This window comes from Drosophila mauritiana, chromosome 3L, assembly GCF_004382145.1.
Source record: "Drosophila mauritiana strain mau12 chromosome 3L, ASM438214v1, whole genome shotgun sequence".
In the NCBI taxonomy this organism is placed as follows: domain Eukaryota; kingdom Metazoa; phylum Arthropoda; class Insecta; order Diptera; family Drosophilidae; genus Drosophila; species Drosophila mauritiana.
The window spans coordinates 4,960,453-5,207,097 of NC_046669.1; the positions used below are offsets into that span (position 1 = coordinate 4,960,453).

General features: G+C 41.0%; 17 protein-coding genes and 1 non-coding gene across 36 annotated transcripts; 10 read left to right on the forward strand and 8 right to left on the reverse strand.

Annotated features, from left to right (window-relative positions):
- Nucleotides 1–19,163: 19,163 nt before the first annotated feature.
- On the forward strand, nt 19,164–34,360 carry LOC117139190. The gene is made up of 2 exons (XM_033301359.1): nt 19,164–19,247; nt 33,743–34,360. Exons 1-2 carry the CDS (start codon nt 19,164–19,166, stop codon nt 34,358–34,360), a joined length of 702 nt encoding a protein of 233 aa, XP_033157250.1.
- Nucleotides 34,361–35,581: 1,221 nt separating this feature from the next.
- Nucleotides 35,582–36,195, forward strand: LOC117140373. Its single transcript, XM_033303238.1, has 2 exons — nt 35,582–35,679; nt 35,818–36,195. The coding sequence occupies exons 1-2, from the start codon at nt 35,662–35,664 to the stop codon at nt 35,989–35,991; spliced, it is 192 nt and encodes a 63-aa protein (XP_033159129.1). The 5' UTR covers nt 35,582–35,661; the 3' UTR covers nt 35,992–36,195.
- A 649-nt stretch (nt 36,196–36,844) lies between these two features.
- LOC117139249 lies at nt 36,845–37,252 on the reverse strand. The gene is made up of 2 exons (XM_033301463.1): nt 37,146–37,252; nt 36,845–37,085 (listed from the first exon to the last, which is right to left on the reverse strand). The coding sequence occupies exons 1-2, from the start codon at nt 37,161–37,163 to the stop codon at nt 36,915–36,917; spliced, it is 189 nt and encodes a 62-aa protein (XP_033157354.1). The 5' UTR covers nt 37,164–37,252; the 3' UTR covers nt 36,845–36,914.
- Nucleotides 37,253–38,178: 926 nt separating this feature from the next.
- LOC117139244 (ubiquitin thioesterase OTU1) lies at nt 38,179–39,645 on the forward strand. The gene has a single exon (XM_033301455.1). It carries the CDS (start codon nt 38,352–38,354, stop codon nt 39,405–39,407), a length of 1,056 nt encoding a protein of 351 aa, XP_033157346.1. The 5' UTR covers nt 38,179–38,351; the 3' UTR covers nt 39,408–39,645.
- A 78-nt stretch (nt 39,646–39,723) lies between these two features.
- On the reverse strand, nt 39,724–40,298 carry LOC117139248 (protein Asterix). Its single transcript, XM_033301461.1, has 2 exons — nt 40,061–40,298; nt 39,724–39,995 (listed from the first exon to the last, which is right to left on the reverse strand). Exons 1-2 carry the CDS (start codon nt 40,214–40,216, stop codon nt 39,825–39,827), a joined length of 327 nt encoding a protein of 108 aa, XP_033157352.1. The 5' UTR covers nt 40,217–40,298; the 3' UTR covers nt 39,724–39,824.
- On the forward strand, nt 40,298–42,665 carry LOC117139243 (pentatricopeptide repeat-containing protein 1, mitochondrial). Its single transcript, XM_033301453.1, has 2 exons — nt 40,298–42,270; nt 42,327–42,665. The coding sequence occupies exons 1-2, from the start codon at nt 40,453–40,455 to the stop codon at nt 42,615–42,617; spliced, it is 2,109 nt and encodes a 702-aa protein (XP_033157344.1). The 5' UTR covers nt 40,298–40,452; the 3' UTR covers nt 42,618–42,665.
- On the reverse strand, nt 42,627–43,405 carry LOC117139246 (EKC/KEOPS complex subunit Tp53rk). The gene has a single exon (XM_033301459.1). It carries the CDS (start codon nt 43,330–43,332, stop codon nt 42,658–42,660), a length of 675 nt encoding a protein of 224 aa, XP_033157350.1. The 5' UTR covers nt 43,333–43,405; the 3' UTR covers nt 42,627–42,657.
- Nucleotides 43,406–43,696: 291 nt separating this feature from the next.
- LOC117139247 (charged multivesicular body protein 2b-B) lies at nt 43,697–44,450 on the forward strand. Its single transcript, XM_033301460.1, has one exon. It carries the CDS (start codon nt 43,721–43,723, stop codon nt 44,357–44,359), a length of 639 nt encoding a protein of 212 aa, XP_033157351.1. The 5' UTR covers nt 43,697–43,720; the 3' UTR covers nt 44,360–44,450.
- LOC117139245 (dehydrogenase/reductase SDR family member 4) lies at nt 44,300–45,633 on the reverse strand. Of its 3 annotated transcripts, XM_033301458.1 has the most exons (5): nt 45,461–45,627; nt 45,279–45,407; nt 44,816–45,218; nt 44,452–44,753; nt 44,300–44,392 (listed from the first exon to the last, which is right to left on the reverse strand). In XM_033301458.1, the coding sequence occupies exons 2-5, from the start codon at nt 45,326–45,328 to the stop codon at nt 44,374–44,376; spliced, it is 774 nt and encodes a 257-aa protein (XP_033157349.1). In that variant the 5' UTR covers nt 45,329–45,407; nt 45,461–45,627; the 3' UTR covers nt 44,300–44,373. The 3 variants fall into 3 exon arrangements, with proteins under 3 accessions (XP_033157349.1, XP_033157347.1, XP_033157348.1); XM_033301456.1 differs by having other exon boundaries at nt 45,279–45,633; XM_033301457.1 differs by lacking the exon at nt 44,300–44,392 and having other exon boundaries at nt 44,408–44,753; nt 45,279–45,633.
- A 153-nt stretch (nt 45,634–45,786) lies between these two features.
- LOC117140880 (ganglioside-induced differentiation-associated protein 1) lies at nt 45,787–47,946 on the forward strand. The gene is made up of 4 exons (XM_033304022.1): nt 45,787–46,393; nt 46,958–47,150; nt 47,206–47,379; nt 47,436–47,946. Exons 1-4 carry the CDS (start codon nt 46,271–46,273, stop codon nt 47,927–47,929), a joined length of 984 nt encoding a protein of 327 aa, XP_033159913.1. The 5' UTR covers nt 45,787–46,270; the 3' UTR covers nt 47,930–47,946.
- A 5-nt stretch (nt 47,947–47,951) lies between these two features.
- LOC117140879 (fat storage-inducing transmembrane protein) lies at nt 47,952–49,914 on the reverse strand. The gene is made up of 3 exons (XM_033304021.1): nt 49,729–49,914; nt 49,051–49,654; nt 47,952–48,993 (listed from the first exon to the last, which is right to left on the reverse strand). Exons 2-3 carry the CDS (start codon nt 49,580–49,582, stop codon nt 48,254–48,256), a joined length of 1,272 nt encoding a protein of 423 aa, XP_033159912.1. The 5' UTR covers nt 49,583–49,654; nt 49,729–49,914; the 3' UTR covers nt 47,952–48,253.
- A 62-nt stretch (nt 49,915–49,976) lies between these two features.
- LOC117139952 (alanine--tRNA ligase, mitochondrial) lies at nt 49,977–53,712 on the forward strand. The gene is made up of 10 exons (XM_033302640.1): nt 49,977–50,218; nt 50,281–50,454; nt 50,515–50,660; nt 50,715–50,918; nt 50,979–51,263; nt 51,319–52,313; nt 52,372–52,528; nt 52,587–52,872; nt 52,935–53,155; nt 53,210–53,712. The coding sequence occupies exons 1-10, from the start codon at nt 50,051–50,053 to the stop codon at nt 53,610–53,612; spliced, it is 3,039 nt and encodes a 1,012-aa protein (XP_033158531.1). The 5' UTR covers nt 49,977–50,050; the 3' UTR covers nt 53,613–53,712.
- LOC117139953 (flap endonuclease GEN) lies at nt 53,703–56,212 on the reverse strand. The gene is made up of 5 exons (XM_033302641.1): nt 55,992–56,212; nt 55,617–55,923; nt 55,262–55,551; nt 55,037–55,204; nt 53,703–54,981 (listed from the first exon to the last, which is right to left on the reverse strand). The coding sequence occupies exons 1-5, from the start codon at nt 56,147–56,149 to the stop codon at nt 53,724–53,726; spliced, it is 2,181 nt and encodes a 726-aa protein (XP_033158532.1). The 5' UTR covers nt 56,150–56,212; the 3' UTR covers nt 53,703–53,723.
- Nucleotides 56,213–56,521: 309 nt separating this feature from the next.
- LOC117140716 (signal recognition particle 54 kDa protein) lies at nt 56,522–58,632 on the forward strand. The gene is made up of 2 exons (XM_033303782.1): nt 56,522–57,612; nt 57,698–58,632. The coding sequence occupies exons 1-2, from the start codon at nt 56,695–56,697 to the stop codon at nt 58,304–58,306; spliced, it is 1,527 nt and encodes a 508-aa protein (XP_033159673.1). The 5' UTR covers nt 56,522–56,694; the 3' UTR covers nt 58,307–58,632.
- A 3,725-nt stretch (nt 58,633–62,357) lies between these two features.
- Nucleotides 62,358–181,741, reverse strand: LOC117141656 (protein alan shepard). Of its 17 annotated transcripts, XM_033305232.1 has the most exons (13): nt 181,409–181,740; nt 179,924–180,132; nt 123,431–123,766; nt 105,063–105,098; nt 73,826–74,079; nt 71,932–71,990; nt 70,650–70,774; nt 67,631–67,772; nt 67,140–67,501; nt 66,761–66,943; nt 66,252–66,427; nt 65,585–65,620; nt 62,358–65,419 (listed from the first exon to the last, which is right to left on the reverse strand). In XM_033305232.1, exons 2-11 carry the CDS (start codon nt 180,089–180,091, stop codon nt 66,263–66,265), a joined length of 1,830 nt encoding a protein of 609 aa, XP_033161123.1. In that variant the 5' UTR covers nt 180,092–180,132; nt 181,409–181,740; the 3' UTR covers nt 62,358–65,419; nt 65,585–65,620; nt 66,252–66,262. The 17 variants fall into 17 exon arrangements, with proteins under 17 accessions (XP_033161123.1, XP_033161126.1, XP_033161133.1 ...); XM_033305235.1 differs by lacking the exon at nt 65,585–65,620 and having other exon boundaries at nt 66,761–66,925; nt 181,409–181,741; XM_033305242.1 differs by lacking the exon at nt 65,585–65,620 and having other exon boundaries at nt 66,252–66,406; nt 66,761–66,925; nt 67,631–67,766.
- Nucleotides 138,912–141,027, forward strand: LOC117141655. Its single transcript, XM_033305228.1, has 2 exons — nt 138,912–139,127; nt 139,176–141,027. Exons 1-2 carry the CDS (start codon nt 139,036–139,038, stop codon nt 140,914–140,916), a joined length of 1,833 nt encoding a protein of 610 aa, XP_033161119.1. The 5' UTR covers nt 138,912–139,035; the 3' UTR covers nt 140,917–141,027.
- A 56,852-nt stretch (nt 181,742–238,593) lies between the features above and the next one.
- Nucleotides 238,594–238,675, forward strand: Trnas-aga. Its single transcript has one exon. It is a non-coding gene; the product is annotated as a tRNA-Ser (tRNA).
- A 1,459-nt stretch (nt 238,676–240,134) lies between these two features.
- Nucleotides 240,135–242,623, reverse strand: LOC117140216 (putative phospholipase B-like lamina ancestor). The gene is made up of 3 exons (XM_033303006.1): nt 242,351–242,623; nt 242,172–242,288; nt 240,135–242,104 (listed from the first exon to the last, which is right to left on the reverse strand). Exons 1-3 carry the CDS (start codon nt 242,608–242,610, stop codon nt 240,505–240,507), a joined length of 1,977 nt encoding a protein of 658 aa, XP_033158897.1. The 5' UTR covers nt 242,611–242,623; the 3' UTR covers nt 240,135–240,504.
- Between the last annotated feature and the right edge of the window lie 4,022 nt (nt 242,624–246,645).

Sequence of the window (246,645 nt, forward strand, 5' to 3'; positions counted from 1 at the left end):
TTTTTATGTATAGCAAAATGAAATTTCAAATTTTAATGAGCAATCAACAGAAAAGAAAAGCCGGAAAATAATAAACGTAAATGTTGCCCACGCAGGATGTGAGACTGAAAAACAAAGCAAATAAAGCCCCAAATGCTTAAAGTAAATTCAAATTTAATTAGGATTTTTTTCGTATCGTTTTGGGTTTTCGAGGAAAAAAGCGGCACCACGCCCCAGTGGACTAAATGTAAATGAAAATTGACGCAAGGCAAGTTTATTAAAATGCGATTTGCATAAGCACGAGGTGTGCGGATCAGGGTGGTGGGGAAATGGGGATCTAAGAGTAAGGCCACTGAATTTTAAGGTGACTCGGCATGAAAAGTGGCAGATGAGGCAATGAAAATGTCGGAAAAGTCAACTGTCCGCATTAATTTTGTGCCATTTCGGTCCCCATTTTGCAGTTCACTCTGCACACGCACATTCGAAAGTCAATTAAAAGTGGCCCAAAGTACTATGGAATTTGTCTATCTCAACAGGTGACAGCCAAGGAGGCCATTAGCTAGGTCATCAAGTTGGACAGCTGAATTTTAATTGGATATATCAAAATAATCGTAAAAGTGTGATTCTTTTGTATTATTTATATATATGAATATTTTTCAGATAGTGTCATTTCAAGTAAAAATAAATAAAGCAACAAGAATGGTAGAGTGTTCATGGAATCTCCATATCGCATATAGCTTTCAATCTAAACTTGGCATATTTGGTTTTCTTTTTAATTTCCTTGTTGGCGAATAAATTACCCAAGTTTTGCATCTAATTTGCTGCAGAAGTCCCGGCCTATAAGACTTAAGTCCTCGACGACAACAGACAATGGAAAATTAATATTGCACGGGCAGTGGGAATGCCTTGCCTGCAAATCAGACTCGCAGAGAGAGCTGCTTGCCACAATGCGCATCAACTCAATTCATGTCAATTTTCCCTTTCACCGCCGACAGCCAGGTATTATGTCCTTTGTGCCCGGGGGAAAATAGGAGGTCGATAAAAAAGCACACGTGCGGCTTTGGAACTATAGAACTATGTGCCACATGGTCGGTGTGCGGTGGCAGCTGCAATCAATGCAGTTTTTTCTATATTTTTTAATTGCTTAGCAAAGGAAGCGCGTCGGAACAATTGGAGCGGATGGCCAGGGCTTCCTTTGCCAGCTGCATCCGCTATCGGTTCCGAACTGAATTGAAAAGCGACCAAAGACGCCGTAATTGACGTTGATCCACCTTACAATGAACCACTCTCAACCGTTCAGCAAAGGAGGGGGCTTAAAACGCAATTCTCAAATTGAAAATTGTTGTCATCGTAAATTGGGAATAATTATTTTTAATTGTATGCCACATGTGGTAAGCGAATTGCATGTGAAATGAAAGTTTTGGACCGTCACATCAAGCATACGCCGCGTTGCATACATCAAGTATACAAGTATGCGCGGCATGCGAGTGCATAAAAAACGCATTAAGCAAACAACATTTAAATTAACTTAAATGCCTTAATATAGAGCCTGGCCAAATACGTTTGACATATTTACTTAATCGCATTTCGCCGAACGAGTATGAGTTTCAAACGTTACTTTGCCAACAACTCCGGTAATCCAATAAAAGAAAATTTATTTGATGTTCGCATTACAAACTAATTACATCCACCAGAGTGGGTCGTGCTGTTTTAATTAATATTTGTCATTGCATTTTTACCGTCCCTGTATTTTTGCCAGTGCAAATGCATATCTGTCCGGATATACTTATGCAGGAAATGTATATGAGTTTGCTTAGATAAATATTTGTTTGTAAACATGCTGAATTAATTGGAATTGTTTTGAGTTACACGGGATTTTAGGTTATTTGATAGGCCAAAGCAAACAGAGCCAAATCCCCGATCCCCACATGCCGCACGCAGTCATCAAACGAAATTAATTTCAGAGTGAAAAAAAAATTGTATTCGAATCCATTCTCTTTCCATAATTGCCATTCGATATGCGAGAGATCAAATTTAAATTCAAATTAATGTTTCTCTGTGCACTGCAGCCTTGATAACTTGCAGCTGCGAAATTGCCTGATTTGCATATTGCCAAGAAACATATCCCAAAGATATTCGACGTAGAGCTGCTCAAACTAATAAATTCTGTTAATAATTCAAGTGGCATTTTGAGAACTTTGTTACGGACCTTTCACCACTCATTAACGATAAATCCAAGAGTGAGTCTGAATTTGCCACCCGCCCAAATTCACTCGACATCATTTCAACATTGTTTGCCCAAATACAATTTTTGTGCAAATGGCATTGGTAAAAAGGACATTTGTTAGCTCAATTTGCAATGTTTCCAGCTTCCGTTTGAAATTTCGCAAATATTTGACAATGCAGTGCGCAAATTGCCTTGGGTATTCCACAGCAAAATGTATTGGCGAAAGTGTAATGGGCGAGAGGGAAATTTATATTGAACGCAATTTGTTTATTCTGATGAAAAGGGGGAATCGATTTTGGCATTAAACAAGGGTTTTCCCCAGCGAACGAGAGATTTCACCTTTAAAGTGGTCATTCGATGTCTTTACATTACGATTTACACAACTCATTTACAAATGTTACTCCTAATATAAATACTTTCCAACAGGTACCACAAATTAAATAAATGTTAAGTTCAAGCCAATTTACTACAAATAATTATGTTTTCTTAAGATTTTTAAGCATTTTTTAAAGTGGTTTGATATCACTGCAAATATTCTCTAACTTTCGTAAAGTGTAACTTAAATCCTTCACTTAAGCTAATGCTCTTTTTAAACGGGCGCTTTATTTATTTGCCACCTAATGTAGAATTGCCACAAACTTTAAACTAATTTAACCCCACTCGCAGGTGAACTTTACACTTTGAACAACTCGAACTCGATCAGTGTCACTTACCCAAACAAACTTTCCACGTTTCAGTTCGCTTCAGAGTGCAAATTAGTTTTCTTTGGCGGCTAATTTTTTTATCGGTCTGCCTCGGACACGTTCTAAACTCGTTGCTGGCTCAATAAATTAACCGAAAATCCTGTGCCAATGGGTTTTTGTAGTTCTACGTCTTTTATATATAGATATATATACATTTGCTATCCCACACAGACAATCAGGAAGCGCGGCAGAGTATTAAAAACTCATTAGGACGAGGACGCTGGAGACTATGCTATCTATGTGTTTTTTTTTAATTTATGCAAATATCGACCGCACACATGCACTCAGGATGGGGACTTGGATCTGGCGCAAAAGTCTGCGGGAAGTGTTCGTCCGTTGCTCGGGTTTTTTTTTATTCCGGTAACTTGGCGAAAGTAAATCGAATGTCAACCGCACACATGCAAGGCGAACACTTAATCAAAGGCACACACACTCGCCGAAAAAACACACAGAGAGGTCCTGCTGCGGGGGAGGTCCTGCCAGGGAGGTCCTGCTGGCTGTCAGAAACACGTGCGATACGTGACCTAGGCCAAGCGTTAAATTCACGCGCCAATCTACACGATTTTACTGTGCTGCTGTACTGCCTGGATTTTCTTCATCGGAAAAATCGGAACTCGGAATCGTTCTCGAAATCGTACATCTATATCTCAACCACATACACATACACGTGTCGACCAAATCCGCTTAGGACAAACTGACGACTGATTCTGCAAGTTGGCCAAGCCAAAAACTTCGCATTGGCGGCGACTTGCTTCGTTCGTTTGTGCCATCCTCATCATCCGTCGGCTGGCAACATCGGCTGTGGATGCCACCTATATAAATCCGCAGGCCCAGAGCAAGCTGCTCCGCAATTCGCGACCTGCCACACCATGAAAGAGAGTGCCTTAAGAGAATCCGTTCCACTTGCCACTCGTTTCAACGTCGGGGAAAGCGCAACTAGTTTGCCACACTGGAACGGAAAAGCTAAAATGTGTGGCATTGGAAGCGCTTCAGTTTTCCTCGTCTCGGTACCGCCTCACGCCCTCTCCCACTTGAACTCCCATAAGTAAATACCGGCGGCCGCTCGTTTTGTTTGCCCAATTAAATGCCACATATGTCATAGGCATAATCTCCCTACCCAAGCAAAAATCCGCGAACTGCGAACCCCTTTCAGCAGCTTTTTTAATTAATCATTAATAAGAGCCACGCTCGGCTGGCGACCAAAGCAGATAAAAGCGGTCCCTGCCCCTCGGCCCCCGCGCAGAATCCAAAACTGCAGTTGCACTCCCCATCCATGCTCTTTGATATGTCCGCTTTCCGAGGAGCCAGCTATTAGGAACAACGGCCAAACAGACCCCAAATGGCGCCCGTCCCCAAGCCAGGCTCCATTGCAACACAGGGAGGAATAATTGGCTTCAATCCATAAAAAACACTTTATTTAAATATTAATTAAAAATTAATTAAAAAAAAGAGTAACCGTTTTTAAAATAACTGTGTGGAAAACTAGTTGATGTACTTCAAAATTAATCCTTAAATTTATTAGTTGGACTTGCCAAAAAGAGGAATAATAATATATTATTGTTAATATTTTTTAAAATTATTTTTCTTGATAATTTGCTATAATTTCTCGCAGTGCAGATGTCAGTCCCAGTTCAATTCGCAGATGCGGCAGCAAAACAGAACCAGATCACGTTCTGTGTCCCAATGGGTCACGGGAAAGACGTTGACGCGTCGCCAGTGAAATGGCGAAGAAATCTAAAAATAAATAGGGGAGAAAAATCATTAGCTGGCTAAGAAATGCCCTGATTTACAACAATATAAAGTGCATTGCATCATAATGAAAAAAATTGTTTCCTGTACATATTTTAATTTGTTTACTATAAGTATGTTCTTGTTTGTTATGCTAAATCACATAGGTTATGGGAATGTTTCGCAATCATAAGCTCACTGTAGTTATATCAAATATTCTGCATAGTTTCCCCCCTCGCAGGGTATCACTAATGGGACATCTGGCATATCTGGTGGCAGCCAAGCTCCTAATGCAGGGAAATGCAAACCAGACGCCGCACAAACAACCACAACATTCGGCGGCCACTTGGATGACGCCTCGCTGTGGAATCGATCGTAGGCAGGGCTGTGGCACTGACTCCTCAACTCCCTGGTTCCTCAGCTCCCCCAGCTCACCCAAGCTCCCCGATCCGGCAATTGACCCGCGGGTCTGGGCTTCCGCCTGCGCCTCAACTGCTTCCATATGCTCCATGTGCCGGGCGATGTGCGGTTGTAAATACAATTTACTCCACTCGGTCGCACACATTCCGATGGCGCATAATTTTATTGGCTTGCCTGCGATGCGCTGGGATGCGTTCCCTTGACTTCGATGACAGCAAACAGAATCAACAGTCCCTAGGTGGCACTGGCACCCTCTACGGTGTTCGGTCTACGGTCTATAGTCCTCGTGTCCTCCTGCTGTTCCCGCTGCCCTGCCCTCCACATTCTAATGAGATATGGCCCCGGAGTCACTATGCATTTTTCTAGGCCCAACATTTGCAAACAGCAAACGGATGGGCAACCATCTGCCAACACCAACGCCATGGGCTTTATCCATGTGATGCCCCTTGTGCCTGCACTGAAAAAATCTGGATAAACATTTAATAGATATGTAGAAAAAAGTGTGCTACCATAGTAATACATATAATGTGTAAAAACGAACCTTTTTTTTCTGAAGTGATGAACATAAGACAATGATACTTTAAACACACGATTTTCATAGGAAATCAAATAAGTTATGTAATTGTTATTTTCCAGTGCGTAGGCACTTATGTTTTGCATATGAAATCGCGCACATATCATCAGGGACACGGCGACAGCGAACTCTGACTCTCGTTTTGACTCTCGATCCCCGGCCGCTTGCAGAAATGCTAATTAGGTGTAATTCGCATAAAATTCGCAAACATTTGCTGTCACTGGAGCCGGGACTCGGGAATCGGGATTCGCTTGGCGGCAGTCAGCTTTTGATTTACGAGTTCCAGGGCTCCGGGATGCCAATCTGGCCTATCAACGGCTCATCAACGGCCGCCCGCCAGTCGGAGGATCTGCTCCAATCAGCGGTCCATCCGTCATCAGCTCCCTGCTTAATTACTAAGTGTATGTGTAAGCCGATATGATTCAGTTTATTACGGTTTTCGGTACAGGTCAGAGTCCACAGTTCCCAGTGATTAAAGTGGAAAGTTGCATTAAATGGCCATTGGAGTCCGGAGTATCAACTATACCTTATTTACGTCTTTTTTTCTATATATATATATATATAAAGTAGTATATTTTATCAGTGATTATCAACGAACAACCTTTTGATTTTGTGGAATGCCATTTAATAGTAGCATTTAATATTATCCTTATTTTTCTGAGATTACACAATGAATTCTTCAACAAACCCCCTTATTATTAACCATTCAAACCATAAAACCAAAGACCACGATTAAATAAATTCCGTTTCTCTGCCTCTCCTTTGGTTAACTTATCCAAATTAAATATCGCGGCAGCCAGATTGAAATTGATAAAACCATTTGCAGTTGTTTGTGTTAATTAAACGGTTAAGTTGTTCGGCGGAACTTGGGCGACGGCACTTCTCAATTCAAATCGAGTTTGGCATAGTTTCCAGCAAGGAAGTTTGGCACTATTCACTTAACGCAAGTACTTAGCATTCCAGGACGAACAAAGGAGCGAGAAATGGGCCACCATTGTCAGCTGCCTTGGCCGAAAAGCGCGTCCATTTGCCGCCGCGTCCTGCTAAAAAGGATTTCAATGTCACACCGCAGCTGTTCGACGGCTCCTGGATGGTCGGTCCATTAACCTACGGGCGCATCAAGTTTACCGTGGCGACCACAAAAGCGGCGAAAATGAAAATTCATGAAAGTTTATCACAGCGAAAAACCGGAGATGAAGCTCGATGGATATGAAAACGCGGAGCCGAAGCCAAAGCCGGAGCCAGGACCAAAGCCATTCGCTCCACTTTTGTGGTCAATTAACGGCCCTCGCCCAGCCTGGAGTTTGTTTTTGTGTAATGAATTTAAATGACCCACTGCGCCGGCTCATCAAGTGCTTTGCAAAGTGTTTTCCAAAAGGACGCGGAAGGACATTCGGGTACTTCGGAGAGGCATCCCGGTGAGATTCGGACGCCCTGCCTCAAGAGCAGACATCCTAAGCTCTTGCCGTGAAAGCACCTGTCGCCGAAAAATTTCCAACAATTTAGCTAATGACTTCTAGGCGGCAATAGTCAGTGCTGCCAACACCTAGATAAGCTTATCCTATATAGCTAAAATTGGGAATCTATTAAAATTGTAGTGTTCATCTATATACATCTATCTATGTATCATCTATATGTATTTATACCACTTTAAATCCCGTATAAAACCCTCACAAAAATGTAGCAAGTACAGATTACTACTTTTGACACATTTTTATGCATATGATTTTAAATAAATGTATTAATTTCTTCCCAAGCTAACAAATAACTTGGTATAAGATGGTAAATAGCTGAACTTGACCAGAAATTAGCTGAGCTCACACCACAGTCGGTGAGGTGGAGATGTGGGTAAATACCAAATTAATTATATTCCATGCAGAGAAATTAATCAAGCGTAGCGGTGGCCCAACCAAAACCCACTACACGCTCCCAATGAACTCTATTTAACCCTAAAAACAAGCCACGCCCCCAACCGCTGTCCACCGCCCATCGCTCAGGTGTGAGCAAGAATTGTGCCCAGCTTGCGGCCATTTCATTAATCACACTCAACACTTAGCAGGAGTCTGGGACAGGACTTGAAATTTCGTCCTAGGTTCAGTTTTGGTTTTGGGGATGGGCACAAAATGAGGCCCTCCTGTGGCCAATGTCAAATGGTCTTTGGGGGCTGTCTGGGCCAACTCCGCATATTTATTATTTGTGCATATTCGATTAAGGTTGAGAACTGCAGCGAAATATTGCTTCTTTCACAAACTATTACTATTTGTAATATTAGTTCATACTACTATTTTTATATTTTAATATAAATTTAGATTTTCTAAAGTTAAAAGGTCATTTAAATTTTATTTTTCACGGATTTTCTAAATGAATACTACTTACTGTGCCATAATATCTAAATTTATGATTAGATTGAAAAATTTTGATTTTGAGGTGTGCGTCCCTGCTTAACGTTCTCTGTTATGGAAGGTGTCTCCGCTTTTAGTACGCTGTTAAGAAAGGTTAACATCTCTGTGGGTAGCTGTCACCGCTTTAGTTCACTGTAAAAATGTTTTTTAATTGTGATAACCATTACACAAATAAAATATATCAATTTGGCATGTAACTAAACAATAAAGCTTCTTTCTATGGAAACTATCTACATAACTTAAATTACATAAAATGCAATGCATCTATGGTACTTTTAAATGGAAAAACAAAAATATTAAGAAAATCTTTTGTTGATCCACAATATTATTGAATGCAAAGGTATTTTCTTTCAAAATAAACAAATCAATTTTTAAACAAAAGGTAATTGCAGAGCTGGCAGAGGCAGAGGGTCAACAGGAATCAGATTCAATTGCACTTTGCCATAAATGCCATAAATATTTCAGCTTTCATTCTGTCTGCCGCTCCGACTTCTATTGACACCTTCACCTTCGTCATATTAATTTTGCACAATTCTAAAGAAATTTCCATCTCCGGCTGGCCTTTTCCTTCCCCCGAGTTGTTTATGAAAAATGCAGTATTTTGATAAACAAATAAACACATGAATATTAAATAGATGAAAAGCATTTTATTTGATCTGCAAGCAAAGTCAATGGTAAGAAGTATGAAATTGAATATTCGAAAAAGAAAAGGGAAAATTGTGCGCAACGAGGAAACTTTTGACAAGATAATTGTAATGAGCAAGAAACTTTGGCCTAGTCGGAAATATTGTGGTCCTTGCTGACTCTGTTTCTTTCCACGGACTGTCGTTAAAGTTAAATGGTCTGTGTGATTGCCCCAAAGAGAAAGGGGCGGATGGGGTGACCACTTCGCTCCAAGGTCGTAATGAAGGCAGACAAACCCAATCAGGCAGCATCGCTTACAGATTGCATTTCCCCTGAATGATTTCCTTCTTAATTTTGTTCCTTGGCTTCTCAATCTCTTGCCATGCTGTATTTCCCAAGAGTTCCCTTTGACATAACGTAAAGGGGAGCAGTGAAATGGAATTACAAATTAATAAGTTCATGGAGTACTGAAAAGGTAGGCAGATCTTTCAGTATGAATGGTATTCAAGTTATATTCTCCCATTTCAGCGCAAATCAGCGTTCTATTATTTTAGAATTACCAGTGACAAATCGAAAAAAGACATAAATTCTATTGAAAATCTCATTGAACTATTAACTCTGACCCATTCTCTGGCGATAAATCAACCGTATAAAAAAGCGCAAAATATGTGAAATATGTGCAAATGTCAGCTTTTCAATCCGAATCAATAAACTTTGAATGACACGCAGAGAACCGAGAAAGGGAATGGGATCGCCCAGTTAGAAGCGAGGATACATTGTTCCACAATTGAAATGCACTCGAAATTTTCCCCCCTATCCCCACATCTTTCGGTCGGTGTCACATTTTCCATGATTTTGCTGACAGAAGTTTGTTTGTTGCCTGTTGACATATGGCGGGGAAATTGGGTGGCAAATCAAGGGAAAATGTGGGACTCTGGGGTCCAAAGAGGTGATTGCCGTTTAAATTACGAAATCATGCATGCGGCTGAATAAGGGAACAGCAGGGCGATGGAGGCAGGAAACTGCTGGGTTTTGAAATTATAGTGCATTTGTGTTTTGTAATTAGACCCCAAATACCTATCGATGGCGCCGGATAAGAGGGATTGTGTGTGTGTGTGCGTTTGCCAGGGTTTTTCAACGTGTGTGAGAAGTGGCCTAATGAGGCAACACTTTTGGTTCGTTGTAGCACCGGAACCCTCGTAAAAAATCAGGGGGAGCCCCACTGTCGGCACATACAAATCTGTAAAACGATCAGCATACAGCTCACAGCGTGAAACATAATCGCAATAAGTGAATGCACTTGGTGGTTTTGGTTTTGGGGCTTTGAAAAAGTATTGAATTGCGAACTGAATTTGTGTAAAGGGGCACTTTATATATATTGGGTTTAACTTGTATCCCTTAACTGGCATATTTACATAGAGCTACATTTATTTTTAAATGCAAGCTAATTGTGACTATTAAACATATAATCTTCTGACCCTATATAGAATATATACATATTCTTGGTTATTATCACTCTCCCAATGAGTAACAGTCTTACTAGCTGAGTAAGGATTATGCGATAGTCTAGTTCTCTAACACAAAAACGCACTTTTATCGCACTTTTTTCAAATGTCCTTTTTGACTCATACAATCCCGCCCTCAATCAGTCTCAAAAACTATGCACGTTTTGTGTTTTGTGTTTTGTCACTTGTACCATCGATATCCTGGAAATCCTGGCCAACAAATTGACATTTGAGCTGACACATTGAGGACGCTTTTCCCAGCTCCTTACAACTTCTATTGATTTGCCCAAGATTTGCAATCGCAGTCAAAGTCTCCAGTGTTGTCCTTCTGGCGAACAGAGAAAAAAAGGGAAATTTCAGCCAAGTGGCCCAAACAGCACACACAGATATGTATACATATAGACGTATATCCAGATGAATTGGCAACTGCGATGATGATGCGTCAATGCATGCAAATTTGTTAGCCACAAATAAGTTGGGCCCAAAGTGCTTTTCGGGCTTTGCGCACACAATATTTTGTTGCTCTTCCTGTTGAAAATTGTGGCTTCTGTTGCTTTCGTTTTTGTTGCCCCCATTGTTGTTGTTATTTCTGTCGCTGTTGTTGTGGCGGCTGTCAATGGCAGTGATTTACATAATATGGCCAACTCGATGCAACAATTTCCTGTGTGCTGGCACCCCAAATATTTACCATCGTTTGTTTGCCTGTTTGGCCTCTGCTCTCAGCTCATACATATGTGAACTACTTCTTTTTGTGCTTCTTTTTTTCTGTTTATTCCTGTCAAAAGTTATTAGTCAGCAGGTGAAAAATCAATTCGATGGGCTCTCGGTCAAACAAACATTTAATTATTTTCGTCTCTGGCCAAACAGCTAAACCAACACGTTTTGTCATCTACCAAATGCAAAATTCATTGAGAGACTATACAAAATTTGCGGCTTTTGATTTTGCCCTGATGTCCTGCCAATTGGCCTAAACAATTGTTAATAGAATTTTTCTCCTGTGTGCTTGTGTGCGTAAATTGATTTGGCTTAGCCAACATACGAACGCACATATGCGTTTGTCTCAATTTTTGATTGCTTTGTGGTAAATCGAATGAAATGTCCGACCACTTGGCGTCTAAATTAACTTAAACAAGTCAATAAATTTAATTAACTAATTAATTTACCAGCTGCAATGGGAAATTCCTTCAAAGGGGCTTGGGTCCTACTTGACCGACATCATTTCTTAGCCGACATTTCTGCAACTGGGCGCTCCCCGGTTGCTCTGAAATTTGTTGCATACGCATAGGCACTGCCCACAAATTTGATGACATGTGTCCGCCACCGCCACCACCCCCTCTCGCACTCCCATCCTTTTTGGCCAAGTTGCTGTGTTGTCAGACGAAATCATGGACAATTTTATGCATGTCCCATGTTGAACCACAGCAGGCGAGAACCATGAATAGTCCGAATTGACAAGTGTTTAAGGGGCCACACAAAGGCAGGACTTGAAGGGAGTTTGGTGGCTCGGGGGTCCTTTCCCATTCAGGATGTGGTCCAAGGGTCTATAGTTGATTCGGTTGTGGTCATATGTCTGGCCTACACTTCATGTGATGGACGAGAATTCTCCTCTAATTTCCCCTCATGATTTTGTTTACATATGTAAATATAGAAACGCTTTTGGAGTGTTCGGCTAGCTATAGCTGCTAAATTATTCAAAATTGAATAATTTCGAAAAGTTGAATGACTAGTTTTCAAATTCAAATAGTAGTATTTATATGAATACTGGAAAGAAACAAAGGAATATGAAATGTTTTTGATTATTAAAAGTCAGTTAGATACATACAATACGTAAAAGTAATGATGTGATAATATGTTCAATCCTTAGCCAAATAATTCCCATATTAACTGCACTGCAGTCTCCATTTGAAGCCATAACTACATTATCATTTGCGTAACCCCAAAATAAAGTCTGCTTAATAGCAACTTAATCAGTGCTAATGTCTTGACTGGAATATCGCTCAGCCTACATACATCTATGATTGGTAAATGTGATGTCAGAGTAGGGTTGCCCACTGATGGCCAGCAGAAGTAATCTAACAATTTTAGCAGCCAGGAGTGGGATACCAGACCAATGCAGCTGTGGAAAATCCATTCCCGCAAGCAATGCACTGCAGGCTCTATTAGGCCTAATCGCAGCTAATTTAGCTACCACAAACCGGCGCACAAACACACAGATACACAGATACTCAGCCGAATGCACACAGGGAATAGCTTATGGATCTGGGGATCGGAAAAGCAGGCGGCCAGCCCCAAAACTGCTGGCTGCTGGTGACTGGTAACTGGAAACTGCCAGCGGAACAGATGCAATCATAAAATCTGTTCGGAGCACAGCCAACTAACTCAGCCATTATCCCCATGGGTAGTTGCCGGGCGGAAGGATGGGGGCAGTCGGGTTCGAGGTGGCCGAGAAATCCCTGCTCATGACAAATGTTGCCACTGTCGACTCAAGGACAACCAGTTTGAGTCGCCAGTGAACAAGGTCTTCGGTTTCCGTTCCAAAAGAAGTCACCCAGTAAATCTGATAATGTATTAGGCCAATAAATTGCTGTTGAGTTTTACATTTATAGCATTAAATAACTTTCGAGGCTTTCTAAATAATAAAATGAAGAATAATTTTTAAATAAAATGTTAATAGATTTTTTTTTATATATATTAAAATTTTTTATAAATATATTGCACTTATTTAGTCATTTGATTAATATACAATCAAGATAGTAATATTTACTCTATCTTATAAAAGTAACTCCCAAGGCTCACAATAATTAATTCGATTTCGAAATCGAACTCATTATTTCAAGCTATGAATTAAGGCCTAGTTAATTAAGCAGTCCTATATCACCCATTCTAATCGGAATGCTGGGCGAGGAATCCACAAGCAGCAGTACCAGGAATCCCCCAAAGGGGGATGCATGTAGAAGTGAAGACCCCGACCTAGTCATGCCGTTATAAAGTCCGGTCATAAATGCACTGTTATTCTGTGGCAAGAACGTTGGAGGAGTGCGGGGAGGGGGACTTCAAAGTGGGCGGCCTGCCACTCACGCCTCCCGATTTCTGCAGTGGTCGTCGCTTTTGGACATGCGTAATTAGGTTTGTTGTTGCCACTAAATATGCGTGTCAAGTTTTCAAAGGGGCAGGATTCGGGGGCGTCGGAGTTGGTCTTCAGATACAGGGACTATTCCTCCGTCCGAGTGTTTTGGACCGGCACCAATTGTTAATGTCCTTCGAGTGCAGGTAACTCAGTGGGCGGCTCCGTGTGCTCTGCGACATTTGATGCCTACGTAAATCAGAATGAAACCTCATTTCCGTTGCAGGCATTTCACACCCAACACTGGCTAATTTCGGGTTTTGTTTTAATAATCATCAACTGTCATCAGTGCTGGAAATGGGAGCCCGTTATTCTGGGAGGTGAGCTGCTGAGCTTGTGGATATTGTGGATCGAAAAGTAAGTAAAATGTTGTAGTTGGGAGACATTAAAACATAGTCTTTTAAATAATTATAATAAATATGTAATTGTACAAAAAAAAAGAACAATTGAACAACATATGATGAAATGATTTGAACTCCAAAGGGATATGCGTTCCATAAAAATCTTTCTGTAATTGGAAATCCTTTTGAAAAGGTACAGCTGGAAAATTACTTTTCAGCTACGCACTTTTGCTTTGGGCCACCTTGTCGGACTGACATTGTGTTTTGGCTCGAATCGCAGGAGCCTTTAGACGGCTCACACACTAGCACTGACAAACTGGCACGCCAGCACTCGCACACACGCATGGCCAACTGTAGTCAACTGTACTTGTTGCTTTTAATTCAAAAGGCGGCGCCTGAAAGTATGCAGCATGAATTTCGCAAATGGCTCAAGTTAAAGCGCTGCTCTGCAAATGCATTTTCAATTAAAAGAGGTCGGGCGGAGGGGGGAGGGCATGGATGCAGTTTGTCATTCCATTTGTTGCTTTTTTAATTGAATCCACTTTTGGGTAAAAAGCCGAGGGCGAAGTCCTGGAAAAATGCTCTTTTCTTCCAGTAAGAGCGTTCCACTTTCAATGCATTCCACTCTTATGGCGCAATGCATTCAGCTTACTCTTTCGCTCTCTTTTGGCCTTCGAACAGGGCTTTCAACCAGCTTTTCGCTGCATTGAATGAAACGCAGAGAGATTGAAAGTCCTGACTCTTGACAACATAAATTCTATTGTGTGTTTTCTCCAACGGGGTCCCCTTGTTTTTTCGGATGAAAAGGGAGGTCGGCAAAGACAGCCCGAAGAACATGGCACATCGAATTAGTTAATTGCATAAAGTACCCCTCACTGACTGATAGAGCAGACAGTTTGGCTGACAAAGTTGTCTGGCCGTAAACAATGCTGTCATTCCGGCAGCAGGGGGCTTAAGAGGAGGGGATTTGGAACTACTAACTCCAGTCTAAACTAAATGGCCACTCATTTTGTTTGTTTGCTGCTCACTTTGGCAGCACGCCCATTTCCGGATAAATGAGTGCAAATTTATGTCCTCGCAGAGCTTCCGAGGGCTAAAAACGAACTGTGGATTGGGCTAAGGGCTCCAAATTACTGCTGACAACCATGATGCACCTAACTAAGAAGTAAACTTGTTATTGCCAAGCTAATCACATGAATGCATTCGCATTCCATTAAAATTGCTGTAAGCTTTTGAAAACGTTTCTCAGAATCACTGGAAGCTCAATTTGATAATCAATGGTATTCTGCAAAAATTTTCAAATTTATGTATATTTTATACAACTCGTTTTTATTTCTTCAATTAATATGTTTTTCATACCTCTGGATTCACACGCCAATTCCCATAATTAACCACATCCTTTAATTAGTTTACTTTATTAGTTCAATCTCATTTAAAATCTTTTCGGAATTATATGTTGCAAAAATATTTATATTTCCTCCAGGCCATTTTTCCTTGCCTCGTTTTATTTTTTCAAATTAATATTGTAAACATGTAGGGCTCCTGGAGAAAAAACTGGAGATAGAAAAAAAATTGTTGTTGACGGCCAGAATTTCCCACATTCATACACTGAACCAGCGAAGCATCAAAACAATTTGAAAAACTCGCACAAACAAGCGCCTGTGACAGGCAAAAATGGAAATGCAATAAAATGAATGGCGAAAAAATGTTAAAATTAACTCAAAATATAAGCAAACCATAATTTATATGTGGCATGACATGTGAAATTACTTAATGAAATTAATTTTTGCACTTCACACTGACGCACGCACATGGAAAAAGGGCAAAAGGGTAGGGGATTCGAATTCTGTCAGAGCTATATTCACAAAATTCCCTTAATTTATGCCATGTGAAAAGGCCGAGAGCCAAGCCAATTAGTGCAGGGATATTTCACAGTTGGTTTTAAAATGTGAACCATATACATTTTATTGTGTAACAGAAAAGTTTAAATAATAATTTTAAAAATATCGGATAATGATAAAACTCACATTAGATACTTAGAAAGAAGCAACAGAAAGTAAGATTTATTTATTAAGTGTATACGTATTATTGAATTATTTACATGCAGTTAAAATATTATTTATTTGAATTAAAATAATTTATCAATGCACAATATGTGTTAATTTATTATAACAGTCAGCAGTCATACTGGACACAGATATGCTTTCAACGAACACGAAAATAAAGATTTTTATCTATTTATTTATGCTTAGGCTTACGGCCTTTTCTTTCAGTTTATAAAAGCAAATTAGTTTGTTCAGCTTGATTGCAGCAATTAAACTGTGATTGTTTGTCCAATTAGAAACAAAGTATTTTCAAATAAAAGTATGGACAAACAGTGCAATATTCCACATTTGACGTGCAACTTGAGTCGCCTCATAGTTCATCAAGTGGCTTCACATTTTGACTCCGTTGCTTAGCCATATAATTCACTTTGGTTTTGCGCCTCCTTCTCTCTACCAACTGTCATTTATAATTCTTTTTTATTTACAATATCCTAGCTGGCTACAAAAAATAAAACGCAAAACAAAACAAAGCGAAGCGATGAATGGAAAAAACAATCTTTTTATAAAATCACGCAAACGCGGCGCTGAATAAGCTGGCAAACCTAAACAACAATGCAATTTTTACTGTTTGTCGCCTACTCACACACACGCACACTTCGCCCTCTCTCTTTCGCTCGCAATCAGCCCGTCGCTTTCGCACCCGCCTACTGCCATCTCACTCACTCCAACGTGAGGCACTTGCATGTCACAATGCGGCAGACAAGAGCGGCAGCAAAACATTTAAATCAAAATGATAAAGTTGCATACTTGAGTAGAGTTATGCGAGTCCTGTGAAGGAAAAGCGGGTGGAAAACCAGAGGGGCGGGGATGAAACTGGGAAAGCGGCAAATAAATATGAAAACATTTTTTCCCATTGCGGTCTGCCATTCTAGTTGCAGTTGTTGTGTCCGTATGACGATGGCAACGAGCGTGCAAAATAATATGCCAGCAACAATGCACAGCTGAATCGCAGAAGCTCAGGCACGAGGGCGCTGGGAAAACTCCAGGAAAACAGCAGAAATAATAATGAAAGAACCCGAACCAGAACCAGAATCACAATCATACCAGCCAACGACACCAGCAACAACATCACTTGTTTTAGCCATGTTAAGGCAGCAGCATGTAAAACGCATACTAACCCCCTTGCATTTTCCCACAGTTTCCCTTGCTCAGCCCCTCGCCGCTCTGCATTTGAAAAGAAACGGAAAAATAATTAGAGTAGTTGAATTTCACATAACTTTGTTAATGATATAAACATAAGGCTAATGGCTGATGAGGTCGGAAGTTCACCCTCTTTGAAATGCCAGACATTTAATACTTGATAGCAAAGCATCCAAAGGAGCAATGGAGCTGAAAATTGTTGCGAAATTAAGAAACACTCTCGGAATTTTCTAAACTGCAAACGTTCACGAAATGTGATATGCATTCCAGTGAAAGTTTTGCTTTCACCAAAGTGCTGAATACGTTTTCCCGGAAAAAGTTACTGTCACGCAAAATTCATAAAATTGCAGAGCAGATGCAGATGCGATATATTTTCTAGTTATATCATTTAATATAAAACAAACATAGATATACAATTTTAAAACAATTCGTGCAATGCCAATTGATGGAATGTAGGAAATAATTAAGTCCTGCGACCTCATCAAAAGGATTCTATCTCCAGGATCTTCTATGCGTCTGATATTTGCAAGCTCTTTTTCCATTTGCATTCATCTAGCATTTCAGTCGCTCGTCCCAAACAATGGAGACCGTTTCTAATGTATTCCAATCATTTTTTTCTGTTCGTTTTCGTGCTTTGCGGGAAATATTTTGTCTCCCCGTAGGATTTTTTTGCCATTTTGGTTAACATTGTTTTGGTGACAGTTGCACCCGCATCTCATTCGGTTTTTAGACCCCCCTTTTCAGTATTTTCCCCATTCCGCCCACCCCCGCTTTTACCCAAACGCCCCTGGTGACACACGGCAACATTTTGCCTTCTGTGCTGTGTCAGTAATTGTTGTTGCTGCCATTTGTTGCTGTTGTCGAGTTGTCATAGTTCTTGGCTGTTTGTTGTTCCTATTGTTGTCATAACTGTTTTTGTTTACGCTGCATATTTGTTTGTTATTTCTTTACTATTTTTTTCTATTTTTTTTTTTTTGAATGGTACAAGAGGTGCCCATTGTTATTGTTGCTGCAACATAAATTTAAACGTGACATTTAGACACTCGACTGGGGTCCTTCGTCCTGCCGCCCGACCCGTCTCCATTTCAGCGCTTCTCTCAAGTGCCACGCACTGAAAAAGAACTCGAAGAGTTGAATGCTTTTCCAGGGCAGAATTCGAGGGGGTTTTGCGGTGAGCGTACTTCATTCTTAACCTCTTCAACTTGCGAACAAAGTCAGTCGGCCTCAACCGCACACTCATACACACACACACACACACATTTGTCGTCCAATGACACATGATGGATAGCTCAGAAAGGGTTCTTCAAATAAAGAAAATTTTGTACACAGAATAATGATGATGGATGTTGGGCTCTTTCACAATGTGCATAAAGGTTAAGTATATTTTTGTTAAGGATGCAAAAGTGTTTTCACTTTTCATTGGTAGCTGTTTTCATATTAATTTCGATGTTGTGGTTGTATTATAATCAGGCACAATATTTTCTTCATATATATTTTTTTTACTTAGGGGAAGTTATGTTTCCATATACAAAACTTATATGGTAGCTCCAGTATCATTTTTATCGCTTTTTCCCCCAGCATAAGAAACTGAAATTCCTTAACCCCTGAGAGTCGAAAATCTTTCGAATGCTTTCCGACAGACTCCAGGAACTTAGTTAGACGACCTTCAAGTTGCGCCAGAGCGAGATGATGACTTGGAAACTCTTTTAGCATCGCCACTGCAGCCACACAAAAACACCACCAGTTCCGTCGTTCCGGCAACGGTGCGTATGATAAACCGCCGGCGAAACCCAACGTTGCGCATACGTCACGGTGTACAAGCTAGTACAGATGCAGAAAGGGGCTAAAAGCTGCAGGGAATGGACGGAAGCAAGCGGCGGCCAGAGATTACTTCACATCGAGTGCAAGTTGCGTGTCCTTATCGCTTGGCCTCCAACTTTAAAGCGCTCTCAAGTGCACTTAACTACAATAACACCGCAGAGCGGCGGCAGCGGCGGCGGCAACGGCATCAACAGCAGTAAACAAGCTTCACATGTGGCATTTTATTAAAGTTGATGCAACTTAAAATGCATTTAAGCCAGATCCCTGGCTCACAGCTCAAAGAACGTGGCGAACTTTTGCAATTGTGGGACTATCAAACAAAACTTTTGCCAAAGCACAAAGCGCCAGGCAACAACGGAGGGCGGGGGCAGCGGGGGGGCGACGAAGAATGGGGCGATTTTGAGTTGGGAGCAACAACCAAAGTGTCATCATGACCAACATCCAGCAGGAGCAGCAGCAACAGCAGCAACAACTACTGCACATGAGTTATTGCATTGTCGCCGGCGTCGTCATGGTTGCTCTTCTTCTTCCACCCGAGCCCCGCCCCACTTTTCTGACGCCCCCTTGCACTACTAACCTCTGCTGTTGCTGTTGCTGCTGCTCCTTCCCTTTTGCTGCTGCGGTGGCCAGCGGTTCCTGCGTAGTTGTTGTTGCGCTTTCGACGCGACAGAAGGATTTAGTGAAGCTTAGCGCAGAGCAAGAAACAAAAAAAGGATTCGGGTAGCTGCAACAACAACTACAACAGCAGCCAGGATGCAGACAAGAAAGCAAGGAAGAACTCGACTAATTGAGTACCCTGGAAACTTTGATTCCAGCAGGTCAATGCAAATCGTTACTGAATGCATAAGTAGCTAAGTAAAATATCCTTTATGATTTTCAATTTTTAGGTCAGGTCTCTCTAAGCTTTCCTTATAAATACAAATGCTGTTAGCAATTATCCTGTGAATATGCTATGATAAGATATGGATATACTTTTGTTGCACTCATCATCACCAAAGCCAGGGTAGCAAATAGTGAAATGCAAATGCTGGAGCTCGTGCTTCCTTGGCGTAGCCTTCAAAAAGTGCGGACACACATTGACTGTCGTCTCGCGTTAAATCTTCTTGCACTTTAGATTCAGGATTCAGATGCCACCCACTCTCTGGGCAGCTCCAAGCTGCAGATACTTTTGTCCCGCGCTATTTGTTTGCACTTCAAAAGGATTTTAATCAAAGTTTTTCAAGTGGCACAATGATGCACTCTATTGCCATCTCGAAAGTTGCTGGTTTCCTTGGCGAAAAATGCAGACAGAGTGAGATTTATCTGCCGTTATTCACAGTGATTTAATTATCATTTTCATTTTTCTTTTTTTTATACCCAGCTCTTGTTTTGCCCGGCACATAGAAATTATGATTGCTTTTTGAACTGCCCACACTTAAAGCCATGGCTTGAACTAGTATTTGCCTAGAGAACAACGACGGCTAATTTCAATTACTCCCCGCGTGGTGGTGGCTAACTTTTCATTTCATTTAATCAGCGGCAAGAACAGCGAACCGCTGCCACAGCGGAAAACTTTTCATGTTTGGGAACACTTGCCGCTGCACTTTGCTCTGCGGTTGACACACTGTCCCCGGATCCGGATGGGATTCGCATGGTATTCGGATGGTAGCCCCATGTCCTGTGCCCACTTGTAGCCACTTAACAAATTTTGCGCCTCGCCGTTTTTCGAAGCTCTTCCCAAAGGGGTACACTTACAAAAAAAAAGGGGAGAGAAAAGAAAAACAAATTTTGACGCCACCCTTGATTGACTGCCAACTCGGAACTGTCCACTGGAAATCCTCCACTAGCCAACTGGGCAGAGAACAGAGAGCGTGTCCCTGACACGAGGTGAGTGCTTAGGCTGGAGGACATTAGTTCTGGTCCTGGCTGCCCGATTCTGGTCTCCAGTTTCTGGTGCGGGTATCATGACCAGACAAGTGTCTGGTTGTCATTGAGGCTGTGACTTGACGATGATGCTGATGGAGTTTGCTCTCAACGATGACAGTCGGAAAAGTGCACTAGTCGGAATCGGTAGAACATCCTTTGATTCCAGATAGTGAAGTTAGGCTAAGTTAAAAGCTAATCTTTAGTTACTTAAATATAGCTTATGTCACTGCACACATAACATTACATCACTTTGCATGACATTGTAGTGCAAGTGCAATTTGAATATATGTTTAGATCAATATTTAATTTTTGTGCTCTTTTTTCTCTATTGATACAATTTGTTGATTTGAAAATGTAAAATCAGCAATCATTTTTGTGCAATACTTTCGCTCCAGTGGCATCCGTTTCGGTTACTGCTTTTTGGCACACAAAAAACCTGTTAAATAATTGGCTTTTAGCATTTTAAGCGTGTATCCAGCCATAAAGAACCAGAACCTTCTGCCCTCGAACACTCAAACCACTCGATTCCCATTTGGTTGGGTGTCCATTAAAAGGCAATTTATGCGAACGCCTGAAAGTATGTTAAGTTTTTTATAAGCGGAAACGGATATCGACGAATGTTTACCGGATGTGGCTAATTGTTGTTTTAATGCCCTAACTGAGGTGTTTATAATGTTCTGCGCTATTTTAAATAATAATTTACCACAGCTAATAAATACCAAATTATCGTTAGTTAACAATCGTTTTTATATACATTAACTTTTAGGAAGAGTATTCAAACTGCTTGGATATAGCTAATAAATATATTTTCTTGTTCCTGTAGTTGATTTTTGATTAATCTAAAGCCAGAAAATATTGGTAAATATTTGCCAAATGCATATTCGGCACAGATGTGGCACAAAAAACCAACTAACAGTGAGAAAAATTAATTCGCTGTTTGTCGACGATTGGCTTTATTGTATTTGCCAAATTTTGGTTTGCATTTGGCCCCTCCTCCCTCTCTTTCGCACAATCTCCTCCGTCCTTTTCGCACCGTATCGAAGTGAGGTCCTGGCGTAAACGTAATTAAAATAGTTCGACTATACGAATCAATAAACAAATTGATTATGCAAATTTACTGTTTATTTGCATTCGACTTGCCATTGTAATTGTCTCTGTGTGAGTGTGTGTGTTTTCGTTGCCTCGCCCGTGTAAGTGTATGTGTTATCTGTGTGCATGTGTTGGACATTAATAGGTTTTGTTGTTGCCCCTCGGCCAGGCTTTATTTTAGCCAAAATTTATATACATTTAATGCTCAATCGGAGCGGAAATAAAAAGTTTACAAAAACACATTGTTTTTTTACGTTCGCTGCTTGGCAAAAATCAATGGGGAAAAGCGGAAACGGAAAGCGCATGTTTTCCATTACGGTTGCTAAATGGGTTCGGATTTCCACGCGGCTCCGGGGGCATCGAAAATGTTTGTAATTGACTTATTTTACTGTAATTTATAAAGCGCCTCTGCAACTGCTATAATAAAGTGTTTTCTCATGATCCGCCCCATTTACCCTCCATGCCGCCACTTCACTCCCCCATTCCTGACTGCATAAATGCATTTTTAATTAAACACGAAAAAACAAACAAAATGCACATAACAATACGACAAAGTAAACAAATTAAAATCAAATTAGTGTTCAACTACATTTTTTTCTCACACAGCTAAAAATCTCCTGTGAAAAAAAGTGAATTAAAAACTCCAGACATGTAAGAGTTCAAAACCATATGCATTCCACATTATTTGAAATAATTCCGTATTGATATAGTAGTATATAAAATGGGAATTTCCCTTATGTCAAGATTAGTGAGCGTAAAAATTTAATTTTATTTTGAAATTTAAAATGAGTTCTTGAATTGTATTTGATGCAAAGAAACTAATAATTAATCTAGTCGCATATGATAATCTCATAACTAACTTCCAAGAACATACTTCCATTTCTGGCACAATTTGGCTTCCTTCCGCTTGCGGTGGCAATCTCCTCCAGCTTTAGATGCGCCACAGCACAAATACTTATCGCATCAGGTTACTATCATTATATTTAACCAGTTCCCCGGCTTTTCAGTGCCCCCATCCGCCCATTAGGTCCCATGCTCCTCGAGTGACTTCGAAATTCGCTCAAATTGCCTGGGGAAAGTCATGAAGACAGACGCAGACAGGCGGCGAAAAGGTATAGCAGGTGGAAAATCAGGCGGTTGGAGCGCCTTCCTCTTAACGCACACCTCCCCTGACAGTTTCACAATGGCAAATTGTTGCATCCGCTTTTCTTTTAGCTTTTTAAATGCAATTTCAACACAGCACAACACACACGTGTGTGCTTTCCCATTTGCATGTTACGATTGCTGGCGTTGCTTTTGCCATTGCTGTTGCTGTTGCTTCTTGGATCTCATCCTGTTTCCGGGCGATGTTGCTGCTGTTACTGCTGTTGCTGGTGGTGTTGCTGCTTGCCAGCTTCCTGCAACATTGCTCCATCAGGTCTCAGGACTCAGGACTCCCGGCCTCGTACTTCGCCTATGCAGCAACAGCTTACGTTGTTTGCTTTCACTTGGCATTTTGTTGCCATTCGTTGTTCATCTTCCCTTTGCATGATCCTTCACCCCATCCTCGTGTCCCACCGCAAATTGCCTTTAATTCATTTTCCGCAATTACTCCCGGCCACATGGAAGCGGTAGAAAGTTGGGGGAAACTACTCATTACCATGCCACCACCCACCCACTAGACTCTTGTCGTAGGCGCACTTTTCGCATTCCATTTGCATGCCTCTAGGGAACATTCCGTGTATCGTATTGCATAATGATGAGGGGATTCCCCAGCCCGAGCTCGAACCTCCTGTCACTCTCATTGTGTCTCGTTTTAAGCGCATTAAGTGACCGGTGGGCGGAGTGGGCGGTTGTCTGGGCCCCCACTCCGTTAAGGTCAGCTCTGATCAATGTCAATTGCCGCATGTTGGCAGCAGTGAGTTGCAGCAGTCGCATACAATTAACCGGCAACCGAAACTGAAGTGGAAGCAACAGCAGCACCGGTTCCCAAACCCAATGCAACAGCTCTGGGACACGCAGGACAAACATTGGTGCAAGATGGAGTAACATTAGAGATGACCCTTCGTCCGCATCCAACAATATACCACAGACAAGTCAGCCTAAAAGGGATAATTATAATTTAGTTAGCTATCTATTATTTATTATTTTTTTTTATTTTATTTTAAATTTCTTATCTTCAAAATTGTCTAGTTTTTCATGTACTCATTGACACATTTTAGTAGATAAAATGACCGGTGCATCCCCAGCTGCTCACCATGGCGGATGCCCACTGGTGGACACGCTTCGCATCCTTGGGCTCCTGTGCGACGCTTTTCCAAATGTATCTGCATCTGCATCTCCATCTGCTTGGCATCGCAACCCATCGCATCGCTCTTGGCCAGCAATGAGATGCATCGTGCAGCGGGAATTGGAAAACTGTTAACCGTCTGAAGGTTGCCTTGTTGATATTCCCAGTCCAAAAAGAGAGTGACAGCGAGGGGTGGTGGGCAGTGAGGGGGCGGTCCGGCGGTAGTCGTAAACTTTGCCGCTTGCCATTGCTGTGCATTTGGTGGCCATTTTCAATTTACTGACGCTGTCATTGCCGGAAGACAAATGTGGGTGAAGTGCGTCCATGTGGGGGCATCTGTATGTGTGGCACATGTGTGTGCCATGCACTGAAAAAAGTAACGTGAATTGCAATCATAACAGTTAAAGTAGTTTAAATTAAATGCACATTCAGTTCTAGAAGTTTTAAGGCTTCAAAACAATTATATAAGTTTATTCATTTTGTGTATGGATTGTGCCATTGATTTTTTCTAAGTGTAAATGCCTATGTGCAGTGCAAATGTGTGTGTGCTGAGTCCTTGTGTGGGTGCACTGTCATGTTGTGATTGCGACTGTTGCTTCACTTGAGTGGCGGCAAGTCGGCGACCCAACGGCTACCCAAGTTTTTCGCCAGCTTTTCCTGATTTTCCTCCTTCACACCCTTTGGAAAAACGTGCAACAGGGTGCTTCTATTTTTCTTGCCTGGTATTTTTCCGTTGTCCTTCTTCTCTGGGCAACATTTCTGCACTGTTGTTGGCTTTTCTTTTGGGCCGACTGTTGTAATTGTTGCTAAAGCAGCAAAACGTCGACGCTGAAATTGCAGCAACTGTAATAACAAAATGGCCCCCGGAGTTGGTCCTTCTCTCTCTCGCTTTTCACGGGCGGGTGAGGAAATGGCCCGGCTGAGGAATGGGAAATATTTCCAGCTTGACTTATTTTGACTTCGCTCAGTTCCCTTTCGTTTGGCTGTTCCTCCGATTTGGCGCCGCAACTGCCAGCAAAGTTTATTCAACGCAAAATGTGCAATGTGGAAACGTGCCGCATGTGGCGGGGTGTGATGGGCGTTGTTCGCTGGACGTTTTGTGGGCGTGGCATCAGCATTTACTGCCCTTGCACACTGATTTCCTGTTGCATTTCCGGTTAGCCAACGATGAAGTTGCCTCCTTTCCCACCCGAATGGCCTTTCCCTTTTCCATTCGGGCATCCACACACTTTGTGTTAGCACATAAAACTAAATCGAATTTAGAACACTTCCAAAGGAAATTGGAAATTAACTAAAAATGAGTTATTTGCATGGGAAATTGTTACCAGTTTGCGGGTGAAAATTTATGCACTGCACAGAAGATTTCTAATTTCTAGTTTGCCTATTTGGCTCTGGAAAATATTTTTTAAATTAATTCATAAAATTAGTTTGTCCAAAAATACATACTTGTTGCCGTATGCATTTAAAGCTAATTTATTTCACTCTCTACATGCATTTAAAAGGAATTTTATTCGTGTTTATATTCTATTAGTATACAAAAAAAACTTTATTTGTTTATAATACAAATACTAATAACCAGTTTTCAAATTCTTACTGTTTCCAGCTTTAACTGAAGAAATGCATTTAAACCTTACGTTCTTTGTTTCTTTGTTTCTAAGTAGGTCACTTTTGTTTGCTTCTGAAAATGTTGACACTTTTAGTTTAGTTTTTGGCTAAAATAAATCACTTTGAGGTCGAGCTGCTTCTCATGCGCATGAAAGGAATCCATTTAAATGTTTTACGGATTTCGGTGGGCCTACTCATTGTGTTTCCTCCAGATTGTGCTCACCGTGACCCCGCACCATCTTGTGGCTGTCTCTATTGTCTAGTTTTTGTGAACAATGGCAGGTGTCATGCAGGTGGAAAAGCTGCGGTTCAAGGCAGTCAGCTGGGGGCGGTTAACGGGTTGTCCCTTTGTGCATTTTACGCGGAATTACACAGCATAAGCAGCTGGCACCCCTCTCCGTACCCATCTCCCTCCAGCCTTCACCTCCTCCCCCAAATGACCCCACCACCGCAGACTGGGGCAAGCCACCCACTGTTGCACCTGCTGTTTCTGTTGCAGCAAATGCGGCAAATGCCGCCAGCGACTTTCGTCTGCTTTGTTGTAAAAGAATCCGCCCAGAATCACCGCCCCTCCCACCTTCCTACCCGCCAGCAGCGGCATTGTGGCCCAGAGGCAAACACAGCCCACGCAATTGCCACTCTGCTCCCGCTCTTTTAGATCCTGCTGCACCTCCAGCTGAATGTCCTCCGACTCACCTCAGTTGATTTAAGCTGCACAAAAAAGTAAACAACGCACACGGGACAAAAGTGGGTGGCGCCTGTTGGGGGCGGTGAGCAACTAAGAAAATGCCTGCACAAAAGTAACTCATAATTAAGGTAAGGCAGCCAAGCGGGGACAAGAAGAAAGGCGAAGGAGGTGGAGAACGGTGGAAAAAGGGGGAGAAAGCAGGGCGAGTGCAGCAGACGGCCTTTCTTCTGCGGCAAATGGCAAATGCCACAAGTGTTGCCTACTTTCGGGCTAAAATGAGTTCGCAATTGGAACTAGATCAAAAGAATTAAGCGTGAAATACAAAGTCATATGCACTTATTATATTGATTTTAAAAATATAAATGTAACATTCCAGCATATATTAAATATTGAAATATTAGATATATCATATATGATCAGTAATTTCTGACTGGTTCTTAGCTGTGGCATCCTTGGCGTCTTCAGACAGCCAGTTGCCTTGGCTCAACTGCAAACCCACCCAAACCCAACGCCTTTTGGCTTAAATCGTCGACGTAGTCGCAGCTATGGTCGTACATACATATACTTTTGATATGCTTCAGCAAACACCTGCAACGTCTCAACAACAATGAGAAATATTGTTAAGTAACTGGGGGGAGGGGGTACTGAGAGTAGTGGATGCAGTTTTTGGTGCATTAGCGGAGTGCGTTACCCCCGGCTCCTGCTCCATCTGCTCCTCGTTTTGGGTCCTGCTCGTCCTTTCAGCTCTGTTTATTGTTTATGTTTTTGGCTGGGATTGTTTGCTGGAGATGGCGTTGTTGTTAATGCATGACTGGGGCGGGTGCATCCTGTTGCCAGGACATGCAATCTGCATTTCCCTCTTCTCCTCGCTGTCTTCGTTTGTAGTCCGAAAAGATCGTAGGCAACTTTTGCCAAATCATGGCCATATCTTTATTTTTATTGCTCGCATATCCTGGTACGCGGCTCTGATGTATGTGCAAATTATGCGCACTGAAATGAATATTAATAATGCGCGCCGCGCTGTAATCCATGGCGTATGCGTAACTTTTCCATTAAGCGCGAATCGTTTGTCAATTTGCCAGCACAGATAAATCACCAGTTCCCGGGTCCTGCCGCGAAGGAACGGCCCGCCGAAGGATTCTTGCCTTAAGCCCAATTAACCCATTAGGACAGCGGTTGCCATTTGATGCGGCAGTCAGAATGCAATTAAAAAAGCCAAGACCAATGAGCAGCATCAAGCCAGAAAATGGCCCTGCAACTTCCTCCTCCTCCTCCACTTACTCCTCTTACATACAATTTTTATGTAAGCATCACAGCCCGAGGATGAGAAAAGAACCAGGACCAGCACCAGGACCAAGACCAAGACCAAGACCAAGACCAAGAAAAGTAATAACTGCGCTTTGCCATTATTTATGTTTATGTCCGCACTACATCATCTTCAAATGTCCGCGCGCCTCCCACTTCACCCCTTGCAGCTATAAAAAACAAGTGTCTGCAGTTTAGAGAAGGGCATGGGGAATACTAGATAGTTTCTAGGGATGTTAAAAACGATTTATTACATTGACATTATTCTTACAAATCTTCAACTGATCTCAAACCTACTTCAAGAAGTTATGTTCAAGATTTTACAGAATAAGATACATAATATCTTGTAGGGTACAGGATGAAATTTTAAGACAAGAAAGGCCAAAAAAACTAATTTGTTAATAAAATATCATTGGTAAGAAGTCTGATCAATTTATCACCTTAAAAATTGTACCTTTTAAAGAGTTCAAATTTCACAGTTCATATAAGATATGGTAGATCCTTCAAATCCACTGCCTACCTGCCAAGTACAGCATTTTTCCTATATCATTTGCCATCCCTAAGAGATCTTAGCCTGGTTTTCGCTGCACTCCAGTCCAAGACGACGTTTAACTGCCGCCGTTGTGAGTGCCGTTGAACTAATTTCCGTTGCCCTGCGGCAAGTCAGTGGGTTGTGGGTGGTGCATCGTGGATGACGAACGAGAGGGTGGGGGCACTAAAGTGGTTTCCAGGAAGGAACTTGGTTTGCTCCACTCTGGTCTGGCTTGTAAAAATTGCATTCTTCGCGGCCTTTTCTATTGCTCGAGCATTTGTCATTGAGGCGCTCGCTAATTTGACATAAATTTTAAATGCAAGGATGTTCTGCTGGGGCAGAATGAAATGAGATGAAACATGCGGAAAGTTTGAGGGAAGTGGACCAGTGAAAAAAAGGGGTTTGCTAAGAGCTATTCACAACTCTGAACTTAAAAACAACTCTATCAAGATGAAATATTTAGAATTTCTTATAAATTTCTATTTAGAATGCATTTCGACTATAAAGCAATCTGATTTATTCATAATATTAACATGCTTTAAGTAACTAAAGTGTCTATAATCGAACAACCTCATGCTTCACACTCACACTCAAAGTTATTGCCTTTTTTCCCATTCTGTTTGCTTTTCTAGCAATTGATAAAAATATTTATATTGGCAAATGCTTATGATAAACATGTTGTAAAGTGTCCGAATCGATTAAGTTTCCCGCAAGTGACCCCGCCAACTGCTCGATTTTTCTGACCGTTCAGGCAAACAAACCAATGAACTGCATGAGCTGACCAAAAACTTTTGACTGCCGCAACCGAAGGGAATTCGCTGGAAATGTTAGTTTGCTCCACTTTCTGCACTTGAAATATAAATTGAAGATACGCACACAAGATGTACAAGTTTGTCTTGCAGCAAAGATGTTTACCGACTGCCAATGCAAAAAATATCATTTAAAAGGCATCTCCAAATGGAGATACACAAAATGGCAAACGTTTTCCAGGGGCAGTCAAGCGATGTAAAATATATGTACGGAGAGGTTGGAGGGGGGCAGTCATGAATGGACACACTATATGGTCTCTTGTTAGTCTTTGACTTTGACAGTTGTTGTTCAAATTGGCGGCAAAAAAGGGTAGTAAAGCGAAGAAAAGAGTTCAGTTGAGGGCCATTAAACGAGTCATGAATGAGCTGACCATTAGCCGGGGGCATTCTGTAAACTCGGTAATTGACTGGCGCTTAAAGATTGGGCCACCTTTTTTCCATTGTGGGGCGTTACACGTGCGTGCCAGTTTAAAATTTTCCAAAAAACTAAGAGAGAAAAAAATCGAATAACCGCTAGTTAAGTTTGCTTTGTCATAACTAACAGTTTGCATTTGAGTTTTTGTTCGCAGCCTTTGTGGAAATTTTACAAGTCACGCACTGATTTGGCAATTTGCATGCAGCGACCGCTAGATGGCGTCAGCACGTGCTCCCAGTCGGGGGATTCCCCTCTCTTTTTTCCACCCCCCTCCCCCTCTACTCACGCACCCAATCAATATTTGAATTGGTTTCGGTTTACCAACCTTTTTTTTTGCTTAATTTTGCCCGATTTTTAATTTAAACTTTTTCTGTAAAATTCTTTCAATGAGCTTTGAATTAATGGCACCGCCCACCCTGCGTATGCGCAATATGCATTTGATATGGAAATGCCAAAGGACTCAGTTCGACTGGCATTTTTGGCAAATTAAATATTTTTCAAATGTGTGTCACTCGATTCGCCCTTCTAATGGCGCAACTTTCCATGCTCGAGTATTAATTTATTGCCAATCTAAATGCGAGGACGAATGCACAGGAAGTCGAATTGAAAGTGGGGTAACTTTTCCTGCATTTTGGCATTTCCATTTGCATTGTAAGTCGCTGGAGATTCTTGGCTGGATTTCAGCTGGAAAAACAGGAGCGCATAGGGGTAAAAACCGAATCACAAAATTATAGTTCACTCTATAACATAAAACATGATCATTTGGGTCATCAAAAGGTATCTACTTGGACTAAATAAATATTTTAAATATTTAAGAATATAACATTTGTTTTTATTTACCCAATTTGCAACGATAGTTTTCTCTTTTAGCGATTTATGGGACTTGATCCTTCCATTAACCCCGCCGCTGTCAATCGGCCATTGAATGCGATATCAGACGCATGAACCTGGATAGCTCCTTGCCCACACATGTATGGGTACACCCCTTATCCTTCCCTTCACCTACAAACAAACTTTTTCATGCTCCATTGTGTTATAAATATTCATAAAGCGCTCCGCCATTTTTCGTTGCGACCGCCGCAACTAAAGCCTTGATTTCTTGCAGTTTGCTACACCCACATGCACACACACAAATACACACATGTACAATGTTACCAATACCTAGCCAATATGGCTGAAATAACCCCCTAGCCCTCCGCCATTTTCTAGCTACCTTTTTGGGGGGTTTGGGTGTTCCTCCCACTGCCCATTTAACCGCAAGCCATGCTTCTAATGCCGCGTTGGCATAAATTTAAAGCAGCAGCTGCGGTTTTTCCACTGCTTTTCCTCTCTCGCCTTTCAGCTGTGGGTGGCTGGGCGGTGGGTGGAGCTCCTAGGATTTGCTCTCTCTTCTAGCGAAGTGGGAGTGGGAGAAATAGAGAGAAAGAGTATTACAAAACTAAACCAGGTAAGGCTTTAAAACGGAAAAACCATTTTATACTGCTAATTGATTTTTCAAACAGCCATCCCCCCAAAAACGAGACCAGAAAATTAAACCGAACCCCTTTCTCGATGTTGCGGCTACCACTGCTCTTTTGTTTGGCATTCAATTAACGGGAATTTGCATTTTACCTATGAATACATCTTGCCACTATATATATTTGGTACACCTCTTCATGTCGCCCAAGTGGGCGTGGCCAGCGCAAAAGCAAAAGCACAAGATCCCAAGTGCTAAATCAACAAAACAAAAGAACAACGACCGCTACAAATTTGTTCGCTACTTCGCTGCCTTTAATTACAACTTTTAGCATTGATCTTCGGAAGCAATCAACCAAATGGTACTAAACAAATGCGAAAACAAGAAAAATTCCATCAGTCGAGTATTTAGTGGGGAAATAAACACATAAACCCAGATTCTCCACTCCACGTGGGTGGATTGTAAACTTTATCGTATGTAATGTATCATTTAAAATATTTATAAACACTATATAAGAAGTAAGGAATTTCCTCATTATTCAGCCAGCATAGCTATTTTTTGAACGTTGAACTGGACGTATATTTCGAGCAACCCTCGCTGAGCTTGCAAATCACTTACACGTTCATCAATAAACAATGAACTTAACCTCCGAGTTATTTATATGTTTATTATTCGCACTACTGCTTAAACCTAGATATCTTAGGCTAGCATTAGTTTTAGTATAATTGCTATGGCTCAAGATGGTCTTAAATATTTTGTTTTCCAAGAATCGATTATAGTTGAGGTAATAAAGAAACTCTGTTCTCTAATTGACTTTATTTTTAAATATACATGTATATATATTAATGTATATATATAAGAGTTATGCTGCTGTTATTGATTAACCTTACTTTGCTACGCTTCCAGCACATTAACTTTTATGCATTTTCCAAGAAACCCTTTTCTAGATACCAAGTAACCAAATAATGACCCAAAAAGGTGGAGTTGCTATCGACGTCACGTAGGATCCACTGATTATTAAACGATGATATAAAGCGGAAACCCCAGACTTTGTCCCGCCCACCGTTTACAGAGATATCTGGATGGCTGTGGCCTAGACTGTTAATGATATCGCGCTCCTCCCCTGCCCACCAAATTCACGATGTATGGGTGCAATAACAATTATTATCGGGCTGAGCGGCGCAGTTCATAAAACCCGATGGATACCACCACATGCATACATAAATAATACATGAATGGCAGTAGCGTCCAAGATGACCAGCACTTGCATTTGTGGTTTTTGGGCTGGAGTTGGAGTTTCAAGGTCGCGTTACACACTTAATTTTACATTGGGACTGCATTGTCTGCGTGGTTTGGAGGACAGAGGTGGGGGGTGTCTATATACCTCGATGAGGAGAGTGACCGAACCAACCGGTTCTGCAGCAAAATGATCTTGCTGATCTTCTGGTGCAGCAGCAGCAACTTCTTCTTCATTTTGCCTCAATTTGGCAATATGGAAGAAGCAACCACAATATAGCCGGCATGACATTGAATTGTAAATTTCAGACGATAAAAAATAAAGTATAAAAATAACGTACGGCGAAGAAAACGATAAAGCAGAGAGGTAAATAAAATGTAAGCCGACATACGATGCATGTGCATTTTTTTATGCGATGCGACTTTGCATTAGAGATGCGATCGTGATATAGTTCAATGCAATTCGATAAAAATTTAAATATATATTTTTTTAATATTTAAACGTTTGTTTGTAAGACCCAACACATGTGTTTTAGCCACCTGTGAGCACTTAAATTTTCCTTTCGCTTTAGTCACCTGCCTTCTTTCGATAGTCGCAACACGTGCCGAGTGCGAGTGCAAAAGGTCAGACATATGCAAACAAAGTACGCTTTTTGCGCCATGTTTGCTATCTCTGTTTCCCCTTTATCCATTGTGTACACCCCCTTTAAGCCGCCCAATCCCCCCCCTTACCACCCCCTGACCCTTTGGTCAACTGGTGGTATTATTGTTGTTGCTGCTGCTTCTTCGTTGTAAAAGACATTGGCATTTTGTTTTTCTGACCGTTTGCTCAGTTGCTTTTCTCTGTACTTTGTTGTCGTTGTTTAATGGTTTTTATACATATTTTTTAGCCAGCTATTGTTGTTGGTAGCATCGCATTACGTCACTTTCACTGTAGTTTGCGGCTTAAGGCAGCCTTTTGGCTTGTTGTTGTTGTTGCTGCTGTTGGCACTGTTTGCACTTGTTTTTGGTACAAACAAGCAAATTGCAATAAAAACGCTCGAAATTTATGGTCCACTGGCATACATACATTTTGTTTGGTATGATTTATCCGAGACTTTTGTTCGCCTTGCTTTCCGGCGGCACAATTTATGCCCGTTTACATGGTAAACTTTTGCTGTTTTTCCCAGTAGTTACCCGCTCATGCTTTTTGGTTCAAGTTCATCAGTTGGCCACCGAATTCGCAACTGGGATCAGGTTTTATGTTTATCGTCTTGATAGATGCGACGCTGAGTTCGCCAAGTTAGGCTCGTATATCAGCAACTAGTTGGTAAACACTCATCACAAAGTTGATTTGAAAATATCTAACACTGTGAGTCTGTTCATTGCGCATACGCCGTGTTAACATGTGGTAGGTACACCCACATTACGCATTCGCAACGTTTGCTCATGGAGCTTGGGCTTTGATAGATAAGAATCGGGCTGAAACAAAGTCATTAGTCCAGTTAACGTGGCCTGACTAAACAAGCTAATTTCCCAGTTGCCAAATGTCGGCTATTTTCGGTCAGTTATTTCGACTGAGTCCAATCATTCAAGCATTAAACAATGTGGCCTCTGCAAAGTTTAACTTTATTTGTATGTTTAGGAGCTCTTCAAGTTTATAGTGTGAGTTGTTTAAATAAACGAAAATTTTAATAAATATAGTACTACTTCTTAAGCAGATCAGACTGCGGCTTGAGCAGTTTTATGTCAAATCTTTTGTACCAGATGATATATTCGCGGAGTATGACATCGTCGACTATGAGAAAATCAATGTGAATCTCACAGTTCAAGTTCCCTTTCCTGGCAAGCTCCTCATGCACATTTTCGTAAGGAAGCTCTCGGATCAAGTGGGTGGTGCGAACCACTTCGATCTGATTCGCATGACGAACATGGATCTCTGCAAGCTCCTCGATTCACTTCGCAATATCACAGTGGAGGAAATACCGGGCGAAAGCCTCTTGCCCTCGACTTTTGTTGTCTCATGTCCTTTGGTTCCCGGTTTCTATTTCGTGGAGAATAGCGTAATTGATTCCAAATTGGTTCCTTTCTGCATTCCTGATGGCAGATATATGGTACTTTTTGAGCTAATACAAGTCTACGAGGAAGTCATGAAGCTGATTTCCTGCAGAATCAAGTTTTCCATCAAGACACCAACTGGATACTCGGAACCAACGCTGTTTAAAAATACTAAGGAAAATAAAGCGACTGAGAAGCCAGTGGAGAAAAACGAAGAAGCAAGTACAGAGGTTACTCAGTCGAAAGAAGATAGTTCGGAATTATCAAACGATTACGAATAATGTAATTCTCATAAGATACATTTTTTCAAATATATTTTGGTGCCTCTCCCTTTTTTGCATAATTTGTTCACCCAAAAAACAATTTTTACGCATTTTCTGCAAAATTGTACCATCTATCAACGAGTTTCGGGTGCGTAATAAAATTTATTATCTCCCACTATAAATTCGCCGGGATTGAGACATCTCGCACATGTTACAGCCACGCCCATAAAAGTTAATTAAAAAACCCAGGGGCATGGGAAATATATCAAACATGACTTTAAACCGCGCGAGACAAGCCGACGACAAAGACTAACTCAAAGATATCCATTCAATCCAATCTTTTAATTTGTTGTCATGGTGGACTTTGGTTTGATATCCATTCGACACGTATTTGTTTAGGAGTACAAAATGTGGAATGTTTTTTGGGCTGCGTTGACATTGTGGGGCCATTCTCGAAAGTTCGTTATTTACATATTTAGAGCAGGGCGAATGTTTCCGGTTTTTTTTAGCTGCAAGATCGTCGTCATCATCATCGATACTTGCACGATGACTGGGCAAAAAACACTTGGCCTCCGTACCAATCATAGGTTGGTTTTTATACCATCGCCCAGCCCAAAATGGTTCCGTCGTTTAGCTTTACTTTTATTGATTTAGTGTTCCAGTCTTCAGGCCTGACAGCTGTTCAAAGTGCCAAATATTTATGGATCCTCTGCTCAAGTGATAATTTATTTAATTGGCTTGGATCTTGAACTTCAGATTAACTTACCATTTGGATGGGTGATCGAGGGGCTCTAGATATCTGAATTAGCAATTAAACTGCCTGGCATTACAATTTCCGCCTTCTTCCGGGTTTTGTGTAAACATTACTCCGCTGACCGCATTTGAGGTGACCTTCATTAGTCGTTGTCTTCATTTACCCAGCCTGATTATTATTTAATCAACGATCAACTTCTTCAGTGGCTTAGCGGAGCAAACAAAAGATGCCACCAAAAGCCAAGTAAACAGGGCCGAAAATGAAAAAATCTGGCCGAAAAAAACAAAGCACCTGCCTCAACATGCCACGCCCCTTGGATCGTCTGCTTTTGGCCAGGTTTTTCTGTTTATACTTCTTTTTCGCTTACCGTCTTATTTATGCGAGACTCTTTTGTTTATGTATCGCTCATTTGTCCTCTTCTTCATTGCAGACTGCAGTTTACACATGACATTATCATCGATGGTCACCCAAAAGTTCGGCTATAAAAAGCCCTGCTGCCAGATGGAGCCATGTGCAGTCGATTTTTGGATTAATCAGCGTAATCATCTCCCCAGCAGCAGCAATCATGAAGTACCTAGCTCTGGTGAGTATTTGGATATAACATTTGGATTAAGGGTTATAAATGATTTCCAATTAAGTACAAAATTTCAAGTTGATTGTCGAAGTATATTCAATTTTCATTATATTTGTACTAAAAATCTATTGTAATTTACTTTTTTAGACCCTCTTCGTGTGCCTTATGGCCATCGCTCTCATTTCTGCCGTGCCCGTGGATGAGTCCCTGATCGGCGACAATATCTACCAGCCTGCCTTCGACGATGTCCAGCGTCCCCAGGATCCGCAGGCCATCTTCAAGCTGAAGAAGCTGCTCAAGCTGAAGAAGCTCCTGGGTTAGGGGAAATTCCCAATAAGCTCCGTTCAGATTCTAGTCCAGTCAATTGGGAACCTTGCCTCCCCCACTGCATTCGATTTTCAAACCGTTTTGTTTAGACAATACCCCATAAGCACAAGCACACACACAAAAGCACATACATACGAGTAAAGTATACGTAATCGTAAATAAAATAAATGTTATGAGATCTCCATGTGTGTCCAAAAAGGAGCTAATGACTGGCAGCGGGTCGGGTTTTTGTTCGCCTAGATCTGAATGGGAAACCCGTTTCGGATCGTTTCTGGGTAGAGAGAGTGTGAAAAGCGAACGGAATCTTCCTTACATGCGTATAGATATTGGCCAATCGCTGTCCTACATAAATGAATCAATTGAGTCCAATGATGTGCTAATACAAGGTGCCAACTGTGAGATTAATGATCATGCCTGCTTTCATTAATGGGCAAGATTAGTTAACTTGATATGCCAGTAATATTATAGCTTAACTAAATATAAAATATTAAATATTTTTAAGTATCAGAATTATGTACAAGTAAATCGTTAAGAAAACTCATCACATATTGACGTGACAGCTGGTCACGAAAAATCGGACATTATTGACATCAAGCTTTTCTAATAATATTCGTCACCAATATGGAGTTTCATTTCAACTTACCATAATTTGTAATAATCAGGTTCATTAGAAGCATTGGCCAAATAGAGGCGATTTTATTGTTGTCGTTAAAAAATAAAAGTAATTGGAAGTGAAGGTTGAGCCCCTTCAAACAAAAGACTTAAGAAGCGAACTTGAACCTTGCTAAATTCCATAAAAATGAAAACGTACAAGTTTCGTTACCAAATACTTTCTTTAATTTCACTCTTTTTTTTCTTCTTAAGAACCTAAACACATGTAGTTAAACTATAAATCCATAAATGTGAGGTTGTGGTGTCTAGCCCAGGAACAGCAGCTTCTTGAGCAGCTTCAGCTTAAGCAGGAAAGATTGGTCGTCGGATGGGTTGACGGACTCACTGCCAGGACCTTCGAAGCCCTCGGGAATGGCCTCCTCGCGGGGAGCAGCACTGGTGACCATGAAGCACACGGCAAGGCAAAGGAAGACGCTCTGTAAAGGAAGGGGTCAGTAAGGTTCCTTGGTATTCCATGTCGATTTTTAGTGACGCACCAGGAGCAAGAACTTCATGTTGTATGTGGCTGCGGTTGGGCTGGATGTAAGTAATCGATCGATGGATTCGCACTGCGCGTTGACAGACCTGCTTGCACTGATCACCAGACCCCGCCGACCCGTCTATTTATATGCCTGTTCAGTTGAGAGTGAGTTGCTCGGCCGGCAGACCGCTCGTCTTTCATAGAAACTAAAACAACGCGGAGCGTCAACCAAAGATTCACTGACTCACGAGTCGGAGGGCGGGGTGGTAAATCAATCTGTTTGGACTATTAAAAGTGATTTTAGTCCAACACGCATGTGATAACAAAAGCCAGGTTCCCTTTTTCGTAGACTACCTTATTGTGGTGCCATTGTTGGAGTTGCGACGCCTTATGTTTGGGCAATTTGTTGACTTGCGGTTTCTCCGGCTTCGCTTCTTTTTGCTAATCGGTGTTTCCTTGGTTCTGGGTTCTATTTGAGTTGGCCATTAGCTGCGAGCGGATTCTCTGCTAAATATTAATTAGCGACTTGACATTGGCCTTAACGTTCAGATCAGCCATTAGCTTTTCGTTCACACCTCCATAATAGGCTAAAGTAGCTGAATTATCCGAAAATAGTTATCTTTTTAAGTGTGTATGCTGGCATACGTTGAATTACCCATTGCGCAAAGTTGATAAGATTTTGAGATTTAAAAATTAAGCAGGCGGTTTGAAAATGCCGACCTGCCAACTTTTCAAAATTACCTGCATTGAGTAAATTAAAAGTCGAATGTAGAGCTAGACCATATGTAAATATTTTATCCAAGCTAAAATCTTTACGATCAAAGTATTTTTGTTATTTTCATTCTTATAATTAAATGTTTTTTACAATTTAATTTAAATTTGTTATCCATAACTATCAAGCAAGATTTACAAAAAAAGAGGAAAATTTAAAAAATAGCGCCATCACCATCTACACCGATTGCAAGAGAACGAAAAATCGATTGGCCTCGTCATCTACATTAGTCACTGCATTAATCGATTATAGTTCTTTTATGAAGTACAAAAAAATACCAACATATATCGAAATTCGATAGCATCGATACTGGAACAACACAAAAAATAAAAAAAAGGACACAAATTAGTCAAATTACAAAATTATCAGTTATCAAATTACGGACAATAACAAACTCAAAATTAGCAAAATTTCCATCGCACGCCCACACGAAGAGAACAAACGGATACGATGACGGGATCGTTCAGTGTGAAGCTCAAGTCCAAAAAAGGTCAATTCATTGTCAACGACCTGAACGAGCATACGACGCTGGGGGAGCTGAAAACGAAAATAGTCCAGGCCACCGACATCCAAGCGACGCAGCTGCACGTCCTAGTAGGCTATCCGCCCAAGCCACTGGATCTCTCGCAGCAGCAGGAGCAGCGCGACCTCAAGGCGGTCGGAATCAACAGCGGAGAGACGCTGATTGTGGAGGAGAAGGCTGCCCCTGCGCCCGCCGCTGCTCCTGCTGCCCCTGTGCGTGGCGGCACCACCGTGGAGGATGACGAGGCGCTGGCGCGTCGTCTGCAGGCCGAGGAGGAGGCACAGCTGCTGCAGGAAACCGCTGGCGGTCCAGTCGCCCAGGCACCAGAGTATCAGCTGCCAGTGGCGCCGACGGAAAGCGGGCCGAATGGCGACTTCAATGGCATACTGCTGAAGAAGGTGGTGCCGGCGGACAATTCGTGCCTCTTCACCAGCATACGATTCGTGCTCAATGGCAAGGTGGACAACGAGGGCAGCGAAATGATGCGGCACATCATTGCGCAAGAGGTGGCCGCCGATCCGCAGAGCTACAACGACGCCGTGCTGGGCAAATCGAATGCCGAGTACTGCGTCTGGATACAAAAGGCGGACTCGTGGGGCGGCGCCATCGAGGTGTCCATACTGTCCAATTACTATGGCATCGAGATCGATGTGGTGGACATACAGAACGCCATTATCAATCGCTTTGGGGAGGACAAGAACTTTGGACTGCGTGTCTTCCTGCTCTTCGATGGCATCCACTACGATCCGCTGTACATGGAGACATCGCCGAGTGCTGCTCCGGCCACCATCTTCCCGGTGGAGGAGCTGGGCGTCTATCAGCAGGCCGAGCAGTTGGCCAACGAGGCGCAGTCCTCCCGTCAATACACCAATGTGGATAAATTCACGCTGCGCTGCATGCAGTGCGATGTTAGGCTGGTCGGCCAGGTGCAGGCCCAGGAGCACGCCAAGCAAACCGGACACAAGAACTTCGGAGAGATTTAATACGTCCTGATCTTCGGCACTGTCTACATTGTGGCTTTCATGCTGTTCGCCTACTACCTGCTCACCACCTAGCCACAATCGCCGTGCGAGGAGTCATCTCATTAGCAGTACTACCTCCACATCACCGCCTATCTAAGTTATTGATTATTGAATTGAGCCCAGCAGCCTGTATTCGTGTTAGTCCCCTTTTAATCCCTTTCGGAATGCAATAAAATATACCTTCATCTACACTAGGCAAGTCATGGAGTTGGTACCTATATACCTATAAGGTCAAGTTCCAGAAAGCTATCCTGAGTTCACAAGGAAGCCAACTTAATTCGTAGTACGTACCAACTTTTTTACTGAGTGTCGAAACAAAATGGAGGCTCTCAATTGTTCAATTACATTAAATTTAAAATAGTTATCTTAGGTCCAGTGCTAGGAGGCCCATGGTGGGGTCATGGCAGCGGGATTCTGGAGGTAGGACATCACCACCGCACTCACGCTCAACATGAAGGAGGAGAGCACCTGTTTGGCATCGTCGCTAGCCCGGGAACTGGCGAAACTGATGCAGGAGCAGTAGAGCGCAAACCAGGCGCACCACTTGAGCTGTGTGGGTGGTTACATACTGATAAATGCCGAATCACTTGGTTGTAATCTTTGGGGTGTTATACCTTCATCATCAGTCCACACATGGAGAAAATCATGCCCAGAATGTTCATGTAATCCGGCATCATGTCCTCGTTGGCGCCGCCGCTCTGGCCCTGGTTCTTGGGCGCCTTGTAGCGGTTGATCTTTTCCTTGCGGCGCGGATCCACGGTCATGTTCATCTTTAATTTATTTAATTTTCACTAATTTAATCGAAAAACCAGGTCAGATTCCAATGGATGTTTGCGTGGAATGTGAATGCCGTGCAGGCTGCTTACGTTCTTGTTTGACTGACATTTTGGACGCAAGGTGGCAACGCCCTTTCATCAGCTGTTTCTTTATTTACACCGCCACCGCACGCACGTTTAAAATAGTTTTGTTAATTACATAAAAATCACAGAAAATTGCAATAGAAAACATGGCTCTGCGGTTGCTTAGCCGTTCAATGAGCTGCCACATACGTGGCTTGCAATTAAATGCCACCGGAAGAACGTTAAATAGTTATATCTGTCGGCTGGAGCTTCCGCCTGCATCCTGGTCGTGCTCACAAAATCGCCTGCTGCACGTGAGGATTACGGATCAAGAAGCCGGTTTGCAGACCAAACGAGAGGCCAACCGGAACCAGAATCCTTTTCGCGAAGGAGTTCTTGAAGAACTTACCACAGCAGCACCCAAAGAAAGCCAGAAGTTTAAGCCAGAAAAGAAACCCAAAGAGAAGCCCACCAAAAAGTTGCAGGACTTTGGTGATCCGGACACCTTTGGCGATGCCAAGGTAGCTGCACCAGAAGATCCGGGTGATGTCGAGGAAGAGGAGTTCATTAGCAATTCCACTAGGCGTTCAAAGAAACTAAAAGCCGTCGAATATGCCCGCCAGATCAAGGATCATCTTAAGGCGAACCGCCTAAATGAGGCCATCGCCGTGCTGGAGCAACGGATGCTGAAGGAGGATCGCGCCAAGCCGGACAAGTACATATACAATCTGCTGATCAGTGGCTGTGCCAAGGCGGGCTACACCCGCAAGGCCTTCTTCCTGTACACCAAGATGCGGCAACGTGGTCTTCAAGTCACCGGAGGAACTTACACCTCGCTATTCAACGCCTGCGCCAATGCTCCATCCGTCAGCGATGGCCTGGCCAAGGCCCAAATCCTGCGGGAGAACATGCTGGAGAAGGGCTACGAACCAAATGTGAAGAACTACAATGCCATGATCAAGGCGTATGGTAGGTGCGGCGATGTGGACACTGCCTACATGCTGGCCGACGAAATGATGGAGCGTCAGCTGGAACTGAATGCAGATACATTCAACTTTCTGCTGCAGGCGTGTGCCAGCAACTCGGAGCACGGTTTCCGGCATGCTCTGCTCACTTGGCACAACATGTTGCAGCGAGGAATTAGTCCGGACTACTACAGCTTCAATGCGATGCTGAGATGTGCAAGGGATTGTGGCTTCGGTGACTTGGATTCCATGCGAGAGGTTCTCGAACAAATTGCGCCATCAGCAGCTAGAAAGAAACCAGTTCTCCAGTTGGACGATGGTCAGAAAGATGATTTACCCAGTGTGCAAGCCAACACAACTACGTTGCCTGCCCAAATTGAGGTGGCCACAACAGCGAGCGAGCTGGAACTGCCCAATCTTTTGCTGCCTCAACCGCATCTGGGCAGTCTGGTGGCCCTGGAGGAGGTGACACGTCCACACGAGCGTTTCTTGCTACTTGGCGGTCTCACTGGCTTTCTGGAGCACATGAAGCAGCACAACATCACACCGGACATCGAAACATTTACCGCGATGCTGGAGGTGATACCGCCCACAAATGCTGCCGAGAAGCAGCTGCTCACGTTCGTGCGCAAGATTGGACTCAAGGCGGACATCGACTTCTTCAACATACTGATCAAAAAGCGTTCCATGCGCTTCGATTACGAGAGTGCCAAGGAAGTGCTCTTCATGATTCGCACGGCGGGCTTGCGGCCGGACATTGTCACCTACGGTGTGCTCGCCCTGGGTTGTCGCACGCAGGAAGAGGCTAGGGAACTGCTGGAACAGATGCAGGTGGCGGGCATTAAGATGAACATGCCCATACTGGGGGCCATGCTGCGGCAGGGCTGCGCTAACAAATCCTTCAGCTACGTGAACGAGATCATTCAGTTGAGTCTGGAGGAGGGCCTCAAGCCAAATGAAGCCTTCCTGCGGCACCTGCACAACTTTCACAGGGGTTGTGCGCGAGCCATTGACGCCAGAGTGAGTTTATAGCTAACTTTTTGCTGGTTAAATCATAATTATTTGTGTATATGCAGCATCCATCAACCAAGACGGCAGCCTTTAAGAAGGGCCACTCTAAATTCTGTGATAAATACCGCCTGTACTACGAGGAGCAGGGACTGACCGGTCTCAAGCTGGAGGACGCCATTGCCAAGGTGAAGGAGCGCCCGTACGAGAAGTTCAAGCTGCCGCCTGTAGACGGAATGGAACCACTCAAGCACGAGCAGCTTAAGCACAAAACGAAACAGCGAAAGTACATCAAGAAGATCAAGATAAACGAGCTGCAGGATGACCCTCCCAAGGAGTCTTTGAAGAGGATAGAATAAGCCATAAAGTTTAACTCCCAATAAAGTTTATTATTATTCGTTAACCAATCATGGTTCGTTTGCGTCCGCGTGCTCGCACCTCCTCGAACTTGGAGAGCACTGCCTGCTCGTCCTTACCGCACGCTGTGCGATAGGCGGCCAGGATGTGCTCGAAGAGATACGGCTGTTCGCTGTGGGTGCTGAGTAGCGCCCGCTCCAGGACGTACAGATCCACGCCCTTGTCCTCGGTGGCCTGATTGTAGTGGCTCAAGCCGAAGTCAATCAGGATGACTTCGTAGTCGCCACCCTTCGGATTGATGAGGATGTTCGAAGTGGTCAGATCGCCGTGTATTATGTGATTGGAGTGCATTTTCCCAATGATTTCACCAATCCGCTTGCAGAACTCCAGCAGACATTTCTTGGCTTCATCCTCCGTCTGAGTGGACACTGTCTCCTGAATGAACTGCTTGGCAGTCTTGGCTGCATTGAAGTACTCCATATACAGCTTGTGGGTGTTGAGGTCCGAGTGGAGGATCTTTGGTGCCAGGATTCCAGCGGCTAGACATCTTCCCGACGCCTTGGCCTCCGCCTTCATGCGCTGTCGCGTGATCTGGGTGTCCAGTTCCGGGTGGCGGTATTTCTTTACGAACCGCTCCTTGATCAGGCAGGCTTCTCCTTTGAAATCGCCCAAATATAGACGTCCTTCGGCGCCTTGTTTCAGGATTTCCAGGGACATTTTTAATTCGCTTGAAAACAAACCGGCGCACTTGATTTAACCAAGGTGGCAACTCCACACAGCAGTAGTGTTGAGAGGGGTTGGTAAATATATGCATAACTTTTTTTTCAGTTTAATTAGTAAGTAATTATAGGCTTTTGCAGAATTTTAAAAACCAACATTTTGTAACCACTTTAAATATATTAAATGGAGATAACCCTAAAAACTTACCATCTACGCCCATGCCTTCATTAGTCATTCCCCCCGAAGCGCGTGCAGAACAGCTGTTTGCTGTTTTCGTATTTACTCCTATAGCGCCAATCGAATCTCCGAGTGAATCATCAGGAAAACCCATCACAACATCGTCAGAAGTCTGGAACCTTAGTTTAAGATCGCACAAAATCCCAAAATGTTCAACAATATTTTCGGAAAGAAGCCCACCGTGAAGGAGCAACAGCGGGAGAATGACCGATCGCTGCGCAAGGCCACCCGGGACATCGAACGGGAGCGCAGGAAAATGGAGGAGGAGGAGCGCAAGCTGGAGCTGGAAATCCGACGGAATGCCGCCGCTGGAAACAACCACGCCTGCAGGATCCTGGCCAAGCAGCTGTTGGAGATCAGGAAGCAGAAGTCACGCACCTACGCAGCAGCGGGAAAGATCCAGTCCATTGGCTACCAGAACAAGAACATGGGCGCCAATATCGCCCTGAGCGAAGCCATGGGCACCACGGCCAAGACGATGGGCGAAATGAACAAGGTGATGCGACCGGAGGCCATCGGGGAAACAGTGCGTCAGTTCCAGGCGGCCAACATGAAGATGGAGATGACCGACGAGATGATCAACGACACACTGGACGACATGCTGAACGAGTCCGGCGACGAGGAGGAGTCCAATGCCGTGGTCAACAAGGTGCTCGACGAGATCGGCATCGAGATCTCCGGCAAGATGTCCAGCATCCCGGCCACGGGATCCTCAGACTTTGAGACGAGTGGCAAGCGCACCGAGAAGGACATTGCCGATCAGCTGGCCAAGCTGCGCTCCTCTTAGTCCTTCCCTGTTTTCTATTCTATTTTGTAACTACTGTGAAAAACGCTGTTATCCATAGCCCGTAAGGAATTATATTTATGTACACATCTTACAAACGAGCTGTCATTCCACCGCCGGCCACAATGGACTCTCCGGTAATGTAGCCCGCATCCTCGGAGACCAAAAAGGAGACCACGCCAGCCATCTCCTCGCTGGTGCCCAGACGACCCATGGGTATTTTGCTCAAAGCCGCTTCATTCGCCGACTCATTCTCGTAGAGTGCTTTCGAGAACTTTGTCCTGATGACTCCTGGAGCCAGGCAGTTGACGCGAATGCCCTCGGGCGCCAGATCCTTGGCGGCAGCCTTGGTTAAGCCAATCAGCGCGGTCTTGCTGACGGAATAGGCTCCCAGTAGCTATGAGATTAATATAGCGGAGATAAGCATTGAACAACTGAACCGCAGATAAGGCGACTAACCTCAAAGGCATCATAGCCAGCAATGGAGGAGACGAAAACGATGCTGGAGTTCTTTTGCTGGCGCAGGAGAGGCAGTGCCTCCTTGGCCAGCAGATAGGAACTCTTCACGTTCACATCGAAGATCTTGTCCCACACCTTCTCGTCGCACTCGAGGACACCGCCCACCGCAGGATTGGTGGCGGCATTGCTGACCAGAATGTTCAGCTTGCCAAACTTGCTGATGGTCTCCTCGAAGAGCTGTTTGCGATCCTCGGGTTCGCTGACATGGCACTTCAGTCCGTGGACATTCAAGTTCAGTTTGCGCAGCTCCGCCAGAGCAGAGTCCACATTCTTTTGCTTGCGACTGCTGATGACCACTGCGGCGCCATCTTCGGCCAGCCTTTTGGCAATCGCGAAACCAATGCTGGGGATTCACCAGAATTTAGTGGGGGCGATCCTCTCAAGTTTTTATTGAGCTGCTTACCCATCGGTGGAGGCGGTGACCACAGCTACTTTCCCTGCCAAACGCTTCATCGTGCCGGCTGTCGAACTTTGACTACTGCTGGACAAACGTTTGTGGCATTGATTGAGATTAGGGCCAACGAGTTTTGGGCTGTAATTGTTGCTGTTTTGATCGAGACTTGAACTTTGACCACTTCCACTCACAGCGCTGGCACTCAGACGGATCTTGGGCGCCCTGACCACCAGTTGTTTGCTCAGATGTAACATTTTTGAAGTAGGATTTTTGAGAAGGATCTTGAGATTCGTTGCCTAATAATTGATTTTCCCTATTTTAACTACGAATCTCCAAACTGTTTACTAGTTATCTTCTTCTTTTCAGCGGTTTGCCATTCACAGTGAAGGAAAAAGCTTTTTTGCCAGTGGCGCCAAATTTGAAAATATATTAAAGCTATCTTTAGCTAGCTTAGTAATGAAAACCTGATTAACCTACATAATAACTAATAATTTGGCTAAAAATATCATTTTGCTCGAGTCAATATGTTGCATTACTCCACTTAAGGCCACTCAGTCATGGGCAGATAAGAATTCTTGAAAAGAAAATCTTCCAACAGCAAGATAAACGCTGCGTTTCGTAATAATATAAACAAAGATAAATACGCATGACAAACAAACCGCTAAAAGTATGAGAATCGCTTGACATAATGGACTGTTTTCGGATCCGAAACATATATATATGTACATACGAGCCGAAAGTGCAAATTAATAGGCGATCGGAGCGACCGTACGATCCGTACTTCATTATAGACGCAGTCGTCGGCGGAAGCAGCACGCAAGTGGAGTCTCCGGTTTTCCAAGTCAATCCGGCACGCGCTTACGGCTTTGTTAGTTAGTTACTTTTCGCAACCGTCGGCGGGGCATGTGATACGGAAAAAGGCGCCCATGCTAGCGAAACTAATCAGCAAACTAAAGATACACTAAGCCAAAGAATACCAAGTGAAACACACATAGAACAAGATGAGCGAGCAGGCCAAAGAAATCGAAGCTCTGCCGCCCACCTTGCAGGACTTCAAGGCTCCCGATCTGCCGGCCAACAAGCCAGTGCTCTTCTTCCATCCGTACAACTTCCATGCTCAAAAAGTTAGTAACCCGCTTCAATCATGTGATCTTTGAAAAAGTATTTGCCCAACAGATCCAGCCGCTAATGCCGCGAAATTACAAAACTAATCATTGCCAAATGAAATCATCGTTTTATTTACTATTTTTTTTTTGTTTTTCGATGTAATGATGGGGTGCCCCGCGTCGAAGGTTTTCCACCCACGATCGCTCTGCCACTCGGCTGCAATGGAGCATGACCTGGCGGGTGGCGGGCCGGAAATGTAGTAGGGCTAGCTGTTGGAGTTCTCTAGTTTTCCATTTTGTACAGATATGACAGCATATTTACCTGGCTGCTCCAGGTGCTAATGAAGCGGATTGAAGCGGAGTGGAAAAACAAAATAAACAAACTTATGTGTGGAGGAATCTGCTCCAAGAGAACGTAATACAATAACTGAACCGAAATGATTTCATTTAATGCCAGATCGTGTCTAAAAATATCTGTTTTGGTTAATGAAGCGCGTAATTAGAAGCGGAATATTGCATCTTTGGGTTCATCTTTAAATACATTTAAGCAAATGCTAATATCATATCATAATATCATCGCAGGTGCTCATGGTCTTCTACGAGAAGAAGATCGACTTCTTTCCCTATGTGGTGGACCTGTGCAATGGCGAGCAGTACTCCAATTGGTTCCTGAACCTCAATCCCAAGGGCGATGTGCCGGTGCTCCAGGATGGCGCCCTCGTCATTCCCAGCTCGACGCACATCATCAACTATGTGGAGAGCAAATTCCGCGGCGGTAATTCCCAGCTAGCTAGCGCATAGTAACTTGACTTATCAACTTCATCACTCAGATCGATCGCTGAAGCCAGCGCACAACTCCAAGGAGTTCGACCAGATGCTGGTCTTCGAGCAGGCCATGGCCCGCCTTCCGGTGGGCACACTCAGCCTGGGCTCCTTCATACACGACGATCTGAAGCTGGTGCCCAAGGCGCCCTTCATCGGACCCGTGCGCCAGTCCTGCCTGAGTAAGTTACTCCATGTGTGAAATGAAACCTCAACTCAACACTCGTTTGCCCCGCAGAAAACAATGAGAAGGTGCTGGACCTGCTGCGCTACTCGGTGGACGAACAGGCGACCAACAAATCAGCGCTGCAGCACAAGCTAGACATCCAGTTGCGCCGCCACGAGCTGGCCTCCTCCCGCGAGGACTTCCAGAAGGTCCTGGACGCCGTGCGGCACTTTCTGCTCTACGTGGAGCAGGAGCTAACCGCCCAGGCGCCGCGCGTTGAGTGGCTAACCGGCGACGAGCTGAACGTGGCGGATATCTCGCTGGGACTGCTGCTGCATCGACTGTATCAGCTGGGATTCGAGAATCAGTTCTGGACCTTCGGGAAGCTGCCGCAGGTGGAGGCGTACTTCCTGCGCTTCCGGCAGCGCGAGTCCTTCCACCGCCTGCAGCCGAGCAACTTTGCCATACTGCGCGAAATGTGGACGCGGACGCCGGGCAACTACAAGCTAGGAGCGGGCGCCGGCTTCCTGGGTATGGCCATGTTCGCCGCCTTCGCGCACAAGTGAGCGGAGCAGCGGGACAGCAGACTTTGTTAACAAATCCTTTTACTGTTAAAGTTGGGCACATATAAACACACGAACATAAGAACGCTTAAAGCTACGCACTGCTGATGAAGGATGCTTGGGGTGTCATGGTAAGAATCCGGCGGTGGAGGAGGATGAGGAGCAGAGCGCGATCCAGTGCCAGCCTCGGCTGCTTGCTTAGTAATATCATCATCGTTTCATATCATCGTTGCTGAATATACAAAAATTTGGTATAAATTCCAATCCGTCACCTAACTATCAATTCCTTCTATGCTTGATGGCTGCTCTCCTCTCGGTTGGCTCAGCTCAGCTCTCCAGCGTCTGCTGCTCGCGGTCCCTTTCCCGTTTCTGCTGCTCGGTCATCAGCAAATTGGCCGCTGCAGTGGCCGCCTTGGGGCTGGTGAACAGCGGCATTCCCATAAACGTGGGCATCTGCTGATCCCTCGGCACGCCTGTCGTGGCCGCCTTGCCATTCACGTTGGTCCTCGAACTGCTGGATCCAGAGCCCGTGGATGCGGCACCCGTGGTTAAATGCGAGGGTCGCTTGAAGGGGAAGGTGGGTATCTCGCGCTGATAGCTGAAGCTCCCGTTGCCAGGCGCCTCCGGCAGCAGACCGGGCGTGGGATACCAGAAGCGATAGGTGAAGTACCAGGTGAGTATGGCAATAATGCCGCTGATCACCTTCTCGATCATGCGGTGATAGTACAGCATGGTGCCCACCAGCATGATGTCCCACAGCAGCTGCAGGGCCGCCATGCCGATGAACAGGGTGCGGATGATGGGCGTCAGGCGTTTGTACAAGAACTGCAGGCTGCGCATTTGCTCCTCGTTCAGCGTCCTCAGCGGATTCGTGCCCGAGTTCTCGGCTGTGCTGCGATTGTGTCGCTCGTTGCGGATGTGCTCCTTGATGGTCTCCCAGCGGATGATGGGACGCGCCTCCTCGATCAGCACCAGGCTGGAGTGGATCAGGATGAAGGCGTGCCCGGATATGTCGAAGCCCTTCCACAGATGACCCGCCTTCAGACAGCTCGATTTGCTCGCATAGCCTGTAAGCACACACACGATAGTTATTATCAAATTCATTGTGATGATTGTATACCCACCCTTTGTGGTGCAGCGTCCGTAGGAGTTCTCCACGACGTTAAACATCTTGGTCCAGAAGTACCAGAAGAAGGTGGCTATGACGATGCGCGGGAAATGGTGTCGCAGCATCCGTTTGTGGTCGCCACACGTAATCGTATAGGCCGAGAGCACCAGGAAGGGCACCACGAACAGCAGCGTCCAGCCCCAGCCGATCTTCACGAAGTACTGGTTGAAAAGGTTGTCCGATCGAGCGAAGTAGGTCTTGGGGAAGGGCACAAAGTCCCCGATTACGGAGATCACGAACAGACTGCCCAGATACAAGGCCACTTTGAGGTCCGTATTGAAGAATATGGTCTTCTTGCACAAATGGATGACGCCCATGACCAGGATCTCGCGGATGCTGGTGGGTGCGGCCGTGGGCCTCGTTCCACGCGCCTCCGACCTGGTAATGTCGGGTCCTCCTGGCCTGAAATTCATGTTGGAACCGGAGGAGGAGGGACTTCCCGCAGTGGCGCCCAAATTGGGCCGCAGTGGACGTCGCTTGGTGGCCATAGCTGGAGCTGTTGCTCGGGTCCAAAGTGTGTCACTTGAAAACTGCGTTGTTTGCTGCCGTTTTTGGTAATGCTGCGAGTGAAAAGCGAAAGTGAAAGCGGAGGAATCGTGCGTGTCAAAGTTCAACGGTTGCTAGACGCGCTTACCTGAGTTGATACAGTGCCAGCGCAGTCACAGCAGTTCAACTGCTCAATGTGGTTGCTTTTTCGCCAGGCTTAGAGCACCCACTGCGTTGTTCTCAGTGCTAATTTTTTCAATTCTTATTTTGGCCCAAATGTACGTGTTGCGCCTGTAAAAAATAGAACAGCTGCAGCTGGTGAGCACGCTTCCCGGTGATTGGCAACTCTGATTGGAATTTTTTAAATGAGCGGGCTGCGTGGCGAATGGCAAGCCATGTGATCAGCTGTTCGGACTGAGATTTATCTCGAGCATTTTTAATTGCCGGTGCGGTTTTAATTGAACTGCGGCATGTACAACTCGGCCAAGCAGCTGCAGCGCGTGCTGACAGCGCGCGAGATTCGGAAGACCTTTCTGGATCACTTCACCGTCAATCATGGCCACAAGTTCGTCCGCTCCAGCCCGGTGGTGCCCTTTTGCGATCCCACCGTGGCTTTCGTTAACGCGGGCATGAATCAGGTGAGGTAACAGGCCCATTAAACGCCATTGTTCGCTTGTTTATGCGATGGCCTTCGCTGTAGTTCAAGTCGGTGTTCCTGGGCACAGCAGCGGCACCCCACAAGCGGGTTGTCAACTCCCAGAAGTGCGTCCGCGTTGGGGGAAAGCACAATGATCTCTCCGTGGTGGGCACGGATGGCTATCATCACACGTTCTTTGAGATGCTGGGCAACTGGTCCTTTGGAGATTACTTCAAGGTGGGTCTAGAGAGCTTACACTGTTTCACTTTTTTCTCACGAGACCATTTGATTATTCAGCGGGAGGCGTGTGCCATGGCCCTGGAGCTGCTCCGTGGTCCCTACAACATCGATCCAGGTCGTCTATACGTCACATACTTTGCTGGCGACAAGGTGCTGGGCATTCCAGCCGATCTTGAGTGCTTCGAGATCTGGAGGAGCCTGGGGTAAAGCTTGTTACATAACTAAAAGTTGGTTTCTTAAGTAATCCTTCTTTGCAGCTTTCCCGCCTCACGAATACTGCCCTTTGGCTGCGCCGACAACTTCTGGGAAATGGGCGCCACAGGGCCCTGTGGTCCCTGCACCGAAATCCACATAGATCATCGCCCGGATCTGGGCAGCGTGGAGCAGCGAGCCAAGTTGGTGAATGCAGGTCGCTCCGATCTCACAGAACTGTGGAATCTTGTCTTTATACAGTACAATCGGTGAGGATTTGCCTTCAAGTGGAATGTATGCCTAGCCTAAAGTTCTTTATGCATTTATAGGCATGCCGATGGCAGCATCTCTCAATTGCCCGCTCATCATGTGGACACCGGCATGGGTTTTGAGCGGCTAACGGCCGTGCTTCAGAATAAGTCTTCCAACTACGATACGGACTTGTTCACCCCGATATTTGATGGCATCCAGCAAGCGGCCAAGACTCCGGTTTACAGCGGCAGCTTTCCGGATGGTGGAAATGCAGCAGTACTCGACACCAGCTATAGGATACTAGCCGATCATGCACGCATGGTGACCGCCTGTTTGGCCGACGGCATGCTTCCGGATCAAAAGTACGCTTGTGCTCATACCCTACCATTTTCGCATATAATCCAACTTCTATTTCAGTCAGAAACTGCGTCGCGTGCTGCGCAAGGCTCTCAACATCTCGGAGCATGTGTTTGCCCACGACAAATTGCTGACCCAGCTAGTTCCTATCGTGGTGGAGACACTTGGTGAAGCCTATCCAGAGATGGCGGCTAAGCAGCAGGCTGTTATCGACTTGATCTGCCACGAGCAGGAGGTCTACAAGAATCTTAGAGAGAGTTCTTCCAAAGCATTTGCAGAGGTGCTAATGGAGTTTCCCAACCTGGATGACATCGATCTGATGGAGTGCCCGGGATTCGTGCCCGCCTATCGAGAGTTCCAGGTGCAGCGCTGCAAGTTTTCCAATAACACCATACCAGGGGACTTCCTTTACAAGCTGACCGATACCTACGGCCTGACCGAGGAGAGTTTCCTCAAGCTGGCTGAATTGGAGAACATGAACTGTGATCTGGAGCGCTACAGGGCGGAGGTCAGTCTGGCGAAGATCAAAGCCAAGGGCAACCAAAGGGAGACTGCTGGAGGATCACTCTGCGATCTGGCCAATGAGCAGCGTATTTCCGAAGCTCAGGCGATGCTAACGAAGCGTCTGGCGCCCACCGACAACAGCCACAAGTACGCCTACTCCTTCGACAAGGAGAGCGATTCATACCAGATACCTCCACTAAAGACTCGAGTCCTGGGAATGCTCCTCAACGATGCAGAAGTGTCACGAACCCAAGGCAGTCGCATACAGCAACCCTCCACCGACCTCATTTCCATTGTGACCGCTGCCAGCAATTTCTACTACGAATCCGGCGGTCAACAATCGGATGGCGGAAAGATCCTTGTGAGCAATCAGCAACAGCCAGAGCATCCTCATTCACTAGAAGTAATCAGTGTTAAGCATCTCAACGACTGCGTAGTTCACGTCTGCAAGTTATCCAGTCCCACTGACGCCTTTCAGCTGGCCATTGAAGATGAGGTGGAGCTGCAGGTGGATGCGCAGCAGAGACAGCTCAACACGTGCCATCACACAGGTGAGATGAATATGTTAGAGATACTAGACCCGATTACAAATAATACCTATTATTCCAGCCACGCATCTACTAAACGCCGCCATCCGCTCGCTTTTCAAGAAGGTCACCTACCAGGTCTCCAGTTCTGTGACCAGCGATCAGTGCAAGCTGGAGCTGGGACTCCTGGGCAAGCGCATTCAGAAGAGCGATGTGCAGCTCATCGAGGATCTGATCAAGTGGGTCGTCCTGCTATTAGAAATTTTAATGAATTTAACTTACAATCCTTTTCAATAGCCGCGTTATCTGCTCTGCTGCGCCGGTTGAAGTTCAGTTGCTGAGTGCAGCTGAAGTTCTGGAGCAGAATGACATCACCATGGTGCCCGGCGAGGTTTATCCTGAGCAGGGATTGCGTCTAGTCAACGTGGAGAGTCCTGAACTGCAGCTCAGCTCCAAGGAACTGTGCTGCGGAACGCATGCAACCAACACTAGTGAGCTTTCCTGCTTCTGCATCGTGAATCTGAAGCAAACCAATCGCGCGAGATTCGCGTTTACCGCCGTTGCTGGCCAGGCGGCGGAAAATGTGAGTGCACTTATCTTAGTCTTTACACTAGTCATTTAATCTTGTGGCTCGGTTCCAAATAGGTGCTGAAAACTGCTGCTCTGCTGCGACACCGCGTTGATCTCCTCGAGAAGCAGTTCCAAACTGACAAACTCACAAACGCTACGGAGGCGGAACTGCAGACGATTAGGCACAACATGTTGCACACGGACATTAAACTGCCATACGCTTTTAAGATGGACACGCTGGAACGCATCACCGAGATGCTGAAAAGGATCAAAGATTCATCGCGCACAACCTTAAAGTAAGTTTAACTTATAATTGTGGAATGCTCCACTTCTAAACTCTATATTTTCAGGGAATTTGTGGACGTAGAGATGCGCACGCTGCTGCAGGAGAAGCCTTTGGATACTCATCCCTTCATTCTGCACTACATCACCAGTTCCGCGCTCGTGGAGGAGATTCCTTTGCAACGAGCCACCAAGGTGTGCCAGGATCGGCCCATCCTCGTAATCAGCGTGTGTGATAGCGTGGTCAAGGCGCGCTGTTGTGTACCAGAAAACTGTATCACGGAGAAGTTCAACGCTTCCGCCTGGCTGCAATCCTTTGCCGACACCTTTAATGGACAAATAGCCGCGCCCAAGGGCCAGAATCCGCAGGCCGTGTGCAACATGAAGGGTCGGCGGGTCAGCAATCTGTTCGAGGAACAGTTGGAGCAGGCAATGTCCAAGGCACATGCATACGCTAAGCTTTATCTATAGGTATAAGTTGTAATAAACCCTCCAAAATGTGCTGGCTGTAAGCTTGCCCTTTGAATAATTGCTAATGTGAGGAGCGAATAAATGGCGGAGTTTTAAGGTATCTCAGAATTTTTAATCACTAATCACCACCAGGTCATCCTCCTCCTCCTCTTCGGCGTTATCCTCTTGATCCTGGGGCACCAAGCTGGAGTTCATCAGCTCTTCGAAGACATCCGCATTATCGGAACTTTGATTGAAGAAGTAACTTATGTTAGCTAAGGGCTTCACTGGCGATGGAATCTTTTCGCTGATGCGATGCTGCATCTTGAATCGCTCCACTGGCGTCCTGGCCAGCTTCTGCAGATCTCCCTTGACCAGCAGATCAAAACTGTCCTCCAGGGAGAACCGTTTACTCTGCGGTAGTTGATCCACTTGGGACAGGTCTCTTTTTGTTTCCACCTTGGGCGATTCTTCCACATTACCTAGACTCATCTGCGCCAGACGTAAGCTCAAATCTTCCGCCATGGGTTCGTAGTGAAGTTGGTGACCATCGTGGTTGGTCAGTGCTGGCTTGGCATTCGGATTCGATATGATGCCTTTGACTATGTCCGACATATCAAACTCTTCGGCATCGCAATCGCTTTCCAGATCGGAGGGCAGGAACTTGGTGAGGGGGGTGGAGCATTGCTGACGTTGCGGAGCGGGAGCCTTGACCGGAGTACCTTCCTTCTTGCACCCTAGGAATTGGTGCAGTAATGGCTGGTTCTCTTCAGGCGGAGCCTTTTTCTTTCTGACCACTCGTTTTGGTTTCGAATTCGGCTCGTTTTCCTTGTCCTCTTCTTCAGGTGCGGTTTTCTTCTTTCGCGTGGTTTTCTTGGCGGGCTTCTCCTTCGACTTCAAGAATGCCGCTACCAAATCGGGATACGCTGTCTCCAGCATGTCCAATGGCTCAATAGTGTAGTAAAGTTCCTCGATCCCCTTGGGATGCTCCGCTTCGTATTCCGCAATCTGATTGTCCGGAATAAGACCCTTGAAAATGCCGCTGGGATCGTGCCAGCGCAATTCTAAGCTGGGCACTCCCTTCACCGTTCGCTTTTTGATAATCTCGAGTGGCTGGATAAGTATCTTCTCCTGCTTCGATTGCTGCACCTGCCAGCGTGTGAGTATGGGAAAGAACTTTTGAAAGCAGTATATTTCGGGCCACTGCAAGAGATGTCCAATCTGTTTGATGAATTTGACAAGATTCGGCTGCCGCCAGTTGAGATTAAGATTGGGAATGGTGCCGGGCTCGCTCAGGAACTCGGCAATGATCTCTTCGTTGGGAAAGTCTGGAGATAGTAGTGCTTTCCGCCTCAAAGTCAACTCGGCCTTTATGGATAGTCGTTGTTCTCTAAGGAGAGAGTTTAATAAACAAGTGTTTATATTAGTTTTAGGAAATAACTCACTTCCAGAGACTCTCATCGCAGCCTTTGTGAGTGCGACACACACTGCAGCCACTTTTTGTGTGGCTCTGGGTCTTGCCGATGTGTCCACAATTGCTGCAGATGGATTTGTCGTCAACTCGGATCTCCAAGGCATTGTATTTATTGGTTTCACCGCGCCAGCTTCTCATTCTGCAGGGATAATAATTATAGCTTATTAACTTTTTATCTAACAATATAGTAGACTACCTATCCAAAATCTCAGTCTCCTTGTACTTGTTGAACAGCTTTAGGACGCCATCCTTGCCGATGCCACCTATGCCATCAGGACAATAGTCACAGCCGCAGAGCAGGGCCATCACAATGATCTTCTGTTGGCCAAAGTCCATTCGGGATGTGATCTCCCGCATATCGTAAATGTCCACAGCTCCGCCGGCGGCTGCCTGGGCTCCTTGGGTGGAAACGGAGAAGTTGCGATAGACACGAACGGCTCCATAGGCAAAGCAATCCGAGTCCTGGCTAATGACGCCATCCACTAACTGCGGATAGGGATTTAATCGGATTTGGTACAGAATTCTTGTGAGGATGTACTTGATATACGCACGCCATGCTTGTTGAGAAAGGCACAGTAGGCCTCCGCCTCGCCGGGACCTTGGACGCACTGGATTCCCATGGAGAGCAGCAGCGTTTCGCACTGCTTGAGGACATGGTTGAACCGGCTGCGTCCTTTGTCGCCTTTGGGCGCCTGACTTTGGGTGCACTCGGGCGAATTCTTGGGCTTCACTCCCCGAAACTGGAGCTCATTCCTCTTGGCTATCACCTGGCTCTTGAGTTTCGGAGCAACTCCCTCCAAAACGAAAACAGGAGTAACTTGCTCCCAAATCAAGTAGCAAGTGCGAAAGAAGAGGTTCCTGGTGGTAAAACGTAAATAATAATATTTAAAAACAATGTAAGGTTTTTAATTTTTTTTTAAACCCACTTTAAATGATGCCTTGGATGCACAAAGTAGTCCACAACATTGAGGGATTCGCAAACCCAGCCGGCCAGGTCGATGGCCACTTTCTTTCCCCGCAGTTCATTAATGGGTTTGCGTTCACAATGGGGCGTCAAAACACCCCACAATTCCTTGACGCCCATTTAAATAAGCTAAACAAAAACCCCGCGAGAAATTCGCAACAAATTTAAACAATCGCTTCTTCGTCAGAGTTGCCAAGTCAGTTACTTTCTAGCCAATTGCAGTTATGTTCAAAAGCAGTCAAAAGCAGTGTGGCAATAATTGGCCATGAAAATTTATTAAACAATAATTCATGATGCTATTTTCTGTTAGATTCAATAACAAATATCCAAATTGACACTTATTTGTTTTCTAAACCTACATTTAGTATTTAGCTTTTTTTGACTTTGTCTCTAGCTACATTTGGCAGCACTGCGACTTCCGCCAGTCACTGCGAAGCAAGCTCGATAACCGATAACGGGCTTTGTTTTGACAGCTACACACGCGACCGCTGCGAATGGCCAGTGGTCAGCAGTCTCTTCCTCTTCCACATCGACGTGTCGTGTCAGCCAAAAGAAAGTCGAAATAAAATATTGAATTGGAGCTGCCCCTTTGCGAGTAGGCCCAACAAAATTCAGAAGCTGCCAGTCGTCCGTACGCCAACCCACACACAACCACCACCGGCAAGATGGTTCTCGCAGATTTGGGTCGCAAGATAACCACGGCGCTGCACTCGCTCAGCAAGGCGACCGTAATCAATGAGGAGGCACTGAATTCCATGCTTAAGGAGATCTGCGCGGCGCTCCTGGAGGCTGATGTGAATATCCGTCTGGTGAAGCAGCTGCGCGAGAATGTGCGTGCCGTCATTGATTTCGATGAGATGGCCGGTGGCCTGAACAAGAGGCGAATGATCCAGTCGGCTGTGTTCAAGGAGCTCGTCAAACTGGTCGATCCCGGCGTGAAACCCTACCAACCCATCAAGGGCAAGGCCAATGTGGTCATGTTTGTGGGTCTTCAGGGCTCCGGTAAGACCACCACCTGTACCAAGCTGGCCTATCACTACCAGAAGCGCAACTGGAAGTCGTGTCTCGTGTGCGCGGATACCTTCCGTGCTGGCGCCTACGATCAGGTCAAGCAGAACGCCACCAAGGCGCGCATTCCGTTCTTCGGCAGCTACACGGAAATCGATCCCGTGGTCATTGCCCAGGACGGTGTGGATATGTTCAAACGTGAGGGTTTCGAGATGATCATCGTGGACACCTCGGGTCGGCACAAGCAGGAGGAATCGCTGTTCGAGGAGATGTTGGCAGTGTCGAATGCCGTCAGTCCCGACAACATCATCTTCGTGATGGACGCCACCATCGGACAGGCTTGCGAGGCTCAAGCGAAAGCTTTCAAAGACAAGGTGGACATCGGTTCGGTGATCATAACCAAGTTGGATGGCCACGCCAAGGGAGGCGGTGCTCTGTCCGCAGTGGCAGCCACACAGTCGCCCATCATCTTCATCGGCACGGGCGAGCACATCGACGATCTGGAGCCCTTCAAGACGAAACCCTTTGTGAGCAAACTGCTTGGAATGGGTGACATCGAAGGACTGCTAGATAAGGTGAGACATGCCACATAGGCTTAAAATCTTACCGCGCTACAATACAATTCAAAACACGTACTGAATATATTCCCATTTTGCACAGGTAAACGAGCTGAAGCTGGACGGAAACGATGAGCTGTTAGAAAAGATCAAGCACGGCCACTTCACCATCCGCGACATGTACGAGCAGTTCCAGAACATCATGAAGATGGGCCCCTTCTCGCAGTTCATGAACATGATACCCGGCTTCTCGCAGGACTTTATGACCAAGGGCGGCGAGCAGGAGTCGATGGCGCGCGTCAAGCGCATGATGACGATGATGGACAGTATGTCGGACAACGAACTGGACAATCGCGACGGAGCAAAGCTCTTCAGCAAGCAGCCGAACCGCTGCGTTCGTGTGGCCCAGGGAGCTGGTGTCATGGAGCGCGAGGTCAAGGAACTGATTGCACACTATACGAAATTTTCGGCGGTAGTAAAGAAGATGGGCGGCGTCAAGGGACTGTTCAAGCAGGGCGACATGACCAAGAATGTGAATCCAACACAGATGGCCAAGCTTAACCAGCAGATAGCCAAGATGATCGATCCCCGGATGCTGCAACAGATGGGCGGCGTTGGTGGTATCCAGAACATGATGAGGCAACTACAGCAGGGAGCGGCGGGCGGTTTGGGTGGCCTGGGGAACCTGATGAGCGGCTTTGGTGGCAAGTGAGCAGGTGGCGTGTAAATTTAACGATTTTTATATGATTTTGTTTTCGCGTAGTTCGTAATTTGTTAGCCATTTGTTTCCATTTGTCCAAGGCCACAAAAATTGATATGCGATGTGGAAGCGAATATAGCGTATATAGCCTATATAGCCCATATAGATGTGCAAACAGTTAACAATTCGGTTTTTGTACGGCTTGGCAGCCACAGTGTCAGTTTTTATAGTTTAAACAGTTTTCTGTACACGAACTAATGGAATTAGCATGCCTATCAGAATACCAGTAAGGCAGTTGAACTAGATATAAACAATAAATAAATAATATATGAACTTGGCTTTAAATTGGTTGTTTTTATTGGGCTTAATCTCGGGCATCGAAGAGCAGTACTGTATCTTCGAAATCCATGACCTTATCAGTCACCCTGTTGACCTAACACATACAACTAAAACAAAAAACAAGTTGCGAACAGGTGCCCAGAAAACTCGAAAGGACGCCAACGCAGCAAGGAAACCAAAATAAACAAACAGGCTGGCGGGCAAATGTTAATGCTGTTTTTGGGGGAGGGTCTGTACACACACTCAAATGTATGCCTAGTGGGGGTGTACACTCAGAAAAAAATATCAAAGAAATTAATTTTATTTGTCTGAATCATTCATTAAGCGTGAAGAATCATAGTAGATTTCTTTGTAAATATTTTGAAAATTATTTTTCATTTCTTTTTTTAAGTTCTGAAAAGACTTTTTTCTGCGTGTGGTTTTTGGCGGCTCAACTTTTCTGGTGGGGCTGACAGCATCCCTCGATTCTGTACCGGAAGTTGTGTTTCGTCTGGGATTTTGGGGGTGTCACTTTCTCTCTCCCTTGCGTGCTGAAAACTCCATAATCCGCCCACGCCGCCTTTTGCAATAACAATGAAATGGCGATTGCCTGCCATAAAAATGTCTATTAAGCTGTCAGGTTCTGACACTCATAAAACCATCAAACAAGTCAAACGAACAGGATAGCAGCAAAATCAGCAGGACGAACCGCTGTCAAAGTTTTGGGCCTCATCCTGGCGGCTTCCCCACGCACACATAGGCCCACATTCTCGCTAGGAGTTTATATGTGTGCCGTGTCCTTTCATATTTCTTGCGCCCCCAACAAAGGACTTTATTTATGGGTGGGTGGGTGGTATGAAAAGATACAGATACACGCCCCCACACACAGTCGAAATTATTTTACGAGCACAAAGGCTTAGGCAGGATGCCTTGGCATCATTGGCAGAATAACCCTTCCCCAGAAGGATATTTCCCTAGAATTCCAACCCCAGATTTGCTGAGAAATGAGATTCGAATATTCAACAAACAAAATTCCCAACCCATGAAAAAAATGCATTTAGTTTTTGTTTTCTTACAGAAAATCAATTTGTCTTTTATTGATTCAGAAAAAGTTCAGTTTCATTTTTTTGTGTTTTTTTTTTGGTTTTTGGATGACAGCATTTGCTCTTTAGGTTTTCCTTTTTCTTACCAAAGAGACGTTACGTTTTCCTCATGTTTTTCATTTTGTGTGTTCTTCAACGCTTCAACTCAACGTCCACAGTTAAATCTTTTGCTATGTTCGGTTTTAATGCTTTCTGTAGCTTTCAAGTCGGGGCAGGAATTTCTCAGCCTGCCCTCGCTTAGCTTCTTGCTTGATTCTTCCGCTTCCGCTTCCGGTTCGGTTCTATACTGATCTATTCTCATTTCTTTTTTACTTACAATTAGATTTAATTTTTTTTCGTCATTTACTTTCTGTGTTTTTTGTTTTTGTTGTTCAACTAGTCTTAAGCGAAATAAGCACAAAAGCTGCAAAATGTTTTGCTTAAACTAATTTCTCATTTTCAAACTTTTTCATCCTCTTTATTTTGGGGGTTTTTAAACTTTTATCTCTCGATCTCCAATTCAGTTATCCTTCATGAATGATCTTTTGCATTAGAGTTGAGGGCACAAAAAGTACGCGTATAAATTTGAAAGTTTTAGCAAAGATTGCGCTTTTTCACACTTTTCTTGTCATTTTTTGGTTTTCGAGTTTTGGTTTTTCGTGTTCTTCTTTTTAGCTTTTACTAGAGATTTGAATACAATTCTTTCGCCATATAAAAATGCTTAAAAGCGTCACATTAATGCAAAAAATAATACTTTAAAAAATACACAGAGAGTTGAAAAGGATTCCTCATGCTTTCGATCGATCTTTTCTTCAGTATTCTTTCATTTTTTTCTGGAGGATTACAAAGAGAGATTTAGTTTGGTTTTTCGTCTGATTTAATTTTACCAGTTTGCGCATTTGCCTTGCTTGATTTTTTTGTGGTTTTTGGGTTTTTTTTATCATTGTTAATAAGAAAATGAATAAAGTTCTTTAAAAGACTTTGATTTAAAACTTAAAAATAGCAACAAGCGAAATGTACATTACTCTCATTTAAGTATTTCTGTTTCTAAGTTTAATTAGCTGCTTGCATTTTACGCTTACTTAAAGTTAGTTTACGCATTTGTCGTCGTGTTCTCTTCCTTTCCCCTTACTCTCCTACTGCATTCCCTCCATTTATTTTCCTTTCCGAAACTGTCTTATTTATTTTTTAAATATAATGAGCTTGTTTTCATACCACCATGCCCCATATTCCATATTCCCATCGATTTGCTAGCGTTCATTCCTCTGGCTCCGCGCTCCCACTCGCCTCTATGTGTTTTTCATTTTGTTTTTGGTTTTTTGTTTGTTTTGTTTACATTCATGGTTTCGTCAAAAAAGTTTCAAAAAAATATATATTCATCATTTCCTTAAATTGGCTTAATTAAAAAATGTTTATTTATTTCTCCAGCTCGACACTCACGCTCTGCTCTGCCCGCCCCTAAACAACGACTAAGACGACTAAGTTTGCCTCCTGTTCAGAACACAATCTAATTTAATAAAGTGGGGATCAATTAGGAATTAATTTAGGAATTCGTTATTGGAAACTATTTGGTGTGGGGTGAAAAAGCGTACTGGTAATTCATATAGCAAACATTTTACTACTAAGAAATCACATTGAATGAAAACGCAAAACTAAACGATGAAAAACGCACTTAAAAACAAATTGATTTATTTTTTTTTTTTTTAGTTTTTATTGAAATTTTTGTTGTTTTTAGTTTTCAATTTTACGCACTAGACATTTTTTGTTTGAATTTTAAAAATTACTTCAACACTTGCATCAAATTTAATCGATTCACTTCTCTTGCGAGAGGTTTTCAATCAGGGGCGAGATACCCAAGCAATCTTGAATCTTGTTTGGGGTCTCGACGATTTTAAGACAAATAATAAATTAACTACTTAAAATTAGTTAAAAAACTAAAGTAAAACGCGTTAAAATGAAACAAAATACAGACGCAAAACAAACGAGTTCCCAGTTTGGTTTCTTGTCAAAGTAGATTTAAATACACACACAAAAAGTCAGTATAGCTTTAGATTAGAACACTTCTCGTCGGTTGATTTTTATTGTTTACCCTCGCCAACGTCCTTGCTTTTATCGTTTCGTCTCATCCGTACGCTTATTTTCAGAAATTAAACCTAACCTCAAACTGTGCGACGCGGCATTCTTCAACACTGTCGCTCTAACTACACAAAAACTACAACTGTCTACGTGTGTTGCACTCCAACTAACCAACTAATCTTTCTCCTTTCGCTACCAACTAGAAATCATATGTCCTACTCGACTCCGTCTTTCTTGCTACATTTCTTTTCTCGATCTACGCTACTCGTTTCCGCATCTGCTTTCTTCTTTGCTTGTCAACACTGTACTTAGATTTTCTAAACTTACGCACTAGGCTTTGATCTTAGATACTAGGTTTCTTCTCCTGCTTCTTCGACTCGATTTCATTACCGTTCACTAAAACATAAATTTCATTTTCACTTTCCTAGGGAGGGGGCGATAAGACACGCCCCCAGCTCATCTCGTTTCCTTCGTCGATTTATAAATAACTTAGACCTTAATGCTTTCTCAATTTGCTTAAGTTGCTTTTCCTGCTAACAAATGAAAATTAAAGAAAACTACAGAAAGAAAATTGCACTTTGTGTGAGTTTTTTTTTTGGGAGGGTGGAGGTGTATGCGTGTGCGTGGGCGTGTTTGTAGTTGTTTCGAGGAAAACAGGATTGAAAATCTTTCAAAAATATCCTCCCAATGAGTGGTACTTGTATTTGTGATTCTTCTTTAATAGGACAACAAATGCAGGCATCTCGCACGAATTTCTCTTTAAACAATTTCGCTTTTGGAATGTCTTGGCAAAATAGATATCTTTTTCGATGCCTGCATTAACTTCAGGAGGTGATACTAGGTGTATGTGTTACATTTTCTTTTCTTTTTGTTTTTGGGTTTACAATCCTGCATTTGTTGTTATTGTTACAGTTTCAGTTCGTAGTCAGTCTAAAGCAAATAATTGTAATAAGAAAAAAAAAACATTTGCATTATGTTGTTGTTTTGGTTTTAGGCTTAGGAAGACTTTTGGCGTTGTGTTTCTTACGTTTTTATATATATGTATATATATATATAATGTATATATATGTAGATAGTTCAGTTAGGCGACTCGACAACTCTAAACTCGAAAATCAAATCGTATCAACACATACAAATTTTTATATATCAAAATCAAATCAAAGACTTTGCTCAGGAATGTTGTTTGTGGTGAGAGGGTGTCCTTGCTCAAACGGAGATTCTCAAAAACTTCTCACTTCGCCACACTTTCTCCCACCCACATCGCCCACTTGATGTTTCCCTTGTTTCGCTTATTTTGCTCATCGTGTTTCGTTAATCAATTAACATTCGAAAAAATCACAAATACAATGCTTAGGCTTGATAGGTGCGTCGGTGTTGGTGTCTTGCTGTGTTTGTGTGTCAGTGTGTGTGTGTGTGTGTCTCGGAAAAATAAATATGCTAGGCTTTGACAAAGGTTCAATTTCAATTCTAAACTCCGTACACAACTTCATGTTCAACTCTACTTAAGAGACGCTTACAAGACTAAAGAAATCTTTGCTTATTAACTAAGTTTACTAAACGTAGTTTCTTCTATCTTACTTCATCATTTTGTTTTTTTGTTTAATTTAACATTAATTTTCTTGGTTTCTGTTATACATTTCTGCTACTGCCTGTGCCAGTTGTTGTTGCTGCTGCTGTTGTTGTTGTTGTTCTTTTCGATCCTAGCTGATCCTTCAAAAAATCGTACATTCTTCGCCAGCCTTCACAAAGCTAAACTACAATTCTACAGTTTCAAATTTTATTTTCTGTTTTCTGTGTTTCGCTACTTTTGTGTGTTGTCTCGGTTTGCTTCGCTATTCCCTTTTAAAAAGTGTTTGCCTCTTGGTTTCCATGCTAATCAAACATCGTTCCTCTCCTGCCTCAACAACTTGTCATATGCAGAAAAAATATACTATATCTAGGTTGTTTTTGTTGGTTTTTACTTTCCTCATTAATATGTCTAAAAAACAGTTAACGTAAAAAACTGTAGACAGCTACAAAAAATTCATTCATTAAATCGACTGATGAGCACAAAAAATATGCTAAAAACTAGTACAAGATTCCCCATTTCTTCTCGGTCTTTGTAAGCTTATGCTTATTCTCCCGTCTTCTGCTTTCTTTTAGATCTCTAGAACTACTAAATCTGTTTTTGCTTACTGCAATTTTCTTACTTTTGTTTTGCTAAGACTTAATACTAGGTTCTTGCCCGTTTCAAAGGCTTTTTCTTCTCATTTTTTTCGTTTGAATTTTTTTTTTACTTCTTTCTCTGACTGCTTGGATAGCACAAAACGAACGTCAAATGGAGAGAGGGGGAGGGGGAATAGACATTTCTTTTTAGGGTTTGTTTTTTGTTTTTTCTTTTCTTCGGATCTTTGCTTTATACAATTTGCATGTTTGGTTCAAGAAACCAACAAATGGAGAAACAAACCAAAGATCTCCTTTCTTTTTGTGGCTATCTACGCTTTCCTCTGCTTCCGTTCTTTGTGCTGTTCAACACGATTCAACAAAAATACAAAATAAATATTACAAATTAGACAAACAGAACAAAACATAGGTAGAGTCTGAGTTTCATCGTAAAAATCTTCTTTAGCAGGCCACAACAAAGAAAACGTTGCCTCTAAGGTAAAAAAGTTTTGCTTTCTCCTGCGCATCGTTGCGCTTTCTTCGTTCTTCTGGGGGTTTCTTTGTTGCCGCTGCATTTTGACTTAAGATTTATGCTTTGTTTATATATCATCATCGAAATGGATTTTGTTTCGTTTTTATTTGCTCTGTTTTTCCTTACGAGATTTTAACATACATTGCACACACATTTATTTTTGTTTCTGTTTCGGTTTTTTCCATCTTTCATTTCACAAATTTCTGTCTGCTTACGTTTTGCTAGCTCAAAATTAGCAAAATAGTTTCTTTGTATTTTCCCTTCTATTTTTACATCGCTCTTTCCATCGGTTTCCCCCATGCAGTGGTTTTTTACTTTTGCGCTTAACAAAATTAACTTAACTCTAATCTGCGATAGTTTTTTTTTTCTCAGCAGATTTCCTCAAGTTCTTACGACCCCCAAGTGAATTTTCTTTGACTTTCCTTTCTCTTCGCATCCTGCAGTTCTTTTTTTGTAAATATTTTCGACTGCTCTTCTCTCGTTTGCCGCTGTTTCTTTTGGCAATGGTTGCCGCACTGCTTTTGCATCTCTGGTTGTTTATTTAGTGTATAACTATTCTCTATTATTTAAGTTAAGTCTTTGCTTTTCTTCACTTTTTTCTCGCGTCCTATGCGCTCGTCTCTTCGGAGACCGGCTTTTCTTATCGCATTCATGTACCCCCTAAATTTCATCCTCACTTCCAACCGCCTTATTTATACATTATTTTTCTGCCTCCGCTCTCTGGGATTTTCCCGGCTTTTCGGGATGGCTTTTCTCTGGATTCTGCATGCTGTGTTTTTGTTTCTTCTGCCGATGTTGTTGCTTCAGCAGTTTCCTCTTCTAGTTGTTGTTCATGTGGTGGTTGTTGTAGACTCCTTTATCCGATCTTCTGCTTTTGATGTTGATTCTCCTCCCTCCTTAGCTTTTCCGCTTCCGGCTTTCTCTCACTCTCGTCCAATTTATATAGTACTCAAATGGGGTACTAATATATTATAGCTAAAAGAATTAAAGGGTTTATAAGTACACATGAATTTAAGAAATAGTCAACTTTAGGGAAATGGGAGAGGGTAGAGGGAGTCTTTTCAACTTTTGTTAAAGCAGAGTTTAGGTTTAAGCTGGGTTACATGCACATGAGCTGAATGAGAAGTAAATGATATTTACCTAGTATGGGTTACCAGTGATTAGACTGTTTAGTAACTATACTATATAAGAAAGAGAGCCAAGTTGTTGTATCAAAAAGAAGCCGCAGAAATTTGGTAAGAAAATAAGTAAAATATATTTGTTTAGTATTCAGTGAATTGTTGTAAAAGTAATGAACAGATCTGAAGCAAACAGGCAAGCAACAACAAGCAGAGCACACAAAACACATGAAGCCGATGATTGTCAGTTTAAGTGTTTGTTGTGTTGTTTGAAGGTGCAGTGTTGGTAAGCGTGTTTAAGTGTTGAAAGAAACGATGAAGCCTTGGAGGTCTTAAGGTAAAGCTCAGTAAATGCTAATTAAATGGGGTGAGTTAGATGCTTTTTGTTTAGGGGTGGAAGGGACTCGAATATATGAAAGTACGAGAGCTCTTATAGCGAAAAGCGCACATGCAAGGCAGTGTTGGTAAAAGCAGTTAAGCGAATAATTTTGAACTTGAACCCTGTTTTTTATCTGACATGTTTTAGTAAACATGAGCAACAAGGTTCAAGTAAACAAAATTCGATATAAGGATTTTATTTTGTGGGAAACGTGGCCAGAGATTGAGAAGCAAACATAAATGTTAATCCTGTAGGACTGTGACAAAGACAGGAACAGAGAGAAGGCAGTAGCTGAGAAGACTTCACTCACCTCGCGAAGACCTATTTGGGAGCGGCTTGATGTGGATACTGTGTGTATGCCTCGTCGGGTGATGCAGCTGTGCTAGCCTGTTCGGAATCTGTCATTGGCATTGTTGGTATAATAGTTGGTGGTGGTGCATAATATGGATAAGTTGGACTAATATACTGTAACGATGGAGAAAAGTTCTATAAAATAAACCGAAAATAAAAAAGAGAAATAAATAAAAATACAAATTCGAAAAAAAAAATTGCAATACAAAATAAGAGGAAATTAATTGGAGTAAAAGAAAGGAGTAGAAAAAGTACAAATTAGGTCTCAACATTTAATATTTAATATACACAGCCCGCACTGGGAAGATCGTATTGCTGACTATTTTTCTTTCTTTTCAATCCTCAAGGACTCAAGCAGATATACACATGTGTATTCCACTACAGCCATGTGAATATCTGCCTTTAATCAAGGAAATCTGAAAGAAAAAGTCGCGATTTTCGGGAAGAGATCAGAGATCGGTGGCTTACAGAGTTGCCAATCTGCAGGGTGGCCAACTGAGGCATCATTGTTCCATATGGCACGCCCGTATCGCCGCTAACCATCATCGAGATGCCACGGGGCTGCACCTGGTTAACCGCCTCCGGTTTGTATGAGGTCACTCCCAGCTGAGGGGCAGCTGCCATCTGCATGTACTGTGGAGAATACGAAGTCTGATTGAAATACATTTTAAAAGCTCTTATTAATCCCACATGACACTAGACTGAAGCATGAGTTGAAAACCGCAATAAGCATTAAAAAACGACCAAAGCAAATGGTAAATAAATAATCGTCCATAATCGACAGTTTTGAGTCATGCGTTTCAGTCCAGTGTCAAATACCCATAATGGAAGTAAATCCACTACTCACCTGATCATCTACCTGAGTTGTCATCATGTAACCCGGTATCCACTGGGAGCCGGCCACTGGATAGCCACCCACCTGGGGGGCGCTGAAGCGGGAGTAGGGCACTCCGATGGGTGTGCCCACGTTCACGCTGACTCCATTCTGCTGCATTGTGGGGTCGTAGGCCACGGGAATCCCCTCCGCGGAGACGTCGCGCCACGCACGCGCATTCGGATCGGGCGTTTTGAAGAGATTCTTCTTTTTCGGTCCGCCATCGGCAAACTTAACCAGCAGGGGATCTTTGGCACCCGGTATTGTGTTACCATTGAACATCTGAATGATTTGCTCGCACTTCTCGCGACTCTCCATGCGGGCAAAGCCAACGCCTAAGCGGAAAAATACGATATATTATTATTATTACTTGATCATTAAAAAGAACCCGCAAACACGGTTGCCAATTGAATTAATTAGAGGCTCAATAATGGAAACCGTGTTTGCGAACCATATTTACTCACCCTTGGAGTTCATCTGCTGATCACGCAATATTCTGGTCGAAACAACTTGTCCGTATTTCGATAGCATTGCCTCCAGATCAGTTTCTTTGAAGTGGGGCGGCAAATTTGCAATATACAAATTTGTGGGATCCTGTTCCTGTTGCTGTGTGGTTGTTGTATGCAATTGGGTCAGATCAGGGTGGTGTGGTGTTGTTGATTGTTGATTGTGGACGGTCGGGTTGTTGAAATTGAATCGATTTAAATTGGTTTGTTGGATTCGATGGTGGATTTCGGTTTGTTTGTTTCGGTTTCACACAAATTAACGTTACACAAAAGCAGTTGGCGTAAGCATGTGTATTTTATTGGTTGTGCGTATGCATTTTGATGTGTGTGGTTTGGTTGTGTGTGTGTTGTGTTTGTGATGTTGGTTCGATTGTGTGTGTTTGTTTAATTTTTATTTTTTTATTTCGAGAGAGAGGGGAGTAGAGAAATTAAGAACGTAGAGATTTTGTCATTAGTAAATATTCAAGTTGCTTGCCAAAAATGTTTCTGTTGTCAACTCTTTTTGGACTGTTTGTCTGTTGTCAGTGTGTTAGTGTGAGTGTTAAGTGTGCCTGACTCTTGCGAAGGTGTTTGTGTGTGGGTGTGGATGTTATGTAATGCCTCAGACTTATCGGATAATACCTTATTAAAAAGTAGACCTATGAAAACGTTACCCCCTCAAAGATGAAGTGTTGTTCTTGCCCTCAACAATTCTTAAAAGAGATGGTAATCATTGATGGTACCATAGATATGCTACTCTGCGAAATCCACTTTCCGATTAACAAATTCGCTTTTTAACCTGCTTTGATCGATTTAGAGTTAATTTAAGTGTAAAAAATAAAATTACCATTTAGTATCTATAGTAATACAGCATGATTTGCCATCTCGAATGCTTAACTAAGTTAAATACCTGCTCAGTAATTATGTCTTAGAATTTAATGAGATCTGTTTGATGTTATACTTAGAGTTTAGATTGTATTTGGTTTTTGGTTTGATTTTTGGCCGGCACAGGTTTGTAGCAATTTGCGTACTCAAACAACAAACTTTGTAGTAGGTTGAAGTAGTAGAGGTTGGTTATATACTTGGCTGGCTATAACTTCAAAATACGAGTATACAGTTTATACAGTTGAATATACAGATTCAATATATAGAATATCAGATATGAAGAGAGATATACGCTAGTTGTACTGTTTCTATTTTGTGTCAGTGTTGTTCAATTCTAGATTACAATCATTAATGCCTACGCAAATACGTGTTGTCTGTGTTTTGTTTATACAGCAAACTTTCCTTTATGTTGTTGGCTATAATTTTTAATGAGCCTTTAATGCCATCGGATTATAAAGTTGAAAAATGCTACCGAGAGGGGAGTGAACAAAGTTGCTAAGCTCTTTAAATGAAAACTTTTTAATTTGTATACAAATTAATATGCTCGGATGAATGGAAATATTTAAATTGATACCGGATTCCAGCATCCGTAAACCGCTGTAAATGGCTGCTAATTATTGATTAGGATTTACCACTTCTATATTGGGTTGTTTACAATTTGATCTATAACTAAAATCGGGGATAGAAAAGATACAGTTTAAATATAACTATATCTACTTAATTTTCGGATAAATTTCACTAAAAGCTACTTAAATTTAGCGTCTAAAGCCCAATTTTCCCATTTACGATTTAAGCTACAATATATCTCTAAAAAATATTTAAAGAAATACCTAACAACTTAAAATACTTCAGTTAATTGTTTCTATATTGGCGAAGAAACGAATAAATTGAATAAAGAAACACATTATTTGATTGAAAGCATGATTTTTCTAATATGATTTTTTAAATGCCCGGATTGTATAAAAAAGAAAACTAGAATTATATAATGAGTACCCAAATTCTAAGTCTACCTTGATGAATAGGGCCTTAGCTAGATAATGATATTAATCGGGGTTTGTATTGGATATACTGCATTCTATAGTTGGTCAAATACCTTATGGAGAATGTTTTACACTAAACTCTAAATATACCTGTACTGTGTACTCTTAATGCAATTAATTTACCAAACAAGTCCGCTAAAAAACTTTAATTGTTCTCACTTAATGTCATTATTTTGGGATTCATATTTCAACTGCTAAAGGAAGATCAAAGAGAAGGATTATTTATTTTATGACTTTCAGGTTCATACATATGAACTAACGAATGCCATAAATAAATGCATTTATACCCAATTAAAATCGAAAAATGTACTAAAAATATGTTTTACGCTATCAATTGAACTACCTCTATGCAAAGAAAGATAAAAAAAGGAAAAATTGATATCTAAAAATGTTTTGAGGTTTGCTAGAAATATGTTTTCGTCTATATAGTAGGTTATATAGAGATATTATGTGTGGTTTTTGGTATACGACAAACGGTTATACAAAGAGAGTTTTTGGAACAACACTACGAACTAGAGTTTGGGTTTGGCATAGGGGTTATCGGATTTGGGTTCTAGGGTGGGAAGTTATAAAACAAAGATATGGAAAATACAGAAATGCACACCCTGCGGTGTGAGAAGATATATATAAATATATAATTTTGGTGCCTCCTTATGTTGCAAGTTTGAGAATATGAATATTCTCAGGAAGTGGAAGCCCACTTAATTTGTAACAACGCAAAACAAAATAAGATTTCATTTCTTATAAGCCTGGATCAAAACATACAATCATCTAAGATGATAATACTTTGTTTTGGCAGCACTCTTTTTTTTTTTTTGAGCACAAACACTGGGTTTTAATTAAAAAATAAAAACTAATTTAAGCCTTAACAAAAAAAAAATAAAAAAATATGGAGGCAACTGAGGGGTCAGTACACACAATAAACGAAATGCAGGAATGACTAGGGGGCGTGGGATCTTTCGGTTTGGAGTTTGGGAATGGGAACTCTGGGTTTTTCCGGAAGGAGGGGGTAGGGGGTGGGGCATTTTGCGGTGTGTGGGGGGTGAGTATTACTTGCATGCAAACAAACGTACAATGGCCGGCCTATGAAGCACCCAGATACCCACTTTGGCCATCTGAGCTTGCACGCCCTTCCCCTGCAATCCTTTTACGGCGCACTCGGCGAAGGCTGGCTGCTCGAAGTCGACGAAGCCGTAACCTGCAAAAAAGCATATTTTGTTTTTGTTTTTCGTTGTTGGTTTTGTTTTTGTTTATATTTTTTGTTGTTTGTTTTTGTGTGTTGCGGGTGGGGGGAATTTTATTTTTATTTTTTTTAATTGCATGTATAAATATATATATAAATATATTTGCAGAAACAGAGCGAGAAAGAGAGCGAGAGGAAAATATGTTTATTTATATTCCAATATTTGTTTGGCACACAAATCGAAAATTGAAATTGAATTCAATCAAGAACCGAAAAAATTGGCGAATTTTCGCATTGGGTCACGTGCAACAAAAACAAAATCGAACAAAAACAAAATATTCGTTCAACAAGAAAAGAGGAGTAGAAGAAAAAAACGGGTGAAAATTAAATTAATAATTAATTTGAACAAACTTAAGCACTAACAAACAGAATCCAAACGCAAGTGGAAAAAGTACTCAATAAAAATATATTTATATCGATACACGCACACACATTTATAGAGAGGCAGTCTTTTGTAGATTTAATATTTTTACAGATTGTTCAGTTATTGGGGTATTTACACATTATCGTTCTCATTATCATTATTAGCATTAGTTAAGTGCATCAGTAGCAGATAGTATTCGTAATAGTAGAGTGAAATGCATGAATGACACGATTGCGAAATGATCAGGAATCAAACGGAAAAACTCAAAAACAGTAGAAGGAAATGAAGTTCAAACTGCTAAATGCCAATTTCTTATTTGGAAAATTAAAATTTTAAAGTATAATTTTACATATTGAAACGAAATGAATCTACACACGATAACGAACAAGCAATAAGTTGTGATTACTCAAAAAAAATTTGAAAAAAAAAACAGAATGCTGAGTGTTCTTTGAAATGTTTGAGTTGTAAAAGAATTCGATAATATCAAAAAATGGAAATGCTGATTAAACAAAAGTAAATAAAATGAATTAAAAAATATTTCCAAGAGCACTCAGCGTTTATAAACCAACTTAAAGGTACCTAAAAAATCAATGAAATTTCAGTTTTTGGTTTGTTTATAACTTCTTTTCTTGCGTTTCTTTTGGATATCTTTTTTGTTTTTTTTTTTTTACATAAACACATACTAATAATACTTATACAAAAACACACATAAATAAAATAATGATGAGAATGGTGAAGAAAAAAATACCTTTACATTTGTTTGTTGTTTTATCTAAAATAGCCTTGGTTGATATAATTGTTCCGTATCTGAAAGTTGTAAACAAGAACAGACACAGGTGGGTTAAATAGCATTCCGCCTCGAATGGACAATGGGAAAAGGTGTTGCATGACAACGATTGCAAGGAGTGGAAAAAGGATAATCAGATTATAAACACATTCATGTCTCTCAGGGTGTCGAAGTGTGCGTGTGCCTGGTGCCACGTGCCACAATGTATTCTATAATTTTTAAGGAGCAGGAGGTTGCTAGTTCGTCCTGATTGGGTCGCGTTTACCTTACTGTAAGCAATTAAAGTGTCATTAAAATGCAATTTTTATGCTCGTGCGCGCCAAAGTAGGCAATGGAAATTTTCACAACCCTTTGGCTATCTTTTCGCCAGCTCCTGGAGCGTTACTTTGCTCATTTAAGCCCGGCACAATAATTGACTTAGTCCGTGTGTAATGCCCCTTTGACTGTCGGCTGAAATTAAATCGATATCTTCTTAGTTACACTACTACTAGTGCCCCCTCCCGCTCGACGACTCATAAATACATAGTCATAATAACATTAAAGCCCCCCGCACCTTCCCTGGCTCGAATAAGCCGCTTATTTTGATTGCCTGCAGAGGAAGAGAAGGAACCACGCGCGGTAAAAAAAGAAGCAAAATAAATTAACCTTCAATTTAATTACTTGACTTACAACGGGTGGAATTGGAGCCCTGCCTTTTCGTTTGGTTTGCATGCTCCTCTGACGCCGCAAATAAGTTATTTTCGTATGCACACAAGCATTGGCCAACAGTGCGTATGCGTAATACACATATAATAATAATAATAAGTTTGTTGGTACACCACAAAATGATTTCCTTTCTGGGATACCCAAAAAATAATTTTGATAAAGCGTGCGCACTAATTAGTGGATTTTGTTTAGTTTGCAGAAACTTGGCCTCGTCCATCAAGAAGGTCAGGGGTAGCTGCTGCTTTTTTGGGGGTTACTTTTCGGGCAAAGGATACAAAGGACGCGGGGTGCCTTTATGGAAACGCAGCCAAGCGGAATGGACTGAGGCTAAGCCGCTCATTAGCAGATGGGTGGGGTGGTGGTGGAGCGGATGGAAATGGATTTTGGGTTCCGATCCGTCTCAAAAACACACACCACATCATTCTGAGGTTGGGCAAATCAATAGTCAGTCACAAACATTTCAAATTAGTTCATTTCGTATGGATGGCATTTCGTATGCCGAAGATACAAACGTATCTGAAAGATACTGCTCACAAAACGAAAGAAAGGAGCGAATTTATTTCAATTTTACAAATGTATTCAGGATCGAAAAACGGATACAAACATCTTGGGGATGGCAGAACAATTTCTTTACACAGCTCAAGTCACCATATCCTTGCATTTTCAAATTAATAGTGGTGGGTACTGCGAGATCCAATCTTAATTTTACATTTTTCTTTGGCTTCCACGAGCAAATATCATTATAAACGTTCAATTAAAACAAGACGTAGATGCTTCTAGCTCAAAGGCAACATAATTTCTGCATGGGTTGCTCAAAGGCAAATTTATTTAGCAAATCTATGGCAGGCCAGTAAAAGCCCCGAGCTGCAAAAACAATTAAAATGAATTTGCATAATGGCCTGGCCCGGGGAGCCGGTTGTGCCCAGATATAATGCAATTTAATGTGATATGTGGACCGCTGAGACAAGATACAAAACCGCAGGGCAAGCACAGGCACTGGCACAAATCACTGAGAGGCTTGATTGCATCCATATCGTAGCCTGAATCTGATTTGAATGGCAATCAAAGTGGTTGAATGGGTTGCTGCTTCCTTTTTTTTTTTTGGGAAGCCCATCCAGATATGTTATGTTGATGTCCTGGCTGTACTCACTGTGCACACATATTAACTAGATCCTTGTCGGTTGTGCCCTGCTGCAGACCGCGAATGTAGAGATTTGTCTTGGACAACTGCTCGCCGCCCTGTTGGTTTTGATTCTGTACCGTGCCGTTGGGACCCATGTTCGTGTTGGTGTTCGTCGTGTTGCTCAGGCTGGTGCTCAGGGTGCCGCTCTGGGAGCCCGTGTTCGAGGAGCTGCTCGAGTTGGTGTTGCTCGGTGAGGCTGCCGTCGGCACTCGCTGACCGTACTGCAAAGAATGAGAACAACAAATGGTTTTAGTAACTGATTACACAACGAATATGATCGTTTCATTCATATCATTTACTATATATTCCAAATACATTTCAATTGGTCTTCAAAGTGGTTCGGTAATATCATCAAATATGCATTACAGCACCATTTTAAATGGATACTTGTGCGGAAACACGAACGATAGATGGTCAAAGCACTCCATACATTCGAGCAGCCCACAGCTGTAGGCAATATTAAAATGTATAGAGCAAAAGTATGTCGATAATATTAAGCGATTTGGCTCCCACAATCCATAGATTGAGAGCGGAGTAGCGAACAGTGGAGGCAGTGCAAGTATTTTTATTGAAATTCCAACTGGAATAGCTGCCATTCGAAGTTATTGAATGCTGCTTGGCCCACACAATGGATAGAGATGGCGATAGCCAGCCAGATAGATAGAGACCCAAACGGAGGTGAGGAAGAATGCAGAAAGAGAGCGGTAGTGAGGCAGATGCACGGGAAGAAAGAGACAGCCACATTGGCATGCTGACGACAGGCATGACGATGGCGTTTTTCACTTAAAATGCCACACATGTGCCACAGGGACACGAATAAAGTCGAAGGATGTGGAGCTCGAGCTTTGCATATAAGGCTGCAGGATATTTGGCAGCTGCAGTCGAAGGCGTTGAAAATCTATAAAATTTGTATGCAACAAACAATGGCTCCGCACTCACACAAGCGCACACATAAAAAGGTCCAACAAACTTTGCCATTGATACATTTTTGAAAATTTGCCAAAAACATTAGTTTATTCGCACAGCAGCGCAGCAGCAGCACATCAGCGGGAAATGCTAAAATATGCAGCCCACAACAACAAAAAAACACTGTTCCACTGCAAATTCTCCAAAAATTGCAAACTGAAAATCAAGCGAGGCATTTTTTGTTCGGATTTTTTCCTTTGTTTCAGGCGGGGAATAAAGGTTTTTTGGGCTTTGAAAACTTTTTAGCCGGCCGCAAAATCCATTTGCATGAAAGCCACTGAATTTGGGGGGGTTTGTATTGAAAAGTTCTCGCTAATTGATCCGTGTCATGATGCCCCTTCTCTTAGGGCTAATTCTTCCGTCGGTAAAACAATTTGATTTTGAAAAAAATGTAAGTCCCCAGAGGTGCTAAAAATCAAGTGGAGCTTTACATATAAAACCAAACTTCAAATTTATTTGTTGCCAGTATTAATTTGATTGGTTTTGTTTGCAAATATAATGCCATTTGAAGGTAAAATAAAGCGAGCAGTTATGTATAGAAAAATTGATAAACGTTTGAACGCTGCTTTTGGCTTTTTTGCTATAAATGTCTTTTTATAATTTTCAATAAAAATATTTTTACAAAATTTCAAATGATGCCGATACACGGGTCGTATACTTAATTTCCATGAGAACCCTGTTTTATTGGTTGTTCAAATGTACTTCACACATGTTTCTTGCTGTACATTCTTTTTGCCGATTTATATTCAGACGTGAGTGTCACGCGTCGCCAAGCAAGCAACCGACACAAATCATAAAACCCTACTCGTTTGCTATCTCTCTGGGCCAAGTCCAAATAAACTTTGACTCCCAAACTCGTTAAGTTACTGCACAAGGCCTCGCAATCGAGAAGATACATTTTGTACAGTTTTAGCTACGAAATAGCTCCCATTTCTTCTCGCATGCAAAACATAATTAAATAATAAATTCAGCCAGCAGTTTTTGTAGTCAGCAATTGTTTATCTGTCGCTGTGTGTGCGAAAACCCCAAATGAGTGAGTGAGTGTGCGAAAATACTTAAGCCAACACTCATACGCCCTGTGTGCCAATGAACTTTTCTCTCTTCACTTTCTGCTCGCGGCCTCGTCGTCGCTCGTCTGATAATGAAATTATATCGTTCTAATAATTTTATGCGCACAGCAACGACGGACAATCGCAAATTATATACTATATATAATGTACATAATATATGTTTTATGGTGGTCTATCCATGTATTCTTATGTGTGTCACGCCAAAGTGAGCAAACGACAACTTGGCTGGCTTTTTATTTTATTCAATTTTTCTGGTCGTCGGCTTAGCTTTTTTCTAGTTTTTTGTATTTTTTGTTTATATTTTTTTTTGGCAAAAAAATTGCGTCATTTGCAAAAAATTTCACGCTGCGAAATCTGCGCGGTTTTTCGCTTTTAAATAAGTTATCTTGTCCTTCGTTTTGTCGACTCTTTCGCTAGCTATTATTTTCTACATGTTTCTCATGCTTTCCACATGAGTTTTGTGGCCCACACGTGTCTCCCAGACTTTGGCCAACTGTATTTGAGCAAAAGTTTATGCACATTAGCACGGTAGTTGGGATATGTTAACCTCTTTGCCGCTCCGCTGTTATTTATGCGCATTTAATTTGTTTACTTATTTATTGCATTTGCACGAAGCGGCAGCGAAACAAACTAAAAATACAATTTAATGGCATAAGCTCAACTTTTTGATTGCGATGGGACACAAATGAAATGGAATGGAATGAAATGATATAAAGTGATGTCGTCGTCGATTCCATTCGATGACGATGACGATGGCAGAACACGCAATTGTTAATGGCCTGAACTTATGACTATTCGTTTGTTCTTCTTCCATTTGGTTTTCACTGGAAATGGGTGTTTATGGACTTTTAGAATGGGTCGGGACTGGTAAGGAATCTATTTTAGTGGGGGAACTTGGAGCTTATATAGCCGCTTATAAATCGATTATGAAGAAAGTCGTCAGCTGGTATTTTGAGTTTTATGCTCCAGAATGTTAATAGGTTTAAGATAGAGATATAGCACTCAAAAACTTGACAAGTTTAGATAGAGAAATAGCACTCAAAAACTTGACAAGTTTCATTTTCAGTTAATACTGCCTCTCCGATTTCAATCTCAACTTCATCTCCATGCTAACATCTCCATTAAGAAGCCATCAACAATTATTAGCCACAATAAAGCCAAAAAATATTCCGAGAAACTGAAACCGAAAGATCTTTGGAGATCCGCTTGAAAGAGTCACGTGCCAGAAGTGTGAAATACCAAATGGACTTTTGTTTGATTTATGATGTCTCCACGACATGAGCGCCACCCATAAAATATATTATTCACTTAAGCCGAACGCAGTCTTCTCTTGGCTTTCTTCTCCGAGCCCCCTCCCCTCCATCTGGAGCCTTGACTAATAAATCAAAATGCAAAGACCAAAGACGCATACGAAATGCGGAGTGCACTCATTTTCAGTCACTAAATCAGTTGCCGCATAAATCCACTCCGTCATGATTAGTGACAGATATTATTTGTCCAAGTGCTTGCCAGCCTGTCAAAATTGGTTAGCATATGTAGGTTGAAATCTAGCCAAAAACCAAAGACCCAGCGCCCAGAAGTAGAGCCCAACTGGCCATTGACCCAATGTGAAATTGTGGGGAATTATGGGGAGTCAAATTAGAGCTGGCTGCGTGTCCGCTTACAATTCGAGGCGATTGTATTGCCTGAGCGGATTTCACTTTTCGGAGAAAACCCCTTTGGGATGAGGGTTGCAAAACTCATCAAATCAAGGCAGCCAAATCCGGCTTTTTCTCTGATTGGGGAGGGTGGTTTTTGCTGCTCGTTGCTGCTCCTTGCGGAAAGCCACATAAAAAATGCCTCTCACGTGACTTATATAAATTAAATGCGTTTCGGTCTCCCACTGTGGAACTGTGGAAGCTGGCATGAAAATGATAGACGGATAGATGGATTCATTTGCCGCTGGAAAGGAAATGTTAGGCGTCAGATAACAGTCAGCAGAAACCGCCCAGAAAAATCCTGGGGGGGTGGCATGAGATTTTCTCCCCCGCTCCCCAATAATCGACGCAAGTCATGCCAGGGTTTTGTGGAGGTTAAGAGGGCAGCTTTTGCCTCTGCAAATATTTGACATGCCAATGGCAAAGAATTTGGAATTATCTGCAGGTGGAATTTTACTCGGAAAAAAGAATTTATGAAATATCCTAGTTCCACCATCAAAAAGCGATAGAATAAAAAAACCGCTTTATCAGCAATAATTTCATTTTGACAAAGAATTTCAATTTCAAATTGTAGGCAGCACTTTTTTCTAGCAGGTCAACGACATATTCTTTGTTCTTTTGTTTGAGCAGACTGAAAAAAAAAGTTTATTAGTCCCGACCTTCAAAGCAAATTAAAGTTTGGCTGAAAAGAGTTGCCAGCAAACTTTTATTATCATCGTGATAAGGTTGTAATGGCTTGAATCTAATCAATGAAATTTATGAGTTTCTTCCAAGAAATCGTATGCAGTTTCTAGTGACCTCATAAATACAAACTCAAGTTCACGTTTATAAATACATGTTCTTGGCGCAGTTTAAACAATTTGTTTCTTAAAATATTTATATTAAAATATATATATTATGTATATTTAATAATGCATGTGGGTGAGTACATCGTGCACAGCAATATGAAAACAACGATTAAATTGAACAATAAGAAATAAATGCGATTTCTTTTTGTTATTTTTTGTCATTGCAACCAATGCTTTTTTTTTTTAATCCTAGTTATTGCCACTTTGTTGAGTTTTAAATTGACACTATGTGGACAAGTGGCTGTTTTCCTTTCTGGTTTTCCTCGGTTTTTTGTTCAATTTGTTTTGCCAACATTGCGAGTTTATTGGCTGACACAAATTTGCATTGTTTTCACTTTGTTTTATTTTAAAAATAAATTTCGCTTTGTTTTGCGTTTTATTTGAATAATAAATATAAATAGCGAGGTGGGGAAAATTGTTGACAAATTTTGCATTTCACTGCGGTCTTGTTAAGCCTTTTTCTAGATGAAATGTATGTATGCATATTAATTTGCATAATTTTTGATATCTAATCAAAGGGAAACTCTCAGAACCTCTGATTGTGACCCCAAAAAGGGAGTAAAGAACGGATTGGAATGCCATGAGAGCAAAGACTTTAATCAAGCGGAAAGGTTTCTGTGTTTGTTCTACGTGATTCGGAAAAGGTTGAGCAGGTTTCTACTTTTCTTTTTCCTTTTTGGTGCGGTATTATCTTAAATTGGAAGTCGCAATGAGCACGTGCTTTACTTGAAGGAAAGAGAAGAGGCGATGGAACTCAAAGATAAATTTTAAAAGCAGTTGTAGGAGATGTATCTTATTTCGGTTGAAGACCTTTACAAGCTGGTTATTTATGTGTACTTTGCTTTTGTTATTACAAAACGATCAATTTTAAATTTTAATCCTCATGTATGTTATTATTATATATGTATTGGCAATTCAAATATTTTTCAATCATTACTATATCAGCAAATAAAATTGTAGGTACATACGCCCCTTTTGAAACCATAATCACAATGATAATAAAAGCCACAAATGTTGACTACGCTTGTGTACACTGGAAATATGCTGCCCTACGTCCGTCCCCCTCGATTATACCCCATTTTCACTATCCAAGTTAACCGCAAACATTTTGTTGCACACACACAGAGGAAAAAAAGCAGACGGGAAAAGTATCTGGCAGATAGCAAAAGTCATGTCTGAGTTTTGATATTGAAATGGGCCGGCCGAGGGAAAATGTCTGTGTAACTCGACAATGGGTCGCAGTTTAACTATCATGTCAACGCCAGATACTCTCGAATAGCTCGAGATACAGATACGACAGATATACATATAGTACACGGATGCAGTAGTCGGTTGGACTCCTCGAGTGGGTGGCAGGCAATGCGGGGCCTACGCAAATATGCGGAATATATGTATATATGAAGAGCAGACGACGGGACCCAGACTTTCAACTCAGCAGCAGCCACTTGGCGACAGTCGCACAATATCATAAAATGCAATAAATTTATTGAATTAAAGCAGATAACTCAATTGAGTGGACAGGCCAGTCCAAGAAGCTGGGGAGAAAACGGACAATGCATCTTGGCATTTAGAGGGAAAAGAACCCAGAAGCGATGAGTCAAGAACCCGAAGATGGGAAAATGCGTTTCTTACATGAAAGAATTTCAAAGCAGAGAAATAATCACAGTAAATGGAGGTGAATGATCATTATTCATGATTTACAACCACTTAACAACTGAAAAGTAAACATTTAAGCATAGTACATTCAAGTTGAATACAGCTAAGATATAAAGTAATCTTATATTAATTCAAGTTCCAATGTTCTAAGGGTATTTCCAATCTGACGACTTTCCATTTCTATCACATGCGTGATTAGGGCCATTAAATCATAACCCATTGACCAAATGGGCAACAGACGATAAGAAAGGCCATATCGATTGCGAGCTAAAACCGAAATGGAAAATGCGTCATCAAAAGCGCTGTTTTAATATTCATAATCAGACAGAACCAGTTGTTTCTCAACTATTCGCACTGATTGCCATTGCTTCAGCCAACTGACAAAGATAACACGCCATTCTGATAAACATTTATCGATACGAAAGGTGAAAGAGGGACGACCTATTCAAAAGGAGAGAGAGACAGCATGACAGGTTGGAGAGGGACAGGACGGTGGTACAACAATAAATTTATCGCCGAAATGGAACAGTAAAAGCATTTTAGCGCGATTAGTCCAACAAGGGGCAACAAAATTGTATATATATGGTATATATATGCGTGTATATAGTATATGGAACTTGGCCAGACAGATTGGTAGGGAAAGTGAAGGGGGTTATAGTGGGGTTAAGAGACCCGCTCGTCTGCTCTTTGGGGCCGAAGGTCTCCAGGTCTCCAAAGCGATTGTCTGTTGGCATAATAAATTTTAGCATTAATTGAGTGTATGATTGAGCCAGAGTTCTTGTTGTTGCTCCTTGTGTAGGTGGAATGGGCAGCAGCAAGTAAATAAGATTTTAATTGAAGCTTTTAGCAGGAAATGGAATATTAATGGAAGCTGCTGATGAATTCTGCAGCTGTTGCAGCCACTTCTTCTCCAATTCCCCCCAAAGGCTTATGCAAAAATTAAGGGGGGGACCATAAAAAGTATCTCCTGTACTCATCCTCCATCAATGATGAAACTGCAAATTGCTAATCTAAAGCCAAAGTTCATCAAGTCTGCCTGCCAAGTGCATTTGACATTTGCATGTTGCTGCTGCGACAAAAACTTGTAAAGTTAGTTATCCATAGGCCCACTGAGTTGGTGCAAAGTGGGGTCTGGCACATCACCGGTATTTCCAGGTGTAATACCACCTGATTGGACAGGGGGGGCCATCTCTCATAATTGCTCCTGTCAATTTTGTATACCAAACTCATTTCTGCAGAAAGGTTAAAGCTTGATTGGCATCTGGCCAAAAGCAAAATGGCAGTCTCAATGAAGATTGAAGCCTGGAGAAAGGGAAATGCGAGGCTAATGCCAGGTGGACTACGAACGGCATAATGCGATCAAATTAGTTGGGCATGTCAATCAAATGCTAATTCAATTCAAAGTATACGGCTGATTAAAGTGAGTCGCGTTGAATCTTCAGGGATGGGATAAAATGTCGAATGATATTCCAGTCTTGTAAAAGAATGCTATTTGGTCATTGAGTCAAGAAAATACAACTTTAAAGATTTTAAAATAAATGTAAGATAAATTATATGATATATGTTTGTTAGGTTATTATTACATGATATATGGCGCGTGATATTTATTAACGTTGCCACATGCAATTAGCAATGACCACTAATCACAGCGAGCGAGACGGAAACTTATTTCTGCACTTGGGTGAAAAATAATTTATGTGACAACGTGCAGAAACTCAGGGGTTAGTGAGTGGGTGCCAAAAAAGAATGAAATAGAGGGGTAGGGAGGTAATGTGGCCAGCAATAGCGATTGCAAATAATAAATCAAATAAAGCTGTTGAACGTGATCGGAAGCCGCAGTTAAAGAATGGTCAAGTGGGTTTCGGACACCCAGAGCGGGAAGTACGGATAGCATATATGTATATGTATCTCCCCCTTTTAGCGGTGTCTGCCAATTAAACACGAATATGCTGCATTTAAATTGAATTAAGCCCGAGGCGATACGATGAGAAATAGCAACAAATACTCGCTTCAGTTTTGCCCCTCACTCTTTAACAGTTTTAACTGCACAGAGAAAAATGCCACGGACTGCACAAGCCGAGCTTCAGAAGCCCAAACCTGGCACCCGACACATAAAAAATTCCAGTTATTCAGACTCGGAGATCCGGAAAATCTTTAAAACATTTCAAGCTTTTTATTATTTAATAAGAAGAGTATATAACAAGTTATGATTAAGACAAGAAAGAAATAGAAGAGATTTTACAGAGTTTGGTAGTCTGACATCGAAGCTCAAGATTAGTTAAGATCAGTGATTTTTTTTCCTATGTAGAGAAGAATACCTACTGTTGTTTTCCCATTCCATATTACACCTCTCTTCCCATAAATAATGAATGAATCAAGTCTCGACGAATGCGTGTGTAGCGGAAGTAACACTTAACTCAAACACGAGCACGAGTCTGTGTTCCAAAAGATGGATGAGGGTGATGATGCCCGGGGGTTATTGGGAGGTAAAGCCCTCCACAAGTACACACGCACACACACACACTTGCACGGGCGTGTCAATCACACACACGGCCATAGAAACACGGACAATGGCAGCCCGAAAAGTGACAAAGACAACACGTTTCGTGCTGCAAAAAGTTACAGTGGCCTCTTAAAAACCCATGGCCATCTCACTCGCACACATTCGCCGAGACTTCTCTTTCTCTATGCGGGTATTTAAATTTAATTTGCAAGCTGACAAAAAAGAAAGCAAAGCGGTTTCTTGACATCTCCCCCTTAAGTAAGTCTCCGTCTCTTTCGGTTCGCCTCCGTCTGTCTCTTTCTGTGACAGACAGGAAGTGCAGAAGTGTGTGTCCCTCCACCCCCTCCCTAAGAACCCTCAGCCCAACACACAGCTTTTCCATATATGGCTACAAAAAGGAAAACTTAGCTGAAAGCAAGTCAAGTCAAGCACAAAACCTAAAATTCTGCTGGCTGTCGCTCTGCGTCCGTCTCTTTCTCCCCAACTATCGCCCTCTCTTTCGCTAAGTGGTTTTTTGGTCAGGCTACTAACGTTTTAAGGGGGTCGTCGAAATGAGGGATATAGTGTCGCACCAAGAGTATGGTAAAGGGGATAGTGAAGTGACAGGCTTTGTTTCTCCATTTAGTGCAAATTAGGAGGGACAACAACATTTACTAAGGTGAAAAGCCCCCTCCAACAGATTTTCAACCTAATTGAACTGTTCAATGGGGACTGGGAAAATCAAAGGGGGGTGGCCAGATGGGGGTTGTACACAGGATAATGAGCAGACAAAAAGGGTAGCGCGAGGTACTGAAGCGAGGAAAATGAAGCTTTAGTTCAATAGGCTTTACACATTTTTTGCATACGAAAACAAGATTGCTTCTAAAAGTAGTAAACCGTAAAACCCTTTTGAATAAATTAAACTAAGTTCTTTTATACCTTTTCTTGGAAAAATATACTTAATATATAATTTTTTGAAAATATACCTACTTATTGAAGTGCATTTAAATTTTCCTGACTTGAACTTCAACAAAACTGACACACACACACACACAATCCATTAACAATTGGCCAGATGTGAAACGACTTCATTTCCATTATCATCAACGTTTTAGCTCGACCATTTTACCTGGTCACTCTACAAAATCAACACAGAAAGCCGGAAAACTGGAAAGCCAGAGCACAGGTTGCAACTGTTCTTGTTGTTGGCGTTGCTGTTTTGGCCAGCGATTAATGGAGGAAAGTACACAAAATGTTTTATCACTCATACGCCACATGTGCCGGCGAGGAACAGAGATAGGGCGAGTTTCAGAGCGAGACAAATGTGTCCCCAGTGCAAACAAAACGCCTACGTTAATTACACTGCCCAGCAAAAGCGGCGGAATAAACGAACTTTAACAACTACAGCAAACTGAAGCCTCTGGCTGCGTGTGTTTGTGTTTTTGTGTGAATTGAAAATGACTCATTTATAAAAGCAAACGAAGTAAAATCGAAACACACACAAAACACAAAAAAACGCAAGCGAATTGACCTTTAAAAGAGAAAAGGCAGGAAAACAAAAACCATAAAAAGCACCTGACAACACTTTTGTGGCCAAGACAAAAGCGGACCACTAAAATTCAATCATCTTTGCAAGAAGCTGTAAAATGCGGCGGAAGGAAGAAGAGGAAATCCGGAAAGAGAAAGGTATAATGGCAGAAAAAGGACAGAAATATTTACAGATGTAGAAATAAGTATCTAGCTTACATAGGTAACTTGAGATACTTTAAGGCCTTAGATACTTTTACTTATGCTAAACGTCTGACTTTAGTTAGATATCATTATTGAGAGAAGAATAACCCGAACCGAACCCCACTTAATCATTGTTAGTATAACAAGAGTTTCGATAAAATGCGTCACCTCCAAATGACTGTCATTGAACAACTAACACGCCTCAGGTAAATTTATCTTTAAATGTTTGCAAGAAATTATCATAATCGTAGCTCGCTCAAAGCCCAAAGGGAAAAGTCTCGCGGTCTCAGAGTCCCAGTAGGCACTCTCAATCTGATTATAAACGCCCTACTCATTCCTCGACGTTGACTCACTTTTTAGAAAAAGTTGCCACAGCAGTCACGTCACTTGATCGGCCATATACATACATATATACTACATTCACATATAGTATCTATCGCTCTTGTTTTGTCAAACAGTTGACATAATGTTTTCTGTACTTTTTTCCACAAACTGATAAGGAACATTTTTTTTACTCTATTTCTGTTTGTGGAGAATTTGTGTTATCGCCGGGGGCTGACTAAACTCGATATTGTTATCGGGGGAGGAAAATGAGCCGGGGGTCTATTTTTGCCACCCCTGCCGCCCGCTTTCCACCACTTCAAATATATAATTCTTTGTAAATTCCAGAAATCCACCTTCATGCGTTTGAAGTTTATTAGATTTATAAAATGGTTTCCGTTTGCATTGAGAGTTACATATTTTTCAAAAAGGGGAAAAACACAATTTCAGCTTTATCGCAGCAAATGTCAAGTGACTTTCCAATGAAAAGGAAACTTTAAACTCGATGGTCATTCGAGACTTCTCGTGATGGAAAAACCCAGAGAGCCTTTCGTGACGCAAGGGAAACTTAAATATGATATTTTATCTAAATGGACTTTCATTTTAATGTAAACTATTGTGTTTCAACGAGGGTCAGAGTTCAGAATAATCTAAATGGCCAGCATACCATACAAAATTTATGCTATCAATTCAATGAAATAAAATGGTAAAATTTTGCCATTTTCTTATTGTTTAATATATGTATGTATTTTTTATTGTTATGCCCCAAGCTTGTTTGTCTGTGCTTTATTTCCATATATTTTATGCGGTTTGTACACATTATTTGTTCATTTCTTACGCTTTTCGACCGTCTATTTTTATTTACATTTTCTTTTGCATTATTCTGTTATAATTGTTGCGTTTTATTCCGTTGGATTTGCATTTTTGAGCACGTACAAAGTTCGCACCAACGCTCAAACACACAAGACAGCCAAAAAAAAAAAAAAAAAAAAAAATACGCTTAGCAACCCCCGCGAAATAAAACGTGGAAAAAGTAGCAACTTGACTAACAAATTGTTCTGTCCGATTCTGCTCCTTTTTTCCTTTGAGCCAAGAAGTCAACACCGCGCGATAAGTGCAAAGCAAAGCGAATACAAATGGGTGGAGGGGGCGGATAAAGGGCAGGGAGGGGAGGGAATATGTAAATCCTGAAATTGCCAACAAACCATAAAAAATGCTGCGGCCAAAAAGACATAAAACAGATGAGCCAGGCGAAAGCGAAGGAAAACCCCGAAAATTCTTAAAAGATGAAGATGAGCAAGTTGCAAAGTGGCACTGAGAAAAATTTTTATGATTTTACAAAATTATTTCCTGTTAAATAAACAAATAAACACATCATTTTCCAAAAATGTATTTCCTGATTGGTTATGATTCAATTACTATTTTTAATCCGTTTAAAATTCTACGTTTGAATTTATTTCAGTGTAAGTCTAAGTGGGTGGCGGGGTGGTGGGGTCACCAGAGAGGATGCTTCAGCTGTTTAAGGACATGTGCCGAGGTGAGAGTTCACAGTTCTCCGCTCACGTTCAGCATCTTCGCTTCTTTTATTCCCTCTTATTTGCTTCTCTGCTTATTTTTTTACAACTTTTACTTTGTTACAGAAATAAAACAAAGAACAAAGTGAGGTTTTCGGGGGTGTTGGGTGGCGAAATAATCCCCTAAGGCCCTGGGCCAGGTTAACGATGTTGTCTGCTCGCCTTGTTTTTGGGGCGTGGGCGGTGAAGAGAGAGAGGAAAAGGATATATAGAGAGGAGGAGGGACAGGAAGGAAAAGAAGAAGCAGGAGGGTGCAATGACTGCAACTTGTTCGCAGAGAAAGTTCCTTGAAGCTGTTAAGAAATTTCATTGTTGCCCATTTTCAAGGGTTGTTTTCATGTCTCACATTGCCTTCTTTATTCTCCTCTTCCTTTTCGGCGAGACAAAGGACGAAGCGGAACCAACGAGAAGGGGTGCCAGCACACAACAAGCGAGAGCCACCAAAAAATGCCAAAAATAAAGTTGCCCTCTTTATCGCACAACCAAACACTACCACTATTGCAATCACCCGAAATAAAGGCTTAACCTTGGACTTCACAAGCTCAACCGGCGCTTCGACCTTAAGGCGTGGCAAAAGGGGCGGCGGCGGCATACGGTGAGAGGGGCCGGCCCCTCCGACTTAATCAGTCGTTGCCTCGTCGCTTTCATATCGGAATGTATTCCTTGAATGGGACAAAATTACACTGTAAGAACAACTAGTTTTAAGTTTCAAAAATCGGGGAAATTTTTTAAAAATCGAACCATGTTCTGCTTTGACTTATAAGAGAGTACTAAATTATTCTTTGAAAGACTTCATTAAATTGTCAATGTAAAAAATCCATCATAGAGGATTAGACAGTATTTATCTAATTGTTAATTTACGAAACCGTAATAATTTAATTTTTTGCTGTGCAAAAATGAAGTGTGTGGAGCGATTGTAGCGTATACAATCGTGCATGGCACTACCAGCTCATACTTAAACATACAGATACAGCAATGATTCAATGACTAATTCAAAGGCAGCGCTACTTTATTTGATAAGCGCTAACTAGTTGCAGAAAACATCGAGAAAAAAGCTTTTGCAAAATGTCATATGTTTTATAATGAGAAACATAGTTTTGTAGTTTGACTTCAAAGTTTACGTATTCTCACTCATAAAATTTGTACATACGAAATAAAATAAAAATTCAATTGATTTTTTCTCAATAGAGATCAACAGAATCGATTGCCGGGTAATTAAAAATGTAAGAGAATATAACAAGTTCCGTTGCGAACCATATTTTTTCTCAGTTATTAAATACGTCACAATGAAAACTCAACAAAAACAAACAGAAATTCAGACGAGTAATTCGCAAATGGAAAGGGAATCAGCTGACTCTTTTTTTCCATTTCGTTGAATGAACTCTATCTTGACGTTTGGCATTTGTCACTTCATTTGGTTTTTTATGGATTTTTGAGCAAACAAAAAAAATAGTATAAAAGCAGCTAACCTTTAATCGTTGGCGAATAAATTCTACAAAAATCTTGACACACACGCAAAAAGCTTATTTAATTATACACGCCACAAAGAGAGAGAGAGAGAAAAATGGAAAGAAAACCAAAAAATTGTATTTTAATTTTGAAATGTTCGAACAAACAAACAGACATTGAACTTTATGGCGAATTTGGTCAGTGTGTGTGGGCGCTTTATATTTCTTTCTACTCTTTTGTTATTAATTTGAGTATGTGTCTAATTTAATATTATTTTGGCAGGGGGCATTTGATTTTATTTACTTTTTGCTGTCGGCTTCTTTTGCTGCTTCTTCTGCTTCTTTACTCTTTTCTAGGCACACGCACACTGGCACGCCGGCAAAAACACACACGCACACACACTGGTGTGTTTACAAACTTTTGCGACGTTTTCAAGTGCGACGTCGGCAGCGACGTTGGCTTTAACTATTTCGTTCTCCGCTTCCTCTCGCTGTTCGTTGGACTTTTTTGCCAACGCTTTAATAACTTTCTATTGCTATTTTTATATCTTTTTGAAGCACACGCACACAATAACACACGTACGTGCCGCTCTCTTTCTGGTTATAATTTAACAATTTTGCTATAATTTATATTTTTTCTTGTTTCGTTTTGTTAGTCAGCTTTAAGCTTACACACACAATCACTTGGCGACACACACGTAAAACGAACGATGCAAAAGAGACGGTAACTACAGTTATAGTTGTTGTTGTTGCGAGAGCAGCTGATCTCAAAACGACGGGAGGAAGTAAGTGGGAGGAGAGAGTAGTGCCTCTTTTTACTGGAGAAATGGACAAACTCTGGGAACTGCGAACTGCGAACTAACCGAGGCAAAAATTGAGAAGCGAGCTGAAAGCGGAATTCAAACAACGCAGCGCCGACGGCGAAGCTAGCAGAGGCAGCGCCGCACAAGGCATGCGCACAGAGAGTAAGAGAGAGCGCGGCTAATGAATGAATGAACGAGGCGGAATGCGGGAAGAGCGCAGAGAGCGGCAATGGCAAAATAGTTGTAGAAAAGCGCCGGCAAGCGGAACTCCACACTCTTTCTCACTCTCTCTTTCCACCCACACCCCTAGTTCACTGGAAAAAGAAAATTCGTATGCGGCGGGGGTGTATTTTTCACCAAAAAGAGAGTGTGTGCAAAACGCTAGAGAGAGAGAGAGAGAGAGAAATAACTGACGTCAGTTCTGCCATCGTCGACGCCGCTGCCGGCGTCGCAAAGCGCCACCACCCAAAAAAACCCGAGAAGAAGCAGAAGAAACACACACAAAAAATTCGCACAGTGGAGCAGAAATCAAGCTTGTGGCAAATATATTACTTCATCCATCATTCGACGGGCGCGTTTGGCTCTCTCACTTGTTTTGCCAATTTTGGTACTCACAAATTTTTTCTCATTTACTAAGTTTGCAAAAAAACTTAGGTACAGTAAAATGATTGTAATTAGAGACGTTAAAATAAGATTACCTAAAGTGCCAATATCACAAAGGTACATATTTACATTGATCGCTCATTTTACATAAAAAATATTAAGAAAGGCATACAAAATACAACCAAATTTTATACAAACCATACATTTATGACCCACTTTACTGATTATTCACTGTGGATATAAGTAGTTTTTAACAAGTGGTTTTCGTTTGCCTTTTTGGCACCGTGAGAAAAAAATTGAGCACTGCGGCTGTCTGGCATCCACTGTCTTCTATTAGCCCGGTCCCGAATTTTCCACCACCCCCAACTCAAAAGTCACCAGCTGATGAGCTGGTCGTCATTTTCTGTCTCCCTCTCATATTTTGGCGGCTTTTGGGCCGAATTTTGTTTGTTTGCTCGTAAAAATAAATCATCAGCCGTGGAGGAAACACAAGCGATGAGTGAAAAACTATTAAATTGGCACCATCGCACCACGAAAAACATTAAAAAAGAATATTATCATGACCACCTGTCTGCCTTGAATCACTCATTTTCCACAATTTATTATAAAGCCACAACTTTAGAGTGGTTCAAAAAGACAAATAAAAATGGTAAAAATGAGTGTCGAGTTGAAGGAATCCCCTTGTTCGCCTTAAACTTTTGGCTAACCCACTTTTTATAATAGTGAAAAATTTAACATTGTTTTGAACTCACGAAGTTTTAGACAAAAACCTGTTTATAGATGGGATGTTCGTTCATACTGGAATTGCCCATAACTCACCGCGAATGAATCTTTGACTTTTTGAGAATGCTTCTACTGATTGATTGACAATTACTTAATTGATAAATTGGAAAAGAACACAGGGGAGGAATTCCCATTGAGGTAATTGCAAGTGACCGGATCTATTGTGTTCTAGGAAAACTGTAGATGTCATATGTATGTTTATATAAATAACATTTATGAAAGATTTCTAAGTTTGGTTTTAAATCGTATGCCATATTTCTCAAAATTCATAAAGCATTACCCAATTCACCTCCATCCGTGAATCATCAATGTAATATTTTGTCTTTTCATTCAAATTTACAATATGAACGTCTAACAAAGCATCAAATCAGGCAAAAAGCATTCGATAAAGATATGCAAAAGACGCCAATGAAACAAAAGAAACGAGTTAAAGAAAGCAATTTCAATGGAGAATAGCAATTTTATGGCTTACATTTTATTCGCGTTAAGGAGGGGGAGTGCGAATATCAGCTGATAAAAAGCAAAATGCGTTGGCAAAAAAGAAAATCGTGTATGTGGGTTAAGAAGAATGGGGGAGGGGCGGAGGGACGCGTGGAAGATGAGGGAACAACCATGATAATAGCAAAACAAACGAAACAGAGAGAGAAACAATATTATAGAGCGAGAAGGCGATAGCCGGGGGGAATTTTCAATTGAAAACGAACGCGTATAAATGCGCCCATATGGAAAAGGCACCCACACACTCATCCGTGTGTGTGTGTTGAGGAAAATTGCGACTTTGCCTGCCTTTTTATCGGCTTGCGGCATCTCCCCTCCTACTCTTCCGCCCCTCCTGCATTTTCATGCTGGTTGCTCTACGTCTCGCAGTCGACGTCAACGTCAACGTACATAGAAGCAGCGGGGTGTGAATGCGGCAAAAAAATACACTCATATGGGATAGGTACGCACAGCTGCGGGCACAATAATAGAATAGCAGATTACATGACACGAGTGTCAAAAATAGGAGGCAATCAACGTGAATTATGCAAGGTATGTAACTTGTGAGAAACCATTATTATTCGCGTTACGGTTGTTAATAACTAATACATTTTCGGTAATATTCTTTGTTTAAGGTACTATTGTGATGACCGCAATTGTTAATATTAAATACATTATCAACGGCGTCGCGATTACAGTAATAGCAGCGACGCCGGCAGAGGCATCCTCCCTCTATATCTATCTCCTTCTAGCCAGTGACGCAGGCAGCATCTTCTGTGCTGCTTCTTCTTCTTCTAGTTCTAATAGCATTTACTGTTTGTTCAACTGTTATGCGAGTTGGACTCCAAGTTGTGTTTTTTCTGCCTTTTTTTTTGTTGTTATTGGACTGTTGCTCTCGTGCGTTTCTAGTTTTCCATGGGTCCAACTTTTACTGCCATCCTTTACCTCCCGTTCTCCGTTAACCATCACCGATTCCCCTTGCCATTTACATTGACATTGCTATTCTCTTATTTTATCGCATCTTGTTTGATTATACACTGTAATAAATTGATGGTTCAAGCAAAGTTATTATATGTATGCATACATATTCAGAACAAAACTTTAGTTGTGTGATTTCGTAGCAATTGTAAATTTATTTGTACATTTTTTTGGCCGATGAATCAATTCTTCTCAGTGTATTTCCTATGGGGTGCATTTACTGCTTCTGCCTCGTTTCATTCCATTTTCATTAACATTCGTTTGCGGGTCGTCAAGAAATTAAATGCTCATTATTTGGACTTTTTCCCAGCCATTCTTATTGTTTCCTCCTCGCATTTATGGTTTATTCATCATACACGTTCGTTTTTCTTATCAGTCCAACTACTTTTGGGCTCTCTCTTACTGACTCCCCTTTTTTTCATTCCCTATTTTCTTGCCAGCGACGACGACATCTGCGCTGGCAGCAACGTTGGCCATGACAGAGACGTCAGCAGCATCAACGAGCCACCACTTTGCGGCACTTTTGTCGCTGTTTGACCGATTGACCATCGAAAACGGACTAAACACTAAGCCCCAAACAGCCCACATCCACTCAAATCACCACCCCTCGTTCCACAGAATCCACAACACCCAATAACACGCACTAAAACACGCAAATAGCGGTGGTAAAAATAATGGTACATTCATATATGTTACACCAAAGACACTAGAATAACAAGATGCGTAACGGCCATACAAATTTTTGGCACGCGATTTTTTGGCCGTGGCTCTAGAGGTGGCTCCAGGCTCTCTTGAGTTTTTGTTCGAGAGAGAAAGAGCGGAGAGCGCTACAGCAAACAGCTCTTTTCTACGCATACAGTGATAGCATACAACTGTATGTGTGCACACGTATGCTCATGTATTGTAAATTTGACAAAATATGCCCTTCACCTTAGAAGTTCGTTGACTTTAAATCTATATTATTTTTTATCAATTGGCACCATGCGAAAAATTCTTGTTTTGCATTGCCTCAACGTTATTATTATTTAAATAAAGCTTAGAAATAGTAATAGACGAATCTATGTACATCACAAAATAAATTTCGAAAATGACTTTATATTAGAATACTTGTCATTAGGGTATTCAGCTTGCGGCGTGAGAAAAATTAATAAGGCAATGATTGTTGAGTGCTTGTGTCCGCACTTCGTGCCTGACGATATGACTTTTGCAACGAACTGTTTTCATATTTTTATTTATTTTATTAATTTTTATTTTCTACTACGTATTATTATTTTTTATGAAATATTATTATGAAATATTATTATTTTTATTATTTATTAATAAAATTATTATTTTTATTATTTATTAATAAAATTATTATTTTTTTATGAAATTAAAAAATAATTATTATTTTTATGAAATATTTATTTCTCAATGTTATGTCTTCTTTTTGGAAAATTTATGTTTCAAATTACAGTAGTTATAATAATTTCCTTTGTATTTGCTTTAATTATTATTATAATAATTATTATAATAGTCAGGGAATTTTTATTTTATTTCATCATATTGCTACGAAATTGGCCACAACTCCAAATATGTAAATTCGTTTCTTCGATCAGAATTGATTTCGGCCCGAAAATCGTCTTCTAGCACAACACGCACACATATTGTTTTTGCTCACACAAGCAAGCAAATTCTATTTTTATATTTCTTACGCTCTCAACGTGAGCGAGCGGAAAGAGAGCAAATTTGGCCTTCACCAAAAAAGTGGCTGCATAGTGCCAAACGAATGTATGGCCGTTACGCATCTTGTTATTCTAGTGTCTTTGGTTACACCCATAAACAAGTTACAATAATTGGCCATTATAAAGCTAAATTAGTCGTCTTTTGGCATGTGGAAACAATATGTTGATTAAAAAGGATCTCCAATGCAAATGTCTCTTTGAGTATTTTTCAAGATAAATACCCGCACCACGAACAATGGAATCAGTGATATATGGGTATAACATATGGTTCAAAATGCATATAAACTATTACCGATATTTCAGATATATTGCGTTCTTTTGATATGCATACGGGAACATTATGGCAGCACATAAGGTTTTCAGTGGAACTGATCCCAAAACGATTAGTTTATATCATGACTTGAGAATTGTAAGACAGCCAAAAATATTTTTAGTTTTTTGGTGACTAGCACTATTCACGTGACCTCCGCTGTGTTGGGCAAACATTTTTATTGCATGTCGCCTGTCAATCGCTGGCAATTGTTGTTGTCAACGCCGCAGCAGCAGCGCAAAAATAATCGCAGCAGGAAATAAATATAAATGAGTATCGAAATAAATAAGTAAACATGTGCGAAAAAAAATTGGAGTTCGGAATGGGGCATCGAGGATGGGAAAAGAGAGACTGTGTGTGTAGGCTGGTGGAAGTGCACGATAAAAGCTTTAACGTTAATGACCAAGCTCGTATTTGCGAAGCCATATTTATCAGCACACACTCTTCTTTTTCCCCATCAATTGGGGGTTCTCTACCATTCACTGTGGGGCAGATGGAACAAATATGAATCAAATATTCTCAGTTATTGTAAGAAAAACATTTGGCGGAAATTTCACATAATTTATAATTTATTATACATTCAAGAACGTTAATACATTTCTTCGTTTTCCAAATTAGCGAATTCTGAATTTCTTGCTGCCGATCCCAGAATTTTTTAGATCAATTTTTGAATTAATTTGTATGGGTTTTGAAAAATGGTCTAAAACTGATGGTCCATTGGGACCAATTTCTAAATGAAGTACAAACATCTAGAGATTTTTCACTCTTGATCAAAAGACGTCATTGTTATTAGTCTAAAAATAAACATTTTCTCTTGCGCCAAGGGAAATCGGTTAATTTTAACACATTAAATGGAAAGCGTTACTAAGTAAATGTGAGCAACAAGTTAGTTTTTGGTGGGCGTCTCTTATCGATTATGGATTTCTGTTTGCGTTCGGTTTATTTTTAGGAAATATGTGATAAGAGCGAACTTTAGATAAACATGCCGAGGGTAAACAGATTTACCGCCATTAATGGGAAATTACAGAGCAAATTGTAGGCGTTGACAATGAGAAGATAAAATACGAAAAAGGGCTGGCTAAATCGTGAAATAAAGTTGAGTTCTCAGCCTTGACTTAAGTTCAGCTGACTTTGTGAACTTTGAATTTGCCAGGACAATCCTGCGGTAATACTTGGCCATTAAGCAGGCAATCCGAAGGGCTTTTCCAGCCGGCTTTTCACAAAAGCCCCTGCCCTTCTCCACCAACCTCACATCTCTCGCAAAAGCACTAAGCCACCTTAAGACGGAGCCGAGCAGGAATGTATCCATCATAATCTCATTATCCCGACTCTAGGCGAACATTTTCCAGCGTAAAAAAATGGGGAGCAACCTTGCTTGGCAAGTCACGGCAAAATATGCAAAGCAGAAAATTCGGCGTAGCTGAATGAGAACAGTGGCGTACTTCTCAGTTTTAAAGCAAGCCATCCATCCAAAAATTCCATTTCATAATCCCTCTTAGAATCTCCTTGGGACCACGCCCCAAAATGTCAGAGGGGGCTGGTGCGTGGTGTGTGTGTGTGTGCTAGTGATGTTCAAGTGTAAAATGTGAATAAAATACCGGAATTGCTAAGAAATAAGCGGAATTGCATTAAGTGCATCCGCTGCAGTGTGGGAAAACCCCACAAAAGGGGGGCTAAAAGCCACTGAAATGTGAGGAAATCTGGGGATTTAAGCTGGTTGGTGTGGCCAGCCATTTCAAGGTTATGCAGGAGATGGAAATTAGTTTAGTTATGCAGTGATGGCAGAGGATTTGCACTGCAAGGTTAGAATAACGAAGAAGAAAGCAGCGCTTAGTCAATCAATGAATTTGACTAAAATATTACTTTTAGACCTCAGGATAGCTTTAAGTGCACTTTGCTCCGACTTTTGACTAACTTCACCACGATTGCGATGTCATTGTTTCTCGCAGCTGCCCATGTGTTTGTGACATCCTGTTGGATGCGTGTGCGTGTGAGTGTGTGCGTTTTGTGTCTCTGTGTGCGTGTTGTCCATTTTAATGACAAACATAACCATGAAAACATGAGTATTAATGGACAGCCATCCATAATGGACATTAACTGCTGGACGGAGTGTGGAGGGGGGTCCAACAATTGGTTGACATTTGAAGTCATGTCTCGGACTAAATTAGACAGTCGACCCCCGAAAACCCCACACTTACTGCACAACCCACCATCCCCGCCATAGATTGTATGTAATCGGTAATATATAATTTCAATGTATGAGCGAAATTGGGCAACTGAGCCGAGGATTTGTCCGAGTCTCGAGCTGTGGGCATGCATAAAATTGATATCTTAATGGTTGGGATGGGTGTTCCAACGAAAGCATTCAATGTTCAGGTTAATTTGGTGCGTGCTCAACCCACCGTTAAGGGAGTTATCTTTGGGGGAATGGGTTTCCAACTGCAGATGAATCGTAATGGAGTGAGAGCAGTTGGTGGACGGAAGTCAACACAATGGGCTACAGAACATTGGAACGGAGCGTTTATCCTCAAAATTGCACTTATAATGCATGAATCGATGAGATTTCATTAAAAGTACTTTACTTCTATATACTTTTAATCCCTAAAATCCATTTCAAATGAATATGTTCAATGGAAATGCTGCTATTACTCCACACACGATATTAAAATCCGCTCTAACTAATTCAATCAAGAAACGCTTTTATCTACTCAAACGACACCCAGGAAAATGTAAAAACAAAAAATCCCTAGAAATGCTATTAAATCGAGCTCACATCGACTTCAAAGCTCATTAAAACGATTCTCCAGCGGACAGAAAGGGAGAGAACGAGCGGAAAAGTGGGGAGCCAACTGCCCCCAAAAGAATCATAAATCATTGCTGAAATTTTCATAAATTTAATGAACATTAAGTGCGCCCCAAGGCTTGAGGGTGTGTGTGTGGAACGCGGGGGCAATCGTTACATGACTTCCACTGGACACCAGGACTACCAGGACAACGAAGGAGGAAACGAGAGGCAAGAAAGGACCCGAAATGGGAGTCATCAGTCAAGCGTAATTCAATGTAAAGCGATATACCGATTTCCACACTTCTCACATGCGATTTTTACAGTACAGGAAAAACATCTTGTTATTAAGTGCTTAAAACCTATGATTTGGATGCCTAAGGAAAAGATTTCTTCTAAATACTTATTGCTTGCTTTTCTATACTTTAAACCACTTTAAATGTTCCAAGTGACTATGCTTTTTTCTGCGTGTAGTGGGGCCACCGCTGTGCCAGTGTGTGTGCAACTTGAGGCGAGGTGTGGGTGTCCATTGATCGGGGGATGGTGAAAAGCGCAGCGGTCAGGTCTGCTATGGAGCCCAGTTTCGGTTGACAGCAAATCTGAATTTGATCACTGGGCAAACATTAAAAGCGCAACACAAGCAGCGGCGGCAGAGGAGGGAAAAAGTGATTTATGAACATCCGTTGGGTGACCGAAAGACCCGATACTAGACACCCCCATACATATATGAACCACACATAGCACCACGAATATCCACACCACCCCATCTGCGAATATTTCTCAGCCACCCACGTGATTTCGCTAATGCCATTCTTTGTGGGCCTCACCCACACACACATTTCCACTATGGCATTCGGTGTGCGGGTCAATTTACAAAAAAATTGCATTCTACTCAGCTTAAATTTCACTACAATTACGAAAATAAAACATGAGACAATGTCTGGGGGGTATATCTTAAAGTTAAGATAGGTATTTAATTTATTAGTTGTGCAAGTTGTTGCTACATTATTAAAAAAACTATTCTCAAAATCGATAACACTTGACCACATCTATAAAGAAACCACGAAGAATCTACAAATCTCTTATAAAACACAATGAGTTGTATAAGGTGAAAGCTATCTATTTGAATTTCAGCTATAATTTTGATAATCAGGTATTTATTTATAGAATGACAAAAAGTGAAAAAACTTTGCCAATTCAGATCTCAACCAAAAATCCAATAAAAACGAAGAGTGCTGGTGTGTGAGCTGTCTTTTAAAATTATTGACATTACCCGCTGTACCGCCTGTTGTTATCCCAACTTTTCTAATTTCTAAACAAGCCTCAGAGCAACAAAAGCGTCGACAAGGAACAAAAAATAAAAGTTTATCAACGCGTAAATTGGCCATGTCCATGAGGAAACCTGGTTGAGTGGCTAAAAAGGGGGTGGGGTGTTGGCTTTATAGCGCGGGCTTTGGCCTTTTGACTAACGGGAATGCCACTTAACGAATCACACAGTATTAGGCGCCTTCCGCCCACTTTTCTTCGCTTTCCCAGCCACCCCCCGCTGTCACTTGGCTTTCATCTTCCCGACTGGCTTGTTCGTTTTTCTCGTCCTGCCATTTTTCCAGCTTTCCTCCCCATTTCCTTGCCAATTTTTTGCTGCCTTTTTCGGGTTAAACTCTCAACAGGCGACGTTTTTTTTTTCCTTCGACTTGTTAAAAGTGTCAATTTTCGCTTTACCAGCGTGCGTGGTGGGGCTGAGGGGGCGGATGGGGATTTTTGGATGGAAAACTGTTGGGTGGTGGGGCGTAAACTGTTTGTTTATGCTCACATGTCGTGGGTTGGAGGTTCTGGGACATGTCGCGGCTTATTGTGTTACACAGGAGCTGCTACTCCGGCTCCTGCTCCTGCTCCTCCTCCTGCTGCTGCTGCTTCTTCTCGGAGTCCCTCCACTGATCCTGCCAGCCGAGCGCGCCTCGTCTCCTGCTGACAGCCTCCACCAAATTGCCAATTAAAATGTGCGACAAGTGGGTGGGAAACACCGAGCGGAAGCATTTTTCCACCCATTCTCGTCTCGTCTCGACTCGACTTTTTTCTCTTTTTTTTTGTGTTAGTTAACTTTGAGCCGATTATAGCCGTGTGGCAGCGTGGCCTAAGTGCAGGGCAAACAAAGTGATTTGAGCTTTGTCTGCCCCCTTTTTTGCAGTGGGCGGGGCTTTAACTTTTGGCTTTGCTAAAGGGAAGCGAGAGAGAGAGAGAGTAGGAGTGCGTCCCCTCTATAGTTAAAGGATACAAATCCTTGTTGAATAATTAAACAGCAAATTGCAGCAGGACAAAAGGGAGCAAGTGGCGGTGGCTTTTTTTAACCCCCAACTTACCTCTTTCTTGGCGTTCTTTTTTCTTGTTTACCTCATAAAAATTCTTTTGAAACTTACCTGCAAAAAATAGAGAGAGAGAACAGAATAAGTAAAGGGTGAGCCGATTGGTGATAACAATTGGTTGGAAACAAAGGGATCATATTGAAGGCCCTGTGACATTATTATCACTGGAATCCCCAGAGTTCCAAATCCTTTCAACACACCCAAATCAAGTAAGCTCTAAGTGACAAGATTTAACCAAGTTTTTAAATCGAATTGAACTTTGAGCGTCGTCTTCTGACAGACTTACCCTTGTTAGTCAACAAATTATTGGCTATTTTTAATGCGATTTCACGGAAACTTTCAGGTGAGTGGCATTACTTGTCATTAAAGTAATAAAGCATTCTATGGAACTGAAAGACACTTTTCCAAAAATGGTTTTATTGGTGTGAAAGCAATCCGTACAGATTGCTTATTGTATTTCCAGACATGAATATCGATTCCCTCTTTAATCTACACCCACACTTTTCCATATCACTCTCAATCCATCCATATATTGGATAACAATCTTTTTGACTTTGCTCTAACGTAATTGGCATCTTTCAAGAAATCGTGTTCGGTTCATTTATAACACTCTTGCTCCTTGCGAAAAATCCAACAATTTGTCAAAAAAAAAATGATAGTATCCCTCACAAAACCTTCTGAACACAAAAATCCCAAAACAAAAACCACAAACAAAGGCTTTTCGCAGTGGGGTGAACAACTTGCTCCAATTTCGCATCCAAAAACAACAAAAAAAGAGCAAGAAACGTGTAAACTTCGTTGAAGTTCCCTATTCCACTCAGATAGAAATGCAAATATTGATGGATAGGCTGTGCCACTGGCAGCAGCAGGTCGCAAATTCATGGACAGAGATTGATGATTGATAGTGTCGCACATAAATATTAACAATTCATGGCGCACACAAGCTGCCAAAAAAAAAAAAAACGAAAACAGATCAGAAAACCCCAAAAACTTTTTGCCAAAAGCCCAGGAAAAGAAGAGGAGCGCCAAGCAAACAAGAGACTAGCAAAATAAACGAATCCCACGCAAAAGTCATGGAATATTAATGAAGCCCAACAACTCGGAAACTTTTACGGTCAACGTGTTGAGACCCCTTGAAAGGTGCAACACAACGGAGATTTCAATCCCCAAATTCTGTGCGGTTGCATAAATGAAATCACTGCGACAATAGATGGTGCAAGAGGCGGGTTGCTGAGGTGCTGGTCACTCTTCAGGTGCACAAAAAACGCAACGTTGCATGCAATGCAGGGCCTAAAAAGTGTTGAAAAGAACTCCAGAAATAAGTCACAATGGGATTTCCAACATAACAAATTTGAAAAGGAAATCGTATTTGTTTCTCACTTTACCCTAGCATTTTTGTAACTTTGTTTTACGAATTTTTTAAAGGAAGAAGTTCCTAAAACCTTCAAAATAACAAGGATTTGCAAGTCCTGGACCTAGATATAATTTTTTACTTAAATAAAAGCAGCCAACTTCTTCACTTATTTGCTGAATTTTAGTTATTACTTTAGTATACTACATTTTATTATTACAGAATTTTCTATTGCAAAAACCTACCGATTCTTCACCTTTTTTTGGGATTATGTTCTGTTTCTTTTTCATTTGCATTTCAGTCACGTTTGACATTCATATTTGTTTGGGAATTATGTTTTGTTGCACACCCGGAGCAGAAAACCAGGAGGGAGCTGATTTTGGGGGCCTGGAGGTGGAAAGAATTCCGGGAAGGATTGCGTGTGCCATGGGTATTACCATTGTTGCTGCTGTTGTCGCTGCAGTTTCTCGTTTAACTTTGTTGACACTTCGTTTGATGAAGTGCGCTCTGTGCTCCGCTGCCAATTCTCTTGGCACCCCAAACCCCCAACCCAATCCCCACCCACCACGTCCCCCCTTTTCCCCCTTTCGGTCCCCGGAACTGGCATAATTGAATATGTCTTCATTTCACGTTTCTTGAGTTTCCTCGACTATTTTCCATCTGCGTTCAGCTTGTTTTGAATTTCCCCGGCTAGGGAAGAGAGAAAAGCTGCCATCGATTGGGGAATTGAGAAAATTGAAAACGAGACGCATGATTGGGGGGTGGGAGGGGCTCAAGTATAAACGCGTTTGGCAGCTGATTGTGAACTATAATGATAATTGAAGTGGAATGAAAAATACAGCAGAAGCGGGTTAAAGAGCATCAAAAGCAGACACAACGTCTTGAGAAATATGAAAATTTTCACACCCCAATGCAAAATGTCGTTGGTGGAAAGACTAAGGAAATTGCAAGTGTAGTTGATCAAAATTGATATGTGACGGAATTATAAAGGAAAGCTGCACCTGGCTTATAAGATATTTCTGAGAAGAGAAAGATGTGGCAATTGAAAATTGAAGGCAAAGTGTTCAGGCTAAGGAATTTTCTTTCAAAACTCACAATTCAATTGAACACCAGCTAAACGCAGTTGTCACATACTTATACAATTTAATACATTTACAATTTAAGAAACTCGCTCTACAAAACAACTTCAACCACTTACCGCACTTCAAAAAAACAATAAAATTCCAGACATTAAACTTCAATTTGGCCTGCTACACTGAAAATGTTACAAATACTAACAAAAAGGATGTCCTGCCGGCAAGAAGAAGGAGAAGACAGAACCGGAAGTAGTAGAAGAAATTGGGGAGAAAGGAGTGCAGGAAGAGCTTGCATTTTATGCATTAATTCAAAAATCGTGTTCAGTTGAGAGAGCAAACCGCAGTAAGTCCTCATTCTCCATTCCACCTCGAACCGTTTCCCCCACTTCTGCCACTTTATTCCCACCAAAAAACCCGCAGGACACAAGGAGAACCCTCAGAAAAAGTTGGCAACTCTGTCTGGGGTTGCCTCACATGTGTTGTTTTGCAAGTGTGCGAGTGGAAATGCAACCAAGCGTGGTCTAAAGTTCCTTAGGCCGCCTCTTTCTCACCAAATTTTCCATACCCCCTTTCCCACTGTTTTTTGTAGCTCCCTTACCTCTAGGCTGTTTTTACACCTGGCGCAAAACTTGAAGAACTTCCGAAAAACTTGAACTTTAAGTTGAGGAGTTAAAAAAAACAAGGAAATTTGAAAAAATTAATAGAAGACAGAGTCTGAAGAATGGGTGGAAAGAAGTGGCAAGTTTGTGTGAAGAATAGCATGAAAAAAGTTTATCCAAAGCAAGCAACTTGAATATTATGTGCAAAAATATTTGCGACGAATTAAAAAGTAAGGGAAGATTGCCAAAAAAAGGAGAGAAAGAAAATGGGAATTAGGAGGAGAAACTTTGAGGACCTTGAAGATAGAGTGAGATACAAGAGGAGTGCACATTCCAGCACGTATGCCAAGCAATTATCCTACAGGAATTTCTTAATTTTTCCGTTGGGTTTTCATACCAGGAGGAAAAAGAAAAAAATTAAGGCTGGCGAACTAAAAGAGGAACCGGAAATAAGAGGAATATTCGTAGAAAAACTAAAATTTGAAAAATAAATTTAACTAAAATAGCATGAAAAGTTATGATGGCACAAAAGGGTTATAAAAAAATTGAAGAAAACATAAAGTTAAGGCGAGAAGACTTTGAACATCACCCTCCGTAAATATTTCGAATAAAAAAGTTTTTTAATATTTTAATTTTTATGATTATAAACTAAAACACAAATTTTTACGTTCTCAGTAGATTAAATGGATTTATAACTACTTTTTATGTTAAATTTTCCTTTTTTCGGATTTTCAAGGTTTAATAGAAATATGCTCCCAAAAAGTTTTCCCCAACGAGAGGGTAGGGTACCAAAATATGTTTTGGCAACACACCTAATGTCAGACAGAAAACGAGCAAAACGCCAAAAGAAGGCGGCAGCAGGACATGGATTGGAAAAGGAGGCGGAACTGCACAGGAATCCAGAAGTGACAGACTGGAGGTTCAGGACTCCGCGACGTGTCAGCAGCTTTTTTTTTGCCATGTCCTTGCTACTGGCTCCTATTTTTTTTTCTGTTATTTTCGCTGTAGCTGGTGTTCCAGAGTTTTTGCTGTAAATATCATTAAGTCCGCGTACGTGCCAAATGGCAGTTTAATTATGGCAAGGAGTCGGCACCGAAACCATTCCAAAAAACCCAAGTAAACTCCGGAGGAAAGACTCCATTACCGCGAAGTTTGGGTGGCATTTTGCAATTAAAATAGATATAACATTAAAACAGGCAGCTTTTTCGTTTTTTCTATGCCAAAAAAAGAAACTATCAAAAAAGAACAATAAAAAAGTAGAAATTTTCATTTCGCTGCGTTTTAATGAGCAGCAGATGGGAAAGAGGGGACTTGCGGGGCAGGATGTTACGAGGCATAGGTGTGAATTATTAGAGCCAAAGTTAATGAAGCTGTGAAGTGAAGCGATAGATGGGAAAAAGGCAGAGATGAAAAAAGAAATTTAAAAGAAAAGCTCCTGTTTGACAAGCTGATTAGAAGTCAATAAAAAGAGCCACTTACGAAAGTTTGCGCTGAAGAAAAATAAGAAGGACTACTTGATATAAGTTTGGAATAGAATTTAAAAGCTATGTCTTAGAAATTTTACAAAACCAAAATGCGGTAAAAAATGATTTTTACGTACTCATAAAAGAGTATTTGAAATTGCTTAAATGAATGGATTAATTTTCCAAATTAGTGAAGAATAGAGAGCTTTTCGGGCTTATCAACTTTTCTGTTCGTTTTTTCCAATTTCCACATAAATTATTATCATTCTTCCTCTGACTTCACGTGCAGTCCCCATTCTCATTTGCCCCTCTGTTTGAAGTTGAAGTGTTTCCATTGCAGTTTTCCCTTGACATTTCAAGGGCTCTCCTGGTGCATTTGGAAAAAGTTTTTCCCGGCACACACACCGCCGCCCACTTTTCTTTTTCTCACCATTGCACTTTTGCAGGAAAACTCCTTGCAACTATTATTATCAACTATTATTTTGTCTAGTTAACTGTTCGAAAAAGAGGAGCTTGATGTTGCCACACTTTGGGGCAGGAACTTCAGCACCTTCCCCTCTCCCCCGGCAGCCAGAATCCCCGGGACACAAACACACACTTGAAATACCCCCTTTTCCCCCCTACGACTGTTACCCAATTTGCGTAAACATTTATTACACACTCCAAGGGAAACTTTTCTCGAATAATTTTCTCTCAGCTATTCTGGTAAGCTTTTGCGGGGAGTTTAGCCCTGCAGGGAGGGTGTATGTTAAAAGGGGGCAGGTCTAACTGCTGGTGGGCGTGGCCATTATCCTGTGCATAATTTTATGATGATAATTAATTTCATGTTTGCCACTGCAGCAAAATGAGTCCTGCGGCTAATCGGTCCGCAATTGTACAATGGCTATGAAAATGGCTTCAAAACTATTCAGTTGCTTTCCCTCACTGAATTCATAACATATTTTAATAGGATAAATAGGATTTCGCTTAAGCAACCATATGAATATACTAATAATTTTATTTGAAGAGCCCTAAAATTAATGTACCTTAAAAATCTATTTCCTTCGCTAAGCAACTTCAAGGAGAAGGGAAGATGATTTCAGTGCACAGCCATTTTCTTACCCATTTTGCGGTTACAACTTGTAGGGTTTTTGTCTTTTGATTTCAGCTGTCGCCATCGCCACCAAATTTGCCGCCGGCCCAACCCTTTTTGTCTTGCAAATTGAACCCCCAAAAAAGTTTCCTCAAGATCTCCCTTAGTTATTTGCCGGTTTTCCCTGGGTCTTCTATCTAATAGCCCTCGGTACTTTAACCACTTCAATCTACGATTTATTCTTGAAGTCGAGTTTGCTGCTCGCCATTTTTGCATTTCCCTGCTGTTTTTTCTTCAGCCACACCCACTTTGCGCCCACTTTTTCATGCATCGAGTTTTATCGCTCAATGCTCATTATTCGCTGTTGTTGTTTTTGCCAACTATTTTCGAAGTAATTCCGTGAGTTTTGTTGTTCGATTTTACTTGCCGCCAACACAAAGTTTCCCCAGGCAATTTTTCCGCCTTTGGGCGTTGGTTTTTTGCTGACTAGGGTTAGCTCTTGATTTTCTTCGGATTTTCTTATTTTTGCCCCTTTGCCCAAATTTTTTTCTTTTATTGTTATTGTATTGGCCGCAACTGTTGCCACAATTTGAACTTTGTTTGCTGTGGCTTTCATTCCTGATTCCCTTTTCTTTGATTGGAAATATTTTGCGCTTATTTGCATGTTTTGGGACAAGAAGGATTTAACGAAACGGAATCGCGAGAAATATTTATATAATTTTAATGATTTTTTTGTACTTTTTGATGACCGTTAACTTTTAAGGCCACAAGTTAAGGGTTGCATAAAAAAGGGCACGAAAAACATCTAATGAAAAGAAGGTAAATACAAAGTCTAGAGCCCTTAAAAAGAGGATTTTAAAAGAGCTGGCAAACAATCGTTACTACTTGATATCGAATTCGTAATTTTATGAATTTGTGCCTTTTACATATAATTTTTATATTTTTCGATACTTGCCTTATTAAACTATTATTTGCCAGCTCTTTATTTGATTCTAAATTTGCTATTTGCTTACGTATAAAATCTTACCCGATAATAGTCCACAGGTTGGCTTAGAAAACTTACCTATAAAGAAAAGAAATATACAAATATTATTATCACTGGCGTAAATTTACGTAAATATTTATAAGCTTTAGCACAACTTGACTTTCTCGAGAATTCTTAAAGCCAATAAGCGCTGGCTGTGAATGTAAATAGAATAAACATAAATCACTTTCAATCACCATAGTGAAAATAAATATTATCCAAACAAGGTAAATCAATTTAATCTCTCGATTGAGTCTGACCGGCTTTTACCTCCAATAACCCCCCCCTTTTTCACCCATTTTTAACCCACTCTTGAATGTCTGGGGGTGTGCAAACAATTTGTACCCTTCACCTGTGCGAAAACAGCTGGTACAAGTAGCACTGAGAATGAGGCACCCGGGGACTCGAGCTCACTTTTTCACATCCCACACATGTATGGCTAACATATGGCAGAAGAAAGCAGCCAGGGATGCTTTAAATTACATCAAAGATTTACTTGTGGAAGAAAGAAAAAATCCAAGCAAGAGACACGCCAAGGAAAAGTCCTTCGAAGGAGTGTCTGTGCAAGATGAAAAATAAATAACAATCACACAAAAATCAATATTGACAATGGAAGGATGGGCGGGGTGAGGCGATTCAATGGCCGTCTGGCTGCTAAAAAAAAAAACCAAGAACAAAAACCAAACAAGTAGGCGTGGCACTTGGGCCATATGTTGCCCCGTTGCTAAACTTACCCGGAAAATATATTAATAAAAGATGGCAAAAAGCAACACTACACAACTTTTTTAATCAAGTGTCAACTGAAATCGAAAATTCGCACTTTACACTTCGGTTTTTCTTATTTTTTTTTTAGTTGCAGGCAGCCAGCCTGATGACAAGTTTATTTGTTATTTGGCCGATTTCCTGAACAGCTGTTGCACACCCTCACACAGATACTCGCGCACACACACACAAACAAACGAACGCACACATACAGCGATGGAACGTGGTGAATATGGTTTTTGTTGCCTGGTTTTTAGCGCACGCACATTCAGCTCGAAACGATGTCGGATGCTGACTGAGAGCCAAGTTGGCAAAAAGTGTCCGAGACCAACCGACCGCCATGATTGAAAGCCGGCTGTGTGGCAGCAAAAAGTTCTCCTGGGAGTGGGTGGCCATGTATATATATATATATATATATACATGTACTTATACCACATAGGGTGGTCCCTTGGTGGCTGGGGGATAGGAAACTGGACACAACCTGTTGAGCAACAAGGACGAGAAACGAGACGGGACGAGCAGAGTCGAGTCGAAATCGAATGGAGATGGCAATGACAATGTCATTGAAAAGGACTTTGCCTCTGCATTCGACCATGAAAGAAGGGTGGTTTTGGGGTTAACAAAAAAGGAGGGGCGGACGTAGCTCCCTAAAAAAGATGGAGCTTCCGAGGCCCACGCCCAAAGGAATCCAATAGAATGGCCCGGAGAGCTTGGTTAAGCAACGAAATGAGTGGCGCAGACAATGCCAACTGTCATCGGGATATCAATTCGATTTTTTTGTTGTACTCAGTTCTCTGTTTTCGAACGGATATGAAGCTGACAGTCAATTAATAAACGTTCGACACTTGGCCGCCAGAGGGCGTTAGCCATGGTCTTCGGTGCCTTTCACTTTCTTCTACTTTCTCCACGTTCTTTGTGTGCGGTTTTTTCGCTGCGTGGGTGGCATTTGCGTCAGAGTTTCCTCGTAATTAACATTCTGTAAAAAGTTTTCGCTGTACCCCGCATTTTTCTTAGGAAAAGCTGGAAATGGCTTTGGGGAGCAGCTGTTTTGGGGTTAACAGGTGCCTGACTTCATTGAAATGTTTAATAGGGAATATACTTAAATAACAATGAATTGCTTTAAATATTTGCTTGTTGTTCTAGACATAATATATGATGGATTGAAAATAAACTTGAAAAAATTTTAGTAAAGATTTAACACTTAAAAAAGGATTGGATTACAAGATTGATGAGAATGCTTGAAGAACTGCAAGTCGTTCGTAGGGTGTCTGCTTATTCATTGTGCTTTTTTTTATTTTTAGCCTGTAAGCTGTACTATTTTCCATCTAAAACGCATCCATCATATCCGGCTTAGTCACTAACAGCTGCCCTCATAAACGAGTCGCACATTTGTCACACATTTTAATCTAATTAGGGCTCCCTCTGGAACTCGCCACCACCCCAATTTCCCTGCCAAAAACATGCAAATCAAACAAAAAAGTGGCCAAATTTCTCTGTTACTCTCGCCTGGCAATTTCACTCCCTAAACAGTCGTTATCATTAGCTAACAACACGACAAAAGGCAACAAAAAAGAACTATTCCCAAAACATATGTCAAATAATAAAATAAAAACCAATCAGCAACAGCTGCAGGGCATTAACAAAGTGAGAAAGAGACGAGCGGATTACGAGAAGAAAGAGACGGAAGGAACAGAGACAAATGCACAAATTAGTTGGGCCAAATGAGCAAAATCAAATTCGCATTGCTAGCCACAAGAAATGTTCCACAGGATATAAAAAAGTAGGGGAAATTGGAGTAGGGGGGTATTAAGAGCAGTCAACAAATGAATCTTCAAGCCACGAAAGCATACCATAAAATTTTATTTGAGGTCTTGATCCGTGAAAACTTGTTTCCATTAAACCACAATACTGTGGTAAATGATTTTATTCGTATATAGTTAGGTAATAACTTAAAACGTATGCTGCAAAAAAGAAACATCGCACTTATAATTCTGCGGCGACCTCGAATGAAATATTTTTGTTTTAGAAATATTTGAAGTTCTATATTCTGTTTTATTTCAACAACATTCCCACTCTTTCTTCATTCACTCGCTAGGTTCAAATGCTAAAGAATTTTTCGCTTCCGGCTGAAGGCAGAGAAGCGTGGCGAACATTTTTGCACCGAGCGTTTGTTCTTCGAAATGTCAAGGATACAACAATTACGGTAGCAGCAACAACCACAGGGGCAGTAATCAAGGAAGCCAAGAGGAAGTGGAAGAAGCAGAAGCGGATCCGGCAACGGTGGCAAGGACAAAACGGCAACGCTGTCGCCGCCATCGAGAGAATGCTGTAATTAATTATTGTGGCGCACACATTGCTGCATGGTCGAGCATACAAAATGGCTACTTTGTTGACAATTCTTAAGGGGTGTTGTGATGATTGTAAGGGGCGGAAAGTCCTAGGGGGTGGGGGGTTAGCGTATAGCTCTGGGGGATTTAGGTGCTTTGCTACGTAGCAAGCTAGTTTACTGTACAACTAAAGATCGATTGCGACATGCCGAACACAATTGATTGCACTTTATTGCAAACCGGAAATGCAGCTGATAAGTGTGCTACACAATTTGTTGGTTCGGGGATTCCCCATCTATTCACGTATTATTTGTATTACATACTTCTCGGCATTTTTAAAACTGTTTTAAAACCTCCACAGATCCAATGCAAATTCGAATATAATGCTTCACGAAAAACGCTTTCGGAATAGCTACCAAAAAATAGTCAGTCAGAATTAATTCACCGTATCACTCGAGTTCATGGGGGTCACATTATGCCGTGCACACGCTGCCAAATATATTACCCTTCACGAAATCTATTGCGGAATGTTTTATTATATTCCTTTCGCTGCCGTTGTTGTTCTTCTATTTATAAATGACAAACGCAGAAATTTTCCCTGCATGGCGCCAAATGCCATCAATCAAACCAACAATAAAATACACGGCATTACGACACAAAACAAAATTCCCCCCAAAAAAACGTAAGGTAGACGGCAAAAAATGCAAATACCCAAAAACAGACGACAAATGACAAAAAGGGGAAGGCGAAAAGAAGAAAAAAACGAAGGGCAACGAATTCCATGGCGACTGAAGACTGACAAGGAGTTTCAGACCAGAACTTCTTCACTAAGCTCGGGGATTCCAGGACCTTTGGAGTTACATGTGCACACACACACATACACATAACAGGCAGTCTGTAAATTAAAAGCGTTTAAAATGCGTGCTGCATACTTTTTGGGGCTGTCTGGCAGACGAGGGATGTCACTAAAGTTTGTTGCTCCCACGGCTAACAACTTTCTGCAACATGTGTGTGTAGGAAACTTTGGTCCTCAAAGCGCTGGTCTTCTTCTTTGTTTTAGCGACAAGAAAAATAATATATATATATATATATATATATGTACGTGTATGAGAATAAGACGAGCAAGAGCAATCTGACAGGCAAATGCGTCTCTCATTAAGCCAGACACACTTACACACAAGCAGCTTAAGATGTCAGTCGGGAAACAGTTGGTCCTGGTCCAGGAACAAGGCTAAAAAAAAATAATACCAGGGCCAGGACCAAAGCGGCAAGTTCAGGACCACAATCAGGACCAAGCTGGCGCGTCGAGTTAATTGAATTCTGCGTAGTTTAAGTTATACGACACAGTCATAAACTTGGCCTCATATGCGTAAAACTCAAAGTTTTTGCTCGGCTATTTATGCGGTGCGTGCACGCACTTTATGAGAGCTCCGTTTTTGGGGGTTAAGGTTTGGGGGAATGGGGGCCATAGCTTTTAGTGTCATCTATGGAACCAAAAATGCTCGTGCCGCGTCACTGAAAGTACTTTATTATATAGCCAGAAACATGAAAGATAACTTGGACGAATGGGGGAAATTGGGCAATGAGAATGCACGAGGCAGAGCTGGAATGCAATATTCCGTATATTTATGTGGAAACTTTTTCAATGCAGTCACACTTAAAATGGAATCTATGATACTTAATAAAGTTGAATCCTTAGTAATAATTTCGTTGCAATTAAAATAATATTCAGTATCCTTTTATTTTTAAGGGCGTTAGTAAATAAGATATCTTATATCTCAACTCTGCCCACACTTCACAGTTTGGTGAGCAGCTCAAAGGAAAATAAATATATATTAAAAAAGATACGTATATGAAACTTTGCGAGTATTTTGCTGTGCAAGTGAAGTTCGTCTGTGGATTTTTCCATGTCTTGTTGTAGTTTGTTATGACTGCATATGACTTACAGACACCACGTAAACACACACTGCCACACACAGAACACACACACACACGCATCCATACGAAGCACTTCCGTTACAAGCTACCCTTAGTCAGCTTCCTCGCTTTCGCCTACCCTTCCCCATTTTCCCCGCGCTTTTCCACGGACTTTGACAGGGACAGCCCACGACTTAATAACACTTTAAATTACTTTCATTTCCGTTTTTGTTATTCCAAGCGCGTCACTATGGCAGCTGGAGAAGCTGGTGGGCGGCAGGCTGCCCCTTTTCCACCCTGCTACCCCCCACCTTTTAAGTGCACCCCTCTTTGGCTCTCAAGGCGTTTGCTTATTCTTAATTAAGTTGCCGCACTAGAAAGCCACAACAGCAGAGAAGACACTCCAATAAAGGCGAATAAGTGAAGAATAACTACAGCGGTCGGTCGATAATTAGTTTTTTGCCTTCTTAGACAGTTTCAAGTAGCAAGATAATTTGAAAGAACAAGGGAGAGGTTATACTCTATATTGTTGCATTGTTAAAATCGGAAATCAATCGATCACATACCAATCTTGAATAAATAACTCTAAAGGCCACTGAACAATTATTGTTAGATATAACTTTCCAATCCAATATTACCCACTTACTTTAAATAAAATATTTTGCAGTGTAATGAACTCTGTAGTTTGCAAATACCTAGAAAATGTTCCAACTCGAATGAAAGCAATGAAAGTGGTGGGCTTTAATTGAATTAATATTGTAATTCCTAATTAAATTACGACTAATATCGGTTAAAATTAAATTCTCTCTTCGCTTTATATCTAAGAGATTTCCTCTGCCAACTTCTCTTTAGTTATAAAAAAAAATGACGCCTGCGCTGCAGGCGAAAAATTCCGCCCCAACGACGCCGACAGCGCCGTTGGCGTCGACTGCAGCAGCGCCATGTTGTCTATCTCACTCCCACGGCCCCAACTATTGCCATCTCCCTTTAGCGTGGGAGTCTGAGCAATTCGTTGTTGGTTTTTGGAGCTGAGCGTACAAGAAATTTCGAGGTTAACACGCCGGCAATTAATTTGTGCATCCATTGCAGTCGAAATTCAATTTACGCAGCCATAAAAAACAGAGAAACCCCAAAGAAGCGTGCGAGCGGGAAGGAGCGGGGCGAGAGCGGGATAGGGATAGGCGGCGATTGGCAGATTGCATTTTAAATCCGCTTAACGGACTTTGCCTGGGAGTAATAGGCGGAAACGGAAGTGGAAGTGGGAGCGCAGAGAGCCAGATGAAAAGTGGGGAAAAGGGAGGCATACTTCAATGTTGGTCAGCCAATTAAAAAATATGAACGCACCAACAAGATTAAAAGCGAAATGGAGGAAAACCCCACGGATCTTTATGGAGGTTCTGGTTAAAAGGAACATAGCCAGGAATGCACTGCAAAAAATGTAATAAACAAAAAACAATTTTACGGAAAAACTACTGGGGAATTGTAAGTGCAAGGCAAATCTTGAGCTACCAAACTGGTATTGCACAAATTTATAATTTTGTCAGTGCCTTAAACTTGTTCCAGCCACAAAGTTCGCTCGTTCCAGTGAACACGCCACAAGTTTTCACTGTACCGAAACTGACCCCAACGAGTAACGGGAACTGTGGGGCACAAGCAGCATTTCTGGAAATAGTAGAAGCAGCGACATAAATAGATTTAAGCGCCGCAGGGATTTGTATTCCTTATTGGAATTTTTTTTCTTTTTTCCAGCAGCAAAGTTTAGAATTACCCCAACGTAATTGAAAAGTTTGCCGGCAATATATGTTAAGGGGGTTACACACAGTATAGCAGTAGTGTCCCTTCGACTAGCACATATATTTATGGGCAGCCAACATGGGGGATTTGAAACAGGCAATATATGTACGGCAGGACATACATAAATAGTTTTAGTTTTATATTTGAGCATACATTGCCAGAGCAATTGTCTAAATGCAATGTTAAAGTTTGCAGTTGACAAAACAGGAAGTGGTCGCCGGAGGATTGAAAAGAAAGGGGGGCTGGCTTCAATGGTTAGTGATGGGTTTGCAAACCAAAGTTTCCTTGATGATAGATAGGAGGTTTATAGTTTATGGTTTCTCAAGTTTGGTTCAAGTCGAATTTGCATGACAACTACTGACCAGGCGATGCGGGAATTGCGTCGACAGACAATTCGGATTTGTAGTTTAAGCTACAAATAGCAACAAATAACTTAGGGCGCCATATCAAGTTTCAGTTGAGAAAGCATTTAGGTGTTTCAAAATGATAAAAACATAATCACAAAAAGTGTGTTGAATAATATGCTAAGATAGGCACTTATACTATAAGTATATATATTAGATTGCTTTAATCAATGTGAAGCACATGCCCTTCGCAATCTGCAATTTGTATAGGCGTTTAGACAATACTGGGCATAGAAAATCAAACAAAACAGCTGGAATGAAACAATTATTCAACTGCAAGTGCAGCAGAATGCACACACAAATATCCTCATCCTTGGCCCAAAACAATTCACACAGGAGCAAAAGGGGGCGGAAGGACAAAGGAGAGGCGTTGCCACCACAGCCTGACAAACAAAATAATTTGATGTAAATGCTAACTAAACACATATACACATGAACAAACAAACAATTTAAACGCACACACACACAAACACGAATATATACAGCATTTCGGTCGAGTAAAACTTTAGTTTTGGCTATTTGCTTAGCCCCCCACAAAATTCCCCATTTCATGTCCTTCATCCTTTGGGCCCATCGCTTGCAGCTGTTAAGTTTGATTTATGCCATTTTGCTGGGCCTAAAACAATGAGTGGGCGTGGCAGGCAGGCGGCGAACGAGCAGGGTTGCCATGCAACACTTTAATTGCCCAAATGACTGTTTATTGATTTATGTGAAAAATGTAGATTAATGCCATTAGTAGCAGTTCTCCTCTCTCTCACCCTGCAAAGCCCCTGCTTCTTTTTAATTGAATGAATGGAAATTATATTTGGCTAGTAAAATTCTAAAACTAGTATTTGTATTTAAACTCGTTCATATGTGAATTTATGCCAGATTGCGAAATGCACACACATGTGTGTATTTATGAAGAGCCACTGCGAAATGGGACTCGATGTCTGCTTAATTATGGCAAGTTTTTACATAAATATTTACACCTGCCTGCCTGCGTGCTTCAATGGTTTGAGTGCCACCCACTTAAGTACTCAGCGGTTTGATTAATTAGTTTGGCAATTAAAATAAATTAGCAAATAAATTTCAGCTCGCTCAAAGAGTAATTAAAAAAGCGGATTTCAATCATTGGAAATGGTTCAGTTACATTTGCATCCATCAACTGCAAAATCTCTCCATCGCTGGGGAATCGCACTAATCGACTTGTATTGCGATTTATTACGAAATAAATTTTAACAGTATTTTTAAATTTCCTTCTTTCATTTTTTTTGGTTTTGCTGTAAATAAATTTTGTTTGGCCCCAAAGTTTTTGATAAATCACTGCAACGGAAAGTTTGTCCCAAACTGCAGCGGGAAAATTGTGCCCTCAAGGGCCACGCCCCACTGGCCACGGGGGAACCCCACAGCCCTAAAATCCGAAATAAAAAAAGTTTATTTCGAACTGCATTCGTCCAAGGCAAGTTTGAAAGCTGCTAAATTGCACAGTGGTTGCAAGTTATTGGAAACTACGAACTTGAAAGCAACTACTACATGTATTTTCGCTCTCTTGCAAATTAAAATTTTATGGATTTATAATTAATCTGGATATATTGAAAATTTAATATGTATAACACCTTTTTTTAATACAATTTGTCACACTGCAACTTAAACTGAAATCTGGCATATAACAAACTAGCAACAACTTTAGGGACTCCCCACACACACACATAAACATAGTATCCTAGAAGGGGGATTTACACAGATAATGGCTGGCGCACGTAGCAAATGCAAACTGACTCACCCTCTCCGCACCTGTCACCCGCTCCAACCCCACCCCCCTTTTCTAGCTGTAACCACCAACTCCCCAACCCACAAGGCCACCCGTCGAACTAACACTCAACTAAGCAGATTTGTGATGGCGCGTCGCATGAATAATTTGCCAAATTAATAAATAATCACGGATTTTCTGGTTTGTTAGCTTTCTTTTTTTTTTGTTTCGTAAATCCGGTAGTAGTCCCACGGCCACGCCCCCCATCGCACTGGCGCCCTAATTCAAATGCTAAGCGCCATGAATTTTGCTCCCCAATGAGCACAAATTGGTTTCGCTCGCATCTCATCTTTTGTTTTTTGCCATTTTTTGTGTGACGGCCATGGCCATGCGAAATATTGTGAATGTCGAATATTGACTACCTCCGCGCTGTCCGTTGCCATGGAATATTAAGTGGCTCGATGGGATGGGAAACATTTTGATCAGCCACGCATAAAGTTCTGCCACATCTAATGGATTGTCTGATATTTCCATTTGCCCCCTCACTGCCGCTGGGGAAAAAGCACTGGATGAAGCATTTCACTTCTATGCCACTTGGTAATCGAATTGAATTTACATGCGAGATTTTTTTTTTGGTTCGGTTTTGGTTTGCTGCGCTGCGCTGCAAACAATTGCAAATTAAATATAAATTTGGGTTTCCCGTGGGGCAACGTGGTAACGTGAAAATGTTCTCTTGGTCAGAATCCATTTTGGTTGAGTTCAGTTCATTTAGCCGGCAGCCAAGTTGCATTTATACCATTGAAATTGTCGATTTTTTAAAATATATCATTTATTTATTTCATTAATATTGCTGTACTTGATAATTAAGATTTTCCTTACATTTATAAAATCAACAATCGTTTGAATATTATTGAAGGTGTATATTTTTTGTAAACTATTGAAGAGAACTATATATTTAAATTTTAAAAACTTCATATTGATGTATGAACAACCTCAATATTTTACCAAAGTACACATTTTCTACAGAAAATAAAATGGCAAATGCTCACCACACCACTTGATTCGGATTAATTTCGGGCCATTTTGCTGGCATTTCAGCACTCTCAGTGCTTCATTTCGATGACTGCAATTAAAATGGCAATTAAGAAAATTCTACTTCCGCAACAGAAGCTTTCCACTCCCACACACACACAAGCACACACACACATAGAGAGAATCACTCAAATTACCCATACGCACTGTAGGACACTCACAAACACTCTACCATATTAACGGAAATTAATTTCAGTGTTTCATCCGCTCGCATTTTCTTCTTTTTATTTTCTTTTTCTGCTATACTTTTACTCATGTGCTCGTTTTCCTTTGCCGCTTTTCTTTACTTTTTGTTTCTATAACAATGCTCTTCGCCGAGCATAGTTTTTTTCCCTTTGTTTTTGTATAATTCCCGCTCTCCGTTTGCAGCTGATGTTCATTTCCCTGTGAATGCACAGCGTGCGGATGAATGGGAATGGAAATGGGGGAGTGGAAATGGAAATATGGAAAACTCTGGGCCAAAGTCAAAGTGAAAGGAGATGAGGAACAGCAGGCATTCAATGAGTTTTTGCTCCTTTTCCTGCATTCAATGCATCATCATATGCCTGAATGACTGACTGACTGAGTAAATGAATGAATGATGGAATGAATGCGTGATTGAGGGCCTCTAAATGGAAGCGTACCAGTTCTCTCTGATTGACGGGCCAAAGGAAATGCTTAAAAATGCATATGATAATTTGTAATTGTTTTTAATTTTCCCCATCCTTGGACTCCTCGAAATTGTTTCCACGAAAAATCCATTGTATAATTATCGAGTTTATTGCTGTTATGGCTTCGTGCCCATAAACTCCACATTTACCCCCTATTGTTTTTGATTCCTCAACGAGCCTCGTTCAATTATTCATTTAATTCTTTGGAAGCGGCCATTACACGACTGAAACTTCAACTTCAGTGCAATCAACTCGACAGTTCGTCAATCGTTCTAAAGTAAACCAAAGCAAGTTAGGGGCTTTTCATACCATTATTTGTAAGAAATTTGCCGTTACGCTAAGGAATTATCGTTATTGGATCTTTAAAAGAATTTAAAGGCATTGTTAGTGTGTTTTCAAGTTATTGGTTTTCAGTTTCAAAGAGCCATATTAAAAAAGGCTTTTAAGGGCCAACGTTTGATTCCACATGACAACCGCACTTTCGGAAACCTGTCAAAGGCTAAACAATACACCATCATTATGGGGTTCCCCCGTTTTCAAGCCGAATTCCACCCCAGTTTCACCAAAATCTCCCCCGCGCCTTTTCACAACGAGCAATGTTCATTTCTGAAAATGCAAATTGCAGACAATCAATGACCACAGGCAACAAAGGGCCAGCCAGGTGAGTGGTTGTGGGTTGACCCTCTTGAATGTCCTGGCAACCGATTGCCCACTACCATCTACACCACACACCTTTCCCATGGACAGCCCCACCCAATCAGGTGTTGAGCTAGTGTAATTTATGCCTGGTCTGCTTCAATTGTTTGTTGGATCCAAGCATATCGGACCGTCTGGCAAATTAAAGTCCTTGGAATCCTTGTGAGTGGAAACTGGAATTCCGAGAGACTGGCAAATAATTAATGCTCTACACAATGTGCAAGATGGGGCGATATTTGGGGCGAGGAGATAGGAGAACGGTTTAGACACGCTCTTGGCACTTTGCGGTTGCACTTGATTCGCTTGCGTAATGCAACAAAGATGCATCTAACTTAATTAGCAACCAAATGGCAAGAAGGCGACCTCCGCCCTCTGAAATCGGATTTCTTGGCCATTGCTCTGGGGTTTCTTTGGTTTTTCGGACTACCCACTCCCTCTCGCTCCCTTTGTGGCATGTTTTCAAGTTCCGTGCCTGACAGATATTTTCCGACACACAAAACAGAATGGGAAAAGCAATTAGCGAATAAAGGGAAATTCAAATGAACTAGTCGAGGCCTGACCTTGATAATCCCCAGCTCAGATTTTCGTAAGCACCACATCAAGTATTTAAAAAGGTCAACGATTTTTTTTATCCCACAGCCAGCGAAGTTTTCACTGCTGCAGTTTAAAAATCCCCCTCGGAAAAGCTTAAAAACTGCACAACGAAGAGGAAAAACTTTTGCAATAACTCTTTGGGTGGAGGGAAAATTGTTGCTCGCTGGTCTGAAAATCTGCGAGCAGCCATAAAATATTGTTGTTACACGGGGTTTTCCCCGCTTTCCACCCCGGGTATAAAAACAAAATTAACGCAATGCATCGATGTCCGAGAAAGTCCGGCGGTTGGGAAGGGTCAGGAAAGGGCGTGAAAACCGCGTAATAATAAAATATGATACGAAAACCTTGTAAAGCGACTTTCAGACAATTTATAACGGTCAGCTGCAGTCGAAGGAGGAAGAAAAGCTGGGGTTTTGGACCCCTGTTCCGTTTGCTTTTCCATTAAAGTGTAGGGAGTTGGCAAAAATAAAGGGGGAAAACCAACACAAAGTAATAGTCTGATATTGGATTTGCCAAAGCCAATAGCATAACATGTTTGGAATAATTGAAGGAAACTGTGTTTTAAGGATACTTTCAAACTGGCACATAAAATGGATTATAACATTTGGAAATGGGATTAAGTTAGTACAATAATAATTTGTCTTTGATATGCAAATGTATCAAGGGGTTATAACTACTAATCTTATTTCTTTAAGAAGGCATATTTCTTTAAACTCAAATGAATTTAATACTGTCTAAAAACTATCACATTCGCTGATTGATAAAATGTGTGCGCAAGTGCTTGTCGCATTTAATTACACACATTTAATTGCACGTAACTCGGTCATTAATTAAATTTCATCTTAATTGAAATATCCATACCATTAAAAATTTAAATAATTAATTTCGATATATAAATACGTACATTTATCGGTTCGTACGCCTCCAACCGCAAAAGAATCGCCCACCACTCGAATGCATTGCAATCAAATTTATTGCTACCGAAATACAAGAAAAAAAAAGTTGTTCCGTGGAAACAATTGAAGAGGAAAAGGCAAGGGAATCCTGCGGATGCAGTGCAGCAACAGGAAGAGCAAAGTGGATAATATTACACACCCAAACTGGACGAGTACGGTATTGGTTGGTTGGCGTGGGTGGAAAGCGACTAAGCATTTTTGGGGTCACCGGAAAAACGCCCCCACTGCATCCGCATCTGTGGCTTCCATTTCAATTTTTTCCCTTTTTTTTCCAGCCGCTTTTTCCTTTTTATTGAAATATTACCCTCGAGTCGGCTGCACTTTGAACTTCCCACCCACGCAGAAGACTGCTGCAAAATGTCAAGTGTCAGCGCGAATGTTGGCCAGTTTTTGTGGGCCGCCGCCAAATGTCAGGATGCGTGGCACGTGCGGCAATTGCCGCAGTTGCTCCACCCAGCAGCAACATTACCACCAGCGGCTGGAACTGAAAAAGCAGCAGTGGCTTGTCACTTGCAGTTAAGTTCCATAATTTGCCAGACCAAGCCAACAACTGAGAGCCCAATGCCCCATTGCATTAGCCACAGGCAGCTGTTGTGGCAGCTGCTGCCATTCCAGGGAGACCGCAGCTTTAAGGATGCACAGAACACTTGGTTCTATGCTATTGCAACGAGCTCGCAACAGTTTCATTTTAAATGCCCATTAAAATAAATGGTAATTTGTGAGTGGCTGATATCAGTATCTAATTATCAAGCACGCTTAATTATATCTAACTGCTTCAAAAGTTACTCGCTCAGGTGTCTAAAAGTATGCAATGAAAAGTTATGACGTTTTGGGATTTCCATTCAGCACTCTTTGTGATTTTAATTGCTTAAGGGGCATTTAATTTAATTGACATGAATTAACCATAAATATCTTTAGTGGAAAGTGGAAAATGTATCTTAAAATAGGTTTTATTTCCATCTCTCCCACGCTTGCCTCGCTTCCTATTAGTTTGTTTTGCTGGGTGGGATCGAAGCCTCATGTTTTTGGTCACTTGGTTAAGGCCTGTCCAGGCGGAGACGGTTGTTGTGGCCTTCGTCCCCCTTGTTTTTGGCCAGCCAGCAAGCCAGGCAACCAGCCGGCCAACGGGGCGTATGCGTGATCTGGGCGGTATCCTTTGTCCTGTTCTCGCCGTAGTTTCGTTGCCTGTTTATTTGCATTGTTCGCAGGACACTGTCGCTGTGTCCTTGTGCTGGTAATGTTGGCGTGTGGCACTTGTGCACTTTGTCACTTTTGTTTTAACGCTTACGCTTTATTGAGTTAATCGCTTTATGTCCGGCATTTCTCTCCGCTGTTTGCCTTTCTGCACTTTTGCCAGCTCAGCACTTTTAATTAATCCAGCAGCCCGAGATAGTTTCTCCTGCTTTTCCCGCTTTTCCAACTTTTCCTGCTTTTCCCTACCTGCATTGCTATTACAGCTGCTTCCCTCGCTGGTTTAATCGCTACGCCTTTTCGTTATTTGTCCCCTTTTTGGTAAATAAAGTTTAATGTGTTTTCATTGATTACATCAGTGCGTGTGTACGCCTCCATTTTCCTCTCTCTCTGTGGTCATTATATAAATATACGCGTATACCCCAATAAACCTCCCTTTTTTCCCCTTTGGCCAGCTGGAATTTTGATTGAGCATGTTTGTTGATTTATGTGCGCCAGTTGTGGAATTTATATGCGGTCATTGCGAAGTCCGGTAGAAAAAACAATAAAGGCAGCGAGAGTAACGAAATTAAATAAATGTGTAACTCGCACAAATGGTATGATAAACATTTCATTTAAGATGCCCAAAACGAAATGTTAATTTTATATTAAATATGTGAGATAAATGCTTTAAAAAATATTACAGCGCTGCTTTTGCGGATGATATGCATTAAACGTTTTATCACAGATTGAAGGGGTTGAATGCTCAATTTCAGGAGTTAATTGAAAAGGATTTGTGTAAAATGAGCATGAACTCAGATTCAGGTTACAGATTTTAAACGGGTTGTATTGTATTGAATGAATTTATAATGCTTATGAATTTATAGTTGTGATATGTTTGAAAAGCATTTAAAAAGTACTTTGGATTGCATATATCATATTGCAGTATAAAGTGAGCAACTATAATTTGAAGGGCACAAGTCTCTGACCATTTCAGCATAACTCAATTTATATTCAAATGCAAACTGTGAAGTTTAAGCCAGTACTTTCAATTCTATTCTTCCATTACCCCGTTTATCCCTTTATGCGGCTTGAACAAATTCGCATTTCTATTGAAAATTTCATAACTCTCGTTTGCCAGCTTTGCATGCCAAAACGAGAGTTGATGATATATTATGTTGCATTTAGTTGCGACACATTTGCATAACACTCATACGACCCGTGAGCCAAGCCAGTGATGATGGGCAGCGCAAGGAGCAGGCGGATGATAGCGCGGCATGGCTGTGGAATATGTAAATAATATTTCAACAATAATTGCTTTTGAAGCCAAAGTGCCCAGAGACGCGTCCAACTGTCTTGATGTTCGGGCAAAACAACCCATCACACAAAACCACCTACACAAATTGAATTTTCTCGTGAGAGGAGGAGGCTGCCCTGTGCAGCCAACTCGATTCCACTGCTGCTGGCAGCTAAAAATAATTAAAATTTAAAACGGAATAAAATGCACAAGAATAACATTTACATTTATGCGTTTCTGTCTTCTGCTTTTCTTGCGCTCAATGGAACTCAATTCAAATTCAACAAGTTGGGGCAAAACGGAAGGAAAGCGGCAAAACGCTCTCAAGTGTGTAGATCTCAAAGGAGCCAACTAAATATACATAGACTAGTTTAAAATTAAACTAATGTTTATAGTTATTGCAAAACTAACCAGCTGCCCAAGAGAGCGGAACCAGGGGAGATATCGTGTCCTCAGAACGGAAATGTAACTGAACATTGAATAGCAATGAAGAAAGCTTGCATTCGCAGCGATTGTAATCACGTCTTCTCTGGATTTTCCTCTTATTTCCATCCTTTAGTTATGACAAAATGCTCAAGAAACGGCCAGGAGGAAGGACATCTGCTAGTGCTGGCCCAGTTGATGGTTATAATCTTATGTATTCTCGGGCCAAACGCATTTCCACTCAATAACTACCGACTTGAATAGGGCCCGAAGACAATTGGAATTGGAATCTGCATTATAATGGGGCAAATATAGGCTTGGACTAGACTAAATTATATTTCCAACTACATATAATAATGCTCGTCTTTGATAAATAAGTAAAATGGTAGCAGGAAAGGCAACATGTCAGTAAGTATGATTAGACTTTTGGGCACAAAGAGGATCATAAGCAAGCCGAGTTTTCTTTTGCCTAGCAGCAATCACAAGCAAAACTAATTATAATTAAAGCAGTTTCTCCCACTTTTAATCCAAACATTAGGCTAGCAAAACAATTTGGGCAAACACAGCAAGCGACACCGTGGGGCTAACGACACTCAAATCAAAAGCGATAATCTATGGCCCCCCCGGCAGGAAAACCTTTCATAAAATACAGGAGCGAGCGAAAAAAAGGAAAACGAAATAAGTAGCCGCACTTTATATTTATGAGCAACATTCGCATGCAGCTTTAATGGCCATCGAACTGAAACTGGAACTGGACAACAGGAGGCGACTACCACTACGAGGACTACGAGGACTACGATGACGATGACGCCCACAAAAAATACATTTCCTTCTTGGATTATTTAACTGCCATTGACGACGTTGAATGAATGAATGAATGGCTGACAGGAGGATGGAGCCGAAAAGAGCGAAGCGAAGCAAATAGAAATAAAAGTGGGTGGCATGAGTGGTATGGCCCGCAAGCCACGAAAACCGAGGAAAATGCAAGCATTTTTCCGAGGAAAACTACCTGAAGGGGTGGCGCGAGTTCGTTCGTTGTGTGACTGGTTATATATTTGCTCGTTTATTTTCAGCACTTTTTCGGCGCATTTATTAGAAGTTGTTCTGCCTTCGGGCCAACAAAAAAAAAAAGGGGATGCCAGCAAAATAAAAGAGGAAACAAGAAAAACTCCTTGAAAGGCTGCGAATTTTTCTTTAGCCGCTTTGCCCTCGAATTGAAAATCATTTGTAAATCAAATTGAAAACGCTGCCAAAGAGATAGCTATGCACATAACAAGCTGTGACGACGGGGTTGGTTGCTAAATTTGTCAGCAGCAGCCAGCGAACATCATTCGTCATGATGGAGCCCCCAGTCGATTCAATCGTTCTGGTTTTCTGGGCAGGGGCATGGATTATATTTGCACAGCAGTGAACTTTTGAGCCCAAGTGGAGTGGCGGCAAGTGGAGGACGCAAAAAGCTGGGAAATGAGTAGAAGCTAGATAATGCTGATTAAGTCGTTGGTTGGCACGCTGGCGGCAGTTTCGACTTGTCAACTCGTATCCACGAAAATTCTTAATTGTTCGTTATTAATGATGCTGCTGTTACTGCGCCTGTTGTCTGACTCTCAAATTGAAAATGCCTCGACTTTGATGAATGTCCGAGTGTGAAAAACCACAAACGGGCTAATTGATTGCCAAAGGACTTGACTGGGACTGTAGGTTCTATTTTTCTTCAGCATAGGACACAAATCAAAACGAGGGCCAGGCAAATTAATGCCAGCTGGCAAGTCGAGGGCATGACAATCGTAGGCAGTGTCCGTTCTTGGTGGAACGAGATTACAATCATGGAGGCACGCTCTTTAGCTAGAGTGAATGAGAATCGCAGAGGAAGGACCTGCAGCTGTGAGTAGAATTGAAAAGAAAAATATGAATCGCAGCAAAATACCTCTTAACTCGGAAAATGTGAATCGCAGCGAGGCAGCACAAACAGTTTGAATGGGAAAACAGTGAGTGCCATAAATAAATTGCTGCTTCAGCAGTTTTCAATAAATGACAAGCCACTTCTTCCCCGACTATCGGTTGTCAAACTGAGGAACTACACTTGACAATCAATAAGTTGAACAAGAAGGAGTCGGAGCAGCGAGTTAATAAAGGTAGTTCTGGGAAGTGTAAAAACACTTGAGTTCCATTTGCCTCCTGATGGACGCACATAAATTTTCGATTATGCGCACCATTAGACATGAATTGAAGAATTCATCAAAGTGGATTTTTCGGCCCATTTTACGTGAGCGAAATTTTGCTGGTTCTGCAATCTTGCCATTTGTTAATGGTTTCGGTGGAATGAGGACTCGATTAAAAGGAAGAGTTTGTTGTAAGTTATTTGTAGTATTCTTGAAAAATTATAGAATTGTTTATGTAAATAACATGAAACATCAATGACTCACAATCCTTAAAGATGTCAAAGAGTATGCAATGTTTTTATAAAATATTTAAGCATATTTTTAGACAGTTTATTTGTGATTTAACAAATTTCACACTCACTATTAAATATATATTACTGATGCAATTGAGTACTCACCGTGGTTGTGGCCGGTGTGGTGGCCGTGTGCGGCGTATAGGCGGCATACGCCGGCTGGGGCAGCGGCGCCGTATAGCGGTAGGCTGCCTGCTGGGCGACAGCAGCGGCGGCTGCGGCAGCGGCCGGGGCATAACCCTGCGGGGTCCAGCTGGCGGCACCGCGATAAGGAGCACCGGCGGCCAGGGCGGCGCCAGCGGCAGCGGCTGCGGGACTTGTCATGGCCGGTGGCCGCTGTGGGAGGGCGCCCTTGAGTGCGACGGCTGAGGCGGTGAGCGGGGCGCCGGGGAAGGCGCTGCGCGATGTTAGAGGTGCGGCGGCGGCGCTAGACGAGCTCCCCTGAAAAAGTCACAAAGGAAATTGAGATTTAAGTGATTGCAAATTTGTATAATTTATTGAAAAATATTTTATCATAAAATCAATTATTTTTTAACACTTTGAAATGCTGGTAGCATCTTTATAAAAATCGTTATAGTGCTATCGAAGAGAATAGGTTTTCCACTATGTGGTTTAGTTTCAGCATAAATAATCTGGTGTGCACGGTGTTTTTGTTTTGGCGTAAATAAAAACCGCAGAACGCCAGCTGCGGCTCTGCTGCAAAGCTTTTGTTTACCGCTAGAAAAACCGCCATGACATCCGTTCTAATGCACACATGGCAGGTAGGCAGGCAGTGCACAGGGAGATTTTGTTTTATTGAGTGCCAGTTGCGCACTCATTGCAAAACGATAATAGAAAATTGAGCTGCAAGATATATATAGTCCATCTATGTACTCTGTAGTATTTATAATTTTACAAGTCAGCAAAACTGAAAAAAGGTAACCGAATAAGCTTAGAACATTGCGGTATCAAAATCACTACAGTTTCGCAACCACTTTAAAATTCTCAATCAAGTCCACAAAGGTTTTCACATAAAGAAATAACAGGGTATCTTTATAGAAACACGCCTGCCATAAATAATGCCCACCCAACTCCCACTTCTGTGGAATGGAGCGCAGCACATGAGGAGTGGGCGGCTGGCGGTGGGCGTGGACAGATGCAACAGTCGTCGGGTGTCCTTGCTGCCGGGTCGCTTCCTGTGTGAGTGAGTGTTGTGTGCTCCAGTTTTGCATTGCAAATGCATTTGTTGCTTTGGGCCATTTTTTTGCGCACTCATTCCCTCACCGGTTCTTTGGGGTCACTTGGCATAAACACAAATAAACCCGCCTCTGTGGTTCACATATAAAAATTTATGTGCCACTGAAATATACAAGGCGAAAAATGTGATGTTTTTGGGGATTCTCGATGTCGTTTTGTCGAATCTTTCGTGGCACAAACAGAACGAAAAGAAAATCCCCTCCCCCACCAAAAAAAAAAAAAAAAATGGCGAAAACAAACGCAACGAAACCGGAAACAAACGAGCTCCGCCATTTTTATTTTCGGCATGATCGAGGTAGGAAGGAACTCATGTGTGTATGTCCTGGTTTCTAAAAGGATTCAACTGAAGCCTTGCGTGCTGTCGCTGATTTTCCAATTGCAAAATATGGCAAATATTTGATTTTCAGTTTGTTTTTCACCCTATTTTTCCGCATGCTCCTCTCACTTAGTACTCGTTTTTCGTATTTTTCGTTTTTTTTTTAAAAGCCGGCTTCACGTTTTCAGTTAATTTTCGTGGGCACGCAATTCGAATGCGGTTTTCGCGGGGAACGAAGGCTGAGCTGTGGGTGCCTGTAATTTGGCAGTTAAATGGCAGAGAACGAGTAATAATGGTTTGCCATTCGAATTGGAGTGGTGGACGTGTGTGTTTGCCAAGTGGAAAAAATGGGGTAAAAGCGTAGGGCAGAGAAAATATGCATTGAAAAATCGAGGGAGGCGTGACAGCATTTTGACATAAACTTCAGGCCGAAGAATTGGGTTTTTCAAGCCTGGCTACATGAAGGTGAGAAGGCAATATGAACGAGTTGTTTACTAAGCTCTGAACTAATAAAATTAAAACCACTCATTGGAAGTTAATCACTCCTAGGAGACGAATTCTTTAAACCAAACATGTTCTTGCTAAAATCAAATAAATGTCTTAGCTATAAATATTAGCAATAATATTAAATAATTATTATTTTTTCAGCTGCCAAATTTCCATGGCGTTATACAAGCGAACTTAAATACCATTGTTGTCAGCGTTGTCAGCAAAATCATCTGAAAAGTAGGCTTCAGAAATTCTGTGCAAATGGCCAACATATTGCAATGGTACCTTTTTGTGGCTCCATAGATTTTCTTTAAAAGTTGACTCCAAATCCATTCCAGCTAACACATTCTCGCATTTATTGCGATTTCGCCGTAGAACATGACAGCCAAAAAACACCACCATTGCCGTTCAAGCCATCAATTGCCTTCGGTGGGTCATAAAATGGAATAGCCAAACATTTTAAGCGCACAAATGCTATAAATTTAAGCCGCTAAATTAGACACGTTTGGCACATCGAACCCAAAACCCCACCCCCCCAGCACACACACACACACGTACCTCAGCAAAATAGCCACCAACTTTACGGCCACCGAAAATAATCATAAAGGTAATTATTTTATCGTTCGTTCAAATTCGCTTAATTTTAACGTTGACTGCAACGACGTCTGGCGGCTGGAAAAATTTCTTTACACAGGTGTATATATATATAGAAGTATATAAAAGGTAAAGCGGAAAGCTAATGGAAAATATGAAGCCTAGGAGGTGGCTGGCCTACACGCTCCACTCTTAATGGGCAGCTGTGGCTGTTTTTTTGGGGAGGAAGGGGGACGAGAATAGAAACGAGGACGTGATTAATTACCAAATTGGGAGCCATTATCGCGTGCACTTCGAGGGTGTTTGTGAAGTTTTTCCGACTCACGCACACACACAGATACACTGCGAATATTTTCGAAACTGCAATAATAAACTATATAACTAGCATAAGTGTATATATGCCAAAAAACTATATGTTTAAACATTTTTAAGACTTAAAACCTTAAGACTTAAAAAAAAAAAAAAAAACTTAAAAAGGCGTTGCCTTCTTTTACACACCTAAAAAATATATGTAAGCTTAGTGATTTGTTGTACATAGTGTTAAGTTATATCTTCAAATTACAAAATGGTGTTGACTTTGTTTCAAGTTTATTCTAGTATTATACAATTTCCAATTATTTTAAGTGCACGAAAGACTCTGCTTGCTAGTAACTTGGTCGTGTCCCAAACATTTCTGTTGACGCTTTTGTTCTATATTCTATTACCCCGAAAACTGCTCACCATTGCCATTGGTGTTCGCTTAATTTTTATGCAAAAAACGTTTCGTTTGGGTCCTTTCGACCGTTATCCGGCGGTAGTCCTTCCTGGGGGCAAAATCAAGCGCAAAATATTAATGATAATAATTTATTACCAACTGACAGGTGGAGAGGCAGGAGGCACGCCAATAGGCGGGGTGGCCTGGTGTCTTTTGGGGTTTTCCGCTTTTTCCAAGTTGCTACATGGGACGGGTATCCTCTGATAAACGCTTTGTGATTAGCGGTCGTTGTTGCTGTTGTAGCTTCGTGGCTACGACGACGAGCTTTTGTCATTTTTATTGTCATTTTTCGAAAATTTATGCGCAAATTCGATTTTGCTGCGGGCCAATGGAAGTACGTGAGTTGGTATAATGTGAACCAAAATAAAAAGGGGAGTGAGTTCTCTGAATTCCTAGACACTTTAAGGACAGAACATTTAAATAGGATTAAATGCGAGGTATTTATTGAGTTTTAATTGAAATTCTGCGAAAATGGAAGTCAGCAAAGGAATGTGTATGCATGCGTAAATCAACTAAGTATACTAGCCACTTTGAACATGTTTTAAATTATAATCCCTTTTTTAAGCAGTTTGGAAAACAATTCCACACTTTAATACGCCATTCAAAACGTTTTCAAATTACTTAATGCAAAAACTAGTTGAATAGCAGATGGAAGATATATAAAAAACTGGCACACGACTCACTTGCCATGCAAAGGCACCAAAAAACGACGAAGGTGCAAAAGCATAAAACAAAAAATATTTGCATTTTCCTCAAGAAATGTTTGCACACACTCATAGACAGACACACACACAGACACAGACACACAAACATAGCTGTCTCTTTGTATAATTCATATTTTCCAACCACTTATTGTTTAAACTAAATAAAGCAAAAACTTTTTCCATAATTAAAACCGACTGCAGTGGCGTAGGCAGCAACAACAATGTCCCAGGGGAGGGGAGGCATGGAATTTTCCCAGGGGGTTGCAAAAAGGGGGCGAAGGGTGGGGGGGCATCGTGGGTAGGCGCAAGAGCGGAAAACAAAAGGATTTTTCTTCATTTTGTTGCTGCCTTTCAGGCGCAAAATTTTCGCTTATTTTTTCCGGACTTTTGCCTATTTTAATTCTATGCGGTAAATTAAATTTTCGTATTGTCCCATGTCCACCCACACCCCCACTCGCCCCCCTATTTTCACCATTTTCCGCATAAAAATTCACGAGTGAAAGCGCTTTAGGGTTGAGGAGTGGGCGTGGCAATGGGCGGAATATATAGACAAGGATACGAACGACTCGAGGGCTAAAAATAGTCAGTCGGCAGAAGAAAAGCTGCAGCTAAAAATGAAAATGAGGAGGCGCAGTGCAAAACTGCCTTCATGTGTATGAGTGCATATGATATGCAACTTTTCCTGCCTATTTTGCATATTTTTCTATAAAAAAAAAGGGAAAGCATCTTTTTTTTCGAAATTATTTTATTTATACTTTTTCTGCGGAAGAGTTGGGAATGAATATGCATAGCTTGCAAATGAAACAAAAAATTTGTTTGCAGAGTAGACGACTGTGTTGCTATTTGTTGCTTTGAAAATGTTATGCAAACATTTTGCAAATTGAAAAGCGATATTTATATAAATTTTTGGGTGCATAAAAATTTGTTAATTTAGTCTTAATCACAGTTGCAATCTTATAAAAATATCGAATTAAATCAGTTGAGTGTGACATTTTGTATTGGGAAATTTAGAACAAGATTATACTGATTTAAAAATCAATGTCATAATTCATTTTACAAATAGCGCCATAAAACCAGGCTTTTACTCAACTAAAACGACTATAAAACAGGCAAATCAAAATTTCTACGATTGCCATTATGCAAAATGATAAAAAGGTACTGGGGAATACGCTCCCAGGGGATCCAGATTACCATTTGGATGGATAAACGGATGTATGGATGACCAGGGGGAGGCAATCCATCTTGGGGCGTTTATTTTATGAGCATGTGGCAAGTGAGGCATAAAAGTGGAAGAGGCCAGGTACTGAGTAGCACCAACGCGAGCACAACCCACCAATTCACTCGGCGAAGCGTGCAAGTTTTATGTTAACATCATAAACGATAATATATTACATTGCTCGACAACATTAGGCGGAGATCCCAAAAAAAAAAAAGGAAAACGGAAAAGCGGTGCAAAGCTCATGCAGTGAGGAAAACCCCGGCAGGATATTTCCTTTTGCCCCCGCCTGTGCGATAATCAATTTAAAATTTTCCACGCCTTTCACGTTGCCAACAAATTTTCATTAAATGTAACAACCAGCAGCGCACAAGAAAAAAAAGAATGTCTTAAGCAGCAAGAAATCCAATAAAATGAACGAGTTGAAATGCCGTCGAAGGGGTTGGGAAATTTGGTGGAAAGGCTTAGCTGCCACTGATTTGAACACATTTTTCTTGCGCTTATTTCTTATATACTTTTTTTTCTGGCCCAGCAAAAACAATTGCAGACGACGGCAACAAAAGAACGAAGCAACATAAAAAATGACATTTACGACAAAATTACATTTCCAGCAGTCAAAACGGGGGAAGGAGGGGGGTTCTCTTTTGGCCGAAAACTCGGGGTGTTAGGTGAGGAAAATACGTCTAAGCCTTTAACGCCTTTGGGGCGCACCAGCAGTCAAAACAACAAAACAATGCGGAAAAATCGAGGGGAAAATGAAGAAACTTTGCGCACTAAGTGATTTTGTACGGCGTGGAAAGAAAACTTAGGAAACAGATGTTTTCCGGGTTATTTATGCTTATATATTATTTGTATCGCACCAAACTCAACAAGATGCCATTAGGCCTGGATTTACCCTTCAAAAGAAACTAAAGGGTTTCCAAAAAATACAAATCAGAAATATAAAGAAAATGCTATTTCTAAAAAATGTTATTTTGCCAATATTTTGTTTGATTTTTAAATGATGAATTGCCATATTTTTCAGAAAGGTGAAATTTAATTTTCTTTCATCAGAAATCGTACACAGATTTTCCATGCCATATAATATGTGTGTATGGCCAAATGCAATTTGGTAATTTAACCTTTCGCTGCCCAAATGGAAAATGCTCTTTTTTCGACAATGGAAAATAATTTCGAAATATTCACGTGCCGAGTTACGCCGATTTCCCTGGGCATCCTGCAAACTGTTATTTATTTTAGGCCCAGCCGTAAAATTACATTTCACTTGTAGTTTTCCTGCCACCGACTGGACGTGGGCCAACTTTTGTTAATAAATTCAAATGCAACTGGCAAATGCAGGAGCGGAATGAAGCGGCGGAAGCGGCGAACTTATGCCGGCCAGGCACGACTCATTTAAGCCATCATTTAAGCCCCCTTTTCAGCGGTCACGTAAGCATCATAAATTCCCGTGCCACCCACCCTTCGCCAAACTTTATGCTACCGAAATTGTAATTTTAGTTTTAATGAAAATTTTTAACACTCCGCGACTGCTGCTGCCGCTGCATTTATATTTAGTGAGTATTTTTGTTGAATTTTTAATGCGCACGCGGCACATTACCAGCGCAATGGCCAAAGAGCAGGCTATGTAATTTTATATAGACTATGCCACCCCGTTTCGTTGGAAACAATTAAGAGCGAACAAATTATGAAGTAAATTTATCAGCAGCCAAACCAATTAAAGTTTTTACCATCCGGAATTAAAAACCAAACAACAATAACGACAACGGACCATATAAAATTAATTATTCCTTATTTCATTTGTCTTCGAAACGGCTTTTGTTTCGCCTTTGCTTTCGCGCTGGATTTTCTTTTTGCTTTTTCTGTTGTGGGTGGGAAATTTAAGCGGCTTTATGGTAACAAGGATCCTGTCGCTCGGGTAATCCTCCTTTGGGCCCGACCAATAAATCTTCGCTCTCCAAACTCCCACGTTGAGTGGAAGGCCCCAGCTGCAGATTTTCCATCCATCCTTGCAACTAGTCCACAACAACAACATTGTGCTTTATTTTTATTTGTCTTGTTTGGTCGTTTGTCTAGCGGTTTCCCGTCTCTGTCATACAGAGCTCAACGCTAAAACCGCAGACAGGGGGCTAGTGGGCGTGGCAGCGGCTAGGGGGCTACCACCGCCCACTGGCAAAACTCAAAATTTAATTATAATTTTCGGCTGTGCCTTTTCCATTTCGAGTGGCAACTGGAAAATTATTTTCTCAAGTGTGTGCGAAGCTGCAAGGCCTGTGAAAATTAGCCCATTTAGGATGTGTAATTGCCACGAGAGGTTGGCAGCGGTTTTCCCTATTGGAAATTCCATAAATATCAAATTGCCAGTTTCGAAATTATTTCGTAGGCAATTTTAAGAACGAACAATAAATACAACATTTAAGTAGGTTATTTACCTTAAATGTAATACAAAATTGCGACTTTAGCCTTTAAGTACGAAGTTCTTAACACCTGTACTGTTTTCCTAAGGCATCTAATTCTGAAATACCCTCAATACGTGGTAACCGTGTTATTTTTGCCCTTTTTCTAGAATTCCAAACACGTTTGGCGGATGTAATTTCATTTCGTCAAAATAGAAAAAACCCACCAGCAGCACAGGGGAAAAGTAAACAAATGGTTTCCGCTTAATGTAAACAAATCGATGATGGCAAACAATTGATGGAAAAAATCCAGAAGACACCCCATCCGCTCATTAAATCGGATATGACTTGCGTTTTGCGGCGGGTGGTTCCGATTATGATACGCATCACAAAAGCCAAACAAGAATCGCATTTCAAAGCAGACAGAGTTCCTTGAAGAAGATTGTCCACTTTTCAGTTTTTGTTTGTTTTTTTTTTTCCTCTAATCTCACGGTCTGGTTGGTTTTTCCGTGGAAAAATCTGTTTTCATCTATTCAAGTTTGGCGCTCGGTGCTTCGTCGTTAGCGTGTAATTAAAGGAAAAACGCAAAGGAAAAGCCCTAAACTCGCTACTTGACCACAGAAAAGTCTGCAATTGAATCGTGCAACTCTTTGGCTCAGAATTTTCAGCTTTTCTCCAGGCTTTTCCTTTGCCTCAATGTTGTTTTAATTAAAAATAATCGAGTTTCCCATCGTCGTCGTCGTCGTCTTGCTCTGTTTTTTGTTTTGGAGTTTGTGCAAATTGCAACAAAATGAGTTGACAAAAACTTTTCTCGCAAGGCCAAAAAGTGTTTGCCATTTTGCAACATGTCTGCACACAGTATCTGTGTGTGGCTGCAAGCGTGTGTGTGTGTGTGTGTGTGTGTGCATCTGTGAATTGGTGAGTGTGAACAAAATGAAAATGTCATTGCACATAAAGGCAGGATGGAGCATACGTGACTCGCATTGCCGGAAATTAAGTGGTGTCCCAACACGTCCAAAGCGCACGAAGACGGAAAAAGCCACAGACAGGCGGGCCGAACCGGGTTAAAGGAGGAGGCTCAAGGCCCAGCGAGGGGTTAACGGAGTGCTGAGAGGGGTTAAGAGTGGCAGCCGTGTTGCAGTTGAGCTGTGGCAACGTATATTGGCGCATCCTAGCCAGCCAGGATGACAATCAAAGCCACACAATGTCGCTTGTTTGTCAATAGCCATGCAAATTTTTTCTCAAACAACTCGGGAGAAATTTCTTACGGCTGGAGATCGAAATAAATGAATGGATAAGGCTTAGAGATCGAAAGTGTACAAGTTTCAATACTTTTAGAGATTCAAAATTCATATTATTATATTATATATTTTACTAGCTTTAAGCTGGCTTTAAAGGTAAAATCTCTTGTGCACGCCCCAATTAAATCGCTTCAGTCAAAATGCGGCTGTCAAAGTCAGCAAAGTGTTTAGCACTCATTTGAAAATGTAAACCAAAGGCAGTGCCCCTCGCTTTTTCGCACTCTAAAAACACTGGGGTTTCATCAGCTTTTGTTGCTGTGGGCTGAACTGTCATGTTGCCGGCGTTTGACATGTTGCTGCCACGCCATCGTCAAGAGCGAACTTTTCCATGATTTTTCCACCGCATTTTGTTTTTCTTTTGGGCCGCGGCAATTAGCAAATAACTCACATAATGTCCACGAATCGAGGCAACCAGGTCCTGACCATGGTAACGATAGGAGTTTGGGTGATGATCCCCCGTTGAAATGATGCCATGATGTTGCTGCTGTTGCTGGTTATGTCCCTGTGCAAATTGATTGTGATTGCAGGGCTGATGCCTTTGCTGTTGCTGTTGCTGGTGATTCTGATGCTGATTGTTGGCTGCAACTGCCATGGCATCGAAACTCCCATTGGCCAACTCAAGAGCATCCTCCTGCAAATCGGTCGTCATGCCATGCAAATTGAAATGCCATCGCAGCAATGACAAACGTTGCAGCCGCTCATGAATGTCGCTGAAGTCAAACAGGGAGGCAGATGTATGTGGCATCGGTGGATCCATGTATATATAGCTTTCTATATTAATTATATATTTGTCAAACACTTTCGCGATGTCTACTCTTCGAACTCAAATCAGACACTGACAAAGCCCAAGGAGTCCAGACTATACAGAACTTAAGTTCTTCGAAAACAACAGAAAACTCCAACTGAAGGCCAGCGAAATCTGAGCAATTGAATGACAGTCATGTATACAGAGCTGGTACGCGGAAACACTACATCATCAAATGTACATAGGTATGTATACATAGACATTGCTCAAATTACTTAACTGCCTAGTGTTCTATTTTTTAATGGTTTTTTATATTTGCACAGTTTATTGCACTTCACTTTCTTTTTTCGATCATCACCGCAGCTTAAAAATACAAACATTATAATTTAACTGGTAACTTCGTTATGTTTATTTTGGCTAAAGCTTAATATTTTTAGTCCACCTAAAATACGTTTTCAAATTTAAAGAACCAAATCCGCTTGCATCTTCATCAAAATTATAATACAATTTTGTCATGGTATTAAAATGTTTATGGAAGGCAGAGGCAGGAATAAAAATAAGAACATATCCCAGACCCGTAAACCTTTTTTGTAACCGAAGAATAATAAAAGAGCAGAATAAATAAATAAAATGTTGGCAATTATTTAGGCTTTTAACATGTCAGCCACGTGGCAGCCACAAAACGGAAACGGAAGCAGAGACCCTCACACATACACACAAACGAACCACTCACTCACACAAGTACAAAACGAATTGAATTTTGATTTGGGTTTCAATCCAAGAATAAACGTTACATATGTTTCGAATGAGCAATGTGTTGGGGAAGGAAATGTGATCGGAGTGAAATATCTATTTAATTGAAGAAAATACCATTTCCCAATTTCGTTGTAATGAGTACAATTTTAGATAAAAATAGAAAGGAAACATCGTTGAGGCAAAACGTCAAGATAAATCTAATCAAATCAGAGTCAATTGCAAAGCTCAATCGAATGCTATTTGTTTAAGGTTTCAATTATCCCGACAGACAATCAATCCCCCTCCTTCCACAAAAAAGCATACAACTAATTTGCCAAATTTAACAAAAGCCCAGAGACGACGACAGCGAATGCTGCGCAAACAAAGTTAATTACAATAATGAAGCTAATTTAGACCAAAAAGGGCAAAAAGGAAAACCACAAATTAGGCCAAGAATAACGGGCAAAGGACTTTTTGCACGTGGAGTGGCTGTGGGGTTTTCGGGATGAAACTTATCTCAATCTGAGACGCATTTTTCAGCGTACTCTGCTCTTTGTCAACTTGCTTTTGCGGTTTTTAATACCCCCCACCCCCCATGCCAACCATCTTGAGGTCAACTAAAAATACTTTTTGGCTTTTATAATTTATGGCACGGTTGGCGATCCACCAACCCCTATTTTTTGTTTATCCAACCCAACCCACTAACCACTTTATATTTAATTAGTGCGTGCGGCGGTTTCAACCTCTTTCGGTGCGTGAGAACTCGCGAAAAAGTTATTAACTGCCCCTAATTATACATTTCTCAAGTGATACGCATTTATATTCATGCATTTTCCTTTTTTTGTACGAAGTATATATACTTTCTTCGCGCTGGACCTGCTGGGTCCTTGCCATAAAAAGCTTTCCTGGTAATTAATGCTACATTTTTCTCCTCGTTTCGTTTTGGTACGCGACTCTTTGGCGCTCTCGTCTTAATTACACTGGATTATAAATATTAAAAACGGAAGCAGTTGCCAGTAATCAGGACATCGAGCAGCAGCTAAAAGCAAGTGCCAGCCATTTTGTGCTGCACTGTGAGAGAGAATTTGAGAAATGGCTGCTTAATGAGACCCACGAAAGGGGTAAAGAAAAAAATTCGGATATCAGGTTGAACTAATCAGAAAGCGAAGGAAGATGTATATATAAGAAATGAACAAATTCCCAGGACAAGCAATTAATTAGTAATTGAAAGGGAGTGTATATGCAGTTGTGGGATTAAGGAATCCTTTTTAGTAAATCATATACCTACCTATTTTACACATATCAACGGAGACTACTTGTATTATAAAAATGTCTTTCTCTAAACTCAACAAAAAAAAAAACCATCACACACTTTACGTCCCATATGTAATATTAAAACGGCTGTACCGTGATCAAGTTACGAATATATGACAACAGCTGTTGATGTCAGGTTTCTACAAACATCAAAATCTCATGTTGCCAAGAACAATTTCAGTCTGTGAAAAAGAAAGGAGCTGAAATCCATTTGGCAACAGCTGCTTATAGCACATAGAGGACTGAAAAGTATACAACCTTCGAGGAACTAACATAATAAGAGGCATCAGCGTTGTAAAGTGTGTCATAAAATGAGGTCTAAAACTAACGAATCATATTAAATAGGCATTTTAAGCAGCAGACAATGCTGAACAATGCGGCGTATACGCAATATTGAGTGTCACCCCAGGCATTCTTTCAAGCCGTTTTCGCCACTTAAATCGGCCAGATGACGATGATAATAATGCAACCAAAAGCAGCACAAAAAAAAACACCATAGAATTCTCCTGTACTTAAGAACATGTATGGCCGAGGAACTCGACATATGCCAAGCCAAGGCAGCTGGGTAAAAATAAGTGGAGGTGGAATTCCAACAGGAAGGGAATTCCAGCCATGCCCACCACTTCACATAGAGTTCGACCGACTCAACTTTGACATTTCTCTCTCTCACTCGGACTGCCTCGAATTTTCCCGCACTGCTTTTTCCCCATTTTCCCCCAACCACATTCCACCCACGGTCATTTTCCTGGCACACACAATGGTATGTCCACGGCATGTGGCAGTCAGATGTGTGGGCGTGGCGTTCAACTTGTTTTTGCCGCAAAATGATTTATGACAATGCATTGAAAAGTTCGTTCTAGGCTGTCAACAAGGGAGGGGAAATGTCAATAAGGGAACCAGGCGATAGAATTGTAAGAAGGCAAGTCCTTAGAAGCACAATGGTACACAGAGAAAAATATAAATATTTCATAAAGATACCATAGAGATTCTTGGGCTGGGCTCTTGGGCTCTTATCAACACATTTCGTGTGATGAAACTATACTAAACTTTAATACTAAATTAAATTCAAATGACTATTTCTTTAAGTGTAAGTCTACGCTTTTCAATCTATTAAATTGATAGCCATCTCTGCTTCCCAGTTAACCATTTTTATCTGATTTTCAATTTGCAGCTAGAAACTGTTTAAGGCTTTAAATGTAGAAGCAAAATGTCAGGGTAGCGGGCAGCCAAATGCCAATAAGTTGTCATGTTCCGACGACAGCTGCAGCATCTCGCACATCCTGGCACATCCTGCTCCTGCCGCATCCACCCATATATCCTTCCCTTTTGCCAGGGGCCACTTACACTTACACGTTCGTCGGGAATGGCCAAAGACTGCGGGCTCCGTCTTACGGACTACATTCACACACATTATTCAGGGATGCAGTGGGTGAATGGGCTGGTCTAGGACGTTTCTTGTTGGAAAAGGAGTCCTGTCCTGACGCCTGAGCACGTCCCTCATATGCCACAAGAAGCTGCACACGCTGACACATTAATGTCCGCAGCGGTACATCCTGTCGCACCTGTCCTTGCCCACCTGTATATTCTCCGGCTGGAAAACCCTCAAAACTATCCCACCATTTCCGCTGCCATCGCTGCCATTGTCGTATTTGTCTTATGAACTGTCAAACTGACATTCATTGACGCTTGACGTGTAATAAACGAAACGAAATGAAATGAAATGGTCGAGAAGGCGTGGGTTAAACAAGTATGATGGGCGTTCCTCATCGGAAATATCATTTTTCAACCCATTTTATGCTTGTCCACGTTTCTTACTTCCAACATGATTTTATTTATTACAGAAAGTTAATTTAAAATAGTACAATATTTTCATAATTTTATAATGTAATTAAAGGCACAGAAACTGTAAGAAACATATTTAAAAATAGCTAGCAAAGTAGTTTTTGCACTCCGTTTAAGGTAATTGTGAAATATAACTCAATCAACGGAAGTGAAATTCCATTAGCAAAAACCATTCAAAATTCCAAGAATTCTGGCAACCACCGAAAACCGCCACGACTAACAAAGCATTTGGAAATTTTTCGGGATGAAAGGCGGTCGAAAATGTGGATCAAGAGGCGGAGAGAAAGGTGGAAAACGACGGATAGCAGATTCAGGTGGATGGCCATGGCAAAAGTCGAAACGAATTTTTGCACAATGCAAACATAATGAGTTTGGGGAAATGCAAATAATTCGCAATGGAAATCATTATTGAGCACTGAACCAGACGACAGCCGGAGCGCTTAGAAAATGGGCAAATAGGAGAGGTTGGGCTCCGATCCCCACTGGTCATCATGGTGGCGGGTCCACACAGGACAGGAGTAGTTGAAGTTCTTCCCGTTCACTTCGGCTGCATTGCCAAGAATTTCCCCACGGGGAATTCGGTGCAGCACCGAAAATGGAAAGAAAATGTTCAAGACCAGTTGTGCAGTGCACAGAAATAAATTATCATTATAAATTTCACTTTTAAATTGTCTGATTTGAGTAAAGCGTTCTTTATCTAATAATGTCTGATTCATCTGTAGCTACAGAATCTACTTAATTATTTAAAATATTTATAAACCACTGATATTTTTCTGCCAGTGCATTCATAGGCAGTAATGGGCGACGGCAGCTCATTGAGTGGGTGAGAGCCGGGCGATAATCGTTAAGCGATTTCGCTTCCTTTTCGTTTGTTTAATGAAGTGTTTAAAATTTACGATTCGAGCTAAATTTATTGCACTCCGAGCAGATATCGAAAGGAGGAAGTCCGTCCACGCGGCAACACCACTACTCGATAAATGAAAAATCTCAGAGGGGAAGATGGCAAAATAAAAGGAAGAAAGGAATCCCCTTTGATGGCTGCTCGGGGAATCAATCTTACATGTGCTCCAAAGGGGGGAGTATGGGCTGAATTGGAATCCTGGCTGATTGGATGACACGAAATAAAAACGTTGCACACAACGAGATTGTTAATAGCACTGTACTCTGACTCTGTCTTCTATACACTTTTACCCCAAAAACCTCTCGTTTGGTAAGCCAATTACGTGGATACCACACAGGGAGCAAAAACAAAAGGACAATAAAGGACTCGCTCGTAAATGCCATCAAAGCAGCTTAGCTAAGCACAGTGACTCCTTCGTCGACGAGTTGGTTCCCCAGTTGATGATGCTGATACCTACACTGCTACGTTACGTATACGCCGCGTTGCTTTTCAATAAACCGCACGGACAAACCGCAAAAATAGCAGCGAAAAATAAACCAAACTTGATGGCAGCACAACACAAATTCTTTGCATACTTTTCCGAGCCCACTCAAGTGGCAAGCCAACGAGCGACAGCACTTGATGAGCTTTCCAATTACATTTAGCCGTGTTGCCTGTTAACTGTCTCTTCCGTTGGCCGGATAAGGAATTAACTGCCGGCCTCGTAAAAGCCGAAAGCAAAAATGGCCCTCAACTGATTTCCACTGCTGACTTGGCGTGTGCACAATAAAAATTATCATAAGTTTGCTATCCCATGTGGGAGAGCCGCCTCGTCCATCCAGCAACTGCAAACGCAATTTGTGTAATGAAAGTCGAGAGGTTTTACCGATGTGGTTTTGTCTGAGCTCTGAGAACAGTTCAAATCCTTCAGCGGGTTAGCCAATTGATGAAAGGAGCGGCTAATGAAACGTTGGTTAAGTGATTAGTAGAGAATATATAAGATTGTATCTGAAGTACAGGTTGTAGAAATTGTGATAATCAAGTTAACCGGATCCATCTTTCAGCTGCTTGTCAGGGGTTTAGGAAACCCGCTTTCCTCAGTAGCTGCCATCGATCGGAAACACTCAATTGGGATATATTAAATTATTTGTTGTACAACAAAAGTTTTTGCTATTTCAAAATCCTCGTAAAATGGCCAACCGTATGAAAGGAGGAGCCTGCTGTCCTTCAAGATGTCCGCCTGCCTGTCCTCCCTGTCCACCTGGTCCGCCCTGCGATGCACCGTAAGTTAAATGATATTCATATTTTCCATTTCTAAAATCCCTATAAAGGCTGGTGCGACTGGATAAACTGTGGCCGGAACCCTACAATCCCTGCTCCTTTAAGAACTGCCTGATCTTTGGCGGTCACGATGAGCCCTATATTCGACCCTTTGATCCTAAGGGTTGTACACGAATGCGTCGCAATGACATCGACCGATCGTTGGGCTATCCCATAGGCGTAGTGTCTGGTACGACTGCTGTAAAGTCGGGCATTCCGAATCAGGAGAGCGTCCGGTTTGCTTCAAATCTTAAGGCATTTGCTCATTCCTATTACACCCGGCGCGATGAATGGAAACCGGACACGATCGACATGGTGGTGAACGAGGGTCAGGTTTTGTTTAACGATTCCGAGAACATGGATCCTCCGAATGCATCAGACTCGCCGGATATCTATGATGAAAATGAGCAAAAGGTGACGCGCCACTTTAAGATCAACGATATTGAGTTTGCCATGGAGTTGGAGGCGCCCTTTGAGGTCTATGGCTACGATAACGTCATACGCAATCTTCGCAGAATCTTAAGAGCCTTCTTCAAAAAGGCCAAATACGGAGTGTTCTTCACGCCGAATTGGTATCTCCTGATTTGGAAGGAGAAGGGTGTTTGGATGGTACTCGATTTGAATGGCAGGGACAAAACCACCATGAAGCCGAACAATGAAGAGGGGTATCCCCTACTCTTAGGCCTCAAGTCCTTCGATAATGTCGTTTGGCTGATTAAAAAGGAGAGCTATCTTGACAAGAATGCTAAGTTTTCAATTAGAGAAATACTCGTTGTTCGTTTGGCCACTCCTGGAAGTACTGGTCAAAGTTGGGAGCGAGAACATGGCATGCGGATGAGCCAGTTCGATGTGATTGCCTCCGATTATGCCTATGTCAAGTCCAATCTCCATCTCACCCTAAACTCAAAGGATGCGTTAAGGAATCGTAGTGCTCTGCCTGTGGCTGTGGCCACCGCATTGGCATCCAAGATCGATCATCCAGCCACTTGGGACCAGAAAATGTACGACAAGGTCATGTGCTATGGCGTTAATATGTGCAAAAATTGCTGGGAACCCTGTACGGATCTCAGTAAACCCATGGATCTCGACGATTTTCCACGACAGATTCGCTTGGGTCAGTTTGTGGCCGAGATCATGCTCACTCCAAATGCTTACGAGGGCTGGTGGAAGTGTGTGCCGATGTACAAGTTCAACGATTTCCATCTAATGTTGGAGAAGGCTCTCGATCAAAACGATTACATAATCTTCCAGATCAACAATCAGATGTATTCGCTGTGGAAGAAGACGGACTTTATCTACCTAATGGATCCGTATCGCCACAATATAGTGGGTCGCATTTTGGAGGAGGGCGAGGATCCAAAAAGTGCCACTGTTCGCATGTTCGGTAATATGGATCGCCTGTTGAGTGTGTTCCATCAGATCCTACTGGAATCGAATCGATCCGCTATATTCCATATACATACGCTCCGGATCAGAAATATTACGGAATGTCCGCCGGGCACAGCTCCTGCCTTACTGCCTCCAGATGAGGATGTGGAGGTTAGATCGCTCAATGAGAACATACGTTTCGATGAGAACTACGACAAGTGCTTGCAAGAGCTGGGTGAGATCAGCGATTTCGAGGAGGATCTCGTCTCCGAGATCGAACCCATTATTGAGGTCAGTTCCTCGGAGGAGATGGTCGAGGAGGAGGAAGGTGGTGGCGGTGGTGAGGTCGAAGGAGGCGAGGGAGAGGACGACGATGAAGATTAACCTGGGCCTGATGGATATTTTCTTTTTTGGACGAATTATTGTAGTTTTTTAACGCCTATATGAAATTATTTACTGTATTTACAATTTGGACAATGAATAAAAAAATTTGAAGTACATAAATTATAAGTTTATTATATATCCTTTCTGGACTTCTGCAAGTCCCTTTTCAGTAGCATCAATTTGTCACTTACTGCTTTTCTACATCCAACTTTGTCCCGACATGTTATCCTTTCCGCAGGACTTTCCTACCACCATTTCTAACAAGCGCGACAAGAGGACAATGTGTTCGAGAAATGCAGAAAAACGAGATGTTGCGAGGGCGCGCGTAAAACATTTTGAATTAAATGTCACGTTGTCGGTGTAAAGTCGCTTGTTCAGCGACACAATGACAACAGGAGGATATCTGGCTAAAATAGTAGCAGGACGCGTGGCTCCTTGAAGCGTTTGGCATCTCTATGTTATTGCCACCGCTCGACAAGCGATGGGCGGTGCGAGTGGGCGTGGTCCGTGTGTGTCATTAAAAACAGAGCAGGTAAAGTGAGGGAAAAAAATTGTGATGCCGGCGGCGGCCTGCTGAGAAGCCATACCGTTTTCCCATTTACCCGAGGATTCCGTACGAATAAAAAAAAACATCCTAGAACAGAACACACTCTGGGGCATCAGTCACTTAGACAGCAGGTTACCTGTGCCACCGGATCGCTTCTTCTTCTTCTGCATCCCATCTCACCTGTGCTTATTTGCATGGCTGACAACAGCTACATTGTTGTTGCACCCGTAGACATTTCTGTCTGTATTTTGCATTCGAGAGCTGGATTCTCGCTGCTACCCAGCGACAACATTTCACAAAAGTCGACAGCGCGAAATTAATGGAAATTTAAAAATTGCATTTTTCAACATCCGGCGGCAGGACGAAGAAGGAAAGGACACGGAAGTGACATTGTGGTCTCGCCTGTCGTTGAGAGATAATAGAGACGACGGGCGGATCGAAATGGTTTTCAAGTTGACCATTGCCACTTTTCAGCTGGCTTAAAATGCTGCTTTTACCCTTAACCGTTTCATTATTAATTAATTAAGTATTCGGCTTACCTGCAACGACAAAAAAAGAGAAGAGAATTTAAAGTTAGCTCTGGTTTTATTATGCACATTTCATATATTTATTATAATAAATTGCATTCACTCAAATACAATTAAAATTTCATCAACTGAACAATTAAAGTGCATAAGACACACACTTTTTGTGCCACATCCTTTATGGGCTGTTTGAGTTTTTTGCGCTGTTTGCTGATTGCATTAATTTTTAATTTTGCGTGTAAATATCGTTCGTTCCACTGCTGGAAAACTGTTGGTGCAATTAATTTGTAGTCTCACGTGTGCCACGCCCCCTGCTCAACTGTGGTAATTAAACTACTGCGACTGCCACGCCCCGCCGCCCACATGGCGTCATATGTCCACGACAGCCGAACGACAAACTATGCAAAACAAAGCCCTGAAACCTCGAAAGAAAAGCGGAAAAAATAAAAACAAAGTTGGCACTGGACACACACACAGGACAGTTGTGGGAAAATTGTGTCGGGGCTTGTCGCAATTTTCCTGCTAAGTGCACATGATAAATTAATGATTGAAGGCGGCCCGTCTGTGTTTGCCGGCAAATCGAAGGTAGACGGGGCACCTATGACAAAGTGATTAATTGTCAGACGGTGCAGAGAAGTGGGTGGGGAGAAAATCAGGGGCGTTGTGTAACTAGAGCAGGCACACATATCCATCGAACCATCACAGGTAATTTCTGCAATTTTTGACGTGGCAGGTCCCAAGAAACCTGGCCATGTAAATAAACCTCGGTCCTAACACCCCGCCACCTTTAGCTGTTAAGTGATACCCCCACTTCGGATTTCCCCCATTTCGGCTGTCACAAAGTCAAAGCACACGTCATTAAGGCGCACATTTGAGAACTTCTGTTTAATTGATTGGGCAACTTATGTACAATCTTGTAGATAAACAGCACATGTAGGCTGGCGAACCGAAATTCAATTTAAATATAACGTATACGCAATGTTGCTGTAAAAATGCGGTTTGAGTTAAATATGCTATATAATAGAGCATCCTCTCATTAAAGCCAAGAAAATTAAGGATACTCCTAAAATCAATATTAAAATGTTTATTATTCGCAACTTTTTTCGTATGTATCTTAAAAAAAAAAACTGGAAAAATTTTACATTTTTAGCTCAACACAAAAACCAGGACCACAAACAAATTTACATTAACTGACAACGACAGTAACTATGTGTAAACCATGGATACATGCAAATAATTCCCACTGCAAATGCAACAACTTTGACAGCAACCAACGGCAGCAGAACCACAAACTTTGCGATTTTGCAACCGAATCAATGTGCAACCGGAAAAGTTGCAGGCCAAAAACTTGGAAACCCTTTTACCCTAACCGAAGGGCATTCGAAAATAAATAAAGTTTGATTTCACAATGAAATATTATATTATATATAAAATTTAAATAGTTATATTACATTGAATACTTTATATAAATAATTTTGATGAAAAGCATAATACTATCTCTAAGTGCATTAAAGCAATCAAAATAAAAAACCATTTAACACATTTAAATATATCGATTTGAACAAGTGAAAACCATAGCCTCATGCTCCATTAGGCAGCAATGTTGCCTGAGGCAGAAATGCGTTTTAAATATATTGCATTTTTATGCAATACATTCTAGTTTGGTTGAAATTAAAGTCGAATCAAATCGTTGTTATTAAAAGTTTTTACACTCTGGACGAAAAAAATGTAGAAAATTCAGCTAATATGCAAATGTTTGCTTTAACCTGCAGGCGGGCATAAAACAAATATCCCAAAGAGTTTCATACTATAGATAAAACAAAACATAGCCGAGAATAAAAAAGGAGTAGAAAACAAAGCAGGAATAATAACGAGTTTTATGGGAAGGATTTACATATATGTGTGGTTGGTGTTTGCATGTGGAAGGATATAGCTCCCACAACAACTGCAATTGCAGCTAAAAGAAAACTCTGTTTCATCTTTTTTTTTTGAGCCACCACTTCACTTGCAACAATAACAAGGAAACCGTCAGACGATTGTCCTTTGGCCATGGCATCATCATCCTTTCGAGTCCTTTGGCATGTTGGCCATAGGATCCTGGCCGCAAAAAAGCAGTCCCACAATCCACTGTCCCTGCACAGTCAACGGTATTTGCATGTAATTAAATTTTCCACTCGGCAACTGCAAACTGCAGCTGCTTTCTCCTATTTGCACAGAACTGAATAAAAAGTGAAGCTTAGTTTGTTGGTGGGACGCTGCTGATTCCACTCCCTCATGCACGAGTTTTTCCCCTGTGTTTCCAACTTTTTTTTTTGGATCAGAAGGTGACCTCATCATGTTGGCCAGAAGTTCTGCCATTAAGTTTGTAATGGCCTCAAAGTGATGCCAAATGAGCAAGAATGGTCATCGAAACTGAACGAGAAGAATATTTGTATTCGTGTGAGTTCCATTGAAACTTTTGTAAAAGAATTGAGCAGGAAAATGTCATAAAAATAAAAATATGAAAGCAGCCAATTAGGTAATTGATTATATATCTAGACTTGAAATAAATCAAAGACTTAAGTCTTATTTTTTGGACATGGAACACAATATTTTATACTACTACGATTGCTCCTTGTCATCTCTAATATATACTTAACTCTTTTCCCGATTCGTATCTCCATTTCTATGTAAGCTCATTGCCAATGAAGTTTTGCCCTTTAACCTTTGACACTCAATCGTGCGAAATACAATTTTCAATTATCGAGAGATCTGTGCAATTTCCCTGCCACCCCACAAACAAATGCAAATCAATTTCCCGGCAAGGAGCCAGCCAGGCAATCAACTCGGCAGCAAAAGGAGACCAACCAGCGAAACAATGCCAGCAAAAACGGCCAATAAAAATAAGCCAAAAATATAAACAACAATTGGCTAGAGGCAACTGCAACAGCAGAACAACACAAACATTCCACATGCGAATCAAATGTGGGCGTGGCAGTCAGCAGGGGCTGGCCAGGAGCTAGATTGAAGCACAGTAAACATTTGGCCATTTTGGCGAATGAACTTTTTATGAGGCCAAGCGCAAAACAGAAAAAGTGGCAGTGTGGCAGAAGCCAAAAGCTGAAAGCTTATCCCTGCTGAACAATTTTCTTGGCCACACCAATTTAATGCTGCTGGCTCAGCGGTGGGCGGCAAAATACCGAAATGAGCTGAATCGAATTCAATTCCAGCGAAACACTCGACATAAAGCAAAAATTTCTATTAAACCAAATGGTTGCAAGCGCATAATAAAAGTCAAAGAAATGGAAAACAATGGTGCAAAATATTGGTTGCCAAACCAATGGGTAAGTACCCTTATTTTCTTAGGAAAAGATAGAAGTAGATATTTGGATTAGGTATACTGTACCACCTGAGATTTGGTTCGCATAATCAACAAAGTAAGTTTAGTTATCATAGAGTATAAAACTAGAATACTCGAGAATTTGATCGCTGAGTGGCAGCTGGCTCCTCACCAACACAGACAAATACTAAATAAATGTACTGCAGGCAACAAAAATAAACAACTACGCTCACAGATACACACGCACACATTCTCGCGGGCAAAACGCACTTAATGAATAAGGTGTAGAAAGAAATGTAAACAGATACTTAACCTCCAGCGAAAGAAAGGCTACAAACGAAATAAAAATCAACAGAAGTGAGATTAGGGGTGTGTGCGTGTGTATCTGTGTGTGAATATATGTATGTATGAAAACAGCAAAGTAAAGCCAAATGAAATAAAGGAAAATGTAAGCAAATAATAAAAGGAAAACAGCTAAGCGCTTTTCCTTCCCCGCCAGCAGTCCAAAAACCCCAAAGACCAACCTCGGAAACCACTTGGACATGAAAACGAATTGAAGGTGTGTGTGTGTTTATCTATGTATGTATGTGTGCGGTGTGCGTATATGCGCACCTTAATGAGAGTGTCTGTGTGGGGTTTCCAACATATAATTAAGTGTCTGGCAAGCGCAACAAAGTCACGTAATTCTATTTAAGATTATTTAATAAAAAGCACACGACGAGAACAGTTAATTAACATTTTCTCTTGGCTTTCATTTGCATTTGTCTTGCTCCTATTCACTCAAAACGTAATACGTGGCGTATGAGTAATGTCCAAAAGTAGCAAATCCTTAACATTGCCACAAGCCGCATAAAGAATTTCTTTAAATACTTCTCAACGGCAAAGAATGTAATAGAAGCCGAAAGTCTGAGTAATTACTAATTTAGAAAATCGGAATATTTACACACATTGCTGGACATTTTGAACTTCCTATAGGCTCTTAATAAATCTAGTCCTTTAAGCGTCGATCATATAAATATTAATATTTAATGGATATAGAATAAATTTTTGCCGAATGAATAAGCATCGTATTTACTTTATATTTTGTCTTTTATCCAGGTCATATATCAAATGAACCTCTAATCCAGAACGGAACTCTGAAATTGAATTTCAAACTGTTGTAATATCATTCGCATTCATATCAATGTCACATCTTTTCCGCCTATGATTTATGCTTGCATAAAAAATTAAATATAATTCCTATATGCCCATTTCCTGGCGGGCAATTACACGAAGGGAAAAAAAAAACCGAAAACAAATGAGAAATATGCAAATTTTCGAAAGCTACCATAAAAAGGTAGATAGGACTCACGAAAAATTCGTTTTTGTGTTTGTTTCACCGCAAAATGGCAAATGGCAATTTATGTGCATAAATGTATAGAGGCATAAAAAATTCTGCAAAATTTTAATGATGTTCGCTGAAATATTTAATGTATGGGGCACTTAAAAAGCCACCAAAAAATAGCGAATAAAAGTAAATGAAATTCCGTGATGTTAAAAATATTGTAAATATTTCATAGACAAAACAAAGGGGATACTTTGCTTATGGATAAAATATTTACAAATAATTATGGCTGCTAACCATATTTGGGCTTAAAACAAAATGAACACAAAGTGCAACGATTTTAATTAATTCAAATGGTGGGGAAAAAGTGTGAAATTCCCACTTGCATGCAAATGGCGATATAAATGGGCGTGGCTGGCATTTCAAGAATGTCAATGCTAGACACTGTGTGTTGAAGCCAAAACAATGCCAAATGGGCCAACAAGTCAGGCCAATTCCACTCGGCGGCTCAAGTCAACCGTCAAGCGGACAAGTTGGCCAAAAACTTGACCAACTTGGATGGGCGCTCCAGCCCAGTGGGCGGGGCCAAATCGTCTGTAACAACCTGCAGTCAGTTCGAATCCATCAAGGTAACAACCGCACAACCCCATCCATCCATCCATCCATCCAACCATCTCCTCCCCTCCCACTCTGTTTGATTGGTTTATGTGTTTGATTGGCAATTTCTAAAAATAAAACAAAATTCTCTATAATACAAAAAAGTATTGCTTGTGTGTATTGGTCTGTCTGTTTGCCACTTGATTGCGGTTTTAGACTTTTCCACTTGTTAAGTCTCATTCCGCAGACGAGTTTTGCTTGGTCTAGTCGACTCGACTCGAGTCGAATGGAGTGGAGTGGAGCGGCGTGAATAGCGGCGACTGACGTTCGAGTTGCAGTTGCCTCCTCTTCAGGCTTTAATTTAGAACGCTGAGCGTTGAACGCGGCCCAAAAGGCGCAAGTGGCACGCAGTCGAAGTAAATACAAGAAATGGGTCGAATGGCTAGTGCCCTGTGATTCAGAGAAAGAAGGCAAAAACTCAAAACTAACATACATATTGGTGAAGGGCTAAGAAAGATGGCAATTTTAAATTCCATTTTTAAAGATATTATATTATAAGAATTTAGAACGTATATCTAAACTAATATACCCCCGAGATCCATTGCCTCGTGCGAGGCATACAAAGAAGGGAATGAAACACAGATATACGGCGCTCGATAGCCAACCAGACAGATAGAAAGAGAAAGAGACAGAGGCCAGGCATGGGTGCAGGTTTTCAGGGGGTTTGTGGGTTTTTTTTTCACTGTGGTCTTAAAGGGGGCGAGCAGGGCAAGGAAAGACGGTGCAGGCAATGAGCGTATAAAACAAATTGCATATCGCTGCAGAGGAACCTCTCAGTAACAGAGACAACAAGAGCAGCAAAAACAACCTGCAATAAAATAAATGAAAATGCGCTTGGAAAAAGCATTTCAAGTGCATTTCAGAGGGAGGAGGGGGTAAGGGGCTGGGAAATCAGAGGGAGCAAAAAGTGGGGGAAAGCGACGCATTAAAGCACGGCCAGACTGAAAACCCAGACCCGCAGACCCAGACGGTTGTTTATTTAAACAGTCTGCAAGTGGTGGGTGGGCCAAAAACGTGCTGGCGAAGGGGGGAAGGGGGGCTTTGGCTTTCGAGAGGGAGATGGGAGATATGGTCGTAATAGATGGATAGCCTGGGCCCAAAACCAGAATCGACCGAAAAGCCAGCGAGGCATGCAATTGTTTTAGGCCTTAAATAACTGTATTTTCCGTTCTGTTCAGTTCCGTTCGTTCCCTTGGCCATTTTCGGTCGTTTGGCGCTAAGTGGGGGGAGGTCCCCATAACTCCAACTGCCCTCCCATATTTACCCCCCACTCTATGCTGTTGGAGTGAAAGGGAGGCAGACACTAGGCACAAAATTGCACATGCAAAATGTTATGGCATGTAATTGATGTCATTGTATCATTGCATGGAATGCATCGAAGACATGGCATATGGATATATAGATACGGACATTGATCGTGCCCGTGATTTATGGTTCGTTAACTTTCACCCCATCCCTGCAGAGCGACCGCCCACAAAAAGCGAATATACAAAGGCATAATGAACATTTACCATGTGGTATAAGGTGACAATGGAATAAGTGGCCCTCGATGTTCGGTTGGCTGCCTGGCGATTATAACGGAAATTGATGGCGGTTATTATGGTCATAATTGCGCTGGACTAAAGTGAAAATTCGGGGAGAGCTGTGGGTGGCTGGTAACAGCATCAATTTTGCATCTCAGCGGGTTGCAGTAGTTGTTTAAAGTCACGTCGAACAGCATTAAAGAATAATTCATAACTGAACTCTTAATAACTTCAAAAAATGCAGTTTAAATCACTTGCTAATAGATTGCAGTAAGCGAAATTTATACATAAACTTCGAAGATGTAGCTAACAACAATTAGCATATGAATTTTGCATGTGTGATAAGTTTGTAAAGAGCTGTCGAAATTTATGTTGCCGTTGTTAAACATTTACAACATTTTTTTACACTCTACTAAATATTACAATCGTTGGCAAACTTTGTGGAAATGGATCCAAATGAATCACGCGTATGGAATGTGAAATCAATTAAATGGAAATCAGCTGCAAAAAAATGGAAAAAGAAGGAGGAGTTGGTCAGAGGGAGAGATATGTATCTACGTACGGATAGATAGATTGAGAGAGCAGCGATAAAAAACCAAACAATGACAATCTCCCGAAAGGGGAAAGAGGCGTCTGCGGATGCGGACAAAGAAAAGTCCGTGAGCAGGTGCATTGACTGTCAAGCTCTAAACGCATTTTCCCCCCTCCCCACCGCACCGCGCCGTGGAAAACCCCTTTGGCCCAACACAGCTCGGCGTTAACAGGCTTTGGCTTTGGCGCTGCTGGCTTAGCCATTCCATTCAGAGAACGAGGCGAGGCTAAGCGGATGCATTAGACTATGTTGGATGTTGGACAACGGCAAACGGAACAACGCCAAAGGAAAAAGCAAAAAACAGGAAAAAAGCTTCGCAGAAAAGTGAAAATTCACAGAGGGGGAAAACGTAGAGAACTGGTTGCGAATGGGCAAAGAAAATCGCGGGGGGCAGAACATCTTCCAATGACGCGAAGCAAAGACGTTTCTAACGGTTCAACAACATTGAAGTTGGGTCGCGAACCAAGATATATACTAGTAGGTATTGGAATGCGCTACAGCCTCCATCCATCTACCATTCTTTGTCACACTGTTTCCTCACTTTTGCTTGAGCATGTTCTCCTCTATACCCGCCTCAAAACACGACTCCCTAACAATGGCCATTAGCAATCTGCAGACTGTTGCAGTTGTACCATCAGCAACAACTTTGTTGCTATTTCACTGTTGCTGTTGCTGTATTCCAATAGACAGTCAGTCCATCCAAGCGTATAGGCGACAAAAACTTGCTGCCGTAGTCATCGAAATTGCAGACGTCTGATGTTCGGCGTTTGTCGTCGCACAACGGGGCGTATGAGTGTGCTGATTAGTAGGAAAGTAGATAGTGTTTGCAACAGGCAACGAAATATAGGTGCTTATGTCACACGCAAGGAACACAATACAATGGACAGCAAGTTCACAAAAATATATATCTGTCAATAAAAAAGCATACACTTTTTAAAAATTATAGTTACCTTTAAAGGTTTGAAGCACTCTATTTTAAAGATTGAAATGTCCGCTTCTGTGCCTTCGTTTGCGCATCAGAAAATTGCGAAATTATTTTTGCGGTCGTTGCCTTTGTCAACTCATCAGCATCAGTCTTTTGCATTTCCCTACGACCAACTAACTTCCAGCATTCGTTAGTCAAAAATTTTCCCAACTTCGGCTAGTTAACAATTATCCCTTCCCGCCGTTTACCCGTTTCAATACTCCGCCAATTTGGTTACACAGAAGAGGCTTTTGTACAATATTCAACATGTAATTTATTTTAATTAACCAACTTGACAAAGACAAACAGCGAAGATGAAGTCAGAGGGAGATAGAGTCATCAAGGAGGGCTGGAAATGAAATTTCATTTATTCATAATTCAATTAAAAATTTAGCAAACATTAAATTAACAACTTGATTAGCGCAATTCACGAGATATTTAATGGGATTAGGCAGGCAGAATTTCATTTTAGTCAGAACGTACAGTAATTGCCATCAAAATAGAAGCACCCGCAGGAGCCGCAGCAGCTGGAAAAGTGATAAAGTAAAGGGAGGGCGGCGGAAAAGCGGCAGAATCAACAGCAGCAGCGACAGACAAATTATGAAGCTGGCAATAAACTTCCGCTCAAAATTAGCGCAACTCTTGCAACTTCCTGGCAAGCCCCAAAAAGAGTACCCCTGCGCCCCTTCTCCGGCCACGCCCACAACGCCCCCGCCAAAAAGACGCTGGCTGAAATGCAAAGGCAACGAGTAGGCGAATGGCGATGACGCTGACAGCGGCGATAATGATGATGGGAAATGGGACGGGTGGCGGCAATAGAATGGCAGGGGGGTGGGGAGGCATTTGGTGTCGCGTTGGTGTTGGCACGTCCTCAAACTGTTGCAGTGATTCTGCAGTCGCGAAATGGGAAAAGCATTATCGCGATATTGTGATAGCGCTCTACACTCAGAATAAAAATGTTGTTTGGAGGAAATGCTTACTCTTTAGAAATGTCACATAAATAATGTTCACTTATAAAGCTGCCATTTGAAATTAGTATTAATTTTTTCTAATAGTATTACATTGAAAACATTAAAGAATTTGTTTTTCAACTCTTTAAAATTTAAAAAAAATTTTTTTTGAAGATCAAGAAACATTTAAACTTTTTTGGCATTATTTTTGTAGTGTACCTCAATTAGTCATAAAAAGTTTATAAATAGCGCATGAATAATAGCTAAATAGACTCTGCTACTTATTCATTTCACTTGTGAAGCGTGTAGTTTTCATCTATTAACCAGTACGAAGCCCCAGTATTAATAACTTTTACTTTCGGCTTACAAAATTGACATTCCCTTTCCCAAAATATTTACCTTTTTGAACTTTTACTTTTGTTTTTCAGTCGCAGAGCGTTGACTCAACTTGCTGGGGAGTGGCCACCAAAAAGTGTTCTGCTTGCTTTTGGCGTGTATTTAGCTTGCTTCGCTCCTCTTTTATTTTTGGGAAAGGTGGCAATCCTGGCAGACAAGCGCAGACATGCACACACACACAGAATCACACAAACACAACTTGGAACATGCACGTAAAAGGAAGCTTTCTTTCTTAAATTCCTTATATTTTAATCAACAAATTCGATTTGTTGGAAGTAATTACACTATATAACAAATATTTAACATTTAAGCATTATGAAAAAGCCGGAAAATGGGAAAATGCCAGTGCAAACACAGCAACAACACGCGACGCAAGTACAAACAAATGTGGCGGCTGAAAAAATCGATAAATTTGTCGGAGGCGCTGGCGTCGACGTCGCCGCTGGCAGAGCAGCAGGGGCGTCGTCAAAGGGGGGTTGTTTTGGTCGAAAAGGGATGTGCAATTGGGCGGAGGGGGTTGGGGATTTCAGCCAGACATTGCCGGTTGCCATTCATTATTACTGCCGTTGTTGTTGTTGCTGCATTTGAATCAAAGTTCAAAGTTGCCAAAGTTCAATTCACTTTTTACCCTCTCTATATAGCCGTGCTTGCTTGCAAATGATTTTCTCTTAACAAATTATTTAGATTTTTGTGCACTGTCAAAAGTTTTTGGCTTTTTTTGCGCGCCCGTTGGAGTTTGTTGTTGTATGTTTGTTTGTTGGCTCTTCACTTTGACTGTTTGCTGCTATTCCCGTGGCTGGTTTTGTGTGTTTTTTGGGGAATTTCTCCAATTTCAATTCGTTTTCGTCTCGTCGGGCCGAGCAACGAAGTTCAACTAATTGCCGAACGTGCTCTAGACTCTGAATCTGAAACTGAAGTCGAGCCTCTGCCGGCGTCGCAGTCGCTCTCTGGGCAGCGCTGCGTTGCATGCGAGTCGAGACTTGGGCTTTTATTACCCAGTACCCGGCGGGTTACAGGGTATCAGAGTTACTTCTGTAGTTTTTGAGATATAGAACTGATAAGTTTATTAAAGTTACTTGAGGGTTGGACTACTATAAGCTCCAAGTTTTTTTTATTAAAATTTTCTTCCAGCAAACTCAAAAATATCCTTAGAAGACGTTGTTATATGAATTATTGGAATTAATTGAAAGAAATATATTAAATATTATACTATTTTTCGCTAACGGGTATATTGTAGTCGTTATTTTGCCATGTTAGTGTGTCTGTCGGTGTTTTTTTACTGTTATCGTTTGGCGCTCTCTCACATGCAACTCCAGTGGAGCCAAAGGTGCAATGGTGTGGGGAATAGTGGCGAAAAGAGGGAGGCAGACCAGCAGGTTTCCCTTGGCTAGACAAAAGCAGATGTTGTGCACAGAGAATAATTTCAAACGTATTGGATGTTGAATAGTTGATTACTAAGATTTAAGTTGAATAAGGATTATGTATGACGGTTTAAACAAGTTTTTAATGTTTAAAGAGAGAGAAATATTCGATACCGTTTATAATGGAGAGAGAATATTGATCTATAAATTGCTGCTCACACTCTTAGTAATCTTCAATTTCAAATTCCCACTATTTTTCTTAGTGTAAAGTTGCCGGGCAAGTTGCACTGCGCTCTTGTGTTTTGTCTGTCTCTCCTGTCTGTCCGTCTCTTTCTGTCTGTTTCTTCGGTCTCTTTCTATTGCCGGTTCGTTGCAAATATTTTGCCGGCCGCTCCTCAGTCGCTGCTACTGCCTCTGTCGCTGTCGACGTCGGCGTCAACTGCAACTGAGAACTGAGAATTGAGAATGCGACTGTTATTCTGTGGAGCGTGGCTTTTGTTGTTGCTGCTTTTATTATTCCAACTACTGCTGTTAGTCATTTTCTGTTCTACCGAATTTATTGTTGTTGTGACTGGAACCAGGGAAGTTTGTACAAGAAAAAAGGTTATATTCTTAGAAGAGCCTATATGGTAACGGTATTGCGGTCTAAGAAAATCAAGGAGATATCAGTTAATTTTGTTGGTTTTATGCTCAGCAATTTTAGACTTTTTGTGGTATTATGGATTTCCTGTTAACTTGTTCTATTCACTCCAATAATATCATGTGGTAAAATTACATGTTCTAGGTGGTAAAGCAGTAACTACGGAAATATTATTTTTAAGATGTTAATCAATTAAAGCTCCCCCAATTTCACACGACATTAAAGAGCCCAATAAAACCCAGGCCTAGCCCATAAAAATAAACTTCCATAAAATTCGCATAAAAATAATAAAGCTTTTGCCACATAACTCCCTAATTTATGCGAATGCCCCTCTCTCAAAAGGTGTCAACTTTATGATATAATCCCAGCCAACATGAAGCTAATCCCCAAGAAACCTAAACTTCATTTACAACTGGTACAAACCAATTTTATTGTAGGCAAAACCGAAAAACTTTTTGGTCAGATCGCCAATTATTAACAACTTGCCAGGAATCACCCTTGTTAAGAAAACCACAATGGCAAAAAAAACGTAAGCGAACGAAATCGAGAAATTTTTGTTTGGGGCAATAAAAATCTTGTACAGAAATGGAGGGGGATGACTTCAACTTATATCGAGAAAAGTTTCGAGTCCTCCTTTTTGGGCAAGTTCAAAAGGGAATTTGTCGGCATTTCAAGAGTTGCGGTTTAATTGCAGCCCGGGAAAACTTTTCATGGAAGCAGTGGTGGTGAAAATTCTGTTGGCAGTTGCAGTTGCAAGTTGCTTGAGTGGCAAGCTTGGTGCATTATTAATTAACCATGAAAATGACACCAAATGGAAGCCCACTAGCTATCTCTTTCTCAAAAAGATTTTCACATGTCAACAGCAGCAGGCGGCAAAAGGAAATCTCTTGTCTGCAGAAGAGAACTCTCACTTAAAGCCGCAAACTTTTCCAAAAGTCTTTGCTAGAACACAAATATATAAAAAAAAAGATGGCAAAAATTAATGCGCGTGTAAACGCAGACAGAAACAAGAGGGAAATGGTCTTTAGGAAAAGCTGAAAAAGTTTCAACAAAAGAACTAATGCCAAAGGACAAAAGCCCCAACGAAACTGAAACCAAACAAAAATGTTGCTAACGAGTAGATAAAATAAATACAACATAAGAAAACAAAAAACAAGAAATCAGTGGCAAAAACAATAGGAACAATAAGCCGAAATCACCAGAATTGGAAAAGAAAAAATTGAATCTTTTCAAGGATACGAGTCTTAAATTCTCTTCCATTGCGACTGTTTCTTCTATGTAAAATTTTCCTGAATTCGGTGTTAATTTGGTTGTGCAATTACTGTCTTGTCATTTTGTTTTGATTTTTTTCTACAACCAATCTAACTTATTGGCAAACTAAACTTGTTATTGGTTTGTGGTCAAATTTTGCAACGTGGCGAAAAATATTAAACAGATATAATGGCCTTTTTTGGAATTAAACTGACCACCATATACAATGTTGGCATTGGTTTTCTATAAGGCAGGCAACTGCTTTTATATATTTTTTAAGACAAATATAATATTATATAATGAATATTCATATGTATTATGAAAAATGATCAGAAACCAATTTAATAAAAACAAAAAATTGGGCGCTTAAAAATATATATTTTCGAAATGAATTTCAAAGATTTAGTAGTGCCCCCTTGAAAGAGTAGAATCTCTGGGTAAACAACTAGCAAATAATCTGCAATAATACGTCACAGCAGGCACATCGGCAATCGTAGAAAGAGAGGGGCGATGTGGAGTAGATAGAGACGGAAGCGTGGGAGTGGGGCCAAAGGCAAGCAACTTTTGCAGTTGGCTCTGCCGCTTTTTAGCCAAATGCCAGCGAAGGCCGTTCGACTGACAAAAGTACCGTAAAGCGAGCCAAAGGCTCCCCAAAGAGCAAGTGAGAGGGCGACAAAGTGCGAGAGAGAGGGACAGAGTTTCAAGCATCCTCCAATGACCAAAGATAGGTTAGCGTTTTTTTTTTGTCTATATCTTATGGCTAAAACCTGACTGCAAAACATGGCAAAAAGAAACAAAACTAAAACGGAATGTTGCTTGACAAGTCAGCAAAGTCACATGATGGTGCCAGGGGGCTGTGCGGAGGGGCTTGGGTTGCCAGTGGGCGGGGGGTGGCAGGCGATATTTGCAAGAGGAGCATCGGAAGACTTAGCCAACCATGTCGGAAGCTCCCCAGTTCTATTGCCTTTCAGTGTATCTTTCGAAAAGTCTGGATTCCTCTGTTTGGTAGATTATCACTTGCTGTTTTTCTATTCGTTTTTTCGTTTAAATATTTTATTATTTTTATGCGATTTGAATAAAACAGATGCATTTATATAAAGTACTAGTCTTAGTAACCACAATGTTCTCAAGTTTGCAGATAAGATAAAAATACTTGGTTTTCTGTATCTCAAATATTTAAACAGCTTTTTAAACTAACACTTTAGTTTTTCCTTAACCCAATTCTTAAAGATTTTCGTTAAAAAGGGGAATGCAAATTTTATGGTCAGCGCAGTAGCTATTTCCCCCTTAAGCAAACCTAGTAAACGGATATTGGATGGAAGCCCAGAACATTTTGCTCACTATATACTACAGTGTATATCCTATATATGATGCAAATCAGCAAAGCTTTAAGTTGGTGGGTTTGCGCTGGAATTCCGTCAAAGAGCCCTCATTTCGGATATATATGTACGTGCGGAGGGAATGGGCGATAGGGGACGCAGAAAGCGACCCCTAAGCATTTGCCGGGCCTCTTTAGATAGGTGCCCCAATCGGGCTCTCCTCGTAAACCTAGACCCATCCGCCCATTCCCAACAATCGCTTGACAAGTGGCTTACAGCCAACGAAACGGCGCGTTTTATAAGCTAACCTCTACAAGAGACCCACCCACTTTCAGCCCACGCCCCCATATATAGTGCCATCATCAAGGTTACACACTTACACTGTGATACGCACATATGCGGCCTGTAACACTAACACACACGCACAAGAGGCTTTGTTATTATGTCCGGAGGAGGTCTCGCTTTTTTTTTATGCCTCCTACAGCTCTTAACCGTCAGCCAGTGGCTTAGTCAGCGGGGAGCCATTTGAAAAGGTGAGAAAATATATGTGTATCGCAGAAAAAAGTTTAACAAAGTTTAGGTGCACAAACTTCAAAATTGTTGGGGCATTCGGCTTATAAAGTTTGCTAAAGACGAAAAAAAATAAACTCTAAGTATGCGGTTATATCGTTGGGAGATTTTAAAGCGCTTTAAGCGTGCTTGCCAAAGCAAAAAACTTAAAAGAAAACTTAAAGGAATTTTTAAGCAATTAAGGTTATATTATAAAGTATTCAGGAAAAGTAGGATCCTTGTAGTGTTCCCCTTTTGGAACCCACACCACTGGTTAGCCGCCAGCACCATTTCGATCATTACGCATGTAAAGAATCCTTGCACATACGCACCCCACCACACATACACACACACACACACACACGGGGCTAGGGTACACACACCTGAGGACATGTAAATATGTTTGGCTACTGTGCGTAGCCAAGGTATAAACTCATTTCGTGCAATTTCACCTTTCTCTAATTTTCATGTTCGCCGGCATTTTAGTGGCCAGGCAGGTGAAGGAGGAGGTGGCGGGGACATAGAAGGATGTGGCACGTGAAAGAATGAGGGTTTTCGGGGGTAAAGACCGCACGGCAAATAGCCCAAAATGGTGACATTTTTGTCTAAGACTGAAGGCATGGAAGGCAACGCCGCATCTAAATCATGGGCCCAGCACAACCAGCATCATCAGAAAGAAAGGAGTTACCTCCCGCCTAGTTTGCCACAAACCCTCCCTCCCCCCCCCATTGACACGCTGCCACTGTGAGTGGCTATTGAAAAATATCCACAAGCTAAGGCAAAAATCTCACTTGCAGCCATGGATTTAGCACACGACCAAATCCCTTTGAGCACAGGCCAAAAATGTGACGTTTTCTAGTTATTTGAAGTCGCATTTCAGGATACCGTATAGTGGAAGGGTTTAAATTTATAGCTGACAGCCAAAACTAATAAATATTATTAAAGAATTAGCCGAATATCTTTCATTATAAAATTATGGCTTATGAGAGATAGATTTCTGTGTCATTTCATTATGCAAATTTTTGTGCAGCTTAAGATTAACACAAACAATAAATAATAATAATCAGGCTTCTAGGAGCAGTTGTGGTTTAGTTCTTAGATGTATTTTTTTCTAAATTAATGGCTTTTAGTTGGACAATTTAATTAAGATCGATATCTACAGACATCTCAAGCTGCATATCTGTGTATAATAAATATAAACATTTTCTAGAAACAACTACAAACTCGCATCCTTAATCCTACTAAAAACTGTGCAAGCCTCAAATGAGAAAAAACTATAAGTCTGACTAGGTGTGGGCCATCCCTCGAGCACTAACTAGTTGCCCCTAATAAATGGATTTTTGCCTCTGGCCCAAAGGATGTACACATGTTCTGGTCTTCCAGGGACCAAAAGGCAGCCAAAGGAAACCTTAACATGATTAATGTTGTCGAGTGCGGTCTGGTTGGGTGGGTTGGAAAGTTGGTATAAACCTGGCCTGATGTATTTTCATGGCTTGCATTAAAAATACATGAAATTACATGCTGGCAATCGAAGAAGAAGGACTACACACGTCCATCTCAACAAGTTTCAATCAATTTTACCCCCAACGCGTGCGTATTGTGTGTGTATGTTGGGCGATGGGAAAAATTATGAGCAAATTCAAGCGTAGCGGAAAAATCTCTGTCGAAAAATCTAAGAGCTCGAAACCGAGACCAAGCTCGAGCCCTTGGTGTTGGCCATTAAAAATCCAAACATGCCATTGAGACAGAATGCGTGTCTGTCGGCTGTGTACATGTGTGCATGGAAGTATCCTGCTGAGCCAGCCGTCGGATTCGAAAAGCCGGTGGAGGCACTCTGGGGCATCCTCTCCGGCTCCGGTTACGGCCATTGGATGTTGAATGTTGGGCTTTTGGCCACGGCGGAGAAGGTGCGTGTCAGCTCCAATGGGGCTTCGGTTTCGGCCAGGCAATTAGCCTTGACAAATGTGCGGCCGGCAGTTTGGTTTAATGGATAATGTACCTGGACATGGTATGCGAGCGATGGCCACGATGCCGAAACGGAGCGATCGCACCAAAAACAAATGTGAATTTACTGGCCGAGACAGCAACCGCAGCAGAAACCATAGTGTTGTAAAAGTACATTTTAAGCCTTAAATGTGCATCCGACAGGTTGGAAAATTATTGTTATTCTTTTGGGGCTACGAGTAAAATCTTAAATTTATACCAATAATTGTGAATTTTTCTTGCACTTTATAAAAGTGTGATTATACGTCATTTACTTAACTTATTCAAGGTTTTCTTCGTAATGGATCTTTTTGTATAGTTTGACTTACCTAAAACGAGAGAAAATAGGGAAAATATTAGTTAATATAGTTAGTACCGATAATTATGTAACTAATACAAATGTTAAACCTTTTTATGGCATTGTAGCTACTTAAGCACCTGATAAGCCAGAAGTCCCAATAAAAACACCATCATTTGCTTTCGGATATATATTTAAATACCATCACAAAAGTCTGTGGACTCAAGTAGGCCAAACAAATATTCCCATTCCCCAGGAATAATGTATCTGCAAGTGCCAACCGCAAGTTGAATGATATTTACGCATAAAAAGAAAATAAAAATCAAGCGAATCAGCAACAATTTTGCATCATAAGCGATGACATTAAAAGAGCGCACAGGGTGAGTAAAGGAAAAAAATAGCCTGTCAAGAGTTTTTATGCCAGCGACAGGCGTGGAAGAAATGAACTCAAGGCGCGAGATTCATTAAACTTTCATGGCCAGAAGCGAAGGCAGAGAACCCATCTGGTTAGTGGATATCTTATCCAGGACGAGAAAAGGATTTGGGCGAGGGCTGCATGTGGAGCGTATGGAAAGCAGCAAAGTTTATGTGGCCAAATGGAAAGCAACTGCCAATTGGCATATAACTCAACAACTGAATGCCACGCACAGCGACAGCCGCAAAAAGATACACAACTTCCAGAAGATACAAATTCCCGGGCAAAGCAGCAGATACATACATATACATAGAGGCCGGCAGTTTTATGACTTGACTGGCGCCCAGTTTCTTTAGCATTGAGCATTTTACGAGCTCAAAGGGACAGAGGGTTGAACTTGCCCTGGGAAACTCTCCTTTGGAGCTTGTTACCAAGTTTTCTTCGGGAAAATGCCAGAGTGCACAAACTTCTTGCAAATGAGAGGTGGAGCATCCGTTTTAATTGATGTGACCAAGCCCAAAAGTATGCAAAAGGCTCTTCCTCCAACTGGATTCTTTGGACGTGAGCAGCAAACGGAAGTTCTCGAAATTATTCGAATGTCAAACCAATTTCTTTTGCTCAAAAGTGGTTTTATTCCCTAATAAACTGATTGGAAGAGAGAAGGGCATTGCAATCAATATAATTTTCACTGAGTGGCTGTGTAAAGTTGTAACGATTGAATCTATTTGCAACTCAATTAGAATTTCAATATTTGCGGTTATTTTGTGCACAAGAATATAAAAATTTGAGGAAATGGTAATATCTGCAACCTCAAGAAGCAATAGTTACTTGTTATTATTTTTGAATAATAGCATAGTTATTAGTGTGTAAAATATTAGTATAGCTATCGAATTAAATTCGCTTTTACCAAGGATGTGATCAACACAAAAACATATTTATTAGATGACACACACAACCGATTGAAGATTTGAGACACCATTTAAACCATTTGAGCGTACTCCACAGACTGACCACCACAAAGGCGAGAACAACAATTGCAGTTTTATATAAATATTTGTAAAACCCCCTTGACAATTTCCATTTCCATTTCAATTCCAATTCCATTAGCCTCCTGCTGCTATTGACACATCGCAGTCCAGCTAGCCAAGTTGTGAAGCTGTGAACTCTTTGCGACACATGGAGAAAAATCAACACAGCTGATGATGGGATGGGATAGCTGGGATTCGGAGGTCCTGCCAGCAAATAACGGAAGTGCTGATAAAAGGAGTCACAAAGGCAGCCAGGATGTGGCAGCAAATGTTTCCGCTACACAATGGACGAAATGCGATCTAAATGACCAGGTGTTTTTTCTTTTTGGTGTGACGGTGATTATCACACCCATTTATAATCAGATTGGGACGACGACGACAAACTCATCAAGTTTTAATATTATTGACAGACGATGGTCTTCAGTTCTTTTCGGATAACATCCCCTTCTTTCTATTCTTCCCTCGGATTTTATAGTGCTGACTATATACCTTATCGCAAATGACATAAAAACTTGGGCCAAAGTTTATGCACTTCTTGCACTTTGATGATGATGATGTACAGGATGTGTCTCGTCCCCGCTTCCTCGACTCTCTACCTCCTGAAATTATTCAATCGAATGACTGTTTGTTCTGGTTCTTTCTCTACTTTTTTTCTGGTTTTACTTTGTGTGACCAGGTTACAACAAACAGACAACGAGCAGGCAGGAAAACCCCGAGCAGAATAGAAACCAAACCAGAACGCCTCATACATACACCATCCCATCTCGCTTCTGTACAAACATTGTCAAAGTACAAAAAAAAAATGAGGGGAGGGGAAAAATCTGAAATTACACACACTGTTCGGATGGAGGGGGTGAAAGTGGGGGCAACTGGTGTTTGTCTTTCGTGTTGGGGGAACAAAAAAATATATAGCAAGGCAAAGGCAAAGGCAAATGCATTGGCTCGGAACTGACAACTCGGTTAAGCTAACAATATTTGAATAGTAAAACCCAAGGATAATGCATGAGTTGGTCAGGTTACCCTGACAAATCTGGCTAATGGCAGGTGAGGAAGGGGGTGGAGGGCAGAGTGTAAGGGGGCGTGGCCCTGCAGCACTGCAATTATTATTGACATGCCCCCAAGCTGCCGTCCTTTCTGCTGTCTGTTTGCATAAAGTTTGAGGTACACAAAATTCTTGAATTTCACACACAATTCGAAGATCAACAGAAGTTAAGGCCAACAACTTTTGTCAGATATCGATGAGGTGGAGGTGGGAAAAAGTTATATATGTATATGTATAGAAATATAACCTATGGGTCAACTAATCGATTGAGCAAACTGCAGTATCAAGTGCGGCTTATAAATAAATTTTCATTGAAAATGCAAAAAGTTGATTCATATGTGCTTTTATTCTTTTGAGTCTGATTCCAAGTATTTTTACCCAAAAATATATAAAACCTCTGGGTTTTTATACCCTCGAAATGGAGCAACCCAGCTCAGTTGTCAGCTCAATTCTTCATCTACGCAGACCTCATGACAAAAACATAAATTTCCTGAGAATTTTCTATCAGTCAGATGCGCATGTATAATGCATAAGGATCCATCACCAACAGATTGCAGCAAAGTGCGAGGAGTCAAGTGAAAAATTCCAATGAAACGACCGAAATTATTTACAGCACGAGAACAGTGCGCAAAATGTGAGTGGGAAAATCCAAAAGCGGACTGAATTCGAGTGAGGACAACAAAGCAATAAAGTCAACAAAATTTGATGACGATTTAATAATTCAGAAATTTGTTCATCACAAACAGACAGCAGCTGTAATTGATGAGGCCAAAACCCAAAAAAAATATAAAAAAAAATAAAAACCAGACGGAATAATATCGTAAAATATAAAAGGCAAATAGAAATTGGTTTACATATAATATATCCCTCTATATGCATGCTCATTCGCCCGATAAACAACGCCGGATGTTCAATATTAAATCGTCATTGCGCATTAAAAATTAATGTTTATTTAAAAAGGCACAAAGTCCGGGCCGCAATCGGCTTGACAAATTCGAGAACGCAAGACACCGAGAACAACTGTCAATCAGATGAAAATAAATGAAAAAGAAAACAAAGAGAAAAACAGGGTTAAAATAAACAGCAAAAACTGGCCAAAATGAAAATAAAAGAGCGAGCAAGTGAAAACCGCGGCTCTTGAAGTTAAGCAGCTTTCGGCAGGTGAAGGAAGTGAAATTCAGGTCGGAATTGTAATGCCATTAGCTTTACGGCTGCAAAAGGTCAGCGGTTAATGGTTAATGATTTCGAAAAAAAAGGGGAAATAAATATAAAAAAAAAAAGGTAGCTGATCAATTAAAAAACACTGAATCGATGAACCTTTTGGGTTTCGTTTAATTTGTTTCACCCTTGAATATAGGGAAAGTTTCCCGACTTTCCTTTGTGCTGTTGCATTAATTTACTTTGTATACATTTCATTAACAACTAAAGCGAAAATTATCTTAAAAGGAGGAGTAAATTCTGCTGAGAAGTGGATTTTATCCATAAGCAAGATTTTTTTGCTGCCAGCTCTTATTTAAATGAAAAGTAAATTTACAAAACGTGCGCAAAATGGCGAAAATGGTGGGGCCAATGCAAAGGGTTAGAACAAAAACTCGCTTAGAACAGAATATGTATATTTTTTTAACTTGTCACAACGCACAATTTCGCGGGATATTTTTTTTTTTTTTGTACATCCCCCATATTTTTGGCACCCCACTCAATTTTCTTGTCTCCTTGGGTTTTTCTTTTTTTGTCTGGCTTTGCTTATGTGCGCACAAAAGCGCGCTTCATTATTTTCGTTTCCGTTGCTCTTCTGTGACACGCACACACACCAGTGCATTACACACACACACACATAAATAAGAGTACGCACACACATAAGCGAGAGCTTTGTAGGCTTTTCTCATTTTGCTTGTTCGCATGTAATTTAGTGTAAATTACTTTGAGTAGAAGCCCTCGCAATTTCATTCAACACACACACTGAAACCCACGCATAGACATCCGCATTTGTTCAAAGAATACGCACACACATACGCATAAAGGACCCTACACTCACATACACACATGTCTGGAAGCCGTCGTCTGGTAGTATAATTTTTAATTGTATTTGCCTGACGTGTTATAAACGATATGAATTTATGCTACACCTTAAGTCTCACCCCAATTTTCATTTCCCCTCGTTGCTTTCACAACCTAGAATTGGCGTGAAAGCAAAATGGTTTTCTTTGTCCCCTTGGTAAAATGTCCTTTTTGTGTGTTTAAGAAAGCTACTTGGAAAGATACTTGCTATATAGAAAAGAAATAATATTTCTCACGTTTTATTTTGTGGTAATAAATACTAATTAGATTCGTATATTCATTAAAGTTATAATCCGCCGTGAGAAAACTAAAAGACAACAAAAATGTTTGAATGTGAACTTTCGAATCCTCCTAAGTAGCGAGCAAATTTTCACCATTACCGCAACTTTAACTGCGTTAAAAGCTTTTCCTTGAGCTCATCTGCATAATTTAGGCAACAGTAAAAAGACCGGAAAAACAACAAAAGCCCGAAACAAACATCTGCGCCACATGGACGAAAACTAACGACGAAAACAAAAGCAGAAAGATGAAAATAGAAATGAAACAAATCTCTCAAATAATCCATTAATGCGTCTAATCCCGGGAAATTTCCCATGCACAGTCGGCAGTAGTAGTAGTCGCTTTTCCTCTGCCTCTTTTATTCAGTAAGGTATAAAAAAAGTATTAAGCACATGTATTCCATTTATGGGTTAATAACCCCTGCCCCGGTAGTTCGTTATGCAGTTGAAGGCGGGCACTTAATATTACTAGCCGAGCACTCGATGCAGCTGCTGCCCCGAAAAAGGATGCGCCGGAAGGGGAAACAGGGGTTAAACAGGCTGCTGCTGCTGCTGCAGCAATGGCGGCATCAAGCAAAATGGCGGCAGCCACTCACACACACACACACAAATACACAGGGGCACACATGTAGAGGAGAATGGCGGACATATGCATTGCATGCATATTAATAACACTAAAAACTTGCCACGTCTGTTCTCCCATTCCTCCTTCACACCCCGTCCCACATCACATCACACGTACGCAGACAGAAGGACAGTTGAGTTTGAGTGTGTGAGTACGAGTGTGTGTGAGAATTGAATTGCTTCAAGTGCCCTTAAATTGCCCTCATTACATAGACAAACACGCACACACAGTGAGAGATAAAGTGTTGCTACAGCTGCGCTTTTGCAAAATGGCCACACCCACATATTCGCCTCGTTCCCCTTTCCTTAATCCCCCAAATGTCCCCCTTTAGGGGGGACTGCATCCACCCCACACCCTTTCATCGCCACCACTGCAGAGCACTCACACATGCCACTTTTCATTTCCGGCTTTGGATTTTTCACTCGCCAGAGTTGCCTGGCTCTTCCTAAACACAGCATCATCACAAGCTGCATTAGCAGAAAAGCAGTAGCAGCAGGAAAATCTGGTAAAATGCGGGGTGTGGGGATGGGAAAATGCAGTACAGAGCTGAACAGCAGCCACTCATCCATCTACTTATGCCTTATATTTTATCTGCTTGCACTTCTTTGCTTGACTTCTACTCAGCTTTTGCTTAGCTCTCTTCGATTTACATTAAGCATACGCCCTGTATGACGCATGCTGAACCTTGCATTACAGAAGTATTTTTAATTGGCAAATTTTTACATATTAAAACAAATTCTTAAATAATATAATTACTTTTTAAAGAACGGAATTTGTTTATAAATCTTTATAAATATGCTTTTTTAATGTTTATTCTTTTTTTTAGCCAGATTGATATTCAATTGCTAAAAAAGGAGGTTGGAATATGTGTCGTTGATTTCGGAGAATAAGCAATTATGTAGATTTAATTTCTGTTCCGTTTTCTAATTATTTTTTGGCAAATTAAAATCAACAGAAGCAACAGCAGAAAATGGGTAAAAGAGCCAAAGGCATCCTCGGCATCCTTGATGCTTCTCGACTGCAATTTTCGGGTTTTAATTTGGCTTGGAATGCGGTCAGCTCGGAAAGCCTCAGTTGCATGCACATTTATAATTTTTAATTATTCCCATAAAATTCCTGGCCCGCAAAAAGCAACCGAAAATTGCGACGACAGACAGACTGGAAAAGGTCCTTCGGCAATCTCGCCTTCCATCCTTCTCCTTTTTTTTTTGTATTTTTTGGAATGGGAATTCTAATAAAAATAGCTTAGCGTCTTCGAGCAAAATGTCGACACTCTGGATAGGATCGGATAATGTGCAGTCAACTCAGACAGGACAAGCCGCAATGTGAAGTTGCCCGCACGAAAATTCAAACACAAAAGTTCAATTTAACGTAAATACTTTTCAAGTGGGCGAGGGGAGAACGAAGGGTAAGCCAGCTGCCAAAGTAGCTGGCATCTCCAGCCATCAATAGATAGTCCTCTTTTCTCGGTAAACCGAACCAAAAGTTCGAGTGGGAAATGCCAATGGGAAATGCCACCATTGAGAAAAAACTACTTAAGGACACGACGTCGAGACAGGAAACGAGCCTCAGATCTTCGCAGTCAGGGAATGTCGAATATGAAATGTGGCCAGATGATACCGACGCCAGCGCCACCGCCGCCGCAGGAAGGAGTTAGCCATTCAAACTATTCCGAATTCCGAAAGGGAGCAGCTGCAGCGGCAAGTGCATCTGGAGAAATATGAGATGTACAAAATGAAATAGAGCAATTGCAGGAAACTGCCAGGGAAAATAGTCGAAGGAAATACTGGCTGGCTCGTTCAGAAATATTCAAGTTATGTGACAAGAGTGGAGAGCAACAAATGGATAAGCACTCGTGGCAAAACTTATATGCTAAATTATTAAAGAATTGTTTATGCAACACATCCATCACAAATTATGTTATAAAATTTGGGGCTAACTGATATCTACATAATTCTTAATTCATATAACCCACATTGACCTATACAACACTATAACATACTCAACTATTTCCCTTATCCTTTTTTATTCTTATAGGCGTGAACTTTTCTTTGAGATTTACAAAAGAAACCCCTTCGAAAGAAGTTAAGACTGGCAAAATTATTACATTATCGAACTTCTTTCAAGAAGATATTTCAAGCCACTTCGATGCCCCTAAGTCCACCGCCTTTTTCCATTTACATATCGAAAGCTGCAACATATCTACGAATGCCAACGGACTCGTTTGCCATTGTCATTGTAACTTCCCCGAATTTTCATGCCCCCCACTCACCGATAAATGTGGGCGTTGGGTGTGTGTAGGGTGTGGGCGTGGCTGAGACAGACAAAGCACATTTCCGTCAAACACAATAAGTCGATAAAAAGAAAGGGTAAAGAAACGAAAACAGAAAATAGCTAAAAAGACGCAAACGGAAAAACTATTTTCCAATTTTCCAAAATGTAGATAAAAACACACATACACGCTGAGATGTGTGTGTGTGTGATGGGGCGGAAGGGGCGTGGCAAGAGGTGAAGGTTCAAAGCTGCACAAACAGAGATATGCAAAAATTGGTAGTGGCAGCGAGCTGAGGCAGCAAAAGTTGCGCCAAAAAAGAACTTTACACAAGGCGCTGAAGAAGAAGAAGAAGCTGCTGCTGGAGAAAAAAAATGAAGATAAAGAAGATTGTAAAGGGGGCGAAAAGGGGCGGGGTTCGAAGGAGCAGCAAAACACGAAGATGAATTATTAGAAACGTATGCAGAATGCTGCATATGCATTAGGGGCTTCTTTTTTTGCGTCTGTGTGCGCACCACGCGAATAAATCAAAAATGTTGCAAAAATGTTGAAATTTTGTGGGATGTGGGAAAATGTTGCAAGGTGTGGTAGCTACTATACAATGCTACGCGGAAATTGGTAGTATACACTAGTCTGGTATTCACGACTATTACAAATAGCTTTTACATTTTCTTTCTTTAAATCATAAAATTCAGTTTATATTAAAAAATATATTTATTATAAATACTTTAAAAAAGTACAACAAACTTTTCATGTTTTTTTTTCTTTTTGATACAGAAATACGTACGGCTATTCGAATTTCAGTATGCAATTTTCCTAATGACTTCATCCGCAAGTCCTTCAAACAAATATACAAAGAGTTCTGGGTGTTTTCCCAGATTTTCACTCCTTTTTTTTTGTTGTACAACGATAACATTGTAGATATATACATAAAAGGGGGGAAATGTGTGCGTGCAGTGGTGGAAAATTCGGCGTTTTTCGCCGCCCACAACTCACCGCCCTTTGCAGCACTTCATTCGTTTTTACTGGGCACGTATTCTCCAAAGACTTGGCGTCCCAGCTGCACATTTGGGCTATGTTTTTAATATGCTAAGCACTTTTTTATGCATTTTACAACACTATCGAATGTGCCAGTCCGCAGCTGCAATGCTGTCCTTCGCTTTGGCTTCTATCTATGTATGAATGCATGTGTGTGTATATGCGAGAGTGTGTATGTGGGATGCAGTCACATTGACAGTCAATGCAGTGCGACAAGTCACAAATGTGCATATCAATGGATGTGTCAAAAACGTTGCCGAGAGTTAATAATACATTTCGCATTCCTCGAAGAAGCTGCAGCCACATCGGAGGGATCTGCAAAATGTTGTGGACGAGGAGGGACGAAATCCACTCCGACTAACTCCACTTCACATTCGCCAATCGCTAAGTGCATGTCAAATAACCGGGGGTTACGGAGGGGGAGAGTGGAGCCGAGTGGATTTACTATGTGACTGACTGCATCCTGATTATGACACAGACACGATATATATTTGGTCCTGAAGTTTGACATTCCAAGCTGCCATTGGCTTAGCTCGCTTGGATGCGAATGGAAAGTAACTTCGTTTTTAGCTGAAAGCCCTGTTTGGCTGAAAAGCTTAAACAGAGATAGTAGCTATATAAGTTGAAAAAACTCTTGAACACTCAAGTACTTTCAACGTTGCTTGTTTAAATACAGTTCGTTATTATTATGACTTTCTTTAAAAGCAAAGTTAACCATTCCCAGATATGATCAAACCTCCCATAAATTCGGTCTCCACAAACTTACCCTTTTAACCAACCCCAAAGCTAATCAAAAATAATACTATATGATTTGATGTGAGGGCAACCACACTATATCACTATATCACATCTCTTACAAAGAAATCTTCGTAATGCAACTCAGCAATAAGCTAAGTAACTGCCATCCTGTGGCAAGAGAATCGAAACGAAGACATGGCAAGTAATGAGCGTTCTGCAGTGCTTCAAGCAAGGGTCAAACCATATACATATATATATATTGCACACAAGCGGGGGATCCCACTTCTCACACAACCCTTAAACGCTTTCTCAATTTTCCCTGCTTTGGAGCTAAAAACGATTTATGCCGAGCACGTTTCATGCGAAAGTCGTCGGCACGTTACACTCCAGCAAAAGATGGGAGTACAGTCAAACTTCGCTAGCTTAAACTTTTATAAATTTAATTTCGTCTAAGTTGTGTGAGTGGGAGAAGCGTAACGTTATAGAAAAGCCGGATCCTATAAGAAAGTCAACATAATTTTGAACTAAAACAGAAAAAGCGTAACTATAAGTTTCATATTTAGGGTATTGTGTTTGGGCATTACAAATATCTTCTGTGGTAGCCAACACTGGCTCAGTCTTCGTATTTCAATAGAAATCTTTAATTAAACAAGCTGGCTGTACCGGTGAACTGTTTGTGGCCAACACTGGCTAACAGTGTTGTTGAACGTCGAAAGCAATAATGGCAAACTTCCGTTTAGCTGCAAAGGCTTGCAACAAAACACAACGGAAAAACAGGAACGAGCACACGAAAATGGAACGCAACAAAGGGAAGCACTTAGCGGTTTACGTTGGCGGTTGGATTGGTTAACAGAACCGAGAGATAGCCATGTGGAAGGAGGTGGTTAGAAGGGGACTGGAGGGCATGGAGCTGGTACTAGAACCACCAACAGTGGTTATGGTCGGACGACGATGACGACGATTTGGCCAAAAGCGAGGCGACACAAGGATCCGGATTATGCAGCTTTGCGCACACACGTGTGCCGAACGTGACAATTTTCGGACAAAGCTAATGATGCTGCGAACTTGCAATTTGTTTAGGAGCAAGAAGATGTTGAAGCGATGGAGATATGGGGGAATATCAGAGCTAAACACATATTTGAGTTGAAGACAGGTTAATACTCTGTGTTGACTTATCCAGTTTGGTAATAAAACTTATGATAATCATTAGTTTAACGATGAAAGGTTGTAAACTTTTGCATGTTTGATTTTAAATTTTCAGCCTTAACTCTGAACAAACTTGCACAGGGTATTCAACATTCCATGCACCCGACACTTTACATTTCCCTAAGCTGTAGAAGTCATTATACCGGGATTACCTGCATATTCCCAACATACATATATGACCATTCAAAGTTACTTACTGATAAAATGTAGGTACTACATTTTAGCAACCAAAATGCACGAAATATTAGTCACAAATGTCAAAGTTCATGGCCCTTCCAAGCTCGACAAAAAGAACTGAAACTTTTTAATAAAAACATTGATTGAAACAAGTAGCGACGAAGGAAAAAACAAAGTGAGGAATCTGTTTGACGAGCAACCGAAAAGAAAACAAAACTGAACACTGATTATGAGAAACCAGGCAGGGGAAATGGGGGCGGGGTCACAGGGCGTGGCTTTGGCAGGAGCGTGTAATAAATTAATGAAAAGTTTATGAAGCCGGGACGACAAAGGCGAAAACGGAGAAAAAAATCGAAAAATATTTTCTCGCTCATCAAACAATTCAAAGCAGAGAAAAGGGAGCGAAGCACAAACTTTTTTCATTAACAATACGAAATCGAGAAAAAGTCAGGCGACAAAAGTTGATGATGATGGCACATATATAGAATTCTTGTTGGCCTTCAGTTTATTTCATTTTTTTTCGGGTTCTTGTTTTTCATGATTTCCCAACACACACATAAGCATTGAAAGAGAGATGGCGAGAGGCAGACCAAGTGTTGAAAGTTGTTTTAATGTTAATGACATTTCATTACGCGACAACGGGGGTGAGATATCCTGTTGACAAATTGCTGAACATATTTTATGCCACAGCAACCCCCCCTCATGGGCCACCACATAAACACCCTTCTAATGGACACCCATGGACAATGCAGTGGTGCTGCTATAGTCATTTCATCATCCCGTTGCCTCTGCCAAATTAAATAAATAAATAAAGCATCAAGCATACGCACTGTGGTACAGTAGATAAATTTAACACACCCCATCCATATTTCTTTTCGTCAGTGCGTATGTAACTGTACGTGTGTGCGTGTATATATGTGTGTGTGAGTACATTTCTCTAGAGCATCTACTTGAAGACCGAAGAGGAAGCAGAAACAGAAGACGAAGGCGCCCCAAGAATGCCTCTTGATGTGCTATTTTTACAAATTTTAGGTTAAAATACTTTGGCCAAGTGGCTCTGGCAGCAGCACAAGCATGTGTCAGGACACACTCACACAAGCATAAGCCTACGAACACACTCACACACAGATATGTATATACATATATATAGCTTTAAGGACGAAAGAGGAGCCGCATCTGCGAGGCGTTGTAGCGTAACGAATCTCAAAAGGCTGCCACTGCTGCTTGATGCCAAAAATAAAGCGAGAAATGAAAACGTGGCAAAAGTCAAAGAATTGTTAGTGCACACCCTGGGAAATCTATTTAAGACTTCAATTTTCCTAGTTTCTCAGCCGTAGCATACATTTAGTTGCGCGCTCTAATGCAAAAAAAACTTTATGTTGTCCCTAATTCGTTATGAATTTAAAAGGTAACTATTAAATGCATTCCTTAATTGGCTCCTTTTCGAATGTATAACTTTATAATCATTTTAGATTAAATTGTACTTTGTGAAAGCTTTACATTAATTAAGCAAAATGGCTCAACCAATTTTACCAACGCAAAAGCGTCAATTGAATAAGTGCCCAAAACTTTGCCAGTACGAAAACAAAATTTTCTCAATTGGATTAAAACGTATACAATTTGACCTAAAGTTGGGCAAATTGATTGGATTAAATTACACAGCTTGTAATTTATTTCGACAGACATTGATGCTCGTATGAGTGATTAGTAAATTAGACGAATTGCATTTAAGTGCAAGACCACAGAAAATCTTGAATGCAAAGTGAATTGAAATGCATATGATTAATAAAATCGATTCAGACTGTTGAAGGTGGTGAATAATTGAGGTAAATTGGATGTTTAGCCATCAAAGGACACATTTTCCCTCTGCCTTTTCAAAATCTAAATTTATTTTTCATTAACTCACTGCACACACACACGCTGAGCAGTGAAATTCTGCCATTTTCTGGTCCCGAAACATATTCAACTTTGACATTTAACCTCCCTCTTTCGAAACCCACTCCGCATTTTGCAGAGAACTCTGCTTCATTGACTCAACTTGATTAGTTGTTGCGCCAGTTGTCGTTGTACCGTGTACACATACACACATAGTACCGAACATTTTGTACAAAATAATTACAGAGCATGAAATTGAATTGAATGAAATGCCATTTCATGGAATTACCCGGAAACTTTTTTCCTTCCTTCACTGGCTCGTAAAGTTTCCAATTTTTTTTTGTACCCCCAGTTTTCTCTATATTTATTTTGTAATGTCGTATGTGAGTGAGCACACGGGACAATTTCAACCTTTTTTTCACATTGTTTTTCCTTCAGTTTGTAAAAACATTAATTAAATGCTCAGTCAGTGGCATTAAACTGGGCAAACTGTGGGCAGAGAACATTGAATCAGTTAAAAATTTGAAGCGCACTACAAATATAAAATATATGGAGCACATTAAGTTTTTGGGTAAAAATCATTTATGAATACTGTTTGCAGCAAGCAAAAAAAATTAGTAATACGGATTCAGATAACCAAAGGGTCGGTCAAAAAAAACTCGAACGAAAATGGTTTATGTTAAATTTGCTGGAAAACTCAAACAAACACTTTGGTGGCAAGCGGAGGAGGGTCAAAAGCAAATTGCAAATGATGAAACTTTGCCCATCATAAACGCCATTTTATGTTATCCAATATGGCGTCGCTTTCTGCCCTTTTTTTCCTCGGCCATAAAATTTATACTTTTTAGTTTTGGGGGCCGAAAAGTTTTTGCCCCCCATCAAGGGGCGTAGCAGATCGAGAAAGACAGAGAATGAGCTCGGCTAATCGCACATATTTCCACATCAATAACAATTACGAAAAGGACCAAGGACCAAGGTCCAAACAAAAACTCATCTCATTTGGTATGCAAGAGTACGGAATATTTTCACCAAAAAAAGATTTTCCACACGATTTGCCGGCGGATGGAATTTTAAATTCCAGAAGTTAAAGCAAAACAGCACACTTAACCTCGTCAGCAGCCGCAATTTGGGTTAGTTGCAAATGTATGTCAGTTGCTAATTAGCTGCACTTCACTGGACCCCGTCGCATATAGAAAATAATAATGCATATTCATAGGCGCGCCTTCTATGTGGCGATGTCACGCATACGCCACGTGAAACGCCACCACTCAAAGGTCCTTGAAAGCAGCAGCAGCAGCAACAGTCAAAGCAACACGCAGCTCATGAGTGAATTTTTCCGCGGTGGGCGTGGCCATCTGCCCACTTAGCACGGCAGCAGAAAAATGAAAGTATTATTACGGTGCTAGCCATTAAGATCGGATAAGTTGCTCGAAAGTGATCCATAAATGCTGACTTTACATGCCGATACTGCTATTCGAATTTGCATAATACAAAACTGTATTATAGTTTGTTAATGATTTTATACAAAGATGCACTGAAGATTTAGTAATTACCTGAGAATGTTAAGCATTCTACAAGCAATTACGTTGAAAGGAAATCACAAGCAAAACAGAAATTGCAGATACAAAATGTTTAAGAAAATCACATATTTTAACTGAAGGATTTTCCCTTTGGTTTCCTCCCTTTTTTGTACTTAGTATTGTGTCTGCTGGGCATTTTGCCAATTCATTTTCACTTCGAGTAAAATTAATTAGGAATCAACAAAATGAGCAGAGAAAGAAAAGGCACCGAGCTCAGACAGTGCCTTACATAAATCTCGTTCGCCTGAGCCCTAAAAGTACAAGGAAAAAATGGCAAAACCCAAGAGGGAGCTAAAAAGACTAAAAAAAAAATGAAAAATAAATAGAAATAATAAGAGAAAAACATTTTTCACTCTTGGCAATGGACAATGAGGAGAGACCAAGTTGCTCGCCCCTTCAAACAACAATGAAAATGAATGAATAATATGGCAAAATTTTTCAGTTGCATTTTTTCCCGCTGCTGAGGTTGCTTTCCTTTGGATTTTCTTTACTCTCCATGGTTATTTGTAATTGAAAACATTTTTGTGGCTTTATGAGTGCTCGAACAGCCCTCGCAAAACCCCTCATCCATCGGAACAAACAAACACACTGGCTAATAATCATTATTATTTCAGATTTATTTGCGGTCATTGGGCTTGATTTTCTTTGTAATTATTGAAAATGTGCTGGCCAAGGCAGTTTTCCACTTTGCTACCCTCTTGAGCCCGAAATGGTTTGTTCATTTTCTTGTGGGGATTTTTAATGAAATTTTCCTTGTTCTACACACGAACAATGAGTGTCATTATCATTCCAGTTCGTCAGTCAGTCAGTGAGTGAGCAAAGTCAGTTAGTCAAATATTTGTATAATTTGTCTTTATTGTCATTGACATTAGGCACATTTGTTGCCTCGATTATCTGGGCATTCTTTAAGTGGACAAACAGCTGACGCTGCTAATGGCAGCGGGCGGAAAAGGGGGTCTTGAAGTGGCTCTGTGGTTTCGTTGGTGGGTGATTGTGGTGGTTTCCAGGGGGTGGTGGTTACCCGCCCCAGACTTTTGCTATTTTCCCCAAGATTAGGTCTTCCGTTAGTGTCTCTACTTAAGCGGTAGCTGTATAATTTCTAAGTATGCAAATTATTCTTTATGTCTGTTAAAGCTCAACAATCTATACATTATACATGGAGCAACCTTTAGGGAAATATTTAAATATAAGGTGCTTTTTTTCGGTGTCATAAAAAGTTAAACAAATTTAAACCAAAAACTCATTTCCCTTTTCAAACTTCTTCAACCTGAACCACTCATGCGATTCCTGGATTACCCCAAAACAAAGCCTGCTCAAAATTCTTTTTTTTGCTAGTACAAATTAATTCCACTCCTCAGCAGAGGATAATAAATGGTAATGAGAAACCAACTGGTACGCGACACGCAGCCAGGAACAGGATAATCATCGGGCAAGATAAGCAAATTGACGGCGGCCATGGAGCATTGAAGATACCAGCGCAAGTCCGCGGCCCCACACAGTGTAATTATTTCAATATTTAATGACTGTAAAAAATCAAAAGAAGCCTATGCTAATGACACACTCACAAAAAAAGTTTGAGCTAAATTTTAGTTTAGTTTAAATATTTAAACGAATTTCTTTTAACTCAAACTCAACTTTATCAAGAGGTATATTTCCGTATAAGCCGAATTGTATAATTTAAATTAAATTTCCCAGGCACTGAATTTTTTGTGAAGGACCTCGGACCCCCCAAGGACACTCACCACGGGCACAGGTATCACGCAGTAGACGCAGGGATGCCCACCAACAGCAGCGGCGGCGGTCGCGGTCGGCAGTCCGTAGGCGGCGCACAGATGGTGATCCGTCTTAAATATCTTTGTTGGCGGCGGCTGGGCAATCAGCGACGAGGAGGTGCTGGAGCACGTGTACAGCGTCGTGGTGGTGCTGGTGGTGTTGCTGCTGCTGTTGCAGGTGTTGCTGTTGCAGGTACTGCTGCTGCTGCTGCCGCTGCTGCTATTGCTGCTGTTTTTGCTGCTGTTGTTGCTGCTGCTGCTGTTGCTGCTGCTTGTTCTGCTTGCGGTTTTGCTAGCCTTTGTTGCGACTGTTGTCCCGGCAACACTTGTTGTTGCTGCCGCTGCGGCTTCCTGTGGTGGTGGTGTTGTTGTTGTTGCTGGTGGCGGCGGCGGCGGTGGTGGTGGTGGTTGCTGCTGGCTCAAGGAGCTGGCCTTAGGATATTTAGCGTCTGACGGTGTTGCTACTGCGGATGATGCTTCCTTCGGTGCTGCTGCTTGTGCTGCTGCTACTGTTGCTGCTCCTGCCGCCGCTGCTGATGCTGCTGCTACTGCTGCTGCTGATGTTGTGGCTACGGATGTTGTTGTTGTCTGGACAACTGTTGCCACCAATTGGCTGACAGCTGCTGCCTTAAATTCGCCGGACTTTTGCTGCTGCTCCTGCTGTGGGTCCTGTTGGCTGAAATTGGCTAGCTTCGATGTTGCTGCGGGCAATGGCGAGGTTTTTCTCTTGATTGACGCAATTTTAATGGCTAATGGTGAGCAGGTTTGATTGTAAATTGATTTCCTGGGCTTGCGTCGATTGTTTTCCCCTTATTATTTGCGACTATATGAGCCTTTGTTTTGCAGTTTTCCTATTGATACATTGACTAGTTTGCTATGCGATTTTTTATATTGGCTAAACACTGAACACTTATTTAAGTTGAAATTTTATTTACTTGACTTGCAGTTACTTAAGCACACACATCGATAGACACAATTTATATTCGTTTTTTTTATTCAAGCTAAGCTTTTTCAACTAATTTTTTGTTTTCTTTTTTAATGGCAATTTGCTAAATCTTTTTCACTCACAATTAAGCTAGGGTTTATGTGTTTACTTTTAGGCTAGAGTCACAAATTTAATTTGGTTTTTTATTTCAACTTTATTGTCTCTATTTATCGCTTAGAGTGTTTCATATATTTCTTATTAAAATAATACTGTAGATCTTTGCTTTGGTGTTCACTTCGAAGATTCCGTTAATATTTAGTTAATTTCTTCCTTGCTTTCAGAGTTTTTAACCCTTTGTAGTTGTGCTTTCTTCTGACTTTAATTAGAGTTCTTAGTTGGCTAAGATTCGTAGGAATTTTCGCTGACAATTGTTGCGCTGAGAGACTGGAATCCTTGGACTACTTTGAGTAGCGAGTTCTTGAGCAGAATATTTGGTGTAAACTTTTCGATTTTCACGCCTTGTAAATAATACTGAACATCACTTGCACTTTACACTTCGCGGTTCTCTCAGTGGCTAATATGTATAAATATATTTGTAAATCATGGACAGAATGAACTGACTTCGACGCAGATTACGTATACGCACGGAAAATGGAAATATAAATATACGTATGTATATATTTAATGCAGAATCTTGCGGTATGGCGTTTAAAAACTTTTCTATTTCGAAAAAACACAAAATGGCGAGCTTGCACTGTGTTGAAAGGATGTGTTTGCAGGACTCCTTCGTGGACTGCTCGCTTGGCTATTTGTTAATAGTGGGATTTGGTTTGGGCTTGAATTTGATATTCGATTAGGACTTCGATTCGGTTTTGGCTTCAGACTTGGCTGTTGGTTGTCTCCGGCAATCTCAGTGTGCTTGGGGCTCTGTGGTCGCTTTCCGCTTTTGTGGTGCACAAAATGAGGAAAAGGCGTTTGTAACTGAACTTGACAATCGTCGAATGGATTCTGAATTTCTCATTGAGTAAGGTTTTTGAGTAAGGCCTCAGCTCAGCCTGGCAGATTCGTTTCGGCTTCCCAGCTTCGGTTTTCCCACTTCGTGTGCTCGAATGCATTGGGGAGCCGGCAAAATTGTTTTCCAGCAACAGGATCCACAAGCCGACGCAGGCGCAGGACCCAAAGGCGTTTCGTATGCCATTCAGCACTGCAATTTCAGACGGAGTTGGAGCACCATATATCCCCACCATCGCCGTCTGGCCAGCAGCAGCTTCCTCAATTGAAATGCATCCCAGCCTATATGGTCGCAATTACCTTAACAACTTTGGCCTGCTCTCGCAATTGTCAACATTGAATTTAATCACAAATTACTACGTGACCAAGCTCACAAAACTTTTTATAAGAAATATAAATATTTTGTGTTGCACAAACTTTTTAGCGCACAAACTCAAACACTGTTAAGTTTTTTTCGGCTACGAAACTCAAATAGAAAATGCCAAAGCGAAAATTATACGTTGGTATGGGGGCGGCGAGGGAAAACGAATTATTCAGGTAAAATACAAAACTGGGGTAGGAAAAGCAAATCAAAGGAGTGTAAATGATATTTCCTTTTGGACTGCAGGAAAGTATTTAATTTCCTAATTACTGAAGTGGGAAATAAGAACTTAGACTGACAAGTCGGAGAACGCCGAAATTATTCGTTTTCTGTAGCTTCTAGTTTATCAAACGGATTAGTTTAAATGACAGTTCGAAAATGGGAATGCAACAGATTCAACTTTGAAAGAGCTAAAAATATGTAAATAATGCATAAAATTGGAATTTCAATCAGAATTATAAAAAGTAAAATCCTAAAGCTGGAAAGGGCTTTGTTTCTTATTGCGATAGCGTAGTTTTCCTAGATTCTGACAAACTCTTGCACTTGCAATTTCAGCTACAGTAAAAATCATAAGGAAATGATTTTGTTTGCCCACTCAAACTTTTCGAAAATTTAATATCCAAAACTCTCTCCAAACTTGACATTTACAATTTTGAGCCATAAAAACGCGGTCATTTCCAACACAAAGTGCGGTCCAAAGTAATTTTAAAAATATATATCTTCCCTTAACTCCATAAACTTCAGCAACTTGGCCGTTTCCTCTTTTATTTATTTACTTTCCTTTCTTCATTTTCCTGTGTAGGACACAAAATACGAAATATAATTTTCATTCCAGCCACAATAACTGACGTCGACTGAGGCGCTGACTAAGCGCGAATGTTTACAATTTTTGCCGCATTTTCGCCACCCTCAACAACAAGTTTTTCTTTTTCCCCGGAATTTTTATTTTCATGTGGTCCGCCAGAGTGTTGTTGTTGCTGCCGTGAGTTGAAAGCTGTTTAAATGAAAGAACGTTCCCGTGAAAAAAGCCAAAGCAACGCCTGTTGGCCATTAGAGGATGCCAAATAGATGTTGCCTACAAAGCGAGCACACCTGGAGGGATTGCAAGGAGTCTGGTGAGGGGTGGTTAGGGATTGGGGATTGGATTGGGCTACCTAAAAACGTAGCAAACGAGCAACATCAGCCCCAGATTCGTACCACACCCATCTCTTAGTATTATGCCGCAGAAGCTTTGAATAGTTTATTATATGGCATACATATATACAACATATACACCTAGAGAAATTGGCATAACCAGGTTAGTAAATATACCATCTCGTAGATATTATGAATTATTAACCACATTTGTGGTTAATTGATAGCTAAGATCGTAGATAAAGATCCCTAACAAATGTTTACTATATAGTTTGCTGTGCATCCATATAACACGCTGGTAAACCGGATTTCGTCAGTTGAGGAAGGACGAAGGGTACCACTTACAAATGTTGCCTTTGTGCGATTTCCATTTCATGCTTTACATTTTTTACATATTTTTTTTGTGCGTTGCTGATGCTTAGAAAGCAAATGCATAAATTATGATGGAAATTACACAATGCACAAAACATTACACCCCCTTAAAACGTGTAATACCATTGAAATTAGCAAAAAGGAAATCCAGCTAAAATGCTCCTTTCTTTGCTGGCCAGTTTGTGTGCATAATGATTTATCCAGGTATGAGGATAATGGGGCACTATTGGCCCGATTCTCTCATCGAGATTAGACTGCCTGCACTGCAACTGTCAGCAAATTGATGGGGAAAATGGTTAGAAGAAATCCATATCATTGCCAGGCCGTGGCAGCCGCATCAGCGAGAGCAATTTTCCACTCAAATGCGTACTCGTTCCCTCTGCTACCACGATTCCCCCAGTTTTTCCTGATTTTCCACCCATTTTCGTCCCGCATTTCCCGGATTCAAAGGACGCTGCGTATGACACATGTCGATTGCAGTGGCGCCCCCTATCGGCCGCAAGGCAAAAATGGCGCCTTCTATGTGGAAAGAAGCATCAGAATCAAAAATCATCAGCCTGAGTCCGATTTGAATGAGCGATTGAGTGAGTGACTGTGTGACTGACTGAATGACTGACTGGCGAGAGTGCGACCGAGTGAGCCGTTTGATTGCTTGATTGATGCACGGAGCTATTGATTGATTGATGCCTTTGTTGATCCCTGATTGCTTAAATGTTTGCCCAACACTTTTTATGCCAGGCTATTTCGAATTGCTTTGGAGTTTCAAACGGGGTAATAGTGACTTTCTACGTTTTAAGACGTAAATCATTTTCCCAAAACTTTATAAATTCAGGAAAATAATAGAAGAAATAGTTGACCAATAAATTACAGCCCAATATTGTCTGCGATATGTATCTAACTTACGTTTGAATAGTTCTGGGATCTCGGAATTTGCGGCGGCAATTGCTGGGCGTTCGATGGCCCCCTCATGCTACCGCCTCCACCTCCCCCGCCGCCTTGCTGCTGGTGAGGCGGTCCGCCCATCTGATGCTGTTGCTGAGGGGGCGGGGCTGGACTGTATCGTGGGTGCATTGTTCCTAGTTTCCTAATAGCACACTTGAATTGACTTGCGACTGAAAAAAGGGGAGTAAATGAGATAAGACAGATTAGAAAGGGTGAGTCATAATTACAAATATTTTATAATCTTAAGACTTTGCTGATATTAACATTTGCTTTAGCTTTGCTTTACTCGACCGCATTTTTATACAGATTTTTATAACTGGTCAACCTACATTATGACAGTTTTTTTGTAGTTATTTAATTGAATTTTCTTCTCATTTTTAGCATTTTGACTAATACATTAATAAAGAATATTATATTTAAATGTATAAAATGAGGTCAGTATTTTTTCTGCTAATTAAAGTTTTCTTTTATTTTTCTACTACTTTTTTACAGCCCAACCCGTTTGCTCTGACTGCCGCACGGCAACACTGTTCTCTGCACTTTTCTTTCTCTCTCCCTCTCTCTATTTATAATGCTCTTTTATAGCATTCTGTGCCACATCCAGCTTATTTTGCCGTGTTTATAATTTGTTAATAATATTTCACTAGCAACTTTGTTGATTATTATTAGCACCACCCGTCTTTAATTGTTGTTGTACTTGCAACAGAGCATTCAGCGAGTTATTTTAGCACTCTATCTGTCTCTTTCCCGCGCGGCAGTTGCAACATTTGCATTTTGGCATTAAAAATAGCACACAGCACAGGCCAGCCAATTTTTTTTTTTGGTTTGCAAATTTATTTATATGCCGCCAGACAGCCACAAACACACACGGGCCACAATAATTTATTGATATGCAGGGGGCAATTATTCAATTGCAAATTGTTTTTACGCTATTGCTTTTTGTCAATTGCACTTGTTGTTGTTGCTGTTTTTTGTTATTGCTTATTTAAGGACAATGACAGCAAAATAGAGAACGAGAGCGCAGTGCACAAGAGAAAGAGAGCAAAGAGCGAGAGAGAAGAGCGGGTGGAAAGAGCACCGGCAAACAACAAGTGAGCAAAGCAAAAGGTGAAAAATAAATTTGCACTGCGATAAGATTTAAATAATTATTGCTCTCTCTCTCTCTCTCTCTCTCTCTCTCTTTGGACTTTTTCGTTTTCCCAGTTGTATTATTGTTTTTCGTATGCTGTGCTGTGCCGTTCTTATTTTTGTATTTTTATGCCATTGCTTTATGTATTTTTTATCGAGTGCATTGCTCTAAAACAACAACATTCGCTTTCAATTAGCTGAGAGCCGCAAATTTGTTGCTTTTGCCATTGTTACGTCTGCTTTGCGGGGCTTCCAAAGGTTGTTTTTCCTCTTGTTCAATTTGCTTTTGGTTTTTAGCTTTGCCTAAATGTTGCTTACTTATTGAAATTTCGTTTTATTGCTGGTTTGTCAGCTGCTGATGGCTCTTCTTCTTGCTTCTTGTTGCACGTTCTGTTTTTTTGTGCACACAAACACACGCACACACAGTCGGACAAACACAACACACACACACAATCGCACGCCCACGCACACTTTTTGCACTTGAAAGTAATTCGATTCGTTTTCGTTTCGATTTTTCGCCCTTTTACTTCGTTATTTGTTTGTTGTTCCGTCACGCGCTTTTATTTATATATTTATGCAAAATATTACAACGACAAAATATAAGTTTGCGCAGCCGAAAAAAACGAAGAAAGCGCAACGCGACAGCAATCGGCAATGGTATGAGCTTCTTCTTCTTTCTTTTCTGCCGGTAATGCTCTCTTCGCTCTCTCGCTTAATTTACAGCAATCTACAGTAGCCGAAAATAGTCTAGGTGCAATCCATAATATTCAATATTTTCTTTTACTTTATGTAATAAAAAATTTTCAGCTGGGAGTAGCATGATAATAAAGTTCTTAATAAAGTAGCACAATAACTTTGTCTACGTGTTAGCTTTGTGGCCTTATAGCAAATATATTCTGTGTACATAGCCTTTTTTCCGCCACTGTATATATTCCTTCTCTTCAATTTGTATTCTCTTAGAAAAATGCTCTTCTTATTGCCTCTTATTAGCTTGCGCCCTGATGTTTAATGAAACTCTTTCGGTTTTCTACTTTATTATTCTATTTTATAACAATTTTATTTATTTTATGTATTCTGTTTATTTTTTTATTTTGTGGAATAAAGTCCAAGCTTATTAATTTTAAAAATATAAAAAACATTGTAAATATCCGATATATGTATTTAATACAAATTTTTCGTCATTGCATTTCGTCACTAATCAAAAATTAGGATCCTGTTTAACCAATAATGTTAACATTTTAAAAGCCTATTTTCCATGCAAACTTTAAATAACTTTCCTTTTCGAATTTGATGCACATGGTTGTCAATTTTTCCAATCCCATTATTTCAGTTCATTACGCAAATGTAGCAAAATAAAAAGAATGAAATAAAATCGAGGGAACCAAAAACTGTAAAGCCAGCAAAAGCATATAGTGTGTTATTTTGAAATATTTAAATAAAATTAATATTCTCAACAAGTGCGTCGCATAAAAGGGCGACGCACACCACACGTCCTTCCGCCCACTTTTCACCACCCACCGCCCCTCAGCTTTTGGCACATAACAAAGGACTAAGGGACTAAACAAATGATGCATGATGACGACAACGAAAAATAAGGAGATAGGGGGTTAAAACTGAAAAAATCGAAATGAGAGCGACTCCCACGCATTGTAAAGCACTGCCACGCCCACCGCCCACATAAAGCCCAACCACTCAGACAGCAGCGGGCGAAAAAATAAGAACATATAAACTTTTACTGCGACTTTCATTTTCAATTTATATACTTTATTTTTATGCACCTTGATACATTTCAATAGATCACAACTTTTTTTTAATTTTTAAGCTTTTATATCTAATTACTTGACTCGCGACTGTAACATCCCCAAGCATAAATACATGTATTCTGCCACTCCCACCGCCCCCATAAGCCTACAAACAATAAATTTGCAATAGGAACGACAAAATTTGAAGAATGGGACAGGACCAACAAACAAGAAGCAGAATCAGGAGCAGACAGAAAGGACAATACTCGAAATGAAATTGGATGGGACAAAAAAAAAATTTTAATACAACAAAACATGCAAGGAATTTAAATTTATCTTAAATATGCAAATTTAATGACACTATCGAGATATGCAAATTTCCCAAAGCAGCAGCAGCAGAAAAACAATATACAACCAAAATGGAGCAAGAAATCAACGAAGTTTAAAACAGTGAAATAATAAATATATGGACCTAATAATTTTGACATCCAAAATTTAAAAAAAAACTTATATTTTTATAATAGTTAACAAAACTTAAGTTGTATAACACAAGCAGTGTTTGTCCCTGTAATAATTAAGTATAACCTTTAAATGAAATATTTAAGACAACAATCGTGCAACTACTGTACCTGAAAAATGGGCCAAGAAATCAAAAAACGCCAATAAATCGAAAGATGGGGCAGATAGTAAAAAAAAAAAGACAGGATCTCACGCACAGTGGGCTGAAACACTTTCGCCTAAACGCATGAAAAATAACATATTGGGGGAACGGGAAAATGGCATGCAAGATGGATGTGCTTGGGGGAGGGGAGTGGTGGGTGGAAAGTTGCCTGCGGAACGGTGGAGGGGGGCGGGGCAACAGCCTCTCTGCGGCCAAAATGACGACGCGTTGGTATTTTCATTAAGTTTGGCACCATTTTCCTTTTGTTGCCCACTCCAAAACCCATTTTTTCCTACACTGCCTGCTGCCCTTTTTTATAAATATTTTTTTACCTTGCAGTGAAAGGAAACTATTGATATTTAGTATATTTAATATATACATATATATTTAGTAACTTCAAATGTCAGTAAATAGTAAATTAATAAGTTAACTAGCTTTCAGTTTTATTGTTTGTTTTAGTAAGTAAGAACATCAATTTATTTGGCTTAGTTATGAAAATATAATACTTTTTGCAAAATATTTATTTTTTATATATGTTTCCATTGATCCATACAATGTAGTTAGATTTTTGTTCAGTGTAGAGTTTCTTGGCCAACGCTTGAAGCGAAAAAATTCTTGTCGCGCAACAGCAGCAAAAAGGAGGCAGAGCCAGAAGTAAGGGCTTTCGGGGGAAGGGAGCTAGGGGGGGGGGGGGGAACGCTGCTACGTGACCGTAAGCAATTTGCAGTGTGGGCGAAAAGGCCGGAAAAGCCGTGAGTGAGGGGGTGGAAAAGCAAGTGGAGGCGGTGGGGTGCACTGGGCACTCCTCGCTGCGTAATCGCATCAAGAAAGTGAAATGTCAGCTGTTTCCATCATCTTGGCGCTGCGCCTCTGTCGGCATGTGCCTGCCAGGAATTCAAGCTAGTTAAAAAATAAAAAAAATTTTAGAAGCATGCGATCTAAGGGTCTGCAGGGCAGGAACTACAACCACTAGTTTCCCAATGGAATGCATTGTATAGGTCACTGCGTTAGGACCAAAAAAAAAAACAGAAAAAAAACAATAGGGAAAACTACAGAACCAGAGCAAGTGAAGTGTAGGAAACGCTTTTGTTGGCGCGTGATCTAAGGATAATTTATGACTCGCCCAAGGAGAGAAATGTGCGCAGGCAGAGGCAGCGGTTGTCACAGGACACGACTGACTTTGAGATAAGGAGTGCTCAAGGCGAGCTCGAGAATTTAAATTCAATCAAACTGCAGTCGGTAATTGCTCGGCCATGAATGGGAAGCATCTCAGTTCAAGGTTTTCCAATGCAGGAGGTGGAAAAATATATGGGGAAAATGCAAAGCTAGAATAGAAATATTCATTTATCATTTATATCACTTTAAAAATCCTCGAATAATTGGTATAAAATAAGCTTATATACCATTAGTTATTAAACAAAATCAACAGAAGTTAAATTCCCGAAAACAATATTTTCCCGCCCCCAATCCGCATCCCCATTCCCAAATTAAACGCCTCTATCGATGTCCTTCGCTTTGGTTTTCCATACCACATTAATATGTGCACAAATACACATCAAAGGACACCCCCATATCTGCAATATATTACGTTCATAATCCATTTTCGCCCGAGCAGACATTGAATGTCATTGGTGAAATTAATTTATATAAAATGACATAGATTTAATATGCGAATGAAGGAAGAATATTGATGTTGGCTACCCCACTTCCCTCTTTCTGCTCCACATTTCCGCGTAATTACCTCGATATGTGCGTGTGTGTGTGTGTGGGGAGAATCCAATGGAAAAGGCGGAAAAGCGGGAAAGTCATGGTGGAGCAAAGCCAAAATGGCGGCGTCGCCGGCACATCATCATTATCGCCATCATCGTCGCCAAGACATCGTTAAATTAAATCTATTGTCGACGCATTCAATGTGCATATAAATCATTTATGGTCTTTCAGCCAAATGCAACAGTCGAAGGGCGCAAATGTAGACATTACAACAATTTATTATTTAATTATCTATGCCGCAAAATGTTCACTCAAAGGCCGCAAACTCAGAGCTCAAGACATCCGAAAACCACAGTACAGACATTAAAGTGCTCCGCCCACATACACACATGGCCACAGTGAAAACCCCCTTTGAACAAAAGAGCCAAAACGCAGACAACTGGGTCTTGAGCATTTCATAAAATTTGATTACAGTGAATGCGTAAAGTTTACGACCAAGTGAAGGGAATTAACTGAAAGTGGCAAGGCGCTCAAACGCACACACATGTGGCGGCATCTGCGGCTTTCCTTTCCTTTCCTTTCCTTAGCTCTATATCAGGGGAATACCACGCCCACTTTTCCGGCCCCAATGCCGCAGCCTCTCGTCGGTCCCCGGAAAATCCATTAGGCGGCAAATGAAAATGGTTCTTTGGCATCGTATCTGCCGATCATAATTTTGTTGTTAAAGCTGCAAATGTTGATTATGATTAGGAATTTTGCAAAAATACTCACATATATTTATGGTTATGCGGATAAGAGGGAAACATTAGTTATACTTTTTGTTGATTATGTATTTTATAAAAAATATATGTTTTTTCTGGTTTGTCCTTTTCTTAAAGGTTTAATAGTTCTTGCAGACTGATTGATAGCTTAACAAAAAAACTTCCTAAAAGTGTTGTTTTTCATACTTGCCATTTTTGGGCTACAAATTGTTTTTTAGCTCCTTGAAGACCAACTTCATTAGTGGATGCTGCCAGACTCCTGTCCAAACTTGGGAAAAATCACAGCATTTTGGGTGAGTGATTGATCTGCAAAATGTGTTGGCCAAAAGATACTCAATTGGCTTAAAGGGAAAGGCTTATACACTAACTTTAAACTTCATTAAGCTACGAGGAAGTATTTGCCTGTTAAATAAAAGAAAATCGAAAATATATGGTTGTATTCAGGTAAAATGTACAATATTTCGTATCATTGGCTAATCACTTTACTCCCTCTATATTAAAGAAATTATTTATAACTTAAATTAACCGCCAGCTAAGCTTATTACTGATGTACATAAATGGCATTAAATTAAAGTTCTGCCTTTCGTTTGCGGAAACTGCAATTTTTAAGTACTTAATGCGCTAGTTCGCCCTGAAATCGGCTTATTGTTTTTAGCATAATTCTGTTGTTGTTCCCCAATTGGAGCTGTCAAAATGTTGATAACTCTGTTACAGTTTTTGGTTTTGGCCAAAATCCTATTGGACAGGAAAAAAAAGAGGGGAGTAGGAAATTTCCCACGCAGCGGCGGCAAGCTGTCGCATTTTGACAATCTAATCTGCTTTGGTATTAATCCTTTTTGCCACAATGCTGGGCAAACAATCTGCCCTTTATCTCCCCAGTTACTTTTTCCCGGATTTCTTCCCCCCTTCGTAGGCAATATTTGCGGTCGTAGTTCTATTATCTCTCAAGTCCGAGGCCGCAATGACTCCAAATTGCCGGGCTGTAGACCCCGCAAAATGTTTCAGCTGGGGAACCACAACCCTCTGCATAAACCCAAAAACCACACCCCCAATTTTCCGGGGGCGCTAACGAGCTTTAAACCGCGTAAACATCTGTGCGAACAGAAAACAGATTCGGACTCACATTTTCCGCTCGCAATCGGTAAAGGAAAATGCCTTTTCCTTGTTGCTGGTAAAACCCTTTTCGATTGCCTACTGGCTGATTCGATTAGAGCTAATTTGATTGGGAATTCGTTTGAGTAGATCTTGAATATGAGCTAGATGACTTTTGTACACAGAAAAAATAGTAAATCACTTAAGTAATGTATTTATTTACAAAATAATTGACTCATGAAATTATTATTAAAGGATTGTAGCTTTGAAAACCACTTTTCAACACTATAACACCAGTTAAGATGGGTAAATCTATTGATATTTATATTGTTCTATGTGGACCTAAATCCAATCCGGTTTGCTTTCACCCTAATCAGGTTATTAATAAGCATTCATTAGCCGGCGGGCAGGGCAATAAATAAAATGCCATCTATTATGTACAAACGATTGCATTTCCACCCAAAACAATCACTTGATTTATTAAATTTATCAAACAAAAAATGGCTATACAGGAATATATATCACTGGCCACTTGAAGCCAAGCATTTCGGGGGCTGTTCTTGTATATACATATATATATATATATATTTAAAAAGGGCCTAACTGCGTTTATCATGCGCCACAGGACATTGCCCACAGTCACCTGGAAGGAGGCAAGAAACTAACTCCGGTTCCGGATTCTTCATGGAACCCCTGCTCTCCAGCATTCCGAGTGTTTCGCTTGGCTGGGCAGCAAATGTTCCATGCGCCGAAAACGCTCCGAATAATGAAAACCAAAGGCAAAAAAAGCCAAAGAAGTTCTGGATTGAAAAAGAAAGGACGAAGTTACAGGCCTCGATGTACTCAATAAATAATGGCACTTTAAAGCGGTGGTGTCTTTCATGCTACCCACTTTATTTACAGCTGTCTCTGGCAATTTCATTCTGACCTCAAAGCTTCCATATATATAGTCCTTGTTAGTCGGTGCTAAGTATTTTTGACAGAACATTCGTGTAATTTAAAGCTGCCCTTCTCTTGGCCATTTTAGTTGTCAGCTTTGTTAGTGGGGGGGACTTGTTAGTATGCTCCAGTGACAAAGCCGTTTTGTTCTGTAGTTAACGTAATTAAAGATTACAAGTTAAACGAAACCTCGGCTTAGATGGGTTTAAAAACTTGTAGTTTGCTGGACTAATTAAAGGCGATGTCCTGACGTTAATACATTCTTACATTCCGAAGACAAAGGAAACTAAAATGCTGATGCAAAATTACCACGCATAAGCCACAGCTTGAAATTATGGTTGAAAATTAAAAATAATTGAAAAGAACTAACTAGCCCGAAATTGGTTTAACTAAAAATTTAAGATTTTATTTGCGAACACACTTGCCACGATTTCAAAAAATTTCTCCGCCACAAAACATTTGCGAAAGTTTCATTTGCAAACGTTTGCCAAAATGCGAATTTCAATTTCCCACCCATTTCCCACACCAAACAGATCGCAAAATGTTGCGAAAATTAATATTGCCTCGTGCCCCGCCCACCAGTCGACATAAATTCTTCGCATTTGAACCATAAATAAAATTCCAAAAATACCGAAAACTGCCGTTGACCCATTTAAGGATGCCCCTTTTTGTGGGGCGGGCAGCCCATCTAATTACAAACGTTTTGCTGCGGGGGGAGGTGGGTGAAAATAAATGGCATGTGTTGACCTTATGCCTATGACCCCCAAATAGATTATGCCAGATGATATGAAATCTGTAGACCAGCCAACTAAACGGAATCCTTTGCGAAATGAAACGAACTCAACTGAACCGAACTGAGTTGAGCGGAACAGAAAATGTGCAACACGCGATGAGCATAAATTGCAATTCCAATTTCCGGTTTCTGTTTCAAATGTCGCACGTTTCGCCCACGCCCCCTGGCCCCCGCCCATCAATTTGGACGCTCCTCTGCCTACAGCCACGCCCACGCCGCTTCCTTCAACCCACACCCCAACACACACACACACACACAGCTGTCGCACAGTGCAGCGTTGCACAATATTGTTGCAATTCATTTAATATATACGTTGCTCGTGGGTTACTGTGCAATTTTTTCGGGTCTCGTAACAAATGTGTGACATTCTCTTAAGTAGCAAAAGGTTCTATTTGTTTAAAACGCAAGCAAAATCAATGAAAAAATATGTTGCCTTTTGCAATATAACTATGTTTCGATAAGAAGTTATTCGCTACCTAAAAAATAATTATGGATTATAGTTATAGTTATATTTTGAATCGAATTTAATTCCCTCGAAGTGCAATACTCATTTTTCTAAGTGCCATGTTGCTGATGTCGCTGCTGCAATTGTAGTTCATATATATTTAACCGCCTAAATACTGTTTGGCAGTTGGTGCGATTGTTGTTTGTGTTGCTTGTGCTGTTTGTGCTGTTTGTGTTGCTGCTGTGCAGTTGTTATCGGCAGCAACCAAATGGCGGAAAATGCAGCAGCAGCAGCAGCAGAATGAAAATGAAATGAAATTGACGTCAACATTTTGTTTCTTGTGTTAGTGAGCACCGCGCCCACTTTCCCAACGCCCATCCTCAATGAGGGCATTACAAGCTGCTTTTGTTGTTGCTGCGACTGCTACAAATGGTTATCGAACAACAACAGCGGCAGCAGCAGCAGCAGCAACAACAAATTGTTGCAGTTTTTGGCTGAATTACAACGAACATTGAAAGAGCATTTTGTAAGTCGCTCCATCTACGGGTTTGCCCACATTTTACCCCATTCCCTTGTTGCATTATTTATACGTAGTTCGCTTTTCCTCTGCCCTGTTTAATATTTCATCATTAATGTTTTCACTTCGCATTGCTAATTGCCATGCAGCTAGTGTGTGTGTGTGTGTGCTAATGTGCTGATAAGTACTACAAGTAAGCCACCCTTCTTCACCTCTTTTTTCTAGGGTATCTTGTAATAACTAGGAAAACATTTGCCAACCAAGAATGCTGTTGCATGCTTTTACCATAGTTGATAGTTGAATTCATTAAATATGATTTATTTGCCATGATTATTGCGCCTTTGTAACAAGTATCTTGGCATATCTTTTAAGAAGAATTTAAGTATTATTTACACTCCATTCATTTTTGTTTCAGATATTAAATTCTTCGACAACGAGTATTTTTTACCCACTTCAAGATTCAGATCACGCTTTAAAACTCATCCAGAACGGATCTGGTTAAGTAATTGTATCATTTATCTTTCATCTCGCTCTCCCTTGATAATGCTCAGCCAAAAATTTACACATTCTGTCCAGCGGAAAATAGGAAAAAATCCATTCCCATCCACGCTGCATGTAGCACCCATTTTCCAAGGATTCCTTGCCATTTTCTAAGCGTATTCAACTTATTTGATGTGCTGCGCATGATTAATCTTCAAAAAAGTGTCCACAAGTCAACCAGCAGCGAAAGAGATGGCGAGTGTGGCGTATGTGGGTTGCGAAAGAGATAGATGGATGGTGGCGAATGTAAGCATGCCAAGGCGACCAAAAACGAAAAATGTCCTTTTCGCTTCATGTGTATGTATGTGCGCATATATGTTGACTGAAAAATGATTAAAAACTTAACTTGCAAAAGAAGTTTCATTCCGAGCAGCAACAAAAACACACCCCCTCCCACACCATTTCTCCCGAATTTACCCTGTTTTGCGGGTAATCCTTTAATGCAGCAAACGCGTATGTCACAGCAGCTGCAACTATTTCTCATCACAGCAGACGCAGACGACAAGGGGCGGACACATCCCCATATACTCGTACATGGATCCCTGTGCCCCTGTCCCTCGTCAACCGAAAACCCGAAATTCCGCCCACCTTGGATGTCTGCCGCCCCCTTTTGTGCTCCCAGGATGACATTTTTGCCTGATTTTCCAGCTACTTTTGGCTGCAAATATTTTTGCTCGCACGTCTTTCATTTTACTCTATTCAATTACCCTGACTAAAGGTCCAACATTTCGGTAAAGGAACTAAAAATATTTATACTATATAGTTCATAAATAGTTTAAGCTGCTCCTTATTAGATAATGTTAAACTGTAAACTTTGAAAATACTTTTAAGTTGAAAATATAGATAAAGATATTTTATATCTAAAAACTTATGGAAAGTCATTTATTTAGACCCAGTCTTTTTCAAGAACACCTAGCTAGTATTAAATTAAATTTAGAAATAAAACAGTGTAGATAATAGCCCAACTTGGAATCTTTTCTGTTTTGCTGATACCTAAATCCCGAAAAACATTTTTGCAAGTTTTTCGCACTCCTTACCATGCTCTTGATCTTCTTACTTCTGCCCCTTGCCAAACGCCACCCCTTCGCCCCTTCCTGTCTGCGATGCATTTTACCAAAGATTTTGACATGGCATAATAAATTGTGTTGGCGCAAAAAGGCGGAGAAGAGCAGAAGACACCTGTACAAACACCCACGCACACGGGGCGTATGGAAAATCTACTTATGCGCCTCGAGCTATGCAAAACTTTAAAAGTGTTTAGTGGATTTTCTTTCGCACTTTTGCTCTATCCTTTCCTTTTGTGCCGCCTTTGTTGTTTTGGCCATTCGCGCGCCACAATTTTCCGCAACATTAATTGCTTGTCATTGTCAACATCCCCAATGTGCCGTGCCCCTTGCCCCCCCTTGCCCACCCTTTAGCCAGTTCAGCCTAATGCCGCCTCGAGATACGAAACGCTCATAAACTTTTGCACGCGTAAATTGTAAAATTTTCATTGCATACTTTCGTGCGTCACTCGAAGGACAGAGATGGCATGATGCACAGAAGAGAGATAGCGAGTGCCGAATGCTGGCGACGCACAGAATTGTACACTTAAAAATATTTCATAAATTCCAAATTAAATATATGATACACTCATAGTTAGTTTTAGTTTATATAGTTAACATTTTAATTTAAACAAAATTAGGAAAATGATTTTTTAACATCAAGTTTTTACTTATTTTTTTCCGCGTGTAATTTGCCCCAAATCTCTTCTCCGCCTTGCCCCCAAAAGAGTGCGTTGGGTTTTTCGCTATTAACATTTTTGCCTTCCGGGGCCAATTGCAAATTAACGTGTGAAATTTGAGGGGGGAAATTGTCCGGGAAGGGAAAATGCGATGAAGATGAGGAAAACTGCGCTCGCGGCGGCTGAGCAGCTGAAGCTTCTGCATAAGTTTGACCAGAAACTTTTCGCCTAGATGTTTATGTGCTCGTGGAGTACTTATTGAGATGACTTTAATTAAAGCCAAGTCGGGTGAAAGTTCCGGGCAAAGTTAATTAGGGGCCAGCGCATTTCGCAATGGGAATCTTAAGCGGAAATATTCATCTGAATTGTCTAGACTGCTGAAGTGTAAGCGTAATTAGGTTCAACGATTTTTTCGGGCCCAAGCATGAGCTGAAACTGCAATACCATTTAAATCTTTTCGAAATGAAGTCGAATCAGAATATTAACATTTCATGATAATGAAGATAATATTATCTTACCTTTACCTATTATTATATCACCTTTATTCATAGCAATCCATTGTAATTCGCCTACCTAAGCATAAATACTTGTTTAAACTGCTAATTGCTCCGTATATAGGTGTGATAGAGTCTGACCAGACTGCCCTTTGACCCTTTCCTGATCACCCACACCGCTTAGCCTTCTTTCCCTGCCCACCTGCCCAATCCTTCAATCCTCTGGAGGCATTGCAATCCTCACGCTTTATAAACAACTCATTTTCTCGGCACGTCGGCATATTAAATGATTGCTAAGCGCAAAAGGCAAAAAGCAGAAAAACCATTTGCAATTCATAAGCCCAAAGCGAGGGGGCTAAACGAGAGATTCCCAATCCATGACGAAGTTTTGCCCGGGCTGCAATGAATAGAGGGGGTGGAAAAATCGGAGGTTGGGGGCCAAGGGAAAATTGCAGACAACGCGCGACTATTAATAAAAATATGCGAACAATGCTGAAGCGTAGAGGCAAGGGGCGTGGAGCGGGGGCGAGGTGAAAACGGAACGGAAACCGCCTCCTACATTGATTTCAATATGGCGGCGCGCACACACACACACACACAGAAGCCCACGCAAACACACACATACACAATGAATGACGAACGTCGCTGAAATGAATGAAAAAGCAAAACAAAAACTTTAAATCCTTTAGTTAAACAAAAGGAGACCGCACCACACAATGCCCATGGGTGCACTGAAAATGAAATTCCTGTAAGATGCTCAATACTTTAGAAAACTCTATTTGAAATATAAATATCTTTCGGTCAAATAACGAATTCTTTTATTGTGTATATTTAGAGACTAGATTTTCAAAGCTCTAAATGTTTCTACGACATCACTGATAAACAAATTCCTTCGAGTAATAAAACCCAATACTTGGATCCGGAATAGAGGAGATCCTAAATCAAGACTTTCTGCAGTGTATGTGGAATGGGGTGACTTGTTTTGTTTGGGGAGTTTGGGGGCTGCCAGCCAAGGACTACACACTGAAATCAGCATATCCTGTCGGCTGCGGCTCTGGTCTGAACATTTATATTGTTTACGCGATGGATTAGTGGCGACTAAACGTGGCATATTGGCAACGAGACTACAACCGATGATGATGAAGGACGACGCCGGATGGATGAATGGATTGGAATGGAAGCCTTGGCAGGACTATAAAACAAAGCTGACCGCATTTCTCTAAGCGATTAAATGCCAGCGGAACCAACTTTAAATAATGTCTTGGGGGTTTCAACTCCCAATGAGCAGTATCTGTGCTGATGAAATTCCATTTGGAAGGCAGTGGCAGTTTCATTTTACTCGGCTCTTATCATTTTATTCCTTTTTTCAGCTTTAACTTTCGCATGTTCACCTCCCCCCCCTCCACCAAAAACGATTTTTTGGTACGTGACCTTTGGACTAAATTCTAGCAGCAAACTGTCGTCATCGTCGTTGACTGAAACCCAATATGTTTGAAATGAAATTGTAACAATGAACCCAGATATACAAACACACAAACACCCACCCACAGTAAATGGGGGAAGCCCACGCACACATCCATAGATAAGAACATCCCACATGGCCTAAGGATTCAAGCCAAAAAACAATGTTCCATCTGACATATCTCAAGTGTTTCCTCATTCTCATACCAAGCTCTGAATAATTTTCCACATTTTTTTCTGGCGTCAGGAATCTTTGCTCATTATTATTGGCAGTCGAACTTTGAGATGAAACTAGAACAAAATCGAAAGAAATATATAGAAAAATCAAGAACATTTGACAAAAGTCATGAAAGAAGTCTCAACATAAAAAAAGGAGAGGGTTTTCAGTACAAGCGCTTTCAACTTTGTAATTAAACACCCAATTATAATTAAGAAGGTTTAACACAGAGAAAATAGCGAAAACTTTACCCATAAACAAAAGCCAGCAAATTCTATTAATGTGCTCAATTTGTGATGAAATCAAGTCTGAAGCCTTCAAGAGGCTCATAAAATTGTCGATGGGCTTCTCAAGGGTTGTAAGGGGTTAAAAAAGAGGCTGGCCTTAGCGAGTTGAAGTACTTTTACTCACCAGTCTAATTTGGCGGTAATAAAGTTTTCGTAACTATTGATTTCACAGACCCAAGAGCGTTGTCTAATTAGCCAGAAAAGAAGATTTTCGGGGTGGCAAGAGTCGTAAAAGAGCAGAGGATTTTAACGAAGTACTGCCGTAAACTAACGAAAGTAATAATAATACTAATTAATTTTCAAAATAAGTTCATTTATATGGCAGAGCTGAAAGATATTGGAAGTAAGTTTAAACAACTCCTAAAGAAAACGCTGAATATATATATATTTCCAAGAATATTACCCATACGCACTGTATAACGTGACAATCGGCCAAAACTTTCCTTAATAAATTTCATTAAACTACCGAGAAATTACAACAAAAGATTGCAAAACGCAAGCCGGAAATTTATTATATTTAACAAACATCTTTACTGGCCAAACGGCGTAAATAAATTTCGCTTCGAAAGGAAAATTGCTGAAAGCAGCGAGTAGCGCGAAAATTTATTATGCCTCGAAAATTCATTCGATGCTGCGCCAATGCAGCAAATATTCTTTACCATCGGCGTTGTTCTTGTAAATGCAGCTGAGCCACAAACAACAATAAGGCGAAAACCCCAAAAAATGCGGCAATAAAATTGTATTTATTACATTTCTTGAACTTTGCCACATGAAAAATTCAAAAGCACAAAAAGAACGAGCTGCACACACACACATATGTACGAGGTACTTACTGAAATATTTTTCAATCAAATGCAGTAAATAAAACAAAGGGAAAAGTAATAGAACCAGACTCCAACAGCAGTTGTAATTGGTAATTGAAACTTGTGAAGTAAAATTGGCGTTTAATTTGGAAAGGTTGGTGGCAGAAGGTAATGGACGGGGTTGCCCATTTCTGCGCTCTGCAACTCGTCATTTTAATTGAGGCCACAGTGCCGAGTGCCATTAAAAGTCGCTGCTGTTGCTTCCTGCTGATGTAGCTGCTGCCACTGCTTCCTCAACCAAAAAGCACTTAAAAGATTGCATTTAAAAAACTAAAAACGAAACCAAAACCAAACACGGACGAGACGAGACGCAACCAAACCAAAGGCGGAGCACTTTGCCGGCCCCACCGAAAAACCCGCCATCGTCCAAAACTAACTAACTTTTTCAGCTGCCAGCCTAAAGTGGCCCCTGCCACGCCCACGCGGCCCACGCTTGTTGTCATACGCCCTAATGGATAACGTTATCAACGCCGCCAACGCGAGACGAGCGTTTAGAGGGGGGGTCCCCAAATCGGCAGAATGGGAGCACGACTGCACTGACAAAAAATCTAGCACGCTTTTTTTATCAATTTGTCAAACTTAATTTTAAAATTATGTTTAATTCTAAAAATCTTTATTTATGATTTATTTATATTGTATTTATAAGCTTTTTAAAATGCAACACTTTTTAGATATTTTGTCCAATGTTACCAAAAAGCCAATTAACATTTTTTTATATTTAAAAAACAAATATGTCAAGTTATATTTTAATAGAAGGTGCTCAACTTATAATTTCTTATACGTTTAATTTTGCCCAGTATTTTTTCCTGTTTTTCGCTCCAAAAAATAAACAAATTAATAATATGAAAATATTGTCTATTGGAATAATTTTGAGCTAGAGAAATAAAATGTAGTTTTCCCGCCGTGTGAAAAACAGCGACCGCGCTGAACAAAAAGCGGAAAAGCAAAGCGGGAAAACCGGGCTGTTGGATGATCCCCAATGAATGGGCCCTGGCCAGAGCCCTGTTAACCAAGTTAAAATTCAATTTTGAACACTCGGCTGCGTGCACAAAAACCGACAAAGTAAACAAATTGCGGTTACCAACACATGAGAGCCGCTCTCAAATATTTTTTATTCTTCTCGTTTTTCCTGACGGAAGCAATGACAAATTCTGGACAAAAAGAGGAAAGAAATGAAAATAGAGCAAAATTCGGGAATGGGCACGAAGGAAATAACAAACCCGATTCGTGGCCTGTGAAATATTAAATTAATACGTATGTAACCCGATAGGCGAGCGTTGGGCCTTCATCTGTGATTTGAAAAGTGGGCGGAAAAGCGAGCGGAAAATGTGGGGGGAAAAGCGTTGCGGGGTTCACCAAACATTCGACGTTCGTTGCTTTGAAATTCAAAAGTTAAATATTTAGCAAGCGCAAATAGCAAAAAGCAGGCGGCGTTGCCTGCGGGAAAGTGTTGTGGGGGCAGAATTTCCAAATTAGAAACAGACTTTGCCTGGCCAAATATTTGAGCATATTTCGGCCTGCCAAGAAACTGCACTGACAGTTTAAGTTTTGGATTTTTGAACTCGGTTTTTTTCATTTATTGGTGGAGTTGTCGGTGGTTGAGAGCTCGGCAAACAGCAGGAAAATGCCTTGGAAGGTGTCTTTGGTTTCACGTTTCCCACTCGGAAATGAAATGTATAATATAATTATGAATTGGTCGAGGAAACTTGTAAAGCAAATATATTTTAGGGCTGCACCAAAGGAGTTCAAAGTTTTATTGGAATATCAAAGAGAGTCAGCACTAAACGGTATCTGAAGATGAGCAAATACATTTAGTACTTGTGTTTAATACCCTAAATTAAAATCCAATAAATGCATTTGAAGCATCGCCTCAAACGTTTTAGTTAAGCAAATACAATAAATAAAGCAAATAAAATTTTATTGGATTTAGAAAAATGTTTGTGATTTAACGAAATAAATGTGGAATTACCTAGAAATTGTCCTGAATTGACACTTGAAGTAAAATTTCACGCCATCACACTTTTTGGCCGAAACTAGGCCAATGCCTAAGAAAATAATCAAAATGAGAGAATGGGATGTGCCTTACATCCGCTTCGGGATGTTTTTCATATCTTAAGTGCAATATCGTGTCTCAGTTTCAATCACAATTGCTATCAAAGCAAAGTTCTGTTGGCACCGCAATAAGGCGAAACTATGCCTTCAGGAGGATATCAAAGGGGAAGTAGATTGCTGGGTGGTGCGGGGGCATGGGCTAAAATTGTATTTTGCACAATCAACTGAGAAGGGAAAACAGAAACGTCAAGCGTCAGGACTTATCCTTGGAATCGGAATCGGAATGGAAATCCGTAATACCCATACCAATTCTATGCCCATTGCCACTCCACCACGTTCGTCTCCGTCTCAATTTGCGTGCCATGGCATTTGACTTGAGCCGGAAACGGAAGTGTAATGCAAACAAACAGCGCTGGTAGGTGGAATGTGGCACGGTGTGTGCTGCATGGTGAATGGTGAACAAGGCCCGAAGCGATGAGAGTTGCTTGATTTATTGAGCCACGATTGATGCCACAAGTGCCTGCGTTTCACTGTTCTGGCAAATCACTCGCATTGAAGTGCCCACCAAAGCAATCCATACCACATCCGCAATCTCAATTTCTGCCCTCACAACCCTTGACCACTTGACCCATGAGTGTGTGTGGGTGCAGTGAGAAAATATTCAGAACTGTATACAACTTTTCACTTTTTCTAGCATGTTTTGTATTCAACGGATATTGGATGCATTTTTTCTTAGTGTATCCAAGTAAGTGCGCTTGGACTTGGTGAAGCTGATAAGCGCCTTTAGCTCTACGGCAATTTGATAAGAATTAAAGGCCAGCAGTCAGAGCAATGGCAACGACAAGGAGTCGGACCAGAAGCAGCTTTGTTGTCCTGATCCCTGACATATGAAAGAGCTCGCTGGAAAAAAAGCAGGCAAAAAGAAAAGAGTGGAGGAAAAGTTCACTGCACAATTGTAAATCACTGGAAAAGTAAACTCCATCACGGGCTTAGCCTTCCCTGAATCTCCCACTCCAGTAAGCAGCAAACTTCTTATGCAATTTAGCCGAGATTCACTCAGTCCCATTCACTTTTACATAATTTCATCATTGTGAAATCCTTTTAAGGGTTCTTAAGTTGCCGGAGGCAACGATCAGGTTGCTGCCACCCCATTAAGTGGGTGGTTTCGCTCATGGGTTGAGTCCTTAGACTCTGATCAATTAGTGAAATTATTCGGATATAGCAATAGAAAATATTTAGTTTGTAGTTCAAATACAACAATTACCAAACAACATATATTAATGGAAAAAATGTGTTTCGATAAATTGAAGCGCATTGATAAATATTCCTGAATTTGCATACAGAATTTACCTCTTAGAACCTCTTAGAAGCTGACGCTTATCTTAAATCTTATTTGTTATATGTGATTGTTATGTAATTCTAGTTAAATTACTGTAAATTTGAAAAAGCTAACTATACATAGTTAGCCGGCGAGCCCAAAATGGGCTGAATTAATAGATAAGAAGGACACAAAGGGGCTTCATGACTTCCCCGTATGCCTTAATAAATAAATTAAAAAAAAAAAAAAAAAAAAAAACCTCTTAGTAAAATCTTACTGACAGGACCATCTCATGTTATACAATCTCTACTCTTTGTTTGCCCAAAACCTCTATTTCCATCCATAAAGCCAAGAGAAGATTTGCGCCCGGCAAAAAACCAAACGTGAAAAATAGAAACGTAAACCGAATGGTAAGAAAAAAAAAAAAAATAGTAAACCAAGTAAAAAAGACCGTAAAAAGAGCAGAGGGATGGCCAGGACATAGCTATTGAACGGGGTATTTGGGTCGCTAGGTAACAGCGGCGAGAACAAATGTCTATAAAACAAAGTTATCAACGGCAGCTACGGCCAAACTAGGAAACAACAAAAATTGAAATGGCAAAAAAAAAGAATAGCAAAAAAAAGGAAAAATAACCCCGAAACCAGAACCGAAGAAACAACAAGTACAACAGAGAGCTGAAAATGAAAATAGCGAAAATAAAACTGAAGATACATGGCACAAGGCTAAAACGACTGCAATTCAAGTCCTCGAGTGTGCTCGAGTGTGTGTGTGTGAGTGAGTGTGTGTTGGCCAGTGGGCGATTTTCAGTGTGTGAGTGGTATTCAACTAACGAAGCTTTAGCCGCATCGAATGGCAAAAATGTTTGCGGCACGAGAAATGGCCAAGAAAAACGCCAGCAAGGGAGGATAATAAACGAAAAACGAGTTCGGGTATTAATTATTGGTTTCAGCTTCGCTTCGGTTTTGTGGCAAAGACAGAAAATTAAAAAGAACATACACTACGATTGAACAAATGGCCAAGAATGGTAATTTAGCTTTATGGATCTTTTTAATGAGGAAAGGAGCATTTGAAGGATTATCTCATATTTATGATCACTGAAAGCAAAAAAGGAGCAGCTTTTAAGAGATTTTCCTGTCAAGCTTAGTTCTGTTATATATATTTTATAAGTACTTCATTTAAATAAACATACTAAGCATTAAACAATTAAGATATGGCTTGCGCTCTTCAAAGGTGAACAACCATTTTTTGATGTTTTCAAAATTCAAAAGCACAATTTGCAAGTCCCTCGCCAGGATATAAAAAAAAACAAGTAGAATGGATGAATGAAAATCTGCCGAAAGAAAGGACTGGCAAAAGGCAAAGTTGAGGAGGCAGAGGAGCGTTCACAGATTTGAAGTTACGCGCTTGTAGTGAAATTCAAAACTTATTAAAACACAAAAGCGCACAACAAAAGGATACCAGCTAGAAATGGCGGCATGTCCTGCCCATGTCGCAGTCGACTCCCCCTTACCCCATTCGTTCCCTCTCTTTCCCACTCTCCCTGCGGCTGTCTCTTTCGCTCAGCAGCAGGCGTCGCCAACGCTTGTTGAATAATTTTTGGTCGCCTTTTGTGTGTTTTATGCCTTAGCCCGCTCCCTCGCCCCCCGCAGCCCCCTATCCTTCTATATCCTCCAATGCAATTGTTGTCAGCTGCACTTAGAGACCGACTGTTGCCTCCAGAAAGCCCACTACCCTGCTCGCCAATTCCCTTCTAAAGCATTTGAATAAAAAGAAAATTTTCGCCTTTTAGTTTTAATTATGGCCAAAGTTTTGCGTTGGCCTGTTAAATGTGTTAGGCGGGAGCAGGCGCAGCTAAAAATAATTATGAATGGCAGGCTGAAATTAAAATAATAGAAGAAAACTTGCATTGAGGAATGGCAGAGGCATTCGGGTTGCTTCTATTACAGGCAAGCACTAGAAATATTTCTGGAAATCTAAATATTATAACTAAGAAATATTTGACTTTCTAAATAAATTTATTTATTTATTAACATAACATAATAAAGTTTGCATAATATCTTCCTTAAGTCCTCCAAACATTTAATTCGGACCCATTATCTCTGACGGTCTGAAATATTATTCATACGCCATGTGGCCACAATTGTTAGTGGGCCTCCAAAAAATACGTAAGAACTCCAGGGCACAGATCTTCTTCTTTAGCCAGGCCATCAAAATTTATATTTTAATTAAAAAACTGTGTGCTCAACATCCTTGGCCAGTTGGAGCGAACTGGACACGCATGGCTTTAATTGCTCATCGTTCTTTTTTATAATACGCCTCGGGGCATATATAGCCAGAATCTGTGGGGGAGGGCAGCAGCTGTCACAAGTTGACATCATACTCTGTGAGCAACGAGAACCGCAAAGACAAGAAATGGCCATGATGGAGATGGTCGGATGGGGGTGGTCGAAACAGGCTCGCTCGGCTGGTAGATGGCTGATACACAAACCGCACGCGACTGAAGGCTAACCGAAATTCAGAGTCCCACTGAGCTATGGGTACACTGAGAAGTACCAGTTTATAATTACAGTTTCGTTACTATAAAATATTTAACTTTATAAAAAACGAAGTGTATTGGTACAAATGTCAAACTATTGAAACTCAGGACAAACTGTTTAAAAACTAGCCTTCAGGAGAACTTGAAATCTTCCCATTTAATTAGTTTAAAAATTCATAAATTCCATATAATTAATTTCGAATATCAGCACAATTTTCCTCTCTGCAGACATAGAGGCAGTCAGAAAAGGCGACACATTCAAGGCTTCGGAATCGGTTTCTGCTTGGCTTGCAATGCTAACAAAACCAACAAAACCAGCAATTGCGCCAACAACAGAAACAACACCAGCAGCCAGAGGAACAAGCAACTCTGACATTGACAATTCACAAGAACATGGCATCAGTCCGTCTATATCCGTATATCCTTGCACCCCTTATCCTTGCCCCAGGATCCCTCTGTCGTCGTGCGTGTATGTATGTGATAATTAAATTTTCCAGTTTCACTTCCGTAGTGCCTTTGGTCCTGCTCCTCTGGCTGGCAACTAGTTCTTCTACTTTTTTTTTTTTTGGATCCTTTACCCAAAATTTTTTTCGGATTGCTTGCGGTCTGGATCCAGTTGATTCGGCTGACTTTTGTCTGATGCCTGGCTGTTGGACAGCGATTCCTCACTTGATTTGGCCCCAATGAACTCGATGAACTGGCCTGAAACCGAAAGTGCCAAAATGGTCATTGATGAACGTTTCCGTTATTGGTCGAGGAAATTGTATTTCCCATCTGAGCTCAATGCCAGCTGCCATCGACGATGCTTAGCGCCCTGGTCAACCGATTGGAATTGGATGAGCTTAAGGGGAGAGCAGCATATACCATACAGTGGAGACAGTCGACTCGACTGTCCGGGCCTAATGCGATTTGTCGCAAATGGTAAGGGGTTAAAAGGGTTGCCAATAGAGTCCGATAAGGTCCATGTCCGAGCTTTGCGGCCACTGTGGGTGGATGGGATGGTAAATCGAAGTAGTTTTAGCTGGAAGTCGTTGTCAGTTAGGGGAAGTGGTTTTTATTGGGACATGCTGAAAGGTCATGAAATATAGAACCCGTTTTGCGTAACTTCTGTTGCTACACGCAAAGCATAAAATGCCTTTGAAACGAAAATACTTTGTCTACTGATTTTCAAGGAGCTTAAGCCCTAAAAACTATGATATGGGCTTAACAACTAATGTAATTACAGGATTAGAAGACTATTTTAAAGATGTATCCCATATCCCTTTCTTTAAGTTAGAACCCTTTTCACTCTCAAGATCCGCTTTAATATTATGTAAGCGCACTCAAGTGTTTGGTCTGGAAGGCAAATGTATTATCCGCATGTCCTTGATGAAATTACCAAAACGTGTTAAACTTTGAAATGCGCCAACAGTATCCTTCACTTCAGTTCACAGGCCCCAAACTCTGGTCCTTTCTATTGGCGCCGAATTGTTTGCCAAACAAAAAAAAAAGCAGAAAAATAAAGTAGCGAAGGAACCGCCGAAAAAGAGATAGAAGAGAGCAGCGGACATTTTGTAAATATTTTTCATGTGTACTTTAGTGGTGAAAGTAGGAGGAAAAGCGGCTAAAGGGAAGCCGCATGGCAACAGAATTTTCCCGCACAAAACATATTTTTAGTTGTGCGCGTATGTATGTCACCATTTGCATCCTTATGCTTACATATATCCTTGCGAACGGCAAATATTTTCCAAAAGCGGCGCCTCTGTTGGCGTTAGTTTTTCCATTGGGCTTTTACTCTTTCATAATTATGGCCCCGAGCCGTGAGTAGTTATATTTTATTAACGAAATTTTGAATTGCCCTACACTATATTTATATATAATAAATAATTGTTTTGATTCTTGAATAATACATTAAATTAAATTATTAATATTTACTTTTTGTAATATTTGATATGCCAGTTTTTTGTAGATTACATAAATGATTATATGCATTGTTATTGTTTGATTTGTCCTGATTTTTTTTATTAATCCATGTACGAAATTTAAGAGAATTTCCGACTTCGTTAGCAAAAATCATACATTTTTTCGTAGCAATGTTGCTTTTGGTTGTTTAAGCAAATATGGCCGCGCTGACCCGCAGCTTTTGGCTCATTTCGAGGCCCTGGCCAGCATAAATAACGAATGGCTTGGATGGACAGGATCTAGGATCTCTTACCCTTAGCCCAAAATCTGCGATTTGGCAAGCAACTGCTGGTAACATGGCCCATCGTTCGTTCAATCATTCATGCAGTCATTCAAACATTGACGCCAGCTGCTCGGCTTTCAAAAACCGTCGAGCGAAACAAATGTGTTTGTTTTTCATTTTCTAGTCCCTCTGACATTTTGCTGTGTATTTTGTTTTTCTTCTTTTTTTTTTTTTGTTTTTGGTGCTGCCAAATCTTTTGCTCGCAGTAAGGCTTTTTTAAGTAGTTTTTAATAATGCGCCACACACGCGGAAAAGGACAAAAGGGATAAGCCAAGCGGCGAGCCAAAAGGACACAACCCATCGATGTGGGCAGGATCAACAAATTACGTTTCACCGAGCGAACCAAAAAAATAAAAAATACTCAAGGAGCAGCCCAAAACATCTGTTGCCATCGAAGGGATGATGCTGAAAAATAGCAGTCAGTTAAAGGCTTGCGGGAGAAGTTAAGAGTCAGGGGAAAAGGTAGAAAAAATAACCGGGAAATAAGAGCAAGCCAGCATAAATAGGGCTTAGATAATCATATATGTACGCTGCAAGCTTCTTAGCTCCGCCATCCCCCTACACATTCCCTCCCACAAAAAGCTAACCAAAGATAATCGTGGAGTGTTCTTTTCTTATCTCTGCTTTAGCGGCCCTTAACAGAAATTGAATTTAAATGGTTGTCAGCAACAGAAATTAGTTTTGCTTTTCCAGAAATAAGGAGAAAAAATTCGAAATAAATACAAGGCAAAATAGGGGAGAGTATAAAGAAAAGTGCAGGCCATTCCCAGGGAATTATGAAACCAAATAGCGGCGAATAAAAAATACCTACAGTTCGTGGGGGCCAACAGGCTCTAATTAAAAGATGACACTCGAAGATCCAAGATGAAAATGATTCAAGGCATGGCAAATAATTAGCTGACATCAGCAGAAGTGCAGATTATCCAGGTTGGACTCTTGAATTGTAAAAACGAAATAAAAAGAAAATTTCTGAAGAGGCAGAAGAATAGCTATGTTTGAAAGAACTACAATTGAATTCGTTTCTTCTCGGTTTTTTCTATTTTCTGTCATAATTCCCCTAGAATTGCAATCCTCGTATCTCTGAAATTTAAGCCTTTCTTTCGCAGAATCTGTCGAGGCTTGCCACATCTTTAAATTCATTTATTTAAATATTCGGTTTACTTCCTCTTCCTCTCAGCTTTCCGCCAACCTCTTTGTCAAGCCTCTCGAAAAGGAACCCAAAAAAAAAAAAATAAGTAAAAACGAAATAAATATAAAGGAAGCCAACCGCAACAAAGTAAAGTCTACTTTAAAACACTTTTCAGTGCATGAAACTGACAAAGACACAGAAGGCTGGCGAGCTTTTCGGGGGGAAAATGGTGGCACGACCAGTGGCACTATCAAGACCCAAAGGAGCTGGGGGAAAAGGGGGGCTCTACCAAAGGGATGGGGTTGGGGATTGGCAGCCACAGCAACAGAACAGAGAAAGAGGAACAACAGGGAAGAACAATGATAATGATGATGGGCGTGCTGAGGGCTGCTGATGAGTGAATAATGCGGCACACGTTGAGTGCCGGCTAACATATGAGCATCATATATTTTGACAAAAGCCGAGCAGACACAGACCGTGCAGCAGTGCTGTCAGTTTTTCAGTTCAAAAATTAACCTATTAAGAGATTAAACAGTTCATAATTATTATACATAAGTTATAAAGAATTTAAATTTATATCTGTAAGGTGCAGCTCTGTAGGTACTTTCATATCATATAAGCTCGCATTTTTGAATATTTTTTAAAAATAAATCCCAATTATTAAATAAATAAATAATTATTAATTTTAAATTTTCCATTAAAATAGCTAAACTGACAGCTCCTGCTTGCATTTGACATGCATGTGAGATGGGGATGCGGTGGAGGACATGAAACCAGGACAGCCCAAAAGTACTCAAATGTTCATGTGTCTTTGTCGCAGCTGGCGGCTGTCACAGCAAACAGTAAGTGAGAGGACCGAGGACCCCGCTACCTGGGCCAACATAAACATAAATAAATTTATAATAAGGGTTGCCGGGCTTATTAAATTTGTGCCCCAACATGCCCCACGTCACGTCGATGGTCCGTGTTTTTTGCCGGGCACTTTAACTCTATGCAAATATTTTTACTACCATTATTATTTCCTTTGTTCTCCGCCCAAACATTTGTGTTAATTTTTTATTTTAATTTTTAACGCCTCACTAGTGGCCATGACACGATTGCAACATACGTGTTTTGTTTGCACACGATATGAACACCAAAAACAGGAGTGGCTATATGATACAAAAAAGTGGCTGTTCATATGCACTGAGTGCCACAGGTGCACGCACGCACACACTTTTTGGGGGCAACTGCAGTGCGACACAAGAGCAAATGAATTTTGCCACACAAATAAACAGAGATGTTGAGCAAATAAATACATACATACATATTCAAATATATATGCAAATAATGAAAAGCAAGCGGCACCATCAAATTATGAAAGCATTGAAGTTGATTTAAAATTGCCGATAGCGATGGCAATGAATGGGCAAATAAAATAAAGCGCCCTGAAAAGTGTGCTACATATTTTGTGCTAATAAAAATTTAAATTTCACTTTGTATCATAGTTGTGTGGGTTTATGAACTGTTGCGTTGACTTGAATGCTCCTTTCCTCCATTCCTCCATTCCTCCTTGACACTCGCACACGCATACAGACAAATACACCTCATCAGTGTGCCATTAGAGTTTCTTTTCTTCGTTAATGATTTCACAGAGAGCTTGGCGTTGTTTCTGCTTATTCTCCACTGAGAATATTGGCTTAAAGTTACGCCAAATTTACATCCTCTTTTTAATAAATATGTTAGCTTATTCTAGCCATATAAACTTAAAATATCTAAAGTAATATAATTACATTTTAATAGTGTTAAATGTGAAGGAAAATTATTCAAAAAGAAATTCCTGTTTCCTGACATCATCAATGGATGATGACCCACCCAATAAGAATGTATTGATTTGCTTACCAATATATTTTTTCCCCAGTTCGACCTCTTTTTTCTCTCTTTGATGGCGCAACCTGAGCAATGGCAAATGAAATGCAAATTAGTAGTTGGAGCCGAGAGCGCAAGAATGTACTTAGCGCGGCGCCAGAGTCATAAACTCGAAATGAACTCATTAGAGGTGTGTGTGCTGAATCACTTTGAATAATTGAGTTCCGTCGGAGTTCGAGTTCGAGCTCCAGCTTGAGTCCTCCGTTTGAGGCTAGGCAGCCAAGGCTGATCCGATGGATAGCCACATCTCTGGCCACCTCGTTTCAGCATTTTTCAATTGTCAAAGCCAGCGTGCAGCAGGAGCTGCATCAGGATCGGAATCATCAGCAGCATAGTCATCAACCATGTGCAATCCGCATGCCTTGAGGGCGACTTCCGACACACTTATTTCTTGCCGCCCTGCAAAGCGTGTGTGTGAGTGTGTGTCTGTGGGGGTGGGTGGGCGTGGCGCCTGTCCATGTGAATGGGTCGCCCACATATACACTTTCAATAGCACTTTCCATTGACACCAAAAAAGAAAAGTGTGGAAGAAAGCAAGCAATGCTGGCGAGAGTGAAGCGAAATGTTAACATTTTGCTCCTCGTCCTCCTCCTCCTCCTCCTGCTCCTCCTCCACCCGCAGACGGCTGCATGTGTGAGTTAACAGCAATTTGTAACGATAATTGTGTGTATTTTTCAGTGACAATAACGTTGAATGCTGATGAGTTTGCCAGCGACCAGCATCCTATGGTATGCTATGGAATGGACGCTCCAAACGAGTCCATAGATGACAGCCAGATATGCAGGATAGCAGGATAGTGCTGCCAATTCATCTTGCTGCCAAGAAAACGGAACTTTTTCAACGGATTTTGCAACGCGGAATGGACAAAAGTATACCATTAAAATGAAATATATTTTTTGTTTTTTATATTAACCTCAATAGACTGAAAAAAATACTATAAAATTGACCACAATCAAGGAAACTATTTATACTAATTTTTATACTAATTATTCATAATTTCCTGACTATTGTTAAGCATTTCAAATTGTCAGAACTTATATTTTTGGAACTCCAGTATGGTTTATTACAGCCAACTCAGATCCAGCCTGCCAGGACCACCATTCAGCCCCCTTTTTGGCCTTTTTCAAACTCTCCGTAAGTGCTGGCCTAAACGGCAAACATTTTCAGTGCTGAGTGCTGCGCTTTTGGGCCCACGGGGCGGATGGAGGAAAAGTCTGAGCGAAGAGAAGCCAAGCGAATGCGGAGTCATTGTCAAGTGTGTCAAGTGTCGGGCAAACACCAATTTGAGGCAAAAAGAAATCAACTCAAAAAAAGGAAGAGAACGAAGCGAGCAAAAGTGGGCAGCAACCTTGCCCGAAACGAAAAATGGAACATTTCTGCCACGTCGCCAGGCAATTAAATTCAATTTGTCATTCACTTCAAGTTGACTTTGCTCATAATTGAATTCATTTGATTGGCCGACCCTCTTTCGTGCCCCTTCCCCTTGGCGTATTGTTATACCTCTAACTGCATGCAATTGTTCATGACAATTAATAAATGTTGTGCATAATTAATTTATGTGACGCTTCTGGGCAAACAAAAGGACATCGCCTATTGACATACGCGTCACAGAAGGTTTTCTATTGTGCGGCGGTTTGTATTTGTCTAATATGTCCCGTAATTTACGAACAGTAATTAAACTGAATTATTTAAATTATGCACCTGGGGGAGAACAAAACGTTTATGTGATCATCCGAAAGAATTACTAGAAAATAATAATAAATGACGTGCGCCATATAGATAATGCAAATTGTTTGAAAACTATTAAACTGATTGAATTTTTTGTATGGAATGTGGTTGTGCAAAGAGCTTTAGAAATTGCCACAAAAAAATTAATCACTACAAAAAAATAAATATATTTTAATATAAAGTAGTTTGTAGTAAACATAAAGTGAACTAGACATTTGATTGATTTTTATCAAATTAGATAAAATCTTACTTAATGATTATTTAATTGGCTTCAATATTACCTCATCAAATTTTTTATAATTTTATAACAAGCTAAGTGGTTTATTTACCAAATAAATTTAGTGGGCCATAACGTTAAATGATTTTGTATGTTTTAAATTTTTCGAAAAAGCTATCCTTTCTGCGAGGATGTGCGACCTAAACCTCATATTTCATTGGGCTCACCAAAGCTGTTCTACCTTTGTTTATTTTTAAAACCCTGACCAGCGCATGGAAGTCCCAGCATTTGAATAGTTTTCCCTTTTAAGCCTTTCGGGCATTTTTAAATACAGGACCACAATCAGTGGAGAAGGCCTCACCAGCTAGTAAAAAACCCATACCGCAACTGAAATCCTAACAACTTTTTATGATGCTGAAACATGAGACGCGTGTACGTAGTTTGTATTTAGTAAAAGGATTTCACCATACACATCACACACTCACTGGATTTTTCTACGCTTTTCCTGCTATGCAAACACAGACGGGTCGCTCCGCATGAAACACGAACACGTATTTTGTATAACGGTATTTATAACATGTTTACTCAATAACAAAACACTTGAGCTTCTAACCCAAATACCCATAAACAAGTAAGCCACACTCTCACACACCTCACACACCGAACCTGAGTTTTTGGATGCGGGATTCGCTTCCTGCAGATTGGATTGGATTTCTACAAATTTAAAGGACATGTTTTTATGACAAGCTATGGCAGGATAAAAACGGGTTTAAATCAGGTTAGCTTTAGGATATGAAATATTTATATTTTTGAAACAAGAAGACATTTTAATACAAAGATTATTGTCAGCAAACCATACTATTAATCCCAACATTGTGAGAATTATTTAACTGAAACTGAGCATCCGGAATTTGCCTGTAAATGGTTGGTTGGCAACTTTGTTGAACCAATGGAACGTAAGAGGTGCTGAAAATGGCGGAGGGAAATTTTAAGGAGTAGGAGGAGACAGAGGTGAGTGCATACCATAAACAGGAGTCAAATAAATCAACGTCGTCATCATCATCATCATCATCATTGTCGTCATCAGCAGTCCCCACACGCGGCCATCCAACAACAAAGTAGCAGACGACGTACAAACACACACACACGAACCGTCAAGGATACTCGCACACGCACACTTAGAAGAACATACACAGACACGGAAATCTCCAGCAGGGCAAACCATAAAGCAGCCAGCGAAATATAAATGCAATAAAATATTTTTAATGGCTCGTAAATGTAAAAATTACGCAAAATAAAAAGAAAAAACTCGCCGTACAACAAACACGCCAGCAGAAATATGTAAAACGTACAATTTGAGCAAAAATATTGTGGGGACTGGAACACACATATGAATGAATGGAGCGCAAATTGTCGCAGGATATGCGAAAGTATTTGCTATTTTGGGGAGGTGCAAAATTGTAATACGATTGGGTAAATTTTACAAATTAGTTAGCATAATAGTTTACGCAACAATGCAAACGCCGCAGGGGTCGAAATTTGCCTAATTGAAAGCAGCTCAAATGGTGGTCAACAGTGGCAGCAACAATAGTTCTATGGCAACAACAGCAATAACAACAACAAAAAGTACAACAATAATCGCTGTAGCAATAGCAACTAACTAACTAACCAACAATAACAACTCAAAGAAGAAGTATGCATATTGCAAGCTGTGCACAAACATTGTAAAGGCAATTACGGCAAATGCCAAAGTGACAAGCCGAAAGCCAAACTAAAACTGCAACAAAAGTGGTCGAAATGATGGCCAGCAGTAGTGGCTAAAGGGTGGATTAGGATAAAAACTTTTGGCCACAACGAAAGCTTCACCGTTTTCTAACGATGGTTTTACTCAAAAATAATAATTTAAAAATTTAAGCAGAAAATTTAAACTTTTATTGCGTACTGTATAGATAGAATATTTACCGAAATAACTATTTATTAAAAATAGAAAATTATTCCCAGCATGGAAAGCCAACCAAACAGGACCTTACATCCTTCAAAGGGTATTTTTTGGTACAACCAGTCGAAAAAAAACTTCAAACAATATCCTGTTCGAGCGCAGCAGACTGGCATGTGTATGTGTATTAGTTGTTGATAAAATTAAACTGCATTGTTGAAAATCACAGCAAAATGGCGATAGAGATAATAAAAACAAAAGAGATCCAGTAGGAAAAAGGATGCAAACTTGTGTGTGCTATGCTCTTGCGGTCGAGCATTTAAATATTTAATAATATTTATTGCTGAAAAATGCTGAAATATTTATGGGCCAAGCTATGCACAAGATGTACCCAAAAGCACAAAAAGTGGACATAAAGGGCAATTTTGTCCATCCATTTGGTATTTGTTAAAACAAAGCCCCGAGGACAAAGACATAGACTCAGACACAGACACAGCCATATGCAGTCGCCTGCAGTGGATATGTTCTGTGCTATATATATTCTTTTATTTTTGAGGTGGGTTCATAGGTGGCTAGCATATGGTCATATGGTAGGCGGCATGCGTAGACAGAGGACAGGAATTTTAGATATGCAGATCAGGCAAAAGGTTTTTCGGAGACGATGCCAGGCAAAAGGTTAAGACAAGCAGCTCGGCACCGGGCTTACAGGACATGTCCTGGGGGAGGAATGTCCTGCTAATGCCCAACGATTGTCTCTCTAAGCCCAGCACAGACATAAATACTAACTAGCGCCCCGAGGTTCCTGTCAGTCCACGTCGAAGGCTCCAAACGAGGATGGTAACAGCAAAAATTTGCACATTATTAGCATTAGGGTACACATTTTGTTTTTATTTTTCGGTATTTCCAGTTTATTTTATTCCATTCTGTTTATTTGATTTCATTCTCGTTTCCCTTCTGGCTGGCAATTGGCATTGTCGGGTCTGCATTTGCATTGAGTTGGGTGCAAATCCGTAACAAATCTTCGAAATTGTTTTACTGACTCTCTACAGCATTGAAATTCATTTGATGGGCAAAATCTTTTACTGATTTTTATGCATATGCAGGACGAGAAGAGCGAAGAAGGGTGATCCCATCTGATGTGATGGCCAAGATGTGAGTGTGTGTGTGGCCAAGAGGAATTTTCTTTTTAGTTCGTATTGAATTAAATGTTGCTAGGGGGAAATAGAAGTTATACCAGCTTACAAAATTCTTCAATTGAATGCGATTTCCAGTCAAACTGCTACGAAACACAACTCAATTGAATGATTTGTAAACTAAATATTCGATAAATGTTTATTCGAATCCATTTTGCAATTCGATTACTTGTTTAATTATTCAATTGGCTACAAAATTGTGTTTTGCAAGTGTGGCTTGGAATACTTAAAATTTATGATTTTGTACTAATTAAAAAAGTAATATAAAAGAAACCAAAACCAAATGGGTAATAGACAAACAATGAAAAGGATTCCTTTGGAGTTCCGCCTTAAAATTCAATACAAGTCCGAAGTCCAAATCGGATCTGTATCAAAGGGTCACATAGCCGAGACAAGTGAAGTAACTTTATATATTTGATTTGAACAGTTTATGTGCTGCACTCGGCATGAGTATGGGTTTCGAGGATTATATAAATACGCACGAAATGCTCCGCCCACATCCATTTCGAATTACAGAGAGTCGGCGTCTCAGGCTGACCCAAAGCCAATTGCCTTTTGCAGTGACTAAGATTTATTTGCATTTCCGTCTGAATGCATTTCTGTTTTATTTCTATAGACCAACTTGGCTATTGCTTTTTGCAGACACGCACATGACTGCACTCACACATACACGTCGTGGAGGAACATGTTTCGCTTTTGGCAACCGACTCGTCCTGCGTAGTCGTAAATGGTCATTCTACTGAACCTACTCGCATTACATATAATGCAGCATTTACTGTCTGATTTCTTTCTTTCCCATTAACAAACTCAATTTGCGAGCCATTTTCTGGCCGGCGTCAAGGATAATGGTTCAGGGATAACGCTTTATCGGTCCTTGTCTCTGGGGCTCCTGACCAATGCAACACGTTCCATCTGATATTGCACTGAGGTAAAATGAAATTAGGAACGCTGTATTCTAAATCCAATTACCCTTTCAAATAAAACTAAGCTTATTAAGCAAAGAAATATATATTTAAAACATATTAGAACGGTAATTTGTATACCTTCTCTGTGTTTGTTTATTGGTTTAAACTTCATGATTCTTTTGTATTATTTCAGTGCACTTTTAACTCTCAGTGTTTTGGAATTTGGTGTCCTCCGCTAACAATGTTCCATTTTGCTGGCAAAAGGAGGGATCCTGCTCCTAGTTCTGTGTCCTATGCAGAGCAGCAATTTAAAAATCGCTTACGGGCACGCCACTGCCATAAAATCAGGCATCAGCATCATCATCATCTCGTGGCATCGTCATCATCTTCATGAGGTGCACGGATCCTGAACATTCGCTTCGTGCCTTTTCCTGCGTTTTGCCTCCATTTGTTTTTTTTCTGTTTTTTTCCTACAGCTTTTGTGTTTTTCTTTTCTTTTTTTTTTCTTGTTGCAAAATGTTGAGTACGTGACAGATTTGTTATAATTAACATGATTGACGAGCCAACGACGCCCAGACAAAAACCCAATAGCCACAGCATCTACCTTGCCAAATATTCAAAAGATGGTTATCTGGGGAAAAAGTTGGTAAAGGTGTCTCGTTGAGTTTGTCAGTTTGGGCTTTGGAGTTCCGTTGGCAGAGTTGGCAAAGTGCATAAATTTCAATGTTAACAAACATTTCCATCGCATCCAGTCGCAGCGCATACGCTTCGATTGAAATCTAAATTGCATTGCAAGCCACTCCCCCTGCCGCCCACGATTCCCTCACGCACACACACACACACTGGCACACACACATACACATACTGAAGATACTAGCCCAGTTTAGGGGCTACAAATTCAACTGTAAAAATTGCTGCAGTTAAATACTGCACTTGATAACAACTACAAATGCCCGACGTGTTAGACGCCGAAGCTAACAAGCAGCGCAGCAGTCGTGGAAAGCGGTGGAAAATGGGTGGAAAATGGGTGGGGGAAATCGGGGAGCGAAGCGATGGTGAACAAAAACAAACAGGATATGGGCGGTCTGCGATATGTGCGTGTGGGTGTTTTCGGTCGCTGTTGTTTGTGTCTGTGTCTGTGTCTGTGTTTGTGTCTGTGCTTGTGCAGGACATACATTACATTACACTGCAGTTTTTGCAACTGTAAAAGGAACTACTGCCATCGGCAGCAGCACAAGGAATGACAGTAGTGGTAGTGCTACTAGCAACTGCACTTGCACCAGACCTATATATAAAGATTTATATTCGTGCCACATCCCGGAAGCGAGATGCTCTTGTCAAAATTTAAGGCACACAAATCATTTAAACAAACATTTCAGCAGCTTAAATTAATTAAAATTTAAATGTCTGATGAAAGCGAAATATAGGCGGTAAAAAAAGAAATATGGAAAATGGAAGTACATAGAAGTATTTTTACATCAGAAATCTATAGAAACTTTTACTATTGAGCTGGATTCTTTAACTATTATTTTGCACTTTAACTATTATATGGAAGAGTTATTAAAATCCTTCTAAAATAGTTATCAAAGGTATTCTAAAGTAGTTATCTTTAAATGCCTATAAGGTTTCCAAAGTTCTTAGACATTCGCTTATGTCCTTCGTTGTTCAAAAACTCAAAGCTATTTTACCGAAAGGGTGTTATTACAATTGCCAGCGACTCATTGGCCAACTTCAGGCCAAAAGAGCTGCTGCTACCCCCTTGGTCCTTCAGCGCTCCCCCAGCGCGTTTATTCAAAGGGATATTGCTGGGGCTGCCAATTGGCCGCCTCAGTCGACGGCGCTGCCCTTTAACACAATTCCCAACTGGAGTTGGTGTTGCACTTGCTGCCGCTGTCATTTACAAGTGCAGCGGCAACAACAACCGCAGGCATCATGAAAGAGCATTGTAACCGCAAAACGGAGATCAGAATTGCATATGCAAAAATGTAACTGAAATTCGTAAAATGCCATTCGAGGCGAGGCGGGCCAGTTTCGAAGTCAGCGGCAGGATCCGGAGTTCCAGTCCGAGTGGCGTGGATTCCTGCACTCTGATGCGGGTATCCTGGTATCCTGGCCCTGCCATCGGCCAATCGTATAAAAAGTGCATGAAATATGTTTACGGTTATGTGTTGGCGTTTATGTTACGCCAACGTTTTTTGAGAAAGTGCACTGAGGGAAATATATTACAGCCAGAAATATACGCATTCTTATGTATTTAGAAGGATCTGTGTATAAGGCTGTGTGAGCTGGAAAATTTCCAAGTGAATCCAAAATTTCAATCTATCGTTAATGTACATATGATATATGTATGATTTTCCTGTGTGCAGTGATAGCTTCAAGCTCAGAGCTATAGCATTTCCTGTCCTCCACACAGAAGGTCAATAAAAGGTCATTGAGAAGGTTATAACAGCCAGCAAGTATGTGTGGGAGATTTCGAGTGTGTGTGTGTGTGCGTGGGTGTGAGAGGATTCGCTCATGCGTGAGTATGTGTGAGTGGGCAGTGGAATGCTTCTGTGTGGGTGTAGGCACAACCTGGCCAAGAGTCAATAGGTAATCCAAATTTGCAGATTTTTTTTGGCAAGAGCTTTTTGGGTCGAAAAAAAGTGCTGGCTTTGCCTTGCCAAATACCAAAAGTTAACAGATTAGAATGAAGTGTGAAATGAAGGATAAAAATGAAGCGAACGGACTTCCTTTTAATTTTTGGAAATTTCCAACTTTTGCCGAGTGCCGCTGCAACTTTTCTGGCAACTTATCATTTCTCATTTTACACCTTTTAATTGCCCCAACTGCCAGCTGACGACGGGTAGTTCATTAGTACAATTATCTATGGGTCTACAGTTGAGTTTTTGACTCTACTATCAAATGGCAAACACTCAAAGTTGTGGTGCTGAAATAAAAGAAATCCTCTTACCGAGCATGGAAATGGAATTTCCGAATTTCCAGCAGCGTATCGTATAAATCAGCTTAGAAAACTTTCATCGTATATCAACACACTAATTATGGTAATTTTATAATTTTCTAAAAATCCACCCTCGCCAGAGAAATAAAAAGCGAGAGGAAGCAGAAGGCGAAACCACAAGCTAAAGTCAGGGCCCAAAACTCGGATCCCTGGAGGCGTTTACTGTTGATGTTTAATAAGCCAAGGCTCTTGCCATCCCACACACACACACACACACACACACACACACACACAAGCACTAAAGTATTTTTTGGCCCTAGGAGCCTGAGACTGGCTGCAGGAAAACAAGTTCTTTTCATGAAATTTGAACATAAATTCCAATGAACGAAACAAAACCAAAGTGCAAAGCTGCCCACACACTCCGCCCACTCACACCCCTTTGATTTTCCGTCTAGTTTTCTGTGGGCCAGTGCCCCTCGCATGCAGTTTAGTGTTACTAGGCCCCCGGGGGGAACACGGCATCGGGAAAGCCAGGCCGAGAAAACTGCCCAGTCGCAGTCGCCGCTCAGTGGCAGTAAGAAAACGCCATTTCCCCAGCCGAAAGCGGCGAACTATAAAATAAAGTAAATTAGTTGTTCGGTTGATAGAAGTTGTAATACCTTATACACATGTATTGGCATTTGGGTTAAACATTATACAGTATGCCTAAAAGTATGCAATGAAAACGTATTTCGCAAGGAATGCAATATTGTGGCATTTACCACCTTCCGGAAAATAAAATAATATAAGGGCTGCATTAATCTGGCTAATACACCTTGAAACCTAATAAAGCCGCGGTATAAGCAGAAAACGAATGCCAGGACCTTAGCCCAAGAAGGGCGTGGGGACCATAAAGTTTTCCACCGGGCCAAAAGGGGTAGGAAAGTGGTGGGCGTAGGACATGGGAAGGACGACCACTGGCAAATCAACTTTGCAACTTGAGACTGTTGCAGTCTATTAAAATTACGCCGACGGGCAAGTGGGCAAGGGCTATATGGGTGTGGGTGGGCGTGGCGTCTCTGTGTGTGTGTGTATGGGCGGCAAAAGGGGGCGTGTCAAGCGCAAGCACAGCAATGGGCGCTAAATTAAAGGCAACTGCAACTGCGGCGGCATGGCGGTAGTTCCTGCCGCTCCTGCTTCTTTATCATCTCGTTACACCCCTCCTCCACTTTCCTATCGCTTTCCCTCTGATACTATGTTTTCTTGTTCTTCTTCTTGTGCTTCATCTGGTTGTACTTCTTCTTCTTCCACTACGAGCGCCTCATGCAGAGCTATGTTTCCGGCCGCCGCTGGCAGTTAGCAAACGTTCCAAGTCTCAGCCAACTTTTGCAATTAGAGATGGCAACGGGAAATGGCTTTTCCAGCAGCGAATAGCAATGTAAAAGAAATGAGATAACAAAAATTGGTAACACAAGATATCACCTAGCTGTTGACCAAGCAATATTTATATGATCCTTGCTAATATTATTTTTAAATAATATTTTTAGCTAAGAATACAAGTTAGCAAGATCGACTTAAGCCAAGCAAAGGCCTAATTTGAAAAGAGCCTTTGTTACCTTTGTGTATAATTAACGTCATAAAAACTCTTTCGAGTGCCCAGATCGCATATCTTTGTTGATCTCGTCACGCGACCACCGCTGTTGGAATATCCTGGCCCCCATACCATGCATCCTGCCAGGACTCTCGGTTACGCTTGGGCTGGCCCTTACTTCTGCTACGGCTTCTGTTTCGCTTTTATTCGGGAAGTGGCAAAAAGGAAGCGATGGGGTTAGGTAATGGAGGGGGGGATGGGATGGGCCGCCTTGCATCGTAAATTTAAGACTATGCAGCTACTCGAAACTTTTCGCAAGGCGTTGCCATGTAGTTTATGGCTGGACCTAACTGGTTGCTGTTGATGTTGCCGCTGATGTTGTAGGTGGGCCGTCATTTTCATATCTTATGGCGGTAGTTACAATACCAAAGCGCCAAAATGAGTGGGTCGCTGTGGGGCTTGTTGCGGCCACTTTTGCATATTTTCATTGCCCGGCGAACGAGCACTGATTGAGCAATTTCTGAACCGCTCATAATAATGCTTTGCCCCTCATCCCCTCCTATAACTGAACTATAGTATATCGCCATGGGGGATATCCGTGTGGCGCCGTCATCAACTTTATTACGATTATTGACGGTTTTTTTTTGGCCAACATCATCAGCATCGCTTCGAGTGCAGCACATCTCATCTTTGGCTATCACTTTGTGGCGCATTGTTCAAACTTAAAATTGATAGTTTTATGGCTCTTGCCCCCATTTCGGGCTTAATGAGCGGTACTTGCCGTGTTTGTAGTGCCTGTAAAGTATGGCAGAGATTGTTGCCCGAAACGAGGAAAAGAAAACCCCGGACATGAAAAGCTGGAAATATTTGCCCCGATTGCAGTGGCTGTTCGGAAAACAAGAAGGACGATGCGATACGTTGCATGGCTTCATTAAGCATTTATTGAGAAAAACTAAGATGCAAAACTGGAGAGCTGATAGGAATGTTTAAAGTATTCATTAGTTTCTAAAGAGAAAAATCGATTTGCTCATTTCTATTCTTTATTTTCTGGCTCAACAGACAGAGGGGGAAAGTGGCAAATTATTTTCACACCCTAATTAAGCAGACCATCATCCCCCTGGAGGAGCATTTCCCTCCGTTTTGAAAGTTGATGGAGTGACACATGCCGCCAGCTTATTTCGCTCGCTGTTGTCGCACTCAAAGTTTGACAAACAAAATTAATAAGTTTCATTTATACCTTTTGCGGCGAGCGGAGCGGGAAATGAGTTAATACCTGGCCTCACTAATTTGAGGCCTGAGTGACTGAATGATATATATGCTAATTTGCCGACTTGATGGCTGGCTGCTTAATTAATATGCATGCGGAAAGTTGGCCATGGAATGTCGTAATAAGGAGAAATAGATCTTTAATGCAATTGCCAGGCCCAAAGTTTTTGATCATCGTTCTGTGTGTGTTGGAGGGCCAAGTTTTGTTTGATTTTTAATGAATACTTGAGGCAACTCAACGTGACTCGTTACCCCAGCATCTCTACTCATCGCATCTCTTGCCGCAAAAGTTAAATGTACTTAAACTTATTTGTTGTCGACTTTCCTGTGGTCTCCGAGGAGCCAAATGATTTGTATGACCAACTTTTTGGTTGCCTGCTTGATTGCTCGGTCGGGGAGCTTAATAAGTTTGACACAGAGTTCAGTTTTGGGGACTGCGTGCTAGTGAGTATAACTTTATTTAGTTTACATATCTGTTTGTCTTGGCCAAGTATAAATCTAGTTTTAATTGACTTGATCAAATGGAGGCACAACTTTCAAGTCACTGCGCTGGGTAAACACAATGTTTAGTTCATAGGTTTAGGTATACACTTTCAAATGTTAAACTTTAAATCAAGTATTGCGAATAGGTAACAGTGTACTTGTAGGGATTAAACAAAATCGAGTTCCATTTCTGTTTGGCCAGAGCTAATTAATTTCTTACTTCCATTCAGTGTTGGCATTTGCGACCCCGCACACGAACCTCTCATTCTCAGACAATAGATGCACTTAGGGGCTTGAGGAAAAAGAATCTCGGCAGCAAACTCAAAGCTTGTAAAACAACAGCAAATAGTTGGTCTTCTCCACTCTCTTTTTAACACTTTGTAGTGCATTTTTTCGGAACATTAACTGCTGTCTGTTGCCATTATCCCTAACTAGCAACCGATAGACTCACACACTTCTGCTGCTCTCTGTCTTTTTTACCCTGAGCAAATGGCAACTAAAGTGGCAGCCGCTTTTGAGGCGGGAAGAAAAGGAGGACAGCGATACACAGAGAAAAATAAGGCGGTACTGCACTTAAAATTATATTTTCCTAAAACCTTATTATCCTTGTTATAGAAATAAGATACCTTTCCTGAAACTGTAAAAGTAATAATCATTAAGTTACTATCTTGTGCTAAAGTATATAGATTTCTCGATATTTAAATTTAATATGAGAACATCTATTTTTTCTTTGTGCATCCAGCTAGAGCACTCAAGTATTCACACGAAAAGGGCAAGCCGAGGAAGAAATTGCTTTCCCCTTGTTTGCCCCTCTTGCTTAGCATTTCTCGGTAGTCTTTCAAATGTTAAATGATGCAGTTACAACAAATTACGCAGGAATGTTGAAAGCGGAGGGGTGAGGCCAGAGGATCTGGCGGATTTAAGTGGGGGGCTATGCCAAATGTGGGGCAGGAGGGCTGGCAACCAAGGTATGCACTTGGAGATTGCAGATAGAGATGGCAGCGTGACAGGAGACAGATATGGCCATCCCTTCTACCTCTAATTGCAGTTTGAGTGGGTTGTGCCAGAGATTTTGGTGAGGTGTTCTTTGGGGTGGCCAAATATTAAGCGGTCTTTTGAATAGTTGGCAAACTCTCTACCTCTGTGTGTGTGTGTGTGGGCCAAAATGAAGTTGTTTGCCGTTTCAATTTTGCTGGCGAGAGCGGGAGGCGCGAAGAGCTCTTTCAATATCCGTTGTCGTTGGATGTTGACGCGCAATTAGGAAATGTCAGCAAGTAGGAGTGGCAACTGGAAGAATGGGGCGGCCAAGGGGGCGTGGCAGGTGCACAGACATGTCGCGAGGCTTACTGCAAACATAAACCGGAGAAATGACTGCACATAAAGTTGCTTTAATTGAGTTTTATGCTTTCAATTTCGGCGCTATTATGGCGCCCAACGTGGAAAACGACGGCCACACACACACATACAGACAACGAGACTCGCACACAGAGACAATGCACACACACGTACTCATAAAGAGAGCGACATCTCCACATGACAAGCACAAAAACCCATAAAACTCATCTGTCAAACACTGAAACGCCGCCTATCAACATTCATGTTCACTAATCCCTCGCATATATGCGCAAACGGATATATCCTTGATAGTGTGTGAGTGTGTGCGTGTGTGTGGGATGTCCTTCTGTGTGTAAGTGCTCGTCCGTGTGAGCTGCCATTATCAAGGTTTTTTGTTTGACTGACTGGAAGAGCGGAGGCAGCGAAACGGGGAGTGTGCAAAAAGGATTAAGAGCAACAAAATGCGTCGCTCGACAGAAGGTAAAAGCTCCAAAAGAACGAAGAGAAGCCATGTCGGCAGTCAAAAATCATATATGTATGCTTCGCTCCTGGAAAGATGATCTATCAAATGGTATTAGTCTGGGAATAACTTGAGTTAATGGAACTTGGACAATGTACTGCGAAAAAGTGGTAAAATGTTTTCTAAAGTAAATGATCAGAAAAAATATTTAAAAAAAATAAAGTTCTGGTAAAATATATTCTTAAGCATAGTTCTGCAAAGTAAGCACGAAAATAAGTATTTCAAAAATGTCTCTAATAATTTCAAGTGTGGTTTTTCCACTAACTTAGCCCCATAAACCAAAACAGATTTGTATCCCATCTCAAATAACTCTCCAGATATTTCACCAATAGCCATATATCTGCTGCCAATAAGACAAATGACCTTCGACTACGACGATGGCCATATATCCACACCTCCATTAAGACTTTCATTTCCAGGCAACTTTTGGTTATGCGCAAAGTCATCTATTTATGGATTTGACCAAAACTTTAACGAATTCACGCATTCCACGCCGGAATAACAATACTACCCATTCTCAGGAAAAGTTCGTCCTTAGTCGAAGCTTCATTAAGTTGCTTTCACCGCAGAACACACAAAGGTGGTTGGGTTTAGTTGGGTGGTTAGGAAAATGTCATGACATATTTAATTAGACGCTTGTCGGCTGTATTAATTGATGGATTATGCATACAGCTATTCAGTACGAACATATATGTGAGGGCCGGCAATCTAATTTCGTTGTTTGTCCTGGCGGACAATTCCTTTATGGTGGCCATTGATGCAGGTTTTTGCCTGTTTTCAGCTGCTTGGCTAACCAGCGACAGCAACAACGACACAACTGCGTTTTGGTCATAATCTTGTTGTTGACATTTTGTGCCCACACACAGACACATGGAGCTGTCACTACCGTCGCCTGTCCCCCCAAAAGCCCCCCAGCTCCACTTCTCTGTGACACCCACAATATGCAGCCAGGACCAAAGGCTCAGCACACAGACGTAAAAATTAGGAGAGGTATGGCGAAATGGGGACACGGCAACGCTTTTGGGTCTCATGTGTGCCTCACTAGCGGTGGAAATGAACTGTGTCACGAAGGGGAAAATGTATACAAATATTAATCAGTGAAATAGAGCCAGGCGTGACTATTTTTGGGCAACTTATCTTAGTTTTTAGGAGCTCTTAAAATGGTTACAAAACATTTGAGAATAGTAAGTAGGGCTTCAAAAACTCAATCTTCAAACTAAAGTTTAGAAAGTTAATTTCCAATAAAATCTTTGTCTGTGAATCAAGGTCTTAATTATATTTGTTGAATAACCAAAACTGTAATCTTTACCACTTAAATTGTCATCTCCAACTAGAGCGTCATTAAGTTTCCTTCTGCACAATTTTCATCCAAGCAAAGAAAATTTGACAAACAGAAACACCACAAAACCAATGTACCTGCCCCTCGCTTCACCATTTTTCAGCCACATGACCACATACAGCATATCGTTCTAGCTCAGACATTTTTGGCCACACTTTGCCGGTGTAGACGAATATTTTAATGCATTTGCCATGATTTGGCGCATAATAAATTATAACCATGTTCATGTGCATGTGCGTGTGGTTGCCATAGAGTTGCTACAAACCGAGGGGCTCCACTATTTATATGGGGAGAAACACCTGACGGATTTAAGTTTTATCATGAGCTCAACTGCCGTTGACTGACTGTCTTGTCTGTCTGTCTGTCTGTTTGCCTGTTTGCCTACCTGGCCACAATCCTACCCATTTTGCAGGCATCTTTTGAGTTCGTCTTGGCTGAAATAGTTTTGTTTGTGAGCTCTGCATGGGTATGCGTGTATGTTAATGTTTTAAGTCTTTAAGCTCTTAATGCTTTACATTCTTTGCCGTGGCTGTCACACCTGAGACACACACACACACATACATTTGCTGGGATTTATATTACATTTTTTGGGCACAATTGCATTATGTCGTTTTAAGCTATACAGACAGCCAGAGAGTTTTCCAGATTGAATAAACTTTGTAAAGTGCTGATGAAAGGTGAGTCTCTAAAGGGGGCGGAGGAAAATTTGCATAAAACTCTGGCATGGTAAAGTGAAGAAATTGCCAACACTGGAATGCACTTTTACACGATCATAATTTGCGGTAACAAAAAACTTTGTTGAATGACTGAAATTTCCCTTATTTTATGAAATTACACAATTATGCAGACCGATATTAATATTAATAAATCGTAAATGAAAGTTATGAAAATGTTAATAAATTCCGTAACCTTACATGACAAATTCCGGACATAATTTATGTTAAAAGGGTCAAACAAAGAGAAAGCAGACAGCACATTAGCCGAACCAAAAAAATAAAAAAAATGAAAAGGACATCGTTTTGACCAGTTGGAGTTATCTGGCCCCTGCATTTGGCCACTGTAATTAATCACAATTTGCGGATACACAAATTGTCGCAGTAAAAGTCACATTTCTTCCACAAGAAAGCGAAAAAAAATCAACGAGCGGGGCAATGAGACAACAAATAAAGCCCAGCCACCGAAAATGGGGCCAGAGTAAAGTCAGGCTAAAAGAAATCAAAAAAAAGGGAAAACAGAAGGGCGGGGCGGGGGTTTTTCCTCAAAAAAACGAAAAGTAAAAAGAACTGGCTGCACTTCCGCTGCAGAGTTTCCGGTTCTGGCCATGGCTGCTGCTTGAAACTTCTTCGTGGTGGCGCAGTCAAATAAATTGCGCTCTCAAATGGAAATGCAACCCAGACTCAACTATTTGTCTCACTAAAAATGGCGAGACCATTTGCCCGGCTCCCCCTTCCCCAGAACATCCCCATCGAACATCCTGCGACCGTCCTCCATCATGGCCTCGTCATGTCCGAAGGGCAGTGAGAAATCTCAAAAGGATGTCGTTGGCATTGTTTGCCTTTGACTGCGCACTTTCTGGTGCCATCCTTCGTCTTAACAAAAGTCAATGGCAATTAAGCAGCCGTCGCGTTTTTCAGCTGACGCAGTGCCATCCGAACTGAAAGCCAAATCCGAAGCCAAACCCACATTGATGGCCAAAAGTTTGTCGCTAAGATGGCGCTGGCAACAAGGATTCGGCAAGGAACCAGGCCAAAATTACAATGAGTGGGCCCACCAGACGTATGAGTTATGTTTGGAAAATGTCGGCGAATGCCTTGCCAATTTAGTGGGCCTTAAAATATTTCAATCAATGAGTGGGTCCCCCAGACGTATGAGTAATTTGGTGGAATATCTGAAAAGGGCACGTAAATTTATGCAAAAATAATCAAAATAATAGCATGTTAAAAGTCAAAGGGAAGTTAAAGCGTGTTAAGTTCTTAACAATATAATATTTGGGTAAGAAGCTTCTAATACTCATCGTCTTTCCTGTAACAATTTAATTGCTCACAGATACAGAAACTCCTAAAGTGCCCATTCTACTTTTACTAGATACAGCCAATCCCGTCCAGACTCCCTGGAACATACCCATTTCAATTTTAAATGACAAAGTTATGGAATGCCCCTGCCCAAGATTCTAATAAGAGAGTTTTGGAGCAACAGACAGCTAAATGTTTCCCTTGAAACCGGATGTGTGCACAAAGTGTGCTAGTGTGTGTGTGCATTGCGGTTGCATTTTAAACAATGAATATTGCACATGTATCTGTGCGGGTGTGTGGTGTGTCTGTGTTGGTGGGCTTCCTTTAACCTTTTTATGACTGACCCAGCCAAAAACCGCTGGGAAAAAAGGGAGGCGAAAGTCCGACCATTGCACGAAAAATTAGAATTGCTAATGTTTGCGGTAAAAATGCTGCTCCCCTCGTATGTGTCAGTTTGCGAGGATGTGTGCGTGCCACCGTATGTGAGTGTGTGTGTGTCGCGATGTTTGTGTTGGTCAGTTTAGTTTTGACTCGGCTTGCAGAAGCATGAAATTAATTTAAATTTTGCGCACTTGGCTAATTTCTTCTGGCCTGAAATGGAACAAAAAAAAACACAGAGGGGGAACTGGATGCCCCCGCCAAAAAGGGGAGCACAGATCCCATATTGCCGGGGAAATGGGTACTGGGTAAAAACGGCGACTCTTTCCGAGATAATAGTTTTAATAGTCCCTTGAGCGGCCTTAAAAATGTATGCGCCGCGTTATGAGCAAAGAAACGCTGCGATAACTGAAAACTGGGAGCCCTGAGGGGCTTTGTCCTGCAGAGGGGATTTTATTTTCATTTCTCTTTTTTTTTTGCTTTTTCTGGGGGCGGCATTGGACCCTTGGACCATTGGGCCCAGGCCTTTATGCTTCGTTTGTATGCAAAATCGTTTTACATTTTCGCTTCATTTCATCTCACCTCGCGCTATTTCGTAACGGGCAGTTTCTTTGGGGGATTGCGGTCCTTGGTGGGCGAGAGTGGTTCCATTGAGTGTAATCTATGATTAGCCGGCAACGTAACGAAAGGTAAGCGCCAGTCTCCAAGGGTTGCAAGTTCGTATTGGTATTTTATGTTAATTCCAGCGCATAATGCTGGCAACATTTTTGGGATTTTATAATGGTTACATTATGGAGTTTGCCCTTATTGAGAAACCTTACTATTCAATAAAAGGTGAGCAAATATAAAATTATTATACAAATAAATGTATATTAGGCTATGAGACTTTTTATTTACAAAACATGCATTCAAACAATTAACCAATCTACAGAATCATATACATACAAACATAAAAAATGATGATTTAAAAACTGCTGATATCTTCCCCCATAAAATCAACCATTAAAATCGAATGGCAGAGGGAAAATATTTGACAGGGGAATGCTCCACGTCCTCTAAACCTGTGGGACGTCCCCCCAAAATCGGCCAAGTCAAACAACACTTCCAATTAATCAAAACCCATAACATCGCACAGTGCCTGCAATTCGTATGCAAACATGCATTTCACATGGGGATACATTCCGGTCGCAACTAACCCGGCTGCTAACTGCTGAAGGGGAATGGGTATTCGATGGCTGTTTCTGGGGGTGGAGGAGGGTGGCAGAGAAGGGCTGCGACGACGATGGCAACGCATTAAGTATGCGTTTTAATTAACTTTTGATGGCTGGACCCGAGTTTTCGTCCTGGGGTACACAGCAGGCGGCAGATGGCGACACTGAGCAACAGGACAGCCCCGAAAAACTTTTTGATGCCAACAAGAAACTGAACAAAAAAATCTTCTCTCTGCGTGTGTTATTAAATATTAATGCTGTTTTGAGAGGCCAAAAGCCGGCAAAAGAGTTACTCTCTCTCTCTCTTTTTTTCTCTGATTTTTTGCAGATTTAGCGGCTCGCCAAGTGGATCCTAAATCCACTACGCATGTCCTTAGAGAGCGTGAATTCTTCTGCTCTCTGGGAGAGATAGGGAAGGTTTGTCGGCGACTGCGCCTTGTGAAAAGCCGGGGAAAGTCTCCGACTGAGAATGTCACTACGCCAAAGGCTCAACAACTGAATTAGGTATACACACACATTCGGGGAAATCGTGGGTGTAGGGCGTCCGGAATGGAAAAAGGGAAAAGTCTGGGTGGAGTTACTATTGTGTGTGGGTGGCGCTGCATTCCCAAACAGCTGTTGCCGCTCGCTTGCTAGCTCACTCTCTGTCTCTCTCTCTCTCTCTCTGCATTTGTCTCTTTCTCTGTGACGTCAAGTGCGGCTACCGTAATTAGCCAAGACAGAATCAAGATTATTGTTATCAGGTTCGTTGTTATCTCCTACTGACCGCTTGCTGGGCGGCAATTATCGTTATTCAAGCAGCCCATTAATAAGCCAGCCACAATATTGGTCTATTCATTGGCCAAAATCGCGGCATCCAAAAGTCGAAATCTCTGCCAGTCAAACTACATATGAATATATATTTGGATGTTCTGGATAGTACATAAATGTAGGCGGCACGCCATTAGTGGGCTTTCAATTAAATGCGCTTGCCCTCGCATAAATCACGCATACGCCACGTGGCACAGCAGCCTTCGATTACGATTGGGATTGGATTGGATTGGAACGGAATGAATTGGCGTGGTTGGGTCTTGGGGACTCAAGTGGAGCCAGTGCGGGCTGAGTGGAAAGTCGGTGGTGCTCTATTAATTTTACCACTGTCACTTGCCACGGCTGCTCTTGTATTAATGGACCTCAAAAGCAATTCGAGATGAACTATTACAAATGTCTGGGAAGGAATAGAGGAGCAGAAATACGAAGCACACTGGAAACGGGTGCCACTGAATTCTTAGTTAGTATAATTTTGCAGATTTATAGTCCGCTTAAATCATTAGAAATATAACTAAATTCAATTCGATTCTTGGTCAAAAAAAAAGTCTAAATCACACATTTAATTGACGAGCTTCAGCCAAGGGAAAACACTTATAAAAACAGCTAAATGCAGCTATCTTCCTTCGTTTGACACATTTGAGCAAACAAAATTAAATCAAAATTGCCCCCTAAACACTCATCCGCCCCGTGGCTCATAAAGCGTTGCTAAAACCCAAAGCAAAACGACATCAAATATGCCAGCTCCAAATGGGCAGATGAAGCTGCAGTCGAATCTGTGTATATAACTGGTTTCTATGGATCCAGATTGCATCTGGAGAGCGGGACGAATGGCGACAGGGACAGATAGACGGTTGGATGGATGGATGCGAATGATTTATGCACAAACTCTAATTAAACTGTTGACTCAGGCAAATGAAACATGCGGTGATGTGTTATTAACACCAAAAGCACTTAAAATGTTTAAATAGCAATTTTCCCAGAGAGCAGTCCGTTCATCCGCCCGACCAATTTATGCACCCATAATTACAATGGCCACATACGAAAGAAGATGGAGCGTACGAACTGAATGACATGTGCAATAGAAGGCAGACATGGATTGGTCACATGAATTATCTAAGGCCGTAAAGTGGGATTTGCCAGGTCTTAAGCTCTGTTTAATTAAACGATTTTAATTTGCCGATAATGGCGTGAGGAAATTTAAAATTTCCCATTCTCGTCTGGCGTAAAAGTCGGTTGTAAAGAGGTGGTAAACTTTGTGTATTACGTATACGTTATGTTGTAATGAAACCCCAGCATGAAAAACCCCCTCTTACTCGGCTTTCTGTTTCACCCTGTCCTTCAGATTCGCATCGCATATAACCTCTCATTCCCTTTACCCATCAACATTATCATCATCATCATCAGCCTTCCATTTGTCCATCCATCCTCCTTGGCTGCTCTGATTATATTGAATGGAGCGCAAATTGCGAACAGGCTGAAGTCGGCAAAGCCATTGCAGCCATACAACTTATTCATGAAAAACGGAATGAAATTAATTGCAAATATGAAAACTTTATTAAGCGAATTTATAGCTGCACAGAGCGAAGCAGATTTCCAGCTCGACTTTAACCGAACTGAATTGGTTCGCTGTCCCAAGGTTTTTGTCCATCAAATTCTGAGAACTCCCCATAAAAACACGGCCAAGACATAAAACCGAAAGTAAATTCAGCTTTATGATTAAAACTAATCATTTCGGTCAGCCCGACATTAACGAATAAAAGGGGTTGAAACCAAACTGGCGTCATGAAAATATAAAAATTACAAATTATATTATTGCTTGCTCAGGATTTTCATGACCATGAAGATAACGCTTTAATGGAAACCTGAAAGAAGCTTTTGGACTGGGGGAAAATAAAAGATGCAAATGAGTTTTGGTTGAGTTGTAGGTTATTTTTTAATTTTATTTAATTGGTCAATATTTAAAGGTGATAAAGATCATTTATAGACTTTGATCACCATAGACATTTTATCGTAAATTTAATCTAATTTAAACTGGGTCCGCTTAAAAGGCTGACAAATTAGACAAATTTTTTGGCAATTAAGCCAAAAATAATCAGTTGAAGCAACAACTACAGCAGCCACATCTTATCCATCGGAAAAGTTTGCTGCGCAAGAAAACAATCTGTAAGACAGATAACGCCGAGAAGATATGTAAGTGGGATTTTGTGGGTGGCATTCTTCTTTGGCCCAATTCCCAAAAGCCACGAAGTGAGATGGCCAAGTTGCTAGTTGACTTCTGTTGACCTTAATTACACCCCAAATGCATGCGACATGCAGCAGCAGCAGCAGCAGCAGCAGCAACAGCAGCTAGTGTTGTTTTGTAGAATCGGGGACATCATGGGACATCGGGGTCAGTCAGTCAGTTGGCGCTATGACATGCGAAAAATGCAGTTAATTAGCTATGAAGGACCCAGTCACCCCAAAAGCCAGCCAAATAGAGCGAAAAACAAAACGCGAACAGAAAGGAATGTCATCCCGCAGCAGCAGAGGCAACATCAATATAAAACGGAAAATTTATGTGCTTTCAATTCAATTGCAGTTTTCGTCATCGATTGAGGCATTTCGCAACCTCCCTGCTGGCTCGTTTGAAATATGCCAAAAACACTCGCACACACACAATGGGGGCCATAAAAATTCACTCAATGGCAATTAAGCCTGACTATCGCCAAACAAAACCGTAGCAAATCAACCGGAGTCCGAGCCAAGCCATCGGCCAGGAAAAGCCTCCAAAACCGCCCCGAAAAATCCCCGAAAGCCCCCGAAAAACCCCAAAAACTGATAGCTGCAAACCGTTGATGACAACGTCGACATCGCGGCATTATGACTTTTGGCCTTAAGCCAGGGATATTGGAGCGGCGGTAACTGAAACCGAGGCTAACCAGCAAAAATCAGCCAAGCAGTCAGTTTAGTTTAGTTTGGTTCAGATCTTTCTATCCTTTCTTTTTTTTTTTTTTGAGGAGGGTGGTGCAGCAAATGTGGCATAATGAAGCAAACCAGTTGCAATAAGAGGACCAAAAAACATAACCAAAAATGGCCAAGGCATTCAAGCAACACATTCTGCAAAGTACAATCGAAAAAAAAGTAATTTAACCAAAGCTTTCAAATTTCTTACCTACTAATATGTGGAATTTCTCTTAGAGCTGTACCTACTAATGGATAGTTAAAAAAAAACTAACTGATAATAGTTGATAGTTGATTATGCATATATACTTACCAAGCTATCAAAATAATACTTTATTTATTATATTTGAAATATTTAATATTAGTTTTAGTTTTTTAGTTTGGGAACATCCTTCGAGCTGAATTCTATCAAATATTGCCGCCTGCAGTTGCTGTGAGCCAAAAGACATTCAAGGTGAGCTGAGCGCAGGTTGACTAGCTGGCTGGCTTTCAGGATGGCAGGCAGCTGCTTGGCACTGGCCAATTGGCCGTGGTCACGCCAAATGGCCAACTGGCGAACTGGCGAACTGGCAAACTGGAGGAGCTGCAGCTGGAGCTGCCCACACAAATACAGAGCAGACGCAGACGAGAACGCTCTTTGAGTTGGCCACATGGTCAGCGTTGGTTTAAAACGATAAAATATCGCAAATCTATGAAGTGGCCTGGCCTGGCTTCCCAAAATGCTTCGCAGTTCCCTCCTCTTTGGGGTACCTTTGAAAATAAAATTGAAAAAAATTGCACTGACGCCATAAATCAAATGGTTATGTGTCAAAGCATCATCATAGTGTGTGGCTGCTTAGTTCGTTTGAAAGGAGTGGGTTGGCTGGACTGTGGGAGTGGCTGACAGTGTGTGAAAGGGGGTTCTTAAATTGTTGATTAATCGAAGAGCCAGCCAAAAGGCAGAGGGTATTAAAGTCTAATTTGGAAAGTCAAAGACCTGAATGTCAGCCTTCTGTTTTGAATACGATACAAGTTTATACATAGAAGATTAGTTCTATTCATAATCTAAGCACACAAAACTGTTATACGCAAGCTGAACTAGGAAATGTATTATTTTATACATAGAATCCTTTTAGTTTCCATTTCTGCAGACAAGACATCTCAAATTGTAAGAAACTAATTTGAATAGCCAACAATTTCCACTTGAAATCCGGCATTCGGAATAGTAAAATTCCATGCTCTATAGTTGGATTTCTGCAACTGAATTTATCAATTTGCTGCCTTGATTTCAGTATAAATTTTGCATAAATAGTATTTCCACATTTTCATAATTGATAATTGCAAGTGATTTACATTTGCTGCAAGTGAATTAAGCCAAACGAGCTGGACACACATGGAAAGTGTTTAAATATGCAAAGAGTAAAAAGTTTTCCCCAGAGCAGCCAACTTGTTGCACTTAAACAGGAAAAAGGAGTGAGTGAAAAATTTGTTATGTGCATATATGAAAATTGTTCCATCAGCAGTAAACTGTTCAAAAAGAGATGGGGAGGAGAAAAAATGCATTCAGTATTGTCGGAAATAAATGCAAATTAAATGGCCAATAGTAAAAATGCGATATAATCGTCGTGTCACCAAAGAAATTGAACTGAACTTTTCGCCTTAACTCTCTTTCTCTCGCTGGAGGACCATTAAAATTGCTGAGAAAGGAAAAACATTTATTAGCTACATTAAGAGACACAAGGCAACTACTTATGGGCACTCAGGACAAGTTTTAACTAAAACTCGAACAATGCGCCCGTTAAGTGACCTCTTTATGCGCCGTAACTGTAAACGTAATCTCAGCCAATTGTGATAACAACAATCAGCTACAGCTACCCAGCCAAGTGGACCATAAAAAAGTAACCAGCAGCGCTGGCTGAGAGGCTCTTAAAAAGCAGTCGGGAAAACAGCGAAAGCGAAGCGAACGGGCCGAGAAGAAAGGAACATTTCAAATGAAGCGCATTGCATTTATCCAGTTCGCTCGACGAGATTCTTAAAGGATTACAATTGCAGCGAACGGGACACAGAACGAGAGCCGAAGATGAGCTGACTTACGCACAAAGGACGAGAGCAAGGAAAACTTTGCCCCGGGTCCTGGAAAAGCTTTGCGCCCAAAAACGGAGAGTCCTTACACGGCGAAAAAAGTCGCGGCTAAAATGTAAAATAGAGTATTTATTAGCAGAAATTAACTTAAGCTTTAATGATAACTTTAACTTAAAAGAAAAGCATATTAAAGACGCATTTTTTGCCAGTGAACACTTAAAAGTAAAAGGCGAAACTTCATGTAACGTAGCTGCGTGAAAAGCCAAAATAGAAATGAAATTAGCTAAAGAATACATTTGCTGCTTCAATTAGTCATTGCTGGCATTGTCTGCTCATAATTTCCAGCTCGTATCGTAACTAATCAAAAAGTGACAGGAGGACAACACACTGGCAATGCCCGACCATGGAAACCGACTGACGACAAGTGACAACCACATGGCATTGACCAGGCCCAGCAGTTGGCCCAAACCGCCGTCACTAATTTGCTAACATTTAACAGCAATGGCAGCTACACACACACACATACACACACACACACAGCGAAAGCGGTAGCAACGTGAAACAACAATTGCTGGAGCCAGGCGAAATGCATCAACATTGCAGTCGGCTCAAATTGTAATGCAGCTGATGAATTAGCAGCTTCCTGCCCCCAAAAACTTGGGAGAGGGGCGGGGGGGCCCCCAATCTGGGTGAACGGAGACAGGAGCCGGGTTCTGGAATGAGCAGCAAATATGCAACAATTATGGATGCAATATGAGCTAGCGAATTGTTGTAATTAGGCAAAGGTTTCAATGCGCAGAGCAAAATCATGCACATAGCGTATACGCCATGTATGTCGGCTAATAAAGTTTTAAATTCGAGTAAAATTGATTGGCTAATGGGAGCAGCACTTTTGGGTCGGTAACTAATTAAAATCAGTTTAAATTGGTAAAACTATGATGCGTATTATATTCTAATTAGATGGATTTACATATAAGATTAACTATCATTTTCAAAGTATTTTTTAAGACCAAGCTGTTTTATCCACACATTTAAATAACATGATTTTTACTTGATTAAAGACTAAAAATCCTGCTGTTTGCGATGGAAAATGAAAGAAAAATATTTGCTATATGCACAGCAGGAATAACTGTGACAATTCCCATAGAATCCAACTCTAATTAACCACAATCCAATACACTCCATTTCAGTGCCATCGCGTCCAGCAGTAACCCCAGATAACCAGACCAATATTTCACATCAACTGCTCATTTTGTGCGCTTTCCAATTGGATCATGTCTCCGCAGCAAATGAATTCGGATGCTGCTCGTACCACAGAGCGAATGCTTTATAAATTTGCATAATTTTATTTTACATGCATTGAATTGAATGCAGGCAGGCAGTGTGACAAAAGCAGCAAGTAGAGAGCATCGGCAAAAATCAACAAATGGAACAAAGATAAAATTTCGAATTCGGGACGACCTTCGGTTTTTGGCCCACAACGTGTTAGGTTTTATTAAGCAGCAGCACATTTCCGGACCGACATTTCCCAGGCAGGGACAAGCACGAAAATTGTGTTTCTAAAATAATTGCAAATTGATCAACATTCCGGCCAAGTTCAGCGGTTCGAATCAAATTGAAAATCACATGTGAGGGGAGAACACAAAACTTGTCACAGTCGGTTAATGCAAGGGCGAATATTTAGCATAATTGATTTTTGGTTGTGTGCAACTGAATTATGGGGCACAATTCAACGCCTATGCAACAATGCGGCCAGGGAACATTAAAGAAAACACTTGCACACAAAAGTCAACAGCTAAACAAGGCTCGAAAAAGTGGAGAATGCCGGCAAAGGGGGTTAAATCTCAAGCGCACTTAGCACTTTTAAGGGAAAAGTGGTAAAATACATGGACGAAATTGAGAGGGGGTTAGAAGGACCTTTAGGAAGTCATAAAATTTAAATTTCTATTGTATAAGCTCTTTTATTATGATAATTTAAGATTGTTTGTTAGTTCTAGGTTAAACTAAATTTAAACTGAATGCATAAATCTGTGAAATAAGTCCCCTTTTTTAAATTCCTAAAAAATATAATTGAAAATATTGTGGACTACGCCCATGCACCACAGAAAGTTAAGCGGGAGGAGCAGCGTTAAATGCACTTACTTCAAAGCGCCAAAAGCAACAAAAGGACCAAAGAGTTGAGCCAAAAAGTGTGGCCAAGTCACACACACTTAGTTAGACGCACACTTACACAGCCTCACTAACTCGCACACACACACACACACGCACTGAGAGGCAACAAGGGAAACCACTTAAAAGTAAAGGCAAAAGCCATCCATGTAAATTTCTTTAACTTTTCTCCTTTTCCCATTTCAGACACTTCTTTTTTTGTTCGCCCATCATATTTATTTAACATATTTCGCACTGAATGAGTGTTTGTGTGTGTGTGTGTGTTTGTTGGGCACGCCCCTAAATTAAATGCCGCCCCGTGTCCTTGTGTACATTTCATGCAATTGGATTACATGGCACTGCTTTCCATTTTTCTTTATGCTCTCCTCGTAGACTTCTCGTTGTGTTTCTTTTTTGTGCCTGGCCTTTTGTACAATTTCATTATTTCGTTTTGTGAGAGAAGGAAAATGATTTTCCACTGGATTTTCTCCTCGTTAGAGTGCGAAATTCGTTGTAACTTTGCCTGCACGAGGATTTTGGCACTTTGGGAGGGATATGGGTGGTTTTAACTAGAGTGGATGTAACTAATTTAGTTATGGTAATAAATAAGAATAATTGTATATTAAGTATTTAAATCTTAAAACAAATATCTCACTGCTTCACTCTATCAATCATGCTCATAAATATTAGAAAAAACAGGTTAAATTTTTTTAATTACCGTCTAATGGTTTTATTTATAAATCAATTATTAAATGATTTATTAAAAAAAAATGCCCTACCGTAGCATTTTCTGCGCAACCCTTAGCTAATTATTTATTTAGTGCAATTATGCAACGCTGTTGAGTGGAGAAAATGGGGAAATGTCAACTCAGCACAATTAATGCTTGAGTGAGCCCATTAGGTTTTTCCAGGCGGTGAGGAAATTTTCAAATAATAATTGAACAGAATAACGATACAATTGCGGTGACCGCTTTGTTTGCTTTTTCATCGTTCTGGCCAATTTTCTCCTTATTCGCATTCTTCATTCAAAAATGTAATTAAAAGCGGGCAAAAATGAAACTTCTCCCTCTATCTCGTTAAATAAAAACTTTATTAGATAATTTATGACATTTCGCGCCGCGGGTAAAACTATGCAAGCGTCCAGATGAGGGGACTGCGGTTCGGTTGGATGGTCTTGTTGGCCCCAGTCAAGATGCTGGAACATCCTTCGTGTCCTTATCTGCTCTCTAAAAAATTCAATTAAATGCTCAAGTGCCAAGCACGCACACAGAGGCGCACTGATGTCACCGCAAACACATTCATTGTGCCTGTGTGAGTGCGCTTCCTTTTTGGCACCAAGGACACGGCCCATCCGCCCCAAAAAGCCGGCTACCCATAATGCTGCTTAAGGTTAAGGAATTTAATTACCTTGTGGTTTGCTCGCATAACTTTCGCAAAAAAGAGAGTGAGCCGAAAAGTAGTAGCAGAAAATTCTGGCCTATTTTCATTGCATTATCCACTCACACACACCCACACACACCGACACATTGACACCTGGCCCTCATTTATCCCTCAACGCCTCTCATCCGGCTTAGGAAAATTTACATTTTGTGTGGGCCAGAAATATTTATTTCCTGCCAGTCGGCTGAAATGTACCAACTTTGGACGACCGATAAATCTTGGCACATTTTTGTATAGCATACTTTTGGTTCTAGATTCTAAAAGAAAGTTAAAAATCATATCTACCAATAGTAATTATCTTATTTGTGCCCAGATTAAGAACTCATTAGTCTAACTCTTTCGAGTTAAAAGACTTATTTTTGCCTTTAGCAATCGCTCAAAAGGTTGTTTGCAAATGTAACCAAGGAAAGGCGAACCACCAACGTGCCTTTGCAGGAAGTTTTCCGGTGGCTTTTTCCCCGAATTTTCCCCTTCACCCCTTTTGCGCTTGTCAAATTGGTTGATAACAATTGGAAGCTGGAGCTGGAGCTTCGGCAGAAACCACCAAGCCAAGTCAACCAAATAAACCATTCAAAATCAAACTAACTAAGTTGGTAAGTGGGGAAGGAAGGGCACGTGCCAAAAGTGCCAAAGTCGTTTGCCTGAAGATGCTGCTCGAAAAGCACAGTTAGCGCTAAAAGAATTTCCCGCCAACTATTGCATGTCAAACATTTGCATCCTGCAGGATGACGATCCCAGAACGTATGGCAGAATGTTCAAACTTTGTTTCGTTAGTTTCGATGTGGTATAAATCCTTGAGCTTTCAACTTTGTTGCACTGTACAAAATTACATGCAGCAAAAAAAGAAAAGTTGTTAATAACAATTCAAGGGGAAAAAAACGGACAAGTTGGGAGCTAGAAAACAACAAAATCGAAAGGGGAGAACAAAATTTGAGTTTGTTGTGAAAAATGCGCTACAAGCTAAGCTCATTTATCACAATGATGAAGTTGCCAAAAGTGAGGGAGTTGGTCGCCAGGATAACGATGGATATAGGGATGAGTATGGCATTGGGGCCATGTCATGATTTTACTTTAATCATAAACCGGGGCACAGGCACTTCAAAAATGTAAAATAAGTCGCCCAGTCAATGTATTGTTCGCCGGTTGGGATAACCAACCCCTGAACTTTGACCCCCCCGCACATGCCGTTCGATTTGATTGCAGTTCTTAACTTCAGCTCCGTTGATGACTTTGTTTTTGTCAACGTCATGACTGTCATGCAGAACGTGTTCCAGTTCATGTCCACTCCACTCGTGTTGTGTAACAGATTTGGCCTCTTCGAGGCGATATTTATTGTTTTCCAACTCGTAATACTTCGAGTGGAGCGGAAGTGCTCGGTTAAGATTGCTGCCAGCTGCTTATTGCCATTAAAGGCGGTGTGTTTGAGTTATGGCTTTGATGTGTGACTAAAGTACCTTGACTGCACCTCAAAACCCACAGTGATGCACTTAAAAATAATAGACATACATATATATCATTAAAATAAGTACAAAGGAGTTATTGATGAGTATTGAAACAGAGAAACTATAGAGTTATATATTATTAAAATAATTCCATTTGAAAAATATGTGTATATTTATATATATGTATATGGCAGTCTGATAAACCACAGATATGACCGGATTTGATATGACAGAATTCTGAAATGATAAACAATTTCGATGATATATTTATCTTATCCGACTGACGCGAATTTGAAGGCCACTAAAGGCTTATGTATAAATTAATATTTGACCTCAATTTATACGACCAAGGATTCAATGCTGCATTTAAAAAGCCAGTCATCGACTGTTTTGACATTTTCGGATATTCAAATAAGTGAAAAACAATCCATTAATCGAGAGCAATTAGAGTCTGCGGCAAATGTCACTTTGATGACCTCTGAACCGAAACTTCTCCACGACCATTTGGTCATATTAATCCGCATCCGGATGGCGCCAGCCGACAAGAAGAAACAGAGAACACACAAAAAACCGCTCCACATTTCAATTTGATGACCCGATGACCTCGCTCCGGTGGGCGTGGTCCGGTGGGCGTGGCTGTATCTGGTCATTGTTTGAAGGGTTAAAGGCCTTAAAGTCAACAGTCAAGGCCTTATCACTTAGGAGGGGAAGGCCGCAGTATTTTAAAGGACACAGCTTGCTTTTGTGTGTGCTAAGCTTTACAAATTCGTTATTAAGATGTTTAACCCAAAAAACCGCCACAAATGTGTGGTGAGCACAGCAAGCTAAGGAAGCTGAGTCAAAATATAAAAAGTGGTCCCAAATAAATGACCAAATAAATAACCAGTTGCCCCAGTCAGACTGCTCGCAGGATATCTGGTGACTTCAAGTATGAAGGTGCGGTCCGGGCATTTTTTGTTGTCTGGTGCGTGATAAGCACTCGGGAATTTCGCTGCAAGCACTTTAAGCTATGAATGGAGACCCTTTGCAGTTTTTCACTGTGCTGGGATTGATATACTTAAGCTGCCATTAAAATTTAGTTTAGCTTAATTTTTACTAGACAAAAAACAATTCTTTACAAAAGGCTACCCTTTTTTTTTCATCACATGATGCATTTTCTTTTTGAAAATTAAATTATATTATAATTTTTAGCATTTTCTGGTTATTCTATACACTTTCCTTTAGCCATCTGTGACCAACCTGCCCAGCGAAAGTTGGATATTTTCACAAATGTTTCCACTTCCACGCAAACATAATTTAATCAAATATATACACGCCCACACAGGTGGAAATACTGGCGGCACATATGTTACGCATACGCAGCGTTGAACACTTAAAAATGCTGGTCACTGGCCGTACGCAATTGCGTGGCTAAACCATAAATCACAATGCTTGTACAGTGCCAACACCTGCCAACTGAACTGGAGTTTAAAACTGGTGAATTCGATGGGTAGGCTACAAACATACATACCTACATACATATATAGATTTTAGCCATCGGCGGTGCAGCCCTTGAGCAAATGCACTAATTTCCACCTTTGGCATGCAAATTGATATATCAACTGAAAACTATCTGCGGGAGGACACTGTTTGATGTTGTTTGCCTTCAGCGGCGTCATTAGCATCAAAGTAAATTTACGTTTATAAATTAGCCCAAGGGCGAAACAAACCGAATGGCGGCCATAATTCAGCTAAATCATATGACAGGGACAATAAGTGATATGATATGGAGGTGGAAAATGCAGGCGAGGAATTCAGGGAAGACCTGAATGTATGCAAAATACTTCGTCGTAATTCCCTCACTCTCGCTGCACTAAAACAAATTTAGCTTAAGAAAATTTAATAGAATTATATGTAAACTAGAACGTTGGGATTAATACGTCAGATATAAGAAGATATTCAAACAAAGGAATATTTATACATAAAAACCCACTTTTCGTATACAAACTGAACTCAAGCATAATATCTTGCACGCAATAATTCCAACTAAAAGTCTATTATAAACCTGTTCTATATTTGGAAGTCAAGTGGAAAAGATAGAGGCAACATAAAGTGGATTGAATAAATTTGTGAAGATAATAAGAAACTTATATGTATAAATTCATAGCGAGATATTGATTACGTATAATGGCATTATATACAAGTTTTTAACTACCTTCTCGCGGGCACCCTTCATCAAGCAGTCGTGGCCGAGCGGTTAAGGCGTCTGACTAGAAATCAGATTCCCTCTGGGAGCGTAGGTTCGAATCCTACCGACTGCGATCGTTTAATGCTTTTTTTATTCATTCGCGTTTGCTTTTTTGTGTTATTAAAGTTTATTTTTTTGTTTTGTTTAAAAATGTATTCTTCATAAAGATTTTTTCGGGTGCATCCAGCTAGTTTGTTCGTTGGCACAACTTATGCAAATTGCTATTCCTTGGCTTGGTCTTTGTCAAGCTAAGAAGTTGCATACCAGCAACTTGCTGCAGCTCATAGTTTCCCCCTTAGATGGACTACATAATATATATGTATATAGCTGCCATATATATAGGAAAATTGCATGTTTCACTGCAATGAAAACAAATCGCAAAATTACCATAATCAAAGCATAAAAGGGATTTCTGTTTTATTCCCAGACACCCGCACAGCATCCTCCTCCACTCTTAGCCTGTTGCCAGCTCAGAGTTTCCGACCAAGACAAAAGAAACGAACCTCTTTTCCTCTTTTCGGTGCTTTCTTTTTGTTTTTCGAAACTTGTCGACCAAGTTTGCTCAACGAAATATTTTAAAGTAATTGGCCTCGTTTGTTGGCTGCCCTGGATGCGAGCTACGAGGGCAAATTGAATTTCGAAATAGATCTATTTGAGTTTGGTAATTGGTGCGGGGCTCCTCTTCGAATTGTTTTTGACAACTTCCAGCTCGTACTTTATTGTGGTCCTTCATCCTCGCGCTGCGAAGAATTGGAGTGTAATTGAGACAAAGGGTCGAAAGAAAGTTTAAGACACGCATTTAAAGCGCGTAAGAAAAGTCAATGAGCACTTTATATGCTTTTTGAGACAAAAGGTATGAGTTTTGATCAGCTTCTTCAATATTATTCTAAATTATTTGATATTTACATATAATTAACTTTAAATTTGATAGCAAAAGGGAGCCTAAACGAACTGACCAATTAAAAGTTGGCAAAGGGGTGTGGCCAAAGATGATTGGCAAATCGACGAGGGCCAATAGGAAGGGACCCAATGAAGTAAATCCAAAAGGAGGTGTTAATTTAGGCTGGCCAATTAGAGCTGTTCAATGGGGAGGAGCTAATCAATTAAAATGTGCATGTTAATGCATGTTAATAACAACTTGTGTTAAGTATACCTGGTAATGTTACCTTTACATAGATCATAGGTCAAAAATATCATTACATATTGAATATTTACCTTTTTATATATTTTTTTGTGATAAATCAATACAAAATATTTAAATGCTTGCGGTATTTTCAAATGGTTGGCATTAGGCAGTATCATATTAATTTAATTTGATGAAACATTTACCAATTCTATTTCAAAAGCTCTCAGAAAAGCTTTTGGCTTAAATAGTTCTCGATTGGTTTTTGCCTTAGCTAAGCACAAACTTTTAAAAAATTACAAAAATTAGATTAGTAATTTACACGAAGTCTAATACAAAATGCAAATTTATTTCAAAATCGTATTAACCTTTGCAGTAATGGTATTCAAACACAGTCTGTTGTTTATCATGGTTTTGGTTTTTATTTTCATTACAATTTGTTTATAGTTACTAAAATACAAAAATTTGTTGCTAAAAAATATGTTTCCAATTTCGTTGCTAATTTACAAAAGACCTACGGAAAATAAAAAGCTGTACAGCTGGAAGACAACAATCGATTGGACACGCATACATACATAAGTACAGTAGACACTAGAAGACTATGGACGTAAGATATGTACCAACTAGGAACACACAAATTATACGAGACAAGACAGAACACTAATTAGCGAATCTAGGACAATTATTGCTTTCCAGTTTTCAAAATGGATGGAGGTGGGTTTTGGGTACAAATTCGATTAGGTTCTACGGGTTAAAAGAAGAAACCTGCTTCTCAGCGCCTACCACGCCCACTTGGGCGAGACCTTGTCAAAGTTCCACTCATCAGGATGCCCCTCATGGCCACCGCCCTCCTCCACGGGACTCATCTCAGACCACTTGAAGGGTCCGCTGCCAATCTTTCGCATGGCAATGGCCCTCATATCATTTCGCACAGATCGCCGTTCCGTGATGAGTTCCATTTCCGCCAGACTATCCGCATCCTCGATGCTCACGCTAAGTCGTTCATCGCCCATGGAGGCGGCGGGTGGAACACTACCATCCTGGCCCTCATCCTCCAGAGTCCTGGGCTGAGTATGTTGGAATCTCAGGAAGACTGGACCCGCAAAGGCATGGAAATCGCTGATGCCCAGTCGGGCATTGTAGGAGAACAATTTCAGATCTATGTTGCCATAGGCAATCGACTCCTGGCTGCCCAGCAAATCACCGCGGAATCCATGAGTGCGCAGATACTTATCCACCGACGCCAGACTGGTCAGCTCCTCCTCATCGGCCGCCGTCAGCTGTTGATCCTCGCTGTAGTTGACGCCGCTCAGCTCCAGAACATTCTTGAAATACGGCACTCCATTGGCCAGCCAGGACGTGTTGCCGGGCACCAGGAATCCCTGAGTAACATCCTTCTTGGTCATCATGCCCGGCAGCTGCTCGGCAATCCAAACCATATCCCTTAGCTGATCGTGCCTCTGCTGGATGGCTGTCCTATCCTTTTCGTTCACCACCACTGGAGCATCGTCATGCTTGTCATCGCCTTCAAGGACATTGTATAGATTATCCTGCACCTTCATCTTGTTCAGATCAACGGTGATCCACTGCTTGGCTCCCGTAAATGGATGCCTCGACATGGCACTGGCCCAAGTCTGACGGTTCTGGGATATCCGATTGGCGGCCATTACACGAGCCACCAAGGGCACCATCTTCTTGGGATCCACCGTCTTCCACAGCTGCAGATTCTCGTTCTTGATGCCCACTCCTCCAACGATTGCATGCAGATGACGACCTTTGATGGTGTAGAAGTCATCGGTGGATCCGAGAATGCCAGGGTAACCGGTGAAAGTGATATCCACACCGGGCACCGTGTTACTCCGCAGTTTCGGCGAGAAGTGATAGTGAAACTTGTACCGCTTCTGGATTCTCAACATGGAGGAGTAACTTCCAGCCGTGCTGTGACCGAAGAGCAACTGAAGTACCTGCGGCGACTCCTCCTCCTGGACGATCTTCGTCAACATGGTGGCACTTGGCAGGAAGAAGTTCTTTGGCTGATCCGTTCCGGGTTCCTCAGTATGTTCCGTACTATTCTGCAGCTCATAGTTCTCGTAGTAGATCTTGAGATCCTGAATATCGGCAGCGGCGTTCATCAACAGAAAATCGGAAAATGGTATCTCCTCCTCCAAGTCGGATCGTGCCCGGGATGCTCCTCGCTTGTATCCAGTTTCCAGGCCCTCCAGCTGGGTGATGAACAGATGCAGCTGATGCCAGTAGTGATCATTCTCAGCCTTTTCAGTCTGCCTCTTCAGGCGATGGTAGTTGGTGGTCAAAAGGTCCCTGAGCCAACCGCAGAATTTCTGGGTGCTTTCATCACGCTCGCAAGAAGAGGAAATGGTACTATAATTTAAAAAAAATATATATTAATATCAACAAAAAATCCAAGATAAATATAGAGCTATCTTACTTGGACCACTGATTGTAGATGTTCCTCCAGGTCAGCGAGCCTTCCAGCATTCCGGCGGCATAGGCCTGCACCCAATCCGGATAAGTTCTTTGCGTCTCCACTTCGATTTGGGCCCATCTACAGAATAAAAATGATATATTAGAATCATAATTAACAATATGTTATGTGGTAACACCCACCCATTCTCATAAACCGAATCCTTGTAGCAAATCCTGCCAACACCCGTGGGAATGTTGACCAGATCGTTCTGCTGCTTCCAGTTTTCAATCTGGAAGCCCACCTGCTTGGTCCACAGAGCGGTGGCACAGTAGGTGCCATCGTACTCCGGCCTCTCCATATATCCGATGAAGAAGGCTCCGATGACCAAGAGACCAGCACCGATCAGGATGTAGGTCCCTATCCGCGTTTTTTGCCACGAAGCACCAACGACTTTTAACATTGTGCCGGCCGTCGTGAAGCTGCTACGATGCAAAAATGGAAAATCCTCTCGAGAAACGATCCTAGAATCAGTGTTCCACCAGTCAGATTCCAATTGCAGGACTTATCCCAGATAATTGTGATCGGCACGAGCGGCGTAGGAGTGTCCAAGACGGTGGGCAATCAGGTGGCCAGTGTGCAGGTGGTTCTGTGGATGGATGGTGAAGGTGCTGGAGGAGCAGGAGGTGCTGATCTCGGTGGCCACGCTGTTGAGCGCCTTGGCCGATTGGTTCATGGGTGGTGCGCTGCTTTCAAGCAGAGATTCCAACGGTTTCCAGGTGGTTATATTCGTGCTAACTATTGACTTTAAATGACTGCGGTGGTTTGGCGATGGGCTTATTGGAGCTTGGCTATGTCTTTTGAGGTTCAATTTGTATCCCTGGAAAAGTACAACCATAATTAATATGTTTCAAAATACGCAAAACTGGCTCATAAAGCAGAGACTATGACGTCTCGATGGAATATTTATGCATGCCCATATAACATCCATTCATCGATGTAAATATTTACTAAACAAACAAATCTTATGAATTGTGTTTATTACTACACACTCATTAAATATTATAAACCGTACCGGAATCTTCCCAAATTCCGCCCTTGAACCATTTCCAATATTTACGCACTTTCCCTGATCTGATACCAAAAAACCCAAGTGTTTATCTCACACTTTCGCTACATTTGGCGAAGGAAATTCCTTTTTTTTTGCACAGAGAGCGAGAGAGCGGTAAACAAATTTAAGCATTTGTAAAACTAATAAATTATTTTTATGGCTCGAATAGTACTCGAGTGGTCGAATTGCTATATGGCTAAAACAGCAGCTGGGCCAATGGTAAGAGTGTGCGAACAAAGATAAGCAGGTGCCTCTACAGATCTTGCAGAAAAGTCTACATAATAAAATAATCCACAAGAGCGCAATGGAAACAGCGGAAAACTTTCAATCAGTTAGTTGGCCAGTCTTGTGGTCTGTCCTTAGTTAATTAATAAACAACATTATGATTACAAAAAGGCAAATTGCTTTGGTGTCTATAAATATTACAATTTCAAAGCCAATGCCAAGCGTATTGAAGATCTTGCTTAATCCATAATGTAAATTGGAAATTCTGATCGGAAATTCCAAATTAAACCTGTACTATTATAGTCCGGCGTAAACAATACGCATTTGTGTACATTGGACACGTGGGGCAAACATTCCAAACCATCAGTATCAGTATGAGTACTATAGTAGAATTTTGTTTTCTTTGCAAATTTTTGAGCAATTCTGAATGGTATTAACATCAATCAGTCGGCACGCTGGTACAATTAAAAATCTATATCGAATGTGTATTCCCATTTCGATTTCTCTGATTGTTCCGAAATGTATCGCAAAATGCTTGGGACTTTTGGATATACGAAAACGCAAATATTTAGATGGATATTTGGCATTAATTTACGATTAATTTGATGGTTATAACAGGTGTAAAATCGTGTAATAATACATTAGGCATACCTTTTGTTTCCCGGGTCCAGGAAGCAGCAATATCACAAGTCAACCCATTTGAAGAACTGCAAAAAAACAAAAGGAAACAAATTCGTTAGTCTTTAATCCAAACATTTTCACAGACATTCGGTCATCTAAGCATTATTAATTCGTATCTTTGTTTATTTATCCAAATGGTCGCAAGTCTCGTGATTTGTCTGATTTCTGCCGACATATAGTAAGGAGTCTGGAGTGTCTTTGTTTACTTTGGATTATAATGGACATCTCTGGGCAGGCGCACGCGCTTATTATTTATTATTTGTCACAAAATGTAGATCATGGCAATTACTGGATATGCGATATGATATACGATCGCCAATTGGCTGGTGGTCTTTTGTTAAAGTGTAGAAGGTTCGTTATCAAGTTCTTAGAAATCCAATTTATGGGTTTCACATCGATCTATCAATAGCTATTTTCATATTCTAATAATCTCTTTCCTAATTATTCATAGTATAATAGTCTTAATTGCGATTAATAAGCCTAAGACATGGGTTTTTTATGACAAAATACTTAATTACTATGACATATGGCATAGAACTTATGGCATTGAGTAGTTATAATAATGTATTTCTCAGTAACAATTTCAGTTCCAAGTACTGTAACGTAGGTCATTTAACTGAAATGCCTGGCAACTGAGCTATTTTTGTAAAACAACTTTATTTACCTGGTAACTGCAACTTGTGCACCTTTTTTAAAGCTTATTCAAATAGCACCTTTTATCAGAAATTGTGGAATATTCAAGCGAATCATTCTAAATCACCTGTTTGGAGGGCTATTAATGCTTTCGGCTGTGTGACTAACCAGTGCGCTATAAGCAATTATTTAAAGGCCCAGTGTAAACATACGTATTGCAAATTCGAAAAAATATCACAAGTCGGAACGGAAATTCTTTCATTTCACTTATTTTCATTTCAGTTCGCTGTGCAAATAAACAGCAATCAAGATTTAAGGAAAAGAGTCAGCCTCAACACATCAATCGATGCCATCAGTATGAATGAAATAGGTTTATATTTTTAAACATATTAAAGGTAATCCGTAACAGAACTTAATTGACTTGCCCTCATGGAAGGCTGCAACCCACAACCAGGCTGTCAATATCATGGGTATACTATATAGTTGAGTATACTATATAGACAGATCCAACTGAAAAGTTCGAAGTAAACCTCAACTGACGCATTTGTGGCATGGCAGGAAAGCTAAATGCAAACTTGGGAGCATAAAAGTGGCGAAAGGTTGTGATGAGATCGCACTGACGTCTTTGCGGCTCATTTAACTACTTAACTCGATTAACGCTATTATCATTATCGCTGTGCAAACACAGTTGTTTTGTTTTCCATATCCATATGTATCCATATAAATCCTCACTGTGCGCTACCGAGCTAAGTAGTGCCATTGTTTTCATAGCCCTGACAAAATTATCATATGCACTTATACAACTTATACTTATATATGTACAACCATTTTGTCAGTTGATCAATCAAAACTTAGTCGGCGTAAATAGTTTACACATGTGTTCAACTTTCGCTGTCGCCAAGTGAAGAATATTGATAAGATTGTCAGCATATTTATTAGTTCAATATTTAGATATGCGTATCTAGCTTTTGGCATATTAAGAACGTAAGTTCAATCAGCGGAATTCTATATAGTTTGCTCAGATAAGATAACACTTAGTCTAGCCGCGATTAAATTTTCCGTACAATCGAGGAAATTTACTGGTGGAAAATTAAGTAAGTATCTTGCTAATTTCTTTGTTCAACAAATAGCACATCATTTTTGGGAATTTATGAACTAGAATCCACCCACATATTCTCTAAAAACTTTTCCATAATTCCATAATTCCCGCGTATATTTACTTGTTTTCACGATTATTAATGATTTTCCATTGGAAACGGAAACTTTTGATGGCTGCCAATAATTTCTATTGTTCGTCCATTTAAAATATATATGCGCACTAAGTAAACACTTGAATATAACCCACATTCTTGGTATATATTTTATTATGTCTACACTGCTCAATTCCATAAAATATGCATAATCTTTCCTTAAAATTCCGAACGCCACATGTGGCATTAAGTGGAATAGAGGCTTGTCGATCACCGAACGTGCCACGTGTGTTATTCCGGAAATAATGCCATCATTAGCGTATTGGATAACCAATTCAATTCACTCCCCTACGATTGTGGGAATCACTGAATGAATTCGCACGGATCGCCAACGCAGCAAAATCATTTCCATGGCTTTCGGATTCAGGTAACGCGAAAACTGCTAACTTGGCCGATGCCACGCGCCGCCATCCAGTTGACAACGCCACAGATTTTGATGAGCCCCATCACCGAGTCTAAAGTCTGGAGTGAGTGCCGTGTAAACTGATGCCGGTACAACTAAGTTGGGAGTCAGCAGAGCAAGTGCAGCCGTTTTGTAAAGCCAGGCAGCGCCGCACTGCGAGTGCATACACTGAGCACAATTAAGCTATAATATAAC

What these genes read in the sequence shown, in the direction of transcription:
- LOC117139190 (XM_033301359.1), top strand. Translation starts at nt 19,164, where the DNA reads ATGACCAACATCCAGCAGGAGCAGCAGCAACAGCAGCAACAACTACTG. An exon ending in TTGTCGCCGGCGTCGTCATG is followed by an intron (nt 19,248 to 33,742) that starts GTTGCTCTTCTT and finishes CTTCTTAAGCAG; the next exon opens with ATCAGACTGCGGCTTGAGCA.
- LOC117139244 (XM_033301455.1), top strand. Translation starts at nt 38,352, where the DNA reads ATGACGGGATCGTTCAGTGTGAAGCTCAAGTCCAAAAAAGGTCAATTC.
- LOC117139248 (XM_033301461.1), bottom strand. Translation starts at nt 40,216, where the DNA reads ATGAACATGACCGTGGATCCGCGCCGCAAGGAAAAGATCAACCGCTAC. An exon ending in TGTGTGGACTGATGATGAAG is followed by an intron (nt 39,996 to 40,060) that starts GTATAACACCCC and finishes CCACCCACACAG; the next exon opens with CTCAAGTGGTGCGCCTGGTT.
- LOC117139243 (XM_033301453.1), top strand. Translation starts at nt 40,453, where the DNA reads ATGGCTCTGCGGTTGCTTAGCCGTTCAATGAGCTGCCACATACGTGGC. An exon ending in CGCGAGCCATTGACGCCAGA is followed by an intron (nt 42,271 to 42,326) that starts GTGAGTTTATAG and finishes GTGTATATGCAG; the next exon opens with CATCCATCAACCAAGACGGC.
- LOC117139246 (XM_033301459.1), bottom strand. Translation starts at nt 43,332, where the DNA reads ATGTCCCTGGAAATCCTGAAACAAGGCGCCGAAGGACGTCTATATTTG.
- LOC117139247 (XM_033301460.1), top strand. Translation starts at nt 43,721, where the DNA reads ATGTTCAACAATATTTTCGGAAAGAAGCCCACCGTGAAGGAGCAACAG.
- LOC117139245 (XM_033301456.1), bottom strand. Translation starts at nt 45,523, where the DNA reads ATGTTACATCTGAGCAAACAACTGGTGGTCAGGGCGCCCAAGATCCGT. An exon ending in GTCACCGCCTCCACCGATGG is followed by an intron (nt 45,219 to 45,278) that starts GTAAGCAGCTCA and finishes GTGAATCCCCAG; the next exon opens with CATTGGTTTCGCGATTGCCA. An exon ending in CTGGCTATGATGCCTTTGAG is followed by an intron (nt 44,754 to 44,815) that starts GTTAGTCGCCTT and finishes TTAATCTCATAG; the next exon opens with CTACTGGGAGCCTATTCCGT.
- LOC117140880 (XM_033304022.1), top strand. Translation starts at nt 46,271, where the DNA reads ATGAGCGAGCAGGCCAAAGAAATCGAAGCTCTGCCGCCCACCTTGCAG. An exon ending in ACAACTTCCATGCTCAAAAA is followed by an intron (nt 46,394 to 46,957) that starts GTTAGTAACCCG and finishes ATATCATCGCAG; the next exon opens with GTGCTCATGGTCTTCTACGA. An exon ending in GGAGAGCAAATTCCGCGGCG is followed by an intron (nt 47,151 to 47,205) that starts GTAATTCCCAGC and finishes TTCATCACTCAG; the next exon opens with ATCGATCGCTGAAGCCAGCG.
- LOC117140879 (XM_033304021.1), bottom strand. Translation starts at nt 49,582, where the DNA reads ATGGCCACCAAGCGACGTCCACTGCGGCCCAATTTGGGCGCCACTGCG. An exon ending in CGGACGCTGCACCACAAAGG is followed by an intron (nt 48,994 to 49,050) that starts GTGGGTATACAA and finishes GTGTGCTTACAG; the next exon opens with GCTATGCGAGCAAATCGAGC.
- LOC117139952 (XM_033302640.1), top strand. Translation starts at nt 50,051, where the DNA reads ATGTACAACTCGGCCAAGCAGCTGCAGCGCGTGCTGACAGCGCGCGAG. An exon ending in GTCTTTATACAGTACAATCG is followed by an intron (nt 50,919 to 50,978) that starts GTGAGGATTTGC and finishes ATGCATTTATAG; the next exon opens with GCATGCCGATGGCAGCATCT. An exon ending in CTCATCGAGGATCTGATCAA is followed by an intron (nt 52,529 to 52,586) that starts GTGGGTCGTCCT and finishes CCTTTTCAATAG; the next exon opens with CCGCGTTATCTGCTCTGCTG.
- LOC117139953 (XM_033302641.1), bottom strand. Translation starts at nt 56,149, where the DNA reads ATGGGCGTCAAGGAATTGTGGGGTGTTTTGACGCCCCATTGTGAACGC. An exon ending in CATCCAAGGCATCATTTAAA is followed by an intron (nt 55,924 to 55,991) that starts GTGGGTTTAAAA and finishes TTTTACCACCAG; the next exon opens with GAACCTCTTCTTTCGCACTT. An exon ending in TGCGATGAGAGTCTCTGGAA is followed by an intron (nt 54,982 to 55,036) that starts GTGAGTTATTTC and finishes CTCTCTCCTTAG; the next exon opens with AGAACAACGACTATCCATAA.
- LOC117140716 (XM_033303782.1), top strand. Translation starts at nt 56,695, where the DNA reads ATGGTTCTCGCAGATTTGGGTCGCAAGATAACCACGGCGCTGCACTCG. An exon ending in TCGAAGGACTGCTAGATAAG is followed by an intron (nt 57,613 to 57,697) that starts GTGAGACATGCC and finishes CATTTTGCACAG; the next exon opens with GTAAACGAGCTGAAGCTGGA.
- LOC117141655 (XM_033305228.1), top strand. Translation starts at nt 139,036, where the DNA reads ATGGCCAACCGTATGAAAGGAGGAGCCTGCTGTCCTTCAAGATGTCCG. An exon ending in GGTCCGCCCTGCGATGCACC is followed by an intron (nt 139,128 to 139,175) that starts GTAAGTTAAATG and finishes ATCCCTATAAAG; the next exon opens with GCTGGTGCGACTGGATAAAC.
- LOC117141656 (XM_033305232.1), bottom strand. Translation starts at nt 180,091, where the DNA reads ATGCACCCACGATACAGTCCAGCCCCGCCCCCTCAGCAACAGCATCAG. An exon ending in CCACACCGGCCACAACCACG is followed by an intron (nt 105,099 to 123,430) that starts GTGAGTACTCAA and finishes TTTTCTTTATAG; the next exon opens with GTAAGTTTTCTAAGCCAACC. An exon ending in TCAGCAGATGAACTCCAAGG is followed by an intron (nt 67,502 to 67,630) that starts GTGAGTAAATAT and finishes TTTTCCGCTTAG; the next exon opens with GCGTTGGCTTTGCCCGCATG.
- LOC117140216 (XM_033303006.1), bottom strand. Translation starts at nt 242,610, where the DNA reads ATGTTAAAAGTCGTTGGTGCTTCGTGGCAAAAAACGCGGATAGGGACC. An exon ending in GATTCGGTTTATGAGAATGG is followed by an intron (nt 242,289 to 242,350) that starts GTGGGTGTTACC and finishes TTTATTCTGTAG; the next exon opens with ATGGGCCCAAATCGAAGTGG. An exon ending in ATCTACAATCAGTGGTCCAA is followed by an intron (nt 242,105 to 242,171) that starts GTAAGATAGCTC and finishes TTTAAATTATAG; the next exon opens with TACCATTTCCTCTTCTTGCG.